A 237573-nucleotide genomic window follows, 5' to 3' on the forward strand; every position below is an offset into this window, starting at 1 on the left:
GGAGGATACAGGAGCATCTGAAGTAAGCCCACACAAACATGGGAAGAACATACAGACTCCACACAGACAGCATCACAGGAATTGAACCCAGGGCCCCAGAGCTAAGAGACAGCAAAGCTGCCCGCTGCACCACTGTGCTGGCCTGCCCAGCCACTCTATTATGACTGTATTCCTAATATTCTGCCTAGTAAAGCAATTCAGTGAGCAAAGGCCAGTTACTAGCAGGACTAAAGACGTTTAAGTGCCTCATGCTTTTACTGTCTAAATGGGCTCTATTAGAACTGGGACTTGCATTGGGGAATATAAAATCCCAGCCTCGAATCTGCCTGTCTTGAGCGGGTCTGTGGGTACACTGGCGGGATTTGACTCTGGTGGGATTTGGCTGCGTGTCCAGTCAGCTGCAGTTTTTGCAAATTGTCATTATCATGACAAGTTGCACAGCTTGAGCTGCAGGAAAAAAAAATCACAAAAATCGCACACTGTTACAAACAACTGTTTAATAATGACTGTTATTATAAATGGAAGGTTGTGCAACAATGAAAAGGGTGACAGAATGGCAGTACAGTGGCTGGGGGCTTGCTGTGCATGGCCTTACAACGGAGATCAGAGGTACCTCTATTACAACCAGGCTACCATGTTCCAAAGGCAGCGCTATTGAAAATGGCTCACTGAACACAGAGATGTATGTAAATCTCCCAAAATAAATTGGCACTAGGCATTTTAAGCATTCAAGAGACTCACGATAGGCCACTCCACAGTGTGGGGTGCGATTTCTTTCCCTTTGAGCTATTTACAATCCAATACTTGTTAATGACGACATCTGTAAGCAGCAGTAGGGGTGTTTGCACAGGAAGCACCCCCACAGGAAATGGTACTGTGCATCTTTCAGTTAAACTTCACCCATGTTCCGTGCGGGTCACCGCCAGCTTATCTTGGGAGGGAAGCAGGTGTTGTCTTCATTTTGCCATCGAGCTCGCTTCTACTCGGCTTTCTTGGCTTTCCTCTTGCGCGTGCCCTCGTTGAGCTCCTCCCTGCTTTTGGCGGCAGGGGCGGGGGGCACTGCAGCAGGGTGGTGAGAGGCGTCGTGACCGTCACGGTGCTCTGCGCCTCCCGCTGGTGAGCCAAACAGCACGGGGCAGGTCAGGGACTCCAGCAGGGCAAAAGGAGAACCGTGGGAGTGAGTGGCAGTCATGAACACCTGTAACACAAGAGGAGAGGCGGTGGTGAACTCCTGTAACACAAGAGGAGAGGCGGTGGTGAACTCCTGTAACACAAGAGGAGAGGCAGTGGTGTACTCCTGTAACACAAGAGGAGAGGCGGTGGTGAACTCCTGTAACACAAGAGGAGAGGCGGTGGTGAACTCCTGTAACACAAGAGGAGAGGCAGTGGTGTACTCCTGTAACACAAGAGGAGAGGCGGTGGTGAACTCCTGTAACACAAGAGGAGAGGCGGTGGTGAACTCCTGTAACACAAGAGGAGAGGCGGTGGTGAACTCCTGTAACACAAGAGGAGAGGCGGTGGTGAACTCCTGCAACACAAGAGGAGAGGCGGTGGTGTACATACAATGTTCAAATATACAGAAATGCATTCTTTAGTAGTGGTTTTGCTTTGTTTTTATCTAATCTGTTCCACAGATTCGAACACTGATAGTGCCTAAATTGACTCAAAAATGACTAGAGTCTAAATAGTTTAGACTTTAATGTTCTTTATTTCTTTAAGTTTTTCATCTTGCTTTAAGCAAAATTCATTTAAAAATCAGTACCTATGTGCGTAGGTGAACGTGGTAAAAGACGTTGTGGCTGAAGCTTTCAAGCACAGTGCTGTTCACCACTTCTGCTTCGTGCAGAGAATGCTTTGTAGCAACAGAGGAGCCGAATTCGAACATCAGCACGAGGTTAATGGATGATTTTTACCCCGTGACAATGCACCTACCTGCCAGCTGCCTGAACACTGATGAATTCTCTGAGACGCAACTTTATCGTTTGGACCCCTGGAGGCCTTGAGGCCGTCTTTGTGTTTCTAATGGGCAGAGATGGGTGTCCCTCAGCCCCAAGAGGAAGAGGAAGATAAGCAGGTACCTTGGAGGTGGCCATGAAGAGCGTGAAGAGGCAGATGAGGGTGCTCTTGGAGACGGGGAGCCAGTGGGCCTCCTGCATGGTGAAGAGAATCGCTCCATACAAGCTGGCTTTGGTGGGGCTGAGGAGCACAAGACAGAGGAGAGTCAGCCATGGCAGCACTGACACTGACTTCCACAGCCGACCGATCACACTGTGTTTAAATCCCTCTGGAAATAAGGGAAATAAAGCCTTGTGCACAGTAGCGCTTTTCTGGACTCTCCACTCCACTGAAAGTGCTTTACAGGTAACAGGGACTCCCTCCTCTACCACCATCAGCAGCCCCATCTGGATGGTGCGGAGTCCGCCAGCATGCTCTCCGCACACCAGCTCTCTGGTAACTGGTAAAGGCCAGGTGGAAATGTGGCCAGGACACAGGGTTAGCACTCCTACTCTTCTCAAGAAATGCCCTGAGATGACCTCGGTTTTACATTTCATCCGAAGGACGATGCCTATTTTACAGGGTGAGCGTCCCCTAGAATCACAAAGGTCTTCAACCCTCTACCTTCCTCGGTTTGCAACTGTACTGTGATAATCTTTCAATACAGCTCAGTAACATGGAGTCCCAGTGCTGCTCCAACACAACTGCGTGCTTGTTTTGCAACATAAGATTGCAAGATGTAGCATTGTTGGATCCTTTGTTTATTTTAAATCACACTGGGTTACGTTGAAGTGGTTCGTTCTTTCAGTGTGACTAATATACATTATTTACTGAATCACTGGGAGAAACCCCAACTGCTAAGCAGGTTTAGCGAAAGCCCATCAACCAGCAAAGAGAGTGATGATGGCGACTAACTTACAATGACATGTGCATGATCTCATTGGTCTCAGGTCTCCACACGCCACGGATCAGCTGCTCAAAGTTGGCCATGAGAGCCACTCCAGAGCCTGTTGTAAGGTACAAGCAGAAAAGAGAAAACTTCTGATGCGTGCTTGCTTGGCTAGAGTCTATCTGCAACTAAAAAAGATGCAAGAAATTGTGTAATGATGATTCAGAAATATATATTAAAACATATGCCATTTCTTCTATATGGACGATACATCCCAGACAAATTGTTACAGAAATGTACACAATACAGAAACCTCCTGACAGCAATCAAAGTTGCTGAACCTCTTCGTACTCGAACGTAGGAGTTTCGGAGGAGTATTTCAAGCTATACGTTGAAACCAATTAAGTGCACATACATCTGGGACTGAAAGTCCAAACCATCTTTACACCAAGAGCTGAAGGTGTCTGGAACAAAGCAACCCAGTACTCTGGTAGTACTCAAATCTCAGGGACCCTTCAAGAAACCACCGTATGAGCTTCTTGCAAGAGTAAGATTGCAAAAAAAAAACTAAAAAAAGGCAGGACAGGCTGAATGGCCTCCACTTTTTTATAGCCTTTCTTGTGTCACACTTCAACCAAATCTCGAGGATTAAAAAAGACACAAAGAGAGATTTAATTCAGAAGGTCCTGAATTCACCATCATGGCAAAGGTGCTGTTCAAGGTGAAGGTCGCAAAGCAGGGCTGAGAACACAAGACCACTCTTGCCCCCGACAGGATTCCAGTCCTTGGAAGGACCAAGGAGAAATGGACACTTTGTAATAGCCGATCAAACAAGACAGGGTGTCAATGTCCTGAGAAGAACACGCAAACTCCACACACATGGTGCCCCAGCTGGGATTAAAACCCAGGACCCAAGAGCTGTGAGGCAACAGCACCAACAACCACTTCGCAAGGCCTCCCAAAACATGACATTAATAATAAAATTGAAGTGCTGCAGCATAGCATCTTCAATAAATGTAGTCAGAGCATCCCCGTCAAGCACAAAGTACTTGTGTGGGAGATCTGACTGAAGCTGATTTGCCGAGCTAGGCCAGCACAGCCTTCCTGAGACGTGCCACAGGCTGTATTGAAAGACCCAAGACCCCGGATCATTCATCCGATTAAAACTGCCTCCGTCAAGGCACAGTACCATGGGAAAGACGCCCACCTTTGACGTAGCCGGTGATGACCATGATGAAATAGCCGTGGTGGTAGGCGTGGTGGGCATGGTGGACCCCGGCGGCGATCTTCCTCACGCGGACCACCTCCTTCAGCGCCACCAGGATCATCTTGACTGGGAGGAAAGCCACACATTTGTAGAACAGGTTGAGGGGGCAAAAGAAAATGAGGTACCTTGCGGAAGAGGGAAAAGCAGAGGTTACTGGCACAGCTTGGCGTCTCTCCCACGCCGCGGCCCGCTGCAGTGCCCTGGTGCGTGTCAGAAGGGTTGCAGTCTTCCCTGTTGTGAGTATGTGACTAGACTGCTCTCAAGGGTTATGATGCTCATCTTGTTCTTTCTGTCCTGGGGGCGGCACAGTGGGGCAGCGGTCCACATTACCGCCTCATGGGCCCCGGGTTCAATCTCAGACCTGTCTGTGTGGAGTTTGTATGCTCTCCCCATGTTAGAGTAGGTTTTGTTCCAGGTGCTGTGGTTTATCAATTCCACCCAATACTCACGGCAATATTAAAATTGGTTTCATTTACCTGAGTGCCTATCAGTTCCAGCTCAGATCATGTTAATATGATCTATCTGACTGTGTTTCAAAATCAATCCAGCAATATTTTTTCATTCATGGAAAAATGTAGATGTTGCTTGCTAGTGACTAATATGCCTTCATTTGCATACAGATTATACTTTGAACTTTGCACTAATCTGTGTCTACTACATGTATCTGAAAAAATCATATTAATTGAAATCAAACTCAGAATTAAGCCTAGAGTTTAACGCAGTAATACTGTGCCACATCCTGTTGGAATTGTTATACAGAAAATCCAAAAAGCTCAAATGCAAACTAAAACACAGAACTAACAATGCCCCTCAGATTGAATAGACGTGCCTACAGCGTCTAGGACAGAAGTCAATCTAAGTCTTACAGTGAGTGTAAAGGAAAACCGTTACACGTCTGTCACTTCATAATTCTCTCAAGGGCTGTGGAAAGGAAGCAGTTTTGTTTGGAACTGTAATTCCTTGTATGGTTTGATTCCTGAATCTATTGCCTTATATATCTTCTATATCCATTCTTCTGCATGAACAGTCTGTGGCAGGAGTTCTTGCCAATCTGCCTAAGATTTATTTAGTTTTTTTTGGAAGAGTGTAAAACCGACCAAAGTTTTAGTTATAATGAATGTAACTGGAGCTAAATTTCCTCAAATCTCGCCTGGCTCTCATAGTGAGCTCATGTTTATATTCATTAGCCGGAATGGAATGTACGTAAAAAAGCATGAATCCACCTCAATCTCTATTAGACAGATTTTGTAAATATAGACATAACATTCTCATTGTATCCCATTTGTTAAAAACCATTTGTTGAAAAATAACCATGTTTAATCCATCTATCTATTTTCTAACCTGTTATTCAGCATCACATGGGAGATGACGCTTGCCAAGGCACGCAATGGGCACAAGGCAGGGTACACCCTGCACGGGATGCCAGTCTATTACAGGGCACACACAGACACACACTCACTCATACCTGGCCCAGTTTTCCCAGAAAACAATTAACCTCCCAGGATGTCTTTGGACTGAGAGAGGAAACCAGAGCACCCAGAGGAAACCCATGCAAACACAAGGAGAATATGCAAACTTCACATAGATAGGACCCCAGGTCTGGAACTGAACCCAGAACCCCAGCACAGCACTGTCTCACCCTGATCATGTTTAAAACTAACAGGAAATCTCACTTTTAAAAAGTGACTGTTAGAAGGCAGTTTGCTGTTTCCTTATGTGGAAAATCAGAGAGGCTGAGAAGTAGCTTAGTAGTAAATCTCTTTCTGCTCGTCCCCCTGTGAACTTACCAGACGGCTGTGGCCAGCAGAATGTGGCTGTTGTTGTTGAAGTAATCGATGGGAGAGTCTCCTAGCATGATGTCTGCGAGGATGTAGCTCCCAAAGCAGTACAGCATAGCACAGAGCCAGGAGGCCACTGGGCTTCGGCGGGACACCTCCACAGAGCCTGGGAGTGAAGAAACAGGGGCTGCACTGAAGCTGCACTGCCTGAGTCGTATTGTCTTCTCAGGCTGGACAAAATGGCAGACAGGACTTAATCGCCTAGCACATGGATCTTTAGCATGATCAACTTGCCTCCATACCTCTCAGATGCATTGATTACAGCATCCTGAAAGTGATCTTCCCTAAAAAATTTCAAACTTCTATTGTCAGCTTCTGAAAATACGAAACTTGGCCTCTTCCTCCTTGCTGGCAGGGAATACTGCCGGTTACGGTTTCTGGCTAGCTCGGCCAGTAGGGCATGAGACTCGTGATCTCAGGGCTGTGGGTTTGTGCCCAGTGTTGGGCAGTGCAGCTCACAACTTTAGCCCACTGAAGCTCAGCCGATGTGAGCCTGGTCAGTACCTGGACGGGGGACCTCCTGGGAAAAACTAAGGTTGCTGCTGGAAGTGGTTTTAGTGGGGCCAGCAGGGGGTCGCTCACCCTGTGGTCTGTGTGGGTCCTAACGCCCCAGTATAGTGACGGGGACACTGTATTGTAAACAGGCACCGTCCTTCGGATGAGACGTAAAGCCGAGGTCCTGACTCTCTGTGGTCATTAAAAATCCCAGGGTGTTTCTAGAAAAAAATAAGGGTGTTATCCCGGCTTTCTGGCCACATTTCCCCCTGGCCTTTACCCATCATAGCAAATTATGGACCTGGAGGAGAGTGCAAAAATACAGTAGCTGCCCAGAACATTTGTATGAGCAAGGATAGGATGTCATGAGGCAGTCTGTTAATATGCAAACAGCTGATTGCGATGGTGATATGCAAGGCAAACATAAAGGACAAAGGGGGTGATCCTGCCCCTGGATTGTGTAGTCACACTTCATGGCACAGCCTTAGGTAAAGCTAACAAAGGGAGGAGGTTTGTTAATCTTTGCAGCCTCCACCCTGTCCTGTGAGAATTCTAGGTGGCCACAGATACCAGAAATAAAAACTTCATAGAATAAATGAGTTGCACCAAGAGCAGAAAACAGGAGCTGTTGAACTGTCTTCCTGCTCGCTGGACTATATATTATGATAATAAGTCCTTACATTTCTACAGCACTTCTCTGGACACTCCACTCAAAGCGCTATACAGGTAATGGGGACTTTTCTCTACCTCCACCATGTGCAGCCCCACCTGGATGATGCGACAGCAGCCAAAGAGCACCAGTCCGCTCCCCACACACCAGCTCTCCGTGGGGAGGAGAGCAGAGTGATGAAGCTAGTTCAGAAATGGGGATTATTAGGAGGCCACGATTGGTAAAGGCCAGGGGAAAATTTGGGACACTGAGATAACACCCCTACTCTTTTTGAGACACACCTCAGGACTTTTAATAACCACAGAGCCAGGACCTTGCTTACACATCTCATCTGAAGGAAAGTGTCTTTCTTTTTTTACAGTATGTCCCCTTCTCTGTACTGGGCCATTAGGAACCACACAGACCACAGAGTGAGCGCCCCCTGGTACCACTCACACCTCTTCCAGCAGCAGCCTTAGCTTTCCCAGGAGGTCTCCCATCCAGGTACTGGCCAGCCTCACACCTGCTGAGCTCCAGTGTGTTGCCGGTTGTGAGTCACAGAGTGATTGCCTTTATCTCCTTCTTGGAAGAATGATTATCTGCAGCAATCTTCTGAATTTTAGCTAATTGCACAAACAGTTAAGCAGTGGAAAGAAAAACAATCTGAAGTAAACTTTATTTGATCTTAGTTTGGCACTGAAATGTAACTGAAACACTTGTTAAAGGTTAGATTGTCAATGGCCTCACATGTACCAAAGGTTTTATTGCAATAAATGATCATTGCTTCTACGTGGGCCCCTCCGATCTTTGTCTTGCGTTGCAGACAGAAAATAAGGAACTGTGAGTCACCATATTACTTGTTTTGGGTCTGAGGCTCTCCGAGTCTCTTAAGCTGCAGAGATCCACACAAACAGGTGCTGTCATGTCGGCAGCAGAAGTAATGATTACCTTGCAGTTTATCTGAAAGCGATACCCTGAAATGTGGTCTAAAAATAAGCCGCACGCTGGCTGCCTGGCCTCATGGCCAATCAGGATAGCCTATAACCTTTGACCCTTCACACCCAACTAATCTCATTCATTGGATTTCCAGCAGTGAGTGAGCTGTGGCATGCGGGCCACTAGCATGTACAGTAAAATGTTCCTGGGATTATTCTAAGGGTTTTGCGTCCAAAACACAGGGGTATGTCTCACTGAGTAGCAGATTTTGTTTTTTTTCTCCTCTGATGCTTACCGACTGAAAACACGAGCTCTTCTGGGCTAGTGAAGGGGCTGAAGAGTTAAAGGTATATTTATCTATGAAGCAAGGGACCTTGGTTCTCTTTGCTTTTGCTACAATAATATAAAATCACATCAGCTATGAAGCCACTGTGAAGCACAAAGGGGTTCTTATGTCAATATACTGACTTAACCTCTGAAATATCATTATCCAATTTTCCCCTTTAATGAACAGTACAAGATTAAACCAATGGTTGTGGTCCTTCAGAGCTCATTACCAACATTGACAAGATCTGCAGGGTCACTTCCATTATAATCAGCAGCCACTGAAAACACAGCATAGCCAATGGGGTGTTCTTTCACCAAAAGCAGCCTATTTCAGAGTTATTTGTAGTGCAACCCAGAGGAAGTTCAGTCACAAAAGAAAACTGAACAACCTAATACAAACCAATCTTAATGTGTTGTGTGTGTTGCTCACTTAACCAGGACAGAATTAAGTGTGCACTTGCATGTGTGTGGATACCACTTCTCACAGTTCCTGCAATCTATACACGGACTGACAGCCCTGTAAAAGATTAACTGTTTTTCCTGTAGTGATATTTTATGTAATACAGGCTAAACCATTCAGTTCTAAGATTTCTTATGAGGTAAAACTGAGAACGCAACTGTTGTGCGGATTTCAGAAACGGAAGAAAATAATTATTCTTTAATTAGAATAACTCTTAGGAAAAGTGCTGTTTATTGTGTAGCAATATTAGAAACAGGAGATATCTGGTGTGTCAACTCCCCTGAGTTTCATTTAACTTGTTACTTTTCTTGGCATCTCTTCCCTGAGCTCTAGATGTCTGATTCAATTACGCTTCTGACTTTGCAAAATACTTGCAGAGTGAAGATATGTTAATGAAGATTGCCTTTATTAACTAGCCACTGACTGATCATCGTCAGGAACACTTCAATAGCGTAATGGAAGCGACTAGACAAAACCATTTCACATCTATTGCAGAACACCTTCTGAAAATAACCTCAAGGTTTCTGTTTGTCCCAGTTATCTATAGAAACGTACAGGACGTCTAAAGGTTATTTTCGTCTATAGGTTATTTGCGAGCTATTCTCCGGCTGCAGATAGGCGCTCATGAGAATTAAACTGCACGAATGCCCTCTCGCTCAGAGGACACTGAAGCGCGCCTCGGCAGGATTTCACAGGGTTATTAGAATGACCTGGCTTTCCACGCTGACCTCTTTGGCCAAGGAAAGCGCGCTGGATTTGTCGGTTATGTTCATTTCTGAGCCAGCACGGGGTTTCACAAGCTCGCCAGACGCTAAGGAACGCGACACGGGGAGTAAAAAACTTTTACATCTTACTAGAGACTGAACAAGAAGAAGCGTCTCTGGCGGTCTGAACTTTGGGCCGCGCGAGCTTCCTGGGTGCCTCTATTTAAGGAAATTCTATTTATTGCACGTTCTGTCACTAGAGCCTAGGAATGCGCTGTGCCTCTATCCGATTTCAATAGGACTGCTTCGAAAAAGTACTTTAATTCACGTAAAATTACGATCTAGAATGCTAATTCCCTCACCGACAAAAGGGCATGCAGGGTTGTCTTTTTTTGTGTTTTCAGGCACAAGTTATTTGGTCATTGATTTTGGCTGGCTTGGCAGTTATTTCTTATTGTAAAAAAATGATTTAATTGTAATTTTCAGCAATCCCTTTACCATGCATGCAATTAACTAACAAACGAACTCAAACGATTTTTTATTTTTACTGGATTATTTTTTGTTTTTTCAACAAAAAGGCTAAGTTTAATCATTTGAATCTATCAATTAAGGTAGATATTAGTTATAAAATGCTTTATTCCGTTGCCCTGCCTTCACTGCAAAGCAGTGCGCCTGTAATACATATACGCATATCTTACGATATGTAAATACAGTATATGTATTTGAATATCTATCATTAAATGCAAGTTCACTTTAGAAAGAATCCTCCGCATACATTCCAAAAATAATAACACCCCAAGTGACGACCCGGAAGAAAGTTATTGAAGTTAGTAAAGATGTTATCTGTCACATACACACGCACACGAGCAGCAGAAGACATTATTAAAAGATGTTACTGACCTGGTTCGTATTTGAGGTAGAGTATGGATACTATATAATAAGCAAGATCAAATACTGGAAACATGGACATTTTTGCAAAATACTGGGCAAATTCGCCCACGTTTAGAGCGCCTAGCACTTCCATATTTTAACAAATATGAAGAGATGTGTAACAGTCGCGTTGTCTATTTTTTAAATTTTGTAAATCAGATGGCGGTTCCCCCCCCAGTCTGTGACCCGCTGCGTAGCCCCCGGTTTCCACGAGTAAAAAGTCTTTCACCCGAGCTCGGCTATTAATACAGCTTCAGTCTGCCCGTCTGTAGAAATTGCTTCAAGGGTCTCGGCAGCCCCAGTCGCATGACGTCACTCTCCGGGTACGAGCAGTCCCACCTCCGCGACCAAGCGCGCTGAATATTATTTGCAGCGTGGGTGACCGGTTCAGCTCTGGTCCCCGCTGCAAGGCGAGCTCAGTGCGCGGGTTTTCACCGCTGGTCCTGCGTTTGGATACCGAGCCATGTGGAGCCTTCTGCTGTCCACTGAGAAGGAGAAACCGCGGTGCTGAGGGTGGCTTCTCATTCTCTCGCCAAGTGTGCGCTACAGCCTCGGCGCACGACAGATCTGGGAGACAATGCTGTTCTTGCACGGGGATTATGTATTAAGGTGCTCTGCTTGAATTCGAGGCGTTGTGTAACCCACACCCGGATAGACAACCATTATTTAACATGGCTCGTTTTCAACACTCTTTCAACATATTTAACCTCTCGATTAGCCTTGATTAAGCTTCATAGCTGTCTACATGAAACATTTTTGATCCTGTGTAGTGGTATACACAAGAAGACCAAAGCTGAAAATAAAAGACACCTTAAGGGAGTTCTCCACCGTCCTCACTGGTGTCCGTGACAAGGCTCAGCTGATTCTGCCACCGCGCTTGGCACGCAGCGATGAAGTTCACCCTGCCTGATGGAATCGACAAGAATCGACTCGTGTCGAGCTGTAGAAAAGCGATTAAAATAAACACTTGTGGACGCAGAAAAATACAATCCTGAAAACTCAAGGGTGGCATCTTGTAGGTTGAAAAAGACGTTAATTTGGTTTTTAAGCACTGACCGTTTAATTGATCGTTAATTCAACGCACGCACAAGTTCAAGTGACAATGGTTCTAGTTAGTTCGTTACGCGCCGTTTACGATGCAAATCAATTGGAGAACGACTCTTTTGTTTTTGAATCATTTGTTAAGCAAATTCCATGCTCACATATCCTACAACCTACCAGAATCATTAGTCGGTATCAATCATGGCTGACTTCATGACGACTTCTATAGATTTTTACAGTGTCTTCTTCAAATAAAGGTAGTGGGTGTCGCCATCTTTAATGAATATTTTCCTTAAATTTGAAATCTAAAAAGGCCCCGAAGTCCCCTCCCTGGAAAGCGAAAAGGGTCCCAGAGAGAAATGATTTCCAATGCATTTTAGACTATTGTGCAATCGATCCATTATTAGACTATTAGACACAGGTTTATTGTTTACATGTTAATTCGTTACAGTTTCAGAGCGACTTTAAAATTCTGTTCTATTTTCAAATTATCTGGGGATCACGGGGCCAGGAGCCCTTGCAGGTATATAGGAATGCAAAGGAACAAGTAAAGGTTTATTACCCGCTGAAAAGAGAAGAAAAGAAACAGGTTTCGGCCGTGGGGCCTTCTTCGGGTGTATAGAAACTGACTTCTCGGCAAGTAACCGGTAGGATTAAGTTGGGGGGAAAGACGGTAAAAGGTTCCCAAAACAGGAAGCCTACAGCCATGATCGCGACAGCTGACGAGTAAATCTCCACCAGCCTGTCTCCCGTCTCGTCAGCCCACGGATTACAATCCAGGTGGAGGTGCAGTACCGGGCGGAGGCGTGTCTTAGATAGGAGTCTAATGGATCGATCTGCGAAAGTGTTGCTCGTACAAAAGAGCAGGCACGAATCTGCCGTGAATATACCAGTGCATCCCCAGGGAGGGAAAGGAACTGCTTCCAAGAACAAATTCCACGCGACAGAAAGAGGAAGACGAGAATCACTAGCACGCTGTTTTGAAAACGTAAAAAGGGCCCGTTAAGTCCTTTTGGTGCAAGTGCTCCATTCTGTCTTTTTGTTTTTATTTTAGTCAGCTGACACCTTTATCCAACGCGACATACCATGTAGTGCGAGATTAGAAACAGGATTGATCACAATCTAGAATGGGGAAAAAATAAATTAAATAGGATAGCTTTGCTGTAACAATAATACACGGGCCAGAAACTAAACTTTAAAACACGGATATATTTTAAATTCAATCCAAATGCATAATAAGATACATCACTGTAAGATATGGATCGAATAAATGCTTTGTTCAACTTTAATGTCTTCCGAATCACTTCAGTCGATTACTACGAGCCATTCAAAGTTGCAGACTACAGTCTCCGAAATGCACCGCGCTCTCCTGTTTTCAAGCACTTCCTGCTTTCCTGCTTTGAACCAGGAAGTTGTGTTTCTCAAGCAAACCTGAAAGGTCTCGATGCTCCCGCCTCCCCCCCCCCCAATAATTGGACGATATATGGAAAAGTCGGCGTTTATTGGTTCACAGGAAATCAATCACAGCAGCCGGGGTTGGGTGTAGATGTTTTCTTGGTGAGCTGGACGAAAATGATCGGCGATATATTGCTGTTCGGGTAAATACTTGCCACTTTTTTTTGTGTTTATATTGATTTTCGATGTTTTCTTTAAGGTATGTAGTTTCACAGAAGGCTATTAGAGGAAAACATTTCTATCGCTTAGTTATACGTCAGTATTTTATTTTTAACAGCGTGGTTCCTATTTGCCTCGCAGGTATTTAAATAACTTTTTAAAACGCTATTTTGTGACATGTTTCAGTTTGCAAAGAGTGAAGTGTTCAACAGAAGCTCTGTTGTACAGAGTGACGTGTACTCTACAGGCTCCGGTATGTACTGTCGCTGTAGTCAACATGGCTTTTGAAGGGATTGTTGGAGGCTTAAGCCTATGATATATTACGTTTGCTGTTGCAGTGACATGCAGCAGTTTTGGATCACTCGTAATCAGTGTCTCATTCGACACATTTTGATATCCGCAGCTGGTCACCCGCCTTCGTTACCACATTGAAATGGAAACATTGAAAGACTAGAAAAGTGTCACAGCCTCCCGACACATACAGGTTACACCCCTTTTGTGTTTGGGTGTTTGACGTAATAAGAATTCCTCACACCTATATAGCGCCTTTCTGGGCACTCCATTCAAAGCGCTCTACAAGTAATGGGGACTCCCCTTCAACTCTACCAGTGTGTAGCCCCCACCTGGATGACGCACCAGTGCGCTCACCACACATCAGCTCTCAGTGGGGGAGGATAGCAGAGTAATGAAGCCACTTCTTAGATGGTGATTATTAGGAGGAGGCCATGATTGGTAAAGGCCAGGGGGGGAAATTAATTGTTAGCTTTTATTCTTGTCTGCAGTCAGACTTTTTCCGCAGTTTATCTCTAGTTCTGTTGCATGCTATGGTTTAAAGGAGGGTGGGTTAAGAGGAATTTCTTTAGAAAGGTCTTCCTCTATGATCAGAAAAAGTGCTACTGTTGTGGGCATATTCCTAACAATGGGTTTGTCATAACAACTGGTGCTGTTTTTTTTCTTGTAGGACATTGCTCATGAATGCAGGAGCAGTCCTAAATTTTAAACTGTAAGTAACGTTTGTGCAATATTTTTGTTATTAGTGGAAGAATTACTGTTGAGCCATTTTTACCATCTGGTAACTGGTTTTAACAGTGTCCTCATTTTAATGGGTAATTCCACTTTAGTGAAGTCCAGAATTTTGAAGTATCTATAGCATTTAGTGCAGCAGTAAAACAAACCATGTTAAAATGATTTCAAGATGACTTGGCCTTATAAGGAGAAGATCCTGAAAAAAAATCTTATGGCTTTCCCCTGTATTAACAAATAATGCAGTGGCCAAAATATAGGAGTATTGTAGAAATACCAGTTTACTAGTGATATTTAATCCAGTTCTACAGTATTAGCAGTTAGGTGGACAATCTCTGTGGTCTCTTCACCTGATTTGAACTTTTTTTCCCATTTCTTATAAAATGAAGGAGATAAAGTCCTAGAAAATATTGTGTCTGAGTCTGCAATGTCATTAAACAAACCAGTGTTTGAAATTCTATTTTCTCTTGTGCCACAGAAAGAAGAGAGAGTCTCAAGCATTCGGAGATGAGTCCCATGGCCCTACAACAGGTAACAAGAAATCAACAGTCTGCTTTTCTGTTGCCTCTGGATATGTGTATCAGTAGTAGGTGTAGCGCCAACATGATACAATTTCCCCACTGGAAGTTAAATTTGAGAGATTAATGCTGGTTAGTCCTATCTGGTCAGTATAGAAATGTAGTGTTCAATATAGAATTTTAGGATGGGGTGGAATCTGACTGAATGGGGGGCGCTTACGGCACAGTTCATTTCTGAGATGCACAGCTCTTGCAGCTAGTCTACCTTGTCTTGCATGCAGTGCATGTAGCTGAAGAATGAAATGGGCCATTTAGTTTGGTTTCTGTGAGGTTTTAATAGCTTTTAGAGAGTTACATTACAGCCAAGCAGTTGGAAAAGAGAGTGTCAATCAGAGCATCAGTGCAAAGTGAGGAAGAACATTCCAATGGCTATCAGCATGCTACGTATTACACTGTTTAACCTGAAATAAGACCTCATATTTTTTTCTTTCGTTTTTAAAGGAGACAACATCCGGGAGTTTCTTTTGAGTCTCCGCTATTTCCGGATCTTTATTGCCTTATGGAACATTTTTATGATGTTTTGCATGATCTTGTAAGTACTGTTTTTCCCGTGATTGGCAGTTTTTGCTGTGTAACTGTGTACTGTTGCCTTTAAACACTTTAACTACTCATATTGCAATGTACAGAGAATGTGTTTTAAGAACAGGAATGTGATGTTTGTTTTCAGTTCTTTCACCAGGATTTCAGACAGTTATTGACAATAACAATTACAGTAATTAAAATACAAGATGTTGAGGGAGAATTCCTCCTCTTACATTTTTGAGTTGAGCTGTGGTGTTTTTCCTTTCTGAAAATCTTTGAATGATTTTAATTATCATGCATATATTTAGTAGCACACAAAGGTAAATGAGAACATATTATCTTGTTTTACTCCAGCAGTATAAAATATTGTTGCCATGTTCTATATTCCTCCTTTTCTGATCAGGTTCTTGTGGAGTAACCTCTGCTACTGCTCAGAATAATTTGGTCCTGTTTTATTTTTTTTTCACAGGTTATTTGGATCGTAAGGATGAGCTGTAACAAGAAGATGCACAAAACCATACCTACATGAATTACCTCCCACACAAGACTTTTTATACATGAACATTTCTGGGTATAAGACTACTTGTCATAAGAGTTAAAGGGCTTTCTAAATGCTACACACATCACTTTATATATGTAATTGGAATTCTTACACTGTTTACTCTTCTGGTACCCCATTTTTATAATTTGAAGTGTCTTTTCCTCCCCAATGTTGAATGCCAAATGCTCACCTTCTCCAGTGATGCAGATTAAAAAAAGTGAGCACGTCCCAGTCTTTCCAGCTGGAACATTCTTTTTGCCCTGAGACGTAAGTACTTGAGAAAGGTGGAGTTCTGTAGTGTTAGATGGCTGTGCTCGGCTCACACAGTCTCTACACAGCTACACCTGAAGCCTGCTTGCTGTGGTTTCATGGGGTGTGAACATGGGGCACTTTTTTATTTCTTCCTTAATATCTCGGCTCCCAGCTTTGTGTGCCCATTCAAGATCCCCATGTGTGTAGTTTGTTCAAAGCACATGTTCCCTGTAGCCAGGCTCACGCCTTGCAGACAGCAATGATTATTTAGTTATCGAACAGACCAGGGTACTTAGTTATCTTAAAGCATTGCGAACATCAAGGGACCAGATATCTGAAACAAATCTTAGGGTATTGTTTACACTTCTGTATCTGTAGCCTATAATGTAAACTTTTTTGAGTTAATTGGTTGTATAATCATGATGCAAATCTCCCTTCATCCCCAATGATCTCTATTAAACCTCTATTGTCTCATGTTTATGTAAATATAAATCTGTACATTGTGACTTATATTTGTGACTCATTATTGTTTTAAAGTATGCTGACTTTTGTTGAAAGATTAGAAGGGAAAACTGGACTACAGTATAGATGTGAAATACTCAAATTAATCAAAATATCCTCTCAAATCTTGTCATTTGTTAGGGTACCGAATGTGACCTATGGTTCTCTAAGCATATGCACCTTATTTTGGTTTTATGTTTTTATACTATAACTGGGCAAATTTGTATATTGATGTCATTAACTTCATACCCTTATCTGATAAAATAGCATTTATTTGGATTTTAAAAACCCTAATCTGAATTTTCAAAAGCATTTGTCAAATATTTCCTTCTGCCTTTTTCTAAAATGACGTGCAGTTCAGTGTGGTGAAAAGTGGCCTGTTGATGGAGCCAAGTACCAGTACTCCATGACCCTTATGAGGACCTTGTCGTTGGTTATCAGTGGGTATTCCTATAATTTAAGTATTTAAACTGTTATGTACTGTGTAACATAAATAGAAGTGCTTTAACCCGCAGTCATTTGTTATAGAGCAGCCAGCAGGGGGCGTTCTTCCCAAACGATATAAGGCAATCCCGTATGTTTAGGTTGGACTGTGTTTCAGAACAAACAGAAGTACAACACAGATACGTACAGCAGTAAGAGCTGCATGTCGTGAATGTGCACGAGAAAATAAGCCAATTTTTTAACTGACTACTCGGGTTGGACGAAAACTAGAAAACACTAAGACCTCCCTAGTCTGACGCATTATCCTTCTGTTTTTAAGAATGCTATATGAGAAATTCCTAGATTTGTTTTTGTTTTCAGAAACAATAGGAAAACGTACATTAGATTTCTGCATTTACTTTTCGTTTTATCCAGAACAGCTCGTGTTTTGTTTGGTCATTTTGTAGGTAGCTTTTCTTGTTGTTTTTTTCCACCCCAGTTCCACGTATTATGTCCCTGATTTAATTACAGCTTCCACTTCTTCAACAGTCGAAGCCGTTTCTGTTTTTAAATGGTCAAACCCAGTTTATCGCTGTATCCTGGTATAGAAATTCAGTTTTATGGAGGACGCAGACTCTCCCTCTTCCCACCCCAGCCAGTGCCTAGATGACTAGAAAGTACGAGTAATTGCATTAAATCGAGAAATTTCGGCTGTGGCGTGAAAACTGCGCGGCGGGGCTGTGACTTTTTTTCTTCGCAGCTCATGTGAGAATCGGGACCTGGGCTTGCACGTATCCAGGGCAGACGTTAGCTTAAAACGAGAGGCCGGTCTGTATCTCGGCTCCATGGTTTCGGAGCCTTTTGTGCTAAACCAGGTGTGCGCGGATTCCAGAGCAATATATTTCTGTGTGTGTGTGCTCCTGTGTGTCACACGTCTCAATCTCATTGTTCCGCGATGCACGCTGCAATTTCCAAAAAAGCCGGCCCACCTCCCTTTATGAGCACCCAGTGGTCCCAGCGTGTACCGCCGGCCCAGCCTGTCAGACGTCTGAGCATGTGTCTCACTAGCAGGTGGCTACGTGACGACGTCGAGGCTGTTACGTCGAGTGCTTTCGTGCGTCCGGTGTAGTTCCCATCATGCGCCGGGCGAGCGTTTTGCTCCAGTTTATTTCAGGGAGCCTTGGAGTTTGGAGAGCGCCGGAGTGATAGTGAAGCACAGGCGAGATCGGAGCTCCTTCTCCCGGGATATATACATACATACACACGCACACATATACACACGCACACGAAAAGCGAGCGAGAGAAAAAGCGCCACAGAAAACATGCCGCGCCACTTCCTAGCACATCTCCCGAAAGGCCTGTGAGTGTGTGCAAGTCACCTACCCGTCTCTTCGGAGGAATCTTCCCCCTTGCCCAGTCCGCCGATCCGCACCAGCCCAGGCAATGACAGCGGCCTCGGCAACCCCGCAGCAGATGAGAGACCGGCTGCTACAGGCCATCGATAGCCAGAGCAATGTGAGTAACGGCGCTGTCTCCCTCTCCCTCTCCCCCTCTCCCTCTCTCCCCCGTATCTCCGTGCGTTGCGAGTGCTCCGGCTGCGCTCGCCCGGGTGTCCCCGGTACGATCTACAGGTTATCACCGCGCACCAAACACGAAAGGGGACCCCCCCTGCCGCCACCACCACCACCACCACCATCGGGACTCCCGGCTCTAGCCAGGAGCCGACCACCGTCCAATGTGGTCGAGAGGTTGTGCAAGACGTTGGAAATGCAGTGTGGGGGGAAATGTGTAGCCAAGCGCAGGAGTGACTTGTCCCCGCCTGGACAAGTTCGATGCTGACTAGCTGGTTTGCTAAGCTGATAGTTTTTTCTCTCCCCCCCCAACCCCTGCACTTAGGTTTCGCTTTGCAAGCTCCTCACGGGGCGAACGACACATAATTCAGCCCTATTTCAGGCTGTGATGGACAGCAGTTCGCTGTTGGTTGTTAAATTGAGGGTAGTCTCCCCCCCGCATACTGATCCTGTGGAAGTGTGTGTACACATCAGGATGCGTTGTCCTGTTCAGAGTAGCTCTCTTGTGTGTGTGTGTGTGATGTGTACATGTCAGTGTTTCTGCCCTCGAAATCATTCGTATTTTCCCAAAATTTGGGGTATAACCTAATGTACGTGTCATATATGCACGGGGAGAGAGCCTGAAAGAATGTCTAAACTGCTTTAAACTACAGTGCTCTTCTTTTGACAGGGCCATACTTAATCTGGGGGCTAAAGAAAAACACTCTTAAAGTTGCACACTTTATTCTACAGAGTGTTTTCTAAAATGCCTCCCCACGTTTAACAACCCGATTCTTATTAAAAGTTCGGAGGTTCGGGTCCTCGGCGCTTGCTCTAGTCAAAATATCTCGGCGGCTTGAGCCACCTTCATCCCGGCTCGGGCTTGTACTCGAGCCCGAGGCTTCGGTTTTAAGCTGACGGGCCTACGAGAAGGGGGAACCGCTGAAGTAGATGTGTTTACGGCCTAAATGTAAAACTTTTCCGCCCGTCTCGTTTTCTTTTCGCAAGTTAGATACCGTGGAAAATAAGTAGAAATACACTTTGGATTTTTTTAAAAACGTATCTCTTTTCAGATAAGAAATTAGCTGTATCAAAACGCGATACATTTGTGCTATCTTAATGTAATATAATACTGTATTCAAGAAACTAATTAGGAGTTTAAGAACGTGTGATACTCCTGCTAATTTAGTTGTTTTTTAAAATAATGTTAAGTAAAATAAACTGATAAAAGATTCAACCATTTGTGTTGATAATGTAGGTGATATTTTCCTTTCTTGTGTTAACGCTTAGAAAAAGAAATTCGAATATAAAAAGACTGCTTAGAAGTCGAATTATAATGTAAAATAACGCTTTTTATGTTTGTTCGACATCTGCTTTCAGTGTTTACAGTGCTGTACTGCCTCCTGCAAGATTTACCCTCGACGTCATTAAAACTGACAATCACTCTATATCGAAATGAATTGCTGATGTCTGAGCAAATGTCTTTTAAAGACACGTGCTAAAGTGTTTTAGACCGACTTAAGTTCTTCAGTTGTACTGCGGCAGGGGTTTATACTAAGAAGTAACTGCTTAGACTTGACACAGGAAGTGTTTTCACGTACTTGGCTGAGGTTATTGGATGGCGAAGTATCGGTATGAACTTCAGATGTCCATTTGTAGGCACAACGCTTTAATTTGACGAATATTAAGAGTTTGGGGCTGGGGCACATGGAGTTTAGATCATGTGTAAGAAAGTTTCTAACACTTTGAATTACTTTGTTTTTTACGTGTATGCTTTTTCTATTTAAGTGATTTTGTTTCGGTTGCTTCCTAGTTGCTGAGGGTCACAGGAAAGAGGGTGCCCTTGGGTGTATTAATGTTGTCCATGCTTTCAAGTCATTTCTAAGGCCTACTTAAAATGGGCTAGGGAAAACGGATTTAACCGGAGTCCATTGGAAAAAGCCTTTTAGTCCTTGCTTTCCTCATACTGGAGTGCTTCAGGAGTAGCTCCTGTGATATAAAGTAAATTACCCAGACATCCCAAACAGCATATCAATGTAAAGATGTGGTCAGATCCACATTAAAGTACATCTTCGTTCAAGAAAAATGTTTTGCGGATTGCAAAGCATGCACAGGTGGACAGAAAATAATGAAAGCACCAATAAAATTCCCCCGAATAGAGTGTGTAGCCACCACCTTCGAGGTGTGTTAACCATGGCATAAAGTCTACTAGTGTCTGGAATTCTGCAGGAGGGATGCATCACCATTCATCCACAAGACTCGTGCAAGGTTGGGGGAGGTAGAAAACACTGTCTCAGGCATTATTCTGGAATATCCTGCAAGTGCCTGTTTGGGTTCAGATCTGGTGACTGAGAAGGCCATGACACACGGAGAACCTCAGTGTCATTCTCATCAAACCACGGGGTGACTTGGGGGGGGGGTCATCGTCCTGGAAGACACCCCCCCTCCCCCCAACCTATGGGAAAGACATGCTGCAACATTGGGAGGAGATGATCACTCGATACCTTTAAGTAGTGGGTAACGTTAATCTTGTACGTAAAAGCACCCCATAACATTAGGGAAGTGCTCTTTGCTGTGGGAAGGCCATTTACAACGATTGGCTGATTGCACTCCGGGTTGAAATTTGTTGAGTCACCCTTTTTACCCTGCACTTTGAATTCATGCGTGGATATCATGATGTTGGAGAGTGGGGGCTTCCACTCTCTGTGGTGCTTTGCTGATGTTGTCTTTCCCCTTTTGCTTGTTGCTGACATCATTGTTGGTGAAACACTGAGCTGTCTTCGTCCTCTCCTGACCAAGCTCCTGTCAAACACGGTGTGCCCTGACAAGCACACTTCTTTCAGAGTCACAAAGGTCTGCTACTGGAGCTATGCTAGCTGTAAATGTCTGTCCAGCATTTTTGTACTTGACCCTAAGCATGCTATGATGTTATTTGCTTGATTAAAATGTGAGCCACACCAGCGTGGAAGACCCTTGCTTTCAATATACTCAGTGTTCCTCATTTAGACAGGTGTTACCATTGTTTTTTTGTCCACTACCTGTACATGATGGTCAGTTTCCACTAGGCAGGGACAAGGACCCACTGGTGAAAAGCAGGCTGCCATCGGGTATTAGGACTGGCAGATGAGTTGGCATTTTTTTTCCCATCGGATAAGTGATTTGAGAACCACCCGTCATTAACACTGACGACCATTTTTATACAGCAATATGAGCGAGTTGCCTTGCTCAAATATATATAAATATATGTCCCATTTGGGATTTGAGCACGGATCCAGAGTTCCTAAGCTTTACTCTGCATAAACTGTACCTATTCCAGTGTGTGAACACAAACTGTAATGCTACCACTTTGTGCTTAATGGCAGGACACTGGGGTAATACCCCTGCTCTTTCTGAAACCCCCTCAGATTTTAAAGGACCACAGAGAGTCATGACATCGTTTTATGTCTTATGTCTCATCCAAAAGATGACCCCTTTTTTATAGTGTCCCCATTGCATTGCAAGTAGTGTAGCATTAGGACCCACAGACTTCAGGATGAGCGCTCCCTACTGGTCTCACTCACACCTCTTCCAGTGCCAATCTTAGCTTTCTCCGGAGGTCTCCCAATCAGGTACTGGCCAGGCTCGCACCTGCTGAGCTTCAGTGGGCTGCCAGTTGTGAGCTGCAGGGTGATATATCTGTTGGCTGAATGCTGAGTTGGCCTTTCAATTCTTTTTCCCCTGCCTGTCCGATCGGACTTAGCTAGTCACTGGAGCTGGCTCTGAAGTGCCACGGATCACGTTGTTTTTCTAAAGAGGTCTGTTTCATTCTGGAAGGGTGTTCCAGTAGACCGATTCCTGTAATGTACGAAGGAGTCGATTATCAGAGGTTTCTTGTCAAGCTGACCAAGCAACATATGAGTCACCAAAAGTGAATAGAAACAGTGTCTAAAAACCACTGTGGTTTATATGCTGTTCAGTAAAAGACCATCTTTAATGGTTTACCAGCATGGTGAACACCTGACATGTAATGTGCTGTATGTAGGCAGACATATACAGTAGTTCATTGATTCTGTGAAAACCTGGAGACAATTACAAGATATAGAAATGTTAATAACGGGTAGAAGTACCTTTCTTTAAAAGCAGAGTTTATTTTTGAGTATAGTACATTTTTTGGGTGATTTTCACAGATTCTTGCTAACTAGAATCGCTAACAGCAGGTAAATGGGGTCAGCCATCATGAGAGCTACAGGGTCTGGATGGCTGACTTTGTGGGTTACTTGACAGCACATGGTAGAATTAGACTGCCGCCTCGAGGAGCAGGGCAGCCGCACGCTGAAGTACTAAACTCTTCTCACTTTGACTCGCCTGATGAGACATAATACCACTCTGTCAACCAATGAGTCGCGAATTCACCACACCAAAAAAATCCCCTTTCATGAGCCTGTGGAAAATGTTCATTCTTCAGTGTTCAAAAAGTAAAGGTTGGTTCAGGAACCTTAATCACTTAATATTTATTATTATTGATGTTGATTATTGATGATTTGTAGATTATCTTTTCAACATGGCAGAATATGTATGTTTCAGCATGGCTGGTGTAGATGGTTTTGTTGCATTGTGACTAGCATACCTACATGGTCTTGTGCAGGAAATGGAATTGCACTGCTTGTTGTACAACACAAGCTACCCAACCTCAAGTGATCTGTAGTTTTCCCTTCAGTTTGGCTCAAGCCAAAATTGTTCAGTTCTAGCATGGCCAGTTTCTTTTTTTGTGTACTCCCCTCCAGCTTCAGCTGTTGTTCATCGTCTTGGTGTGTGCAACCCTGGGCGCAGCCACACAGGGATGAACCCAGAGTGGGCGCCTCTTCTGCTGGAAGCACTGTCAAGCTGTACGCCTTTCTTCAGGGAGTGAGCTCCTAACATCGAGCTCCAGCTCGACAGAGGTTCAACAGAACTCTACAACGCTACGTGTAATTGTAGCGGGTGTTTAGCAAGTAACTAGGGTCACTCCCGTGCTAAAACACTGATACCCTGGCAAATGTGAGTGACTCTGTCACTTGTGTGCTTCTCATTCTGTGGGAAACCAAGCGAGGTGTGCTAAGGGCACCGCTGGGATATGTGCCTGCAACGTCCAGGCTGTAAGGACCACAGTCTGCACGCAGGACATTTGCCTTTACGGCTTGAGCCTCTCTGTTTCGGTACTTTGACCGTGAGATCAGTCCTAAATCAAATCATTGTTGCTCAGTTCTTCTTTTAGCATAAGTCAATACAGATTCAACGAAGAACATTCTTTTCACTTCAGGGGACTCCCTTCTACTTTCTTTTCCTTGGAAAGTCCAGGGAATCCCGTGTTTGAGTAACGTTGGGTCTAAAATGTAGCCAGGTTGGATACAAGACACAGAATCCACGTCGGCAATAGAATTTATTAGCACTGTGCCAGAAAAGGGGCATATAGTGGAGAAGAGTATTATCTGCTGAAATGCCCTACCCCACCACGTGATCCGTTTAAAAACATTTTGGGTTTATTTTAATTCATTACTTATTAGAATTTGCTCATAGATTTGTTCGTAGTTTATGAAAGAAAATGTATTAAAGTACCAAAGTATTTACTCACTGTTCAGACAAAATCTTTTGTATTTTCCCATGCCTTATTACAAACCTGACTGATGTGGGGGTCTGTGAGGTTAAGTTTCTGCTAAAAGGAAGAAAGCAATTTTCTGACTGAGTCTACTGCTTTTCAGTGTGGACTAAACCTCTTTTAGTTAACTTGATTGTTTATGCACTTTATTTTCTGAATCTTTTGTTTTTTAAGGCCATAATTTATCAAATAGAGCCACAACAGATCTAATAAGGCCATAATTTATCAAATAGAGCCACAACAGATCTAATAAGTTGCTTTCTCAGAGTGCTTCCTCCTCTATATATTCAAGTTTAGGTTAATTCTGATCTTATCCACCGTGAGCCTGGCTTCCCAGTACAGTAGCTTAGAGGATGAGAGGATTTCACAGAGAGGAGACAGTAGAATTACCTGCTGTGGGCCTTGCTCAGAAAGCCATTCTGGGAAGACCTAGCTCTCCTGTACAGTGCATAGCGCCTCCTACAGAATATGAAGGAAGCCCAGTTTTTTAAATTGCATGTAGAGGTCACCTACAGGTCATAAGTACAATAAAGGTACACAGTAAGTAACAAACCACTTGCACAGTAGATTTTAACAAGTAAAACTTCAGTAAGCTATTTGTAGAGGTACACTGGTTACTACACAAACAGCATCAAATAAATATTGACTTTGTTTTATTGTGATAGCAGCTTGAATTTGGGAAATTACAGGTGCTGTGTTAAATTCCCCCCTGTGTAAGTAGAAGAGCTGGACTGAGCTGAACTGTTTCTCATTTTTTGGCTTAGGTGCAGTGGAAATTTTGAAGATCCCATATGCTGCATGGTTAAATTTTAACTTGAGCGCAGGTCATTTTGGCTCTTCTCTGTGGCTGGCAGCTCTGCAGTTGGCTCCCAAGATTCAGAATAAGAGAAATAGTGAATCCTGAGTATCCTTGAAAGTCCACAGAAAAGGAAATTAATGAGTGAATTTGGTTGGAGCCAACCCTCCATTCTAGAGATTTCCATAATGAAAAGTGTACTGAAAATGAAAGTAAAGAGCAGTTCAAAGCATGTACAGGGCTTCGGGTTTGATTACAGAAGGTGCAGTTAGTCTGTGAATATCTGACATTCACCCTCTGTCTGCTCTTTTGTTTATCCAGAAAGAGATGAGCAGTAACAGAAAATCACCAGGCTTGAGATTTAATATGTCAGCTGATGTGAACACAAGTGTTTTTTTTTTGTTGTTGTTGTTGTTTTTTGGGTCACAGTGGTTTGAGCCTCTTGGCCAGGTTATTATTATAAATAAGATTTTGTTCTCCGCTAACTCATGATGTTAAATTAAGCTTCATTGTGGTGCCTGTGGTGTACTGGGGCGGCCCTGTAGCGCAGTGGTCAACATTATGGCCTCACAGTGCTGGGGCCCTGGGTTCAATTCTAGACCTGGGGTGCTGTCTGCGTGGAGTTTGTATGTTCTCTTTTTCGCATGGGTTTCCTCCCACAGTCTAAAGCCAAACTGTACAGGTAGGCAAATTGGCTTTTAGGAAACAAATAGCCCTGTTTTGTGTGTGTATGTCCATGTCTGCCCTGTAATGAGTTGGCTTCTCATCCAGGGTGTGCCCTGCCTTGTGCCAATCCCTGGCTGGCATAGGCTCCAGCTCCCCCGCAGCCCTGAACCGGATGAAGCTGTTAAAACATGGATAGATGTGGTATTTGGTACGGTAATCCTCCTAACTATTGGACAAAAGAGGGGTCCAAATTAATATGACAAATTGTACGTCAAGGAGTAATTTCTTCATTATGAAAGAAAAACGAGCTCAGTTTTGCTAAGGTGTTGGGAATGGATACCCCAAAAGTTTTTCTTTTTTTTGTTCTAGTGGAGCTGGCTGGCAAGCGTGTGTATGCGCAGTACTTGACAGCAGAGTGAAAATTCATTTCAAGGACACCTGGTGCTCCCCCCTCTGAGGGTCTATTCAAATATGTCCAGGGTATAAACTGCTTTGTGTTGTTCGGGAGGTTTCAGGCTGGCTGGGGGAGGATGAGGTTTTCTGTTGCTCCTGTTGCCATACCCCCCCCCACACACTTGATAAAATTGTGTAGAAATAAAATGCGTTTGTGTGTCACCTGGAGCCAACTCAATCTGAACATCTGTGGAAGCAGATGTAACGCACCGAAATGCATGCCAATGAAAGTCCAAGGGCACCTGTTCAGAGCCTCATTGAATTCCTTGATCCAAGAGCCTCATCAAGTGATTTGTTAATACAGCCTTACACATGCTTTCCAAAAGAAGGGTTACAGAACTTGTCCCATTCTGTTTTCTTGGTTGTGTTGTCTTCAGTGTATGCACATATCAAAGTGTCATTTGCGTTTCCAAAATTAGCCACCCGTTCAGGGGGGTGTGACCAACACTTAGGATGAGTTCACTGTCAAGGAAGACCATTTTTTAAAGTGGACAGTCTTTTTTTTTATTGAATGTGTTCATTTCAGCTATGACAGAAAAGTGCTTTCAGACAGCTGATAGTGCTTCTGTGTATAAGTTTTGCTGTACAGTGCCTACATAAAATACATTTGTGTTCTTATTCACAATATTAGGATGGCAGGCTGTGAGAATTTCTTCATCTATTTTCGTTTTTTTTTATAGCATCCTTCATCTGGAGTGCCTATCCCTTTTCTTTGTTCACTTGACTTACAGCATAGTCTGTTAGATAAAGTATGATTTAATTTACTACAGTGGGGGAAAAAAAAGACGTAAATGGCGACAGGCGTTTTTGATTTAATGTTGATTTTTTGAATGCAGGTGGTTTCCAGACATGTTGGCCACAACTATGCAACAGGATCATTTGTCTTTCTGATCAGGCTGTTCTGGCAGGAGACCGTTGGGAAGGGTCTTTCCACTGGGCAGCCACTGGGTTTAAGAGTTAGTACCTGCCACACCTAACAGACTTCCACAGTGTAAAGAAGAGCTTGAGTGGGTAACTGATTGCTTTCACTACATTGAACGTCTCACTGATGCACAGCATACAGTACGTCGTTTTGTAAAATCATGATAAAACCAATTTGGGCAAAACCTTAGGTTATATAAATTTAGGAAGGTTTTAATGTGCTGAATGATGGATTTATTTCAGTTGTTCTCTACTGAAAGTACCTGTGTATATGATGGATCAAAAGACTTTGTCTTGGTCTTATTGGGGATCGTTCTTTGACTCTTGGCTTTGGCGTGTTTTTGGCTTTTACGATCACCATGAATTGCAGTTTATGGGAAGGCTTGGCAGCTTGTTCCATTCTGTTGCGAACCTGCCTACCGTTTGCAGGCCTGAATCTATCTGGATTAAATTTTCAGAGATAGTGTGAAATGAGCAGAGTTAAATACAGCTTTGCAGTTGTGAAATTTTTGTATTGCTTCTGAGTTATAATTTTCTGGCCAGGAATTACCCTGCAAGTGAGCCATCTGCAGCACGAGTGTACTTCTTGTACCTTAACCCGAGTCCTTTCCAAATACTCTCTAAAGCTTAAAAAGTCCAATACACTTTTAAAACAATTTGGAGGTTTCGTAGATTTCATCTTCTATGTTTTGCAGTTATCTTCAAGTTCAAAGCTTATTTGCCATTTGTAACAAGTACTTTGGAATTCTTATTCATGCTTGTTCTGTGTACAGTTAGGTGAGGACAATAAATAAACTGGTAAGTGAGTAGCGCAAAAAGACGGTATCATCCGGTATACATCAAATAGGCAGAAGACAATATACAATAGTAAACAACAGTGTGCAGTATATGATGTAATAGATCATCATTCAGCACATTAAAATTAATGTTGAGTTATTTCAGTTGTTCTCCATTTAAAGTACTTATAGATATGGTGGATCAAAAGGCTTACCAGTCATTGGTAATGCACGGTAGTCAGTCAGCGTTTTTAGCTATTTGTTGTTTGATTGACCTGCAACAAATGGGGATAAAAACGTTTCTGAACCTGATGGTCTGCTTTTTGATGCTGTGATAATGCAGACCGTAGAGGTGAGAACACTTGTAGCTTACACCTGTTGGAGTTTTATTAGCATCAGCAGTTCCGGATTACTGACTTGTTAAAATCAAACCTTCTTATATTGTTTGCAGTTCTTCTGTAGGTCGTTTTGCTTTGAGTCAATTTCTCTTGGTGAAAAATAGTTCAATTGTGCTGCACTAGAACTGGTGTAGTATTTAGGAGTGAACAGAAGCATTCCAGTGGCAGCAATCCTTCTGCAAACATGTTTTCTTATGTAACTTTGTACCATTTTTTTTTAGCGACAGTACAGCACGGCCTCTATTCACACAGTTTGGTGCAGAAAACTGTCACAAATAGCCACATTCACATGTAATAAACCAGAGGTTCAAGCCCTGGATTAGTTCTTGGATATTGCTTAGTCAAGGCTAATATGATCCTTACTGAGTGACTGAAGCCCATCTGGGTTCTTCAGGTCCTGGGTTGGAGACCACTGTGAGTTGGTTGCTGTAATGGGAAAAGCAGCAATTTGTGCTGTCTGTCATGTATCATCAGGGATCTGGAAACAGGTGTGAGGTGTAGTGGAGAATGGTTTGGCTATTTTTAGGCACCTGTAGCTTTCTCTAGCATTGCAACTCTTTGTATGCTTGAAGGACTGTAGAAGACACTAGAACGACTATCCCAGTGAGCCTTATCTCCCAACACAGCTGTTGATAATTTGTATCACATATATTAAAGACAGGAGTGTGCAGTGGATCTATTTACATATTGAATCTAAATGTTCTCTCTTGTTAGATGTTTTTTTATTTTATTTTTTTTTCCTTTTGAAGATTTTCTTTGAGAGTTTCCAGAAGCATGTATATGTGTGAATACAAAATATGATTCAATTTGGAAAAATATTTCAGTAGATTTGAAAATCTGATTATTAAACTAATTATATCTTTGATCTGTTGCCTTTTATACATTCTAAAAAAACTTACTAGCTGTCTTGGTTTCTTTACAAATCGCGCTGTCTATTGTTTCAGGCTATGTATTTTCACTGCCTCAAAGAAACCCGAGTCATTTTGTGACTGCGTGTTTTTCAGAAACAATTGCTATTTTCATCTTGGTGTGCCTGGATCTAGAGACTGAAACTGGCTGAACCGTTTCTGCGCAGTGAGGTTTCGAGGCGGTAGAACTTTGCTGTCGCACACCTGTGGTCCTGAAAGCCCATGCAAACTTGGTTTCAGTTTTATATTTTAAAAGCAGTGCCACATAGTGTTTTTTTATAGCTTCTGTGTCGCGTCTTATATAGAGTGTTTTACATGATTCAAATTAATGTCTTGTGTGGTAAGATGCTATTATAGGCATGCACATAAATCCTGAGTCCAAGTAGCTAAAGAGTTAAGGACAGGAAGCATGCTCTTAAAAATGTATTTGGGTGCCAGTGGTTCAAACACTGCTCCATACAAAGCCACTAATTTCACCTTAATGGCACATGTTTATCCCTACTTTATGCAGATCGTGAGAAGGCAGAAGTCAGATTTTAAAGACCGAATAAGATTTATTGCTTTTTTTTTTGCAGAAAAGATGTTTCATAGGTAATGGTTTATTTGCATGACGATCGCTCCTGGAATTCTTTGGATTGGCCTTTTCTTCTAGAGCTTTATGGGCCAACTAGTTCAGAGACTTCTAATTGATCTTTTTGTTCCTCTACTCTGAACAGCAACACCAGTTGATTCCGATTTTTGCTAATGGGCATCTAACCATTCCTGAAGAAAGGTTAACACCTGTACTTGCTGGTAATGTGCAAGGTGTTTACAAGATCGTTGGTGTGGAGGCTCCTGGGAAACCTGATCCTCACATTAGTGGTGAATACTCAAATCAGCTTGATGTAATTAGTGGATCTGTGTTGTAACTGCTGCTCGTCCTAGTTTATATCAGTGATTTAGATTCTGGTATAGTTGCAGAATGTGGCAAAAACGTAAGTTATACATATAAGGTGGGGAAAAATTAGTTTTAATGTCTATGAATACAGCATAGCTGCTTATATTGGCATATCAATTACACTTTCCAGACAATGTGAGGAAGTAATAAAAAGGGCAAACAGAACATTGTCTGACTTTAAATCGTAAAGAAAAAACAGAAAATCTGAGGAAAACAGTTGTGACACAATGAAACCTGAAGGCAACAGCAAAAGTTCAGACGGGGATAAACATTAGATATCTTGCTTTTTTTTAATGTTTTGCTTTCTTGATAAGTAGGAGTCGGTAGTGTTCCAGGTTTCTTTTTTTGAGAGTTTGGCATTGAGATTTTTGGGAGTTGGCACTCTTTCTGAATGTTGGAACATTGCAATCATATCAGCAGGAACAAATGGAGCACATCATTCCTAAATAACCACTTTTAATTGCTAGTGCTGCAGAGTCTTTGTAATCAAACCACCAATTCTTAATTGTACAGAGTCCCTTTTAGAGATGACTATGAAAGTACTATGAAAGTGACTCGCACTGCTATAGGATTAACATTAACTGATACTGGAATACTGCAAGTACAAAATCACAATGCTGTAATCCTTTTCTGTATTTAGGTCTAATGCCCCCCTTGTACAAATCTGTCTTTAGAACAAGAAAGGCAAAAGTGAAAATGTTGTCAGGTGAACTTTTATGTAGCTTGGGCTACCTGATGTGCCACATGCTGTGGCTGAGTGATGGACTTGGCTTCGGTGACGAGGTTGATGGAATTAATCTAATCCATTCCTGATAAATGCAGATTTCACATCTTAAGAATTAAGCCCCTACCTTTTGAATCTTAATTTTTTTTGCAAAAAGGTCACTCTTGTCATTACAGATGGTCTCTTAATGCTAAATGTCCACTTTTGCAGAATGATCCATCTTTTCAAAGATGTTGCTCAGGTTGTGGTGCTGGTGTGCTTGTTCTTTGCCATAAATCGATCGTTGGCTGACTGTATTGTTACCATCAGAAGTCAATTTTACTGTAGATATTGGCGTTGGAGGAATTAGTGGGATATAGCTCCTGCCGCATTTGCATGTTCACTATGTGGTGTGGAACTTTTACAAATCAAACGTCAGTTTCTTATCATTCACTAAAGAACTGAATAACTGTCAGATAAATTGACTATGGAGTACAGTATAGTGATTTAGCACTGTAAAAGAATGGCCCTATGGTAATTGTCCAAACACATACAACATAAAAATACATTCACCCTTAACAGTTATTGATCAAAAACAGCATTATGATCGCCCAACAGTTATGTGCTCAAAAGTATAGTGGGTTCTTGAGCTCACACAGCTGGAGTGTGTGCATGGAGGGACTTCTCACCTGTGGTGTTTTGGGTTGTTTTCTTCCTCAACCTCTTCCATCTCATCTTGAGTGAGGTTTTGGGGTGGACGGAGGTACATGTGTGGGATATTTTCATGGAGGCCACAGTGTAACTATTAGAGTGTATACTCCTGTACAGTACCAGGTGGTGTTTGTATCTGTTACTGTATTGCACAACTGTTGAGGCAGCAGGTAAAAATCCATTCAATTCATGAATAACTGAAGGTATATAACCATGTTATTGGATTCCTTACATCAAATGTTCTATACACACAGAAGTAATGCATTAATTTGCAATAACATTAATTATAATGACTTGCACCATCACAGCCATTCAATTGCAAATGGAGTGAACTTAAATCTGAATTTTTGGGGAACTTACTATACCCTTTTCTAAACATTTAGGATGAATGTGGACAGCTCTCTCAGAAACTGCATGGGGGTCACAACTGGGAGTCGCTGTTGTCCAAATGTGGGGCCTGTGTTTTAACACGCTGGAAGGACTGAGACTTGGGAGATGGCGAATCCCGAATTTGCCCGCTGGATCTCAATCTGCACTCAGGCTGAGGGTCATTATATAAATAACCACTTGTGATATCTGAGTAATTTGACTCCTGTATGATACTATTTACTTGTTTAATAAACTGGTTATCCCCGCACAGATTGAACTTGTTGGGACATGTAAACCACTTCAGTAGACACAAAAAACTCTGGTGAAAGTAAATTTTAACATGCCTAAAATACTTCAAACCAGGTGCCTATAAATTCTCTGCCATGGGGTGCAATCTAGATCTAATCCTTCACCTTGTACCTAGCAGGTCGGAGTAATGCATGAAACTCAGTGTTGTTTTTAATTTGGCCTTTGAATGTACTATACAGGTTTTCCCTTCTTTCCCAACATAGTTTTCTCAGTATACAAGATTCATTTATTTGCCCTAGATCTTAGAGTTCTCATTAATGTGAGGTTTTGTTTAACTCCCCACAGATCCGCAACATGGTGGCCGTATTGGAAGTGATCTCCAGTCTGGAGAAATATCCCATCACCAAAGAAGCACTCGAGGTGAGATTCCACATGCACCTTGCATGACGAACCTCAGACTGCGCCTTAACTTGTTGAGACCCCTTAGACTCTCAATAAAACTGCCTTCTCGGACCATTCAGCCTCTTACAAAGTTGAACAGTTTGTGAATGTCTTTAAAACGCGACTATAATAGATTTAGTGTTACTAAAAGTTTCACCACCAAAAAAATGCATTATTCACCATTCTAGTGTGAGACATTTAAGTTCTATTTCTCTTTGAAAGTATTCTGTATTGGAATGTGCTAAGGATTGTACATCTTGTATTTTGCATGGAAATGTGATGTTGCTTTGTAACTAATGAACATCAATTGTCAGGGGAAGAGTTCTCAATCCTGGGTAACCCCTCTCTCTTCTGGTTTGAAAGCGCAGGCTATTTTAATTTGGGCGTTTTTTTTAAATTATTTTTCTACTCTTTAAAATGCTGAGAGGTTTGCAATTGGTGAGAATGCTCAGCTAATTTGCAAGCTTCAGGACTGCTTTTATTGAGGTGTACTACCAAGAAACTGGACCAATTGGAATAAAAACATAAGGAAAAACACTGACGCGCTTTAGGAGCCGTCAGTATCATTATCACCTGTGTCTGCTCATTATCAATTGATCACCTTGTAAATGCTGAAATAAGCAAGGAAATTCTGAACTGGCAAATTCAGACTGCATGAAGTTGTATGTACCAATATTGTTAGAAATAAAGCACGTTGAGTGTTGTTAAAAACCAAAACAATCAAACAGGTAGCTTAGAGCTACTGTACCTCACAGCACTGGTGATTGAGGGACAGAAGTACTCCAGGACCAGGACTGAGAACCACCGTTTTGGAACATAGATAGAATATGCCTGATTTTTAAGGCAGAAAATGTATAATATACCTTTTTTTAATGCAGGAAACTCGGCTAGGGAAGTTAATCAACGACGTGAGGAAGAAGACGAAGGATGAAGATCTCGCCAAGCGTGCCAAGAAGCTCCTGAGGAACTGGCAGAAGCTAATTGAGCCCGGCCAAAATGAAACTTTGCCGAGAGGGGGGCCGGGCACACCTGGCTCGGCCAATGGCGGCTCTCACCCCTGCCGGCCGGAGATCGCCCCTCCTGCGGTGAGCCCTGTGGGCAAACCAGTGCAAGAACTGAAAAGCAGGAATGACATTCACAACTCTTACTCTCCCAAGCTGGAGAAATCCAGCAATCGCAAGCGCAAGGGAGAGCAAAGAGACGGTCATTTGTCAGCAAAAATTTCAAAGGCTGCAAATGACCGGCTACAGAACTCCACCCCGCCCCCTACGAATGGGATCGGGGGCAGTCCGGAGCCTTTCCCTAGCCCTCTGGATCCCAGCGGGCACCCAGGTCCCGACAGGAGCAGAACGGAACATCTGGAGAACGACAAACACAACAAGATTCCGGTGAACGCCGTCAGACCTCACACCAGTTCTCCTGGACTTGCCAAACCTCCCAGCACTTCCTCCTTACTCAAAACTGCTGTGATGCAACAGCATGCAAAAATGGATGAAGTATCGGGAGGAGGAGGAGGAGGAAGTGGGCAGCCCCAGCCCAGAAGCCCCCGCTGCGCCTCTTTCAGCCCAAGAAGTATTAAGGAGGAGACAATGGCCAAGCGGCCAACCACATATGCACCAAAAGGGACTCTGTCGAGCCCGTCTCAGAGTTCCAGGTTTCTGGATGTTGCTGCTCGGGTGCAGTCTCCCTTGCCTTTGCCCCAGCCTTTAACTCCCCCTGTCCAAGTATCCCATACCGATGGGCCCCAGCCCCCGGGACCCGAGAGCTCCAGGCACTGGCACGGTCCGGCCGACGCCGACCTGCGGCTCCAGCACAGCACGGGGACGCTCGAACTGCCGCCGCACAGCTCTCCGCACGGTTCCAGAACCGCCTTGCACCACTCGGAATGCACGGTGCCGCACGGGCTGGGCCTCCCCTCGGAGGCCGCGAAGCTGGACAGCGACGGGGCGGCCTCGAGCTCCGAGAGCAAACGGAAGAAGAAGTACAGGCCCAGAGACTACACGGTCAACCTGGACGGGCAGCCGGCCATGGAGGAGAGCACAAAGCCGGTGAGGTTAAAAGAGCGCAAGCTCACGTTTGACCCCGTGACTGGGCAGATCAAACCTTTGACACACAAAGAATCTTACCAGGGGGAAGAGCCAGTGGGGCTGCCCCTACCCGAGGCGCACAGGACGGATGTGCTCAAGCAGAAGCCTGGCGCGCCCCTGCCCAGTCCCTTCCAGCAGACCAACTGGAAGGAGCTATCCAGGAACGAAATCATCCAGTCCTACCTGAGCAGGCAGAGCAGTTTGCTCACGTCCTCGGGGGCTCAGACCCCTGGGGCCCATTTCTTTATGACGGAGTATTTGAAACAGGAGGAACACGATATCAAAGAGTCCCGGAAGACGCACGTTCTAGTACCGGACAGCTCCGAAACGGACCTGCCGGGGGTGAGCCGGGACGTGACCACGGAGGATCTCCACAGGATACACCAGGAGCGCTGGCCGGGGGTGAACGGCTGCTTCGACACGAAGGACAACTGGTACGATTGGACGCAGTGCATATCCTTGGACCCTCACGGGGATGAGAGCAAACTACACATCTTGCCCTACGTCTGCCTAGACTGAGCGTGTGGTTTTAATGCTTCAGGAATGGAGGAGTGCACGCCCGCTGTAGAAAGTGGGGAAGGCAGAACTGCTGTACTCCCTCCCCCTTCTTGCCTGCCACTTAAAAGAAACGAGATGAGGCTGCCTTCAAGGGGAAGCGAGGGGCTGGCCTGCGCAGTTCTTCCGCTCGGAGACAGAGCCGCGCCCTGTTTGCAGTATGCTGCTACCAACTATAACAAATTGCAAATTGGGGTTCAAATTGGGGGCGATCCAGTTCGGCTCCGGCGAGGCTCTGGGGGAGCAGGGGAGAGCGAAAGAAAGCAAAGTCTGCCACAAACCAGGGATGACCATTCCAGCAGCTCAGCAGTCTGGAGCTCATTGTGTTGGCAGGTAAAAGAGGCTTTATGTGGCATCAAAAGAAATGAATAAAGTTTCCTTATCACATATGCATCTATTTATTTGACCTTTTTTGTTTTTTTGTTTGTTTTTTTTTTTTCATTTGGCAGTGAAGGAATCTCTTAAAAACAAAATGTGCAAAAAAAAAAAACACTGTAGAGCTGTTCTGTTTGCACCATGCATCCTTTGTTTGATATGTTCTGCAATACCAATGGGGAAGAAATTGGGCATGCCCATGTTTTTGCACATTTCTTTTTTTCCCCCCTCATAAGAGAAGGCTGGCCAAACCGGTAGCTTCCAACATTCCATACCCCTTCCTCTCCCTCAGTACTTCATTCCTGTCCCCTTTCATACTGGATTCTTCTTTCGTACAGAAAAGTGACAGTCTACAAAAAAACAAATGAATCTATTTTTAAATTGTATTAAAAAAGGAAAACAAAACTGAAGGGTGTATTTTTTCCCCCAGTTTCTATGAGCCATGCGTTTTTGCTTTGCATTTCCTTTCCCCCCCTGTTTGATAGATGTGAAGCTGTTCCTTTGTCCCTCTCCTACTCCCTCTTCCAAAAGAAGAAAAAATGGCGAAACAGAGGGTGTTTCTAGATGGCAACTTTGTACTGTGAGGACAAAATAAGAAAATAAAAAGATCAGTTCGTATGCTGGAACTATACTTGTTCCTTTATACATTCCTTTAGATATCGTTTGCCTTATGGAAAAAAATCATAACACATTTTTTTGCAAAAAACAGAGCCTTAGTGAATGTACAGAACTTAGACTTCTGTTTCAGGTGGATGCAGAAGTGAGCAACTTTGCTATTTGGTCCTTTTCAGTGGACACGTTGTCATATAAATGTGGAAATAAAACACAAAAAAATGCACAAATGAGTATTTTAATAAATGTATGGATTGAAGTGTATTTGTATAAAAATGTTGCTGAAAAAACATTCCCCTCCTTATTTCACCTTACGACGGCGGCGTGTGTGTGTGGCGATCTCCTACATGGTTCCTCAGCCCTTCTTGGCACTCTCTAGAGCAACAGATGGTGGTCCCCATGCTTAAAAAATTTCAGGAGGGCTGCTAACTGTGAAAGCATGGTCACGTCATGTGAAATTCTGTTGCTTCTGCTTGTGCTGGAGGAAATGGAGATTCCCGTGCTACAATGGATGAGGATGGAGGGCCTGGAGGTCCAGGAAGGCAAAAAGTAAGCAAGTCTTGGACAGTCCATTCACGAAGGTGATGGGTAATTTCTATAGTAACCAATTTCATGGGGGTGAGGCACCTCCAGTACATGCAATCGATTTTAGTTTACGAAGCGTCACTTGACAGATTTTGTCTTGCCGACTCTTGTTACATGTCAGTGCTGATGAGGTGATGTTGGTGACTTTGGAACTGCCTGGGATTGGGGTGAACCAGTGAAAGAGTTGGTGTGAGAAGGACCTTGGCTGTAATGGAGTATTTCTTACAGTATATTTGGTTACTTAGGTTGTTTCACTTCAAATGTGCCCTGAAACCTAGTCCTTCTAAATGTGCTTTTCATCCCTTGAGGCCCAAGCAGAGATTAAATGCTTTAGGGAAGTTCAGTGTGGTGAAACCATGATTTGTTTTCCCAGTGGATGTTTTCATGAGATCCTTCTGAATTTAATCCTTTCCATTGGATTCAGTACCCCGGTGACCTAGACTTTTAATAGTTTACATAGAAGTTACTACATGGAAATGAATTACTGTAAATGGGTAAAATACAGCTATAAGCTGTGCATATTATCATTAGCACAATCCCATCTCTAGTACCAAAACGCCTCTTGAAATCACTGAACGTGATCACAAAACTGGCCAACTAGAAAATTACAGGTGTATATAATACACATCTTGAGAAGTGCTACAATGTTATATGATTTGAAAACTATATACAAATTGTGGGGAAACTTATCTGATTGTAATACCCATCTTGCAATACTAACTTCAACACAGCTACTTGAACTGTTAGGGTAAATGTGGATCTGTTTTCCTGAAAACCGGGGTGATGGGAAAGATCTACAGTAGCATTTCAGTTGTGTGACGTCTGGTAGGACATACACTGTACCAGTTAACCAGTGCGTTGCTGTAATACACTGCCTTCTTCAGATAAAATAATTTTGAATTAGAGGAGCTAAAAATGTTATTTTACAAGAAGGGAGAAATGCAACTTTCGAAGACCTGTCTACCACTGTCCCATTTAACAAGCAGGGGAATTTGTGCTGCTGTCAAGTGACCATGCAATCACACAGCCCCCTGAAGTTGACTGCACTACGAGTGCATCAGCCTGTCACTGGAACAACCTTGGCTTTTCCATTCCAGTGTAAGGGTTTGTTCTGTTGAATCATTAGTTTAACACATTTCAGGAATCAGACCAATTAAGTAATTAAGTGTTAATAAGGCTGTTGCAATACTCCTTGGAGTATTGCATCGGAGTACAGAGGACTGGAGGAGCAGGGCTTGCCTGCATCCCTATGTGAGATATATTTGTTGAATTAAATAACTTGAAGGAAACACCTGGTCCACAGTACATTCCATATTGGAAGAGTGACCATAAATGTAGTAGATTAACAGCTACATGGATTCTTTAATGAGCTGTAAATCAGCAGTATTCAACCCGGTCCCATGCAGAGTGTGGAGGGGTTTAATTGCTGTTGACTTCAGAATGGTGTTCTTGGACAAATTATTTGCTTATTTCAGTTGTAACATGTTTTCCAGGTCTCTGGTTATTGCCTGTTGAAACAGTCCTAAATCCAGCTGGAGTGTGGCTCTCCCAGATCCCTGCTGGAGACTCTGGCTAGAAGCCAGGATTAGAGGCTGGGCAAAACCTGTTGACTTTTCACACTGCCGATTAAACTTGCTGAGGGACTTCCTGATTGCTTGCCAAACATGGGACCTGGGATCACAGCTGGGAAAACCCAACGGGCATCCAGGCAGGAAGGGAGGCAGTAGTGTCTGATTTGATCAGCAGGGTGGAAGTAACAGAGCCAGGGAAGGGTCTAGGCCATGGGCAGAGAAGCTCCGCTCTCATCACTGTGTTTGATTCATGGGGGTGAAAAGCACACCAGCTGAGGGCTTGGTTCCTGAGGCACAAACGCTGAAGTGAGTAAGTCAGGAGCAACCGAGGCAAGGCTGGTAGGATAAGGATGCACAGCGATGCTTATGATGCTCAGAGATCCATCTCTGCTATAGACCTGTGGGGCACTCCTCTTGTTACTGTTCACGAGTTTGTGCTTCTAGATCTGCTTACACAAGCATGTTCGAGCTGGTCTAAGCCGCTAGTGCAGATGCTGCCATCTAGGGGCTCTTTTGAGGATGTGCCGGCACCACAAAACAGCTTTGCTGACTGGAAACATTGCAAAAATAAATATAACTATGAATTATTTCATAGAAGCTAGCTTTTCTATTCTCTATTTGTAGTGTAAGTACTAGAAACCGTTTTCCGAGCAAGCTTTCAGAGATAACGAATATCATCTAAATTAATTTTACTGTGAATATCGGAGACCAAAGCGAGTTCAATGTTTTTTGGACTCGGGACCCCCAGAGCTGCGAGGCAGCAATTCTGACTGACCCCGGTGCCCACATGCGGCCCCAGTTCAACTTCTCTGTGCAGTAGATTTAAAGCCAGTATGCACAGGACCGTGAACGTGATCGTTAAAGGATATTTGCTCCAAAGCAGGAACAGGTGGAGGTTTCTCTGCTCCTCGCCAACCGGTCCTTACCAGTGCAGTAAGCTCTCAATTAAAAAGAAAGTGTTCGGAGACGCTAGCCGGTATGCTCATGTACAATACACAACAGGCAGTTTGTGGAAAGGATTGCCAGGGAGTTACTGTGGGTGAACCGCCACGGTCTGACCTCACATTATTACTGGAAACATTTGAGCACCAGTGGACTTACGGAAAAACCAATTACTGAGCAATGCAGCACAATAGGAGCTGGAAACCAGGCTCAGCGGGAAAATAAAAGACCAGCTGGATAACGAAACATCTATGGAATAATGTGACACCATTTTCAACACTACAGAACCAATGATTTGAAAACGTATAGGGGCTCAAGATGCAAGATTTATCTGAAGATTTGATATAAAACTAAGAGCTTGTCATCTTGCACACAGCGATACAGTATCTGATCAATTCTTCCACATCATCTTGTGTGTTAGGGATTCAGGAAGCGATACATTTCTCAAACAAAGCCCTGCAGCATGAAAGATCATCTTACCGACTGTCGAGCACAGTCCTAATTCCCTCAGGGTGTGGACGTAGGAACTGGAAACTTCTGTATTGTGCATAAGAACTTAAATGTCGCAGTGAGTCGTAGTGCTAACGTCACAATGCATACACCTAACTCAGGTGTTTCGTCGACACAATTTTTACAAGTTCTAATCGTGTATTTGCTAAAGGTCTTAGGAAAAAATTGAAAAAAAAACGTATTATCTATGAAATTTTATTGAGCACAGTTTTGTGATACCGCGGCATTAAGTAAACATTAATTTGCCGGCACTGAATTCCGTTTGGGTTTACAAAGAACTGAAGGTGCGCCCCTCATTAATCAGTAAATCAAAAGCTCATATCTGATCCTTTTCTAACTAAATTCTGGAGCTGAATGGGGCCGTGCGCGTCCACTTTGTGGTTATAATGTGGTAAGCAGTCAGAAGTCGACTTCGTAGAAACAAAGGGCCTTTCATTTTCCACTGCAGGTGAAAAATACCAGCTGGGCGATGAACATTCTTTAAGGGCACGTTTCTGATCCTGCTCGGAAACCGTGCTTATGAGCATTTATAGACTGAATACGTCCACTATGAAACAACCTTCTTTTGAAACAACTATCGAGTGCATCCTCAATCTCAGTTTAATACACGTCCCCGTAGTTTCCCGCGGGGCACGGCTCACTGGGTGGACTTTGTCAGCACCTAGGAGGAAAGACGGCACACATTTCCTGAGGCACCACCGGGGCTTTAAATGCAGGAAGTGACGTCTGATGCAAGCCGTCTATCTGCCGGCTGTATTACGTAGCCCCGTTCCACGTCTCTCTGCGCCCGGTGAGGTGACTCTGAGCTGGAAGATGGCTGCGGTGGTCCGTCCGCAAGTGAAGGAGGGAGTGCGGATCGCGCTGCTTTGTGTGTGCTGGTATGCTGTCAGCTCCGGGGGAAACGTCATCAACAAAATCATTTTAAATGGATTCCCCTACCCGGTTACCGTCTCCCTGTTCCACATTTTATCTATCGTCTTCTTCCTCCCTCCTCTGCTGCGTGCATGGGGGGTACCTCAAACCGAGCTGCCTGGCAGATACTACCGGTGGTTCATCTTGCCCCTAGCCTTCGGGAAGTACTTCGCCTCGGTGTCGGCGCACTTCAGCATCTGGAAGGTACCAGTCTCCTACGCGCATACAGGTAACCCTCTCTTCGAGACGGCATGCATGTAGATCTGGCTATCTGCAGTATACTGGCGTGCTATATATTACTGTTGTGCTGAGGGGGAGTTTCTGCAGGAGCCAGCGGGAGCAACAGGGATATTCTTAGTCCTACTACCATGGGAATCGCGTAACGTCATATTAAGGGGAAATTGTTCTGGCCAGGCTATATTTGGTCTGTCCTCTTTAAGTCCCTTCGAGGGACCGTCCTGCGACCAGTTCCCTCTTTTATTTAGTCAGCGTGCAATGAGGTTAAGTGCCACAAGACCGTCCTAGACGACGAGTTGTCACAGCGAAATGTAGAAGGCCAGCGGGTAACCTGAATGACTGCTGCGCGGTCCAGTCCGTGTGATTTCTGCTCGCTTTCCCGACGGGGATCGGGAACTGGGCTGTTCCCAGGGTCGCGCTCCTCCGCCGGCTTCTTCTTCCTGGGGTCTCTGCTCGTACCTGAGCTCAGACGCCGATCCCCAGAGACGGTCGCTGTCTGTCTGGGACCTACCTGCGCCGCGCACTTCCCCGACGGCATCACACGTCACCTGGAAGTCAAGCTGGTTGGCTCGGAGCCGTATCCGTGAAAGGAAAAACAGATCTACATAGGCGGAAAAGAGCTCTCTACTTGGACTGAAACGCTTTAAAACCCTTTTTTTATTGTTCGTAGAACAAATCGGTATAGAAATAATAAGAAAAGGACCCTGCGTGTCTGGAGGCGGAGGTTTCTAACTGGCTGTTTTGCCGAAAGCCTGCACAGTGCAGCCTCCTAGCAGGTCATTCCTGAAAGATCTCCTGTCCCCTGCTTGTAGGCCAGTGTCTGTTTTACAGTTCGCGGACTCGCTTAATCAAAGGGCCGTGTCTGCTCGTTTGAATAGGGAAAGAAAACAGGATCTTCATTGTTTGCGACGGGCAGTAAGGTTATGGGGGGAGGAGGGGGGGATAAATTAAAGGAGTGTGCTCTACAGAGGCTGGCTAGACAGGCCTGCTCCCCAGAGCAACATCCTGGAGGTGCTGTTTGAACTTCTGCTTAAATCATCTGTTCCTTATATCACATGGCCCATGGGGGAGGGTTAAACTGATTGATCCGGTTAAGTTTTAATGGAGTTATTTTTCCCTCTTTTTGAGGTCTTGTGCTGTTGGTTTTAAAAGACCCTCAGAGCTGGCTGGGTTACTGTCTTTAAGGGCCAAACTCTTGCCTTCTGTCAAGAGTCTGCTTTTTCCCCCTTTTTAGGTTCAGATCTTGACATTACTACTCCATTCTGTCAAAGTGTTCATATTGTTAATGAATTACCTCACCTCTTTGTTTTTCAGTTTTTTGTCAGTATCTCACATGTTGCTTTTGCGTGGTTTTGGGGTGCAGGGTTGTTCGTGGATAAAGCATTTTCATTGCCGACGACACTGCTGTATGCTGTACTGTTCGTGCATTGATAAATAAACCTTGATTGGTTGATTGTTCCTGGGACGGACAGGAAATGCCAGTGATGAAACAGGCCAGGTTAGAAATGACAATGAGGGGATCAATGCACTGTTCAGGAAATGGCTTCTTCCTGTTGACTAGATTACTGTACAACACTTTTAAAGCAGGGTTGGGCTTTTCTACTCCATAACTAGAGTTCTTGAGGGAGCTGCAGATCATTCATAAAATAGTTCAGTGAAGAAAACCTGGAAGACTTTCTCAGTTCTAGAGGAGTGATGTTGACAGCCCCTGGTTTCGAGTGATGGTCATGTCTTCTTCTCAGTTATGACACCCAAAACGCATCAATTTTTAAAATCTTTTATTTCTCAACCGATCTTGCCTCACCCTGTGTCCGTTACTGACAACCTTATCTTCTTCCCTGTTGCGTTAGTGTGTAAAACTCGCTTCACTGTTCTAAAATGAGTCTGGGAAAGACAGGAACAAAATTTTCATTTGTGTTGGATTTTTTTACCATGGTTTGCACGCATTGAGCCTTTGTGGAAAGAAATGTTTTGCTTTTGTAAACTAGCTTCCCCAGCTATAATCTAGGAACTAGTTATAGGCAAAGATTTTAACTTTCCCCTCGGTATTGAAAGTCTTCTTTCAAAGAAGCTTGTCATTTAGAGGCGTGCACACATTTGTTGTGGTACCTGTTCTCTTTTACCCTGGGGCTCTGCATTTCCCTTTTGTACTTGTCATTTCATTTGGTGAGCTGCTGTATCCAGTTCTTGCAGAAAATAGTCCACACTCCTCCGATGTGGTATTGTGGTGTTGCTGCTTCGAAGCCGCCCTCAGTCTTTGATATCTCGGTGGCTGTTTTAATGGTAGCAGCTTCTAAGGCTCTTCTGTGTTTTAGCCTGGCCCCAGCTTGATTGTTACAGCATGTATAATGGTCTGTAACTGACCTGCACCGCTGTAGTCGAAGATGGAAAGGGAAACCTTTTCGTGTGGTATGGTAGTTTAGCTGATTCCTGTAACCGAACTGTGAAAAGTACATTGTGGAAATTTTGCACGTTACAGAGATGTATTTTTAACATTTTCTACAATGCAGTATGCTGTACATAGTTAGACATTTATAGCAGAGTCGAAAGATAACCATATAATGTTTAGGGTCAGTTGTTTTTAAAGATCAGCAACACCTGCAGGGTATTGATGAAGTCCTTGAAGCCTGGTATTATACGTTTAAAAAATGAACATGCTGTTCGTCCCTGGTGCAAATATGAGTGGGCCTCCCAGTCCTTCCAGCGGGGGCAGTGGGAAGTTGTAACTGGGGTTCTGGACTCTTAATTGAAAGGTTGTGGGTTCGGATCCCTGCTGTACAAACAACTTGAGCAAGTGTGCTCATCGACCCAGGTGCGTAAGTGGTTACCAGTGTGGCTCGGGTCCATTGTGATGGGCTGGCATCTGCTCCATAGGGGTAGTCAGGTGCCCTGAATGTGCTTACTGTGCTCCTGAAGCCAGGATCAGCTACAGACTGGTGAGCCTCAAGGCTCGACTTGACCTTGTTTGCTCCCTTTCCCTCTCTTCCTTCCCCTTTAGCACTAATTACTTCTGCAGCAGCTCTCTTGCACTTTTGTTTTGAGCTCTTCCAGCTGAATGGGTAAGCCTCTGGCTCACGAAACCTGCACCACAAGCCTCAGCTCAGCTTGTACGGAAGAAGTGTTGGGTTTCATTTGTCCGTCTTGCTCCTTGAGCCCGGGAAGAAAGAGAACTGTGGCCTCCTTCCCAGTGAGCCAGACGTCTGTTTTCTCCCTCTGTCCCTGCAGTCAAGGCCACCATGCCGATCTGGGTTGTTCTCTTGTCCCGTCTCATCATGAAGGAGAAACAGACGACGAAGGTGAGCAAGCCGTGTGCGTGTGCGTGCATGCGTGTGCGTGTGCGTGCATGCTTGAGCAAGCCATGTGCGTGTGAGTGCTTGAGACTCTGATGAGACCCCTCATACCTCGCCTCACGTTATTGGAAAAAATATTCTCCCTCAACCTGGAAGTTTAATAGACATTTAATTTAGCTATATTGGTGTTGGTATACTTGGTCACTCTGTTTTTCGGGAGGTGAAGCCCAGGGGATGGGTACCCCAGTATAGTCGTATGTTTTGAGTTTGATGACCGTGCAGACCTTTAATTTCTTTAATTGTGCAGCTCAGATTCTTGTGGGCTGAAGGGTTTTTAGATTTTTTATTCCAGATCATCTCTAAATCTGTTCATGTAACACATTGCCTGCTTAATTGCTGATAAGAAAAGTGTTCAGTGGCCTTTAAGATGTGTGGTTTGATGGTTACTCAATAAAACCTGTTGAACTGGCACTCTGTAGAACCAGCCAAGGACATTCATGCATTGTATGGGTATATATTTGAGAGAATTAGAGTTTTACTGATTTTGGAAACAAATGGAATACTTTCTTCTCCTTTTTTTTTGCTCGAAAAGTGAAACAGTGAGGTTTTCAAACCTGAAGAGAAGTGTTTGTTCTTTCCAGGCAATGAAGATGATTAAATCAATTGGATGCATGAAAAAAGATCAAAGGGCCTGCAGTATCTCCAGGAATCCAGTCTGACTTGCGTCTTTCTTTGATTGAGGAAATTACGGCAACTTCCTTTGTGATAAACGTGCACCTTTCATAATATTTCAATTCCATTCCTCTGTTGCCAGGTTGGACTGTGTTTCTACAAAGCTGCCCATCAGCTGCAGTGACTCATAGAGAACAAAAGAAGTAGAAACCTAATGTGGTGGTTAATGTGTTTTTAAGTTCTGTGCTCCCCGAGGTCATCTAAAAAGGGCCGTCGACGTGGTCTCATTGGAAGAGTCCTCGTTTGAGTCTCCGTTGTGGTCTTTCCTCAGGTGTACCTGTCTTTGGTGCCCATAATAGGAGGTGTGCTGCTGGCCACGGTGACCGAGCTGTCCTTCGACCTGTCAGGGCTGATCAGTGCCTTGGCCGCCACTCTGTGCTTTTCTCTCCAGAACATCTTCTCCAAGAAGGTATGTCCGTGCGGTGAGCTGGGGGAAGAGCTGTGATGTTGGAAAGCGGGTGGCCGGGACAGAAAGAGGGTGGAGGCAGACGAACGAGCCTCGCACCTGTTCGCTGCCACACTAACAGAATTCCCCGCTTTCCTCTTGGAGGGATCTTTCTAGACACTGGAAAAACACAAGACGGCACCAGAGTGGACGATTTATTAAATTATTATTATTATTATTATTATAGTGACCAGGACATAAGCCTCTTTAAAATTGCAATGATGGGAAGAACGTCTGGTCAGCTGCCTCTTGAGGGGGTTATAGGAGAAATCGGGTAGAGACTTTCCTTCTGTTCAAATTACTGCTTTACTACAGAGCTCGGGTTGTATATTACCAGTATCTGTTGCTAAGGTAACTGACCGTTGTGCAACCAGTGCACCATTGTGTGCAGCTGTTGATTAGCATTTAGAGTGATTTTATTTTAATTTTCGCTCAGAGGTGAAAGGGAAGGCGAAAGTATTATGTTGCGTGTTGACAAAAGGGCTTGTTGGATCATATGATTATGAGGCCATTTCCTGGCTAAGCCTGCCCTCTAGTGTCAAAACTCACCATAAGCACTGATTAAAACCGATGAAGGCAGTACTTTGTGTTACTATGGTTTCTCGCACAAACACTTATTTACACAATTCATTTGGTTGCTAATCGCGGATTGATCTCATTTAGTCGTGTCTTAAAAGAACCTAAAAACGGGCTTCAGCCACACAGCCGAGCTGCTTGTTCCAGTCCCCCACATTCCTTTGTGTAACAGCACACCTCCTCGGTTCGAAACCCACTGCCAGACGTTTTCCCCCTGTGTCTCCCGTCCTGCCCCCGATGGTCCCGATGGTCCCCGTGATGCAGTGCTGCTCTGTCCTCGGTGAGCTGGCCCTGCACACTGCAGGGGGAGGCCGGCTTGCCATCTTGTACTGCAGCTCGACCAGCTGGTCCAGCTGAGCCACGCCTGGACTTGGCTTGTGTAACTGAGGCCTTATTCCCCAAGCTCCTGAACTGCCAGGGGGGGCGTACTCACTGCGACTCCAGCGGCCAAGGTGCGAAGAGTGCTTTGTGATCGCATTGCGACCGGGTGGAGAAGGCTATGATATGGAAATGCACTATGCCACCTGAGTGCCCTGAGTTGCCTTTTGCCTGACTTGCAGGAAGCCACCAATCTGGTTGGCTTCTCTGGAGACTTTCTGCCAAATCTTTCTGTTCCTTCCCAACACTATTTTATAAGATGCCCCCATCTGTGCAGGTGGTATTGCTCCTGGCATCAGGAGTACCTGGGTACCCGTGCAGAGTAGAGAGTAGAGGGTCCATTGCCACATGTAAATGTACATTGAAATTCTTAATCGCGCTGATCTCTCGGGACAAACAGTACAACAGACTGCTTCCCCAAAGCACTTTGCACGTCGGCCTGGTGCAAAGGTGTGATTAGTCGTGGGGACTGGGGCTGAGGCTGATGGGGATTCGAGGGCTTAAATGGACTGGGATGTAGCCGCTTGTATAGTTGCATTGCCTGCAGCGACGCTCACTGCCCCCACCCCCAGGTGCTGCGAGACACCCGGATCCACCACCTGAGACTCCTCAACGTCTTGGGCTTCAACGCTGTCTTCTTCATGCTGCCCACCTGGGTCCTGGTGGACCTGGCCGCCTTCCTGGTGGACACCGACCCGGTGAGTCCACACGGGACCGTCCCGCTCGCGGGGAGAGAGCGCGCCGGGAGAAGCTCTTCGTTGGGGGAATCCAGTCCTTTACTCCTCCCGCTCAGTCGAAGCCTGAAGAGCCGCTCTGTTCCCGGGCACGTTGGCACACAGTGCCTGCTGAACCTCCGGCCATTTGGGGGTTAAAATATCTGCCAAAAAAGTGCTGTGGGACACCTGAGCTCCTTCCCACATCGCTCTCAAGCCTTCATCCTGCACCCTTGATGCCTCAGGCTGTATCACCGTCTGAAATGAGCTCCTGTTTTGGTTTTGTCCCTGATCTGAAACCAACCGAGTAGTGAGTTGTTAGTGTCTTTGACAAGTTAAATGTTTCCGTTTTTGATTTTGTAACTTTTTTTTTCCCAGAAGAAAGAATTACTGGCTGAACACGTGAGGAGTATTTTCACAGTATCTTTGGTCTGAACGTACACTTGCATGTAGAACTCTCGAATATTGTTTTTTAAATAGTGCTCTCTAAGCAAGATGGTTTTTTTGTTTGCTGAAAGCCTGTTCGTTGCTTGTTTGAAAGTTTTGCTGGTGTAGCAAGTCGCCACGTTGTGGACATTGAAGATTACATTTAGAAAAATCGCAGTGTCGCTCCAATTCTACTTCAAGTTCAGTGTTTTTATTTTTCCAAAAGATAAAATCGGAAGATGTATGAACCGTTACATAAACACATCTGTCCACTAGAGGTCGCCCTTGACTAATCCAAACGCTCTTGGTGAGCAGGCTTTCTGCAACTCAAAAATAGCTGTTGACACATTTTCGTAGAAAAAGGAGCATCGTGATTAAAACGCAGAGCAAATATCTTTTAGAGACCGTTATGATGATGTGTGGATCATTTAAAAACATAACAAAAGCATTTATAACAAATGCAAGCAACACACATCAGTAAAAAGTAAAAGTGTGTGGCTGGTTACCTGTACATTCCACCTTCTTTCAAAAAAATGCCTGAAAAAGCACTAAAATTTTATTGCATCGGGGAAAGTTTTGCCTCTCAAGGCTTTGAATGGGACAGCTTTCAGAATCACTTCTTTTTTCCCCCCACATTTCTGGTTTAAAAACGCCACTCGGTTAAAAGAGACAGTGGCAGTGTGTTGTGGACAGGGCTCTGCCCGGTGCCTCCGGAGTCTGGATCTGACCCCTCTGTCCCCTCGCTCCCTCTCTCCTCCGCTGGCTCTCAGACAGGGGTTTCAGACTCGTCCTGGACCTTGCTGCTGCTGGTGATCAGCGGGTTCTGCAACTTCGCCCAGAACGTCATCGCCTTCAGCGTGCTCAACCTGGTCAGCCCGCTCAGCTACGCCGTGGCCAACGCCACCAAGAGGATCATGGTGATCAGCGTCTCCCTGCTGATGCTGAGGAACCCCGTCAGCTCCACCAACATGCTGGGCATGATGACCGCCATCCTGGGAGTCTTCCTCTACAATAAGGTGACACCCGCCTGGTCCAGCACGACCCCAAGCCAGTGCATTGCAGTTAATGTAGATCTTTTTGGTTTCCAGTCTTTAATGGTGATCATGCAAGGTGGGGCTGTGTCACATCGCAGGTCTGCAGGATTCCCATCAGGGATTGAGCCCCTCTAGGGTGAGGGTTACCATTGAGGCTGGAGCTCAGGCAGGGGGCTCTGGCTTAGGATGAGGCTGCTGTAGGGCTGGGGTTAGCTTGAGGTCTGGTTTCTGTTTTTCCTTGGGGAGAAAAAGACCACACGGACCTTCACTCTTACCTTAGTGAGAGCTCAGGTTTCTGCATAGGACTGACGTTTTTAATATGCCTCTCCAGTTTTAAGCTGGAGCTCGGTTCTGTGTTGGCTCTGCGTTTGCCGTTTGAGCTAAGGATAGGGATTACTAAAGTAAGGAATATGGCTGGAGTTGGGGAGTAGAGTTAGGGTTGGATGGTGTGGCTGGGGTTGTTAACCGTGGTTAATTCTCGTGTCTTTATTTCCCAATAGGCTAAATACGATGCAAATCAAGAGGCCAAGAAGAAACTGCTCCCCGTCTCCAAGCAGGATCTGGTTTCCTTCAATCACGGGAGCGTGACCCTGGAGAAAATGCAGCCCAACGGGACCGGCCCCTTCCCCCAGACCTCGGACTTCCAGTACGGCAGGAGTAACGTGTTGACGGATCACTTCCAGTACAGCCGACAGACCTACACAATGGGGTACGGATCCAATCAGTATGACATTTAGGCTGGGCCACGTCGGCCCTTGTACTCGAGCCCCGTCGTCTTCAGCGCGGTTGGAAACCTTCCGAGACGGGAAAGGGAAAGGAACGCCAGTATTGGGAGGGGCAGTGTGCACGTGGCCAAGCTGTCCAGCGACCGGTCAATTTGTTTTTCTTCAAGCGGTCTTCAAGCAAGGCGTCATTGCCTCCCCTCTTTTCCTGTCCCGAGACGGTTCTTCACCCGTTTCATTTCACTGACTGCAAACTAACACATCTTGTACTGGTGCTTTGCGCCCCAGTGTCATTTCTGAACTGGGAGGACACCAACCAGTGACTGTTTTACTGTACAAAGAAGGTCCATCTTTTTGACATGCCAGTGTCCTTGCAGAAGCATCACGTCGCTTGTCGGTGGGGAGCGAGGTTGATGTTTGCAATGCTTCTACTTGTACCCTCTTCCTCCCTCTTATTTTTGCAAAGAAGTGATGCTTTGATTCAAGAACAAAACCTGTCTCTGGTTATACAGTGGCTGTGCCGAACAGTATCATGCAAAACGTATCGTGTTTACAGAAGATAGCTGCAGGTGTCTTGATAGAAAAGTAAAATACAAATGGTCGTTGTGGCAGATCTTTTTTTTTTTTGTCTTTCTCACATATTTCTCCTGTTTTTTTAACACAGCTGCCTTGTAAGCAGACAGGCAGGATGTTTACAGTGCATTTAGCCTTTGTTTCGTAGACGGTCTTTTTCGTGAAGACGCTTGGTGGAATTCCTCGAGTTACAGGAGAATAAACCACGTGGATTTGTAAGCCGTAAATCTGAAGGAGGTTTTCCGGTTATCGTATCCCTTCCCCCTGCTCCCCATCTTAATAACGAAGGACCTGTTACGTGGGCCCCAGTGGCACACAGTCTGTGCGTGAGTGTCCCCTGTGACGTAGGTCGCTGTCCTGCTCCGAGCGGAAATGAAAAGCACGCTTAGGAGAGGAGGATGGATGGAGGCTTTAATTTGCGTTGACAAAATAAATATTTGCTGACTTGTCAAAACACTTGACCACAAAGCCAGCTCAGTATGGGTATGATGGAGAGTTTCTTGTTTCCAAATAGCATTGTGTATGAATTGCAATCGGCCAGTTCATGAAATGCGTTTCTGATATCGCCTGTGCTGCTTTTTTTTAACCCGATAATAGAGGCTCACCATGTTTTATTTCAAGGCAAAATGTCAAATAGAGACCAGAAAGCAGCCAACTGAAATATTTGCTTTGGTCCAGACCTAGGGTGAGGCCAAATTCTAAAAACAACAATAGATATTGAGAATATTTATGCAGATCTTTATACAGCATGCCTCTTACAAATCCTTTTTTTTCTGCACGATTGTTTTACGAGTGCAAACGGCTTGTGCAGAGTTTTCGTCCTGCGCCACCTTCGCCAGTGGCTTTCTGTCTTCGTCCTGAGGTCCCCTGTGTTCTCTGCATCGCTTTGCAGCTCATCTCTTGATTGCTGAGGTCAGTCGATCATGCTGTCTGATATCTCTTGTTTTAAGTGGGCTTTGGGATTGCCCCAGTTGTGCCAGTTGGTGCTGGAGAAGTCGTCTCTCTCGGGCCTATACAACGTATGCAACTGGACTCGGGCAGTACTCGAACCTGCTTGGTGTACTGTTGGAGCTCTATTGCCGCTTGTGTTGGGACGTAATGAATTTGTCATCCTTCAGAGTTTTTGCTCACAGAGGTATGGAGCAAGCTGAGGAGAGAGAGACTTCTTGTCTTGGGGTAAAACAGAAATGCTTCTTGAGAGCAAGATACTTCAGAAACTACGAGCTGGGAGTAGAAATGAGTAAAGCAGTCTAATCAAGCCAACTGTTCTACTAAAGGGGTCAGGTAGCCTTGGTGATTCGGGGCTCAGTTACCATGACGGCAAGAAGACCTGGGGTGCTCAGGCCGAGGGGTGGGACCCCCCAGATCAGGTTACCCTTCAACACGGCTAAGCTAGAGCACCGTGCTGAAGAGGCTGTGTGAGTTTGAGCTGGTCCTCACCTTCCTTGTGGCAGAGGAAGGAGTCAGGCTCTGGTATTGTTCTGGTAGAATAGTGGAGTGGCTGTCCTTCCTTTTATATTCTCAATGCTGAAAAAAGCACAGAATAATTGATTTGACAGTGTAAGTATAGTCTATATGTTAAAGACTTTTAATGTATAGTGGATGTTGTCAGACCAATAATACAGCTACCTGCCCTCTCTCGCCTGTTTCACAGTTTAAGGCACCCTTGGGTGATGATAACTTTAGCTTGCGATCTGGGTGTAAGTTACAGTGTAAAAAGCCATTCGTAGAGATTGGCTCCAGAACAGGCAGCAGTGTGGGACAGTGGTCGGGTTTCTGGTGTTGAAACGGGAAGGCTGCAAGCTCAAATCCCAGGAGAGGCACAGCTGTTGTATCCTTGAGCAAGGTACTTCACTCAGATTGTTCCAGTAACATATCCAGCTGTATTGGATCGGTGCGAATTTATGTCAGTTTGAAAATTTAAAAGCATCAGTCGGATGAATAATAGGAAATGGAGCTGCTCTGCTTATCCCTCAGGTTGAGATGGAACTTGATCTTGCTAGTTCTAAGCTGTATTTTAGGTTAATTATTATGCAAAGTGTCTAAATTGTTTAATTCATGTAAAGAGCGTAGTATTGATATATTATGGACAATCGAGTCTATAATAATGAAGTCCTTATGATTACAAGGAAAATAGGTTTTGTAGGTCTTTTTTTAAATCAACTGCTGAACACCTTTGTAGTGTTGGATTGGTCAATTAAATTCAGAATTAGGTCAATTAAGTCATAAAGAACATAAAGGAGGGGTGAAAATCCACCTCCATCCAGGGCTGTAGTTGTTCCTTACATGGCTTAGTGGAGTAATACATGAAAATGTTTCTGGTCTGAATTGAAAACACCTGCAAAAGCATGGTATAAATTCTAAATAAGGTACGTACAGTAATTCGGTTGCATTGTTTGAACATATGCATTTTTATTTTGGGAACAATCAGTCACTGACAATCAGGTCACCTTGATATGGTCTAGAATGTGTGAATACAGTACGTGTCCAGACTGAATGCCACTTCAAGAAGTGAGTGCAGGATAGGAGACATGTTAGGGAGATGCTGGTTCATGATAAATCACAGTGCTTTTCCTGTGTTGATGACCAGCATCTTAAAAAAATAAAGGGGGAGGGGGGGTTGTTTTCCTTATAGAAATTAGAACATAGTGGTATTTGGTTTTTAATAGCTAAACTAAAATGTCTACAAAGAAGTTAGGTATTGATTTAGTTTTAGGTGCTGTACTACCTGGCTTATTTTATAAGCACATTGAAAACCTACTATGAACAGCAGTACACAAATTTGTTTCCAAAGTTCTATTTTTAAAATAGTGTTGGCTGTATTTTCTTCAGTGAATCTGAAAGTGTTTTTGTCAATGTAGTCCAGCTACGATTAGTCAAGCAGTTTCAGGAAACATTGAGCATTGATTAGTACCCATGTAGGCTACAGAATACTACAGTATATTTTTGTTTCACTGCTTTCTCATTTCCCCTACCAACTACCAGTAAGATTAGTGGGGTTTTATTTGTTTTATAACAAGATGAATAATTAATGCATACAAAGTTGCAATGAATATTTAAAGATGAAAGGGTTATATAAATATATTTTGAAAGCCCAGCCAGAAAGAAATCTTTTTTTGCTATGGCAGAAGATACTGCTAGCACAACACGAGCTCCCCAGGAAGAGCTGGACTGCAGTGGCACTGTCCCGTAACGAGCAGACAGCTGTTCAGCTTCTGCCATGTTGTGCTCTGGGGGGGGGGGAATGGAGGTGGTTATACCACAGCTCTTTTTTTTAACTTGTGAGTTCACTGTTTCTCTGATGAGAGAAAAATCCTTTTTAATTTTGTATAGCAAATCATACATTCAGAGGAACTACTGAAACTGATTTATTCACCCATCTAATGATTCCACAGGGATAACCCCCACTGTATTCATGTTCTGAATCGTCTGGATTTCTCTCCAGCCTCTTGACTTTTCTAACTTTCATTTACTCCAAAGACGTCCCCATCGATTCTCCTATAGTCTACTGCACCTCAGTCTTTCATTCCAGATGTAATCCAATACCAGGTACCATAATGTGTCAATTTGATTGGGTTACAGTATTTTTTCTTCAAGCTTAGTATTAAGAATATCAGCTTCTCTAATGCTTAATGTCATAGTAACATTAAAAATAACAGTGATGGTGAAAACTGTTCTAAACTGTGTAGGCTTGGCATGGATCTAATTGTTGAAGTTTGCGCAGCTCAACCATTCTGGTGCACTATTATGGTAAAACTGTAACTGTTTTTGTTCTTGATACCTCAAGTCTGCCATCAACAACAATGTTTTGAAAGAAGAGATTTTATAGGATGCCACATCCAATTTTTTAGCATTCTTGTAACCAACCGATTTCATATCGGCAAGTTTCACAGCTGGCATTAGATTCAAAGAACCCCAGGGTTCACAGCATGTAGCCTTGTAACTGTGTTTCTAACATGAGCTGTGAACCGTTCAGTTCAGCAGCAATGGAAGGAAATAGAACATATCACAGTAGCTCCTCCACTCCTTACACTCTGCAGAAAACTGTACCAATAATTATTTAGAGATTGATTACGATTAATTTGAAAAACTGTTTTCTTACGAGATTCACTTGGCCTGCACTATAAAAACACAGTTTTAGTTTAAATAGGTATCTACTTGCAAATGGAAGTTGCTTTTAGAGACAGTTTTCAAAACTTCGGAAATCGATTTAAGACTTGCTCATTTGTTAATCATGGATTCAAAAACATATCCTTAGGATTTTGTTTTCTTTAAGGTCTTTTTGCTGTAAGTGAATTATCAGAATGTATATGGCGGGGTTGGTACTCATGGGGAACGTTTCTTTGCTATTATTAGTCTGTTCGGTTTTTAATGTTTTTATGTGAACATGATCGAAGAGCAAAATGGCATTTTTACTGAACCGAGGTTTATAGATTTTATTTATGGTGTCTAGATACAAGGAGATGAAAAATGATTTAAAATTGGTGCATCTATGCACTGATGGTGTATTTAATTTTTTATTTTTAAAAAGTAAGATGTAAAAATAATAAATAATAACAGAATTATGGAATTGATTCTGTTATTTTGGTGTGTTTCTTTGTAGAGATGCAAAAAGAGTTCACAGTTTTGTGCAGATTTTTTTTTCTTAATCTTTCTTAGTGGAACTTCAAACTCCTCTTGGAGTTTCCCGCTTGTTAGTAGACAGGCCTTGTTAAAGGTATACACTGCATGAAATGTTACATGCACAGCTTAGAAGAAGAAACATCTCCTTAGTCTTGAACAAGGGACTAAAGCAGGACCCAACTACAGTATCTAAATGCAGATTTCAAATATTGACAGAGTCAATCCAATGTACTTCAAAGATCAACAGTAAAACCCGAACCAGAACAGCTGGTGTTTACTAGTGGAAGCTGGTGAAAGTTCACATGGGATGGCACTGGAGATGTTACTTTTCACAAAGGGTTGTAGGAGTCTGCAACAAGCTACTCATCCACATGGTTGAGGATGATACCCCGGCTTCCTTTAAGAATTGACTGGTCAGATTGATCATCTAGATAAAAACTCAACCTTACAACCCCACTCCCCACAAATTCCATTATTTCTTGAAGAGCAATGGATTTCTCCCTAGCTGAGAAGGCACCTTGGGTACAGTATGTGTATCTAAAGACACAGATTTATTTCAGACTGCTTGCAGGGCAGTGGGCCGGCAGTAAATTTCTCAGCCAAAGGTAGTCAATGTCCCCAGGGACCCAGCATGGACAACTGTCCTAGCTCAAAACCACGGTCGCCATGATAAGAGGGAGTATCTGAATGACCGGTGTCCAGAGGTACAGTGCTCACACGACATGCAAGAGCTAACAGATGGGAGTGGTGGGGTGGCTGGGTGGGCACCTAGCGCTGCGTGGTGTGGGGGTACGATGGCCGTGGAACTGGGCATTCTCGGGCACCTCCACCGGGCCAGCTCACGGGAACACCTGGACAACAGCCTGATCCGTCCCTGGAATTCTGGAAGTCAAGAAGCCAGCCAACAGGCTGCCCCTGAGCTAGTCTGGGTCCTGCCCGCACCCCGGTGTGCTCACGGCGGCCGCAGGGAAACGGGACAGACGAGAACGACCGCGCCCGTCACCTCCGGCGGAGCCTCGCTCTGAAGGTATTTCACCAACTTCGTTTATTCCTTCCTCACGGGGTTTAATGTTAATAGAGAAGCGTTTCAAAGTCCCGTCGCTGTAATTCCCAGTCTGTGACTACTGGGGAAGATGAGAGACCGTGGACCAGGGGTGTCGAACCCAGTTTCTGCAGGGCCTCATGTCTTCTGCGTTGTGTTCCAGTGCAGGCTGTCAATTAACAGCAAACCTTTTCTCGCTTGGACACAAGGAAGTTCCTTAAAGCCTTTTACAGTTTATAAGTGGAAACATTCACTTTGTCAAACGTACAGTTATTTATAAGATACTAAAACACTTTGGACACAGGCTAGAAATAAATATGATATAAATACAATATACAGTTCATTAAGTTATTACACCACCATGCAACTGAGTCAGGGTGTACAAAAACAGAAGACACCACAACCTTTAGGAAATTGAGTCTTATTCCTTATTCCTTATAGGTCTTATTTAGTTTTATACTTGTTAATGTATTATCTTCATTAAATCTGCACTTTTAATGAAGTGAAATCTGGACTTCTCAACTGTAAATGACCTTAGACACAAAGGATGTGAGAGTAAGGTTAATTGTTTAATTGACAATTCAGGTTGAACGAAAACCAGAGGAAATTAGGTCCCCCAGATATTCAATCTTCTACCCCTAGAATGACTAGGATGAGTGTAAAATTAATCCAATAAAGATCATTTGGTTTAAATTAGGAAATTAAATAATATATCTTCAGTACTGTCTGTGATAAACCATGTGCTTAGCGGTACAACACACATCTTGGCCAGAATACTTAGGTATGTACAGTAGTTCCTTTACACTGATTTTGCATAAAATGTCTCTAAATAAGCGTAAAATTGCACTTGTATTCTGATGATGTAGGTTTACGTCTTCAAAGTTTGGTTTAGCATGATTCTTAGCTGCTAACAAAGTACTTTGATATGCCTATTTGTGAATGCCGTTTAGAGCAGCAGGGGTGTCCAGTCCTGGTTTGGTTGCAGGTTTTCTATGTTTCTTTAAAACAGCAGCACCTGGAGAGACGGGAGAAGCTATTATCTTAGTCCAGTTGTTCTAAAACCAGCCAATTAAGCCTGGCAACAGATGAGCTGGCATGAAAACCTACCAACACATCAGCCTGTAGCATCAGGACGGGACAACACCGGCTCATAGGTTGGGCTCGGATAAACCCAACACTTTGACTCGGTTAACAACATTTGAAAGCATATATCCTAGACACCACTTTACTTTCTGATAGGCTATTTGTATCCACCTTCTGTAGAAAATGTCTTAAATGACCCGATTTGGAGTTTTAGATCGGTGCAGTGACAAACTAAACTTCTGTCCACATTAGTTTCTTTCTTACAACTGCATTTAGAATAAACATTTTCAATAACTGACAAAGCTAAAAACCCAATTAAGAGCAGTCCTTTGTACCACTCTTGCACAAGGGATAAAAAATCGTTTTCTTCACAAAGTCGCCATTAAAGTAAACCAGCAATCTGCCTTTCGTAGGTTACCGCGCATTTTTACTTTCCCGTTTTTTCTTATTGGCGGATTTTTAAAATGAAATTCCACGTTGAAGATTTGATCTTGTTTAACCTTTCTTTGCTGGTGCCAGAACATCACGTAAAAGCAACTTGGACGTTCTGGTGCCGAGATTCAAGTTGACAGGAGGGTCGTTATAGTTTCACAGTGCATTCCCGTGTAGGTTAAAGAAATGTGTTTTGGCACAGTAACACTGCAACTAAACAAGAAAAAAATACATCAGGTTTCCTGTCCAGTGAAACACATATATTGATACAGCAGGTCCACGTTTCTTTGTGCAACGTTTAGTAGCAACAGAATGGAGAGCGATAACATTACACTTAAACACAAACTGAGCACTAATGTCTTTGAACACCTGAAGGCGGTGCGTAATTTCATTAAATGTACCGTTTGGATTTCCTATAGTGTTTTTTTATCCACTTCAACCCTCGGAAGGTAATAAATGGCCTTTAAGCTGCTTTTGTAAATAAAGATGCTTAATTACATTTGTTTCCTATCTCAATTTATATCCGTTCTCCAGTACGGTCGTCTGTTGACCGGCCACAGACGCCGACAAAGGGCTCTGTTTTGCGGGCTCTGCGTGGCTCTCCTCCACCTTAACGGGGTCCTGAGTCTCCAGCGGGGACGCGGCCCCCGGTTCTCGTTTCGGCTCCTCGGCGGCAGCGGGGCCGGAGGAAGAGGCGGCGTGGTTACCCGGCACCGGAGGGCGCTGCGCCGTCGACTCGGTGGCGCCGTGTTTGTCCACGGCCAACAGGTAGCGCACTGCTTGCTGCTGCCCCGGCACGACCGAGTTGGTGCGGCCGCGGCAGAGTCTTTTGAAAAGAGCCAGAATCCCGTGAAACACTGTCCGCCTCAGCAAGATGTAGACCCAGGGGTCGAGAATGGGGTTGACCGAGGCGATGCGGATGGCCTTCAAGTCGGGATTGGTGTTCTGGTCCTTTATCGCCTCCGGCCGTGCTATCTGGTTGATAAAGATCCGCACCTGACGAGGGGGAAGGAAGGGTTAAGATCCGCACAGGCCTCGAGATGGAAACCAACTACAAACAGCACCAAAAATACTAGTGCTGCTTGTTGCGTATTTTTATGTGTTCAAACGGAGCAGACTAGGATCTGCTACATGCAGTGTAGGCTATGCTTTAACAGTAGCGACACCAACAGGATTCGCCTCCACGCAAAAACTGCGTGGGCTTCCCATACCAGACGTGCCCTTTTCAAAGTGTTGGAAGTCGTTTCCGGCTGTTACAGCACTGCCATTTTTAAAAAACGATTCAGTTATGTATGCTGATTCATCATTATACCACAGATGAGAGTTGGAGCAGGACACAGAGTCTAAAGGGAACACGCATGCAAGAACGTTGTGCAAAGAAATTATGCGTTTAAATAGGAAGCTGAAATCCTGCCTCTATTTAGTGGTATTAGTCTGTAAACATTGGGATCTTTTATATAATTCACAGTGTGTCAATGAGAACTGGAAATATGTAGGCAACGCGGCCTTGCTGCTAATATTCCATTGAATTTAAATAGACATTTTTAAATAGGGTGGTAATTCTTAATCGGAATGTGTTCATTAACGTTAACTTTTGAGGGGTTAATTAGGGATAACGTTTATTACAAAAGCTGGGCCATAGAACACTCTTTACCTCGTCATTTGTTTAAATAAAACATTGAGCATAAGAGAGAAACTCGATATTAGCGGAACATTGATTATTGAGGTATTTTTTGCTGTCCCGCGGTAGAACTGAAAAAAACGAAAAAGAAAACTAATTCCAAACTGATCAAACTTTCTTTTTCTTTGCCGTTTTCTTTCGTGCATTTGGATCTGTGTTCTCTACTCCACCAAATGTCGTTCATATATAATTTTGAAAGATGACGCACTGGAATACTGTGTTTTTAACACACTGAACGCAAGAAATGTAAAACAAAAAACTGCAATACTTTTTAGCAGGTTCTCGGGTACTGAAGTCCCGATAGATATTCTTTTGTCTATATTTGTAGTGTGTTTGCGAATAGCACACTATTGCCCAAAGAGCTTTGCGTTCCTACAGTCTTCATGACAAGGTATTTTGTCACTAGATGAAAATGCTATCATGTTCTAATCCTCCTAGGAGCCGCGCAAGCTACCATTTCTGGTAAGTTATTTGTCATTTAAAGTAGTTCCATGTAATTGCAGCTTCAGCCTCATAAGTGCTTCGTGAAAGCACTATAATTTAATTTTAATGAAACGCGTCTACACTCCATTATTTACAAGGAATCTTATTTACGGCACCCTTCTTCCATATTTTACGCTTGCTTGTAGTACTTCTCCCCTTGTTCAGTGTCGACAGGTTAAATCACACATGACGAAACTTCAGTAATTTCTTGGAAAGTTCAGATAAAGGTGCGTGGAAAGTAAACGAGGGTTCACACGGGAGCCGAATTCTGTGTTCAAATCAATATTGCATGTGCATCTGGTTAAACCAACATTTAAAAAGCATTTTAAACGAGGAAGGTTCGGGCAGTTCGTTTCTTTTCGTTGTGCTGAAATGAAGACCTAATTATGCTGGTAAATATTTGCCCAAATAAACGGTTTTACTTACCACCAGGGGCGTGGAGCACACTAACACGACTATCGATGTGGCTATGAGAAGAAGCATCATCTGAATTTCGGCTCCGGAGGTGCGTGCAGTCCATCTGGTCCTCAGACTGTCTGTAGCGACGAGTCTACCCCGCGTCCGCCGCCTCATGACCAGCAGAGCCCCGCACACCGCGACGTTGCAGGCGACGGTCACAAGGATGAGCAGGGAGCTCACGCCGGCGTACAGGAAGGAGTAGAACGCGTGGGGCGAGGACGTAGTCCTCCAGTCGATAAAACACCACGTCTCGGGGTACTGCAAGACGCTTCTGCTGAGCCCCATCATGGGCAAAGAGCAGAAGACGATGTTCCCCAGGTAAATGGCGAACAGGGACCAGCGCGCTGCCTGCTGGTCAATAGACCACCTTTGGTAAGAGTAAGGGTGGTTGATAGCGAGGTAGCGCTCCACGGACATGGCGCAGATAATGCCCAGACCGGACACTCCAAAGAAGAGCAGAAGAAAGGAGTGGAACTGACACAGAGCCTGTCCACCCGGCCACTTCTCCTCGAGATAGGTCACTATAGTAATTGGGCTGGCGAGACACGTACCTAGCAGGTCAGTCACGGCCAGGCCGCACACCAGCGAGTAGAAGGCGGACTCCTTGCGCTCCTGCTTGGATTTCGAAAGCACAGCTATGGCGATGATATTCCCCACGACTCCCATCGCGAACATGAAAGCGGGGATGGCCATTCCCTGTTCGATCGTCGTAGTTGAATTGGAAGCGGCGGTATGGTTAGCCTCTTCGACCATGGCGACTTCCTAAAGAAACCAGCTTTCCGTTTTCTTTGGAAAAAAAAGTTTGCCTTAAAGTTCATTATATGGCTGTGAACACCCGAGTGACGGGAAAGGTAATTTCAAAGCCATATCCAGTTGCGATGGGTGCTCGTTTGTTTGTCCAAAACGGATAGCGCAGTTTCCGTCTCTCCGCTTGAGTCCGGGTTGTTTTTCGATCTGTTCGACTGGTTTGACTTGAGTCTTTGAGTTATTTATGCTTTAAATAATTCCCGTATCCTCCACGGCGCAGCTCCAGTGTACTATGTACAGTAGACTCACACTGTGAACATCTGTATGGAGTGACGCGCTCCGACAAATGGTGAAAGCTGGCAAGAGCTGCGCTCTGCGCTGTAGCCCCTATAGTTGCGACCCCACCTACAATACAGCCACAGTGGTCTTCTACAACAATGTTGAATGAGATCACCAAATTATCACTCTAGTAACAGACCAAGATTATTTTGCAGGAAATAAAAACTTAACACGGCGTAATGTCCAGACGTACAGTAGGCAATTCACCCAAGCATGTCTAAAAGCGGTCAGTCTGTCTCCCCACCAGTCCTAGAAAATATCTTCTACCGTTTCTTTGTTGTTGACGTATTTTTTTATGCTGGGCTTGTACTAGTATGCATTGACAGACTCCTACAATTACTCTAATATCTATTTACCGAGAAGCTAATGCAAAACAGAATCAATACGAGAGAGAAAAGAACTGTAATGTAAAAATCAATTTGTTCAGTGTGTTTTCCGGCTGCGGTGTCGAGTTTTTCTTTCCTCACATAACGGAGAACAAACGCCTAAGGCTTCATACATGTAAACAGTAAGTTTTTATTTTCAGTCTGGTTTCAACAGACAACAGTTGCTCACAAGTATTCAAGTGTATGCCAAGCAAAAGCCTCAACATTATTAATGAACAGCAACAACACAACAATTAGCATTAAGCTTATAGGTTATCTTCTATTATTGTTACGAACCCATATTCCGCACAACTAATTTTCTATTATCTGTTGCAGTTGTTAGCGATAACTTTTCAGCGCTTTAAGATTTACGACGGTTGCATCAATATATAATCATTAGAGAAAAACGATCTCAGCGTAATATACATATTATAACCAGATTACATCCTGTACAGCCTTTTAAAAAAGAGCGATTTCCTTTGCAGTCCGTAACGGTCTAATGTCGAGTATACATGCACTTAATAGCAGCAGAAACACAAACAACATACTGTTGCTAATCAATGACTTCGTATCTTTTCCAATGTAAGCGTAATATCCCACAATGAAAATTAACATTGATTTAAATCTTCGGTCCCTGAACAGGGGAAATGCGTGTGTCCCCCACTCTACAGCTATTTTTACTTTTTGCAATTAAGAACAAACTCGCACAAGACACCTGTGAGCTTGATCAGCCAGCCGCCGGTGTGCGCTACAGCGGGAGACCATGGGATTTGCTGTGGTTTTTTATGATCCATTTGGGGAAAGTGGTGCTTGAAAAACAAATAGTAATAAAACTCGCCTAAGAGATGCACTGGACACAGCGATTCGGAACATGACGATTCTATTTCTATAGTCTATATTTTATTCAATGCTTTTCGTTCTGCAACTGCACAGGCCAGCGGGTCTATTGTAGTGTCTGCGCTGCTTGACATCACTCGTATTCTACTGTAAATTGAATCTCAAATATTACCGTTTTACTGCATTGAACAATAATATATATTAAGAAATGCATAAAGCCAATACAATTAAAAATTGTAAAATTGCAAAAATCAACAGCTTTTTGTGGTAAAATCGACAAAAGATAACGTATGGTTTTCTAGCGTTTTCCTTTTGTGCCAACATCAAAGCTGTTTTGTCCGCCTGTTCAACTCGTGCTTTTGGACTACTGCACAAGCCCCTTGTTGAAGGTAAATAGTAGGAATTCAAACTATTCTTTATCCCTTTATTAGGCTGTCTACACAAGTAATAAAAGCCGCACTCGAATAACTGTACTTTTAGGTTTTAATAATAAAAAACTGTAGTTTTTTGCTAATTGTATCGGTTCAAAACGATTTGTGAGCATTATTTTCTGATGCTATTGATTTAAAGTTAACTACTTTCCTTGCAAATTGTGTTGTCTGGAGTCTAGATTAGAAGATGATAAACTGTTTTAACTTCCAGCTTTGTGCGCTTGTGGACGCAATATATTCAGCTACCAGATATCTAGTCTTTATACGGTATTAATGTAATCTCCTATATCTGTTTTTTTTTTTGCACGGTTTGTACCTTTATAAAGTAAACCACTTTAAAAAATACCGATAAGGATACAAATAAAATATTTTTCATCGGGAATTATCTAGTTCTTAATTATTTAGCCGTGTATTTTTGTGTTCTTAATCGGACACAAATAGGTTTTGAATGACCCGTTCCCACCAAACACGGTCTCGGTAGACGGAATGTCTGTAGAGATAATTATAGATTAGCTGACATGAAGAGATGGATTGATTAATTGATCGATTAAGTGTCTTGGTGTATTGCGCATGCATCGGCACCTCAGAGCTTTCTCGTCGTCAGCGTATTAAATCATTTATATGTGTGTGTGTGCCCTATCTTGTGTAAAGATAATTTAAGGTTTCATTCACGTGGTGGCAGTAAAACAATAGATTAATCCCTACCAAACGCATTAAATGCGCAGAGAAACCGATAAAAACTCGCACAAACAGGCTCCTTTCTAACGATATCGTATTAAGCAAAAGCACAAACGCCAGTACCCTGGAAAGTTTTGTGGAGCGCATTACGGAGGAGGGGGATACCGATTTCCAGGGGATACTGAATTGGATACGACATGACATACCTAACTTCCCCCCGCTTTCACTGGTGGGAGAAATGTCGCCTTGTCTTATTCTTGCAGAATTTCGCGGATCGTCCCGAGCGCTCGAACTGCACACGTTACCCGGAGGGGGTTTTCAAGGATGGTACAATCACCGCTGTTCCCGATCTTCTCTCTGAGCCCCCGGGTACCTGCTGGGTTTTGTTCTGGCAGAGCCCTTTCTTTGAATTCTGACTGGACTGATTCAAGGCTTTTGTCTTCTCAGAAGTTAGAAATATGTGTTTCGTAAGCAACTTAATTTGAAAAATCACCTGTTCCAATATGTTTAGGAACTGAGTTCGCCTTCATTCTTTTATTTAGTCAAATGAGGGTTCGGTTATGTGTATTTGAGAGCTAAACTGTAATGAAAAACGACAGGTCATGAAATGCAAAACAATGTTATTAAGTGCATAAATACCTCTGTGACCTGATTAGAGCTTAAGGACAAAGTGGAACCTGGAGGAAAGAGCCTTTAAGGCTAAGAACAGGAGGTGCCTCTTTACACAAAGGGTTGTGGGAGTATGGAGCACTGTAAACAGCCTTTTCAAGAAACAGCTGGATGAGATCACATCAATTAGCTTGTAGCAACCAAACAAGATGACTGGGCAGCTTTACTTTCTCTGATTTGTAAGCTTTCTTCTGTTCTTATTAAGTTGAACTCCAGTATTCCATTTTTTTATGTTGGGGCATTGAGATAAAATAGCAGAGCTGAGAGTAATTCAGTAGTTCCACCCCTGCCGAACCCCACCTTTCCTCACTGAAGATCTTCACGCTCGCCTGCATCTGTGGTGAGACTGTCGAGCTCATTTTCTAACCACTTCATCCAATGGGAGAGCTGGAGCCTATCCCAGCAAGCAACATGCACAAGACAGGACGCCAGTCCATCACAGGGTACATACAGAGTCAGACACGCACACACTCACATCAGGGCCAGTTTTCACAAAAGCCATTAAACCTACCAGTGTGTCTTTGGACTGTGTGAGGAAACTGGAGCATACGTAACCCATGCGAACATAGGTAGAACGTGCAAACTCCACATAGACAGCACCCCACTGCCACAATTGATCCCAGGGCCACAACACAGTGAGGCAGCTATGCTAAACACTGCACCTCCTGCACATTGTATATCCCTTCATATTCTGTTTCCTCCTGGCATTATTGCCCAACCCTGTCACCTTTCCCACCATGAATTGTTTCTAACGGCCATCTGGGGGCCTGAAAAGCTCACATGCCAGGGCAAGCGCTGCTTTTTAATCTATCACCAGCACACTTCTGATGCTCACTTCCTCCACTGTGAGGAACCAGCGTTGTGGTTAAACAGCGACACCAGCCTCGAACCCCCCACCCAGCTATGATGGGAAACACGCTAGGCTGCTAATATAGGGTGGAGCCACCAGTGGTTCTCTTTCGAATCCCTATCTGCAAAGCATGCACTTCCTGTGACCTTTTGATGTTGGGGATATTGCTGTGCTTATTATTAGAAGAGAGCTTGGCAATGCTGCCTAATGACAGTTGGATACCTTTAAAGGTGGTGGTTAGATGGACAGCAGTGCACAATTTGTAAATCTGAAGTTTGGCACGACACTAAAATGTTTCCTGGTGTAGTGTCTGGAGCACTGCTCTGCCTTCGTGGGATTCAGTGTGGCTCAGAGCTCACACAGCAGAACTGCCTACACAGCAGTGAACCCCTCTGTCTTCTGGCTGCACTCTCAACTAAGTAGAAGCCGATCACCTCAGTATCAGTCTCAGAGCACTGTTCCCTTTTCTGATTCTGGGCATGGAAACAAAGTTCCTTTTACAAAGCAATTTGAGTCACGGCAAGTTTTACAAGCTGGAGATTAGAACTCTAAACTGGGAGAGATAAAAGAAACCAGAGACAATAACTGTGCAGTAAGAAATTGAAAAGTGAAGGCTATTCTCCAACGTGATACAAACTCTATGAAGATTAAGGATGTCAAACCGAAATGCAGAGATCTTAGTTTAGTCTCTGTGGTGGTGACACCAGCTTTCATTACCATGTAATGGGTTTTTTGGCAGCCATGGAGAAGCACACAAGTAGTTTATTGTAGATGAAAGATCACTGATTTCAGATTTTAGCTTTATCTTATCAGAACGAGTGCTTTCATGATCAGGTCTGTGCTCTGGAAAAGAAAAGGTAGAGTATTTTAATCACGAGAGAGGGTGGGGGCGCGGAGAATTGGACAGTCATGAAAGGATTTGGGATTTCTAACTGCTGCTTGTAAAACATTGGGATTTGACTCTAGGGGTCTTTAGGCTAAGAACACACACAGGCATTTTGACTCATGCCACATCTTCTTAGCAGTCTTTGGGTTTGAGACATGACCTGTGACCTGTGTGTATGGCCTATTTGTTTGAGGAGAAAAATGTTTTAAAACATATTGAGTGCCAACAGACAGCTACATTACCAGGAACTGGCAAGTCATAAATGATGTTGTGCTCCCAGTTCAGTCGTGGGGACAGAATTATTTCCTCATTGAGAGATAGATTGTAGAAGACTTTTGGCTATGTTCAGTAAATACTGTGTGTGCTCAGAAGCTTTTGTTGCAGCAAACTGAGCATGAAGCTCAAGGCTTGGTTTTGGGTTCGAAGAATGATGGCCAGCATGACCATTGGAAAAGAATTTAATCAGCTGAGTTGCCTGAGATGGGTTAATTTTTTTGTGCTTTAGGACGTAGGATGTAATCAACGACTCCACATGTGGGGATCAATGGCTTGAAGCACAGCTCAGGTGAGTTCTTGGCAGTCTTCTGTGGTTTTCCTAGGAGAGAGAGCAGAGCTGAGAGGGATGTTAGGCATGAACAGAGTTTGACATCCCCCTTGCAAGATTGACTACGCAGGCTGACTTAAACAAGGGCATGCAGCTGGCGTGGCAGACAGGCAAGACTGACTTGCAAGGAAAAGCTGGCAGTCCGAATTAGTCTGGTTAGAGTCCACACCAACCAGAGCGGCCCTCAGTGCCAGAGTTTCCCGAGAGGAACCTGCCATCAGTGAATTGGCTACAGCAATTACAAGCTTGATGTCCATTTGGGCAGTGGGAATTTATGTCAGGGTTACTGGGGAGAAACAAGAGGAGCAGTAGTGGAGTTTCTTTCTCTTCAGTATAAGGGGAGCTTTGAAAAAGATTGAAGCTCCCCTGTTGACTTTGCTAGAATTGCATCTTGCAATGCAGTTGGCTGGATCACGCCTACACTATGACACAGTATGTTAAGGCCAGTGGTGCCACAGTGGTGAATCAGATAGTATTGCTGCTTTGCAGCGCTGGGGCTCTGGGTTCAGTTCTGGAAGATGCAGAGTTTGTTCTCCCTGTGTTCACATAGGTTTCCTCTGGATTCTCCAGTTTCCTCCCATAGTCTAAACACGTGCTGGTAGGTTAATTGGCTTCTGGAAACTGGTCTTGCTGTGAGTGTGTGTGTCTGTGTCTGTGTGTGGCCTGGTGATAATTAATCATTATCCCATACATCTAAGACAAGGTCTGGAGCTTAACTGGGGGTCTCTTAGGACTGTGTCCCATCCAGGGTGAACCCTGCCTTGTGCCAGTTGCCTGCTGGGATAGGCTACAGCTCCCCCATGACTCTGTATTGGGTAAACGTTTAAATGAGCCTTAATGCTATGGGAAGATAGTGTGCTTTCTGCAGATCAACCAGAAGAGTTGGCAGATGTCGGTGATGATTGAATTACTGCTGCAATACAATACCTTGTGCATCAGCCAGGCTTAGAAGAGACTAATGCATTCTGTATATTCCTCTCTTGTTGGCTGCCTCAGGCTGCATTTATAACATCAGCACAGTTATTGTTTTCACGTCAAACACTGTTCCTGATGACGGTAGATCGAGTGTGTAAAAGCCTGAAGTCTGGCCCATGCTCAACTCGAGCTTTAACTTGCCAAGTAAAGGGCTTTTGCTAAAGCACTTTGGTGGGAAGAGCCCATTTGTCCAGGTACTGGATTTTGGAAGCTACCTTTCTTCCAGAGTGGTTTGTTATTACATTAGGGCTTTGCAAAGGCTGCTGAATTTGGCCTGTTGTATTTCAGTACCAGATCAGCTTACTGCTCTGTCATTTCCAGACCACCCTGCCCGATTCTGTTTAAAACTTCTGCTTCTTTTTGCTTATTTTTCTCTTCCTTTCTTACGTAAATATTTTTATTAATTTGTCTTCAACTGGTTTCTGTATAAAAGACACAGGATTAAAGCTGTTTTCGGGCTTGTCAGTCCCAATTTCCTCTCTGGCAGAAGAAGAAGAGCTGTACTGAACGTTTGCCATGTTTCTTCCGTCTCCAGCCTCTGTCCCTGGAGTACATGTGCGTTGGGCTGTTGTAATCTCATAGGCTTTAATTGCATTGCTCTGTTTTGTTTGTTGGCAGAACAAATGTCTCTGTCACAGAAAACACTCATTATGATATCGTTAAGAATTTTTGTTGCCAAAAAGCAAATCAGCCCATGTACTTTGAGTCATGGTTATTTATGATCTGACATCTGTTCAATTAATCATTATCCCTTGTTTCTAAGACAAGGTCTGGAGTTTAATTGTAACAAACACTGCTGTAAGTATGCACTCAGGTAAATACAGTATATATGCAATTGGCCAAAAAAACATGTTTTAACATGAGAAATAGAGACACATTTTATTTATTTTTTTAAAAGAAAGGACTGCTACTGTGCCACATTACAGATAACATTTTTTATTTGACAGGCTGTAGAGATGTGAGGACAAAAAACAACAAATGTTTAAATATTTTTTTACCCTGTATCGCCTCCAACACCAGCTGATTGTTCATTCGTGTGAATGTTTGCCAGCAGCTGATGGGGCCTGCAGCTGTTCTGTAGGAAAAGTCCTGTTCTACAGGAAGAACACAATGATTTTTACTTCAGTGCTTTTGGTTCAAATTGCACAACCTTTCCTGTGTCAAAACTTTCTGGGGAACTGTGGGTCCAGATGGTGACCATCAGAAATTAAGGAAGAGGAAAAATGGGGAAAAAAAAGTTCTTCACGTCTGACGTTGCTTAGACTAGGGGCCCGTGATGCTTAAAGAGGTGGAGAGGAATCGCAGACGGGAGAGAAATGTGTCAGGCTGGAGGAGGCCCCTACTACTGACTCATCAGTTGCAGCCTGACAGAGAGGTGTCACAGTGACGTCGGCGGCACTGCGAGGCTGTGGGAGTCGGAGAGGCAGCCCGGCCTTCGAGGAGAGTCGCTGTCACAGGAGCAGTCCTGACGTCACCTCTGGGAACCCTTCCAGTCCGAGGGACAGGCGGGGGAAACCCTGCACTCGGGGGCACGGGCTGCTGTGCTCCGACCTGACTGTCCGAAAGACCCTTTCAGAATTGTCATGGGAGGGGGGGGAAGGCTTTTCCCAAAACTCTGTTGTGCTTTTCTACTCATTTTCTAAAAGTAACTGGAAGAGCTGAAGAGGGCGAAACAAACAGGAAATAGTGTAGTTGTGAAAACAAGAGAAAATATACTGTATTTGACCTAATGCGTTCGCTGGACAAATTCACCCATCAAGTTTTTCTACCCCTGTTTTGATATTTGGTCTAAATTATTACAACAGGAGCAGGACACATGGAGCAGGCTGGTTTCCTTCTGGCTCAGTATCTGCTGGCTTTATTGAAACGCTGTGGGGACCAGGGGAGAGTGATGATGACTCTCAATATGCTTGTGATCTGTAAGGCCTGGGTGTCTTCTTGAGCCAGGCTGGTCCACAGCGGTTAGAAACGAACGCAGCTGACCGTGAGGAGGGTTTGGGGTGTGGAGGAGGTGTTGTAGGAAGGGTAGCGTCGCATTCATCTGTGTAAATGTAGAGTTGGGGTATTCTAAAATATGAACGTCAATTGAATGTCCTGTTATTCAGTACATTTTGTAGCAAAATAGAACAAAGTAAATATTTACTTTGCATTTCCTTTTAAGTTTCTTATTTGTTTCTCGGGCGACTTCAGTGGGCTTTTGCTGAAGGAATTGCAAGAATACAGAGATCCTTCAGATTAATTTTTTAAATATTCAAAACATGATGGAGCACTAAATGCTTTCTCTGAGATATTTTTCAGCCTACGAAGGATGCTCACCTGGCCAAGCTCTCAAGGCATTTGATAGAGCTCTGCTGGGTATTTCAGAGGCTGACTGGACTCCTTGTGGATGCTCAGCTGTTTCGTAATGCTTGACTTCCCGCGAATTTGGAGAGTGCTTCACAATACAGATTAACGGTAAGGAAAACGTCTAGCCACCCCCCAAAACCTTGTAGAAAGGCAGATGGGAAAGTTAACTCGACAACATTTTTCTGCAGTTTAGGCTTCTGCAGAAGCAAGTGGCTGATTGAGGGCTTTGGCTGTAGTGATGAGGTTTCTTATATGCACTTTATTAAAATCTACTGTTCACTGTCACAGGCTTCTGAATTTCTGCTATAGATCTACGTACAGCAGTCATATAATTTAGCTCTAGTCTCACATTTTAAATGTTTGAAATGTTTCCTGTTGTTGCATTTTTCTGTGCTTTTGGAAACATTCATCAAAAACGCTTTGCGGAAGCGATGTACCGTTAGCCCTCCGTCCACAGGCGGCATAGCTGCCTTGCCCAGTTGAGGCTCCGGGTTCAATTCGGGACCTGGGGTGCTGTCTGTGTGGAGTCTGTATGTTCTCTCCGGGTTTGCGTGGGTTTCCTTCGGGTGCTCCGCTTTCCGGAAGCGGCTGACAAGGCTAATGCGCTGATCAGGCACAAATCCAGGTCTACTCCATTTCTTCTGTTTTTTCTTGGATTGGATGACGCAGTTAGGAGATCGATGGGGGTTCGGCCATAGTGCGCTTCCCCTCTCACGTGACCTCCAGAAAGCGGTGCGACACGAAAATGTAATAAATTTAGTCTGATTTCTTACGAACATAAGTAAAAAATGAAACACTATAAATTCTAAGCATATTCAAATTAAATAACTCTTATGACAGTTTCGCGTTTTATGACCTTTACGGGGTAAAAAAAAATACTCTAATGCCTGCATCATTAACATTTTAGTTAAAGCAAGCGGGGTTTTTGTTGTAGTTCATGGGATAAGGTTCCTGTCGCAGGTTGTTCACTTATCACAAAGGAAAGTGACAAGATCGTTGGAGGTCTACATCACAAAGATTTTTTTAAATAATTTCAAAAATATAACAATATAATTAATCGCATAATGTGGCCAATAAGACGCACTTGTATTAAATACCGACTCACGATTCAATGACTTTTTTCTGTCGACTGTATTCTCTCTCTATCCTATTTCTGTAGTTCAGGACTAGCGTGATGCAAGCTACATTAAGCGACGCTGGCTTGGCAGCACCGAAACAATATAGCAATTTTACAGGAGTATGAATGGAAGAAAGGTGCTGTAAAATTAATAAAAACTTCTAATAATCTTAGATTTGTCAAACTTGGAGATAAGTGGATTTAAAATTAAAAAAGGACCCTCTCAAATTTTGGCAGAATGTTCAAGGAATTACAGTTAACCATGAAGAAATAACAAAGCAGGTGTTTCAGCTGCTGGTCAAGTCGCTTAATGTTGCTATTCTCCTCATACGCTACTCTGGTAGCTGAAGGTCTTTTATTGTGATTGAAATTCGGCTACTTACTGTACATTCACTTCCAGATCATTCGTGTTGCTTGGTGTAGCTAGCTTCACGCTACTGGTATGATTGTAAGCGCGCTGTGTCTAGAATGCATCCTTGAGCTTCTTGATGTCAATTTGCCCAGAAACATCGATATTGTTTTAGGTGTGGTTTAAATGCAAGAAATGGATTTGAAAAGTCCACAATTAAACGCTTATTTTGATGTGCCACGTAGCTGCTTTTGCTCCCGAGCTGCCAAAAACACGAACCAAAACATTTAGAGAATCGGATTAAAAATACGGTATATAAACCTCTCAAAAGTATACCGCAACGCAAACTGTGCCCTTAGTCACACCAACTTGTCTTGAAAGTGTAAACGGAAAAGAACCAGAACATTCAGAATTGCTTCAGACTCTTAATAGAGAATTCCGGAGAGATTTTTAGACAGATCCACAGGAATACCTTTACTTGACTAATAACTCGTTACACGTTAGTAACCTGTGTATTATAAACAAATTAGCACTCTGACGCATTATACAAAAGCTGGTATTTATAGTGCCCTTCTTAAACGAGTCGGTAGCAGTGGGTATAATTTATTGTTTTTAATCATAATGGCATCCCCTTATCGTGTGTAATGATATAAAACCGCTCCTTAATGTTTGCGCTCATGTTTTCACGTCAAAAAGAAAAATGAAGGTTTTTTAAAATTCCATGACCCATATTGTTAGGTATGTACTTTAGATGGATTTTATTCTCGGGGGTGTTTAACAAAAGCTTGAAAAGTTAACACCAAGTCCAGATTACCCTGCCATGTTCCCTGGTGTCGACTGGGAGGGAACTGGACGAGGCTAGTGGAGCATTTAGCTATCAGCACCCCAGTGAGCTGGAGGACTAGATGGCCCCTGTTGGAATCTTTCTTAGGTTTTTTGTTTAATGTAACTGATCTATATCGGGGCTCAGATGAACATGTTTTTTAACATCAGTTTTAATTTGGTGATTTAATGTCAAGGGGATTAAGCTAGTACAGTACTTGAGAAGTCCTAATCTATTTTAAGTGGATCACTTCGTTACACAAATTTACCCCTTGAGGCCTTGGGTAGGACTGAAGTCAGATGGCTCAGAGGCTGTGTAGAAATCACACTTTTGCTGCTCTAGATCAGGGATCTCCAATTTGAGGTCCAGCAGGTTTTTGTAGGTCGTAATTTAAACATCAGTTTCTGACGATAATGAACAATTCCATTGTGATCAGTTAAACAGGTTGGCCATTTTCTGTTTAAAGATCATTTGGGAATAAGACCCAAGCCCTCAAGGAGTTCTTTTAATTGAACAGATTACTTGCCTGATATGTCGGGATCTTAGTTTTTGCCCAACTTTTAAAACACGTATCCCGTAAAGCCAACAGGAGTGGGACTCTCCAGGACCAGCTCTGGGAGCTTGGCTCTGTGAAATAATCTACGCCTACCAGCTCTCAGAATGGACCATATGTGGTAGACATGTGGCATGGGTTCAAGGATTTTGCCATTGTGTAGACGATAATTACCACATTCTTTCAAGTGCGTAGCTTCTGAGGGCCTGAAATGTATTTCCGCGCACTTATGGTGGATCTGACTCCACACATTGACTGTTTATGCTTCACATACCTGCTTGCTCGTTGTTTTAAATAGAGTTTCTCTGTAAATTGGACCTCCAGTAGTGAAGCCAGACCTAGAGAGCTGGTGGCTTTCTCTCCCCTTGTGATTGTTAAATCCAACAGCCTCTGACCTTTAATCCTTTTTAAGAGGAACATATTTATGTGGTAATGCCAGGGTGTACCATTAGAGTCTTGGAAAAGCCTTGTCATTAAGCTGAGAGCTCACTGCCATTTAAGCCCAACCTCTCTGATGCTCTCGGTTGTGAGTAACTAGTCTTGGCACCAAGCTACTGTACTTCACATTTGACTGTTTATGTTTCTGAGGTTTCTCGACTGGGTTTGATGGGGCTTGGTATATTGTATTCCATTTTAAGATCTGATTTGCACAAATAATACTAATATCATGTTTTTAAATAAACTGCCTTTGTGCTCACAGGTAGACCTTAAGGTGAAACTCTATTTTAGGAGCTCATCATGCATGTTTCATTCCTGGAAGTTCCCCCTAGTTAAAAAAACAACAGGGAATCCCATAGGAAAAAATCTCCTTCAATGGATTGCCATTGGAAATGTAATATGAAACCTATTGCAAAAGTTCCAAAACCCATTAGCAGGAATTCCCAAATCCTGGACCTGTAGGGCCATATTGTCTGCAGGTTTTCCAGGGATTTTCGAAGTACTTTCTTGAAGTCTTGCTGTGCATGGGACCTATGCTCAATTCCTGACCTGGGTGTGTGCGCTGATGGACTGGAATCCCATCCAGGGTGTACCCTGCCCCGTGCCCTGTGCTTGCTGGGATAGGATCCAGTGACCCTATATTGGATAAAATGGCTGAATGGATTTGCACATTAATCAACTTAAAACTGTGCTCCTTTTCTTGCAAAAAAATAATTATATTTCAAATGCATTGAACCCAGAATCATGAAAAGGCCATTATATTTCTCCCATCAGTGTTGTCTGCTTTCTTTCAAAGCTTTTCTGCATGGCCTGCTGGAGTTTGCAGTGTATAAAATACTCTGGAGTGTGGTTTACACTAAAAGCAGTGTATATATTAGGGACAAAGGCTGGGAATAAGGATAAAAAAAGTTTCCATTTGAGGCTAAAAATGCTCATCCCTGTATAACAGACATTTGTAGAATTCTGATGGATATCAGTTTCTGTTTCTCCTTTAGTAGTCATTTCAGACTAACCAAAATAAGCTAATCTCATGATGCCATGCCAGTACTTAAACATAGCTTAACAAAATTAATTGCTGTGATTGCAAAAAGATTAATGTGAGTTATATTTAGGGGGCTGTAGAATTAGGGTCTTGAGCTTTGCAGCTACTTAAAATATCCCAAACTGCTATGTGATTAAAAAGCTATTAGATATACTGAGATCTTTTTAAAAAACATTAAGAAAAACAAAAAAGCTGGGTGACATGGTGGCACAGTGGTTTGTATTGCTGGCTTGCAGTGTTGGGACCCTGTGTTCAGTTATGAACCTGGGGTGCTGTCTGTGTGGAGTTTGTATGTTCTCCCTCTGTTTGGGTGGGTTTCCTCCAGGTGCTCTGGTTTCCTCCCACAGTCCAAAAACATAGTGGGAGGTTAATTGGCTTCTTGTAAATCTGGCTCTGGTGTGAGTGTGTGTGTCTGTGACTGTCTGCCCTGTGATGGACTGGTGTCCTGCCCAGGCTGTACCCTGCCTTGAGCCCGTTGCTGTCTGGGATAGACTCCAGCTCCCCCGTTACCCTGAATGGGAAGAAGAGGTTAGCAGATGGATGGATAATAAAAGTCAAACATCCACCAGGATTTAAAATTATGCAGACTGTTTTATTTTATCAATTATAATGTTCTTTGCATTTTTGTTGTTATGTCCCTTTCTACGTTAATGTATTGATTCCTGGTGTTCAGCACATCGGTTCTATAATTCCACTCATATTCAAACTGAGACTGTGATTCTAAAACTGGAACCCTCTTTTGTTTTCATCTTTTCCCAGGCAAATCAGTCTTTTCCATCTTGTTACACAGTTGTCCTCAGTTGGCAGAATTGCTTTTGTTTCCTTAACTTCTCCTCCTTGTGTTGAGTCAGAAGTAAGACATGGGGGAATGGAGGCTCTCCCTCCCCCATATCTTCATTTTTTTCCTGCCTCTGTGTTATGCATCCCTCTGGGTTTCGGATATTCTAAGCTCTTCTCCAGATTCTTTGGACTGTCTTCTTCAATGTCTAGGTGGTACTTTTCTTCATTTTATCTAAAGACTAGTAGTGCGCTTTAAAGACCTCCTCCATTTTATGTTGTTGCCAACTGGCTATCATTGATTTGTCTACAAATGCATCTGCTGCATACTTACATGCGGAGCTCCAGAGGAAAGCAAATTTGATTATTACACAGGACACTCTGCATCTCAGGTTGGTTGGTCTGTTTCTCAGAAATGGTGGTTTTAGTCAGCTGGTTTATGTTGTTTAATTCTGGGAAACTCCTTGCCATTCATGCTGACGCAGGGACTCTCTACCACCTGCTTTACTCTAAGGTTTCTTGCCTTCAGCCTTCTCAGGCTGATTAAAAAGCATTATTTATGATGTGCCGCATTAGAGCTGTGTGTGAAACCACCTGCTTTTATCTCCTTTCCTAAAGCAGCTTTCTTTTTTACATCCCTTTAATCAAGATATCGCAGTGGTTTCTGTGTTAGAATGAGGAAATACTGTGTAGGCAGTCCTCAGTGTCTATAGCTGAGTTCTATAATTAAACTGGCACAGATCACCTCAGTTACATACAGTAACTCAAAGGACACGGTTTTTGAGGAGTTTCCTTCAGGTGAGGGTTGATATGACTGACTGCTTCAGTAAAAAAAAAGGAGGAAACCACTGATCTTGATTGCACATCACACAGAAGGTAAAAATCTAAAAATACAGGAAGAAACTGTAAGGATTTCTAAGTAGGGAATCGGTTACGTTTGGAGCAATATATGCTGCAGAAATGGGACTGAAATGATAAGATGAGTCCATGTCTCTACTGCTCTTATTACTTTAGAGGGGAACTGTGGTGGATTCGCATTTTTAAATATGATGTTTGCAGTGTCTCAGAAAAGGTCAAGAAGAGATTTAATTTTTTGTGCAACTTTAATTATGAGCTTGCAGCATCTGAATCGCTTCAGAAATACACTTTATCCTGCTACATTTATAAATTGGATTTGTTTTTCTAACCCCAGGGAGAGGATTCATGCAAGAGGTCCCCTTTTGCAGAGCACATTCTTGTATCTTAATTTCCTGTTATTTTTGTGTCTTACAACAATCAAACACAGTTCAGGAGGCTTTTTTAAAGCAAAATATGAAATCTGAGCCACCTTAGGGTTAAACAGAAACAAATATTTGTTTTAGCGGTTTCAAATGTTCAGTTAAGCATAGAAACAGTCATTGGAATTACAATAAGTGTTCAGGAAGCTTCAAGCTGTTTAGCCGTTATAAACAGGATGCTGTTATTTTTGTTCATTTTGAGAACAAGGATGGTAAGTGATGACAAGGGGGCCTTTGTTGTTATTTGTGTGTTAGTTTGTTGAACCCAGATCTGTGTCCAGGTATTCATGACTCTTTGTGAAAAGAAATGCCTTCTGTGTCATCTGGAACACGATAAAACCACACGATAATAAAAATGGTTATAAGAGAATTCTTTTGTGTTACACGTTTACCAAGCTTGGATTTTATCCTGCTTTGATTTGCTTGCAAGCCAATATGTCATGGTGTTGATATCTCGGCTGAGGAGGGAATCTGAGCTGGATGGATTTTTCCCCAATAGTGTTTTCTAATCCTCTGGCTTGGCAAGTGTTAACACATGGTGGTATGCTGGCATGTGGGCTCAGAGAATTTTCTGAGTAATTCCCAAATCGGAGACCTTGGGTCTAGCTTCCAAGATTGTCTCTTAGCGAAGAGGGCAACTGAGGGATTATAGTTAGAAACAGGTTCCTCTGAAGCCAATTTCCAGGTTCCTCCGAAGGGATTTCCTGTTCTCCAGCAACTAATTCCACGATTTTGCATTGTTCCTGGAAATTCCCCAGCCACAGTCAATGAGTTGCATGGCCTGGATTCAAACTGGTGAACTCCAAGCTGTAGGATGGTTCCCACAATGTTGACCACAGAGTTTTTCCAGATGAGGCACGACATAAGCACTTGCAATGGGGGTCACTTTCACGACCTGCTCACTTTGTAGAATAGCACAGACCGAAAAACCTCCTACACCAAGAGCTGCTGCCCAGAAATGATAACATCTAGATTGTTGACATAATTACCTGCAATCAAAAACCAGGAGTCGTCCAATTCCCTTTTCTTGCTTATAAACTTATAAACATATTGACGTAAAGATTGGGAACATTTCAGAAACAATCAGCCTCAAGAAGAAAACTTGTTCTTTTCTTTGAAAAAGGGGTGAGCCAGGAAGCAAAGACCTCATATTTTATTAATTGTTTGTAATGCAACTAAGGATCTGATGCTTCCAATCGCTCAATTCCCAAAAAGCAAATTACAGTAAGAAATTAACAGCAAATGTCCAAAGAGCTAACCCTGTCTGTGCCAGAAAATAATTCAGATCTGAGTGTTCAGAGTACCTTCCACTGGGGGGCTGTGATGGTGTTTGGCTGATTCCCAGCAAGCCTGCAGTCTCATCCTTGATTGTAATTAACAGGTTTGGGCCTTCAGAGGGCTCAGGGAGCAGGAGGTGTAGTTTGAAACAACCTCTCAAAGAAGTCTGGGTGAGAAGAGGTCTTCACTTTCATTTTTCATCTGTGGTGTCTGCGGTCACCCACACATTGTCTTAGAAACAGAACTAGCTTCAGTAATCTCAGGTCTCTATAGTATTGTAATACAGTGCATTTTAGCATAGTTCAAAAATTGGCCTTGGCACCCACAGCACCAAGGGGCTCTTCTCCCCTTGGTGCTGTGTGTGCCAACAGACAGTTGCTGGATTTATGCAACACAACTGAAGTTGTATTCAGGTGTTTTGGGTTTATCTTCCCTTTGCTGTCCCAAGAACAGACAGCAAAGGGACAGAGTGCTTTCTTCTGAAAACGCTGCCTCAACACATTTGGTTAAAAATTCACTTTCTTAGATCTGCAATTACTTTGAGTGCAGAATCTGTAGTAACTTTTAGGCATTCAGTAATAGCCAATAGGGAGTACTACGTATGCAAGGGAATGTGATGCGTGAGTATATGTGTAGGACTGGGAGTGTGTAAGACTTTTAATTAAAAAGTGTGTTCTTTTAATTACTTTAGCTAAGAAACGCCACTTGGCGTACGTATTGTGGGACACCTGTAGATTGCTTAGAGTTTTAAACTTTCTTATGAGGAGGGATTTACTATTTAAATTCCATACAAAGGTTGCACTCAGAGAATTGGTCATCTGCAGTGCTAATTGTGTGCAGGGAAATAACTGGTTATACTTTGAATGAAATTAACAGCAGCATTCTACCCATAATGTGATGGCAAACACAATGAAATCAATACATTTATATATATGGCTCCTGATATGTGCATGCCCATGAGAATGGCTGGTTTTAGGTAAGATTGGTATTAGCTTGCAGCACTGGGGTCCTGTGTTCAATTCTAGACCTGGGGTGCTGTCTGTGTGGAGTTTGTATGTTCTCCCCTGATATGCATGGGTTTCCTCCAGGTGCTTTGGATTCCTCCAACAGTTGAAAAATAGACTGGTAGGTTAATGAAGTTTTGGGGGAATAGGCCCTAGTGTGATTGTGTGTGTCTGTGTGTGTTTGACTGTCCTGTGATGGACTGGCGTTCCTCCCAGGGTGTACCCTGCCTTGCACCTGTTGCTTGCCAGGACTAGCTCCAGCTCCCTTGTGACCCTGAATTGGAAGCAGTTAAAAACTAGATGGTATTAGCAAAATAATGCAAAATCATTTTCAATAGCTGATGCAGTAATAAGTGAAAACGTGAATATAAAGATTATCAATATTGTATCACAAATCAGTTCACAGTAATTGGATATGTTATAAATTCAAAGTTATTCACACCCCAGCTTTATTCATACCTTTATTTCAACAGAAATATTTAACTTACGATATGTTCTGCAGGAATCTGTCTCGGGATTATTAAACTATTATACCAATTTAGCAGAGGTTTAACAGCGGGTTAATGCTTCAAATCAGTTCAGTTTAGAGACAGATCTCCAGTGCCAGATGACTACCCTAATTACAGTCCATGATGTTAAAACCACATCTGTGGGATGCAGTGATTGAATTAACAGGGGTATTTAATAAGCATGCAGAGCTAAATGACCTACTATAGTTATTTATAGACTACAGTCTATAGATCATTTCTTCTCTCTCTCTCTGATTCAATTCATTAGCTAGTAAATCATCTTTAAAAAACATATACATTATTTTGTGAAAGTAAAAGTTTTTGATTCTAAAGATTCTACACAGGACATACCTTTCCTTCTGTAATGAAACAGCTGAAGTTAATGTATTATTGGTTTAAGTCCCTGACATTTGGAAACACACTCATTGTCCCTAAAGACTACAATGAAGCAACACTTCACTGTGGCAAATACTTGTGATCCTCGCAGTCTGCTTGTTTGTGAAAAGTCTCACAAACTTCCCAGATTCAATCACCTATCCTCAGAATATCCACAACTTCTAACCAAGAACATTTTAGGAATATTACATACCCTTCACTCAAGATGTGGGACATACACACTGACTGGAAAATTGCTAATTTAGCACCCATCCATAAAAAAGTGAAAACAACTGGACCTAGTTATTTAGAAACCAATAATTCTTACCTCAGTTATACTGTATATACGATGATAGAATTAAACTAGATGATTATGGCAACGGATTTTAGGGAGCAGGTAAGATGAATTTTAAATATTATAAGGGTGGCACTAGGGCCCTGCATTCAATGCCTAGGGTGCTGTCTGCATGGAGTTTGTATGTTCTTCCCTTGTTTGTGTGGGTTTTCTTGAGGTGCTCTGGTTTTCTCTCCCAGTATAAAGGTTATACTGGTAGGTTAACTGGCCCCTGGGAAAGCTGGCCCTCGTATGAGTGTGTGCGTGTCTGCTCTGTGATGGACTGGCGTCCCTTCCAGAGTGTATCCTGCCTTGCACCCATTGCTTGCTGGGATAGCCTTTGGATCCTCCACAATCCTGTACCGGATGAAGTAGTTAGATAAAGGATGAATGGAAGTCTTCCATAGCTAATTTGTTAGAATTGTTTGGAAAAATGTATATTATGTATTGATTATTGATCAGCTGTTGATGAACATCCCCGTAACTGACTGTCTCAATGTGATTGTAGTATATATTCATAATATATAATGTATATATTCAAAGTAATGCTTGAGTTTGGATTGAGCCCTGCTCAGTCGGTTGAAAACAGAGTACCGATAAAGGGTGAATGCTCCAATAAGGATGATGTAATTAGTGTATCTGTGTTCTGACCACTGCTCTACCTAATTTATATCCCTAATTTGATTCTGGGATTGTTGCAAAGTGTGGCAAAACATGAGCTATACATACTGTATACGAATGGGAAACGTTGAGCTTGAATGTTTATGAATATGACTTAGATACTTCCAGACAATGTGAGGAAGTAATGAAAAAGGCAAACACAACATTAGGATTTAGTTACACTGCAATAGTACGATCTCATTAAGATTTTGTAACCAACATTTTATGGTCATACAGAATATACCCATGCACATACAGAATCACCCCAAAAACCTTCCTAATTGGGAGAACTCCAACTTCTTTGCTGACAGCAGGCACAGTGATATATTAGGCTCTGACTGAGGGCTATTTTCATGACATTTCCGCTAGGTCATTTTATAGCACCAAAAGGAATTGTTTGGAGTGTCTTCAAGAGGCTCTTGAAAATAGCATTCTGAGATCTTTTTCGTGATGTTTTATATGAAACTACAGTGTTTGGTTACCCTTTTTGTAAAAAAAAAAACATGCTTAGTACTCTGGAAACAGTTTTATGAGTAAGGCTTACAGTAGTTTAAAGTAGAACATATTAACCTTTGGTACTTCAAAAAACCACCAACATAAAATATTGTACACAGAGCAAACCAGGATATCTGTCGCATCACACAAGACACACGGTGCCTTTCCAATAAACACCACAAGCTTTTTTCCCCAAATCCTTTCACACCGTACAAAAGAATCTTAACTCCAAGAGGCATGTTTCTCTGATTCAGTGCCAGCGAGCTCTCAGATAGCTCAAACCCCAGATTTATATTGTTTTAATTTTGAGATTTTTCATAATGAACCTGTGAAACTTCTTTTCTGATGATGCCACAGGCCTTGGGCACCAAAGGTAGTTTGTAGCCCTGACCCTGAATTTGGCTTGCATTTTAATTCAAAGTCTGAGAAACCACTGATAGAGAGACACGTCTGCAGGAGATGTCTGTCCAAATCGCTTTCATGTGAACCTCGAAACACTAGAACAATTTATACAGACAAAAGGCTTTCCTCCCACCTATAATACAATGATTGTTCTTTAATTTGATTATACTTATGGTATCATAATTGCAGATTGAGAACGGTATATAAATATTGTATAGCTTGCAGTCTTTCGAATGGGATAGAGATTCATGGGAGTTAACTCTGTAATTAAAACACTGGTTGAAGAGGTGTTTTGCTCTCACCACTGGTATTTCTTGACCATTTGTCCACAAGCATCAAAGATTACGAATGACTTAAGTGTGCAGAGATGCATTGATAGAGAGTTGTCTGATCAGCGGGGGGCCTTTGTGGAACAGCTATCATGGACCATACGGCTGTAGACTTGCACTTGCATGTTTGTGAGAACACTGTTGTAGGGCTTTTTTGTGATAACCATGGCTGATGTCAACCACTGAACTGCAGACCCTAGTGTTTGCCCAAAATTGCCACCTTAGAATATTTTCAGTAGCATTTTAATTTCACGTTTCCCGATTCTGTAAGAATTCCCCATTGAGAGCCTGTAAATTATTTTCCATCCAATTGATCCTCTTTAAACCTCTGTGTTTACGCAGAACTTTGCTGATGCTTGCAACAAGTTTAGGGTGATTTCCTGGTCATATGAAAAATCTAAAAATAACCCCCCCCAGTTTGACTTTTCAGTCCTTTCAGACCCCTCTCCCCACAAAGCCCCACCCCCTTTCAAAGATGCATTCCTGGCAGGAGTCCCATTGTCTTTTCCAGGAACTTCAGTAACTGGACTCCAATCATTGGTCCACCCCTATCTGGCAGGTGTACAATCATAACAGTGGCTTAATAAGCAGAGCCTTGAAGTCTGATGGGAAAATATCTAACAGACCGTTTCGTCAAAAGCATGATTTCTTCAGCTCAGCTCAATCTGATGTTATTCCTTACAGTCACTATTTCCTGCCGCGGCTTCTTGCTGTGTGGTTTGAATTATTTCATCCTCTCTGCAGCAGAGTTTCTTTCGCCCTGACAATTACAATAAAGGCATTCTTTTCATTCCGAGAACTGTGTAAAGCTCCGACGGGCTACTGGGTCTGATTCCTCACGGAGCCGCTGCCAGCAGAGGTTCAAGGGACGGTTCTGAGTTGCCGATCCAACCAAGCATGGATGCCTTCGGCAGATGGGGCACCCAGGAAAAACCTGTGCAAACCTGGTGAGAACATGCAAACTCCACGCAGAAAGATGCTGTTCCCTGAGTTGGAAATAAAGGACAAACCCTGTAGCTGTAAGACAACAGCTCTAATTATTATCCACCCGTTTTCTAACTGTGTTAACTGTGTTCTAACCGATACAGGGTTACAGGGGAGCCAGGTCCTATCCTGGCAAGCAACAGGCACCAAGCAGGGTTCACCCTGGACAGGATGCCAGTCCATCACGGGCACAGACTGACACACACATTCACACCAGGGTCAGTTTTCTCAGAAGCTAATTAACCTACCAGTATCTATTTGGACTGTGGGATGACACCAGAGCACCTGAAGGAATGGAAGCATTATGCCACCGTTCTGACACATAGGACTTGCTGGTACAGTCCCCCAGTCCCCTAGACATGGTGAGCTCTTCAACGTTTCTCTCCACAGGCTTGAGTCTTGAGGTAGGAGCTTGGACGCTGACATGTCTTTGGGGTTTTCAGATGGGGCATTTTCTATCATCAATGTTTTGTTGATGAACCCAGGACATTTACCCAGTAAAGTTTTACCACGGCCACTGTATTGACACTCTCTGATTATATCTTTCTAGAGTGCAAAGTGCCTTGTCTGCTGTCCTAAGGAAAAGCATCTTCATGACAGAGCTGAAGAAGAGTAAGAGGCCTGGAGATCGTGAGAATGTGAAGAGGAATGCCATAAAAGGACATTATTTATGAGCCGGACATCACACTGGCACAAGACAACTAACAACAGTCGCATGGACAGTTTGACTTCAGGGTTTGTATTAACAACATGCAGCTGTCTGTCAGAGAGATAATGGAAATTATAAAATAATTTTGTTGTAGGAATTAAACGGAGCTCAGATATCAACATGAATAAATATAAACAGTGAGGTACAGTTATGAATATGATGCTACATAGTCGAGTTTCTTGAAAGAATAACAGAAAACTCACGAAAGGTTGCACAGCTGGAATATTTTCCCTGGAACGTTTGACTACCAGATATGGGCAATTTAATGTCACAGGGTCAGCTCTGTACTATCTAAAATACAGAATTGTATTTGTGCTTTGGAGGCATCTGGTACATGCTTTCAACTAAGTAGCAAATATTCAGCAGACAATGGGATCTAGAGATCTGTGTAACGCTAAACCCCCCAGCATGCATCAGTTTTTTATGTTAGAACGTTAACACTAACACTAGCCCAGTAAGTACCTAAGCAGATACAATGAAGGACACTGTAACTCAGCATCCTAGATTTGCCATTTTAAAGCATGCTTTATCACCCATCCCGTGATCTGGTGAAAGGAGAGAGGAAGTGAGGGAAATCTCTTATCAGCCAAGGCTCTGTCAGATCAGCTGTGCGGCAATCCAGCAGCTAGACAACATTGCAGCCAATGGGAGTTTTTCATTTCCCAGATGCCCGTGTTGTTAATGTGTCACCAGCTGAGCATCCACAGTGAACTTTGCTTCCCCATGATGCCCTTTGGCCACTGCGCGCGCGAGTCTGCAAGCCCAGGACAACCAGTGAGCAGAGAGAAAGGGACTCCCAGCAGGTAAGAAGCATCACTAACTTGCCGAGCGTCTTCACTCTTTCCAGGACAACCTGGCAGAAAGAGGCAGAATTTGTGTTGCACTCAGCAAGAATAGAACTGGTATCTGTGATGGATGCAAATGCTGTATGTTTGCAGACTGATAAGCCCTCTGGGATAGTGATGACATCCTTTGCGTTCAATGCTTAGGAAATGCTTTCTCTACTCTGACTTCAGTGGCAAACATGTTAATTTGATTTGCTGGAAAACATGGAGAAAGACAATAAATCTGTCTGCGAGATTTTTACTAAACAGATTGATAATCAGACTATTGGGTGCCATGCATCCTTAGCAAATTCCAAAAAGTGGGATATTCATTTGTGTTTTCAAAAAAATGGTGTGCATGCTAAGAATCTGTGAACAAACGTACAGCCACTGTGAAATAAAGCAATAATCTGCCTGGAAATAACAGTCATATCATTTTCCCATGTTTTGTGTAATATGAGCTGTGTGAACATCTGTAGCCTTTTCTACTTAGCTCAATGCAGTAAACTGTTAGTTTAAACTGCATAAACAATTCTCTAAGCTGTTGTTCCCCACTTCAAGCTGTGTATGATTCTTTGTTTAATACGTTTGCTACAATACTGGGGGAAGGTGAGAAAGCTCTTTCTCAGAATTCGACAGAGTTGCATGGCAGGCGGCGAGTTTTTGCTGGCAGTGCAAATTTATCAAGGCTCTGAAACCACTCCTTCTTCTCCTAGCTGTGCTGTGCAGAAATACCCTCTCAGCCCGTGAGAGGTTTCAATACAGGAATTTGCAATTGTTCTTCCATATCTTGCATGTCCCAGAGTCAGGGTAAATGCTGGTAAATGAGGCCTGTACCCGCCAAAGCCATCACATCCAAATCCTGCTCTTCATCTGTTATGCTTTGCCAAGGAAACAACTCTGAATCAGGACTGTCTCTTGGAAAAGCATAGGATTACTGTTAATTCTCCTTTCACCTCTTTTAAGCCAGACAAGTCACAGACCTGACCACCTTTTCACCCGACAGTGCACCTGTCTCTCAAGAGCTTACAGGAAGTCCATTCTGTCTGGTGTCTACAGGAGGGATGATGATGCCAAACTGACTGGATAATCCCCGGAGTCTCTGGACTTGGCCCTCCTCTTTAATCCTACACTGCCATGGCGACAGAACAAGAGCAGACCCCACCACTCAGTGCGCCGGTTCAGAACCACAACCCCATTAGGATTCGCCGGACCAGCAAAAAAGGTGAGACCTCATGAGGATCTGAACGAGAGCAGGTATTATTGACACCCTGTCTTCAGTGGCATGAACTGCAGCTTAAAGAGATACAGAACCCATTTAGTTTTGTTTCTTTAAATTGAAACTAATTACTCAACGCTTGTCAAAGATTAGAATGGTAATGCATTATAAAGGATGTGCCTGTTTGCTTGTACGTTCATATGTACTCAAGTACAGGTAAAGGAGTAAAACTCCCATTACCTAGCAGTTTTCTCCACTTCAGATTTTGCAAGATGCTCTTCCTCAAGTTCAGTTTAGATGCAGATGAACTGCATACATGCAATATATTAACTCCATGTGCGTGTCTGTGCCAAAATATTTAAAATAAGGTGACAGGAATTAAATGTCCTGAATATAGGTGAAGGTTAAAATAAAAACCAGCTGCTCAATAAACAAAAGATAAAGTTGCAGTCATGTTACCCGGTACCAAATATGTAGCCCACAGGTAAAAGATGAAAGGCTTTTATTACTCAGTCTACAGACAGATCTGCAGGCTACAGATATGTGTGTAGAGATCACTTATTCTTGCAGAAGGTTATCTCTACACTGTTCCTGTATCAACACCCTCTTTATGCTCATCAAGGTAAGTTGGTTGGTGGAAACTTCATATTAATACACGGTGTTGGGATGCGCAGCATGTTGACTGCAGTGAAAGAATTGCATGTGGTGGTTTCACTGAAATCAGTTAGTTGGCTAAATTGTAGATCTATTTTCTCCTTTCTCCTGTCTCCTTGTGTCTCCTTTCTGTCCTCCTTTCACGTGCAATGACCCATAAAAGCCAGTCTTGAAATGACCTGCAATAAGATGTTATGAACCACTAAAAATATGCAATAAAATCGTCAACATTCCTAGTAAACATTTCTTCGGTTAACTTCAATTCACAATGGAAAGCACTCCACTCTCCAGGTATGCATGTAGTCTGACAAAAATACGTTTTTGGTCAAACAAACTGCTGTGAAAATCCCCCTGTTACAGCTCAGGAAAGAGCAGTAAAATCTAAACTTTCCTCTTATTTCTGCTGTCTTTTTTGGAATCCTGCAGTATCACTCTTCCAAGTTTAGGTCACAGTGCACATGAACCTTGTTTCTTAGCACTCAGAAGCAGAGGAGTCTGGTATGAAAAATGGGCTAAGCAGAGCTGAGATGCAGTATTTATACTTTCACATAGGTTTTTTTTATTTGCCGTTGAAGACACTGCCTGTAATCCTTACTAGTAGTAATACAACTGTCCGCTGTGACTGTACACCAGTGAAATTTCCATTAGATCTCAAAGTGGATGGGAGGTTCTGAACAGGTCACAGCTAGTTTCTCCTGCTGGCGTAGCGGATGGATGTGGCACTGTACCCTTGCTCCAGGTGTGATTGGGTAAACCTCAACCCCTTGATTCAGAAGTCTCAAAACATCTGACCTTTCTTCACATCCTTCCTTAGCTGTGATTTGAAGTTTTGAAAACCTGATCTCTAGACAAGTGATCTTTACTCTTGTTAAAGGGAGACACAGAATCTTTTGGCTTCTACCTGAATGGTTGATGGCCTAATTAAATTATTATCAATTAGTTATTGACTTTATTTAACTGTTTCAGAGTCCACAGATCTCCCACCCTGGTCCTGCAGAGCCCCAGTCCAGCAGGATTTGCAGTTCACCATTAAATCACCAATTTCTGAAGATATGAAACAATTCCATCGTAATCCATTAAATTAATTGATTGATAAATTAAGAAATTTAGTGCTCATTTAGGATGATCATTAAATCTAAATAGTCCTCGGCCATCAAAGACCAGAGTTTTCTTAATCAAACAGATTTATGCTCAATTCATCAATGGCTTACCTGATTTGCCAGGTTTGCGAATCTTTAAAAGCAAGTGTCCTACCTGACTAACAAGACTGGGGGTCCCCAGGAGGCCCCTGCTTTAGCCATCGAGGAGTTTGGGTTCCTTCTGAAATCCTGCGGGACTGGGGTTCTACAGAGCAGGGAGTGAGGGGCACTGGATTAGGAAACTCCTGTAAGTACCTGTTGACTGGATGGGGAGTTTTGTCTTCTGTCATCGTCTATTCTTTCTTTGTCACTTATCGTTTTCTTTATGTGTCCTCCGGTTTTATTTTCTTTGGAAAAAAAAAAGAAAAACAAAGCAGAAGAATATTCACCCCTACCATTTTACCTCCCAGCCACCACTGATAAAACCCCTCTAGGTTTCCAGCCAAAGTATCCCACAATATTTAAAGCTAATGAAAGTTTGCCATGGTAAATTTTGCATTTTAGTGTGAATTTCTATTCAATTTACTGATTTACCTTACTTTCAAAGTGCTGTCCAAGTGTTTTTCAATAATCTTGGTGTGCTTTACTACCCTAGGCTATGCTAATTGCAAGATTTAGCACAATAAAAATGTAAAAGCTTATCTCCCAGATTGCATAGACTGTTTTAAAACTGAAGCAGTGAACTTTACATGGGAAAGAAGGAATGTGATATGTTATTGCAGTGTGCAACAGAGGAAATAGCAGGCAGATTCAGAGGAGGCTATTGCTTCATTTACTGTGCAGTACTTTGAGCCAGATCTTTCTGCTGAAGTGTGTAATGGTGATAGGACTTTCTGTCAAAGGGTTTCTCACCGTTGTCTGCCCTGAATGCCCTGGTTTTCAGTTCAATTGCAAACAAAGCTTGTTCTGGCATCACACGGCAAGCTCTTGAGCTCCCTTTTCACCTCAAGATCAGCGTGACCCTGCAGAACTGTGAGAGGGCACTTCACAGAATAAAAACCCTCCAGCAAGGACATCAGGTTAAACATTAAGCTCCTAGAGCAGAGTTCTTTTTTTATTATAAGAACAACATACGTTAACTCTGTGTCCAGCTCAGCATTTTTGTATTCTACAATTGAAATGTCGGGGGGGGTTCCGGCCTAATGGTTAAAGATATGAAGTAAGAAAACAGGATAAAGGAACTTCCTCTGCCTTGTTGAACCAATTCTATGATAGAAAACCTATTTTCTTGTAGCCCGTTTGGTTAATGGGCAGCCTAATGGTCACAGGACGAGGAGGCTCGAACCCCAGTCAGACCGAGTGACCCTAGGGGCAGTTGCTAGAAGGAGACGGGGTGGAGGAGGGATACTTGAAACCACTGGAAAGGGGAGTGTTTGTGTTCAAAATGTAGAGCTGATTTCCCTAAAAATGGCGGTTCAGTCGGGCTGTGTGTGGTTGACTTCTTATCCCCCCTGAACTTCAGTTAATGGCGTCTGTTTCATGCTGCATGTGTCTCCGTGTTAAACACATTTATGCTAACACAAGAGGTTGTTTGAAGAGTTGCGGTGTGGAGTGGATTTTACACACTTCTTTACGAACGACACTGAAGTGTGCTGGGACTTCTTACAAGTCTCCACTGAAGTGGTGAAGTCAGCCTGCTGGGGCTTCTAGTGAGGTTGCAAGAACCATGCATTAATATCAATTGTTTGCATGTGTGTGGAGAGAGTTTTGGTGGTTAGGTATGGTGAATGCATCGGATTTCAGTCTTTATTTTATTCAGCTTCTGCTGCTTCTTTTCTGAAGACCAAACAGTTTTCAAATCTTATTCATTGTGTCCTGGAGTTTTGAGAGTTTGGTACGCAGAGGGATTCGGCTAACTAGGTTATAAAGAAAACACAGGCCTCTCTATGTTTACTGCTGAAACCAAAAAATGTGGATGTGATTAACCCTCTGAACTGATTTCTTGTGATGTGAAACAACTAAAAAAAACGCAGTGCTTTGCTATAAAATCAATTAAACAATAAGCTGTAGGACTGCAGTTCTTGTAAGAGAATGCTACTCTATATTTGACCCTGTCTATTACTTTGGAGATCACAGATTTGAATGCAGGCTATGCTATTTGTGAGTTGTGGTCAGACATTCCCAGTGAACACAGAACGGTGCCAGGACTGGGCTATGCACTCTTCGCTAAGGGATCCCGAGTTCCCTGTGCTGCAGTCGGCTCTGCCTCCACCAAGGGACAAATACGCATCACGTGGTTTTGTGGATGTCCTCCAGCTGGCCTCAAGGCCCCCATCGTTGCCTTCCAGAATTTGCAACGGCCGTTTACCCATTATTTTGTACAAACTGTTTTTTTTATGGTTCGCAACCGTGTAGAATAGGTAACACATGAGAGGCCATTTTATTGTTTCGCATTTATCTCATCGTGGATTGTTTTCTGTTTCCCTGAAGAAGTTTCCATGACAAATGTAAGGAAGGAAATATTTAGCAAGCTGTGGAAAGGATTTTATTGAAATAATCGACTGCTGAGGTGGGATGAGCAGCAACTCTTGAGGTGCAGAGTGAAGTGGCGGGTGTGAGGCAGCTGAGACAGGAAAACCTGCAGACAGGCAACTGCGCAGGCAGCACACACACACACACAGGCAACTGCGCAGGCAGCACACACACACACAGGCAACTGCGCAGGCAGCACACACACACACAGGCAACTGCGCAGGCAGCTGGCGCACACACAGGCAGGTAACTGCGCTGAGCATGCAGATGACCCCAGGTAAGGACAAAGGGAAGCAAGCAGCTCACAGCCAAGGGAAACTACACAGTGTTGTGTGCACACAGAGGGGAAGTGCACAGGCCTCTGAGGCCAGAACCGACATGGTGCTGTAGCAGGCAGAGATGGTCGTGAAGCAGACTTCAAAGCAGTTGCTTGGAAGTTGCTCAGTCCGTGGCTGAGCTATAGGGAGTCAAAGCTGATGAAAATGAAACTAAGCACAGTCTAAAGCACGAGAGTCAGATCCAGGAACGTGGTGAAGAGCAAATCAAAGCAAAGGGCAGATCCTGGAGCTGTAGAAAAGGCAGCAAAGGGACCAACACCAGGGGGGACCTGAGAGATGAGGTACAAAGTAAAGGTCAGGATAAGGAAACTAGAGAAAAACGGCAGCAAGACCTGAGGGGCTCAGAGGCAAAACTCTGTCAGACCCTCGAGCTCAATCAGATCCCAGCATTTATCTTCTGAACCACCTGGAATGGGTGTGGTCGTAAATCGTCCCCAGGTGATCCAAGTCTCCAGACAATTGGTATCCATGACAACCGGCGCTGGGAGATGGGTTGGATGGTGAAGTAACCAGCTGCTGCGTCAATGCTAGCTCACTCCGCTGCTCGTCAGCAGGGCTGGACGAACGTGCCCCCACCACCAAAAAAGGCCACTATAAACTTTTGTAATTCTTTTGTTCGTCATCCATTGTAATTAATCCCACCCTGTAGATTAAATAATTCCTTATCTGACAAGGGAGAGTTGAAATCTGGTGAGATACATGTAGCTTCTTGACCTTTGTGTATGATTGATGCTTCACACATGTCATTACATTTCAAGTAGCCTCCTGTGGGATATATCAGGTCACTCAGAGTGCATGCAAGCATTTTCCATAGAATAACAGCAGACATTACTCATATAGAGGGCAGTTGAATCTAATGCATCACCAGAGTGAGATATACAATCAGCAACTGCTGAGGCCAAGTCACTTATAGTAGGGATTTACTTTAGCTGTCAACCGAAGGGCCAAAAGGAAGCTCGATCATGCACTGGATTTAAGGGCATAGCTGGAGTTTGAACCCACTAACTAAAAGATATTACTGGCCTGGTGTCCAGAGAGGAGCAGCCTGATACATCTCTGGGCTTGAAGGAATATCCTGTCTTGGTAGACTAAACTAACAGATTCTCTTGAGTCCTGAATGGAGAAAACCTGCAGGAGACCGGACCTGACACAGAGGCACAGATAAAGTCAACCTGGTGGACATCTTCAGAGCCTATAGTCCCAGATCAGAGAACACAAGGGTAAACTATGGAGAAAGTGCATTTAACATGGAAAACAGGAGACACTTCTTTACACAAATTGCAGTTGAAGCCTGAGACTTGTTACCCAGCATGCCATGTGGTCAGATCTGTTACCTCCACACAATTAGCAACTAGCGACCAAACAAGCCGAAACCAGGAGTCTGATAAACAACAATCTACGTGCTTTTGCCAGTATTCCTTGTCTGGTTTTCTTGCTTTGGAGTTTCACAAAATGCTATGGCAGGATTCTAGCATTGCGGGCTGAAGTCTCTGTGCAAGGTTAACATGGAATAGTGCTTGTTCCTCACCAACAGTGTGGCAGATTTTACTTGAAACGGGTGCAAATAGCAAAACTGCAGAGTGTTTTGCAGTGATGGAATAGTGCAAGATGCTGGGTACGTCTGAGTTTCTGCCACATGTTATTGAAATGCCTGTCATCCACGTTCTCTCTAACCCGAACCCTTTCCTCCCCGCAGTCAAAGACAAGACACCAGCCTTCCTGATGGCCCGGTTCCAGGGCGATGGAGTCCGGTACAAGGCCAAGCTCATTGGGGTGGATGATGTCCCCGAGCCCCAGGGTGACAAAATGTGTTTGGACTCCATGATGAAGCTCAAGGTAAACTGGAAAACAACCAGCCCTGTTTCAGAACTGTGCCCAATCGCTGGTGCTTAAATTAAGTCTCTGTATGACCACGAACAAGTCAGAATATTGAATCAAGGGCAATTTTGTATTGTAAAGAATGCTTTTTGGGGGGAAATATTTTATCATCCTCTAGCAGTTGTGGTTAAAATTGAGTGACAATCAGAGAGTGAGGGAATGCACCAAGTATATCAGCCTAAAACACAGTGAACACCATGAAAGTAAAGGGAAAAGCTCATTGGTAGGCTGTTGTAGTGCGGGCTGACAGCATTGTGGCGTCTTGCTCACCTCAGGGTCGGGAGGTGGCCGCGCGTCAGCAAGGTCAGCACAAGCAGAGGATCTGGCTGAAGGTGTCGACCACGGGGGTGAAAATCATGGACGAGAAATCAGGGGTAGGTAGGACTCGGCCTGATGCATTGTGGGTCGCTGGGAACAATCCTTTCAAGGCGACATGAACTCTGCTTGACGGGGGCTTGGCATTGAGTTTGGGCACATGTGCAGGCAAATGTTTGTGTGGTTTCTCCAATACGATAAATAAAAATGGAAAATGTGATTGAGGACAGCTCAACTTGAAGTGATCAGGAATATACAACTGAAGGCCACAGCAACCAAAGCTCAGATGGGGATAAACGCATTAGAAAGCCTGGCTTTGTTGGGAAAGTTTCCGGACTTTGGCACTCTTTAGAGCGTAGGAAGATTGCAATCTTATCTGCAGGAATGAACACAGCAAGTCATATTTTAAATAACCAGTTTTAATTGCTGTTGCTGGAAACTCTTTTTGTAATCAAACCATTAATTCTTAATTTTACAGAGCACTTTTTAGAGGTGACTATGAAAGCACTTGGCAGTGACTCACTCCACTACAGAATAGAGTGCAGTAGAATTACAGTAGGAAAGCTGCACAGACAGGGACAGTCAAATTAACAAGTCATAAAGATTTGTTTCAAAGCATTTTAAGAATTTCCAGTAAGGTCAGTGCATTTACAGGACAGATCAAATGAAACAGGGTGCCTTACCACAGCATGTTAGATGAAATGACCAAGTAGATATCACACAATTCCACAACATTAACCAATTCTGGAATAGTGCAAGGAAAAAAATCACAATGCTGCAATCCTTTTCTCTATTTATGCATAACGGAGGCAGCAAACTGCACTCTTATTTTTATCAATATTCATTATTCTTGGAAGTTTTGGAATTAAAAAGATGCCAGTGTTTTACGTTTAGAAAATTCTATCAGAACAGACATGTGTCCAAACATTGAGATCTCATCAGTGCACTCGAAGTCAGGTATTGCAATTTAGAATAGTTTATTTATTTTAAGGATTCAGTAAAACACTTTGCGCTTGCTCTAAGAAAGTCATGGATCTAGCCAACTTGTCATGCTTTTTATAGTGCAATCCATTCCTCCATTTCTCTGAAACTATTTCAGCAAACACCCAATATTTAACTTTAGTGTCTGGCAGTCATTGAATAAATGTTTGATTTGATGGGATAAATGCTTTGAATATACTGCATTACAGAGTGAATAGATTCAAGGTTTCAATGTAGTCACCTCTTTTGTATTTTCTGGCAAGTGACCATTGTTCACAAGATTATATTTGCAGAGAACTGTTATCAAATTCAAAATAAAGTGTGGGTGTCCTGGAATATTTAGGAGATGTCATAGGTCTGTCTCACAGAACTCCGAGTTCAGCGTGTTTTCTGAAATCCTTCACAGCTGGTCATGGCTAGCAGTCCAGCTTCATGAAGCTTTTGTGTTATTGTACTGTAATTAAAGATAATATTAGTAATGTTAGACAGGGAGAAATTCTGCCACTCAGATAATACAGTCTCTCTGGATAGTATCTTATTCAATTTTAGGAATAAAAACGTCAGTAGGTTTTTTAGCATTTAAAAGGACAAACCTGAACACAAAAAGGTTTACAAACAGGAGCCCATTCCTATTAACTTGTTCATTTGGTAGCTGTAGTAACTAATCAATACAGAATCTGGTCTAGCCAGTTCTCAGGGTGTAGGCATTGTCTATTAAGAGAGCAGTGGAATCCTTTTTGAATCGATGGACTTTTCACACTACAGAATAAGGGATTCTCAATTGCTCTCTTGAATGATTTATGCGACATGGTACAACTTCGTTTTTTACGGTTTTATTATTAAAGGAAACAATAACATGGGTTCAGAATGGCCTTAAACGTTTCATGACTGCTTCTTCTTGACTGTCTCTCCTACACAATGACTGGCTCTAGGAACTGAACCTTTTTAGTCTTCAACAGAGACGACTATAGGGGGGCTTGATGCAAGTTTCCAAAATCCTCAAAGACACTGACAGTCTTCCCAGCATGTATTTTCAGAAAGAGCAGTGAAAGACGAACCAGAGGGCACAAGTGGAAACTGCATTGAAGTGCATTTAAATCTGAGAACTGGGGCCACTTCTTTACCCTAAGGGTTGTGGGAGTCTGGAACAAGCTACCCAGCCCTCTTATTGAAGCTGATACTCTGGTTTCTTTCGAGAAACAGATGAATGAGATCCTGGGATTAGTTAAGTCACCACACCACCCAGGCTGTACAGCCCCAAATAACTTCTCGTTTGTAACCTCTAGTCTAATGTCTCACGTTCTTGTGTTCTGTGCAGCAAGTGGAGCTGGAGCACCCAATGGAGCAGATCAGCTTAGTGAAGAAGGACGAGTTTGACCCCCGAGCCTTTGCGTACATCTTTGGACACGAGGGCACCTACAAACTCTTCTTCATCAAGATGGCCAATGCAGTAAGGGCACACTGTTTGTGGCAGTAGCATGGCGAGACGACAGGAGCAGGCACACCCTTACTCTAGGGTGACACACTATTCCTGGAGGGCTTAATGCCTTCTGGTTTTTGAACCAGAGCACTCAATTAAACAATTAACCTAATTGTTTTCTTGACTAGAGATATAAAGGATTTTTCTTAAGATCCTTTACAGATGATTACTGAAATAATGCATTTTGGTAGAATTACACTGACCTTAAACTTTCAAGCCTGGTTAAAGTATTTACAATTATGCTGTTAACTAAAAAAATAGACCAGCTGTTCAACTCTGTGTTTGGGAGATATAAAGACCAGAAGACAGTAGGACTTCCAGGAACTGAGTTTGACTCCCATGACTTGAAATGCTCACTTAACGGTTGCTACATCCTAAATTTGCTCTAATCGTCCTCTGGATCAGAGTGCCAGCAAGCCATTATGAATTCTGAGGCTTTCTGGTGAGAACAGGATAGCCTGATTCTTGTGAAATGTTATAGCACAGAAAGGCAATCCAGAACAGGATTTCCTTAATTGATCACAGACCCGCCTCTTAATGATCCCATAAAGAACTAAGGATAAGGAGCAACCGAGTCTCATAATGGAGGAGTCAAGGCTGCCCATTCCTGATCACTTCAAGTTGTATAAGACAGATGTGTCGAACAGCTAAGCAGTAGGGTCAGACCGTCCATCAATTTGTTTCATTTGAAAACCTCTTGGGCCTTGACTAGGTCTGTTCTGGAGGAGAGAAATGATGAACTGCAGGATTGCTCAACATGTTCCCTGGGATTCACTCCAGTCCTTTTACAGAATTCTGTGCTGGACAAACAAGAGAAGACATAAGCAGATAATCACTAACCCACCTGATCCCATTTCTTTTTTTTATTATTTATGTTAAAACCAGCCACGTGAAACCAGTTCTTAATTCCACGAATCCAATTATGACTCATGGCCTCCTAAATCACCTCCCAGCATAGGCTTTTATGCTCTATTACACAATCCTGATGCCTGAGAGCATTATAGTTATTGATCAAAGAAATGATCTTAATGATAACCTGAGATGATCTTGACGCAGGCTGTGGAGAGAAATGCATTCAGACGGTTTTAGAATCATTTTCATTTTTATGGCTAAAATGATTTTGTATTTCATTTCACAACTTTTCTCTAGGGGAGAACACTAGTCTGATCTCACTTGCAGAATCTGGGTCTAATAAGGAATAATTAGGTGTTGTGGGGGATAATACATATTTTGTCTTGTCAATTATGGAGTTTTACCTTCTTTGAATTATGTATTTGAAACTCCTTTAATGTTTTTGCATTTTGTTCATTTGTCAATGACTTCACAATGGAATAATGAATTAAATTATCAGCGCCTAAATTGACATTATCTGTCACTAGCATGAACTTGTGGTTGTTCCTCAACATTTAAATGTTTTTGTCCCCACAGGCTGATCCTGTAATTGAGGACTTCAAAGACGTACGTCAGATTGTGCCTCTCACCATGTTGAATAGGGTGAGAGACAGAAGGCTGTCTTAGTATTTTTTATCTCAACCTTGCATAAATACAAGGTCTCTTGCATTTGCATTTTGGCCCAGCTGGCATTTCTAAACTGGAGATTTTGGATCAATAATGAAAATCACTTTCAATGCAGGTCAAAATAGCATTTGTATGGTTAAATGGTACAGACCAACTATACAATGACATTATGGCCATTTTCCAGAATGGTGAAGTTATTAGTAGTTTTGAACCTCTGTGCGAAAAAGCTAAAAAAAACAAAGAAAAAATGCAGAACACTCTAGTATTCCATAAAGAACTTCTCAGATGCAAAATATTTGTGCCTTAGGCAAGCAAAGTGATCTTTTAAAATGTCATCTAAAAAAGGAAAGTGGTCAGGCTGCCCAAAATTAAAAATTGTATTTAATTCAATGGGATGAATCTGGTTTGTGAATTTCATCGTTTCAAAAAGCACAGGAATCTCATGAGCATTTATGCTTTAAATGTGAAAGATGAGGATTCAAATCTCTTAAATAGCAATACTTCCAGTACACGAGCCCTCTAAGATCAAGTGAGTAAAAGGTCTCCACACTATCTTTGCTACTAGTTCCCCCAGTGAGATCACGCAGCTCCAGTGTCTGTGTGAATCTCCAGGGGAACATGACAGACACGGAACTGAATTCCTTTGTGCTTCCACAGGTAAATGGCGAGACCACGCCAATGCAGGTGAGAACCGAAAATATACGAGTACCCCTTCTTTCTTCTGCTGGATTTGTAAACCTAGACTGCCTCCTGCCAATGTTCCCTCTAAGCTGTGTGCGTGTGCGGGTGCACACGGGTTATGAAATCAGCGCACATAGGAATTTGAACTGCGCACAACAAAATTAAATTCCCCAAAAATACGATGATAATAAAACAAACACAGTCATCAATTGACTGGCTGCGAGAGGCCCAGCTTGGCTGTGTGCATTATTATCCCTACTCGATCATCGATGTGTACGCTCTCGTAGTCTCGAACCTCCCTGCTCCTGCTCGCTCCACACTCAGTCTCTATGACTGGGCTCGTTGAGTCACTGTCCCGGTCTTTTGGATCTCTATGCTTCTATGAGCATGACCATATTACCAAAAATTACCTTCAGGGTTCACAATTTTACATACACTCAATTTAGTGTTCACAGGTTTTTGTCACTGGGGACAAACAATTGTACAATTTGAAATGTTTACACTCATAGGCCGTTAAAAATTAGAGGGAACATTGCCTCCTGCCCATAGCTACTATGTAAATTTCAATCAGATTCTTGTGTCAGAAGATGAGAAGCTCCAGAGCCCATGATAAACCAAATGTTTCTGGTGCACTGGCTTGTCTTTTGCAGAACAGCAGTCTTCTGCTAGCGGATGAAGTGGCTAAGGCTCCGAAGGTGAGTGAATAAATTCTGTGGGATCTGTGGACAGTCACTCTTGCCAGGAATGTGCTTTAGGCTTCAGTGCTGCCAATCCAAACCATTGTCTCCGTCTTGGTCATTCACTTGCTTATGGGATTTCGTTCTATAATGTGTTACTTTTTGGTGAGGAAGAAGAAAAAGAACAAAATATGAAAAGAGAAGGAAAGCTCAGCTCAGATGCCTTAGATGTTAAATTAACCCTTTATTGGAAAGCTGAGAAATGTGCTTCGCGGGCAACTTCTGGGCTTGCTGTTGAATACAATTACAGGAAAGAACTCCAAATCTCATTTCTTAGAAATAAGATTATTCTGCAGTTCCTGGAGGTTCACGGTGAATATACAGTACTAGAAGGTATCACAAGATACTAGAAGGTATCACAAGGCAATATACCAGAAAAATATAAGGGGCCTTTTCAAGAACAGTTAGATCCCTCACTTGTAACTATTAGGACTTACTACTAAAACTCTAGGGTCTTGCCTTTGTGTTCTCTCGAAATTGTTAGACATTTAGACTGTGTGTGGGGGCATACAAGGAGTACTGACAGTGGATCTCGTCACAGAACATGCGTTTGTAGTACAAAATCAGTGATTTTTAAAAGGACTTTGTGACAGAAATTGAACTATTCTTCCGTTCTCTTTTGTTAGGGGCTGGAGGAGCTAGATCTTTTCGGTCTCACACCCAGCTCCCCCCCACAGCACCACGAGGAGAAGACGGTATGCAAACGGTGATCTGACGCACAAAATCTGACAAGATTTGTGGAGGGGACCGATTTAGGGAACTGATGCAAATACCCATGCTCTTATTCACACAGCCTGATTCTCGGAAATTCAAACGAAATACCTGTCAGCAAAGCACAAAAGGGGAATGTTGTCTTTCAATGTTGATTAGTTTTTTTCTGCCGTCTTGAAATTTGCCCATTTGTTATTCCAGCACTGCCTTATCCCCCATGTCAGCACTACAGGGAGGAAGTATATTGAGAAATTTTCTTTCCACTCTGTGGCAAACCCTGGGTCAGCTTGTCTCAGCTGCTGGAGGCAATAAATTACAGTAGATAGCAATCAGAATTGATGGTGGAGCTACTAAATTTACGGGTCATCCACTGTGTGCACCGAATGACTGAATCCAATTTACCGAGGCTCTTGTGTAACATATTACCCTCTTGAACAATTAACTAAAAATGATAAGCACTCCTGTTATCAATTTCTGTAGGAACTCTCTATCTGCTTAATAGGTAATCAGGCATTGTAATGTCTTTTTTAATCTGCCTTGTAGAGTAAAATTGATTGCTTCCGAAAGCCATAGCAGAACTTATCGACCTGCAATAGAATCTAGGTCGTATTGCACGTTAAGGCTGAGCTATTGTGTGTCGGTCGGCTGGAGGGAACTGAATGAACTGATGTAGTTTTAGAAAGCCCGTAAATCACATCGGACACCCTGACCATTGCTTTGTGTTGTCTGAGCTCTCCCGGTTCTCTGCCCCCCGCCTAGAGCTCGTCCACAGACGAATTGTTGGCTGTGTTTCCCGTGAGCCCCACAGCGCAGAGCCCGGACAGCCCCCCGAATCCCTGCAGCTCAGGTGGGTGTCAGGAGACCGAGCCCTGTCTGTCACCCTGGGGCTCCCCGGGACGCCGGTAGGAAGCGTGGCGGCGTGACGTTTTATTTTAAAAAACAGCATCAATTGAACGCATGCTATGTACTCCAGAGTATCTGATTTAAAAAGCGGCCGATGCTTTTGTATAAAGCCCCCTTCGTGACAAACACGCCTGGTTCACCACAAACCCACTTTATATCGAAATCCCCCCCTCCAAACAATTGGAGTATCTCCCCTCTGTCGGGGAACACATGTTTTGATTGGATGAACAGTAAAAGAATAAAATTATCCATCTGGTTACATTTCTGCATTACACTTACGATTCGCCAAAATATATAGAAAAAATAACACAAATAGCGTGTTCATTTAAAAATTGATTACATATAACATTTCAATTACTGTCCTATTCATCCGTTTCCAATTTATGCTCAAGGTTTATAACCTCAATGAGCACCCATTACAGATAATAAGCTGACACGCACTAAGCTCATCTTCCACATTGACAGAATGATTTAAACTTCCTTGACGAGTGTTGACGTCATCATTTGGGAATCAAGCTGGGAATCAATTCTTCATTTTGGATTTCGCAACTTTGTGTGAAGGAAAATAGAGAAGGGGCGAATCGAGCATTTTATATCTTTCAATGTAGGGGAAAATTTTTTCTGATTTTTGTTTTGTTTTGTTTCAATGACAGTTGCAGGGACTCTGCAGCAAAATCTCTGGGCTACACCGCCGGCCGGAGCAAACCCCTTCACCCAACTGCCTGCGACCACCTGGGCCAGCCCTGTACCACCTGCAGGAGCAAACCCCTTCACCCAACAGCCTGCGACCACCTGGGCCAGCCCTGCACCACCTGCAGGAGCAAACCCCTTCACCCAACCACCTGCAACCACCTGGGCCGGCCCTGCACCACCTGCAGGAGCAAACCCCTTCACCCAACAGCCTGCGACCACCTGGGCCGGCCAAAGGCCTTACGGTGCCCAGCCTCCATCTCCGCCGGGCCTCTGGGACGGCTCGGGGACCTGGGGTCCTCAGCAGCCCGTGGCAGCGTGGGGCCAGGCCGGAACCAGCCCTCAGGGAGCCCCGTGGCCCCAGCCGCTGGGCATCATCACACCTCCCACGGCAGGATGGGGGCATGGGGCCCCGCTCTCACATCCCGCTGGCACCTTGCCGACACCGGGGGAAGGGCTCCCCCTCCTCAGACCGCCAGTGGAATCTTCCAAACCGTTACCCCGGCAACCGGGACCGGCCAATGTAAGTGTCCGGTTTTGCATATTCCCCGCGAGAACGTCACTCAAGCCACGCCCCCAGCGCAGTGCCATAAATAGCGTAGCAGCATCAACAGATTATCTTTATAATACCTGTATTATTTTGGTTCAGTTCTATAGGTAAAGTAAGGTTATTCATATTGCTTCCTAATGCACAGCGTGTACTGTTTGCCAGATTTTCCAATGTCTTCTTCACACCACCGAGTTTCTGTAATGTGTACATAATTGACACCTACACACTGGCCTGTGCTTTGAAAGCTGTAACTATCCTTAGGCATCAATTCCATCCGTAATCTCACACATACGCCCTGCACCGATTTATAAATTGTTGTCCCGTCTGATTTTTAACACAAGACGTTCCAAGCAAGATCAACATTTTATCATTTTTACAAGCTATCGCCTGTGCTACCAATGAAGCTTGCCAGTCTGTTGTACGGAAAGGCTTTACATCCATTAACCTTCAGGCTTTTTAACGAATGTCACGTGTTACGCTAAACTAGCAGCGAGCCCAAGAAAAGCCATGCAGTGTTCTTTCTGGGTGCAGAGGAAGAAAGGAAACGCTAGGGGGCAGACTATGCAGCTTCTTCAGGCACGGCTCTGCAGGCGTCAAGCGGCTGTGGGCGGACTGAGGAAACTTACTCAAAGAGCAAAACTGGGCCGCAAACCTACTAGATTGTTTGCGCAAAAAATGAAAAATATTACAAGCAGCTTATGAGCAAGTTAATGATGAAAGTGAAAATTGGGCGACCGTAAACGTTGCTTCTTTATCTCGGGATTATACATTCCGAAAAATCTAATATGCAGAGTGTTGCAATCTGCAGACCATTCACACCCCCAAGAAGTGTTGAAATTCAGCTTTCTTTAAATTTCTAACCACAGCCTTCCATAAAGAAATTCAAGACCTGGGTAAGAGGACATACCAAAATACATTTTTGATTGAGCATAAGTATTATTAAATTTGTCATGTTTTGTGTCATACAGCAGACTGATAAGGAGTCCTCAACGACACTATTTACAGGGCTGTCAGTTCCTGGAGATCCGGTCTGCTGTTCCTTTTTCCCAGCCTGAGTTGTCAATTAGATAATCTTAGTTTTTAGATGTAAACAACATTATTTAAGGTCTTTTACCGTTACTTATAACCCCCCCCCAGTAACATGCATCGCTCACACTTACATACAGCTCATGCTGGAGTTTAAACCAGAGGACACTGGGCCCTGCAGGAACAGTCTGAGATAGAGCCACTTCCATGAAGAGATATGGGAGTAGCAACTATCGCATCTGCACGTTTGCTGTTTTTAGGTTGAAAGTTGCCATAATCGAGTATGTTTTGAGCACTCCTCTAACCTCCTTGGTAGTGGCCCTTGAAGGATGGAGATGGACTCCCCTGCTTTGATGAATATTAATTGAACACTATTTACTGTCCTATCTGCAGACACAATCTTTTATTATTCTAGTAGACACACAGTGCAGTAATCCTCTGTTTTCCCACATTAATTCCTGAATGACTGAAGTCATAGATGAGCCCCCTGTCAACTTTAGAAGACAGGGAGTCTCGACCCCCTTTAAACTCATCATAGGACAGTTCTTCTGTCAAAAGCAGCGATCAGCTCTTTCAGTCTGCACTTCACAAAGTGGTATTATTTGTTCTGCTTGGTTAGTCTTTCAAGTGCTAGTGCTGTTTTTCACACCTGAAAGAACGCGTCTTGTCACACATGGGGTCTTAAAGTACTTCTGTGTACTTCAGGTGTCCTGCCCTTTTGAAACGGACCCGTATGCAGCCCTGCGCTCATTGGGAACGGGGAGTAGCACAGACACCTGGCAAGTATCTGTTTATTCATTAATTCAGAATGATTCATCCTATGCACATTTCTGACACCGCAGTCACACCTCAGTAGACCGTGTCCTTGGCCTGTGTCAAGCTTAGGATTTAAAAAATGGCTTCTCTAGGTAACATTGTATTTTTGTCATGCAACACTGCATTGTTGTTTGTTAAGGATAGTGGGGGGAGGACACAGAGGTACCGGAGGGGTAGCCAGTCTTATCCAGCCTGAATGGACAATGTATTCCCACACTAAGCTCCAGGATCAGGACACACATACAGTACCCATGGGGAATGTTGCTTTTGTTGACACAGCAGAACTGGACCAGGAGTTACAGCCTGTGTGGTGCTGCCCCTGTCCAGCCACACGGGGGAGCTGTTGCAATGATACTAGAGGCTCCCCTGCCGGTTTCTTGAAATGCAACAATTTTGAGAAGTCACAGAAGGCTCCCAGTCCCAAATTCTGAGGAGAGAACCTAGACAAGTGAATGACACTCAAAATATTGTTTTATTATAATGCAGATGCCTTTTGAATGCAAGAAGATTGATTTAAAGCTCGAATTGCAAACGTCTTAGGCCAGTTTTGCATTTTTAAATACAAACTGCTGTCAAAACATCCCAGGCTATGCAGTTTTCTTGGCCGAAATCTATACAGGTATGTTATAAAGCTAATGATTCTTTTATTATTCTGTTGAAGAAACAGCTCAAGCTCATTTGTTCCTTGGAATTTATAACACTGAACAGACGGGGTCATGCAGTTATTAACTTCTGGATTCTGTGCATAGTCTTTGACACACGAGGTTCCGTTTTGGCAACCCATATGGAAACCTAAATGCTTTGTAATGTTTGTTTACTGTAATTTTGTCTGAAATTGATTTTTTTAGTTTTAATTTTGCAGTTAAAAAGTAAGCAAGATTTAGCTAAAGAACCATTAACCTTCAAAAAAGCAGACCACTTTCTTGAACGCATTTTGTTTCCTACAGTACAAATAACAGGATAAAACCGGTGTTAAAATAGTTACAGGTCTTTGTTTTGATAAGATTGAATAAGCATGGGAATGGAAATTGGATTCACAATGGAAATTGGATCTGGAAGTTCAGTAAATGTCTCCTCATGAGCTCCGCTGAACACTTTGCATTTCTTTGAGCACAAAATGCAGAAATAGCCATACTTACATGGTGTATTATTTGCTAAACAGAAAGCTTTATATAAAGCTAATGGAGGTCTTGATAAAATCAAAACTTTGAGCCCATGTTTACAACTCCTTAAATCTAAAAGCTCTAAGAATTTCTCTTCTTTCATGCAAAAATTAGCAAAAGTAGTAAATAAACAGGACATAATAATCCCCATCCATGAACTGGCTTCATCACTCTGCTCTCCTCTCCACAGAGCTGGTGTGGGCTGAGTGTACTGGTGCACTCTGGCTGCTGTCAGATCATCCAGGTCCAGCTGCACATGGGTGGTGGTGGTGGAGGGCAGTCCCCATTACTGTGAATCAATTTCAGTGGAGAGTCCAGAAAAGGACTACAGAAGTGTAAAGATTTATTAGGATTATTTACTTGATCTAGCAACCAAGGGAGAAACTTGTGAAATGATTAAGGCCTTGTTCTGTCAAGGCTCCATCATAATGGTTGTGCCATCGGGGACTGGTTTTGTAATCTGCGAATGGCCAGTGAGCTGAATCAAGTCCCGGCCTGAATCAGATGTTGATTTTTATTTTGATCTTTTACAGATGGCGTTCTCCGCCCTCGTTGACAGCCACCCAACCTGACCTTGTTTGCCGTGCAGCCAGAGGAATAAACACCCTTTTAAAGATGCCGTCTCTCTCTTTCTGTGCCCCTTTTCACTGTTTTTTCGAACCTGTGCTTCCGTTTGCCCGTGCCCTCCAGCAGAGGCAGACCGACAGCACCTCTGAAATCCAATGCTTTTGAAAGAAAGACGGGACCAGAGCGGGTAGCTCTTTCATTTCCAGATCATGCTTTAAACATGGGATTAGCGATCGGGTTTCCATAAAAAGTAAGAAAACTAAGAAGCTTGGGATGTCACATTTTAACTCACAGACCTCAAGAAAAATCCCTCCCCAAGACATTTCCCAGAACAATCACTCACGCTCCATTTCTTCTAATAGCACTAACGACAATTTCTCTGTTACTAGGCTTTCTTTGATATGAAAAGCTGTGTAGGAGTCTTTCAAGCAGCCTTTGAAGGAATGTGGTGTTTTTTTTAGCTGAAGAAAATGAAAACGTGCGGTTTTGCGCTTCGGGATTTTTCTACAGCTCTTTGCAGAGGTGCATGCAGAGCCGGTTCAGTCTGCAGAAGACTGTGTCGATGTGAGTGGTTATCCATGAACATCAAGCTCCAGCAACCTTTGCTTTTAGAAACACCTTTGTGCCTTAGCCCATTGTTTTGTTAAATATAGGAAACGGCTCACTAGTACGATGACAGATATGACTTATTGACATGCGATTTTTCAAGAAACAACAATGTCAAGAAATGCCTATAAACAGAATAAAAATCCAGTGTGATGCATTTTTCTCCCTTTGTAGAAAAAGGTATCGATACAGTATATGCATTTACCCTGTTCCATGTGTAATTGTTCAGTATTAACACGTGCTGTAATCAGTGGTTTCAGTTTTAAAGCTGTATACAGTATGTCGGTTCATCTTTTTCTCTGGTAAATCTTAAAGATTTTGTGTGAGCATTGCTAGGGTGCAGGTGTGGTGAACAGTATTCAGGCTGAAATAAAAGGGAACAATGCAAACTAATATCTGTTCATTCGTTATAGCTAGAATTCTATCAAAAGAGAATATGCTGTTGAGTTGGATTAAGGGCCTGTGAGGCAGTAAAACGTAGCTTTACAGAAAAAAAAAACATTAGGGAGAAACGCCACAGTAAAAACAAGACAAGCCTGGTCTTAATTAGTTAATTGGCATTCAATGGGATTGAGATTCCACATGAAGAAAGGAGCACACTGGATAGGCTCTGAATGGAACTGGCCACTCCCCTACACCAATTAACCAATTAGACCAGGTGTGTCTTTTGTACTGTCACTTTTCTCCTTAATATGGGTCTTTACTGTAAAGCTTCCTTATAGTGCCATATTTCTAAAGGTTTTTAAAAAGAGATAATGAAAGCAGATAGCATACTTGTATATAATTCAGGACTAAATGTAAATCTTTAATTTAAAAATTAAAAGGTTGTTTTTTTAAACAAGGTGTGATGAAGTTAAAGTTTCATGAATGTGGCACGAGATGTTAAATGTGCTTTAAGACGTTACAAAACAAAGCACAAAACTAAGATTTTTTTTATAGCCCAGGTGGTGTGGTCAGAGAATTATGCTTTCTGTTCTAAAAGCAAGACCGAAACCTGAGATAAAATGTATATCAGTGTTTGCACATAAGGCAAACCTGGGTTATCAGAATGACCACAAGTGCAACTCGTACTTTTACTCAATACTTCCACACTTACCTACGTGCCGAGTGACCTGCTCGATCTGCAAGTGCAGCAGCCTTTCCACTGCTAATGACTTTCACATCATGCATTTTCCCCCAACTGTAAAAAGTTTAACCTTATGTTTCATGTCCATTTTTATTTACAGTCTGCGATGCAATGAATCAAAGAAAGTGCTTCACCACTTTTGCCATTTCAGTAGTTTGCTCGTCCCTTGATTAAGACATCCACCCATTTACAGACCATTTATTCCAACTCAGTGTTGCGGAGCCCATCTCAGTAGGCAACAGACACAAACCAAGGTACACCCTGGATGGGACACCATTCCATAGTAGGACACACAGCATGTGCACACTCACGTCAGAGCCAGTTTTCTCAAAAGTCAGTTAACCTAACGGTATGTCTTCGGACTGTGGAAGGAACCCACCTGAACACAGGGAGAATATGCAAACTCCACGATTAAGACATGAGAGATGTTATTTAAAAAGAGGTTGATTTATAGGCAATGCTCACCTGGAAGAACAAAAGATAATCCGACTGTTCGGATGAGGCTGCTGGAACTCCCCTACCCCAGGAAGCTGCAGCGAAGGCGGGGTGCAGGGAAGGGTGTGAGATAACGTGCAAGTAGGCGAACTGGATCACAGGTAGAGGGAGGTGGGTGAGGTTAGGCTTTGACCTACTCCTGAACTTTCAAGGCTAAGGCAGTTCAAGAGGAGGGCTGCGTGTGCATCATCTGTTCTGTTCTGGAACTTTCTGCCTGCTGTGTTGTACTGTACATGTTCTGCTTGAATTGCTCTTTTCTGAATGTGCTTTTCTCTCTCTTCATTTGACTCCCAAAACATGTGCAAACATGTGCATGTGTTGCTCATGCCCACTGCTGAACCATCACGAACTCTGGTCTGTGCACACTGGTCTAATACCCCTTGTCATGCCATCAGTCAGGCAAAACCTTTATCCTTGCTTCTCTGAGTTTTGCTGCAATGCACAGATTATGGTTGATTAGTCACTGCAGCCCCACAAAGACCATGGCTCCTGATAGCTTTGATAAGACACCTGTGAGAAAAACAACAATATAGAATTAAAAGACATTGGTGGTGGTGGTTTAAGTGGTGCTTCTATGGGTGGGCTGCAGCACAACTCCAGTCCTGGAGTACCTGACATTTTCTGGTTTTCTCTCCATGGTCCATGAGGTCCAGAGTCATAGACTTCTACTCATCCATCCACCTATCAGCAAGCTGCCTATTCCCGGGAAGGGTAGCAGCAACACACTAACCAACCTAGTCCACAACTAGGAACAAGAAAGGAGAGAGGACGGCTCAGCCGAAACCACATGAGTACAAAGAGAACACGCAAACTCCACATGGAAGATGGTCCTTCCCAGGACTGGACACAGGACCAAAGAATTGTGAGGTACTAGTGCTAACTGCCACACCACCTATCTACATGATAAAAAAAAGTGTAATTCCTAGGTTCACAGGTGATTGCTTTTCATATACTGTAGTTAGGGAAGACATTCACCTAGGTCCAGGCTCCATTGGAAATACCGATACAAGTGTTTATCAAACGAAAGCAAGCTACATACATTTATATTGGGAAAAGGTTGTTTATTTTTAATAACGTGGTCCAAGTACAGTATATCGTTTGTTTCAAACTTGAAAGAAGGAAATGTGCCATGTACTATTCCGTTTATGAACCTCCATGTTCTTACCTTTTTTATGTGAAATGGCCACCTGCGTCATTATTTCAAAGTTATATAATTTCGCCTTTCGAAACTCTACCGTCCTGCGAGAAAAAGTACCCTCTGGATTTTTAAGCGTCAGACTCAAAACGTAACAAGGTAGCGCAGAAAACAAACATGTTCGAGACCTGCGCTGGGAACATCAGATAGCAGGGCAGACATTATTTCCTGAAACGGTGTTCACTTTATGCTCAGTGCATATGTGGCGATTGGGGTCACCTCATCAGAAAGAGGAACTTCTACTGCATAGTGCGGCAGGCGCGGAGACAATGACATCGGGAAACTGCAGTTGATTGGGGGGAATTTAGAGCTTGGATCAGTTCTTCGGATATTTAAGTCTTCTATTACACAGATGGTAAGAATGATTTTTTCCATCCGACGCTGTTACTGAAAGTTTGCCGAAAGTTTATTTTTTAGGTCCGAGTGTGAGTGAGGGGCATGGAGGCGAAAGCTTGACAGCTACCAGTTATCAGGGGTTACTGGTATCTGCAGGTTTTCACAATTCAGGGCAGAAAACATGTCTTGAACTGTCTAAGCTTTGCGTCACTACTCAGGATATCCACATTGAATCGAAAACGTGTGAAGGGGAAACGCATGAACATATTTTGGGCGCTTGAAGCGTACTAATTTATGTTTTAGCTTGAAACGAATTTCTTTTATTGGCTTCGGACTGAAGTACAGCACTCTTAAAACTGTGATAAGATTAAGATACCACACCACAGCACTTTGCAGTAGCCCGATAGGCTTTAAGACTTAAACTGTTTGCAGGCTGTGGGCTACACTTTTAGACTATAAGGAAGGTTAAAAACGACAGGATGACTTTTGGACCAACACACAGTGTTACTGTTAAGAGTTATTTTCGTACAGAAGTGTTCTCGTTCATTTTAGAGACGAGTTGTGAAGTTTTGAAAGGACCTGAAAAGTCATACTAACAACAAGGGCAGGATTGTGAAATTAGATTTCCATTCATTTCTCTGCTTCTATTGCTCTGAAGTATTCTGGTATTTTTTTTCCTCCAGGAGTTTTTTCTTGAAGATCACGTTATTAGCCATATACAGTTTCTTGCATTAGGAATTTGTCTTTTCGCAGACCTCAACTCACTCTCCATGAGACAGACAGGGAGAGAGGCCTGGGGTCAGAGCGCCCCTGAAGCAGTTAGGGTTAAGGGTTTAGGTTGCTCAGGGGCCCAACGGAGAAGGATCCCAGAGATTTGAACCGGCAACCTTCCAGCCACAGGCGCAGATCCTAAGCCACAGAGCCACCGCCCCGCTTGAAGCACTTCATGATAACCGATGTGAGTGCAACGGGGTGATAATCAATCAGGCATCTGACTCTGGGTTTCTTAGGGCCAGTGACGATGGTGGTCTTTGGTTAACTTTGCTCTGTGAATTTGATGTTATCTGAGCTTTAGTAGTGCTGTTTTCCCCAAAATGATTCTGTGACCTTAAGTTTCACAGTGGTCAGCATTATTGCCTTACAGCTCAGGGGCCCTGGGTTGCTGTCTGTGTGGAGTCTGTATGTTCCTCCAGCTACTACTGTTTTCTACTGCAGTCCAAAGACTTACTGGTAGGTTAAGTGGCTTCTGGGAAGACTGTGTGTGTGTTTCCTGTCCCCATTGCTTGCTGGGATAGGCTCCAGCTTCCCCCTAACCCTGAACTGGATGAAACAGTTAGAAAAGGGATGGATGAATCAATAGCCCACAAGTCATATACACTGTGTGTATACTGTATATATGGAAAAATACTGGTCAACACACGATACACCCTAGTGCTGGAACATATGGTAACCTTGTAAGAGTTTCAGTTCAGTCTGGAGCAGGGCTTTTAATTTTGCCTTTATCTCACGGAAATGGCTTTGTTTCCCATTAAGAAGGTCGTGTGAAAGTTGGAAGTTTTTTTCTCAAAGAGGTTTTTTCTTTCCAGCCCCTGATCTCTGTAATTAAGGCATGGTTGAATCCCAGAGCCTCTGATGTCACACAGCATTGAAAGCTTATTATTTTTGAATTCCCACTAAGTCTGTTTCCCCTCTTTGGCTTTTGTCACGAGCTTTGTTAGGTCTTGGCATGTGGGCTGTGGGGTTTTGTCATGGAATGTGATTTACAGTAGAATCTATAGGAAAGTGCTGGCTTTGCTTATACTGGAACTGTGAAGAAGGTGTACAGTACTTACTCACAACGGAAGCAATTAAGGAAGTCATTCAACCTTTCAGCAGTATTGCCTGTGAATTACCAACCACCTCATGCATAACTGTTGCCATAAATGGGGAACTATGAAGGGCCATTGAAAGTGTATTATCTGTTATATAACATCTGGTGAAATACCAGGCCAAAGTACAATATGCTGGTAACAACGCAAATGGCAAACTGCTCCACAGGTGGGCACGTCAGAGAAGCATATCTACAGTCTCCTGCCTGAGCAAGGGGGGTCATATTAGAAAGCTAAACTGTTGATCTCAAATAGGAAAGATATCGCATAGAAATAAGTGATGAATCAATTTTTTTTAGAAAGGACTTCGACTAGAAATATAGCTAAGTGTTTGAACTATTATGTTCAGTTAAGAACACAAAGCAGCTGATTTCACAAACCCCTATAGATCTTGAGGCCCAGCTGATCAGAAAATGTTGTTTTGATTTCTAATTACAGTATACTATACTTATCAGGTAAATCATTGATTCCAGCTGTAGAATTCAAGCTGTTCATATCTTTGCTCCAAAGATGATCAAAGTGAGGTGTTGTATTTACCATCTTACAGTGCCTATCAAATTTGCAATTGTGACGATCAGGAAGGAAACAGACTTTGATATTGTTAGAAAATGTACCAAGGCCACAGATGACACCAAAATAGAAGAATCTGCAAATGCTCATGAGCTGCAGGAGAAATTAAAACAGACCAAGTAAACATTTTAAATGGGGCAGACATCTGCCAGATGCAGAGTGTCACATGCAGGTAGCAGATTCAAAGCCTCATAATCATAGAGGAGAAATGCTGAATTTGAAGTAAATATCTATGGAATTGTTGACGCATTGCCTCCATTTTCTTGACGATGTGGGGAAGCACTATAGAAGGTCAGTGTTAAAAGAACAGTTTGAATCAGGGAGTTTGTGATATAATTGTACAACACACTAATAATAATAATCTCATTCAAAATACTGTGTGCAACGTAGGTGACAATCTTACAAAAATGATATTGCTGCTGTAGAATCGATCCAGTGAATTGTGACTAGATTGTGACCAGGGTTAAAAGAATGTCCTGCTCTGACAGGTGAAAGGAATAAGAGCACACCCGATCTGACTATTAAAAAGTATTCCGTCTCAAAGGACAAAGTCAAGACGTAGAACTTCTTCGGGATCAACAGCAAAACAAGTGGAATTTGCAGAGAAGTGCATTTAAAACTCCGAGACTTTTTATGCCACAAACAGCTGACACCCTAGTTTCTTCTCAGAAAAGCCTGGATGAAATATAGATGCATAAAACACATATACAGTACTAGCAGCTACACAAGATAAGTGTGCTGAATGGTCTCTTTTCATACAGTATGTGCTTTAGAAATGTTTTCATTTTGTGAAAGGATTTACAAAATGAGGACAAACGTAGTGGTAGCAATGAATCTAAACCTAAGTACTTGTAATTTTAGATCTATACTTTCCAGGATTTCTTTCTGTTTAGGAAACTGTCATAGTAGACTTTTCTAGCACTAGACCAATAAAACTGTAACACGACTTCCTAGACAGACACTTTGAATATGCTTATACGTACAACAAGAAACACGTCTTTAGCAAAAGACTTGTGTAATTGGTTTACCTTTTTGTTGATGTTTATGAACAGGCTAAAAACATGCTCTTTACAGAATCCCCTTTAAAAAAAAAACAAGCTGTTTAACAGGCCTAGGCTTCTGCAGCTGTTTCCTTGGCTAAGCTAAATTTACTACAGGTTGCAATTATGACCTGGTGTTCCAATTACCCAGAAGTGGATTAGCCAGTAAAGGTGCTTGCCTGTGCACAGGCAGGTCTGAGTCTGGGTCAGGCGTCTTCCCTGAAATACTCTGCCCCTACCCTGGGTTTCATCACCTCTTGCATTGGCCTATGTCTAGTCATGCAAAAGACGTGGGTTTTGACTAAGCAACCATTTTGCAGTGACTTGCAACACTGCTTTAACTTGCACAGCCTTCGTTTCCTGTGCTTCTGAGAACAAAGGCTCCCGCAACCTGTGCATGTGTCTGATAGGGTGTTGGAGACTCTCTTCTCTTGTTGCCCTGACTACCATTGTTAAAAGTGCAAAAGGTGCACGACGGGGTGTGTGGTTGTGCACCGTTTCCTGCCCTAGTGTGGCTTTTCTGCATTGTTCAGGTTGGACTGCTAACCCAGTTTTGCCTAGAAGCCCGTCTTCAGAACTATAGAATACAGTTTGTGGCAGGATGGCTGCGGGTCACATTTATTCACAGGAATAATTCTTAGTTTGACAGTACGGCTCTAAAAGGTCTGGGTTTATGGGGTAAACCTTACGTTGCTCAAAATCTTCCAGCTATAAGGACTTTGCCTTGAGCCCAGCCACTCATCCAGCACACATACAGAGTTAGAGGAGCCTTCATCTCTTGAGATTCAGCTCTCAGCTGGCGTGTATAGCAATTGCTGAAATTTCTGAGCTGAAAGTTTCTGCTGGAGTCATGATGGCAGGGGCTAGGGTAGTGTCGATGGGCGAAGCAGAGCTCGAGCATACAGCTGTCAGAATATGGATTGCTGGTGTATACAGTACCAGCTTCCTTAAAGGACTGGCGCCAGAGAGTACACTGCTGCCCACAGTGGTTTTTCACTACTTCCAAGGCAACACAGATAGCTGGACGTGACAAGCAGCAAAACGATATTTGGCTCTTGTGAACGTTGGATTCTCACTTCATGACACTTGTCCTTGTCTTCAGAAGAGGGGAGTGCAGGCTACGTCCGCCGTCTTCTGTAGACGGCGCGATCACTGCACTGCACTCGGTTTCAGGGGCCAGAGCACATGAGTTAATGGACCTAGCGTTTGTGCTTGAAGTCCGTTTTAACAGTTCAAATAACGGAGAGGGGGGGGAAAGGTCACAGTGTATAAACCTACTATTTAACTAAGGTTAACGGTATTTGGATTTTTGCATGGCTTTAATGCAAAAACAAAGTTTTCTCCTGCCATCACTTTAAAGAGCCAGTGCGTGACTGAGCTGACCTGAAGAGGGTGCTCCGAAGCTGGATGCTGAGGCAGTACGGTCTGTGTGGGTGGTTTTAGTGCGACGCTGAAGGCAAGATGCAGCGCGGTGAGCAGGTAGGGGGAGTGGAAGGAGGCCGGCGGGGGAGGGGAGGAGGCTGCCTGCTTCCGTCACCTTCCTGGGGCTGTCTCAAGGTGCGTGGCTCCTTACAGGGTGTCTCTTTGTCCGTCTCAGGAGGAAAAGGAGGACTTCAAAGCCCTGAGGGCTAAGTTTCACGCCAAGGCCGAGATGTCGGACACAGGGGGAGGCCCCAGGCCCCAGCAGCCACCGGTGGTGGGAAGACTAGGACCCTCGGTCTTCCCTTCGCCCTTGAACGAAGCGCTGAAGCTCCGCATAGCACCAGCTCCCCGCCTTCCCAGGACCTCCTTGGGCGCGCAGGACCCTGCGCCCACCCCGCCGGCTGGCGTCTTCCCTCGGCCCCCCCCCGGGAGGGGCCCTTTCGCCCCCGAGCCCAAGCCCCCGGCCGAGCCCCCGGCGCCCGAGGGCTGCCCGGTGCGGTTGCGGGCCGAGGAGCTGCGGCAGAACTTCATGGTCAAGCAGCAGGCGACGCAGGAGGAGCCCAGGGAGCCCCCCCGCGCCCCCGTCGCCCTCACCCCGCCCCTGCGCAGCCAGAGGAGCGCCTCGGAGATCGCGGCCCCCCTGAGGCGGCCGCTGCCCTCCGAAAAGACCCTGGGCCCCCGACCGGTCAAACCCAAGCGCCCCCCCACGGTCAACCTGGAGGCATTCAGGAAGACGGGCCTCTCGTGTCCATCGCCTGCGAGAGCGCCGTACGGGAGGAGCAACGGTATTTGTTTGTGCTTCTTTACGTCTTTAATCCACTGTTCATCCACACCAACTACAGACTGTTTCAGATTGTCAGCCCGCAGCCGGCGGATAGGTGCTGTTGCTTTGAAGCTGTTGTTGGAAAGGAGTATTGAAATAAAGGGCCTTTATTTCAGTATTTTGAGATTCATTTTAGGACCTATTTAACCCAGCTGTATAGACAGCTATAGAATTGCCAGTATTCTTTCAGACTGTGCCAGACGGGGAATTTCTACATCTTTTTGTGCATTTTTTCTTTGTACGTGCGCATTTGAAATGAATTTAGTTGCAAAAAACCTTGGCAGCTTTCTCGGGTTTCAGTCAAAGGAAGAGTGGTTTCTGAAAAGGGGATCAATACGTTTATGCAAGATAATGGCCGTTTTTCCGTAGACCATGACTAATTTAAGTAAATCAAGTAGAATTGATTGGGTTTTCCCAAGTTTTATTGCAAATCGAAACCGATAATGCAAAATGCATTTGTTAATGGATACATCTTTTCTATTTTTGAAGATAATGAGGAACACAATTGATTTTGAACAGTAGTTAATCAGCAATAAAAGACGAGGACTACCATCAGCACTGTCCTCAGTAATGCTTGCCAGAACAGTTCTGTAACATACCAAGTTCTCCAATTCCTGGCCATCTTAAACCTTGCTTTCGACTTTCACCACAATAACTATGGTTATGAAAATTAATTTTTGGGTTAAGATTAATTAATCTTGCAGTTTTTAGAAAAAGCTATGGTCGCAGCACCCCTAATCCCACCCAAAACCAGATCGTACTTATTTGAGCCGAAATAAACTTCCGACATGCACCTTCAAAAAAAGAACATCAGACTCATGGTCTTAGAAGACATGACAACGACGGCCGATTATTTTTAGTCAAGTTAGTTGCTATCCAGTATCCAGGCCCTCTAGTAAAGCTGAGCTTTGGGGAGGGGGGTCTGTCAGAGATACTGCCGATGCTGAAGGATGTGCATAATTCAACTTATTTCATTTTGACGTCTGGTTCAGGTGGTAACCCTCCCCTGCCGGGCTTGGCCTCTTCCACAACTCCACCACGAATCCCACTGAAGCTCAGTGCCTCGGTCCATCAGCAGTCCATCCCGTGAGTACACTGATGAAGAGGGCACCGACAGCCCTCAGTGATGTGTGGCCAGGGTAAATGGTGTCTAGTTCATCTGTGCTTCACAAATGTCCCTCTGTTTTTTGGATACCTTCTCTTGTCACTTCCTTCTCCTCTAGTTCCACTATAAAGAGAAATGGCACAGCTCTTTTCTTTGTCTGTTGCTATTTTTCTTAAACACAGGACTATTGCTGTGGAACAGAGGCTGGTGCTTTGTGGGCTTCATTCTGTACACTGGCCTGCTCTCCATAACCGACAAATGGTGACAGCTGATCAATATGCATTTTCACTGTATCAGTTTTATACACTGCACCTAGTTTTGAAAGCACTGCTTTTCTATAAAAAAAAGGGATGATCTTTTCACAAAAGTTGATCATGAAAATCTCTTCAAAACTACTCTGTTCATGTTTGGTGTGTAAGAAAATCTAATCATGAGAAAGGTTACAAATGAGAGCAGGTCATTCAGCTCATCCGATTTCTTTGGTGCTGGAAGATTATGGCTCGAGGACGCTCTGGCGCTGAGTCTTTAAAGATCATGGGAGATTTTTCACTAGCACAGCAGGGTGGTTTTTTCCAAATCCCCAACAACTGCGATATAAAGGAAATCCCGATTTCCTTGGGTCCTAGATTCACATTTGGTCAAGACATTGTCCCCACAGTTCTAGCAAGTTTCTTTATAGTCCCCTCTGATCTAGAGCTTAATTTCCTTTAACCTGTTTGTATAAGAAGTTATTTTAAGGCCAGTAATTAACTGTATAATCTCTTTTGTAAATGGGCAAAAGATCTATATACAGTTTACTAAATGAGATCTTACCAATGTATTATGTAATTCAACCATTCAGATTTTACAACATACCTCAACATCATGTTGCCGTTTTCCCCCCCTGGTTAACTACATTGTTTTAGATGTAGTACTGAAGACATTGGTCTTTGGTATTTATTGGCTTCCCCCCCCCTCAAAGATCACAAGTGTATCACATCAGACCCTTTTTTTCCCCATTGCACTCAGTGGGATTTTACTTTTTTTTTGAGGGTCTCAAAAGCTTTAAGAGACACCGATGTTGTGAACCACACTGGTGGATAATATCAGGAAGCAGAGCCCACAAGGCTGAGGTTAGTCTAGTCTGACCTCATGTGACAGTGCTCCCAGATATGCAATGTAGGTGCAGTTTTGATAAGCAAGCGGAAAACAAAAAGTGAAACAAGTGGGTTGCAGCAACAAACCATTTTCACATTTAATAAAATAGACTGTTTATTTTCTAGTTTGTAAGCTTAAGCTGTAGTGCGAGTTGCGTATTCATGGCTCAGTGGGGGCAAATCATATCATTTAAGACTATAGATAACCATTACCTGATCAACTTAATCTCTTTCAAGAATGTCTTCAAAACTCAAAAGTAGTGTTTGGGATATTGATTCAGTGTTCTTGGGATATCCAGTCAGAATCCTCATGAATTCATGGCCATTATTCTGAAGGGTTATGTAGGGTGGCTTCATGTAATAGGATGTCAAGACAAGATGAAATTGAGGTAATGCAGTAGTCAGCATTGCTGCCGCTCAATACTGGGGCCCTGGGTTCAATTCCTGGGGTGCTGTCTGCATAGAGTTGGTATGTTCTCCCCATGTTTGGATGGGTTTCTTACAGATGCTAGTTTCCTCCCACAGTCCAAAGACATGCTGGTAGGCTAATTGGCTTCTGGGAAAATTGCCCCTGGGATGTGCGCATGTTTCTACAAGTGCCCTGCAATGGACTGGCAACCTGTCCAGGGGGTACCCTGCCTTGTGCCCATTGCTTGCTGGGATAGGCCCTGGCTTCCCCCGCAACCCAGTACTGGTTAGAAAAAGAATGGATGGAAGGTGAATTGGCCTTCCTCCAGCTTTGCCTTGAAAACAGATCATAGACTTTGGCTTCAGCTACTGCCTTGGCCAATGCGTCAGAGCAACTGAGACGCCACACAGACCCGTCATCTCCAGCTTCTTTCAAAATCTGAGATACTCGGATGACCATGACATTCGCAGACTGTGGGCTTGGTGTCTTGGGCAAAAGAGTTCAAGAGATTTTTAAAAATGTAAGAGTGCTTCCGACATGGGGCGACCTTTGCCGAAATTGTGATCTTTAAAAATCAAATAGTAACTCTCCTTGAAGAGTAAAAGGGGGAAAATTGAACCTAAAATTCATCTGTGATTCAACAATGGAATTTGTGTTCCCTGGATGCATGTTGATATATATATATAGATGCCGGGAGATTGCATTGAGCCTGCATGGGTCGTTTGGTCTTTTGATTTTTTTTTTTGTTAACTTGCGATACTCAGCAGAACCATTGCAGCTTGATTCCGACACTTGCAGTGCAGTGCATCATTGTCTTGTGCATCGATCCCGTTGCAGGATGTTGGTAATCTGATAAGATCTTCATTAGCTCACAGTGCCGACACAGAAACGCTTTTTCATGAACTAAAACATAGGCAACATCTCACATCACAGAGATGGTTGCCAACAGAAAGCAATTGTTGTTCCTTTGTTTTGGCATGCTGCCGTGTGGTTTGACTCAGTTATGTCAGCCACTGTGTACTAGTGTGCTTTTTCTATTGGACTTCCTGTTGAAATCCCAGCTATCCCTGGGTACCTTCGACTGCTGTCATAGCAGATGCTGTCAAATAAGGAAAAAAGGGAAACATACTTATTGGGGAAAAAAAACACACTTAATTACTTGGCTTAGACAGCACTTATTTAGAAAAAGTCATTTTACCAAAAAGGATCCCCTCCCCCTCATCTGTAGGTGCTACTAGATCTGCCCATTAAAGGCAGACTTGCAGAGTACATCTTTAACTTCCCTCAGGCTACTAACCGATATTACTTTAAAAAGTGACCAAATCAAGCTGGTAGTTTCTGAAACATCCTTGATTGCTTCTTTACTGAAAATGAAAAAGAACCGATGTTGCAACTTGCAGTGTGCGACTATTCATATTCCCCCCCCCCCGCCCCAATTAATTTCCTCTCCTCCCCCCCGTTACTTGTACAAGCAGTAGGGAAATGCCGTTTAAACTTTGCCTTCATTAATCTGTGAATGAGCATGGACATTTTTACTAAAGAAAGTTATTGAAAGTATTTACACCAGAGGGAGGTCTGTAGTCTTACTGACTGATACGGCTTAGCTTCTCTGCTCTTACAGTCTCCCAGCTGAAGGAGACCGTTTAAAACGGAAAGACCTGTTGGCATTCTTAAAGTTCATCTGGCAAGTGGACAATTTACCTTCTCAAGTTCTCAAGGGGGGGGGGGGGAGGGGGTCTAAAGATTTGGCTTTTCACTCAGTTATTTAGACTGAACCTATAGAACCGGCTTAGCTTAACATTTTGGGTCAGAAGCACTGCAAAAGGACAGTGAAAGCCGTTTCTAAGCACTGTTGATTAAGGCGCTGTCTGACGTCAGCCCCCCTCCGACTCTCTTCACAGGCTGCAGGAAGAGGAACAGGACACGTACGATGACGTGGACATCCTCCCGCCCCCACCTCCGCCTCCCCCCAAATTCAGAGAGGGTAAGAGGTCAAATAGCTGTGATAAGTAGGGGGCCGGGAGCCCAGATATTAGGTTAAGATAATCAACCTGTCCTGGAGGTTTTTGCGTTTGATCAAGTGGCGGTTCAGTAAAATCCCGTTTATGTGAAGTGAGTTTATTCCGTGGAAAAAAAAACCCGATATTTTTCCTTAAAACAGGTGTTGGTTGCTCCACCCGTGAAAATTGTAGTGACGTGCACATTAAATTGGAAAATAAAACGTATTGCTTTGTATCCTATCCATACATGGCCAATAGATTCAATAAGTTGTACACATTGCTGTGGCCAGCTGGAGATTCACAGAATATGAATGCGCTCAAAAGGAGCATTTACTTAAAGCACAGAACCATATTCAGAAAGTCGATTCAAATCAGATCATTTCCACGAGGAAACGGTATTTTAATTTGTACGAAGTGGTGGATCCGATGAGTTTGTTTGCCGCTTCACTTGGGACATCACGTTTTCACTTTCTTGCAGATTGTAAGTGAAACTCGTTTTTGCAGAAGGCAGTAATGAGGATGTAAAATTTAAGAGATAGTTTTTTTTTTTTTTAGACCGGGGAAATGTTATCATGCGATTGTAGGGAAAACAGACAGTGCTACAATGCACCAGTACAGAGGTGCGAGTTCATAACCCAAGTAATTAATTGCCGATCACAATTACTCATTAAAACCTAATTTCCGGTAAAATGGAACCCGACTTCCGGTAAAACTCTGAATTACGTTAGGAAACGGATACTCCTTTTAAGGTAAAATAAAAACCGCTTAAAATACAGAGTGCCTGGCATTGTTCTAAGTTTAACATCTGTAAATGTGTCAGAAAAAAATAGCTTGCTACTTAATTTTACCAATGAAATTAATTGGCTAAAGCCGATGTCTCGATCGTTCTTCGAAATGCAACGCAAAACCTTCCGCGATAACTAATGATAACGGCAGGGACTGGTTTTGTGCGTTTGTTCCTTTGCTTATTGCGAGATGGATGGAAAAAGGGAGTCCGTAGTTTGTGCGTGTTTTTAATCGATCGGTTTCTCCGTCTTGGCAGCGTGTCCTGCGGATGAATGTAGAAATTCTGACCGCCACCAGGTGAATGAAAACAAGAATGAGCTTTACACAAGACAGGGAAGACCCAAAAAGAAAACACAAAAGCTATATGCATGAAGGAGAAAATATGCGTTTCTTCGAAACCATTTAAATATGCGCCCCCAAGAAAGGAAAAATTTAATGGCGCCTGCGCACTTCGGAGTAGCATACAGATCTCCAGGGGATACTAAATTGAATAAGATGCCTGTCGGATCACGTATCGGTTAATGCAGACAGTATAAATACCCCACCCCACCACACCCCCCATGTGTCTGTTAGCCGTTTCTCAAATTATATGAAACTAAACACGTTCTACTCTCATTTCAGATTCCTTGAACGACCACAGCTCCATTCAAGGTGACGAGGTAAGAGTCTCTTGGGGAAAAAAACATTTTAAAAGAAAGCGGTGCACTTATCTACCCCAATCCTTGGCGCATTTCAAAAGATGGAGTAGCAGCTTGCATGCCTGAATGTATTTTGCTTAATGCATCTGAACATCTTATTCCTCGTAATGAAAGCCGACTTCTGTGAATTCTTTGCTGGGAAATTCTGACGGTTACAGAGCAGTAAAAGCAAAGCTTTCACACAGACTGTGTTCTGTTCCTGCCCACGCCATCTGCAAGTGATGGCATCTGGGAAAACCAGAGTTCTTAAGGACTGCAAACGGTAATATCGTCGCTTCAAACATGATTAATGTGCACCAATTCACAGTGTTTTGCCTCTGCTTAAACAAGAGAATCTAATTTACACTGTTCCCCAATAAATCAATTTATTCCCCATTGTTAACCAGGAAAGGACATTAATGCTCATATAATGGTTTAAGCCTCTCTCAATGCAGTATATATTTTAATTGTTGGAAAAACAAAAATGGGACTCTGCGCTTATGGTTACATTTACACCTAAAATGTCTTTGAAAGTCTTGCCAAAAATAGCATCCTTTGCTTCTTTGGCAAGTACTTCTACTGTACAAGTGCCAATTTAGAGGTGTGAAGATTCTATCTGCAATAGAAGCTCTCTCAGGAAAACCAGACTTTGAGGTTCTCAAGATCATGCTTTTCACATTGGTAAAAGTGTACTTGCAAATATCCCAACTTAGTAAAACAAGAAAAAATAAGAACAAGAACAGATCTTAAAGACTTGTAATAAATTGTATAATAAAATGAAGATCAGGGAAGATTACGGAGAACCAAGAAACACTTTACATGCATGTTCTTAAGAAGGCCACAAAAGATCATTAGAACAAGAAGTTAACTCATAATGAAGCAGATTGTTTTAAATACTGACAAAAAAAAAAGAAAAAAAAAAGACTGACAGTACCCACCCACATCAACCCAAGACTGACACAGCAAACATGTCACTTATGTTTTTCACATGTTGTCCATCTTCCGGACCCCTTTTGGGATCCCAGCTATTATTTGTCTCTCCCCACTCTGGTACAACTTACATAACTCACTAGATCTTTCTATATTTAAATTCACTCTGTAACACTATATTCACCACTATAACTAAAAGTTGCTTCAGAATTACCAGGCACTGGAGTATTCAACCAGGTTACCTCCACATCACCCAATTCCTGGTCTTCAATGATCAACCAACTCTAACTTTCATGGCTAATCCTGTTTGGCCAGTGATTCATCTGTAAACAGGAACTTGCACCCCTGATGCAGTGTGCACTTACCTTGCCACACAGCACCCAGCTCCCAACACCTCCAGACAGTCCTATTTTAGCAGTGCACTTCATTCCCATTGAGCCTTGCCAACAGCCTCATAACCCACCTATCCCAACCCTGTGACACCCTCAGAACAGTCTAAGCTGTGTTTTCTCAAATATCCCTACCTGACAGAGTCCTATGGTCCTGTAAACCCTTTCATTAGAGGGGAATTCTCCCCCAGTGAAGCAATCACCTTCTGCTTGGCTGAAGCCTAGTCCCAAACTAAATACTTTTTTCCCCTCCTCTATCTGGTCTTATAAATCTCTTAATTGGCCAAGAAGAGTGACCAATTATACACAGCTCCTTTCGCTGATGTGGAATTTAACTTCATCTGAGTATTAATTACTTATTCAGATCAGCTGTGTCTCATTCCCCAGGTTTTTCCAATTAACAGATGGACATACTAAGCCTGTGTTTTGAGCCAAGATGCAAGCTACCTCACATACACAGTCCATTTTTCTTAGTCTTTTTTTTCAGCAACTGCAATAATTGAGGAAATTGAACTCTGTATTTCTCTTAGTTCTTGTTGTATCTTTCAGCGCAGACCAGTAACTAATTTTGGAACTGATCGTGAGAGTGCAGTTTCCTGTAATGCTAAGCCTTGTTTTTTGCCCTTACAGGACAGTGATGGCAGCGAAGTTTATGAGCAGGTTGACAAGTAAGTTGTCTTGTTTTCATTTTCACTTGGAAAACCAAACACCAAACCCATTATATGCTTAAAAAGACTTGCTTTACTGATTTGAATAGCAAAAGTGGGTTTTAAAAACAAATCTCTAATTTTACAAGTAAATTGCATCCTAAAATTATTTCTTTTCCATCAAAGAACTTTATACAGTACATACATTTTTCTGATATTAAATTTCTTCATGGACTTGATGCATTCAGCTGGGAATGAACTGTTTTTTCGAGAAAAAACGTTATGGAATGGTTTCTGTCATGTGAATGAGAGGAAATGACACAGAGAAAGCACAGCTGGAATCCAGAAATATCTCAACAATTGTGTTTAAGGTCTTTGTGCAGTAGTAATTAGTCCCCCCCTCCCGTACTATACTCCATTTGCATTTCTTATGACCTCAGGAGAGATAACAGAAACCTTCATTTGTCAGAAATGAAGGATATGAAAATAAAAAAAAATGAGATTATATAGCCAGTAGAAATCCCCAGAATAAATGATAAATTCTCTCTTTGATTCTGAGACTATTAACATGCAGATTTGAGGCCCTGCAATAAGACTGCTCTATGATCACTTTAATTTATCCATTTTCCTATAGTAAGTGTTAGCTCTGAAACTATCGTGGCAATTTACACTCCTCCATGTTTGTTTTTGTAAAGTACAAACACTTAATATCGTCTTTTCTTGGTTGTGTTTCCTTTTCCTTTTTTGTCAAGCGATTTATTTTGCATCAACAAAAACACCTCCCCATCATCACTGGCCCTCTCAAAGGTCTAAAATGACATTTGATTATTAGTTACTATAGACGAGTACAGTATTAAACTATATGGTGCACTGAGGGTTGGATCAGTGGAGGGCACCGTATAAATAATGCCCTGATAAATGCTTCCATTTCCAAGGTTTTTGTATTAAATGAGAAGTGATTTCAAATTTTCAAAATAAGCAGTCATTTTGCATATAAGTTCACCTTTTCCTAACTGTACTTGCTGTGGTTAGCTGTCATTGCCATATATTATAAACTGATATGGTATATGTTATATAGGTAGAGATAATGCATGAATCTCTGATTAAATAATAGGCTTTTGAGAACTCAAAGCCTTTAGAGGATGCACTCTTTTTTGCTACAATAGCTATGGATAATATGCATTGTCTGGTAGATAAAAAGAGAAATGTAATGAACTTACAAATGGCTTCTACTGCAGAAAGTCTAATTTTGTGTCAAAGGATAAACACACATGGACATATGGAATTGGACTCTTCAGTATCTGAGTTACAGTGATGTCATCCTGCAGGAATTCTCCTGTCTCCCTAAGAGATGGTGATATGGGGGTCAAATCCCAACAGGTGCAAGTGACGAGCTGAAACACCACGCAGAAACAAATTAATTTTTAACATTTTTTCCCTTGATCAACAAAGTGTTTTTACTGTGGTTCTGACCTGGGGGGGGGAGGGTCGATGGACCAGTGTGGTATGACTGAAGACTGTCCTCCGAAAGAAATGAAAAACCTTCCACATAATGGAATGGAATTAGACTAGGTTGAGAGGAAGGTTAGATCTTAATCTCGAACGCTTCCGCTTGCCTACATATATAACTCTCGCGCCCGGGACTTCCTGTTGTGCATCTCTCTAGTACCCCGCTTGTCACCCCACCTCACCCTGCTGCAGCTCCCGAGCTTGATCCTCTCAAGACAGAGGGGTTTTATGCTTCGGATAGGTTGACTTTCCCTGACCTCAGCAAGCCTCGCCAAACGCTTTGTACAGTACTTGTTCGTCTTCTCTCGCATTTATTAGGATCTAACCCAAACTACTGAATGTCAATGATCAAGTCGACCATTTCAGCAATTTTCAGGGATATTCATGTTCCACCCTTGCATGGCATTGCTTCAAGCGTGACTTTGGAAATTTCTCCTTTATTGAGCTCATAAACAGAGAAAACAGTCAGAAGAGAGACTGTCGATAGAGCCTTCACTGAGTCTAAACTTATCATTTTCATTGGCACTCTCTAGAGTAGAGGGAGGTCTGAGTGGGGATTGGATAGATCTACGAGTGTAAAGTTGAACATGCAGGGCTTCTCTCTAGGTTAAATCTCTCTCTGAAATACCAGACTCCCGTCCAGGGTAATTCGCAGGCTGTCGGCCTGCTCTGAAGGCATAAGCACAGAGAGGGGGGGATCACGTTCTGTGCAGTGGAGTTAGAAGGACTTGGAGACCCCACTGGTGCGAGTTGGTAACCCCCTGTCTTCGCACAGCCACGAGAGCACTCCCAGACACCACAACGACAAGAAGCGTCAGAAGGAGCTGAAGCGGCAGCAGGAGCTGGACAGGAAGGAGATGAAAGAGAAGCAGAAAAAGGAGAGTGAGATCAGAAAGAAATTCAAGGTAGGCCGAGAGCTCATCTGCAGCCCTTATTCATCCAGTTTCTGACCGCTTCTTCCAAAAGAGGGTTGCGGGGGACCCGGAGCCTGTCCTGGCAAGCAGCGGGCATGAGGCAGGGCACACCCTGGACAGGACACCAGTCCATCGCAGGGCAGACAAATACAAACACAGATGCACGCACACACTCACTGTGAGACAGCAATGGTAACAAGCGTGCACTGTGTCACCCAAGCCCTCCGTATGAGTGGGGGAAAAGATCAATCGAGGGCAGCAAGGACACAGGTGTCAAAGCAACCTAAATTTATAGACATTTTGTCAGTTTTTTTATACCTTTTCTGCTTAAGAAATATAGACCCTGCAGGGAACCAGTATCACCTTTTTCTTTCCTTTTGTTTTATAAGAAGCAATATAATTTTTTTACATCTACTTCTTAGCCTTAATTGTCATTTTCTCAAACTCTACGAAGTGTCTCGCACAAGAAGCCTAGAATGGTGCACTTGAGGAAAGATAAAAAAATCTTGTTTTTCTACAGTGATGGCAGCTGTGTCCTGGGGGTGATAAAAAGGGAACAGAACTTTTGGTTTTCATTGTTGTAGAAAAGGGAAGAAAGACCTACTGCAACAACCCAGTGTTTCTTGAGTTCAAAGATAGAATAACATAAAACAAAAAGGGATGAAGATTCAAAACATTGTCTGTGTCCCTGCCTACTCTGTCTGCAGCTACCTGTGGTGTGTGTCACCCTGTAAAGGTCCCTAAAGACACAACTAATAACTGAGTATTAAAAAACAAACACCCTGCCTTCCCAAAGCTGCTTTATTCTGTCCAGTGTCTGACCCCGCCTGTCTCCGCTGCAGCTGACGGGGCCGATCGAGGTTCTCCACGCGGCGAAGGCGCGGCACGACTGGCGCGGCACCAAGAACGACCTCTGTGTGCGACAGGGCGACAGCCTCGAGATCATCCGCGTCAAGAACAACCCGGAGGGCAAGTGGCTGGCCCGCACCCCGAAGGGCGCCTGTGAGTGACCGCGGCAGACGAGGAATCTTACTGACCACCTGCCGAGCCCGTTTACTAGTTCATTCATTAATTCGGGGACCTCAAGCAGTCATTTCGTGAAAGGAGTCAGGGTATTGGTTTGCAAAACATGGCTGATTAGGTTGTTCCATACTCCCACTACCCTTTGGGTACAGAAGAAAGCTTCCTCTTGTCAGTTTTAAATGCTCTTCTGAGTTGATCTACAGAAAGAGCTTGCTGCACTGCTTGTTCTTTATGTTTCCCACGTACCCCATCCATAACTCCAAATTTTCATCATGAAAGGTTTTTAATATAAAGTCAGATTTACCCAGGTTGAGTCCTGTTACCGTAGGGAGTTTGTGCACGTGTTTCAGGTCCCGTATTGTCTTTTCAAGACAACGAGGGGTCATTTCCTTCAGCCTGTCTGTGTAGGACATTCCCTTAAGCCCAGGAATGTGTCTGATTGCTCTTCTCTGGGCTATAAGACAATAGTTCCTCACTTGATTCGTAAGAAACAATGATATCTTATTGTATGTAGTGTTTTTCATGATTGCAAAGCATTGCCCAATACAAAAGCCAAACCAAAAAGATAGGTATCCACAAATTAAAACAGTGAATTAAACACAGAAGCTACAGTATCAAAGTGAGCTTTAAGACATTGAAAAGCATGGTCTGACATGAGCTGGGAGATCCTTTCACAGTCTCCTTTGCGGAGCCTCATCTTGGGGGGGACAGGAGGCGATGAAACAGTACAGTACATGGTCACTCACACTGCCAGGCACCCCCCAGTTCCCCCACATTAACGAGGTGCTGTTGCTGTTCTTGGAGGAAAATGTTGTTCCCCCTTAACTAGAGAGCAGAATATGAAAACCATGTAACCTTTTGGGGGCTCTGCAACTGGCCCCCAGGAAGATGGAGAAAAAAATGAAACGTGTGCAAGCTTACACCAGTGGCGTATGCGTTTTAAATGCCCCTCCTGGATCATTTTATTTTTCTCGCCGGCGAAGACGGTTACATCAGCAACACATGTGTAGACGTGGACTATGAGGAGGTGAAGCGGAAAATCCGGAGCCAAACGCTGGAGTCTTCCCCCGGCCCCACGGCCATCGACGAGGACTTCTACGATGACGTTGGCTCCTCTGACCAGATGAACAGGTGACCTTTGAACTTGACCTGTACCTCTCACGAGTGAGCTGGCAATGCAGCTCATATGGCGTTTGCTAATTCTCCTTTTTCTGTATAATCTGCAATCTTAGCAAGTTTACTAACTGTACCGGAATCTACTGCATCCCATCCATTTTTTAACTACTTTATCCAATAAGGGGTCACATGGGACTGGAATCTATCCCAGCAAGCAACAGGTGCGAGGCAGGGTACATCCTGGACGGGACGCCAGTCCATCGCAGGGCACACACAGAAACAAACACACACCAGGGCCAGTTATCCCGTGCAAACATGGGGGAGAGCATACAGACTCCACACAGACTGGACCCAGGTCCCCAGCGCTGTGGGGCAGCAGTGCTGACCAGTACACCGAATTACAGTCAGTTGAAGATTTGTCAGCTGTGACATTAATGCTGTTCTCATTTTTCTCCCTACAGCAGCAGGAACACAGACAATGGTAGGTGACCTTTTCAAATTGATTTCAAGACTCACCACAAAACAACACCCTTGTATTTGAAGTTATTTGGTCCAAACGTGACCAGGAAGATTAAGTCACAAGACAAGTGTAGCTCACTTGCAAGTGACTTAAAATTGTCAGAATTAAAAGCAACTAGAGCATCAAAACGCTCAGATCACTGATTACCTACCATCTGCTTCACACCTCAAACACTCTTGCTTTAGAAGTGTCTCTCATTACCTCCCTGTACGATTAAATACTTAAACTGGGAGGGACTGGGGTTATCTGTGAATCATTTCCAAATACATTCCCTATGTCGGGAAGGTATTGAGTAGGAAGCACCTTTCAGTGCACTTGAAGATCTGGAAATACTACCCTGTCTGACACGGCGTGTTCCTCTGCAGAAGACGTGTACGACGACGTCCAGGCCATTCCAGAGGACTTTCCCCCACCACCTCCAGAAGTCAGGTGAGCTTCATCCTTCACTTTCCCCTTCAGCAGGAGCACAAGCCTTCTCCATGTCTTTCTAAACCTTTCGGGCTGAGCTCTCCCCTTCCTGATGGAAGTTTAGGAACTGAGTTCGTCTCAAGCATCCCTCCTGCGCCCCATCTCCACCTGTGCACCCCCCTTTCTTCAGTCCCCTCTGCCTGGGGTTCAGGGCTTCCTTGTGATCAAGACAAGCAATGTGGAAGAGGTGTTAGTGGGGCCAGCAGGGGGGCGCTCACCCTGTGGTCTGTGTGGGTCCTGATGGCCCAGTATAGTGACGGGGACACTATACTTTAAACAGGCGCCGTCCTTCGGCTGAGACGTAAAACCGAGGTCCTGACTCTCTGTGGTTTTTAAAAATCCCAGGGTGTTTCTCGAAAAGAGTAGGGGTGTTACCCCGGCGTCCTGGCCAAATTTCCCATTGGCCCTTACCAATCATGGCCTCCTAATAATCTCCATCTATGAATTGGCTCTCCTCCCCACTGAGAGCTGGTGTGTGGTGAGCGTTCTGGCGCACTATGGCTGCCGTCGCATCATCCAGGTGGGGCTGCACACTGGTGGTGGTGGAGGGGAGTCCCCATTACCTGTAAAGCGCTTTGAGTGGAGTGTCCAGAAAAGCGCTATATAAGTGTAAGCAATTATTATTATTATTATTATTATTAATGTCCAGTGGCCAGGAAGCAGCCTGTTCAGCCGAATATATTCTACCAAAATAATCCAAGCATTCACAAGCATCTAATGTTATCATCCCTTCTGAAATCTTGTTAGTTTCCATGATGGATATTTTAAGGTTTTCTTTCAAAGTCTTAAACAATAAATGAATTAGAATATTTAGAATACTGGGGGGGGTAGAGGGTTGAGGGATGTAAATACAGACTTGCTAGTGAAAAGATAACACGTGTGATATTACAAGGTAGACCTGGTATTTCACAGTTGTATTTAGTTAAGAAAACTTAAATCACAGTTTCTTTTTTTGGAGGAAATGTAATTTGTATTATATGATGCTATGTCCATTTGACTGGCCTTTATAAAATCACATTATCAAATTTTAGTGCAGTTTGGCTGCCTTTTTTAGGCATAGGGCATGTTGGGAGTGAAGAAATAAGCTCCTTCCTTCTCTGATTTACAGAAACACTGCTTGCTGAATCAGATCTGCTGATAAACAAATCACACCTAAAACAGGAAGCTGCAGAACAAATAAACCCACCTAGGTTAGCATTTGCATAAGCCTTGCAGTTAATGAGTACCCTCGGAAAGCAGCAGGAAAAGGGCTTTGCTGAAAGGATAAGATTGATCTGGTCACCTAAGAAACTGCTGCTTACAAGTATGGATAGAAGTCTACTATCTGCCTGAATTGAGAACACCACTTGGCTTGGAACAGGGTAGGTGTAAATTTGCCCACTTCATCCTGCAATCAGACCCAGACCCAGAAGCCCAGACACAACCTTTTGGTCAGGCTGAGGAGGAGCCTTTCAGAACCTGATCAAAAAGAATGACTAGTAATTTGAGAACGAGTAATGGGTTTGGAGCGAAGGTCATTCCGAGCCTGTCCTCACCTGCGCTACGGGAAGGGATCGCTGAAACCAGCTCATCACTCTCAGGTTCCTGTTTTTGACTGTTTTGAGTGCCCCACTGAGGAACAATATACCGAAACTCTGTGATCAAGCAAAGGTAATCATGGCAACGAGCAAACCAACAGATAACAACCCCTACCCCTTGTAGTTTCAGCCTGGATCCTAAAAAGAGCAAGAAGCAGGAGAAAGAAGAAAAGGAATTTAGAAAGAAATTTAAGGTAACATTTTGTTTGCGTGCATTATATTTATAAATCCAGTCCTGCGTTTAGCCATACTGTATATCCAGCTGTGGTTCCCAGTCCTGGTGACTCACCCACTCTTGGTTTTTGTTCCAGTTGAGACCTCAGTTACACAATACAACCCTTCAGTGACTTAATAAGAATAAGATTAATATGAAATGTTTGTTCCCACCTCATAAGCATGTTGGAGCTTTTAATCAATGTATATTGTAAGTGAAATAAAATCCCAGACTTGTGGCTAGAAACACAGTGCAAATAGTAAATTGAAGCAACTTCTTAGATCAAGTCAGACATTGATTATCTAATTAAGGTGGACTGGAATAAAAACCTGCAGATGTGTGCTGCTGGATTTCGATTGGGAACCACTTTTACACAGCCTGAAGGAGGGCCATTCACATACTGTAGATCCGAAGCAAAACTGGTTTTAACAAAGATGAAAATCCATAGCTTGACGTAGCAGTTACAGCATGTACAGTTTGTTCTTGTAAAACGTACTAACAATTAGGAGAACCTGTCTTCTCTTTAGCTAAGGATGCCTACATTTTTTTTCATTCGTTTGTTAATGATTTTGTGTCAGTCGGGTAATTCTTTGCCAGTTTCATGCCTGCAGGTTCTGTAGGGCTGTGCATTTAAAACTGTGAAGCTCTTTTTCAAGTGGAATAGGGAGTGTAATCCTACCTGGAGTTAGGAGGCACCACCCTGTGAGCCCCATGACAGTACTTCACATACAGCAGCCTATGTGACTGCTGAGATCAGGCTTCAGAGTGGCTCAGCTACAGGCACCGCAGACTGGAATTTAAAGCCTTTCTCCTGTGTCCAGTTTGAAGGGCCCATTGAGGTGATCTGTCAGATGATGGTCAACCCCAACGCCAGTCTCAAGAAGGGTGGGGGCAAGGACCTGACTCTGGTGTGTGGAGAGATCCTGGATGTCATCCAGCTCGTAAATGACAAGAAGGCTCTGTGTCGCAACAGTCAGGGGAAATGTACGTATGCACACTGCAGATTGTTAAAGGAAATCAAATCTTTACTGAAATAAAAGGTATCCCAAACAAATGTGTGCGCTTCGCACCTAAATTTGATTATAGTTTTTTTTCTACGAAACCTTGGTGTTGTGGCTCCAGGTCTGGTGTTGGTCCATGCTTGTGGTTGTGAAAGTTCTGAACAAATTGCTTTTTTCTGTTCTTCCTCAGATGGTTATGTGCCCAGGATAGCTCTCCTTCAAGCGTATGTATAAACCACTTATGTCATTTTATTATTTTATTATTAGTCAAGCGTTGTTTGTTGTGTAGTGTGATTAGGCATCATTAGATGCGTGAAGACCAAATAAAAAATGTGGTTAGTCCCTGATGAAGACATTATTAGACATTTCAATATGTACTCTAAATATATCAGCAAGCCTTTTGAGTACACTTTCATTGTTGATAAAGGTCTCCTAAATAATCTGATTTCTTTAATCTATTTAATATATAATTTACTAAGAGGTGATTAAGTCCTGCGCTAGTACATATCCTTGAGTGAGCAATGATGAGTCATCTTTACACACAGGCTTCCTGTTGGCCTCATGCTGGGCAACATATAATGAATTCATACTTCCTGGTCAGCACTGGGAATCTGGGATATTGGGACACAAGTTCTTAAGCATATAACTGATCAGAGTGTGTGCTCTTTTAATACAGTGACTGATAACTCACATAAGAATTATATTGATATACTGTATATATTTTTAAGACTATTCTATTTTTTTTATTTTTTAGAAAAATGTATTTGTTTCTTTTTGCTTGCAGGGAAGGAGACATTTATGATGACATTGAGAATTCTTCAGGTTTGTCCAGTTGTACATTGCAGTACTTTTTTCATATAGTCTTAGTCATGTAAATGAGTTGTCTAACCCTTTACAAAAAAGGTCCAAAAACTATTTTTACTGTATAACAAGATATGTGTAATAGGACATTAAACTGAGAATAGAATGTTAGAAAAATTAGGTGTCTACTATTTGAATTTAAATCACAGATGACAAGAATTCCTACCATAAGAAGTCTTAAGATTGTTAAATTAAATCTCTTTGAAAGCTCAGAGCTGGATGTTTTGGACTCTATGTTCACAAAGTCCTTATTGATCCAGTTATTGGGTCATCAAGGTGATCTTGTAACCAACAAGTGGAGTAAACCCACCTGACAACAAGCATCTATAGTAAGTGAACTCGGTGGCACCAGGATCAGAGACGCCTGCTCTAAGGAATTGGAAGAAATCTGGTGAGATTTTCCATCAAATTTTAAATGTTTCTGTTCCTCCCCACCCCCACTTAACAGATATCTATGACAACGAATGACCCTGCTTCCACAAGACCCAGAATCCGAAACGTGGACGACTTGATTATGGACGGAACCGGGCCTGTCCAAACAGAACCCGGAACGGGTGCATTTACAGTTCCACCTCTCGGGAACCACTGTGGTTTGGAAGACCCTCCTTTCTGAGAAAGTACTACCTGAGAAAATTAATTTTAACTTTCGGGAGGGTGACCTTTTGCTCATTTGCCCTGTATCAGACTGGCTATTTGAGAAATTATTCTTCAGGGTTGTATTTGCAAACAGCAAAAACCCTGAAGCTGGACTCCGGGTTCCAGCCAGTCACAAGTGGGTCAGAGAGGAAACCGTGAAGATTTGCTGGTTTTGTGAGCATGATTGTAAATAAAATCTCTAACTTTATTTTATTTTAAAATCACACTAGTTGGGGATCTCTTGACATTCTGTAGGGAGTGTTATAAATTACATGTATTTAGAAATCACTAGCAAATCTTGATTAGATCCAAGTTCTTTCTCATTTACATGAATTTTGTAAACAGATTTACCAGTGATTGTAGATATATTGTTTTTTAGTAGCTTGCTTATAGTAGGAAAGTAAATTACTCTACTACTACTATATTAGAAGGGAAATTTGAAGCTGACAGGTGTCCGACAACTTTGTGTGGCTACTGTGTAGCTGTTTACTGAAAGGAAGGTAAATGAGCATGTAGAAATAGGGGGAGATTTCAGCTTAATCATGACATCTAAAAAAACATTTTGGGTATTTTTTTATTTTTCATTTTCTGCCTTATAAAATTTAACCCTTCATCCATGTGAATTAAACTTATTATTCCACTGGTTTTGATTAAAATTGCCATGTCATTTTACACAGTTTCAGATGTGTTTATTTCTGTTTATGTTTTGGTACCTGAATCCATTTGTATGAAGGACTATTTAACTGAGGTTCATGTAGAGTGACAGCAGATTTTCTTGCACAAATAAAAGGATCCCCAGGAGCTACTCTTAATTCTGCACAAGCTGTACTGAATTTTATATAGTATTTTAAGATGTGTAAGACTAGAGGTTATTATTTGGGGCAATGATGGTTGGAGTTAACTGGTTCAATCTTTTAATATGTCCTGAAACCACATGACAGCTATAGGTTCTTATTTAAGGGATTCCTTTCAAGTCACAGTTAAGAAAAATGTGTACATTTTCAGCAGGGAGTTGTAACCAGAAGTGCGAGGACACTTGGGGTCCTCCAAGCCTGTCCTAGAAGTTAAGGAAGAAACATTTTGGCTGCAGTCTAATGTCAAAGCATTTAGTTAATTGAGTTTAAATAGGAAATGGGGTATGACTTCACATTCTTCAGAACAGAAATACCAGGGCAGCATGATGGGCTAACAGAGGTCGTGACTTGTATCCGAATTGCTAACCTTTACTAACACATTGCTGCATAAATTATTTACAGATGCTTCACTGGTTTATATTGAGTTACAGGTCTTGAACTGGGACACGTTTCCCTCTCTTCATAGAGCAACTAGTCTGGGCCTAAGGCATTTCAGTCTCCGGCGGCCAAAGATAGTCTGGAGAGATGTGATTGTCCACATCCCGAGTCCGTTTTTAATGTACGAGTAAATGGTTTCCGCCTGAGATTTTGCATCTGATACAATTTAAATAACAAGGCGTGGAAATGTTATTTTTTTTATCGCCATGCTTTGCTTTCTGTGAATTTTAAACATCCCTCACACCGGCAACACTCTTTAAGATAAAATAACCAAAATATTGGCGGCTTGCTAGCAAATTAAACTTTTTTTTTCCCCTCCGAGGTAGCTGCAGTTCTTCAATTTGGCCACAAGAGGACTGCAGCGCAACTCATTCACTTTTAACATTAAATTTTAGAAGGATCAGAACATAAATCTGTAGATTTACGTCTACGTACAGATTGTGCTACAGTACCTAACAAACATTAAAATAAAAAGAATTAAAAAGCTAAAATACGACCCGTCCCTGGGTGGGCTCGAACCACCAACCTTTCGGTTAACAGCCGAACGCGCTAACCGATTGCGCCACAGAGACTGGCACGACTGAGCCTCTGAAAGCAGCAGTAAAAGAGAGACAGAAATCCGCGTTACTTCCGTTTTTTTTGTATATCTGTGTGTAAATGATTAGCACGATCTGTTTAATCAGCTACAACGGGAAAGTGAATTTCGCTGATCCGGCACTACTGTGCAACTGCTTCTGCCTTCATCTCGACACTGCGGGGGGTTTTTAAAACCACACGAGCAGAGGATTAATTCTGTAAGAATACGCGCAGAGGGACTTTTGAGAGATAATGCGCAAGAACATTTAGGAGGATGTGGGACAGTTTTTCGCATTAAAACATTGTATTTGCAACCACAAACATCACATACAATCCTTAAACAAGGCGTACCGTATTAAAGCTCTACCAACGGGCCGAAATAGCTCAGTTGGGAGAGCGTTAGACTGAAGATCTAAAGGTCCCTGGTTCGATCCCGGGTTTCGGCAAATCTTTTTATTTCCCAGCAAAATAAACCGGAAACGATTACCGTTTATCGCAACTTTTGCAGTTTAACCAGAATATTCGATATATCTTCTATATCTGTTTTTAAACGTGTAAATCATAAATCTTCCGCCAAATGAGGAAATTGCTTTGAATTTCCTCCTGCTTTAATTTCACCGTAATTGCTCAAAGTATAGAAAAGTCAGGTTATAAACAGAACCGGACAAGTATGCAAACCACATTGCGTATATTTTAAGCTGCTGTAAAGCACAATGACAAATACAGAATTTTCATCTCAACATTTTTAGGTGGAAACGTGGTCCCCTTACAATAACCCTGTTTGCGACCCACACTGCAGTGATCACGGAGCACTGTGGCAACTCGCACGAAGACGAAAATGGAGAGAGAAAAGTTTGCAGTGCCGAACATTTACAAAAGTGCCTTAACATACTTTCCGAGTTTATAAACAATGTTCTTGATTGACACGGTATGGAAATGGCACCCAAGCGACTCGCTGAGGCAATGATGCCGCATCTTTTTAACAAATCGTGGTGCGAATTAAGCTCCTAAATCGGAGAGCCTATGCCCATACTTACTATTTATGACCAAAGATTGTTAGCATAATCGCGGCAAAGAGAAATCAATGGGATTACTCAGTTATACTTATTTCACTTTTATTCATTTATTTGGAGCACTGTTGCTAAGAGTACTCCGTTACCTGACCAGAGCCCATAATTTCTATACTGCCTGTTCTGTTTTAGCAGTCTCAGGCAGTACCTGATGGCCATGCTTTAACACTTTTTTTTTGCCCATTCATCTAATTATTCATTTTATTTAGTGTTTTTTCAGCATGGAATAAACCTATTACTTATTCATTTGCAGCCTACACATGCTGACGCAGCTCCCAACCTGAACATGGCGTTTATTAGACTTATGTACATGAAGCCCAATGCACATGTACATATTGCAAAAGAAACTCCTCTGTCTAACCACCTCATCCAAAACTAGGATTGCAGGCAAGGCAGGGTACACCCTGGACAGGATGCCAGTCCATTCCACTGCACACACACACACTCACACCAGGCCAATTAACCTACCCGTACCAGGACTGCGGGAGGAAACTGGACAACCTGGAGGGCATTGAACCCAGGGCTCCAGCTCTGAGAGGAAGCAATACTGACCACTGCCCTGCACTGCGGGGGGAAAAAAAACACTACCCACTAAACTTGTAAATAATTGTTGCTCAAAAAGGGACAAAAGGAGAATGACTCATGGAGTTACAAAAAAAACAATAGTTCCAGCTTTTCTATTGTTTTATACTGATTTGAAGAGAAACTCACTTGGAACACCCTTCGCGTGAAAAAAACTCCACAGACAAAACCGCAGGACCAAATTATTTAATATAGAGATGTGTGAGCAGACAACAGTCGATTCTTTTGCAATATGAAATGCTACAGCTGAAATCAGATTTACCTGTCCTGAATGCAACATTCAAATCAAAAATCATTTACAAGAGTGCGTTTTAACTGGAGGTACACATAAAAAAAGTACAATTCCTTTATTAAAAAGTAGTAAAAATATGCATAGTATGACCTGCACAAAGCACAGATAATCGGCTAATCCAGAATCCCAGGGCCTACGGACAATGTCTGACTGCAGTAATCCATGACTGCTATGAGTGTTTCATCCATGAAAGCTAAATCCCCAGGTACTTACAATCCTACCTCCACTGCTCAAAATCTATTCCAGCAGACAAAGTCCCCAAGTCACTTAAATGGTGATTTAATAACAGCAACAGCATAAAGATCTTTGTAATACCTTTAAAACCAACATTGAATGGTCAGTTGAGAGGAGAAAATGATAATCAGTACATCTTACGTTTGCGTGGCGGCTCTGTTCGGCCTCCCATTAACGGAAGCACAGCAGTTGAAACTGGAAACGCGAGGACCCTGGTTTTGCTGGGAGAAGCAAACTAAAATAGTTTCCTGCGACAAAGGCGGATTCATACCAGCGGCACCCTGATCACTGCAATGTGCCACCCAGCAATACCAATGGCTTAATCAGCAGCTTGACCTGCTACCATTCCCCACACCTCCCTATTTTACTTTCCCTATAGACAACCACAAACGCTCTCACTGCACTTACCAACCCCACTAATTTGTGCAGTTCAAGTTGCAGACTACACAACCTGAGAGGGCTTATGTGTTCTCAAGCTGTGATGCTGATCCACAACACTGTAGCCCCAAACGTTGAAAGAATGAAGTTAAAAAAACAAATTTACGCAAAAGGATTGCCCAAGCTGAATGCTTCTTGCTACATTCAGTTGGACGTATCGAGTGTCACTGTTTAAAACCATGTAAAAAAAATTACATATTAAAACTATAATCAAATAACTTCTAAAGACTGTGCATAAACAATTTTATATTTCATAAAAAGCTGTTCTTATGTACAAAGGATTACATTAACAGCAGTTCCTGATTGTCACTTACACATTCAGTTTTTTGCCACACATTTGGCTACATTTAAGGTTTGGAAGCAATTTACAATAAAGTACAAGTTTCAAGGCAGGCATGACTGGGGAAAAAGTAAAAGTAACATCAACAATGCAACATTACCTGGGAACAGAAATCAGACTACATAATTAAGACATGATAATCTAACAGGAAAACCCCACTGCAGGAAGCTGGAAGAATGCAGACTTTTGGCACCATAGTTTGGTGCCAGTGCATTGGCCTCTATATCACTAGAAGGCTATATGAATTAATTCTGACAGGCACAGGCAAAACACCAACACTAGCTTGCTGCTGAATGTTAGTAAGACAGGCAAACCCTACTCAACTCAGGGAAGTGTTGCCGACTATGAACTGTCTGACAAACAGTCAAACAGTCTTTGCTGACAAAGATTTAAGCAAAAGCTTTGCTGATTACAAAATATGGATGAGTGGTACATGGTGGTAAACTACTTGAATAGGCTACTAGTATCAAACCATAATTCCATCCATCCAACTGATTTCATACCATAAAGTGCCAGAATTACCTGAAGGCTTTAAAATGGACACCAACAGAGATGACCAATTCATACATGGCGCGCAGGTTTGTAGGCTTAAATCTAGAATGGTACACTGTACATATCGGCCATGGTTTATCAATGATATTCAGGGGAATTACAGGTTGGATAAAGATGAATGCAGATCTGCCTAGCCGACCAAAATTTGAAGGCTGCATTTTGATATCAAACTGTACAAGCAAAGCATTCTGATGGGTGGTCCAATTGGGCAATTAATCCTCATGAAAACTGACAGTATCATTGTAGTGGCTTGCCTTCCTATGGGGGAAGAAAAAACTATGATTCATTTACCTTCTTCTCCTGAGGGCATTCAACTTCAGATGTTTTCTGAGGAAATCAAAGTATTACCATACAGGAAACATTTTAAGCGTTTAAAACAAATGCCGTAATCATGTTTCAACACCGTTTAAAATAATGCCAACTTCTTATCTTGCAATTTTCTTTAAAATGAAAATCAACTGAATACAGACTTTTAAAAAAAATCTCCAAACACTATTGTGCAAATGCAAACTGCGCACTACTAAGGGAATACAAAATAAATACTGATTGATACCGATTTTTAAATTCAAGTTGATTAGCTCCATATTATCTTTAAGGCCAGTGAAATCAGATTTAAACTAACTTTTCCAAAGAAGACTCAGTTGGCCACTATAAAACGGGTGAAAAGACACATCCAAATACCCCTCTGAAATAATTCCACATTTCAGCACTTACATGATTAATGTCATTATTTCATATCGTTTGATAATCTAAGAACATCAGTCAGCACTAGGTGCCAAGCACAAATCAACAAAGGTTAACGGATCTCAGCTTAGCATTAAAAGTAGGGCTATCTACATTATGGAATGCTGTTGCATTGTGTTCCTTGAGTATTGGAAAACTACAGCCAAATAATGTTCCTCTCACTGTCCTCTTTATACAAAAAACATTTAAAAAAAAACAACACTTAAGCAAACTCCAGTACTGTCCAAAGGGTTCAAAGACTCCTTCCATAAGTTCATTCAGGACTGGTCAAGCACCCAAGGCAGTCACCACCTGGATCACCTGGAGGGGAATGTGGACCACCTCCCAATTAAACAAATGCTCAGAATTGTCAGGCTCTGTTCGTGGGCAAAGAAAACGGCACCAACTCAGTCATCCTCCTTTCATGGTCTTCTAAGGTGCTCTTGACAGCATCCCATGTTCTCTTCAAATACTCCATTTGCACAGTAAAAAATGTTCTGTGACCTGTGATTTTATTGGATTCTACATTTAAGTGCTAGGATTAAAACATTCATAGGTTTAAATTTTAGTTTTTGACCTTTGACTTGACACCTAGCAACCTGGAGCTGTAGCTTTGACGGCCACTGTTCAATAAAACTTGCAGGTGAAGTCTGGGGTAGCAATATCCTCAAGGCTTTCTGCTGGAATGGCCCAATGGCTCCGTCACCAGGGCCGGAGGTGTTGTAGAACGCCGAGTCATTCAGACAGCAGGTGTCAAAGAGGTTTAGGTTCCTGGGCATTTAGGGATAGTGCTTTCATCATCATCTCCTTTTCGATTTGCATGTCGAACTCTTCTCTTTCTCTGAAAGCAACAAAGGCTTTCGGTCAATCACAAGAGCAGGAACACAAATTCAATACAAAACCTCCTCCAAACCATACCCCTATCATCCCATCACAGTGCTCCTACATCATGCTGCATAGAGTATCTTTTCATCATCCTTTGATGAGGTTAAAGGTCTAAGGTGTTGTACAAGAGCATCAGAGCTCATGGAACAAGGCACCTTTAGATGTTGTAGCACAGCAATTTGGAGCTACTACTCCTAAAGTTTAGAATATTGTTTGGATCTACCAGCGGCCTGAAGGAGCTTGCAGTCTGTCTTAAATGTAAAGCTAAACATCTCAGTAAACAACACCCTGTTAGAAGAAATGAATACTAGCAAAAGTAAAACATGAAAAAGTTAACATTCAAAGCAACATTAGTGACTTACACGGTCTCTGTTAGCGACTCTGCTCATCTAATGTTTATTGCTCTAAATCTACCTCCTCTCTGCTCCATAGGTGCTGTTTTTGGTAATGCTTGTTACTAATGACAGGATTTGGGTCTTGACACTTTCCACATCAGATTTTTGAATAAATTTACAGTAACATCATACAGGTGTTACCACAATAGCATAGAGCACAGGGTATAATGCATGTGCAACTTAGATCTGTTTTCCTAACTATCTTGTTTCACATTATTAATAATGTGGGATTCCTGCAAATGCGAAGGAAAGGCACAGCTTTTGAAACCCACAGACTATTCATTACCTTATACTCAAGTCGGGCCCCTTCAAGAATTTAACCTCTGCTTTGTCCAGGGAGATCTTGTCTACAGCAGCAATGGCGTAGATGATGGCCTGAAAATAAGACAGCAGCGTTACAACATGACCACTTGGACTCAGGGCACTGGACCAGCGTTCTCCTCTGCTCAGCAGGCGCAGACTTCCTGCCACGGGTGCTGCTCCGATTGCTGCTGTGACACTTTCACTTCTTAGTCACTTACTGAGCAGCACCACACTGTGGCAAAACACTGCTAGCAGCAATGCATACGTCATTACTGTAAACTCCCAACAACGATATGAACCCTTGCACACCATCACAGAAACACTGCAGTCAATGTCGTAAAGATAGGCGTACCCAGTTGAAGGCTTTGATTTCATGATTTTGGTTAGCAATGAAGAGAACAGTAAAATTATACAGCTGACTCCATATACATTCATACTGAATATAATGTGACTGACAGTTGTTTTGAGCTAAGAAAAATGGACATTCATTATTTGTGCATAAACAAATTAAACGAGAAAAAAACTCTGGCTTTCGGGACTGGATACTTGAACTATCCGAGGTTCAGATGTAAAAGATCAAGGGTAATTTTGACATCCTGCTGACTCGCCAAGTGTCCCGGAGACCATGGAGTGGAATAGTCGAGCTCCATGAAGAGCATATGCCTTTATGTTAATAATCTACCTAACGAAATTAAAGAGCCCAGCAATGGCCTCCTCACCTCGGGCAGCAGCACGTCCAGGATGAAGCGGATGGTGTCCACCTCAGTCAGGAAGGGCGCGGTCTCAGGTGCATTCTCGTAGATGGACTTCAGGTAGCTGTACACCAGGTCCACCTGGGCCTCGTCCTCCAGGTAGGTGTCCACCCAGGACATGAAGCGGCTGAACTTGAGGAACTCCTTCATCCACTTGGAGTTCTCTCTGCCACTGATGATCGCCTGAGGGAGAGGCCAGGAAATGAGCAGGACTCTTCTCCTCAGGGCCTGCTGACCAGGCAAGAACTTCAACAGCAAGAGCTTCGGGGCTTAAATGCTACATGGGCTTGGAATACAAATAGCTAGTTCTCTCAGGATAATTATTCCAAAGCAAAACTATATCCCAATTATTCACAGCTTTTAAGTGGGATCAGGGTGAAGCAATGAATAGTTTTCATATACAATAAAGGTGGTTTCTAAGCAGAGAGACTAATACTGAATACTAAAATTGAAGCCAAGTACAGAAATGTTTATACTGAAGGAGACGGGTACAAAAAGACAACAAATTCAAAAAATTATTCTTCAAAGACTTTTCCCTGAAAAGAAACAGTCCAGACTTATACTTGGGAACAAACTGTTTACATATGCCTACCCATCACAACCAGAATGTGCTTTAATCTGCTCCCCACAAAAAAGGTTTCCTTATTTTGCACACACTAGCACCATTAGTTTAGTTTAGAAAGACTGAGTGTTGTGGAATTAAGGTGCTAATTAGAAAACACTGCATAATTACCCTTGGTACTGGATAAGGCTAAAGATCTGTTTATCTATTTTATGTAAATATTTTGTCTTTAATTGCGCTGCATTTACATAATTTCAAAAGATAATGCCACAAATTCAGTTTCTTTAATGAAAGTTATTTTTCTTCACCAGTATTTAAACCATTCCTTAAATAATTATGAAAAGCATAAATCTCCTGTATTAAACTTGCAGTTTATAACTGAGCAGGCCAGCACTATTCATCTCTATCTGTTGCTCTAACACAGCGCAGCTGCCAAAGCTTTGTTGAAACACAGGAGACGGAAATGTGTTCTCGGATGTCCAAGAATTCCCCTGCTTTGTCTGACCTGCAGGTGCTTCTCCAATCCCTGATTCTTGACAATAAACTGGACCAGTTTCTCGTTCGCTCGGTTCCGGAGAGCCTTGGAGCGGTCAGGCAGCAGCTTCTTGGACTGCCTGCAGCGGGATGGTGTGCTGTCCAGATGTACATCCGATCCTTCCTTCTGCTCCTCCATTATCAGCGTGCTGGGAAAGGACACATTGGAGGAGTCCTGCAGGTACATCTTCCTGACTGGGCAGCCTAGGGCAAATACATCACAATGAACATCACAAAGCCAGTTGCTGAATTACAGCTCTCTGTTTAAAGCTAAGCAGGCATAGTTCTCTAGGCTAGCAAGCCAAATCGGTTTTGTGCTTTTTTTTAAAAAAAAGAGGTCATTAATTCTATTTGATGCAATTGCTTGTTGGCTGCCAATATACTTTTACAGAGCAAATCAACAAACACTATTCCTCCATTGAATGAGCCATGAGACAAAAAAATAACATCAGTTCCACATACCTATTAGTTCAGCTCTTCCTGCAAGTCCCGATGTGCCCATTATTGTTTAAAGCAATGACTATCTGGAAGGGCTTCTCAAACAGCATACAAGTATACCATGTCTTTTAATCAACTCATGTAGAATACTGCTGTAGAACTGGTAAACAAGCCATTGTCCCTCAATCAGTATTGAAGATTGTTTTTAGAGGTTATAAAGGCTGATAGTCAACTATTGTAAAAAAACTAAACTAAAAATATATAACAACAAAAGAAAAAATATGCATGAAAAAAAATCCAGATGATGTTTCTTTTAATACATGCTGCTTAAAGTGTAGTTTTCTTTTGCTATGCCACAATTCAGACACGTTCAGCATTCCTGCCAGCAAACAAGCGTAACACTTACTTATGTCATCTGCAAAGTATTCAATAAAAGAGCCAGAGAAGGAACCGCAGGCTGTATAGGGGAGAAGGAAAAAAGAGTTAAGGAGAATTCCATTATGACCCGTGCATGGAAGAGCATTCCTGCCTTACTGTGCAAGGCATGACGAAACCAAACCAAAGTGCTAAAAGATGACATTCTTAAACTATGCTGTAATAACTCTGTCTCAATGTTTTTATTTGAATTTAATGGCTTCCTAAGACGTTTCCACAACAATCAACTGATGAATGTTTTTAACATTACAGCCCTTCGTTTTTCATGTACCTTTCTCCTTTCGAAATGTTTCTCTATCGTAAGGGATATCAGCACAGCTCTAGAGAAACTGACTATTCTGTACTCGACTCCCAACGTCCCAAATGATGCATTGCCAAGTTGTGCCCACCTTTGCGAATCCGGTAGTCCCGAATCAGCTCCAAGCACCAGTTGATGGCTGTATTATACTTCTCCCGAGCTTTAACCTAAAAATCAGACAAGGGTTTGATTCTAGCATAGGAAATAACAGATTGACCATGCCACAAACAGATGTTATGAAATGCTCAATTTCAAGTCAAGAATCGGACTCCCAGGTCTTCATCCTTAGGTTCAGGGGATTAGCTATTGCAAAGCGTACTGGCGGCCCTTGGCTTCGATGACTGAAATAATGATAAAAAAAGACTTTGGCACTGAAAGACATCCGTTTCTTACCACAAACTGATCTGTCTCTTCACAGTCAAAAGGTTTCAAGGTTCTTAAGGACACACAAAATCTGTGAAAGACCAAATGGGCATTAGAGTTGACAAATAAAATCCTTAACTCTATTATAGCCATTTAACCCATTCTGCTTCTGTTTTAGAATAGATAATCCTTGTTTTTAGATAATATTAGCATCAATTATTGAAGTATGGCCTTTGTATCAGAATATTTAATAGTTTGCCTCTTTAGGATCATGGCTGATTGTGTTGTAGTTACCACAAGTCGCAGCTCTAAACTGCAGTTAGAGCTGTAAAACTGTAGCATGATGACTGTCGGCAACCCATGTTATAAACCATTTGTGTTTTACTCTGAACAAAATCACTTCACATTAAGAAATAACTTTCACCCACTTACCCCTTTTGAACTCTTTTCTTGTCAAACAACAAGTCATCAATGAAGATGATGCTTGCCTTTTTATTCCTATGGTTCACACGTTTTACCTATTGAGCAGAACAAGGTTAGGAGGGATAGATCAATATAAAGGGAACAAATATATGCCCCCATCTACAAAAGGAAATACTTCATGTTGCATGTTTTACAATGTGAATTTACTCAAAATGATTATTTGGCTGGCACTTCTATTTAAAGCAACATGCATTTGCACCCATTTAGATTTCACTGAAACTGAGTGAAGTATTGTTCTCAATGGTTCAGTGCTCTTAACAGGTTCTTGAATAGATTCTGCAATATCGGGCTCTTAAAATGAACGGTGGGGAAAAAAAGCTACCTTTAAGTGGCCTTACATTTACTCACACAGTCAAGTGTTTGCTCAAAGTGTTATAGGTTTATTTCCGAGTACAATTGTCTACCCAAGAGATAGCCAGTAAATCTTCGCTAACGAAACAAAAATAATTTCGTTAAAAACCCACTACCTCATCCAAACTGACTGCAAGCTTAAAAGCAGGAAAACTGAACACCAGAAAAACATTAAAATAAGTGCTTCTGTTGCTACTATATATACCAAACTGAAGCCGCGCAAGAAGATGTTGTTACCCTTCCTTTTTTCAGGTTTGCCTGCAATTCAAGGTTATTTCTGGCCTTTCTGAAGTACGATTATTGAAAGAAAACAAGACAGGCATGGAATTATGGAGTACTCACCATTGCTGGCCAGAAAGGGTAGTTTCTGAATTTACACCAGACACATATTCCCTCTGTGATGGATGAAGGCTCTGTGAACACAATGCAGAAAAAACGACGGCTAGCAGGGCAAATTATAACGTAGACCCCCTGTATCTATTCAGATTAATTTTACAGTTTAATATTGCTTTTATACATTAAATTGTACAATATCATAGTATGGGTTAAGCTGGGAAATCTAAAGAAACTGTTAAGAACAGCACACAGTGCAAAATCCCAGATGCCTGCCCATCTGAAAATACATAACGAATATCTTTTGTACATATTCATTATGTGTTTTTCACATCCATTATGTGTCCCAGGAACAGTTCAGATGGATGTCCAACGTTAAGGAGGGTTGGTCAAGGATGGAAGCTCTTCATTTTAAACCTAGCACTTACTGTTCTCCCTTGTCAAAGAGAAACTGGGAAGCTCTTCATCTTCTTCTTCATCTTCCTCCTGCAGCAGAGAACTCTGCATATCGGGTTCATTGTGCAAACTCAGCTCAATGGACAAGTCAGATTCTTCCCCTGAAAACAACAAAGATTCATGTCCACAAAGACTGAGATTCAAACACAAAAGGTGTGCTTTTTTGAGTTTCAGAGAACAAAGCATATTGTTTTTTAAAGATCGCTATTGTCGCTGCTGATCAATTAGATTTTTTTTTAAACAACAGATTAATTCATAGACCATCTAGGTCCACTGCTCTGTTGGATAACAGGATACAGAAATCCGAAAAAGTCCTGCCTTGTGCCTGTTGCTCTCCGGCGATGCCGAACTGGAGGAAGCAGGTAGTAAACGAATGGACAGTGCCTTACTGGAACAGTCTCAGTTAATCGTTTCAATCAGTGGCCCAACAGCAGTGCCCCAACCTGGGATTTGAACCCACAACCTTCCAGCTGCGAGTGCAGAGCTGCAGGCTAGATTGAAACAGATACTAAAGGCTTAATCGAATTAGGGAGGCACAGGATTTATACCTGGCTCATCGGTTTCCGGTCCCTCCGGCTCAAACGGAGGCAGGGGGAGCTCCGACTGCTCGGATGTCTGCGTGCCGCCCAGCTCCAGACAACTCTGGTTCCGCCGTCTCCGCTTTGAGGAAGGGGCCGTGTCCGCGCGGCCACAGTCGCTTGCGTCCTGCCGGCCGGCCGGCTCCTCCGCCGCCCCCTTCCTGGGCCGGCCCCCACACCTGGCTTTGCCGCAGTGCACCAGCTCCGGCCGAGGGTCCTGGTGGAGGTGGTCAGGGAGATGAAGATGCTCATGATTTCAGAAATGACACGGAGCTCAAAGCACAACAGCCAAGCCTTTACAGCTCCTCTGCCGTTGTAGTTGTGAAGCACAGAGTCGCAGGTCAATCAGCAGGCAAATTGCCACTTTTTTAAAAAAAAACAATTAATTGTATTAACCGATCGTCATTTGTAGCATTCATGATCAGCACATATTTATAGTCTGTTTTGAATTAAACAGTGGTTTTTAAATGTTGGCACGCGTTCTACTGTTCACTTAGGCGGAAACTACTTCTGAAGAACTGTTCAAATACTGCTCAACAAATATCAACTCAAACACTGATTTGAAAGCTTATATAGAACCTTTACCACCTCGTGCTCCTACAGTGAAAAAGTAGAATGATTGATAGCAAACGATCCACTACGCCATCATGACCTGCAGAAACAGTTCAAAGCCTGAAGTATAGTGGATTAAAAATGCAATTTCAACAAAGGCAGAAATACTGTACTTCAGGAGATATGTGTGGAAAGATTGCTTAGAATCACAAGATGACTATCTAGTGAATACAGAATTCGAGCTTCCTGTGCTGCTCAGATAAAGAAGGGAGACTGCATTTACTCATTTATGTTCCCGTTTCCCTTTACTGAACACTTGTGACAAGGTTTTCTCACATGTTTGTTCCTTTTATCCATTTTAATAGTGCCCCTTTAAGGTAAACTTCTAATATGGAGTCTTTTTTGTTAATTCTGCACATATTATTTAGTAAGATACATATAACACCAACAAATAATGTTTTTATAGTTAGAATCTTTATAGTATGGGATGAAGTGTTTGCCATAGCCCATTATCAATTGTAAGCCTGATTGAGGAGCGATTTGGAGGCTGGAGCCAGACTGAATCCTGTAGGAATATACCTTAAGAGAGTGGAAAAGGAAACATATCGATCAAACATTCTTAACCAAGTGGTACTGGATCCCCAAAACGCCAGCTCCCAGCGCAATATTACCTGTCGACTCTTAAGGCTCTCAAAGAGCTTCTGTGCTGTCCTGGGTGCCTTTCTCTTTGGCGTGCTCTCCTCGGTCCGTGTCTGGCTCCTCGGGGACAGCTCCTCCAACTCACTCACAGGCGTGGAGCTCACAGGAAAGTCTCGCAAACGAGGCCTCCCTCTCCTCTGTTTCACTCCGCCCGTACTGTGATAAGTGTCAAGGTCAGAGTCTGGGGGAGAGGGGAGGACGTGTGGGGTACCCCCGTTCTGCAAGGCAGCGTGGTCCCCCTTCGGGATACGGGGGCTCGGGGTTTCTGGGAATGTTGTTTTTTGACAAGGTCCTTTCTTGGGGCTGGGGGTAGAAAACGAAGGCTTTACATTATTTCTAGGAGCCCCTTTCCCCACCTGAGAATGCTGCACAGTGTTCAGTTTGGTTGGCGTGGAGCACATTGTCTTGTTGTCCCGCTTGCTCAGTGGAGAGACCGCAGCTGGGCACTTCAGATCCAAGCTGCTCATTAGCCTGCGTGGCCGCAGATGGCGGTTCTCCCTTGTCAACAGTGGAGACGACCCTCCTGAAGCTTTCCTCTTGCTCCCGCTCTTTCCTGCCTGTGGAAGGTGGCGTTTCTGTGCCTCTGCCTGTGCCCTGAGGCCAGACTGCCGAGTCTTTGGCCCTCTCACGAGACCGTCCTCGTGTGCCTTCTCTCCTGTCCCAGACTTGGGCAGAACTGCAGCTCTTCTGTTTTGTGTCCCCTGTTGACCCTGAGGAACGCGTTTCGGCTGTTCCTTTCTCATCTCAAGGTTAGCTGTCCTTGGCTTGTGTCTCATCTTTGGTTCTACTGTTCCGCCAAGGGTAAAGGTACACTGGTGTGATTTTTCGGTTATGAAAGGCTTGATCTGGCAGGCCCCCTCAGGTGCTTTCCCGGGGTTCGAGGGCAAAGTGCAATGAGAGTCACTGCTGGATAACACATTTAAAGCCAAGCGTAGTGCTTTCCGGTAAAGCAACTCCTGAATAGGATCCCTTTCTTTGATCCCAGTCTCCTGAACTGCAGGCAAAAACAACATTCGGTGATACTGTCAGGGAAGACTAATCACGCAGCATAAACCTCTTCTGTTGTAATTCATAACCATTACAAGGACAGAGGTGGGGTTTACTGATGAGAATTCCCATTTTATACTCTGCACTTATCTTCCACAATGGAAGCTAAACAAAAACAACACTTGATTTCATATTTCTTCTCGTCAAAGCTGAACTACACACAAGGAAATCATCCAATAATACAAATATGATTAAACAGTATCGGTATGCTTGACCCTCATGATTTGGGGTAGGTAGGGATTAAAGCCAGATAAGAAAAATAACTGTTTGCTCTTTAATACTCACCAGCTTGGGTACATTCATGGGGAAATCCCACAAACTCCTCATCGCTGTCATCTTTGTCCAAAAAGATCCGTATAATACGCTGCTTTTCAGCATCCAGATCTGAAACGAAACATTTCAGGGATTTGTCGGATATAAGTTAGGTTTAACAGTAATTGAAAATGTTCACGGATGACTCCATCTTTCCTTCATACTGTAATATCTGCACTTTTTACCACATTACATAGTACATCATGATTCAAATGTTGGCTCGCTCGTTCAAAGAACTGTATTGGGAAAACTACACCGTGCAGGAATGAAATCTGGCACATGCACAAGTACATGTTTCTATGGACAATTTGTTTGCAGTCTTTATTATGTTCTTGATTTCAAGGTGCCAGGGGGTGCTCACATATCTTGGGCCAAAAGAAGGTATATGAGGGTCAAACAGCTCATTTCAGTGTGACTGAGCGCTCAAAGGTATACGGTGTATCAGTAGGTTATGTGCTATTGCTTTACATGTCCAGTGTTCTGTAGAAGGAACTCGGAAAGCCAGGTGTGAGATTCAACTGCTTAAGTTGACCACATACACCAATACTTTACCACTTTCAGGGAAAGGGTTCAGCTTTGTGTTAAGACTATGGTTTTCTTTCACGTGCACAGAAAATATATTTCACTAACTGATTGTCTGCTTGTCTTCCCTGCATGCAAATGAATACAGGTGTCCAGAACCTATCAAGCCTTGCTAACTATTGTTCAAATTGTCTTTCAAGTCCCACTGAGTTCTCACCAAAATAACCGTCAATGTTAATGATAATGTCAATGTGCTGACGGAGGTCAGCAGGAAACTCACCAAGCTGCAGGGAGATGGTCTCAATGCTGCCTTGTGTCAGGGGTGCCGTCTCCTTCTGCTTCACACAGATCCTGGTCAAAATAAACAGCTGCATCATGCAGGTCTGAACTAGCAAAGAGGGTCCCTTCACCTGATCTGCTGTGTAATGGGACTGATGGCAGATTATAGCTGCCATGTGTTGCTCAAGTGGTCAACCTCCTGTGTTACAGCCCTTTCGTCTTTGGGGTTCCTTGACAAAGTTATGCAAACACAAGAAATTACTGCAGCACTTAAGATCTCTACGTCACTGCCAGACCAGAATTAACAAACTGTTACAAACGATGTAAACAGTTACATAAGTATTGTCAGAGAAATTGTGAAGGGTTGACAGAAATGTAATTGTACAGTACATAAAAAGAATATGTCATTGATCTCACGTGTGTATGAACACAAAAACAATACTATTTCTAAGGATATTTGACGATTCTGCTAGTAAGTAATTTACAAGACTGAAGTTATTTAAAGATTTAACTGTTGCATTAGACTGTCTACATGAAACCTCAAGCCTCAAAACAGCAAGAAAGAGAAAAGATAATACCCCAGCACTGCACTATACAGTGACATTTAGAACATCAAGCTAAACTGGAAAAAAAGTCTCACTTTGAAGAATACACAATAGATTGTTTTTTATTGACCTCTGCCTGCAGCATTGGGAGATCTTGTTGGCCAGAGATCACTGCAGCTAAACAATAAGTTTGGAGTCTCTACAATGTCTCCCTGGCATCAACAAATGCTGTCCTATCTTCACTAACTACACAGAGCTTTAGGCTGCCCAGACAGGACAGTAGGGTCCTGTTAATGTGGTTGCATCCTTCACCCATAGATGTTTTTCAGGGCTCAAACTTGAGCACAAACCCAGAGTGGGATACCTGTCATGTGTGGGGAGGAGGGGGGTGTTCTGTTTGCTACATAAAAATTAAAATAAACTCATTCAGAAAAGAAATATGCTTACACCAATCCCTTTGTATGCAAAAACAAATCCGCTACCATCAATGGCTTAAATGCCAAAACGAAAGATGTTTTCAATAACATGAAGGAAATGAAAGATAAAGCATTTAACGCTTTTACGCGTTACAACTGTAATGCAATTGCTTTTGTGACAGATGTAGGACAGAAAGAGAACAAAGGTTACCTTTTTTTCACACCCAATATTTCCACTTCTAGCCCATCAGCCCTTCTGGAGTGCCGAGCAGATTTTCTCAAAATCTAACACAAAAAAGAAACACCAATAAATATTTCTTTACTAGACATCAATTACTGAGAACTGACATATTTAAACTAGTCTTAGAAATCTAGTCACACGTTGTTTCCAGTGCTATAAGACTGACTCCCACGGAGGGGTTCGAGTCACAGAACCTGGGGGGACCGAGATTGCAAAAGAACAACAAGCTATGATCGGAGTCAGAGGTAATTTAAAAGTTTACATATACAGCTGTGACAAGAGGACAATATATTAGCAATTTGTGTGGGGTTCTGCATCATGGCATTAAACTGCAAGCCTTAGGGTTACGGGTAGCAGCAGAAATCAGAAATGCACCGTTAACCCAATGATGCATATTTAATTTTCCACAGTTACCTTTCCTTGACCTTAAATTGCTTTTGCCTCAGCATCAATGGCACAAGTAATGAAGCAGTTCTCTGTGAGCTAACCTTGGCTGGCCACAGGCGTCCTTCCCACTTACAGAGGAGGTACATGGGTTCATCCATCTTTGATCTTCATGAGGACAGCCTGAAGAGCAGGCACCCAAAAGCAGGTTTTCAATCGCTTACTGCACATGCACCAAAACACAGAAGACAAACGTTAGTGTCGGGGACAGCTCGCCGCTTGGAACTCCCTCAGCACACTTTGCATCCTCCTTTTACAAGAACTTGCCCTGCAAACAAGAGCAGCAAAGGAAAGAGTCGACGCACCAACACTGCTGTCAAAGAAACCTGCATCCTGTTGAACCGTATTCACAATTCATAGTCAGATCTATCCCGGGGTGTGTTTTAAAAAAAATACAAACCTCAGATCCTTGTCCACATTGACTGAAGTTACTGTGGAATCATTTTTTTTACTTACTACTTTACCTTTTCAGTTTGCACTTGGTAACACTATTAATGTTGTAAAAATACACTCCCAGGGTCAGGAACACCTTGACACCCGAGAAAGATGTGTTTCTATCTTTCACTTTTTACGCCTCTCACCTCTGAAAAGTCAAGAGTAAAACTCGCTGGAGAGCAAAGGAACATGCTGAGGCACACCATAGACAAAATTCTTGTTTCAGACAGCACCCCGGACTTGTTTAAATTTGTATGTAAGTAAATGGTGCTGTGCGTTAAGTGACTCAGTTTGCATATTGTTCAATCAGGTGCACACAAGAGACTAATTTGCTGTTCAAATTATTTAAGCACTACATTTAAATTATATGGACCACTACAGAGAGTGTTACTTTCAATGAATATGGTCATTAGTTTTGAACTGACTTTTGATTCAAAATTCTTAAAAATAAGCAGAATCAACTCCTTGATTGACCATTGCTGGCCAGTGGCATTTAAAGGCATCTTAAACTCTTCCTTAAAAAGCTACTTACACTGAAGTTCACCTTTAGTTATTAAAGAAAATCACACCGGCACAGTTCTAAGGAACAGCATCAGATTTTTCTTTCTGTAAAAAAGGGGGTTAATGGAAATGTTAAGTGTATGTGCATATGTAGTAACTAGTCTAAATCACTCAAAATAACAGAGTATTAATTTTCCTAAAATGGAAAGTTTCATAAAAAATAACTAATAAAATGCTCTACTGTTGCTCAGTACTACATCTGCGAGGAGATAGATCAAAACACTTTAAACAAAAGCCTATTTACACCGACTTCAACAGTGACAGTTACCAATCATCACTAGTATCATTTCATCAGGTAATCGGGCCATTCTAAATAAATCTTCCCCAAATGTATTTGTAAACGCTACAATTAAGTGCTTACGTCAGCATTCATGACGTCCCTACTTAACAGAAAACGCAGAGACCACAACTAACGTACTACTCCGTAAAACCGATGTGAAGAGATGCACTGAGAATTCAGGTTATTAATATCAATATTCAGGGAAGAACATGAAGTCATCTGCGGAAATGATACGAGATGTGCTTTAAAAATGGTGTTTAGCCAGAAAGTATCGGATCGGGAGTCAACAATGAAACAACAAAACATCACAGTCGATGATAACGCCTCGCAACTCACCGAGGACGACCTGTTTAACATGAACATACTTCCCCACAAGATCATTCACAAAACACAGGACGATTTGTGAAACACAGGTGCCATTATATATATATATCTCAATGGCAAGACCAATTTACACACCCTACATCCATCGACACTCGAGGGTGGAAAGTCAGTCTTGTTTTGTGCAATTCACAGCAGCACGACAGGTGACTATACACTCCCCCCCATCTCCAACGCCAAACCGGCACACATGTTGAGTTATTCATAACAAACGTCGGAATGATCTCGGGTTTAAAACCGCATATTTCCGTATTTCTGAGTGCTGAGCCTGCGCCCGCTCTCTCCACGCCAGACAGCAGTGCGGCCACCCACCTCTCCTGCCGAGGCTGTTCGCCAGCTGTGGGCTCTCCCCCACGGAGTCAGAGGAGCACACGTCGTGCGGGGTTGGGCACCACCCATGGCGCACCTAACGCGCAACAACGCCTGGCGCCCCGACCCTGTCGGCTCTGCGGCGCCTTGCCGAGCCGCAGCCGTGCAAGCGAAGGTCTCCCCCGCCGATGCCCACACGCCCCTGTTCCCCGTTTCACAACTCAGAAACTACCGAGAGCAAAGAGGCACGCAGCTCCTCCGAGCCGAGCCCCCGACACGCGTTGTCTGCATTTAAGAGCTCGTTCGCAGGCAGCAGTCTTTTTTTTTTCCATGTGACTTTCCGCCGCACTAAGTACTTTTCCCCCCCGGTGAACTCCAGAACCGTGCTTGGTGGCCTTTATATTACAAGACTACGAAACAATCAAAAACAGGACTCAAATAATTCTCCGCCCTAAAGCGCCAGGATTACGACAGGTCAGAAGCGACCTGCTGATAAAATGTTTAAGCCGCCTGTCTGTACACATCGTTAGAGCAAATATCGCCTACGCGCCTTACCAGTACAACTCCCTGTTCGGTGCTGTTTATCTTCGTATTTACGTTCAAGTTCCATAATAACTCCACGGCATCTTCCAAACACCCTTTTCCGGTCGCGTGGTCTATTTTTAAGCGCTCGTCGCCTCGTCCTCCCTTTGCATCATGGGAAATGTAGTTTACGTGAAGCCTCCCTTTACGCCTCCTCGTAAGGCCAGACGGCAGCAGACTTCAACAGGTGTCTGTCGTGTAGACCTCAGTACGCCTGGCCTCATAGCTTTCAGAGCAAATTCAATGAAACTATAGGGGACCTTCTCGTTCACTGTCTCTCCGGTGAAACTATTGTTACCCCACCCTCGCATACCCACATTTTATGTCAATTTGTCGTAATGTATATGTCAATTTAACAGCATAACACTTTCATTACAAAAAGGTATAAATGCACGATTAAGAAAAAGCTATTGACGACGTAATGAAAATCACGATATGAAGAAAACACGGACAGTTTTCCCTTCAACTGCGATTGGCTAGAAGCCATGTCGTATTTTAATATGTCCAGTCCCTGTATTTGTGTATTTAATATTATTATAATTATTATAATAATAATTATTATTAATATGTACATAAGAACAGTGGCAAACAAAAGACTGCAATTCAGCCAAGCAAGCAAGCCAGTTTGGCACTTAGTATATAATTGATCCACGCATTGAATGAAGCCAAGTATCCCCTTCAATAGCTTGTTATCAGATATTAAGGGTTTATATATGCATACTGTAATATAAGGACATACGTAGAAGAAGTCAAACCTTTGTTTCACCCCTTGGTATGAACCAGGTTATGCGGTCAGCGTACAGACAATGGGTGGCACACAGCGCAGTGGTTCTCATTGCTGCCCTGCGTCACTGGGGCTCGGAGATCCACTCTGCTCCTGAGGTATCCGTGTGGAGTGTGTATGTTCTCCCCATGTTCACCTGGGTAATCTCTGGGTGCTCACGTTTCCTCCCACAGCCCAAAGTCCTCCTGGTAGGCTACTTAGCTTCAGGGAAAATGGGCCTTGTGTGTGTGTGTGAGAGTGTGTGTGTGTCTACGCCCCACATTCAGGGTGTATCCTGCTTAGCATCTGTTGCTTGCTGGGATAGCCTCTGGCTCCCTTATATATAGACAACTTCCCCCCCCCCCCATAGGGGGCGCCATTGGCACAATTGGCTCTGAGAGACGATCCACATTAAAATAACGTTGCAGTATCTGGCAAGGGTTTGTTATAACTACTTAACGACACAAATCTACATGACAACTGAATTTAAATGAGCTTTTATTTCCCTTTTAGCAAGAGCTGTACAGCTTACATCAGCAGACTGTCCTATTTCTCTCTCCACTGCAATCCTCCCTCCCAGGCAAACAGGAACCTCAGCAAGTGCTCCCAACGCCAGCCAGTAAAATGAGGTTAACTCTGTTCAGGTTTCACTTCCCTGCTCACAAATCACAAACCGTACAGCTCAGCACCGAGGTATCTGAAGTGACTGACCAGTGTTACGGCCAGAGTTCGGTCAGCTTTCTCCAGGACCAATTGCATCCCCTGATAAAGCACCAAAATGATTTAAAATAGTTACTACATATAACAATGTCATCTGTATAATCCACTACACAATGTTGAGTAGTATTAATAACAAGAAAGTTAAAAGAAGATTGATGAACACCATGAGCTACAGGTACCACACACAATGCAAACAACTAAGATGGAAGAGTGCATCACTGAAGAGACAGAAAAATCCACAATCGACCACAGGTATTTCCACTCAAACCAGTCTATCTCCTGCCCCACAGCCAATGAAAGACAACCAAGATGGCTGTCTGTAGTCCTTTGCATAATATAGAGGACGGAGCAGTGATTTTTAAAAGTGTCTTAATTGATTATGTTTTCTGTGCTTTCTGAGAAAACGTAGATACGTTTGGCTGCGGAGGTTCATCTTTGAATAAAAGAGGAAGATTTTCAATACATGCAGATATACATAGGCCCATATTGTTCCATAGATGCTGTGATCCACCGTATGCTGTACGGACAGCAATTCCATCAAGAGACATACATATGCATTTCTTTGTCTACTGTATTCATTTTTCCAAACATGGAACACACAACTAGGCACCACAGCTGAGTTACAGACTATGAAAACAAAGACCAAAGTCACTGCTCATCTACATTTGCATGATTAATCCCAAAAAGTCGACTTAATCTACAAGGAGGCGATTTGTAGTAGCAAGCTGTTCTTTTATTTGAGGATCACCCTTACTCACTTCTTCCACTGTGAATTAACCGCAACCTGAAAATGTGGAAAAAAAACTCAATCAAACTTTCATGTCATTTGTGATGCTGATAAAAGGGCAGCCTGTGAATGCTGCAGAGTCACTGGATGTTGCAGTAACTGACTGCTGCTTGGCAGGGCTCAATGATCTGGTGTTGCAAACAACAGCCTGCTACTCCAAACGTCTACATCAGCGGTTCCCAGCTCTGGTCCTGGTGACCCACACACCTGCTGGATTTCATTCCTCCCCACCTACATTGGATCATTGAAGCCTTACCTGATCTAGGAAGTTGCTTCAATTGAATCAGCATTTTGTTTCTAGTCACAAGTTTGGGACTTTATTTCTCTTATAAATTACAACGGTTAAAGCTCCATCAAGTTTAAGAGCTGGGAACTAACATTGCAAATTAATTTTATTCTTATTACGTCTTATATCTCAATCTTATTCAGATTAAGTCAATGAAGGGTTTGACAGTGTAACTGAGGGCTTTGCTGGAACAAAAACCAGCAGGTGTGTGGGTCAGCAGGACAGGGACTGGGAACCACAGGTATTCGTCAACAACAAAAAAAACACAGAAAGGTAGACTTGAACGATAACACAGATAGAGGAACTGATCTCAGCTAACATATTTAACTTACTGTCGAAGCTAGAAGCCCACAAGGAAGGTTGATACCTTGTACATATCCAGGACCACTAGGACCGTGGGCACCTTTACAGTACAGCTTCTTACACAGCAACATCAACAAGTGCCCTGACTGTCCCATGGTCTGATTTACACTAGAAAACAGGGATCAGTTGTGTGAATGAGCTCCACATACTGTACACGTGGTCTGTGGCCTGCAAGATGGTTCCTACAGTAGGTCAACCACAGCACCCCAAATAATAAGTATTGTAGCTGATAATACCAACACAATATTTTTATTGATACATGTATGAGTTCTAACCAGCTGCATACTATCTGCTCTCTGTTTGCCAGCTGGACACTCTTTAATGGATTAGTTTCCAGGGCTTCCAAAGGTCATAGGTCACAGTAGTTTAGATGACGTTAGCATGTGATTCATAATGGCAGCGTATGACTTTTGGACCCAGGGCAACATTATGGTCTTCCAAATAGAATTTGTGGTATTTTTTTATGAAAATGACAGAATATATTATTTAGTATGGATAAGAAAAGTTTGACCATTTCAAACACCTTTGAAAAACAGAAAGAGACCAAGATGTACCAAAAATTTGTATCGAGAGTTACACGTGCAATCATACAAAATGTAGAAAACCTGAAGAATCCTCCTGATAAAAGTTCAGTGTGAACCTCCTTTTTTTGCTACGTGGTGTAGTGGATAGCAACTTCAGTTATAAAAAAGGTTCCAACAAACTACAAAAGAAAACAGTCAATGAGAAAGAGGGAAGTCAAATTGTTGTCCACAATTATCTTCCTTCTACATTTCTTTTCAGTGTTTCAAAATCATGTTAGTTTCGGCTCAAACTGGACTTTATGTTGAAAGAAAGGTTCAAAAATCGTTTCTTTGTCCATGTGACCACAAAATGGAAATGGCACGTCACCAACGGGCCAGTATGTAGTGAGCCCTGCTTGCTCTCGCCCAGTTGGGGTTGACCTCGGAGGTGACCAGAAGGCCTCCTCATGGCACAGGTCTCAGGCAGGACATCATTAGCGCTGCGTCCTCTTGTTGGTTGACTCCATCCTGAAACCGTTGCTGAGGTTTTTTGGGGTAGCAGGGACTATGGTAGGTGATGCATCGTGCTCATTGGTAGGTTCCACAGAACAGCTCTTTCTGGGGGGTCTTGGCTTGACGACAGCCGTTTTCGGGACGGCTGAGGCTTGTTTGTGGATGTCGGGCTTGCTGGAGTGATGTTTGGAGGCTTTGTCCGGACTTCCCAGAGGCCTTTGTGGGCCAGGCTGGGGGGATTTAGGACGAGGCTCCGGGGAGCCAGTGCTGGGGGAGTCCTCCGCCGAGGCCTGCCTGTCCTTCACGGCGCTGTGCCCTGGAGCACCCTGGGAAGGCTCTGTCTGCATGCTGCCTTTTCTAGGCGCCTTGTCCACCTGTCCTCTGGGGCTGCCTGCCCGTCTGTTCCCCCGGGAGCCCTCGTGCTGGCTGTGGTTCCCGATGCGACTCGTTGCCACGATGGCCTTCATTGCGGCCTGTGAAGACATGAAGAGAAACGCAAGCCATTGGAATAACGCACCTGATGAGCCATTTACTCTTCACTACCTGGCCAAACATCCCCCCTGGCCTTTACCAATCCTGGCCTCCTAATAATCCCCATCTCTGCTCTGCTCTCCTCCCCACTGAGAGCTGGTGTGTGGAGAGACTACTGGTGCACTCTGGCTGCCGTCGCATCATCCAGGTGGGGCTACACATTGGTGGTATAGGGGAGTCCCCATTGTCTGTAAAGCAGCTTGAGTGGAGTGTCCAGAAAAGCTCTATATAAGTGTAAGGAATTATTATTAATTATTATTATTACTACCTGAAGGCAGATCACATGCAAATTAGGAAGAGTTAGGAAGTTTTTTTAACAGATCTGTAAATGACATAAGAAAAACAACATCGTGCATTTCCAAAATTAATCAGAAAGGTGAATTAAAGACAAATTAAGAAAAATACCACCATTCTTTCAAGCCTGAATTCATTTAAATGTGTGATTTGTAAGTTTAGGATAAATATATGGTTTTGGAACTACAAATGACGCTGAATAACCATATATAACCTAGACCACACACTGGGGAAAAGTCTGAAAGCACTCTATTATCAGTTCTGATATCTATGATGTATCTGTGGTTGAGAAACAGTTTTTGACCACGGTGCGGTTATGCCAGTAAACCTAACCCAAGCAGAAAAAAAAAGTGAAGTCAAAGTCCGACCTTCAGTTTGCGACGTGCATTAAATTCCTGCAACTTCCTCTGCGTCGAGTCCATGTGGGAGAAGCGAGCTGCTTTACCCAGCACCCAGGGGTGTTGCAGTGCCTGCTGAACAGTCAGACGCTTGTGTGGATCCAGCACGATCAGCTTACTGACCTATGGGGCCAGCAGACACACAGCTCAGGAAACACTGACCTGTCTAATTCTACCCTCAAAGGAAATGAATAAACCTAAAATGAGTAGGTGTTTTCTTATATTTAAAAAATAAACTGTGAAAGAGTGATAGAAAACTGCAAAAGGCATGAGTGCTTGGGTTTTAGTTTTTTCAAAAGCTGAAACTAGTTTTAAGTAAATCGGACAAACAATTGTTTTAAATGAACAAACGTATATTTCGTACACCTTAAACTGCACAGCAAAGACCCATGGAACTGAATTTACGGTGTGATACAGCAGAGGTTTTTAATTTGAATCTCATAAAAGGGAGTCATTCTGCTTTACGTCAACAGGACCATTTTTAAATCACAGCTGTTAGGCTCATTTCTTAAACAAAATTCCTGCTGGGCTCCAGAAACCCAACCAGGCTGATTCCACACATGAAGATTTTGCTAGATTTTTGTTGTTGCTATTCAAACAGTAAGTTTTTTTCCGTGAATTTAAACTCAGTAAGAGCAAGATTTTCTGCTTTTAAAGTCCAATTCACAGTAGCCCCTCCACAGACGTTTGAATAATTTGAAGTTTCATGAGCTGTGATCTCTTGTATGAACATTTCAAAGAAGCACGATGAAAAGGGTGTGATGGACTGGCATCTGGTCCCTCCCTGTGTTCTGTACTTTCAGCATAGGCTGCCCTTCTTGGGGAATAAGTGGCTTTCTGACAACAGAATGAGCGGATTAAACACGAGGATTAAACAGATGTGTAGAGGTAAATTGGAGGTTAGGTTAAATTTGCCTTTTGCACTCATCAGCAATAAGGTGAACTATCAAAGGCCTGAGATTACATAGTAGTGATTGCAACTTGTAAAACCTAAAACATCACTAGGCCCCACCTACTAGGCTCAGGCAGTCTCAATTCCCCAGAAAAAAACGAAACAAGAATGACTCACCAGGTCCTTGGCGTTGAGGGAGACTTCATCCCACCAGGGGGAGACAAACTCATAGTCGCAGTTCAGAATACGGCTGTACATGTACTGATCCCCCCTGGGGTCGAAGAATGGTTCAAACCCACAGAGCCTGAGAAGACCAAAAGCAGCCACATGTCAGGAACGTAGTTCACACTAAACCTGGACAATGCTTCATTTATTGTCAAACAAAATACTTCGTTAAAGAAAGAGTTTGTAAGATGCAGAATTTATTGTCAAACAAAATACTTCGCTAAAGAAAGAGTTCGTAAGATGCAGAATGTAAATCCCTCCCATTAGCACAAACTGCTGACTTTACAGTGAATTAAATTTCATATGGTAATGTTTGGCTTTTAATAGCATGACTATAAAATTATGCAACACTTACAATATGTACAAAATGACCCCCACTGACCACATATCCACTTCTGGCCCATAAGCATTGCCTCTCAATATCTCAGGAGCTGAAACAGAAACACTGGTCAAGTATTCTTCCAACTGGAAGGACATGTATAATGAGTTCAATGTGGAAAACATTCGACACACAAAACATTCTGCACATCAAATATGAGTAAATCAACCTAGTATACTTCCTGCAATGGTGTGGTCTGGTTTCAACCACTCACCAACATTTAAAAAGAAAGCTTGTTGGCTTACATGTCAGCTGCTCACCTGCTCTGAACAAGTGCTCTGTATTATGGGAGCTGAGTAACTTGTTCCAATAGTATTCAGAACCTGTATGTTCATGTGTTCTACTGGAGGGACTAAATGTTAGATAACCTGATGTACCCTCCACCAAGATTTTCAAGTCATCATTTGAGCTACAGCTAAATAGAACAAGCTTCTTCATCATACCTCAATCTTTATACCTGAGGATAATCACACCTTTGTAACTACACGTGTCCTCATCATAAAATGTGAGGCTGTGTGCATGCTTGTTGTCACGCATAGATGAAACCAAAGCACCTGAACTGCTGGTGCTGAAAATGGACACACGCACACACACAGCTGAGCTGCAGAGAAAGTTAGGAGTCGAAGAGGGAGGCCAGAGGAGGTCAGAAGGAGAGAGAGCCAGGGTGGAGAGTGTCACTCACCACAATAGCCAGGGGTGCCACACACTGTCTTCATGGTGACCTGCTCGTCCACAATCTTGGACAGGCCAAAGTCCGCTGCATACACAAAAGCACATAATGAGTGGTAAGAAACACTCAAGTCCTCAAGTCATCATCTGAGCTCCAGCTAAATAGAACAAGCTTCTTTATCAAACCTCAATCTTCACACCTGAGGATAATCAGACTTTTTTCAACCTTTGTAACTATACGTGTCATCATCATAAAATGTGAGGCTGTGCGCATGCTTGCTGTCACGCACAGCTAGCTTTACACTTGAATTGAAAGCAACATTTTAATGTATTTTTTTTATCTAAAGGCAATTAGAGATAGTATTCAAGGGGAAGACAATTTTAGCATACCATCATACCCACTCCTTCAAAGCTGGCTTATGTTTCTCTTGACAACTGACAACTTCTAAAGAATGCATGAGACTACAAGGAACACAAGCAACTGGCTAGAATACAGCGAGAGAAAAAGGCAACAGACATAGGTAGCGATACATTAAATCACCAGATGAAATCAATCAACACATTGCTCACTGTTCAAGTACCTATCTTCAGGGGAGCGTCCAGTGACAAGTCAGCATACAGCAGGTTCTCTGGCTTCAGGTCCCGGTGTACCACTCCATTCGCATGCAAATACTGCAATGCAAATCACAGAGAGCCAGTTAGTAACACGCAGCCCAGAGCTAGGCGCTATCATGCAAATAAGCAAGCGTTCAGAACCTCAGTGTGGCGCGCATCTGTGGTTGCCTAAAGATAATAACGAATCCCTGGATATAACCACATGACGTGTGGGTGTCTACCTGCTAGCTGGTCATGGAACCATTGTACGTCAGCAGTTTTAAAGAGAGTGAGTGGCTAGAGGCTTGTTATGTGGATGTAATCTACAAGCCTGCTTGGGACAAACCGTGAAATACGAAGGCTGCCAGGATTTCCCTCTTATCACGCCAGAACCAGATGAGTGGACTTCAAACATATGCAGAAGTTTGCGTGGAAAATACCACACATGCATACAATTCATTCTTGCCCTTCTAGCGTAAGGACAGGGGATTTACTACACAACCCCGATTGTACTCCTGCAGTTATTGGAGTCTTCAGTCTGGCTGTTCATAGCTAGCACGGTCCTCAAAGCTCTTGGCAAAGTCTCGTTAGTGTGACAAGTGAAGCTCTCCCTGCCTCTGATGGGATTCGATCCAAGCACACAAAGCGCCACTCCAGAGACAGCAGACAACTTTGCCATGCCCAGTGACTGGGCCCTCTGTCGGTGCAGTTTTACACTGTCTAGATTCCAGAGGGGGGAGATATCACTTCTGGAACTGGCTCAGTGCCTGTGCCCTGCTGCATTTACATACTGTAGGCCGGTATACAAAAGCTCAGCAGTACAGTACAGTGGATTCTCCCTACAGCAGGATCAAGTTTAATCTCTTAGCAGAACTCACTGATGTGTGCGTATGTACGGGTTTCAGCACAGTTACAACACCCTCCAGTTACTTTTGCATCATCATAAACGACGTTTTTTGTTAATGGTTTCACCACGTCACAAAAAATAATATGAACACAAAAATATATATATCCCGCATATATATTATATGAGACTCGCAGGATGCGGAGAACCATGTGCATTTTAATTTTCTAGCATGTATTTAATTAGCTTCAAAATATTTAGAAACTGAAGTCCAAGAATTAAGTATGTAACGAAAGGGCAGTTAAGGGTACTGCATGTTCTGATGTGCACAGCGTGGGCCACTGACATGTAGCAGATGCAATCTGTTAAAGTATGAATAGAATCCTGTATCCCACTGCTACACTAATTGGTTGACAGTACATTACCCCTCCATTTGCAAAACAGTGATAGCACCAACACTAATAAAAAGATGCCAATTTACTGCGCATGTCAGTCAGGACATTGTCATGTAGGACTCATTGTCACATGACTTAAAACCTTTCCCAAGAATGGGTGCAACAGATGGTTCTCTCTGAAGCTCAGGGATCATTTTATTTCTACAGATTGGTGACAATCAAATCCAAATCCTTTCCCATTATATAGCTTTGCTTTTCTGAGTATTTCAACATTTGACAGTGTTTGAAAAGCTCCTTCTCCGACTGTTTATCATGTAGCCTTTGCTTTCTAGCACTGAGCCACTGAAGACAATGCAGCCTGAGGCTCTCAATATTGATCGACATAAGCTTTTATTTACATAGATGTTGCTTAATTTAGCTATTCTTAACATTGGCTGCAGTGTGTTTAAGTAGCCCCAGCTCTCTAACAGAGGCCATTCAGGTTTTCGAGTCCATCCGGGGTTTTTTTTCTCTTTAATCCCATAATCATAAGAAGGTAACATAAGAAAGTTTAGAAACAAGAGGAAGCCATTTGGCCTGTCTCGCTTATCTTTGGGAGTAAGGAGCTAATGGATCTGAGGATCTCATCCGGCCTTGGAAGAATACAGAGAATCACCTTCAAAAGCATGGCCAGATAGCTTGCTCAAAACTCCCACCTCTCTTTGGGTAAAGAAGTGCCCTTTGTTCTTGGTTTTAAATGCACTTCCCTGTAGCTTCACCTTGTGACCTCTTGTCTGAATTTCACTCTTCATTCTTAGGAAATCCGCTGGCTTAACTTTGTCGGGGTGATGGAGGATTTTGAACACTTCGAGTCGGATTTCCTCGTAGTCGTCCATGTCCCACTCGAACAGTTCAGTTCCTTCCTACCATCAGTGTACACCATTCCCTTGAGCCCTAGAATATATCTGGCTGCTCTTCTCTGGACGGCATCCAAAACAGAAATTCCTTTTATATAACATGGTGACCAGAACAGTACACAACGTTCTAAATGAGGCCTTACTTTTTTCTTATATTGATATTGACTGATTTGATTATTTGATATACTGTTTAAGTTCTACACTTTTAATATACTGTATACTGTATATCTAAATCTATACAACCTAACATTCTGTTTGCCTTTTTATTGCTTCCCTACATTGTCTAAAAGATTTAAGTGATGTTTCAACAAATTATTAAGTCTTAAATCATAAGTGGCCTCTTCAGTTTCATAGTTTGTCTTTGCTCCTTACAGTACATGCAAAATCCTGGACCTGTCCATGTTAAATGTTACCTGCTAGATGTTTGCCTAGTCTTGAATTTGAGCTATATCTTTTTTTAAATTTATTTCATTAGCTGTTTCTACTGATGTTGCTAGTCCTCTTCATTTGGCATCATCTGAAAAATTTAACTACTTTAGTAACTGTACCAGAACCAAGACCATTGATATAAATTAAGTAGAACAGTGGTCCTAATACAGATTCTCCACTAAACTCCATTAATTTATTTATCCCAATTTGAGTATACACTCCTTATTTGCACTCTGCTTTGTGAATGACCCAATTTGCAACACACTAACGTTTTGCTGAATCTCTACCAGCTACACATGATGTACTGGGAACCACCCCCCTACAGAAAGAGAATTTACAAACCACATGTTCACAACTCACCAGGGGTGCCCCATCCTGGAGTAAGCAGTAGTGCTAACTCTCACGCAACTACTTAAACCCACAATAGTCTAGCACACTAAGACAGAGCTCCTGAATAGACTGTTATTCATTGTTCTACTTATTAGCAAGGGGCTTCACACCTGTCTTCAGCTGAAGACAACAGACATAAAAATAAATTTAAACATGTTCCTCTTGAGCAACTCAGATAAGCACAGAAGCTACTGTCAGCAGCAATTGTCAGCTGCTATGTTCCATTCCAGCACATTAGCAACACACACTGTCTAGAGAGAGGCTGTTAAGATTAGCCCCATTAACTTCCACTGAAACTACTGCAGGCTAAGTGGCAGGCTGAATGCCATTAGCGCTAATGGAAAAAACATTACGAGGATAATATTGATAAGCTGAAATAAACCTCACTGAACACATCACATGGTATTCATTTTGCCTTTGCAGAATGACCCCCATCTCTGATAGCCATTCTCAGATACACTAGGTCTGAACTTCAAACAACTCTATTTACTCACATGAGACAAAGGCCCTGTTTTTCACTGTCTTGTCAGTAGACCACCTCCAGAACATAAGGGACCCCACTGTATGGAGCAGAAAACCTCTCTGGTGGCAATCAGAGACAAACAGAACGATCCGAACTTCCCACTTCTCCTATTCAGTGAAGATGTTGTGGCTCAAACTGATCATCTTCTGTTGTCCATCTCTCTTTGCTGTGCCCTATGGGTCTATGTTCATGCAAACACAGTACGAATGGGCTGATCTTTCAAAATAATGATCTTCCAACCATCACAGCTTCCCAGCTTACTGAAACAATGTGGCAGGTCAGAGATAAATGGGACCCATGGTCAGAGATGCATGTCATCCCATTGCATTTTTAAGAGTAGGCCTTAAGAGATAATAAGAAGCACAAGGCTGCTACATATCCATTCATCCATTTTTAACCACTTTCACTGCGTGGTTACAAGAAGGACACAGGTACACCCTGGACATGACAGGAAGCCAGTCCATCACAGGGCAGACAGACACAAATACATACAACCAGTCACACCAGGGGAGGAATCCGGAGCACCCGGAGGAGACCCACACAAACCTGGAGAGAACATACAAACTCCACACAGACAGCGCCCAGGGCCCCAGCGCTGCAAAAGAGCACTGCAAACCATCACGCCGCCCACTTTTATTTATTTAAAGCGGAGATCAGAGAGATCAGGAACAGCAGATGAAATCGGCACACACCGCATACACTGAAGGCCAGATACTCTGAAAAATCGAAGCCCGGTCTCTCGCAAGCACGGGTGCTTGCATGTACATAATCGGAAGCGGTGTGCATCAGACACGCCAGACGAACAGGCATCTCAGGCACGCACAGCCCCACGGGCACATACAGCCACACTCTTGACAAAAACAACACTCTGGCATGGCGACATGCACACGGGGGAGGTTACATAATAGCACCGCCCACGTCCCTGCTGCCTCTCCTGCTCGGCCAGGGTATTAAAAGCAAAAAAAAAAAGAGATGGATTCTGAACGGATTAATCCACATGCTCAGGAGCTGGGAGAGCTGCCCAGTACTACCTTTTTCTCGTGTGATGACAGCACTGACCCATATTTAGCCAGGAAGCACAGCTTTGGTACAAAGCCCTGGTCTTGCGGTCCTACCCACTTTCAGATAAACCAATGTGTCTGTTTGGCTGCGAAGCGCCGGGAGATTTTCATCTCTCATATCAGTCAATTCCACCCCCTGACATTTCAAGGGGCACTGGTGCCATTTTCTTTCCAGTCATTGTGCACTTGCTGAATGCAATTCATAGTGTAATACTGTTCTGAATAAAAATCAATAAACAAATGAAGCCTCAGTGTTTCTTTGGAAGCAACTGGACTTGACGAAGAGAATCTCTTCAAGGTGTTTTCATGATTGCCTTTCTGCGTGTCTGCTTCGGCATCCAATGAACAGTTCATCTGATACATACAGTATGATGGTAATTTCTGATGCCCCTTTCCCTTTACACTGAATGCAAAAATTAAAGTCTGCAGAATCAGACTGGTGTCCTGCAGCATGAAGTGCAGTCTGGAAGACTGGGTACAGTGAAGGCATTGACAAAGACAACCCAGTGACTTCTACAGCATCAACACTGAATCAAAACCAGATTACACAGGGGCAACCCACATAGGAGCACTTTTAAAACTTTCTTTTTAACAAAAAGGATTGCAGAAGTCTGGAACAAACTACCCAGCCATGTGGTCAAAGCCTGTGAACTAGCCTATACCCGGTTTCCAAGAAACTACTGGATAAGATCCTTGAATCAACTAGCTACTGTGGCAGACTGGCATAAGAAAATGATGCTGTTACTGGAGGCCACTTCCAATAGAGGCTGCAGTAAGTCCTCTAATAACATATAAATAGCCACACTATGGATGATTGACTTATTTAAAGTGGGTCCCAACAAGTACAGAAATAAAGAGGACCCACACATCAACGCTAAAGCTACTTTCAAAAGAAGCAGCCAGGGGAAATAAAAACTCCAAACAGGAAGGCGAACTGGACCCTCCGAAAGAGCACTGAGAGCGCGGACTTACCGCCACGGCCTCCAGGATCTGCTTGATGACGTGAGCAGCGTCTCGCTCGCTGTAATAGCCCCTCTCCACGATCCTGCGCGAGAACGGCCCGCCAGTGAGGATCGCAGCACGGGAAAACCATTCCGTACAACTGAGCCTCTCAAAATTCCACCCTTCTCTTCCTTCTCACCCGTATGGTACAGGTTACATGTTTATAGCAGAGACGTTGAAAAGAGACCAGGTCAGACAGGCCTTCCCACTTAGAACAATGACCTCCTTAGGAACTGTTTTACAAACTAAAGAACAAGTAAAGGTTTGTTCCATGCTGAGAAGAGAAAAAAAGAAACAAAGTTTCGGCTGTGCAGCCGTCTTCTCACACCTGAAGAAGGCTCCACAGCTGAAATGTGTTTCTTTTCTTCTCTTTTCAGCAGGGAACAAACCTTTACCCGTTCCTTTGCAGCCTACGCATGCTGACGCACCTCCCTACTTGAACTACTTTGTTTTACAAACTATCCTATCAGACTGTGAGAATTCTTGATCGGGGGACAGACCTGTCAAACAGCTCTCCTCCGGTCACCAGCTCCAGCACAAGGGCGATCTCCGATTCTGTCTCAAAGATGTCCTTCAGCCTGATCTGGGAGACACAGAGGGGGCCAGTCATACTGTGGCCAGTTCAGTTAACCACACAAGAGCCACATTACTGCCGGGTCTGTAACTATACTGGGCTCACAAGATGCAATATTCATGATGACATTTACAAACCCTCAAGAGAAAGTACACTATGCCATTTCCCGTGAGTGTGGAGGGAAAGGTTTGACAGACATCTCTATTTATAATTGTAATCACCAGACTGCCAATACTACAATGCATACTACAGTATATAAAAAGCAGTGAAGCATGTATTGTATTAAGTGTATAATTCAATGATAAAGAGGTCCTTTTTCCAGAAACAATCTGCTTCCAGTACCAGGGTGTGACACTAGAATCATCAAGTAGACTGAGTGTCAAGGACATGAAACATGATCTCATCTCGTAATTATTCATTCTTAAATTCAATTTCAAGCAATATCTCACAGGTTAAGACAAATTTGAAAGGAAGAACATTGTGAAATTGTTTTGCAGAGGCTTATGGCCTCTGCTTCCTCACTGATAAAAACACTGCTGGAAGAGCCAAGAAGATAAAAGACAAGTGGGAAGTACAGTAACTGAAGCAGGAACTGAAGGCCACAAGGAAACACAACAAGAAATGAGAAGCATTAGCTGACAGTTATCATTCTGGAGATTTCAGTAATGTTTTTTTGCTGGGAAAAAATGTAAAGAAAGGTCTTACATTTTTTGCTTTACGAAAAAACAAAGATAAAGGATGACTTCAGGACACTGCCCAGATTACTTACTATATTTGGGTGAGAAAGACGTAACAGGACGCCAATTTCAGTCCTCACAATTTTCTTGTCAATCTGAAATATAATAATTATAGTGTAAAATTTAATTTTCCAAAACTCTCACAGAACACTTGTCTAATGTTTTACATTCTACTCTTACAATTGCGATTATTTTCCAAATCTGAAAGCTAATTTGGATTTTTGTCAATTAAATCTCCATTTCAAGATTGTGATTCTGGTGGGAAATGATGTTTTATCACTTCAAATGTGATCAATATTAAATGGTACTTATAATACTTATGGTATAGCTCAGTCCCACATATGTGGAATATTTCTGTGAAAGAATCTCTCTGCAGAGCATGTTGTTTACATAGTAGTGACACTGATCTAACGTTTACAGAATATCCATCCATTTTCTAGCTGCTTCCTCCAGTTCAGTGTTGTGGGGAGCCGGAGCCTATCCCAGCAAGCCATGGGCACGAGGCAGGGTACACCCTGGATGGGATGCCAGTCCATCGTAGGGCATACAAAGACACACACACACACACACACCACGGCCAGTGTTCCCAGAAGCCACTTAAAATCAACCTACCTGTATGTCTTTGGACTGTGGGAAACCAGAACACCCGGATCAAACACGCAGAGAACATACAAACTCCACACAAATGGCTCCCCAGGTCCGGAATTGAACCCAGGGCCCCAGAGCTGCAAGGTAGCAATGCTGGCCACTGCACCACCTTGCCACCTGTTTACAGGCTAATTACTCTCCAAAAAATGAGTAATGCTTTACTCAAATGAGGGAAAAAATGCCATCACATCTCCTTCATAACCACTGCACAAGATTCTATCTTTGGGCGTTACTCCACAGGGCACTAACCCAAACTCCAAAAGTGCTCTCCCTTCTGTTACATGACGTTACTGATCGTGTCTGCCCTGGGGAATAGAAATCGCAGGCCAGAGACGGTGTGGAAAGATGGTTTGAATGGCAGCTACTCACCGTTTTCTTTAGTATCTTTGCTGCGTAGGGCTTCTGAGTCTGTTTCTCTTCACACCTGAAAACTACAGATGTGGCCCCCCTAGGAAAATCACAGAATGAAGGCCTAACACAGTGAGTGAACCATCCCTGCAGACAATCACATTAGCCTGACACAAGGTCACATATCCCTTCAACACAGAGGTCAGACGGCCTCCAAGGACCAAACCAAACACTCTATCTGAGCTGAGCCACCGTGGCTATGTTGTGAATACATAGATTTTACTCTGTGTGTTTGAAAATAAGGGGTGAGGATTTGAGGGAATTATTTAACATGCATCAGGTGACCTTGGAGCTTTTCCACTAAGTTATTTGGGGAAAAAAGGGGGGTATTAATTTACTCAAAACATTTAAACTCAAACCAAGTGTTGGTTGAGCTACTTGATCCCAGACAAGGCCTTTTATACTTGGAAACAGGCACAATGGAGGTGATTAGGTAATAATGTGTTAATTAGTTAAGGACAGAAATGGTAAATTCCTGTATGGGAGTAATTAAGTCTTTTTGGGATAAAGAGCTTCAGGGGTTAGTTGGGTTTTGAAAAGTTTTCTAAGTGGGAAGCATTTCTTATCACAAAGACTCTTGCACCATAATTCTTATTGGTAGATGATACCACAGGGTGGAACAAACACCATATTCATTGGCTAAAGAAGAGAAAATCTAATAGGAAGCCACTGCAGATGTATAATACTGGATTTCTGATTATTAGGCTCCTTGACCAAATGCTGATTTCCCGCCCTCTTTAAGTGTCTGTAAATCTCTGCACCCTGCTGATATTACAGTATGTTGCCTTTAATATGTGGCTTGGTCTTGCTGAGTCCTGTCTTTTAATCTCCTTTGCAGATAATATTGCAGCCAGATGTATATTTCAATTTTTTTCAGCCTGGTGAGGGGGAGGAGCGCTTTGGAGGAAGGAAACAGGAGTTATGACATAACTGCGATTTAAAAGCATGTCACTATGTATGTATATTATCTAATATCGTTTTCCTTTCTGAAACAAGGAAAGGAGAATTTGTTGCAAGTTTGAAAATGAACGGCAGATAAACACACACAATTGCCAGTTTAACTGCACATACTTATTTGTGTTCTACTAAAATTTCATATCATTTCAAGCTCATCCATCACAAACCGAGCTCGGAACTGGCAAACTGGATTGTTTTCTTGGAATATGAATCTCCATGCAGTTGGTTTCTTCCCCTGGTGCAACAGCATGCTGAATCAAAATACACCTGTTTTCACATTGATCCATGACTCCATCTGTCCAGTCTTTTTTAAATGTCACCACTTGTGTCCCTGTGATCTCTTTCTGTAACTATTGCACAGGAATGGCATTTGTATTGAAACATTTTGAATTGAACAGCAGGTCCAATTATGCAATCAATAATCGGCCTATTTTGACACTTCTGTTATACTCGTTTACCTTCCCTACCACAAGAACTGAAAACTACAGGAGCAATGGGGTGCTCCAACAAATATTCACACTTTTTCAAAAGAAACTATTTCACTGAAAGCTTGGCTCTTTCAGAGTACAGTTTGAAACTGGAAAAAAAAATCAAAATTAAGAACAATAAATACAGGAGCAAGTTGTGATGATGTTTAATTGTACACAGCCCAAGAGAAGCTATTGATTTTGAATCAACATCCCAAATAGCCTGACAAACGCAGCAGGGCTCATGACCTCTGTAGCATCCAAAATACAGCCTCTGCTTCCAAAAGGACAAAAACAACCCACTGCAGGCTATCGAGCAGGCTTAACAGGGGACTTCACTATTCAATATACCACACACCAGTCCTTCCCTGTTTCTAACGAGACACTCTCACTCGAACAGTTTCCCCCTCTTCCTGTGTCTTTTCCCCTCCATGCTCCCCATCTGAGAGGCAGCATTAAGTCACTTTTCACTTTTTGCGGTTCTCTGCAACATTCTTCATGTACCCCAGGGAAGGCAAAGTGGAGGGCCCAGGCTTTGCAGGATGATTTGAGGAAATAAAATCAAAGTGTGTTCCAACCACGGAAAACTGCCCTCTGCTCTCTATGACATAGTGCTAGGAAATGATGAAAACGTGGATATGTTCCGCTGAAATTCCAGTACTTTAGGTAGATGATAACTTTGGCTTTTCTTGGACTTCAATCTCCCAATTCTCCTTTTTCTTATTGTTCACTTCACAGATGTTCTTTTACAGTCCAGTCAATGCTTTGATTACTTTATTTCTTAATCGGGCTAAGTGTTGAGGTTCTCCTAATTATGGATTTGTTTGAACTAAGACTTGCAACTGAACGAAAGAGCCAAGTTTCCTTTAATAGACGGGCTTGTATTTGCCTATTTCTGTTTCGTCTTCACTTTCCACTTTTTTCTGTGAAGTTCTAATAACTAAAGACAAAGAAACCAGCCGTAAGAACATTTTTAAGCCCAGCCACTATTCATTTCTTCCCCTGATTGCATGGCGGTATGAAAATATGGGTTATGGCAACAGCACATCTTACACTTTCAGAAAACACATTTATGAGGCATGGAAGAAAAAGAGTAACGACTTATCACAATGAACAATCGATCTCTCGGGAAGCTGGAAAAAAGAAAAAGAGTTGTGTCCCTTTATAGATTTGTACATTTTTTTTCCTGGACTGCTGTGTTCCACTGCTGTCTCAGGTGTTTCTGAAAAGCCTGCCTGCCTGTGTGAGGAAATAGCCATGCTGAAGAACGAATTCCCTTCAATCATGCCACCTCAAAGCTAAAAAGCATGATCCGGTGCCCAGAATTGGATACACTCAGTATGATACAAGATGAAAGTACAACCTAAAAAGAGAGAATAGAATCTGCTGCTCTCTCACTGCCTCTCGGAAAACTCCCCGAAGATCAGGACCATTCTTGGACATCTTTCCATTTTTTATCAGTCATCCAGTGGCTCACTAATTAGTCCATTCCTCTGATTTACACTGTAGACACTCATCTCCCAAGCAACCAGCATACTTCTTCCAAAACATCAGCCCCTAACCACCTTCCCTCTCCCAGGAGACATACAGCTCCAGGCACAGAGCAGAGAGGAAAGGTGGAGAAGGGGGGGAGTGGAGGGGTAGTTTTTATTGTTTCCTGCAATCAAAAGAGAACTATCCACCTGCGTGAAACCATTATTTCCATGTTCTTGAATACTAAGGGACACCTTTTTTGCATGACCACTGTCTTTAACATCCCTTCACGTACAGCTTGTTTTGACAGAATTGCAGTTTAACTTTCTTCAGCTTCTTATGCAAAGGGATAACCATGTTTTCTATGGCCCTTATATAAAATGCATATTGCTTAATCTGTTCTTTTGCCTTATAGTACCATATATACCTGAATAGGAGCCACACTTTTTTCCCAAAAAATTTCAGGGTGGTACAATTGGGCTGAGACGTATATCCGAATACAAGTAAAAAAATAGAAAGTTGATCTGGTTGTTGACGTATTTACCACATTTGCACATACTGTAACAGACCATCATTTTGTCTGATTCTGGTGTGTTGTTGTGATCAAGTGATTAAAAAAAACTTCCTAAACACAGTTTGTGTTGTCTAAAATGAAGAAGAGATCACGGCACACTTTGTGTTCAAGGAGGAGGTGATCCTGTGTGCTGAACAGCATGGGAATCATCAGACAGGAAGGCAGTCTGGGGTGTACGAGCTGTGCACTAGTGCATAATACGATGGAGAGAGATGAAGGAAGAGCTCTTGCTTGAAAAAGGAAGCAAGGCGAGTTTTTAGGGGAAGAAAGCATGGTTTGAAAGCATATTTGCATTTTGTCTTTTAAACTCTCCATTTTCCTTTATTTATAACCAAGAGAACTTCTTTCATTACCACAAATTATTCAGAAAGGTAACTTGTGCTTTATAGAGTTATTTTTTCAATCTCCACAGTTCCAATTTCTGGGACAGCTTATATTAGGGTAAATATGGTGTTGGGTATGAAAACTCTTCATCATCGTACAGGATAACAACACATTACTGCTATTGGGTTTCATGCCAGTGTGGACCTGGAGAATTCTACATCTTTAAGGAAGGGTGATGAAGTTCCTTTAGTACTAGGGAGCCACAAAAATGTACACAAGATGTTAGGTTTCTGGGACTGTTCCTGTATACAGGGATTCATATTCAAATTTTTAAAAGAAGATTTATGAAACTAATCTGTGCCCATACTTTTGATCTTTGATGACAGCCTCACTGTGCCTCAGGATTTCCTAAATTCACTTAATTACCAACTTCAAAGAACTTCTGTCAATATAAATATATTTATATTTCCCACTGCATGACAAAATTCCATCTGCTCAGATGACAAATATTTCATCAGCACTAGGCCAATGTAAAACCCTAGAAAGCTCCATGTCCCAGGTGGCTCTTTGGATCGGAAGCCACAGACTGGTGACTCACAGAGGCTATACTGAAAAAAAAAATGGAAAAGATGCAATTTCTGGTTTCCTGGCAAGAATGGAGCCAGATGGAAAACAGCAGATGAAGGGTCTTATCTTTCTCTCCCAGCTCATGTGGTCTCTCCAGTGGGAGGCTGAAACCTTTCATATCTGAGGTTCAATCTGCCACCCGGACTGAAGAGCAGTGGTGGCATTTTTCTAGGGCTTGCTGAGACCAAAGCTTGGGCCTGCCAGAGGGCGCGAGAGCACACTCAGTTCATCGCACACAGAGCCCATTTCCACCATCCAGTTCAACTTTCCTAGCACTCATCTTTCCTCATCGCCACAATCCTGCAAAAAACAGCCTGATGGATGACCAATGTCCATATTCACCTCACACCTTTCAAGCCATAGGCATAAAGTACAGTATATTTTGAAAGTCGACGGCACTGCTTTGACAAAGGAAATCAAGAGGTCTGGGGAAATAAAAAGGAAGCTTCCTTTACTCAAATTTGTATATTAGGTAAACGTATGCATCCTCTCCTTTTTCATAAGTAAAAACCCAGAGGTGGGACAGGCCGGGGTTAAGTTCAGCAAGCGCTGCTGTAACACAGCTCCAGACACCTGGTTATGACTTTGGCTTCAAACTCGCTGGACGCTGCATGTTCTCTCTATGGTTTGACAGGATTCTCTAGATCAGGCGTTCCCAGTCCTAGTCCTGGGGGCTCCCTAACTACTGTTTTTTGTTCTGGATGAGCACTCATAGTCCTTAATAGCCCTAACAATTCATTTACTCTGCACTCTTTGTTTTCAGTTCCTTAACACGCAGAAGGTGGCCTTTAAAGTATGGTGCTCACATCTGAAGAAGGCTTCACAGCCTAAACGTTGCGTTTTCTGTCTTCTCCTTTCAGCATGGAATAAACCTATTTCTTGTCATTCTTTAAGTATGGTGGTTTCTTAAGTATCATAAAATCTCGAACCTGACCTTTGAGTAGAAAAATAAAGCAGTAAAGGTTCCAAACAAACAACATGTGAGGATTCAGTTCAGTCAGGGGTTCAGCTGCACTGAAAACCAGGATGTGGGGGGGACTCCAGGGCCAGGATTGGTCTGTTGTGGAATCTACAGTGTTTTGTCCCCTTCTGGATGGCTCTGTAACAGACTGACTGTCACCCAAGATGATATCAGGCATGTCCATCTAGTTCTAAGTCATGTCCTGTGCTTCTTCAGGAAAACATTTTGTCTTGTCATAGTCCTTAACATTACATAGAAAAAGCTTCCTTATAACCCATGGCTGGCTGGATGAATAAAACAGAGGCAAATATGGTCATGTATAAGAACATAAGAACAAGAGAAGGCCATTCGGGCTTGCATACCTGATTGATAGTAAGAACTGTAGTTAGTTCATCCAAAGATCTCATTCTTGAAATAAATCAGGGTATCAACTGCAACAAATAGCTGGGTATCTTTCACATTTGGTAGGATAAATACTGTATGGAATTTGTCCTAAAGTATCTAGTACACAACAACAGGACACAGAAACCTCACAGAAACCTCATCAGAGAGTCAGTGGAGCATGAACATCGGCGAGTGTATCGCTGAGCTCCTCCCCCAGCGAGGGGTTGTGGGAATTCATTCATCTCGAAACCCCGGGTGAATAAACACATTGAAGTACCGGCAGTGTTCCACAAATCCATAACTCCACTGCGGACTATTGGATGTCCTTGAGTAAAGAGGCACAGGGAGATTGTAGTTTTCTCTTTAGCATCAAAGACCCAGTCTGCATCACCTGCAACCTAATAAAAGGGAGGGATAGAAGCAGCTTGGAGGCCTGATTTTTGTTCTTTTCCATTATTTTGATTTGCCATTCTAGCTACCTCTTCATGCAAAAAGACATTCCCATTAGTGTGTGCCCCTGAGGGCACTCGGCTGCTGGGTCTGCAGACGGTAGTGTGAGGTGTCAATGCAGGCTCTTCTAAATGACTTGTCTGGTAGTGGTATTAGGTACATCCAGCACCACCACAGAGGTCTCCAGTATAGGATATTACCCATGTCAAAACTGACAACAGACCATTGTGACAGAAAATGCATTTTAAAATGAATCTTCAAGCCGTTCTTCTTAGAAGCTTCAGTATGTGTCTCTTCAGTATGTGTCCCTTCAGTATGTGTCCCTTCAGTATGCATAATGATCTCGAGCAGGGGAGCTCAACTCCAAACCTGAAGAGCCACTGTCCAGCAGGTTTTAGAGGGCTCGTTAAATCCCCAGCTTTATCAAAACAAGGAAAGGCTTCAACTTGTCCAATTAAGCAAATAATGAGTTCAATTAGGTAACCACGGACTCAGGAGGAAGGACAAGAATAAATCTTTCAGTACTCCAGGACTAAAGTTGTGCCCCCATGCTCTTGGGCTTCTGAACCCACTACAGATCCACTCCAACCTGATAACAGATAACCTTGTTATCTGTTGCAGGCATCCAGCTCCTTCAGTTATTAAGAGCTCTGCACCCAGGAGATGTGATAAATCGATTCAGTTAAGGTTTAAATGGACCAATTCGTCCCTTCTTCACAGCCTTCAGCTCTTGACATCTAATGAGATGGGAAACCTGCAGGATTTCAGACACCAGACTCCTGCATTACACAAATGCCTCAATAGGAGCTCATGTTTTAATTACTCTCTGAATCCATTTCAGTTGGATTTATTGCCAAAATGTTTGAGAACACTTGCATCAAAAAGTACTGCAGTGACATTTCAGCCTAAGATCATAAATCTACAGTACAACTGCAATTTAATCAGAAATCATGACAGGCTGTTACATCATGGATAGACTGAGTAACATTTATTGCAATGCATGACATTGCTTCAAGGTAACCAATGGAAAACCTTTGATACTGCAAGTATATCATTTAGGAAACTGAAAGAAATACCACAGCACCATGGAAAATATGGTATTGAAAATCCTGATACCTGATGTTTTTCCCAGCTCTTAATGATCTAATAATGAGTTTAACTGGGCCAATTAAACTTTTCAAAGGTCTTCATCTGTTGAACATTTAAAGACACCTATAAAAACCCTGATGGAGTTTGTCTCTGATAGGCTGGAGCTGTGCACCTACTGTATGGACTAACCTCATTGAACAATAATACAGCAGGCTTACTTACTTAAGTTCACAAATTAAAATACCAAGGAGAACTTGAAAATCTGTTTGAAAAAATCGAAATCCTAATTGTTTAAAATCGTGGAATTATTCGTGGAAAGGAGAAAAACCTGACGTCCCTGCACAGACTCAAATGCGATTCCTTCGGATTTTTGTCGTCTCTAAACTGTCACGGCCGGTCCACGAAGCTAAGAAACTTGGTGACATTTTTTATGGATTTCATTAATTGGTATAATTGATAATTGATTAATTGATGCTGTTTGTTAAGACTGAGAAAAGGCGAGTTTTAACAGTACCTGATTGCTGGTTGCGGAGCCTGTAAAGTAAATGACTCGTCTAGTAATTTCTTACTGCGTGTTTGTACACAACACAGCAGCAACAGCTCCTTCAAGAGCTTCGGTTTTAATTGGCGCAGTTGGAGCCGTCCCTTTGCTTTAGTGTTCTGCTACAGAATAAAAAGTATAAATCTTTTTTTCTAGGAGGCCAACAAAATTAAAGAACCACGATGAATTGCAAGAATTTTAATTCACAATCTACAGTATGTAGTCTAGGAGTAGTTAGTTAACTACTGTATATAGACCACCTATATTCTGCGCTAATGCAACAACAGAATTTGTATAAATCCTTCTCAGACACACTTTGTAAATAAAAACGGATTATCACGCTTAATGACTATATATATATATGTATTGACTTTAATCACCTGGAAAACTAACTTTACGAGTTAAAATCCGAATTTTGACGCCTGGCAACTAGCTGGTCCAAACAGGCCTTTTTGTTGTTTTTATTATTTTCTCGAATGTGTGATAATTAATAACCACTAATGCATTGATCGTGATTGCATGAAATGAAATAATCCGTTGACGGCTGAGTACTGTACCTTCCTAATTCCGGGCCCATGCTGTAGTAATTCCCGATGGCAACATCGCGACGGGACCCGTCAACCCAGTACTCCACCGGATTGGCACCGGACCCGGATGCGGGCATGTCGTCTGCCAAAATTAACGCACCTGCACGCTCAGCCCGAACCCGGCTACTTCGAGAGCACCGGGGCAAAAACACGCACAAGAAAGTCGCCTTGGGAGCACTAAAAATTATCTTCTCTCAATCCAAGCCAGGTTCGACAGTCGAATCGCAACTCGATCGTCAACGCGTATTAATGAAAGTCTTGGAGGAGGGTTTTTTCCTTGTGAACGAATTCGGTTAGCCGCCGCAAGGTTACGAGTTTATTTCTTCCAGGTATTCGGCATTCTGTCCATAAGCCCCTGACAAGCAAGATGCATTTTAAATATTGAAACGATACACGCTTTTTATTTTATTTTTAAGCAGAGTCGGGCAATCCGTATAAATATTCTAGTTGATGCAATTGCTCAACTAGTTATTAAAAAAAGGTCTGTCTCTTTTTAAAGACAGCCGACTTGTTTAATCAGTAGTGGGCCACGTCTTCTCATCAGAAGTAAACAATTCATTCCGCTGTGAGTTTTCGATTCTCGAGCCACGGTCTTCTGATTTTCTATTTATTTTTCATGTATTCAAAACCACGCAGAAGTAACATTTTGTACAACAGAAGGTGTGCTGTCAGCCAGGCGTCATTTTTGCCTTTTTATTTTAGTTGGAACATCCAAGTGAGCTGTCGTACATAGGATGCCCATCTGCAAATTGCCAGGCTCCTAACCCACGATCACTCCAAGCGAGTCACCACGCCAACAACAACAGCCTCAGAACATTGAGTGTAATCTTCCGATCCACTATCATATATCCCAACTCGGCGTATCACCACCCATGCACCGTGCACACTCTCCCACCTGTCCGCCAATACGCACGGACATTCACCGAAAGACTGCGGAGAAAAATGTGCAATTCCACCTGCCCTCGGCCTTGACCGGTTGCTCCAATCAGGAGCTTCGGCAAAAAAGACCAGACTGGCTTCCAATTGGAACCGGAGATGTCAATCTGTCGGGGGAGCGGGGCTTGATGGTTCACGCCGTGCCGCCCCCCAGTCGGTACATACACGGTCCGGTTGTACAAGAAAATGGTCACTCTTAAATAGGTGATGTTTTCTGAACATCAACAGCAGCGCCTTGATAATCGATGGACTAGTTAGTTATGTTATATTTAGCGGTCCCTCCAAGCCTTTATGGTTGCCGTAAAACAGCCCAACATTAATACTCTGCTACAACAGATCAAAGAATTTAATCTTAAAAAATTCCATAATCTCACAATTCCCGGGACTGCATAAACACAGCCGAGACAGGACCGCGAACAGCTCCTTTTTACTACGGCTGAAATGTCTAATCCGTGACATTTAGTACCAAGGTGGGGGGAAAAACTGAATCTTCTACGATAAAAAAAAATGGAAAAACAGTTCAATTTCCTATCAGCATATTCGTATTCAATGATTTATTCTACATACTTGATGAGATCTGCGGTGTTAATTGTCTCAGTAAACACGCAGAGGCACAGATAAACGAGTAACTAGTACCGGAATATAGCGCACTCAGCGTGTTCTGCAGGACGTCTGTCAATCCGGAGCAGAAGCAGGATTTTGTCGTCGCCATTGAGTGATTTAGCAAGTGTGGACAGAAGCTATTCTTTTATAAGAGCACTGCTAGTCACTAATATTCGGTATTCTGTCCACAAGCCTGTGATGCAGGTGTTCAAACATACATTTTGTCAGCAGATCACCGTGTAAAGATCTGTGTAAAGTCTGATTTATTGATTTGTGATATTAAATAATGGATTTCCTGAGAGGCATTGCAATGTTTTTGACAGCTGTTAATTTTGCCCATCTTTAAATAAGATGTTCTAGTTAGATATTCTAACTAAGATGTGTGCAGAAATTACTACCAGGCACTTCTGCTGTGATATTCTGGGGACTCTTAAGCACAGCATCTGCCTTTTCTCCAGACCCACTAGACTCCCAGAAACTGATTTCAATGTGGAGGATTATGAAAAAGGAGATGCTGAATGCAAGGCTACAGTAATTTGTTGCTGTGGAACTGTGGCACAAGCCATGTACTTAATCTCCTGAGTGCACAATTCTCCACAGATGGCAGCAGGGACGTTCAGCACAAATACAGTAGGTGACACCAGACCAGAAGCACAAACCAAACTCCACCCCAAAGTCACATTTCCAATCTCAAGTGACCATTGAATTTCCATAATTTTCAGTAACATTAAACTTGTAGACAATATAAAGGTACAATATACTGTACACACTCAGCATGTGTTTAATGAATGTTTATTATCTTTATGCCATTTTTGAACAAAAAGAAATTAAAATTCTCCTCAATCTCAGCATTTATTTCTGTTTTTCCCAAATTATGATTATTATTGTAGAAATTCCCTGCCTTGGTCCAAAAGCTGGGACGTGAAAATGAACTGTGTTTCAGATCCATGCAGGAGCAGTAATCACATTGGAGAATGACAAAGACGCAGACAAGAGACACTTATGCTTCGACACAGTTTATTGCACCTAAATACTACCTTCTTTCCACCTTTATTCAAAATCCATTCTATGCAGATGTTCCTGCCTTGATCATCATAAACAAAAAGCCTTGTGCTGTTGAGAGCTGATTAAGGTGGACGGAGGAGGCTGAGAGAGGCTCATCTGGATTAAGGTGCACTGCCCCTGTATTAAATCAATACCAACTGGGGAACAGCAGGTGAATTAAGTGTGCTTCTATTCCATGCCACCTGTAATCACAGAGAAAATGTAATCAGGGAGACTCAGAAAAAAACCCCCAACATAATCATTGGTTTCCTTGTCCTCCAAAAGATTTTCCCAGCCTTCCTCTTGTAAGAGATTACTAGTTTATACAATACGTGTACAGCCTGGTTTTTCTAGAGACTGAGGAATCTTTCATTATACCCTGCCTTTTGAATTACTTCACCGAATTCACTAGATGCTCAATTGTCTCAAAGCCTTCAGCTTGTGAAAATACAAGTCTGCTGCAGTGCACTGTGGTGTGGCCCACAGGGAGCTTCTCTGCTACAGTATGTATTGCCTGAGCCTTTACTTGAGTCGAGTGAATGTCAGTTATGGCCCATCAGGTTTCTGATGTTGATAAAATTCTGTAAGTACCAATGTCCTCTAGCATTAATACAGATGTTCCCCAATATGGTCTTGCCTTCTAGCTTTTATTCTGACACTTAATTGAACCAATAATTGTCCTAATTAGTCATTTTAATTGCTTCCATCTCTTAGAAGAGCTTTTGATTTCTAGTCATCTGCAAAGTTATTGAAATGCCTGAAAGCCCTAAGTTTTTAGAAACTGTGAAGAAAAGATCTAATTAAGGGTGTAATTGGTTCAATCAAGAAACAGCCCAGCCAGAAGGGAACATAACAAGACTGGTGTCCAAAAGGATGAATGTTTTCTTGTTTCTGTTACCTTTCAGGAATTAAAATAAATAATTTGATTAACAATGTTAAAAACCACGCTGTGACCAGTAACCTTTGCAGACAAAGACCGCAAAAGTGTAAAAGCAATTTGAAGGTTTAAACTCCTCATTGAAAGAGCTTTTCCAGGCTCGAGTGTTTTTAAAAAGACATTTCAGTATTTATTTCTATGTTATTTTTTCTGATATATGCCTTATCAATCATGGGATGTGTTTGTTCTGTTTTTTATATTGCATGTTTCCTGTGGTTTATTGTCTTTGCCTATACACAATTTCAGAAACAATCATGTCCTTTGCCATAAAACTAATGGGCAGGAAGTCCACGGAGGAATTTAATTAATGTCACACATACTCATGTAGTCCATTTGTAACATTACCTCTCATTAGGCACAGGGAATCCTTTTAACAGGTTATTCTCCCTGAGTCTTTAATAAGAGAGACAACAGTGGGTCACACATAGATTATAAAATAATACGGGACATGTAATAACACAAGAATAAGATTCCTTCAACTAATGTAAAGTGCATCTATTATTATGACCTTTGCCAGCTTATAAGTGCATAAAACTTCATGTGCGTACAATCAATATTAGAACTTTTGACTCTTGCCTTTCACAAGAAAGATGAAACTATGATCATCTTCATGAGCTGAATTTTTTTCATTGATGTCCTCAGTCCAAGATCATTAATTTGTTGTACTGTTGATGCCTAAAATGTCAAAATGCTGAGTTTGTTTAAAGTTGCTCATCTCAGTTTCCCAGGAGAGGAGGGAGAGCAGTCTTCCTTTAATGCCATGTGAGTTCTTTAATTGCTGATTTGAACAAACTATTTGCTTAGTTAAACCAAGGAGCTGACACATAAAAAACCCGAAGCAAGAGAGCTAAACTGAGTCAGTGCTGATTCAGTAATGCCAGCTGCAGGGTACAGTGATGAAAAAGGCAGCACGCAGGAGTCCCAGTGGGATTTCCACTGACACTAAAACATGCACACAGTATTGTCAAATGAGCTTTGTTTCTTTGAAGCTACATTCTCCCTGCCTGAGTCTCCTGTTAAACCATAACCCACCAAATCTGATGCCTATGTCCAATCATAATTACAGCTGATGGCCACAGAGTACATGATTCAACTGCTGTCTGACACTAGGCTACTCATTTCTGAGAACACAATGCTTTCTGTCTCTGAACTGAGCAAACCTAACAGATGAGCCCAGCTCAGTTCTTCTCCATGCTCCTGAGCCAATGAGGACCCAGTTTGCTTGGGAGAGCCTCTTATTTTGTGGACTGATTCATGGTGTAGGCCTCCAAATACCCAAAACCTTGTCTAGAATAACTAACAACTAATGTCACAGTGTGGGATTAATTCTGACCAAAGGCAGAAGCTTTCTGTAAAACAAACGATTCAAAGTGCAATAAGTGGTTCAAAGAGAAAAGGCAGTTTAGATGGTTACCTATTACATCTGTCAGCTCACAATGCTTTATAGATGGCTATCAGGTTAGGAGCAGGGTGGTGTGTTTCTCCCTTGCAGCTCTAGGGTCTTGGATTTGATTCAGGGTTCTGATCAAAAAGGTGCAGTCTGTGTGGAGTTTGCATGTTCTTCTTCGTGTTTACCTGGGTTTTCTTCGGGTACTCTGACATTCTCTCATCTCACAAAGGGGGAACAAGAGTCTGGCCCCTTCCTCATTAATCTATGGGCTTGGAGTAGAGCTCTTGCTCGAAGAAGGCTCCACTGCCGAAACGTTGTGTTTTTTTTTTGCTTGTTTCAGCATGCAATAAACCTTTACTTGTTCCTCTGCAGCCTAGGCATGCTGACGCAGCTCCCTACTGGAACTACTTCACTTAAGATACGGTCCTGTTGAAGAGGACGGAGCACGGTCAGGTTTCATACAATACATACAGTGTTATACTGTCAAGCTTTTTATAGAAGTTGGCAAGTTATGACACATTTGGCAACATCGTAGGCTGTTGTACTGAAACCAATTGCAGATACTTATAAAGGGTAGCTGAAAAAACATTAATACAGAACATCAGAACAGTGTGGGCAGGCTACTTCACAAATCTAGTTCACTTGGTGGACTCAAGGGTCTCGTGTGACGATTTCATAAAAGGAGACGGGGAATCACGTTGACAACATGGCTTGTTAGTTTGTTTCCAGAGTCCGCTCAGCTTCCGTTTGTGCTCTCTGAAAGCAGCGGTTAATTTCTGAACAGAGACTCGGGTGGCAGATCGCTGTGTCAAGGCAATCAAAAAATGAATATTACAGAATTGACTTGCTGAGAGCAGAAGTAGTCAGGGGAATTTCAAATGGATCATTTCACTTACAAGTAATTGTAATAGCATGAATCATTCATCTACATTGTCATTAGGAGAGAAGTCCTTGGTGCACTAGATTGAAAACGCTGATTTTTTTCATTGACATCAATTTTTAGGGACTTGCTTGACAGCAATTCATACCAAATAATGTATGCCGTGATAATAGCGTTATTGAAACAAATTCTGTCGTTATGAGGTTTATGAATAAAATCATCTGATTTAACAACTACCAATATTCTGAAAATCAATTTTACTCTGCAAAAAGAAGTCATGCCAATTACCGTCCTTAATTATCACCCATCGAGATCTGACTGAAAATCAAAACGCTGATTTATTTGGAAAATCAGATCGGACTATGAGGAGAAGTACAGGGTCGATTTTTGAAGCACTCAGTTTGGAAGAGGGGACGAAAACCTCCGCATTGCTTCCATTTAAGAGTATGTGGGCCAAAACGTCTCACGAAACAATCTGAACACCCCTTTACAGCAGTGATTACGGATTGAAGGGGCAGCAGCTCGTCTGAACCTACTTGTTAATTTAGCTGTGTTTTGAAGCTGTTCCCCTGAAAGACCACCGGATGGAGCAATTCGCTCAGAAAGCTCGTCGTAATTATTGAATTTACGTTAAAATAAGTACACAAACACTTTGACCTAAATGTTTTTCTGAGCCTCTTCAAATCGAAGCTGCTGTTCCTGTTTTGGGAGGGATTACAGTCTGCCACCCCCCCGCTGGCTGGCTATATAAAGTCGCTTGCCCGTCTAAATACTTAATCTCGCTGAATTCCTTCGGGTACAATAACATCTGCCCCCCAGTTTTTAAATGTGTGGATTGAGGGTTTTTTTTCAGCTCTTAGGTATTGCAAATTAACAAAGCATACATCTGGAAAGGGGCGAGAGCAAAAGTCAAAGTCAAACCACAAAAGTCAAAGCATCATGGTTCTGTACTGCCGTTCTCTGAATAAAATCTTTCGCATATTTTAACGATTATATTACTTAATTCTTATTTAATATAGATACGGGAATGTAGTATTGACCTGTAGTCTGTGCTGATGTTAAAGGGGGGGTTCTCCCCGGAGAGCTAAGACTGATTTAAGTGGCAGCAATCTGAACCCCTTTATTCATCACTCAACCTCAATTTAGTTTCTGCACCAAATTGTTTGTGTAGACGGTGTCAGGGTTGCTGTTCCTACTCCGGAGGAATAAATAAAAAAGATGCCGGGCTGAGCTCATTTATCTCCATTAACATCGTCATCTTTTTATTTAACGAGGTTAAACTCCTGCTGAGATGAAACATCTGCTTCACTGAGTATTCCTGAGGGTATCGAGCCTGTAATTCCAGGCAGGGGAATGCTAACCACGGTATGCGATGATAATAAGATTTCTTTATTTTTGTGGATGGGGTGTCTCGGTAGAAATTGCCTTAATGTGGATTCAAAACACCCAATGGATACAGAATATTTACTTCTACAAAGCTAAAGTGCTAGTAGTAATGCAGAGCAGGATATATTTTTCTTTTTTTAATTAAAAAACGTATTTGCGCCTTTCAATTCGGAAATAAACGACAGGAAACGGGCGTTATTTCCAAGGATCAACTATGGTAAAAGCCTCTGTAATCCGGTCACAGATTAACAGTTTATTCTGATTAGTTTACGGCTGGACAGCATTCATGTGGCTTAATGACACCATCTTTCATTTGATTCTTACACCTCACTGAGTCTGTAAACACTATGTTTACTTTTTCCCGTCTAGCGTGAAAAAAGAACGTCTCATTCACAAATACGGCAATGGTGCTATGCAATTGAAAACACTGCCTACTAGCGGTGAACACTTGTGACGCCAAGCTGCCATCTTGGATTCTGTCTGCACAGGTGATCGTGTACGGCAAACACCAGACTGATCGTGCTGAAATTCTCCTTCTTTAACACGAACACTTTGAGGGCTCAAACTGGTCCACACGGACCAATGCAAAACTTTGCTAGAACTGTCCAGTAACCTCCTAACTCGGAAAAGATTCACGCAGACCTGTACCTGTTGTGAAAGTTGTTTTTGTGTGTTACACGTCATGTCCGCCATTCTGAATTTTGATTCATTTTAGGAAGATTTTCAAAACCCTTCTTCTTGTGGACAGTAATTAGTGTGCATGGTTTGCTCCGAGATTGATTTTAAGGAAAAGTAAACTGGCCACATGTGGTGACCGTGTTAGACTGTGCTTAAACTCAAAGACAATTCTTCAGGAACCCTTTGTCTGATAAACTGAATTTGTGTATTTATGTACTTTCTTATATCAGTTCTATTTAAGAAACCTGATGGCTGCCAACGTATTGTTCACGTTTTATGTACAGTAAACCACTGTGAGAGTTTGCAAAGAATTTGACATCTAATGCAAATATTCCCCACCACAAAATAAAGATGAGTGTCTTCGAGGTTTAGCCACAATCGTTGGACTCATTTAACTGCTATTTCGGATTTGTTCGATGGGAATTTGAGTTTGCAAAGCAAGTTGGTCCAATTAACAAAGACAGTCACCATCTACCACTCAAGTGCTTGTTAAAGGGTGATAGGCAAACGTGATTATATGATTTTGGATGCTCTGAGCCCCGATATGCTGTTTGTGTCCAAAGCAAGCAGTTGTTTTAGTTGATAATTGCCTGTAAGTAACTCTATCGTAGGAATTTAAGGTATTTCCACATGCAGAAGTGCAGGTAGTGCTGTTATAGATAAACTTCAAGTCTCACACACGGGTCTGTTAGAGCTCATGGATGCCTGCTACTGATAACTCCCATATGGCTTGGAAGTCTTGAGGTTCTCCTAGTCTCTCCTTGAAATCAGTGCCGGGAGTATTCAAAACAAGGTCTTAAAAATACACTGCTCCGCCAACGACTCCACTACAACAAGAACTCCAGTTCATTTCAGGATAAATCCAGTTTATTTGAGTTTTTGTTCCTTTGATATTGACCCCTTTTATATTATAGTGGTCAGGCCATACATGGGACACACAGAGCCTGGAGCGAGGGTGGCATTTAAAGGAGACTAGTAGCAACAAAGATGGCGTAGGCCTTCTTCGTGGAAATACGTGCTGGTGGAATTAACGTTGCTGGCTCCGATCTACCCGGGAGCCTCCTAACAAATAGAGGCACTCTTGCAGGCTCAAGAGTGTCTGTAGCAAATGTTTTTTTAACATAACCCTTCAAACTCCTGTTGAGAGTTTCCTGTATGTTGTCCCGTCACTGAAGCGCGCGATTCCGTACTTAAAGATGGTGGTGTCGGCTGTATTAGTCTGACATCGCCAGAGTCCATGCAAAAGATCTGCTCATCAGTAAGCATTGTGAGGACTCCCAGTTACTATTGCTAGGCTATTGATTCCTCCGAAGCGTGTCCTGACAGGCCACAAGTTTGATTGCGCCATATTGATCACGAGTGAATTGGAATGTATTGAGCTATTTGGGTGAGATTTCCAGGCGAGAAGATTGTTTAAAGATTTGCTTGAATTGTCTGTCGAAAATGTCCAGCACATAGGGTAATTGTCAGGGCAGTTACATTCATTGCAAGTTCAAAGCATTCAATGCCCCTTATCTATATTTATGTATACTTTTCAAAAGGCTACAAGTAAATACCGTACTCTCACTGTATTATTAATGGATCAATAAAAATGATTGATATAAGACCCAGTCAACAAGACAACAAGCTGAATCACACAGAAAAAAAAATATTTTAACAGGAGACTACACCGAATTTTGTTTCCTTATTTTTCAACTTTACGCGACAGACACATCCTTGTGTTTATCACCGCTGAGATAATGAGTGAGTTCACTGTCTCTTCCGATGCCCTGTCACAGCTCAAGGCGGCTTGTAGCCCCCCTGCTTTGCTTTAATCTGTTTGTAATTAAGCTAATGAGTTCAGAACTAACAGCATCAAGTTACAAGAATTTAAACTACAAACTGGGGGAGACGAGTCCACCACCATCCCCAAAGACAACCGTAGGCGAAAGGTTAAAACGTGTATTAGACACTGCTTTTCACCACGAGAAAGTATTAGGCGATTTTATATTCCAGCTGTATGGTTTGTTCTTTTTTCCTTCACGACAGCAGCGGTTGCCTACGGGCTCTTGAGTCAATGTGCCAGAAGAAATAAGGGAAAAAAAAGCTTGTATTCTGGGAGGGAAACACGGGACGGAGGATAAAGGTGGAAAGTAGTGGAAAAATTGAGCGTGTTCCAAACCGTCCGCGTCACTGCTCTCTCTTTGCCTCCTTACTGTGCTACGCACTCAGAATAAAAATATTTTTTGGTCAATATGCCGTTCTTGATTCATTTTAAGGCCGCTGTCACATTCTGTCCACCGTTCTCAATGACGAAGTATAAAGAAAAGGCGATAATCCCTACAACCGTATTTGTAATTGCTATGCAGTACAGGTTACCCTTCTGCCCTGTGCAGTTTTACGATCAAAGGAAACCAGGTAAAACTGTGAAAGCTTGTATAGGATCTGCAAAAACGCAAGCCTAGAATACATACATCATTGTTGAAGTCATCGATATGTAACGCAGTTATAAATAGAACTGCGATTCTCGGCACATAGGAAAGGATGTGAAGCGAAAGACCAACTAGACAGGTGCAGTATGTGCGATACATTTTAGAACAGAGCACATACAGTATTTTCCGCGTGTAATTTTGGGAAGGGGATCCGTTCATCGGAATAGAACTTGATGTTTAGATTTGGGGTGTATAGAAGCGATAGAGAGTTCGGATTGTAAAGTTCTCACTGTTTCTCCTCTATATCTGTATGCCTAATAATGCAGATTCTGGGGCTTTTCCAGAAATATCCGACTTAGCCATAGAATAATGTATCCCTTTATTGCATAAAGCTGACTGCTCTCATTTTCCCATCTTAAAATGCGAGACTTCAGATTGACTAAAATACCCCTAATATTAGTCAAAAAAGTTTTTTTTCCTCAATATTTTTATTTTGACGTATTTATTTAAGTTGACATCTGTCACCCCATATATAATCAGGCAATTATTCAAATTGCCAGAAGCGACTCTGTTTTATCAATGGCTTTCATTATTTTACAGTATATGGGTAATTAGACATACACAATTATTGCCCATTGAATAATAATAATAATAATAATAATAATAATAATAATAATAATACACACAACCAAATGACAGCTGAAGATGCATATTCAATATTAAATTAATTTAATTTTAATAACACGATTTTTTCATACAATTGAGAAAGAATTCAGAATCGATCTGCAGCGGTATTACAGAGAAGCTGGCCTGGGCATCCGAGCAGGATTTTCTTCAGAAACATTTTCATTAACATGTCAGACAGCAGGGGGCAGCAGACACACAGAGAAACAACACCGAGGAGAGGGGCTGTTGCCAATTTGAAGATTTTTTGGATAGGAATCGCACTTTGTCCCTAGGTCCCTAATGCAAAAACCCTTTAAGAATGGAGTTTTTGAAAATTTATAAGAATCGATAGTGACCGTTTACCACATTTAGATCATTGCTTTTAACGAAGCAGCACAGAATGACACGACAATAACTCAGTTTGAAAGTAAATTAAGAATATGCCAGTGCTTCAAGTCTTCTACACACCCTCTGTTAACTAACGGGTAATGCACAAATTACAGTCATCGTGCCAAGGGCGCTGTTCAGAGGTTTAAAGAGTCTGATCTTCTAGTCTAACATAAATAAATAGTAAGGCAACTCAAAATGTAAAAGTACAGAATTGATTAGGTTTAAATGCCTCTGCGGTTAAAAACACGAACTGTTTCGAAGTCTTCCCGAAACAAGGGTCCAGGTGGAACAACGGTTTCAGGGCGAGTTTTCTTTGCGTTTCTGAAGAGGTGAAGGTCAATTTCTAATTCCTCCTGTCGGTTGTGAAAGGCTCTCATCAGGGAGTGGTTAGTTTTTTTTTTGACCGGCCCTTTCAATCTGCGGGAGACGGACAAGTCTCTGCTTCCCGGCTACCACGACTCCAGCGAACTGCGGCACCGCCGGCTGCGGCCGCCAAAGAGCTCGGGAAGGGAAAGCGCGCCTGGCTCGGAGCGGTTATTGATCGGGGCCGCAGGGCTACGGCTTTCATTAGCCAAGAAAGAGGGGGCTGGAGCACAGATTAAAGGCCAAGGCCTGATAAAAGCAAATGCTAAAATATCTATTTCCAAAGCTGACTTTCACCGAAAAACGTTCACGTTAAGACAGCAATGAAAGTTACAATATATATATATTCTTACGGTGGGTAGCTGCGTCAGCATGCGTAGGCTGCAAAGGAACAAGTAATAGGTTTATTCCATGCTGAAAAAAAGAGAAAAAAGAAGAAAGAGACACAACGTTTCGGCCGTGGAGCCTTCTTCAGGTGTCAACACCTGACCACACTTGAAGAAGGCTCCACGGCCGAAACGTTGTGTTCTCTTTCTTCCTTTTTTCAGCATGGAATAAACCTATTACTTGTTCCTATATATTCCTACACCTAGGCACATCAGCAACAACAATGCACTTTGCTTACCATACCACAAAAGCGTGCTCTGTGAAGAAAAGATGGATTGCGGGACGTATAACGAGGCTGAGTGCGATAAGCACGTTACAGAAGTGACGTCAACCCCCCCCCCGAAACAGGACGGTGAACCCGGAGTTGTCGGGCAGGGAGAGCGTGGGGTTTATACGGGAGTAGTTCGGGTGGGTTTATAAAGGGGCGCTCCTGGTTCTGGGGGGCCTGTCTGAGCCTTGCTGAGACCGTCTAGGTCAGGCTGTCCACGTCTCTTTAGTGTCGGTTTGGCTTGGCTCCGTTCCCTCTTGTCGGCGCGTTTTATTTGGGTCAGCAGTAACCGAAAAATACGCAGTTGGCACCTTTCAACACAGGTGCCAGCTGGTAAAACCCCGGGAGTAACCTGGTTGCCCTGAATGTCTTCAATCACACAGTGCTGAGAATTCAATTAGACTCAAGGAGGCGAAAGGCACCCACACACTCGGGCTAGGAAAACAATTACCCATCATTTAACCCAAAGCAGGACTCCCAATTTATGTTTCATTTGCAGATACTACACGACTAATTATCACTTCTGTTACCATTATTTTCTGTTCGGGGGGGGGGGGGGGGAGGGGGGAGGGAGAAAACTTTGTTATTTCCTCATTTTAAAAATTAAAGATCTGTTTATAAATAGCCTAATCTATGAATCCCCCCATTGTGTTATTCCAAAACATTTTAAGGAAATATAAATGAATTAAATAAAAGAAGACAATTAAAAAAACATTAAAATAATATGCTGTTTCAATCTGGGACGCGAGTAATCTCTATAAATATTTTCTAAAATATTATTGTATATTAAAATTTCTTCATATTATTATGTATCACGATCTCTGTAATATTAAAATAATTTACAGTGAATTCAATGCACCGTACTGATATTTTTTAGGTTTCCGTGTTAACATTTTAGAAGTCCTCATGACATTCTGCTTCACATTTAAACTACACATTCAGTTTGTTAAGGATGCAGAATAACCAGCCAGAAACCCTGAAGGTACAGGCTGAACAAAGCAAAACAAATTCCACTCAAGATCGCATGCGAAGGATTCTGCTTCCTGTCTTATTTCAAGCTCAGAATATCTGGCGTGAGCCGGACTCATACTAGAAATTCCGAGCTCTGCCACAGTGTCTCGGCTTCATAGAATTGCCTGGTACACACCCACACACCATGGCAGGGAGTTAAAATCCTATGCATTGCAAATTCAAATAAAATAAAGCACCAAAGAATGAAACAAACAATTGTATCAAGAGCTTTTTCAGATATTGCTACGTTACATTTGCCCCAAGTTATTATTTCAACATAAAACAGATTCCCTAAAAATAATTAATAAAAACCCTACAAAGAAATTACATTTGACAAAAGAGCCGACATAATTGTAACGCTCAACATTGCAATCTGGAAAGGAACGTTTTTCAAATTAAAAAATAATTAGAAAAAAACTAGGATGAAACCTCATAGTAGGCCTGTATTTTATACAACAGGACACATTCTGACTTCAGCTACCACCAGGACAGAAGGTATCCTATATATAAAAAAGTGTGTTTTGGTAACAAAAAAAACCAAGGTGCTTGCATAACGCGGAAGTGTGGTGGATGAGGGATTACATGTCCCCGTAACAATAAAATAACAACTTTACAAAAGTTTAAATTACATCGTAGCTATTGCAAAACATCCGAGGTTCGCGGTGACCAGGCCTTCAAAGGCATGCGGTTCGCGACTGTTTAACGCGCACTAATGGGGCTGCTGTGAATTAACCCTGCAGGATTGCGGGCCGCGGAAGTTTCTATTTCTTACACAGAAAAAAAAAGAAAGAAAACAACTCGTTTTTCCCCCCCTTCCATCGCTCCCTACTTCCACGGTCAAATCCATTTCAGCCGCGTTTTATCAACAGTATTTGTACCTGTGAAGTTGGTCAGTTTCAGGACGCGCCTCGGCGGTGCGACCTGTCTTAAGCTGTCGCCAGTCTCCGGGAGCTCCTGCGAAGTCTAACGGGCTCCGTGAGGTCGCAGCAGATCAACCCAAGAAATACTTTATGTAGTAAAGTAATCCTCCAGACCCAGGGCGTACTGACAAGGCCGTCTGCTCTTTGCACCCGAGCACGTAGTGAATTCGGAAGCAAAACCAAAGTCGAAAAGAGAAGTACGCGGACAGTACTTCTCTTTCCGACGGACAACAATGTCCTCGCCGTGCGGACAAAAGCGTTAAATACGGGAAGGGAGTTCACTCGCGTTTTGTGGGAGACGTTCACAAATTCTGCACCGGATAAAAAAAAAACCCTTAATAAACCGTGCAAGGAAACCGCATCCGAATTACCGCGGGCAGGGTACTCGCTACCGCCCGAACCGCTGGCTCGCAAATGTAATACAGTAGAAATGGTATATTAGTTCTACTTCGTCGTTTTTGTAGGTGGCTGCGGTGCGCCATTTTCAGCAAACATCAGACTCCAGCACAAAAATACGTCCAAGGGAGCAAAACTCATAAGATTTTCTGCTTATTACAGTTTCCGAAGACATTTGAAAAGAGCTCCGAATACGACTTTGAGTAACACGACCGCGCCTCGCTCGAATTTCGCGCAAATACGGCAACGCATCCGCAGTGTTGAGAATTTCCTAATTCTGATCGTTACTAATTTTAGTAATTAAAATTATTTTGTTTTTGACACCCATGGTTGACATTTTAAAATTTATAATGAATTATTTTTTGTTAGCTGTAAAAATGGCTTTATTTATAAGTCTAATCATCTTTTAGTTCTAAAATCTTTAAAAAAGGGAAATTCACATAACAGTTCCTTTTTTTATTCTGATATTTTTCAAAGATGAATATTTTATTGTTTTGGAAAAAAAATCCTACTCTTATCAAATTAAATAGGCCTACTTATACTTTTCATTTTTAGAACAAAAAAAGGCCAGAAAAACACGATGTATTTTTTTTAAATATGCCCACTTCAAAGTCCATTATAGCTAATCAAACTTGTGTCGCGCTCTCCAGAATTAAGGACCTTCATGTGTTATACGGATGACATGTGAAACTGGATTCTGATTACTTGGTAATTAAAGAGCCCGAAAAAGTAGCGCCTCGACCCCGGTGTCGAGGCTAAGCCCCAAACTGGATTTGCACAAGTTGGGCTCCCTTCTGTTCCCACTTCATTAAACTGGTGCAGAAAATTCTCTCTTCTCCACATCAACTGCTGCGTGATCCTTCAGGGCTACAAAGTAAATGCAAGCGACTGCTGAACGGAATCGATAAGGCGTGAGAGTTGTCTATGAAAAGTTACAACTCGCCAAGAAGCCCAACTTGTTCGGGTTTAGAGAGTACAGAAGCAGTGCTACAACTCTCCAATAGAGGGCACCCCAGCTGTTGTATAGTATTGGTCTGAGTAATGATTCCCTCGCTTGGGACTCGCAACGTCTTCATATTTCTTGGCTTGAGAATATTTTCAGTACATATAGATTGATAATCAACACAGTGGACTTCATTATTTATATCAAAAAAGCACAACAAATCCCCAGAATGCTTTATAAAAGCGCCGCTATGACATTTTTCTGATCCCACTCCAGATATCAACTTAAAGGTTGCAAAATCACTTCAAACCGAAGGGTCTGAACCACATATAATAGTCCAAAAGATTTATTCCTGCTCGAGATTGTCATGTTCTCATTATGAACACTTTGTAAATTGTATAGACTATTGTGTTTTACAATCTGTGTGGAGACTTTATGGAGGTAAGCCAACACACAAAACATTACTGTGGCTTAAATGAGGTTATTAATGGAAACTTGGAATACTTTTAAAAGCAGATTTTTATCACTATCCGTATTTTTCTATTATGGGATAGAAGTAAACCCCCTATTATTTTTTTACCAAGTTGCTGAGCTGTTTTCAGACAGGGAAACAGCATGTGGTCAAATGTGGTAACTTTGCCAACTGCTATTATAAAGTCAAATCAGACAAAAACCAACACTGACAAATACCGTATTAAAAGTAATACACTATATTGCAAAACTGACTTTTTGTTACAAGCTGATTTCTTTTCGCACTTGGATTATGGGCTAACCATATAACCATTATTTGATACAAGGCGGGGGAAAAGCATTCCGTCGTTATTATCTCTTTCCTACATTCTGCTTCCTTCCTTTACCAATAAGTTATACTTAACAGGATTTCACAGGATCATAAAAACTGTGCTGGAAAATATTGATACCTCTAATTGACTTCAATGTATTATTAAAGCGCACTCCAATCCTACTCTTTTAGGCTGGCCAGAACTATCTTATGCAATTATCTATTGAGCTGGGTTTTCAGTGCACTGAATGTTTTTTCAGACAGCTAAAAGTGCTTCGCAAAGCACTGACTAATTTTGGCTGATTCAAAGAAGCTGGATTTTTGTCATAAACTCAAAAAAAAAGAGTGAGGTCAATCAGGCATAGCTATCCAGCAATAATCTAAATAATTTCCGCACATTAGGAATACACTGTGTCCGACTACAGTATGTAGTTTAAGAAACACAGGCTAGTGTATCACAAAAGACCATTCACAGACAAAAGGAGATCATTTGGTCCTCTCATTTAAGTCTCAGAAGCTAATTGATCCCAGGAGCTCATCCAGCTGTCTCTCGAATTAGGTTCAGCCGCCTGGCTGGGTGGCTTGCTTCACACTCCCACCTCTCTTTGTGTAGAAAGGAGCCTCCTGATCTCAGTTTTAAATGCGCTTTCCCTCGATTTTCACTTGTGACCTTTGGTTCTTGTTTCAGTGCAGATTCTGAAGATGTGCACTAGTCTGACTTTGTCAGCGTCTTTGAGGATTCCAAATAGTTAAATCAGCTGCCCTTGTAGTCTGAACACTTTGAGGAGACCTGTATCATTTGAATATAAAATACTGTAGTTACATCGGCTGTTAAGTAATTGATTTTTCCATATACAGTATCACACCACATCTGCCCTGTAAACCTTTAGGTAAACTAACAAATCATATACAGTGCTGTAAAAAGATAAGAACACAGCTTCTTGATATTTTTCCTGCAGGACCAGCCTCTTTTATCTGGAGTTTTATGGACTTTAATAAAAGCAGTGTACATGGTAGGAAATGTATAAGGACAAAATGTAGCAATGCTATCATATTCCTCATAAATAAGGGTTTGACACACATTGAATAAAGCCATAAAAAAACAGTCTACAAAATATGAAATGGACAAAATGTAAATGAAAATGTGTCAGGATGCAACCCCCCTTAAAAAATTAATAATAAAACTTAACACGATCTAGTTCATTCCACCATCTGTCTGTGTCTCCCAGCCTGCAGACATTATTTATTAAGAATTTCACATCTATTGACTTTCAATTTACATGATACAGAGTGTTTTTATGAGTTAATGGTAAATTTATGAGACCCTGATTTATGCAAATTCACAAATACAGCGTTAATGCAAGAGCCATTTTAATCCCCTTTTAAAAGCGATGAAATTCGCTTAAAGTTTTGGATTATCATTTATTATTTTTTTTAACAAACTCAGATTGACTGTTTTATTTGTGGTCATTAGGATTAGTGAATTTATTGTCTTGAATTTCAAGGTTGTATAAAACTTGACAGCATTTGTTTTGTACAACACAACTTTGTGAAGCACCATGGTGATCATTTAAATAAAGAGTGATCAGAAAATAATTAGATCACTCTTCACATTGTGTAAATGTGTGTTTGTGGAGGACTGTCTGAGCAGATGGACCTGTCTGGTCATCACAAAGAGGGAGATTAGAAATAAGAGGGGCTAAGTCATTGCAAGTAAACATTCTTTTAGAAAATGACGTTAAGTTTTAGTCATCATACAGTATTTCAGAAAATCCATTGATGCACTGGAATTTTTCTGGAGAAGAGCAGCCATATACATTTAAGGGCTCGTGTCCAGCACTGACAGGCTGAAGGAATTGATCTCCTATTTCTTCTGGAAAAGGGAAGATTACAAGGGGACATGACACAAATATACACATCTTACTACTTTTATAGTAGTTTATAGTTCACAAAGATACTGCTTGCTCTCTAAAAGTCATATTGAATTCATGTTCTTTTAAAGATTATAATTTAAATCATTACAAAGGTTTTCAAGTCTTTGTGCTTTCCAAAGTGACTAGAACAGATTATTCCACTGTTCAAGAAGAATCTATGCTGACTGAATAATAATGAAATCCAAATAGTTATTCATATCTGTAGAACTGGGATATCAGTCAAAGCCAGGTCCCTGTAAGGACATGTAGTACAGTGTGTTTACCCATCACCTCTGTGGATACAAGACTTGACAAGAAAATGTCCTCCTAAAGACAGTAATTTGCCCTGTGATGCAACAGATTTTATTTAACGCTTTGTGGTATGGATTTGTGGTTTTGTGTGATGATAAGTAAGAAGTGCTCATATATGTATTCATAGATGTAGGACACTATTGACACTTGGCCACCTCTATTTTGCAGTGGAATATCATTGGTCACAAAAATTCCGTTCCTCGCCTTTGAAGCCCAGGTTCGGAGCTCATAGACCTTTTCTGCTGCCGTGGCTTTTCCGTCCTGACAGACCACAGAGGTTGAAATAAAAAAAGTGCAACCCCCTTTCCAATCCAGAAGCACCTCAAACTCCTGTTCCTGTGTCTGCTTTCCCCCGTGTTGCCTTTCCTGTCAGAGGACCAGAGGATCGTGAGTAAAAGTAGAATGAAAATCAACAGGACAGCCTGCACTTGAAGATGGGGAAGCAAGCGGTGTGTGTGTGTGTGTGTGTGAGAGAGAAAGAGCAAAACAGAGAGAGGGAAGGTGCCAGGAAGTGATCCTTCCCCGTCAGGTGGGGAAGGTTAAGTGATACACGTGCCTGGCGGTGACCCATATTTAAATTGTTGATTTTACAGTGACTGCATGGGAAACAACTTGGAAATGGCTGCAAAACCTGTGAGCACATCTGAGTGAGTCAACCGGGGATTCAGAACTGAAAAGACCAGGCCTGAAAAGGAGAAGGAGCTGGCTGGGTGTTCTTTCCTCGTTATAGTAGTAATTTTCCACTGACACTTTAAAGGAAGTAACATTACTCATGACATCCAGCCCTTACGAGACGTAAAAGACACTGGCAGTAGCTATGGCTGGGCACAGTCTCTCAGCTGATTGTCAGATATGAAACTGCCCCATCAGAGGAAAAAAGCTAAAAAACAGCTTAAAGTACTGGCCTATTTCATAGTTATATTCGGCAAAAACAGTCAGGTGGGTTTCCTGACCTAAAAAGCTGAAACTACATGTTTAGCTGAAATGTTTTGGGTCTGTGAGAGGTCTCCTGCTTTGATTGATGCTTTCACCACAGATCCAGGAAGGGCAGAAGCGAAGAAGACTAAGGACGATGGAGAAACTGGCAATGCGTCTAGGTCAGTGACTCCCAGTCTGGGTCCTGGTGACGCACACACACCTGCTGGTTTTTGATCTCGCCAAGCCCTCAGGTACACAATCAAACTTAATGATCATACTTAATAAGAGGATGAATGTGAACTGTTTCTTCCCAGCTCTTAAACATGTTGAAGCCTTAACCATTGTATTTTGTGAGTGAAATCAAATCCCAAATTATGACTAGAAATGCAATGTAAATTCAAGCAACTTCTTCGATCGAGTAAGGCTATTATCTGAAGAAAGTGGGCTGAGATGAAAACCAGCAGGTGTGTGGGTTATCAGGACTGGGAACCACTGTTCTAGGTCACGCCCATGGGAACCACTGTTCCAGGTCAAGCCCACACTGGGCAGTGGAAAACGGTGTCATAAAGCGACCTGAGAGCAGGTGGGTCAGTGTCAGAAAACCTGGGCTGCACTTGAATTCTAAGCAGCAGTCACTGGCAAAAGCTTGCAGACGTTTTTCAGTTGCCCCTGAGCAAGTATGTGTTTCCTGAAGCCCTCCAGAGGAATCCCCCTCAGAAATGATACATTAATACATGTGCTGATGTTTGCTCACATCTAACAATTCATCACCTCTGCTGCCTACCTTGGGCCTTCTTCCTCGAAGGCTTCATCGTTGTCATGATGAGAGACATTTAACACACGGAGCAGTACAGAGCCCTCACAAACAGCACAATGGGCCAGGAAATGTAACCTTTGTAATTGGACCCAATATACCAAAGGAGTTGGGCACCTGAATCCCTATAGGAAACACAAAGGATTTTAGCAGCTCGTTAGTTTAGTTTAGTTCTCTACCAAATCCATTTCATATATTTTATACAGTTGATGAAGAATTGACCTAGACTCTATTATTATTAACAGCAAATAATACAATAATTAAAAATAATAATAATATAGCTTCGACACTCCACTCCCCTCCACCACGATCAATGTGTAGCCAGAGTGCGCCAGTACACTCCCCACACACCAGCTATCAGTGGGGAGGAGAGCAGAGTGATGAAGAGAATTCATGGATGGGGATTATTTTATTCACAGGAAGATTCATATGAATATTTATTATTCATAATTCATGCTATTCGTACAGTATCACTATATTTTGGCCTCTGAGGTATTTTAGTTCCTAACCCTCGAAAACACAATTTACCTAGTTTAACAAAGATAACACATTTGTCTTTATAAATTCATTCCTGCACACACTTCCATCTTTAAAAGCTGAAAGCTGATTCAATTTCCTCCTACTCTGTAACATATAGTTGTGCACTCAGTTTGCTGTTCCCATCCCAGATAAAATTTGATCACCTATCAAGCACACTCTTCCTCACCTCTGCAGCGGTGATCTCTGCTGTGTCATTAGGTCCTGAGAAAATTCAGTGCTATTAGGAGTCGCCATTTTCAAGTCCTGTAACGCCATGCAGACATTTGTTCTCAACACCTGTATTTGTTTTAAAGTTCACTTCATGAACTGTCTGTCAGAGCTAAGTTTTACATCTTAAAACAGCTACGTTAACATCATCAATATTCATAGCCCAGCTTTTGTAGTATAATCTACATTGAAATAAGCAGGCTTGACAAAGTCTTAATACATCCGTGACCAGAGAGCAGAGCGGGTGGGACTGTTAGATGAGCCTTGTGCACCATGCAGGGCCTGACGCAGACGGTTCTGCACCAGTCTGATATTCATTAAAACTGGAAGAACTTTGCAAAAACTGGAATAATTGCAGTAATATTGGAAGGACTCAGTGTCACCCCTATTAAAATAGTTATTATTTTTTTTAAGCAAAGCAGCTTAAAGTTCTTGTTATGGAAAGCACTGTGTTAATGTTAATTGGATTTGTAATGTGGACAGAACACGGCCAGCTAAGCTGGGATCTATGAATGCATTTAACTTGTGCAGTTAACTGAAGTCTCAACAGTCGACAGCCTACAAAATTAATCTGTGCCTCCAACCCCTCTGTCCACCCCCACCCCCCCCCAAAAAAACCTCCTCTTTATTTTAATGAGCCACATTTCCAGTGTGGAGAAACCGGGGAGGTTGCTCATCCTAAAAATGACTACTGCCTGTGCACACGCAAAGGAAGAGGCAAAACTAGCCCAGCAAGGCGTGAGCTGTGTAACGATGCATGGAGGAAACAGCACAAAGATAAGGTGAAACTTGTTAAAGCCCAAGTAAATACAGTTCATAAGCATACCATTCGCAAATACGGCACGCAGATTGGCAGGTCCTACCACGGTGAGCCTTTATAACCACGCAGTAAAAGCGTCGGGTCTTCCCAAGTTGCAGCAACCAATTTACTGACTTGAGGCGACCCCCTCCTCTCCTTGTCAGCTTGTGTGTGGAAGCAAGTGTAGCGAAGGCTAATTAAAACCCACAAGTGTTTCATGTTTTATTTCGGTGCATTTAGGCTCGTTGGCTGGTGAATAATGAACAACGCAAAGGCAAGGAAATCAATTTTCCAGTTATGGGAGCAGAATAAATAGAGCCAGTGTGTTAAACTAAATTAAACAAACTCACACCTGAGACCCAGGGATAATAGGCACTCAGGTCCATTAGAAATGCATTACGCATACCTGCCACCAAAGGAGACGCTGTTTTCACGGCTACCGCTCTACGCGAGCATGAAGTTTCTGTCTTCTTCAACTTCAGTCTCAACTCCGTCCACGGATTCTCCACTGCGCTGATTACGAAGCGGAGGCCCCTTACTACCGCAGTTCACGTTGAACTAGCATGAATGAAAACTGACAATGAATTCAGTGTGGATTGCACCGTGCATTTCAATTCATCAGATTGATCAATCAATGTATTAATTAAATGGACAGATCAATGAATGAATCGGTCAATCAATATTGCTTTATTTGCTACAGCAGTTATGACAGTCTGCTCAGGGCTCCTCACAGAATTGCAGTCATTGACAGTATCGTACAGCAACAGTAGACCATCCTGAAAACACAGATTGCCAATAGGAGGAGGAAAGTGGTCCTCTGGGGGTCCCAGGCCAAAAGGGTGCCCCCCTCCAGGCAATGAGATTAAGTTTCGTTCATTATAAGAAATTGTGGGCAATATCTGTAATGTGTTCAATGAATTTGACCCACTTGTGTGAACGATTTCAGCTTTTCCTTTCAGTGCAAAATCTGACCACATGAGAAAGATTGAGGTTTAGATTAGGCTTCAGGCTCATGAAATCAGATAAAACGCATTTTCTATCCCTGTGGTATTCAGTACAATTCTCTATTAATTGGAAGGAATTAACGAGTTACCCAAACTCACTCCTGGAAGTTTTGTAAGCTATATGAAATTCTTTCAGATAATTTCCCAAACTTTTGACGTCACCTTGGCACTTTCATTAACGAGACAGTACAGACTGAGTAAAAAAAGGAAAGGAAAGAATAACACCCACCCTCCCCCAGCTTTCCTGAGCGGCAGGGGAGTGGGAAATTAAATTCTTGTGGAGAACACTGCAGTCACGCCATGAAATGAATTCCGGCTGAAATGCATGCCCCGACCTTTCCAGATACATCTTTGTCAGAAGAAAAGAGAAAGATGATGGAGTACTTAAGAAACTGTGCGAGTAGGAGGTTTCTTATAATTCTCGAGAAAGTTACCTTCAGTGTCCATCAGATCTCGAGATCTGAAACCTAAAATCCAGCAAATCCAAGAGGAAATGTGAACTGAACTACTGAGCTCTCTGCCTGGCCTCTCTTTGAAGGATGAAGGTGGTTGAAAGAAACTCAGGAGGGAGCAATTGTTGAATATTCACTGACACGAACCCCTTTCACTCAATTCCTTCGTCAAGCCTGTCATTAAATTGGGGGTGTTGAGTTTTTCTTGTTGGCGTTGGCAAATTCTGCAGTTTTGCTCTGAAAGAAAACGTGTACATCATCTGCCATTCCTAGTTACTTTAATCTATGACGTACGGTATGCCTGTGGCACAGTGGTGAGCATTGCTGCCTTGCTGGGGCCTTGGGTTCAATTCCTGGGGTGCTAACTGGGTCCTCCCTTTGTTCACATGGGTTTCATACTGGACACACTGGTAGGTTCACTGGTTTCTGGAAAAATTGGCCCTGATGCGAATGTGTGTGTGTCTGCGTTTGTGTGTGGCCTGTGAAGGACCTGCCTTGTGCCTGTTACTTGCCAGGATGGATGTCGGCTCCTCCATCACCCTCTATTGGATGAAGCAGGCTGAAAATGGATGGATGGATGGGTGCGTGTGTTTCTCTTTTCTCCTTGGGAGGAGAGTGGTCTGCTGCGCTTGCCAACTATTCCAGCAAAAACTATGACACCTCTCAATGAGCTTGATGAAAGAGAGTAAGAATTTAGCATTGGACCATACCTCATGACAATAAAAATCTATACACAGCACAGTCCAACCTATATTACTTTCCCCTGTTTTGCTTTAAAAAAAGTATTTAAGAACATAAGAAACATTACAAATGACAATTGGCCCATTTAGCCCGTTGCGTAGTTAGTAGCTAATTGATCCAATTATTTCAACCAGGTGTTTCCTGAATGAAACCAGGTTTATCAGCTTCCACAGCGTAGCTTGTTTCAGACAGCAACAACACTTTGTGTAAAGACATTTCTCTTGTTCTCAGTTTTAACGTAGGACCTCTGGTTTCGGCATCACTTGTAATTCTGAAAAAGCCCAATGGTTCGACTCTGTCTAGGCCGTCGAGAAATTGAAACACGTGGATCAGATGCCCTCATATTCTCCTCTGTTCAAACCAAAGGTTCACAACTGGGTAGCATCAGTAAATGATCACAGACATAGGAAAATAAATCAGAATAAAACAACAGCGAAATTGCAAAAGCACATACCATTACAATATATAATCCAGAAGGAGCTACTTAGGAGTTTTCTTCACAGAAAATGAAAACTCTCATGATCAGACCAGACCTCGGCAGATTAAAACTAATAGTTCAGACCCCTGTAGTTTCTCATGGTCATCAACTGTAAGGACGGAACCTGGGACTGCAGTAATCCCAACTCGCTAGCAAGGTCTTGAAAGTAAACAAAGACACAAAATCACTACACAGATAACCGCAATGATTCCTGTGTTCAACATCAGTACAAGAGCACCTAGAAAACAGCTATGCATCTGTATATGGATGACCTTTATAGAAATGTTAGCTTTGAAATAAATGCCAAGGCTTATCTGTTACACAATCTAAAGGCATGAATGGAGTACAAAGAAAAAAAAACCGCCTGGTTGCCTAATCAGTGTACTTCGCTCAGCTCTGAGACTCTCTAGCATAATACAGTAATATTAAAGAAAAAAATCAATTTGGTCGTTTAAATTGTTTACAAATCTCCCCTCGACAGGCTGCCTGACTAAAGACTTCCATCCTGCTGCTTGGGGAGAGAGAAGCAGAGTAGCACCGATGTGGATTTGCATTTATATAGTTTCAGCATAAATCACACAACGCATTTTTATCTTCATTAGGAGCTAATAAAGACAGGCTATCAATGCAGATCTTGAATATTAATATTGCCTTGGCAGCAATTGTATTCGGGGATTAAACGGTTCGCAGCACTAGACCTTTGGATAGAGGGGTGTACGCAAACACACTTCAGTCGATTCTTCTCTCATCCTCCCCATATGGCTATTAGGAAGAGCTACAAGATTATTGCCCATTTCCCACTGATACACTGAGGTATGATGGGAATTTGCAAGGCTATCATCTCCCACGTGTGGTTCAGCAGCAATCGCCCCCCAGCCCAAGTCGGGAATGTGAAATAAATAAATAGAGAGAGGCTTAAAAGGCATCTCTGTGTCATGAAACTGCTGATGTATACTTTTGCAGCATGACTGTATATTCACACTGTGTACAGGACTGGTGCTGCAGCTGAACCTTGGAACACAGACAAAGAATCTAGTCATTGTTTAAAAGGTGGATGGGTTCTGAATCAGGACAAGAATGTTGTGCGGCCAGATTTCAACCCAAATCTCCTCGTGAGTGACGAGCAGGCCGACGGGGATTCTGTGAAAAAAGCCTTAACTCTATCCACTGCTGAAACTCGATTTGAACGAACATTTTGTCTGCTCGTTTGTCTATGTTTCATTCAACAGGAGCTCTTAGGGTTCCTTTGTCCCCTCTGGGTGATGAACAAGAGCTAAGATTCCCCAGACCAGAGAGTGTTTCTCTGGCTTGCCTTCTTGTTAGCCAAGCGATGGTCTTGCCCTCAGAAACTCCCGACCATGAAGTCCCAAAGCAGGGACGTTTAATGAAAACGATCCTTTAAAAAGAACTTGCATGCAGTCTCTCAAAGAAAAGATAAGTCTTTTAAAGAAATTAAGCCCTTGCTACCAAGGTGCTGACCGGAGGCCACAAACTTTATAGTTGCAGTAGACTGCTTTTATTGCATGATGGATTTTACAAGGAAAGCGCTTGAAGACAGGCATTTTCCCATCAAGGCATTATAGATGACACAGCCAGACTTCTGCTTTCTGTATATTACAGACATAATTTGAGCGCTTGATGTTATGGATTGAGCTATTGCTGTACTCTCGTTTGCAACCCACAGTGATTCCAATAAAGCATCCTAAGTGGAGGCTGAGAGCAGGACTGCGACGTGACTCCAGCGCCAGGTCTCTCCTGCCCCAGGGATGAGGAGGAACGTCATTAACGGATCAGCCAGACGATGAGCGGGATGGCTGCCGTTCAAGAGACCGTGCCTCATTGGAGCGGCTGATAGCAGTCAAAGAGGCATGACAAGATCAGGGTCGCCACCTTGGCGGGATAATTATCCACAATTTGACACATCGATGAAGAATAAGAAGACCGCTGTGCAGGGGCCCCTTAAGGAATAGCATGGAAATTTAACCAGGTAGTCAAGCACACACAGGCCTAAGAGAAAAAAGTTGGAAGTGGGATAGTCAAATATTTTTGGCTTTTATACAGTTAAAGAAAGAAAAATATGCCTGTTGGTAAGGTGTTTATATTTTCCTTTAACACAAAAAGTCTTGCCTTTTTCTTGGGAACACACATAAGCAATTTTGTTTATTTTTTTTATTTAAAGCACTGAAAGGCACGCTATCAAGTGCATTTTCTCTGTCAATGCCGTAAGATTTAGTATTGCAGGTCTTGCTTTCAGTTCTCATTTAATCATAAATAGAGCTTTTTCACGCTTAGCACGATACATTTTTGTTACCTTCAATAGAAGATATGTATCGTTTTATTCCAAATAGAAGCAAGTTTTTTTTTTCGCACCGTCTTAAAAACCAAATTGCTTTCTGCCATCCCCCCGTGTCTAACTTTTGAATGCCCTTCCGGAATATCTTTTCTTAGAAATGAAGCTTTAATCCTCCATTTCCATCAGCCTCCAATTTTGATTACTTTGTTTAGCTCGGTAGCCATGGTTACCTGAGGCAGAGTCGATACTGTATCAACAATTTGCCAACTAATCCAATTGATTTTGTTCCTCCGTCCGTAACTTCAAGCGCTCAATCATAAACACTGTCAGGATAAAAAAAAAAAAGAATGAGAAGAGACCGGTTAGTTTCCAAACGATTATTTCCCTGATAGCAAAATCTTTAAAAAAGTCTGCTTGGTTAGAAGGGCTTCGATAGCAACAGTTTCTGTGATATTCAAGCTTTTTTTTTTTTGCTTTTGCTTTAATTGTTATAGGCTCTGCAAGTTTAATATTCAGGTCTCAGCTGGTCACTTATCTGATTAAAAGTGTCTCCGCTAGCAGTCTGCCTCCAAACTGCACATCCTTGATTACAGCTGTTGCTCACCTGTCTCAATGGACAGATGCCAAGCTCTTCATTAGAGGACCCTCCACAGTGGACCCGCAGATTCAACTATTAGCAATGGAGGCAGAATACGAGCAGTACTCGTGGCATTCACGAGCACAAATGAAACAACAGAACAAGAAAAGACGTATTTAACAGTCTCTCTCCAGGCTGTTCCAAGGAATTCCACTGCCATCCTGATTTTTGCTCCCGAGGAACATTGAAATTTAAGAACCAAAATGACAGCATGATGCTTGGTTGATTCAGTCAGTCGCCCAGCATGCACGAGGGACACTCTGCCAAACCAAGTCATAAATAAGGCCTACAGCAACCTGCTGCATGGAAGCCTGACTCTCGGAGGCAGTTGTAGCTGGATTCCTCCTACGGTGGGCTCAAAAGTTCCCCCAATTGTTTTTTGGTTAGGACAGTTGGGAAACCTCAATGTTACCACCCCATGAGTGCAGCGACCTACCCCGATCCAAAAATGTATCCTTAGAAAGGAGAAGGGTCTTGTCCCAGAATTAGGCTTTGTCAACCCATTTTGCAATTTTCTGTACAAAGATTTTTATTCATTCCTATGTTTAGTTCAGTTCTCAGGATTTCATAATTCCTCTATCAAATCCCCTTGGGTGCTTATTCATGGAATACCAGCATCTCTTACGAGGCATTTACTTTATATCCTAATATATTAGCAATTGCATTGATTACTCTGACTGCATACATAATAGGCAATGGTTTTGCAGAGCGGCTTATTTCTAATTTAACCGATTACTCATGTAAGGAAGGAGAAAAACGTTGCTGGGTTAAGCACGTTAAGTAAATGAAAGATGACTTCATTTTCATCCATTTGTATTGGCAGCTTCAGCGCCGAATGGATGAGATGGTGGCGCAGCTTCTAAATGAAAAAAAAGGCAGATAATGAATCTGTTACAAATGTGCTCTCGCAGTGAGATATTAGAGACATTCTGTTTTTTTCCAAATGATTGCGCTGCAAGGAAGCTGGTCCACACAATGACTGGGGAAAACAATCTGTCGCAGTTTGATTTGTCAAATTCCGATTTCTCAGAATTGAAATCCTCCAAAACATACTGGCAGTGGGACAAATATTTAATCATGGCCCTTTTTGTAGATGAATAATAGCATTTTTTACATACCCCAGATATCTTTTTCAATAGCATTTTATATTAATGCCTCATTTATAAATGTTTTATAAATATGTATTAGATGGGTGATAAAGATGTTATGAAGTATTAATAAAGCACTGCAGGTTGATTATTAAAATATAATAATAATAAACCAACCTTTTTATGGAGAGTTTGTACTTTGAGAAGGTATTGGAAAGCATTATGACTATTTTAATGATCTGCATTGCTAAATCAATCTGTTATAACTTCTTTAATATCCAATAATTAAATATGTATATTATCATTAATAAGGAATCCCTTAATCCCTTAATGTTATCTCTTTTATCTGCTAATAGTAAAATGGTAGAACTGCATTAAAACTTACTTATAGAGATGAAACTTTTATCTGAAATAAAATGCAGCTTATGATGATAATCATAGAGACTGGACGGTATGGCTATTTTTTTAAATTACAAAGCCTGCCAAAGGTAACAAATCAACTTAACCAGATTCAGGAATCTGTTGTGTTCTAAGTTCCTGAAAAGAGCCAAAACGTATCACCTTAAACTCAAGACGCAGCCCAGCAGTGGAGCCACCTGAGAAACTGCAAATTCTGGACTGAACGGAGACTTGTGTTACAGTGAGTGCTGGAAAAAAATATGCAGGTAAAAATCAATTGAGCTTTTTGGATCTATAAGCATGAAACAAAATGAGGCAAATGGGTGAAAAACTACAGGGATTGGTGGGAAAAAAAATTTTTTTTTTGGCTTCTGATGGCTGGAGTTTTTCAGGAGTTAAACCTTGAACACACAGTCGCAAAAGGATGAAAAGGGTGACTGTCACCGGAACAGCTACAGCAAATTACTCAGGAAAACAGGCTCTGCAATATCTGTCTGCTATTTTTTATCCGTTTCCAGTGTGTTATATAATTTACTTTGGGTTTCTCTGTCCTTTGCTGTGTACTCTGGAATGTGAATTACTCTCCGTTCCGTCTACCGTCCGCATAAACTAGGTTTCTGTCAAAGAAAAATAACACGACCGCCAGGAAGACTCCTCAAATCTGATTGTCAGGCGCTGTGCCTTGCTCAAGCTAGCTTCTCAACGTGACAAACAAATCCACGCAGCAGCCATAGCAAAATTCCTCAAGACGCAGGCAACAATACAGACCGTGTTGCATTAAAGCAGCTAGCCGTGACGTTCAGATCAGTAAAACCGGGACAAAACGCCACGCAAACACACTCGCATCCGTCAGCTGGATGTCGTGTGTGATGCAGGGCCTGATGCAGAAGGCCGTGCAGGAGGGTGACATTTCCACGGCCCTCCTGGATACAGCAGCACTGGGAGAAAGCTGGGAAATGCGGTGGATTGTAAACGGAAGACAAGCAGGCCGGACAGCGCGGTGCCCGGGATCTAACCATGCCGTCACTGGAGAGACGCTTTTTTCCCCTGTTCGAGCCCAGCGAGACGGAGAGCCGGCTCCCTCCGGCCCGCTTCTCCCGCGGGAGGAAACCGGTGTCTGGGGCAGGGCCACGGCGAGTGCCAGCGACTCTCAGGGCCCACAATGGCAGGATGTCTTCAAGGAGGCGCGGATCCCTGCCTTCCTCTGTCCCGGTGCCCTCAGTGTTCATGCCTCCCCGTCTTCCTGGATCACCCTGCTGTTGTGCTCTCGCTTTCACATGTGAAAGGGACTGTTCCCACAGGGTAAGGGGAGTCCTTCACAGACCTCCCAAGGATACCTTCATGGGAAGTTCACTGCCAGTTAAAATACAAGAAAGCACTCGGATTGTGCAGAGCTCAGTTTCCCCTTCTTCCTGATGCCTGGATTATTGCATTTAATTTATTTCCCTTCTCTCTACACACTGTATATGTTGCAGATATTGAGAAGGAAGCCACCTGATCTAAAAGACATCTGCCTGTTTTCTAGGAAAGATACACATTTTGGCCATGGGTGAGAAGGGGGTCATACTGTATATCCTGGGAAGCACTGGGCCCAAGGCAGGATACACCCTGGATGGGAAAGACACACACAACCACACAAGGGCCAATTTTTCCCACAAGCCGATTAACACACCAGTATATCTGTGGACTTTGGGAAGAAACCACGTGAATACAGGGAAAACATGCAAACTCCATGCAGACAGGACCCATGGAATTAAATCCAGTGCTCCTTTTTCATATTTCTGCAATTAGACAAATTATTTTAGTTTTCTCACTATAAAATGTTGGTTGTGTCTGACTTGAAACATAAAATGTTTCACAAAATGTGTAACGGCTCTCTCCCTCTTTAACCCTCCCATGACCAGCAGGATACATTCTATGAAACTGTATCTCAGACAGCGGTAGGTCTTCTTTACACAAAACAGATGTGATCACCATCTGTTGGCAGAGCCTGGCAAATACGGCTCTCTGATTTATCCTGTAGTGTCACCAGTGCAGTCTTCAACAAGAGTTAAAAAGAAGAATTTATCTTATGAATGTGTGTTGTCTTCTAGCCTGAGTTCCAGACATAGTTGTACACGCCTCTAAGAAAAGGAAAAAAAAGGGCAGTTCATGAAATGGTTAAAAAAACAAAAAACTTTTTTTTTTGTTAGTGGGATTTTGGATGGTTTGCAATCTTGGCAGGAAGATACTCTCTGTGCTCCTGTAGAATGTCTTGGGATAAGACTCCGCTCCAGAAACTCAAATCGTATTCCACTGTAATGCGTTCTGTCAACCGAAACAGGGCACTCTCGCAGATATATCGACCAGGCCCCTGTTTTTCCCTCAAGACATCATCTTTTTTATTACATTTTGTCCCAAATGGGAGTCTGACTTGGGGCTGAGACTCCCACACTGTCTCTCTTGCTATCCAATATGGGTGTGTGGACGTATGGAATAATTGCGCTCCAGGCCTCTGGGAGAATTTTGTGGAGACAGGTTAGGAGAATTGAAATCATTTTTCTTCATTTTGCCCCTGACGTGATGAGGTTTTTTTTTTTGACAAATAAAGAAAAAGACAAAGAGGGGAAAAAAAAGAAAGAATTTGTATCTGTGGGGCAGCTTTTTCTAAAGTGTGATTTAGAACACTTTTTTTATCCCACTCAGAAGCGACTCTTTGCGAAGAGTTACAGTAGTATGAAGGGGCATTAAGGACAAAGGCTAGCAAGATACAGAGAAAGCAAGGAAGCAAAGCCAAAACCGATCTTTTCGATGTGCGGCCTTCTTTTTTCTGCGGGCTTCAAGCCACTCAGTCCTCACAACAGCATGCCCTAAGACAGCAATTTTTCAGACAGCTGCCTCTTCCACTGAAAGAGCAGAAACTCCAAGACTACATAGCCCTCATACATTTTTCATGGTCATCTCCTGCATACATGCCATCTTTATAAATCATTTAGCCCAGAATGTCTTATCAGAGGCCTTAACTCACTGTCCTTGACTGTAGTGTTGACAGCTGGTTCAAACATCGCATTAAAGAGCCATCGGATTCCAGGTACCTTCAGACTTCCAAAGGGATGAAGTTCAGAAAGACAATTGATATTAACTAGTTGCTGCTAAAAAAAGACACATTTGAAGCATGCTACTGTGCGATACAGGTTACAAGACAAGACTTAAAAGGCACTCCCCTGTCTCTTTTCACCCTAACATCCCTGTATCAGTGGAGTATGAGACATACCTACACATTTAAGACTGAAGATGGGCTCGGTATGCTAATCCTGTTTTATCTTGGAATCACAATCCTCTCGTGGTAGCGACCAGCACAGCTGGATACTGTGAATGTGGTTCAAGGACTTTCATGAAATTTAAAATTTGATGCATTGAAATCGGAGTAAAACGACAGGCTCAGGGGATGCGATTGGTGACAGGAGGCATAGATGGATTTTAAGAGCCCGTGTCAACCACAGTTCAACAGCCACAGAGTTGACAGGGGTTCAGATGGGATTGGAGAGGGTGCAAAAACCAACACCCCTCTTCCACAACTCTACATGTCCAAATCTCAGAGACCTGTAGATCAGAGATGGGAAGATGGGACTGATGAACTGCAGTTCGACTGTCATGGAATGCCACCTGTACCTGTAAATGTGTAATTTCATGGAGAATATGTACTAAAGAAGTACAAGACAAAGGAGGCTCTGGAACCTTTTCATTTACAAATCAGTGTGTGTTGCTTGCATTCAGGCTTCACCTTGGCATCAACAAATCCAACTTTATGAGGAAGGACAACACCAAGTAAGAAAAAGCGTGGAGACCTGTGTGTGTGAAGAAGTCAAGCATGAGAGACGATGGCTGAGCCAGCTAGGCTGAGGGTGAGGAAGTCAGGACCTGCAAGCAGAGGGAGGAGTGACCAAGCGGCAGCCGTTCAGGTGGAGATGGGGTGGAGGAGGGATGCAGAAAGACAAGAATGAGAGAGGTGAAGGAGACCTTGTTTGCCATGATTCCTACCAAATTTTCACTTCAATTTCCATTTCTTGGAAGGAAAAAGGAAACTTCATAGCTGGGATCCATGTCCTTTCCAAAACATGTTTTGCAAAGTGAACTTACTGTAGCTAGATAGTCATACTGTGTGCAGGTGAGCCATTAAACATTTTCACACTGCGTCTCACAGTGTCTATAACTGAGCTTTTACTGGTCTGTGGAGTGACACAGCTGTCGATTATGGTCAGTTATGCACTACCACTTGTTGAATCCTAACACTGATGACCTAGTCCACATTCAGTCTAGCAGGATCTGCAGAATAAGACTCCAGTTAAGCCACAATGAATGCGGGGCTCAGAATGAATGAAAACCGCAGTCTTCAACGTTTTGCATAAATTTGCTATGTGTTTAGCACAAATGCAAGAGCTACAGAGGTCTATCAATTGGTCTACAGACATAATGATGACACTTATACATGCTCTTCAGTAAAAAAAAAAAAAACTATTTAAATCAAACTACACCTGTCTAGTAAATGAGAATATCTAATCTAACTGTAGTTTCCAATTACAACACCTGTAGTTTGCAATTACAATAAAGAACTGTTGCATGAAATATTCAAATTTGTGATTATGAGGCAGAAAAAAATCCACCTCATGAAATGTTGTTAGGAACAGCTATCATTCATTTCCTGCTTAATTTTTTTAAAAGAATTTGGGAAACCTTAATTAAAAATGCAATAAAGCAGCTAGCTCACATGAATGAGTTACTGTTCGCATTTGTCTTTCCTACCTTCAAAGTCACTGTGTGCACACAGCTGAAATAAATAGGAGGATGACGAGACTTGCAAGACAGTACATGGCAGAAGTATTTTGTAAGCCGCTAATGGTATCGGGGTGAATCAAAGCATGCTGCACTGAAAGGACTGAAAAGGTGTGCAAACTTTTGTCCATAATCTCATCTGTTGTACCCACAGCTGCTCTGCTTGTTACGTACACAACAATGCGCTTCACAGTACCATGTGTTTCTGCAGAAAGAGGTGCCTGCCTGCCTGCCAAAGCACTGCCTCAGGCCTCCCCAAACCATGTATTTTGCATTATGTATGGTCTACATTGCATCAATAATTCAGATAGGACATTCAGATTTTGCTGGGGCCTGTGGGACTCCAACCCTCTTCCTTTAGTTTCCTAAACATCCAGGGCAGGACTCTGTGATCACGACCCAGTGGGGTTCGGGGAGAGAGAGGGGAAAGGATGGGTCGGGGTGAAGCAGGGGGTCGGTGGGCGCTGGGGCAGGGGTTGAGGGATTAAGGAAAATGGGAAGAGGCAGAGGAGTGAGGTTTCCAAGTACAGACCCTACTTGTCCTCATCTTACTGACCTCCCTCCTAGGGGACTGCAGGTGCGGAGCCTTATGCAGCTGAGAAGAAGAGAGAAGACGATAATTGTGGAGCTGGATCCTTTACTCTTGACATTTAGCAGGTCCTGGGGTGCCAACGCAGTTTTGACATCCAGCTTCTGCACTGCTAATGGACTGCAATGAGTTTAACCACATGGGGACACATTGGGGTGGAGGGGGGGTGCTCATCAAGGTCAACTGGCACCTGACATGATATTGGTTTGAGGCAAAATCCAGGGCTAAGCACGAAAGGCACAGCAATTAAATTCAATGGGGTGGACAGGGAAAACAACATGTAGATCTGATGTTTGTGACATATATTATTTAATGGAATTGGAATCAGACACCAGCACTGAGCCGTGGAAGAAGGGATTAGCAATGCATTGAAGGGGCTACTCCACGTGCGCTCCGACCACTGGTTTGGAATGAGGTTTGATTAGCAATGAGCGCAGACTCGCAGAAGCACCCTTCTTTGCCCTTGGGCTCTCTCTGGAGATGAGCTGTGAGTGTCAGGGCTTGTTAGGGCACAGGAGGGGAAGGGAGGAGGGGAGGATGGCTCTCACTGGGTACTGTGGCTCTCCAGGGCGAAGACAGGACAGCTGCCTGCTCAGAGCAGTCTCAACACATTACATTCAAACAGCCCCTCACCAACTCTGTGGTCTCATTGACAGGCAAGGAGCTAATACACAGCAGGTCAAGCACACACTTAGCGTTTCTCCTTACGATTGGGAACCTTGATCACATCGCATGTTTCACCATTCATTTCTCTTCTTTTTTCCTCTGCTTTGATCAGACCTTGGTTCTCTGCTTAAAGTTCGGGATTTGGGGTTTGGGACCCAGCTGACTGTACTGCCTCTGCTTGAAGGCTCCTACTCTTAGCTGAATGAGTCTCAAGAATTCCATTGGGCCGTGTTTGGGGACTCTTCTCCTTTCTCCATGGTAAAGAAAGAAAGATCAACCAAAGGAGACATTTTGGTAATCTTTTACATATCGAAATTTGAGCCCACAGCTCCCTGACACAGATTCTGAATGCATGATGGCCGGTTTTCAACTGAGAGCACAGTGACTCTATGAAAAAGAAACTGGAGGACCTGTAAGTTGCATGTTGGTTGTTAGGGTGAAGTTTCAACTTATTTTCAGTTTCAGTCTTTGCTCGTTGACTAAGGAGGAGTCAGCAATAGAAAAGGAAAGAAGTGATTTATTGAATATGTCGCAATTTAGAGAATCCAATGTATTCCGACTCCCAGCCTTATCCACGCTGTCCTTTAAATCTGAAGACAAAAGGACAATTAATTAGGAAGAATTCAACAGCATGCATCTGCAGGAGGGTTTAAATATCTTGTAGAATCCGTAGAGCAGTCCCTACAGGACCTGCATTGTGAAAAACTGTTTTCTGAAGAGCAATAAAACAGAACAGAAGATGCATTTGTTCTCCTACAGTGATTCATGGTTAAAAGAAAGAAACAAGTGCAGTCATTTCTTCCCAGCACAGAGCTTTTGAAAGAAGTTTCCCTCCCAAAAAAATAAATAAATGAAAGAACAGAAATCAGACTGATAAGTTGTGCTCCGAGCAGATATCTGACTCTGGAAAGCAACTGCCATGATTTAAAAGAGAAGAGGGCAAAGAAAGATGCCAGGCCCGCGTCACACAGAACGGCCCTGCTGTTGCTTCCAAGATGTTTTCCGAATGGCGGCCCTCATGTTCTCCTCCGCTCCGCAGCCGGCGAGCCGGAGTGCGTAGCGGGCGCGTTGATGAAGTCGAGCGCTGCAGCCAAGAGCCGGAGCAGAGCGGGCAGCTCAATGCAGAGTCTGAGAAACGGCTCGGCGTCACGACCCCATCCCACCCCCGCCTTCTCCGAGGGTAATGCAGCAGAAAAAATAGTCGATTGAAGGCTCACCGGGTGTGAAGACATGAAAAAGAGGAAGACACTCAATGCATTCCAATAATGACACAGTCGGCTGGCTCCTCTCTGTGGAATCAATGGGCGCCTGGAGATACTTCATTGCCTTACACTGTATCGACTCCCCCATAGACATGTTACAGAGTGCTCGTCTGGTGCTCTGCACTGCTCACAATTCCCCCTGCTTTGTGCAACAGACAGGCATCATCTTGCTACTTTTGGTCATTTTCTTTTTCTTTTCCCCACAAGCCGAATCATTCATTAGAATGTCAAAATGCATATGAGATCACCTAAGCAGCTGCCACAAAAACTGCTAAAAAGGACTGACAGAGCTCAGTTTGGAAACGGGAGACCATTACACCCAACTCATTTGCTCCTTCTCATCAGTTTTAAAGTCCCTGTATGCAGAGGACAGTGACCATGAGCTGCAATAGGGCATTCATGTTTCCAACCTCAGAAGAGGGTGATTTTTCAAGTTACAGTACAGTATCCTCCAAAAGCATTGGGACTACCAGCCAAAACCGTTATTTTGCTATACACTTTCCAGTTCCAAATTGCCACTGATCTTTCCAATAACACAAGCATCATGGGCACAAGTGGTGGTCACACTCCTATTCTGTAGCGTTCCATATACAATATATGAGTGTCATTCTCTGATGAAAATCATTTCATTTGTACATGTGCTAAATGCCACTCATTTACAATGCATGATTTTCATGATACTGTTGTCTGAATAGGTCAACTAAATTCAAAAGCACCCTGTATCTATGTATGATAGACCAAAAAGACCAAGATTCCCAAATCAAAAATACCCTGCAGATTACAGACCGGAAACCCCATTGTTCAGGCACGCTTATATGTATAGTAAATAGCTGGCCTGCTTTAAGCAGAAATAATAATGTTATTCATATTTTCCACACCATAATTTCAACTGCAAAACTCCATGCTGAGCACCTTTGATTACATATCGGGTCATATCAAGTTGATTGCATCAGGGGTCTCTTTGCTTTCTTTTTGGGGCTTGGATTGCAATTTCTTATTCTTCTGCTGAGAGATAAACCTTTTGATGCTCTTTCCCAACTCCTGAACTGCGTGTTTAAACATTCTGGGGGTTTAACGAGGAGACCTAGCTAATGGAATCACACCTAGATCACAGCTGCTCGATATGCAACTCTTTTATTCAATTTCATGGCATTTGCTTCAATCAGTTTGCTAATTATGCAGCTGAACCAACTACCAATCCATTCAATATTTAAAGGAGCTGGTTGCTATTACTTTGACAATGGGATGGATGAGAATAATAACTTTGGTCAGCATATTAGAAATGCTATATATATCCTGTGGGTTACTGAGATACTTCAGTTAGGAATATGCTTTAGTGCTGAATGATGCACATCAAGTGCTTGGGATGATTTCAAACCTAGAGAAGTATGCATTTCACTGTCCATTGTCACGTTTAAATGCTCATGATGACCATGAAAAAAATCAAATAAATGACGATCAACAACAATTTAAAGATTCGTGCTATTTTTCTGACTACAGCTGAACTCTGTTTTGCAGATCATCAGCGCAATTTCTCATGTTAAATTCTCCACGAGCCCGTTTCCTGAATTCCATCTATATTGTCGGCCATTTCTCCTAAAACAAAACAAACTACAATCAAGGAACAGGGATTTAAGTATTTTAAGGAACAATGGGATTAATTCAAATGCGAGACAAAAAAAAAAATGAGCCAAGAAAAAAACATATCTGCGTATACCGTACCAAAACAAAAGCAAAAATTAAATAAGGGAGCTCCAGTTTGAGATGGAAAGTTTTGGGGGAGAGGTGATGACAGGGAATGGCCTGGGGGGGAATGTGCTTTTTTGATTGGCAACAGGATGTACCCCAGAGCAAGAGGTACAGGCACCCATCAGTCAAACTGAGCTGAAGTGCAAGAAGGGGAGGAACAATCTGTTTTGAACACACATTCCAGAGCGCCTTTAACAGGCCTGCTTTCCGAGAGCCAGGAATCTCACATTCACGGTGTATTTGTTTGTTAATGCCAAACCTGTGGACAAATTGGCACATGTCAAGACAGAGTTAGCATGCTGCTCTGGCACAACCTACCACCCTACATTTGTGAAGTGCCAATTAGAAAAAAGGAAATGCATCTTCAGAAGCAAATTCAGTTTCATGTTGTGAAAAAAAAACATCACTTTGAATAAATAGCTCAGCCCCTTGGGTAACTATGTTGAAACATCTAAAACTTGTTTTTCATTTGCAAAATCACACAGTACCCTCTGTTTTGCTGATTCTTTATTTTGATATTAAAACACATTCTAAAAATAAGCAACGATATCTTCTATTGGACAAGATTTAAAAAAAAAAGCCCTAAACATGCTGTTATTTTTCAGCACTCGGCACAAATAACTTCAAATATCAAACAGACGTTTCTAACAGATTTCCTCATTTTTTTGGATAGTTAGTTTTGCTGCATTTGCTGGTTTAAAATTCCTATAGAAAAGAAAAAAAAAGCCTAAATCTATCCCCAGGTGTCTCAGTGTTTTGTTCTCCTTGACATGCGACAACCTTCTCGGGTGGCAGTAATGTATCTGTATTGGGAAAACGTGATGTTTTGACAGGCATATACAGAATAAAACAGCCAATATTAAAAAAACTCAGGATCAGCTATTGTGCATGTCATGTAAATCAATGTCAGTTCTCAAACATGTTGTATGTCCTAAAGCATACCACCATAACAATGCACAAATACAAAATCAAAACCATTACTGACTACATATTTGTTTTCCGTTTAAACACGAAGTGTCTTACTGTTTGGGAGAGTGGGTATTTGGCAGTATGGATGATTTTTTAAATTCAATTGCAATCAAATCAGTCCGATTTGGATTTACTGAGCTGCCCTTATTCATGAGCTCTGCCTCAATGTGCTTGACAGAAAGTTAAATTCAGGTAGATTAGCCACAGACAAATAGATACTTAAAAATCACCTTCACCCTTTTTGAATAAAGGTAGAAAAATGTCGAATATAGCGACAGACCGGTTTTCACTTATTTCACAATATAAGGGGATAAGGCCTTTCGTTTTAACAGTCAGTCGTGGGGTTGGCATTAAACAAAACAATGGAGCCCCGGAGAAACAGACACCTCATGCGTTTCCCCAGCTACCACTGTTCCGTCTTGGGTGTTCAAGATGTCCATTAAACCCAACCCCGCACCCCATCTGCTGTAATACAAACACTCCAGCAGACGAGAGAGAAGAGCCCCAGATCGGAGAGAACGTCTGGAGGTGCCCCGGATTAAAAGGCCGTAACCCAATTCCAAGATGGAGAGAGAAAGAAAGACAAGTCTGCTCGGCAGTAAATGCTGCAGTAAAAAGTTACACTCGCAGCCTCACCTGTCGTGCATTCTGAGGCTTCTCTACATCTCAGCTTTCACAGAAACTAATGAAGTTTGCAGACTCGTTCAATTGAATTCTGTGGGCCCACTCTGAAGCAACAGCCTGCCTTCATTATCTGCTTTACCTTCAGCCATATTACTTCTCTGTTAGATCTATTAATGCTTTTAAAACTGATTTTGTCTTAAAGCGGCTTGAGATCTTTGTGAAACTGTGTTAATTTCAAGTGGTACTAGATGATAGATTATTTGTGGTGAAGTGACTTCTAAACCTAGATTTTTTTTTTGTTTCTCTGGAATGTTTTATCCAAGCCTGAATAAATAAACATCATATCGCATCTGGTCGGAACACAACTTATTCATATTCGTTATACAGAAACATCGTAATACCTCATTTAGAATATGGAGCACTATTTTGGTTGCCAAGATACAAAAAAAAAGATATTTCTACTCTGGAATTGGCTCAAAGAAAAGCAACTAGATACATTCCTGTGCTAAAAATATCCTACTCTAAGAGGCTAAAAGAATTGTCCTCTTTTAGTCTTCTACAGAAAAGACTACAAAGGGATCTGCTACAAGTATTCAACATCTTCAAAGGTATTAGCAAAAACAAGCCAATGGATTTCTTCAGTATCAACACAAAGAGGAAACAAGAGCAAACTACAATCACGTGCAATTAGAACTGAGAACAGGCAGCAGAGTGGCTCGGTAGATAGCATTGTTGCCTCTCAGCTCTGGGGCCCAGGGGTCAATTCCTGGAGGACTATTTGTGTGGAGTTTGTATGTTCTCCTCGGATTCACCTGGGTTTTCTCAGGGTGCTCTGATTTCCTCCCACAGTCCAAAAACACCCGGGTAGGATTACTGACTTTTGGGAAAACTGGCTCTGGTGGGAGTGTCCCTGTTTGTATCTGCCCTGCGATGGACTGGCGTCCTGTCCAAAGTGAACCCCAACTTGTGCCCTTTGCTTGCTGGGATAGGCTCTGGCTCCCCTGTGACTCTGAATTGGAAGAAGCTGTCAGAAAATGAATGGATATATAGACACAAGAGCATGGAGCACTTTTTATAAAAGGTTTGGGAGATATAAACCTAGCTTCCTAGCTGTAGAAAGTGAACATTTGAGTGGATGATATACACTTTATATCAATCTTATATATCTCCTTTCACATCTGAGTACATGGAATCATCCAATCCACACATTTACAGCACTATTTAAAAAGTAAGAAATGACCCATTGATTAAGTATATTCCATGAGTATACCAGACAGCTGAATCCTTGCAGGTGGAGTGGAGACAAGAAAAGAGAAAACATATGCAAAGAACGTGCAAACTCCACACAGATGGCACCCTGGGGTTATCAAACCCAAGACTCGAGAGCTGAAAGGAAGCAGCACAAACCATCATCAGGCTGCTCAGCATTAAGTTCAATTAAAGAAATGTCCATGTCAACTGCATAAAGCAGGAAACAGAAGGAAGAGGTCTAGATATGATTCATCACATGCTGTTCTGACCAAAAGATGCACCCTCTTGAACACAAACTGCCTCCTTCCCTGGTGATGCTGCAGGTCTGTGTTCTATTTGCGGTGCACAGATGTCCCTCCCTACTCTCTTCCACCTGCTTCCAGCACCCCTCGGCACACCTCCTCTCCTGCCCTGCTGAACAGTGTCTGGGTCCTTCCGGAGCTACATTCAGCCTCAGCCAAAAGAGGCTGTGTGGGCCCCCCAGTGAAGCCCCGAAGGAAATCCCATCTCTCGCCACCCCAAGTCTTCAGGAATAGTTTACGGCGTGTGGGGCGATCAAAGACTGGGCAGGAGTCAGAGGTCTGATAAAAATAAATATTTCTTTCTTTGCAGGCCCATCTGGAAAGGAGCTGCTCTGAGAGTTCGGTTTGGAGGGGGCTGGGGGGGGGGTGCAGCTAACTGTGAGGCAGTGTGGACTTGTGGTTAGAGCAGAGGGACTAGGAGAATAGAGAACCGTTAAAGAAATGAGTTCAGCCACAGCCTGGTCTGGTGAGCAAGTAAACCAGGTCTTACCGAAGCTATTACACCCACCATACACTACTACCGCAGACAAATATTTTCCTGTCTTTTTTTTACAAGAAAAAAAAGCAGAAAATAAAGACGAAAAAGGAGATTTATTTTAACGGACGTTCTGCTTTTTGCCTAACTCCCACCCCACCCCATTCCTTAAACCCAAGACAATTACCTGCCAAAGCCACCATGCTGCATGCCAATCTGTTTGATTCGTTTTAAAAACGACGGGGATTTGGTTAATTGCATTTAATGTCAATTACACTCTTCCTTCCTCATCGTTGATAACCAAAATTGAGATCTTATTTCCAAAGCAGACAATATCTGATTGCATGCATTCTACACAATTTCCAGCTTAGACTATTCACCCATGTCTAGAAATTCCAGCTGCTAAGTAGGATTCTAAAAGCTCAAGGCAAGGCAACAAGATTGGAAAATTTATTGCGGTTCCACCTTCAAATAACTGTTCTGCCTGGGCAATGCTATTTTGCTTTTCTTCCATACGTCCATGTTCAGAATAGCACTGGAGATCCCTTTTAGAGAGTGATGTATTGTTAGCTAACACCTCCCAACAGAAGAAACAAAAAAATGAATTATAAAGGTGGAGATGGTATGAATGACTAAATGTTTAAATGTTCATTCCCAAGTGCACATGCATGTGCAGTGAAATAAAATCCTTCAATGATGGTAAGCACGTCAGTCTACAAGTAGGAGGCGCTATGGAGCAGAGCTGACTATAAAATCATGTTAGCTTTTTGATGGATGAAAGCATGCTATTAACCCTGCCCCTACCACAAAAAAGTAAAAACAACAAACGAGCCGGCATAAATATTAATCGTATCTTAAATATTAATTTAAAAGTGACATTTGCATCCTTCTTTGATCACATTTGTTTGACACTCCTTTCTTGTTTCTAAGATTCTTGCTTCTTGTCACTAAAGCCGATGAAAGATTTATGGCGGGCCTCTGGAGTTTCTACAGCCCAGGCCTGTTCAGGCAGAGTCATGCAGCAGCATGTGTAACATCCAGTGCAAATGACAGGGTGGAAAAAGAAGAGACTGGAGAATTTGAACCTTAGCACTGATCTCTGGCTGTGGCTCCCAGAATTCCACGGGTCTAGCTGCTTGGCGAAATGGCCTTCCAGAGCTCAGGTCCTCAGCCCACACTCCTTCCTGGGTCCCTGGTCTCGCTACTATCCCATACTGCCTTCCTCAGGTCTAGCCATCATCTCTCACTCACTCTAACCCACTGCCTCTCCCAGTCTCTGCTATAGCCAGAAGGCCACAGTTCCTCCACTCCGACCAGTACAACACCCTCACCAAACACCTTGGGTCCAGTGGAACTGTTCCCCCAAACCCACACACGCATCCCCATCATGAACACAACCTCTAAAACACAATGTACCGTTTCCTCACAATCTGCCAGCTGGAGTTCCTAAACTGCGATGCTAACTCGCCTACCACTCGGCTCAAATCACGGGAACTGGGTTTCTCACCTCCAGGCCGGAAGGTATTGCGAGCTGTTTTCAGCACCTTACAGCTGTTTAGAAGGTATAAACCAGTCCGGCTAAACCTTAAAAGGATGGGGTTATCCTGTTCCTCCAGGTGCTTCTTACCCCTGTGTGTCCCCCCTCACAGAACCTCAGCCCTCACCTTTGCTCTACCTTCACTCCCTGAGTGAGGCCACGCTCCAGCAGCAGCCTCCCTCCCAGTCGCTCAGACCAATCAATTAGGTGACATCGTTTTCCAGCCCCTCAGCTCTAACCGCTGGGCTGCTCAGCTCCCTTTTCTCCGATTCACACCGGCTCCCTCTATCAGCTCCTGGGAGAATTCCTATATTGGCAGTCTTTAGGGCTCAGCGTTTAGCTACACTATATTTAGAAATACTCCCAGCTCCCCCCAACCCTCTTCAAGATATGCAAGGCGCATGATTTTTTTAAGATGAAAGAGCCATCATATGACAGGAAACAAAGAACTGATACGCATCTTAAATCAGTTAACTCAGCAAGCGATATCATTGTAGATATGTTTCTGCTTCACTGAATAGTATATAGGACTGTACGTTTTTGCATTGTATTTCCGTGCTGGAAATAACTCTGTTCTACAAACACGATTGCACTTTGTGAATGTGTTACGTGCAAGCCGTTAATGAAGATCTCCTGCATGAGACCATGAGTATTGCTTTCTGGTTGGATCTTGTGTTTTAGAAAAATCCAAAAAAGAAAAAATGAAAAAAGATTTTCATGAAAACTAGTGTTTGTGCCTCAGTAACCTATGTTTAAAAGTAAAACAAAAAAGGCTTTCCAGTCCAAACTAATGAAAGTGTGTCCTAGCCAATAATAAAAAAATCTATTACAGAAAAAAAGGCTTTTTAAATCCCATTCATAAATACCATCTGATTAGCTTAAAATTTAATTTTATAGGAAGACAAGCTTTTAGAGAGGCTTTTCTGTGATCTGTTGCAAAAAAAAAAGAATAAAAGATCCCCCCGCTCTCTTTCTACATCGAGAAAGAGAGATTGAAATGAATAGGTTGCCAAATAAATTGTCAAGACAATACTTATGCATTCACACTGCTGTGTTTCCAGGACAGGCCAGCTTCAGTTTTTGGGAGTCAGGCTGCATTTTTTTTCCTGAGGTCTGTAAAGAAGTGACAGCACCTTCAAACTATTAATCTTTGACATGTGCTGCTGCAGCAGGGCATGTCAGGGCTGCTAATAGGCTACAGACATGAATGGCAAAGCCAGGTGTACGCGGCTGCCTGGGTCCTTCATCTTTCCACTTTCAATTCCCCCACTCCCATTGCCTGGCTTCTCCTGGCCTTGTCATAAAGAATAAATACCGACCGACTCTGCTTTATCAAATTCGCCTCCCAGCGGATGTAATTAGGCAGGTGATTGACACTCGTGTTTTTTATCATGTTGACTTCAATAATGTCAGAATATTAAAAGGATGAAATAGAAAAAAAGGGGTTATTTGAAATTTGTCCCCCCCCCCCAAACACCTCCTCCCCTCTTGACTCATCTCCAGTTCAGAAACCCCACTGATGTTCTCTGAACGTGACATAAATTGGCTGTTTTGTGTTAAACGCAGGGTTAAACGACCTCGTCTCTCAAATCTGCAAAGCAGGTTTCAAGAAAAATCAAACTGATTTCTTTTCAAGGCTTTTTTTGTGTGGCTTTAAGGAAATACCAGCTTATATGCGAGAGATTTAGAAAGCAGGCAGTTTTTCAAGAAATAAAATCCATTGATGGACAGCGGGCGCTGTGGACGTCTGTCCCAGTCTCACTCCGTTTTCACATTTATCTAGCTCTGTGTTTTTAGGAGAAGCTTCCTTTATTTTAACACGAGAAACCAGTAATTAGCCGTAACTGGTGACCAAGAATCTGAAGGAACAGCCATTCCCAACGTTAAGTCAGCGTTTCCAGCTGGTGAGCTTTTGGGGAATATTGGTGACCTGCTTCTGCTGTTGGGAGCTTTTTCAGGTTTTAATTTTCAGGATTCAAGATTTGGCTGTTGTCAGTGTATCACCCACCAGAGCACCATGACCATTGTGAGAGTGGAGCTCCCACACACAATCTCCTCTTCAGTTTGGATCCTTTGTGGCAAAAGGGCTGAGCCCTCCAGTGCTACCAACTTATATACACACTGGTACAAATAACACACACTGTTGGCACACTTAACGAGGACAGCTGGGGTAACAGGAAGGAGCTATAGCCATGCACATTGCTACTGTTCACATTATTTTCTGAACCTGCAGCTAAGGGGAAGCATCTTTTATAGAAGCTGGGGTTGCTGATGAGGTGTGGGAACACCCCTTAAACCGGACAGCATGAACACACAAACTCAGGCCTGTCAGTCACGTGGGACGTGATATAAGAGGAGAGCACACACACTCTTTAAAAATCCAATGCCATCAATAACCAGAAATCGGTTTGTGTTTAAACATGGGGTGCAGCAGAGCTATTCAATTCCTCTGAAAGCAGAACAGTGTCAATTATGAGCAGCGCCTGCTGTTCACCAGAGAAAGGCTTTTATGAGGAAAGCAATCGATGCCAGGACCAGATGAATGGCTAATGTACACAAGTTTTGTTTAACTGATGTGGGCCGCATGCATTTCACTCATCAGCAGGCTTGAGTGTGCGTGTGTGCTGGAACTTGAGTAAACAGCAGAACTGACAGGTCAATAATCAACATTATCAATGCTCAGCGTCACCCCAGCAAAGTCCTTGGGGTTTGAACTTTGTTTAGTCCAACAGTTCTTCGGATCAATAAAGCAGCAAAGGATATCAAAGCCCCACGCCTCCTTCCCAAACTCCTTCCCAAGACACTTGATCTCTGGTTCAGTTCAGAAGGAGAGGAGCAACAAATCATCTGAATTTAGCTGATACAGACTGATTTACTGTGAAGTGTGTGTGAAGCAAGCTCAAGATGCAGAATCTCACCCAGAAAGTTCACCCAGAACTTTAGAAAAGTAGTTCTGCCCAGCCGTTCACCAGCTGCATTTCCAAAGCTGATTTTCTTCTGGGCAGTCTCTTATCCGTGCATTTTCCAACCACTTTACCCAATACAGAGTCATGGGGCAAACAGAACCTCAGTAAGGAACGGGTGTGAGGCAGGAAACACCCTGGATGGGCCGCCAGTCCATCACTGGGCACACACAGACACAAACTTGCGCTCACCTCACTCACACCAGAGCCAGTGTTTGCCAGGAGCCAATTAACCTATTGCACCAGTGTGTCTTAGGACTATAAGAGATCAGATCACACTTTACTGGCCCTTTACAATTTCTTGTATTAGGAATTCGTCTTTTCGCAGACCCCAACTTGCTCTCCATGAGACACACAGAGCGGGAGAGGAGCTTGGGGTCAGAGCGCAGGGTCAGTCACTTATATGGAGCCCCTGGAGCAGTTGGGGTTAAGGGCCTTGCTCAGGGGCCCAACAGAGTAGGATTCCTCCGCCGGCCGCGGGATACGAACCGGCAACCTTCCAGCCACAGGCGCAGATCCTGAGCCACAAGAGCCACCGCACTGAGGGAAGTGGAGCACCAGAAAGAAGCCCACATGAACACAGGGAGATCATACAAACTCCATGCAGAGAGAACCCCAGGTCTAGTGTTGACCCAGGGCCCCAGCAGTGCAAGGCAGCAATGCTGACCACTGCACTACCCTGCTGCTCTTTCAGTAGCTCACTCACATCCCAATTCACGGGAAAAAGAGAAGTCTATTCGGTGTGACTCAGCTGACTGTGGGAACAGAAACCTGGCAGCACGGACAAGGCTGACAGGACACCCCTCTCACTCTGTGCTGCAAGGATGAAGATGAGCTGGAGGGAGGGGGGAAGTGTGTGTTTGGGGGGGCTTATCGGGCGAGATAGTTATACACAAGAAAGTGTAGAATTTGACCTCCTTCAGAACATCTGTTTTATCTTAAAAAAACTCCCAGAAACAGTGAGACAAGATTCTTCAATAGATAAATTAGAAAGAATGCAAGCAAGTGAACAGTGTTCTCTGATTTGCGACGCGCCCTGTTTTTATTCAATTAAAATGTAATAAAACTTCATCATCATCATCTTTTGTGACAGAGGCTGTTTCTGCCATTTTTCTTTTTCTGTTCGTTAGTGTTCACGCACAGAGAACCCATTTAAAAAAATGAAAAGAATTATGTAAATGTGTACAATTAAAATGAGCATCGAGGTTTTTTTTGCTTTAATTCGGCCTCTTGTAGGCTAAACTGGGTTAAAGACGTGAAAAAGACAGCCCTCAGACTGTGCATGTATTTCACTACTATAATGAACAAAAAAACGATTTTTTTCACTGTAAGAAAATAGGAGAAAAGAAAAATCTAAATTAAAGAACAAAAATGCATCCCCTAACTCCCCCGTCAGTGTTTAATCACAACTTCAAAGTGTAATTGGCTTTTTCATCCATCCCTGTAGAAAGTAATGTTAATGAGGAGAGACAGGTCTTAAGATTAATTGGGTTTCTTTAAAGTCTTGGCTTGCCCTCGATAGGAAGATAGCCTGCACATGTGTGAGTCATTACCCAGAGCTGGGCTGAGCCTGACTCCAGGGCTGGGAACACTTTACTAGGCCTGACTGCCAGAAGACGAGCTCCAGCAGGACACTCTCCTCAGACTGCTGTCCCAGAGCCATTCAAAACGATTAGCCCCTAGACAAACAGGGAAAGGCCAGAGAGAACACCCCTGCGGCCGCTACACACAATCCTTTGTGAATGCGCTCAAACGGCAAAGCCACAGTTTCCCAGATTGTCTCCTTCCAGAAGTAAGCTCTGCTGTTTGCGGGCAGGCCGCAAGGGGTGTTGACAATAAAAAGGAAATTGAGCGTTGAGCTGCCATTGTGCCTTTCACTCTAGAGAACACAGTCAGCCTGTGTTCAGACATTTTAAATGGTTCAGTCTTTTTTAGCATCAAAAACATGACCGTGGCACAAATAATGTTTCCTTATACACAGAATAGCCATTAGGATCTACCTAGATGGTTAGGTTTTACAGCAGTCAATTAAAACTGCAAAGTTTAATGAACTGCCGACTCTTCGTTGACAAAGGAGCAAAGATTTCTTCTTGTGTCACTTCCTCCCAGATGTGGCTGGAAGGTTGCCGGTTCATATCCAACGGCCGGCAGAGGAATCCTCCTCCGTTGGGCCCCTGAGCAAGGCCCTTAACCCCAACTGCTCCAGGGGCGCCGTATAAATGGCTGACCCTTGCGCTCTGACCCCCAGCTTCTCTCCCTGTCTGTGTGTCTGTGTCTCATGGAGAGCAAGCTGGGGTATGCGAAAAGACAAATTCCCAATAAAAGAAATTGTATAGGGCCAATGATGTGATCTTATCTGACCTCAGTATTAGTCCGCAGCTCCAGACCTGTTAACTCAGGTCAGGTCCTACGACGAAGCTAGCTCAGCGACTGGAGAGGATTTCAAGACCCAGGCCCACATCAGCCCAGTGCCAAAGCGTCTGACACCTATTTAGCTCCTGCCATTGGGTTTGTCTTTCACCAAGGTTAGTTATCAGCCTATAGTGCCGTCTGTTCACGCTCTGTTAATCCTCTTTATCACCCACTGCTGCCAGCCGCTGTGGGTTTATCTTTCTCCCAACCTTTCATCAGCTAACGTGACGGGCAATAGATGACAAGAGGACAAGGCTTTTTTGGAGGGGGGGGGGGGGAGCATTCACTCACAGGGTGCACTCTGGTGTGTTTTTTTGGGGCTTGAAGGTGTCCTCATCATGATTAGAATGGCAATCAGCACAACGATAAACAGACCCCAACTCTCCCGGGTTGCCAGAGACAGGTGATGGGAGATTAGTGTTACGTTTCCCATCACCTCCTTCACGTTGATCAGCTCGGCTGGATCCCAGTGGTCATTTAGGCGAGAGCGCGAGCACGCACGCTCCGCGCCACCAGCCCGGGCTGCTCGTCACAGTTCAGGGGAAGAAATGCGTTAAGAATCACAGCACACTCTTCCTTTCCCAACATTTGAACCCACGCCTAACACAAACAGTTCAGAGCAAGCAGCTCCAATTAGTTTGATCTCATTATATTCTAAAATTGCACGAATGTACCAGACAATGAACCAAATGAACAAAATAGCGAGCATGCGAGGCACTTCAACTGCCGATTAATTCACAGAGGAAGCAGTAACATTAGTAGACTGAAGACAAGTCATTTTCTTTCCTTTTTGCAAAACTACAAATTGCTTTTACAATGCCACTGTGAAGCACAGGGGACTGCTGATGTTGCCCTGGGCCAGTTGTCTTCATTTTTTACACTCCTGCTTATCCAAAACTTCAAACACTCAATCACAGAATATTTAACATTACAGGAGACAAATGTCAGAACCTTTGATACCAAAGCCAGTTTCTTTAATGCTCATTATAAATGACGGTGCTTGTTACCTCTAGCAATAGAGACAGAATTAGCTTGATGGAGAAGCATTGTAAATGTGCATGTGTGCAACAGTGTGATATTTCAGAATGAAAGTTCTTGGCAGTTTTTTTTTTTAATAGCATTTATTTTTTTTCCAGCACCACAATCCCTCATAAAAGATCGCAGTCTCCACAATATTTTAGTTGCCAAATGCTCAGGAACAATCACAAGATTCCAAAGCAACTGTAATTACTGTAATAGGATTTTAAGCAGGAAAAACAGAATAAGGTTTGCTAATGGTCCATTCCTGCCAGCTGCTGGAGAAAATGCACCTTGTGAATTTCCTTAGGAACCTCAGACCAATTTAAATGTTATTAAGTTGGTAAAGGAATTTGGACTTGTGGGTTCAACTAGTGGCAGTAAACACGTCATCACTGTGATGAAAATCCTTTTTATAGCATCTGAATTTTCCAGATCTTTCAGTTTTCTTATTAGAGTTTTTTTCTGTGGGGTTAGCTTGCTATTTTCACTCACATTGCCATGTGAATGGACGATTCCAGGCCAAATTACATTTGAAAAGGATTTGTTTTTGTCAAAGATATGTTTTGTATACATGCTACTCCCTCTGTACAGGGGGAAAAAGTCACTTGGTCACCTCCCCTGTACCTGCTCTGTGCAATGGGATGGCAAAGAAATGCAGGTGACATTAATACCAAGCATTTTCATGAGAATTCTCTTGTCTTCTCTGTTTGATTGTATAGGACAGACATGCCTGGAACAATCTTCACACTTGTAGAAATTTAGTTTGGACTGCAGCTGGAATGGAGTACTGACACTTTTGTGGACAGAAACACCATCCATTGATGGCAGAACATTGCAAATCTGGTGTCAGCAGCACCAGTCTTGGGAAATACTGTTCGAGGTGAATATTCTTTGTAATACATGGAGCATCCAAAAACAGATGCCTCTGCATTCAAACTGTTTTGGGGTTAGAGAGATCACTGCAGCTTTACTCAGTGCCCTGAACTTTTATAGTTGGCCACTGAGTGTCGAAAAAAAGAAAAAGAAATAATTAAATTTTGTGACACCACTTCTGTTGTATCAAACAAACAGGTCAAAGCTTAGGAGTGAACTGTCAACAGAATTTTAGGAACACTTCAAATGAAACTTATTTCGTGACAGCTACAAAGGGTGAATCTGTCATCCACGGGCAGGTTGTTGCTGGTCTAGGGTTTGTTGTAATTAAAATCATGGACCCGTCCTGTGGCGATCATGACTGAGCTGCTCTTGTTTTGCTGGGAGTTCATTTGAAGGCTTTCCTCTGAAAGCACGAGCCCAGCAGTGTGCGGAAGACATTGTACAGCCAGAGTTTTCATGTTAATAAGCCTAACCTTTCTTGCTCAAGTAGATTAACCAGCTTCAGCCCCACTGAGTCACTGCAGGGTTTGGTCGAATATAAACTGAGGTACACACACGCACAACGCTGAAGGCAGCTCCATAAGTACAAGTCTATAAACTACTTTCTTGCACTGAACAAGGCTTTTAAAAATGTCCATTTCACTGCCCCCATAAAATCACTTCCCCAGCGCAGATTATTCTGACTGGCTCTGTGCCCTTGAAGCAGTAAATGGATGGTTATTATTTTACACACAGAGGTACAGTGCCTACAACAATTATTCAACCAGAGATACAACCATTTATTTCCTCCCTTTTCCCCATAATGAATGGGAATGTTACAAAGGAAAAAAAAACTACTGTTTAGTAGGCTATATATTCAGGAAACCAGTAAAAAAAATCAATTTTTCTCCTATATTTTTAAGCCTTGATTTTGTGCTCCAATAATTAATCAGGCTGGTATCCTTATCCATAGGAACATAGCTTTTTCTTACATATAAATCCATAACTGACCTCTTCGCATTCCCCAGTATATTTGTACATTCATGCAACTGTCTGTAATAGGACATTGCTGAAAGTAAGGTGCTAACACTTTGTTTTTAACCATGTTGTCCACCTCTATTCTGGGCTGAATAAAAAAAAAACAAGTTGAAGCTGTCCCTATAAAATAAAAAAAATCAATATTTCCATGACCCTCTTTACCATAACAATTAACACAAGCAACTGAGCAAGTGGCTTGTTTATGATCATACAGTCCATTAGCCACAACCTCACATGAAACAGCTGTGATAGTTCCCTCTTTCTCTTATTTACAAGACACTACCGAGACAGCTGACAGAAATTTTACGTGTCAATTACTTTGTTCCGTAATATCCAGTTCAGTGTTCTGGGATTCCTCGATGTGGGTTAATTCTGCTTCTGGTGGTACTAAAATGAAATAAATTAAATAAAAACGGTCAATGGCATGCTGTTTTCTGCAGCATTCTGGATTTTAGATGAGCACGTGTTTTTAACTGGATCTGAACCCTCACTTTCAACAAAACCAATAGGACATCAGGTTTGTGTTGCTGCAAAGAGCACTCGAAGACTGATCAATACACACTAGAGCATCGTGAAGCCAAACGGAGAGCTAAGCTTCAGCTGGATTATAAATAAGTTCTCTTTTTCGTTCTGTTTTATTGATAGTCCACACTTTCTGACTGACACAACAGAGCAGTGCTTCAAATGAAAATGGGAGATGGGTTACTTTAGGTTTTAGCATTATTTCAGGCTGATGTTGTTGGTTGGGCCAGGCTAATCAAATGAGCCCTATGCACCATCAGAAGAGTTGCCATGTATTATTACTTTGTGTGAGGAAAACTGTCAAAATCTATCATTTTGATACAATCAGCACAATCTGTGATTTGAAGAGGATTTATTAGAATCCCATTAAAGATTCTGGGAAATGCTGTTTTGGCAAAATATATCTTTTGTTAACAAACTCATTTCACACGGATCTGGATATCAATTGGATATCAGGATACCAGTTTTTAGGGCAACTTAACATGAGGAGTCTCTTGGTCAAACACCTTTACTGAAAACATTGAATATTATATTACACAAAAGTTGATCTTGTTTTAATAAAAAAAACCTCCTTTTCTCTCTCTCCTTAACCCGAGGATTAATACCAAGTCTTACCACATTCTTCAGGTTGCCTTTCTCAGGACTTGAAATATTTGCAGTTTTATTGTTGTCTGAATAAGTATTTCTATAATTATGAATTTGCCCTAGAACCGTTTTGTGTAAAAATGATCATATGCAAAATAAAAACAATACTTTAATATACCCACTAAATACCTATAGGTAACTTTTTCTACTGATAAGTATAAATCAATAAAGCAAAGCGAATTAAGTACTGCATGGATAATCGTTGCAGACTGTTTTATAAATGACATAATGTGTTTCTCTAGGACTGCAGGGTTTAATCAAAGCACAGAGTCAACATGTCTTTGAAGTTTCTTGTTAAGCTGTTAGCAAAACAGCATTGTCTTAGAACTTTCTAAAGTATATATTTCTTTTCAGGAGTTTATAATCTCATCTAAATCAGATGCAAATATTTGTTTTTTTCGTCCCCAGTTCCTCGGTCTGTATCTATTTAAATGTAAATGAGCTTTTTTTCCCAGTCGATAAGACCTGCTTTCTTTTTTAATTTTTATTGTGACTGTTGACTTCTACTGTACTTTGTGCATATCTGCATTTTGCATTTAACAGTTAGCTATTATGAAAACTAATACACATCTAAGCCCTTCATTAATGCAGATGACTACTGTTCCTTATTGTGTGCAAGTATCAGATTCACTGCACATATTTTCCTTCCAAGAGAGCTCTTAAAAGTGGCACCAACCTCCTACCAAGATTACAGGTCAACAGGGGTTTGCCTTCAGGTGACCAGACCTTCTGCCACATAAGCTACATTACCAACATTAAGACTCTTCAATCATTTTGTAATGTAAAAATGCCCACTTCAATGTTCCAGTTACTGCTAAGGACATCCAGCTATTTTAATTGCAACCTCTTACTCCTATGTTACATATCAGACAGAATGTGGCACCTGTGGAATTACAAAGGCTGGAATTAAGGACCGGCATCCTTGTTCTAATTCTTCTTGATCTCTTTGCTCAGGTACACGGTTACTGTACATGATTCCTGTATATGATACTTTATAGGTGTTGCGTCTCTCCGAATGCTAACTAACCGAATATCCCTGTGCAGTTCCCTGCAGGCAGCTCAGGAAGTCCTTTGTCCCCACAAATTATGTGTCTTGTGAGGGAAGGGGTGATACAGGGATATCAAACAAGGAGAAAATTAAAAATAAGTAGCCGAAGTTGCATGCCTTGTGGTCACTGTGTAGACATTATTACTATTTAAAAATGATGGTCGCGCTGATCTATTGGACTTCTGAATGCAATTAGCACTACCTAGAAGAACAGAGGATTAACAATGACTGTCCCACGTACATGTAAGTTTTTTATCTATCACTTTATGGTCGAAAACAACAGGACTTGTACCAAGACATTATGGCAGCAACAGGACTCAAATCACAGCGGATTAATATACCTGCACGGTCGGGAAGGCTCCGAGTTTAGTAGCAGGGGTAGCCGACTGGTGCTCCTTTTCAAAGCTGCTTGGAGTCTTTAACTGTAATGAAAAGAATTAAACAAATGAAATTATTGTCATCGCTTCTCGGCGGTGCACTGTCAGTTCGGGGAAACTATAAAATACCATATTCTACAATCTTCGGCGTGCTCTTGTGCACCGAATTGAAGGCAGCTCATGTGGAAAATTGAGATGCAGTGCTGTGCATTAACGGATTGATAAATAACTGGAGTTGATCCCCGTCCTTATAAAGTATCCATTAATTTCAGAATTTAAATCCCCTCCCCCCAGAGTTATTTCTATAAAATGTCATTTATTTTAACCTACAGTAGCTCATGAAATTGATTTTTTTTCTCCCGCAGATTAATGACTTATTATGCCAGTGCTATTAATGAAGGGAGAAATTACTTTTCTACATTGCTTGTATTAATTTCTTTGGAGGGACAGTCACACAAATATGCTATTGAAAATGAGCATCCCCAATAAATAACCTAACTTAGCTTCTGCTTTTGAAATAAAATGAACCTGCGTGTTAAAAACCGCCGAAGCCCTAAAGGGAATGTGAAGACGTGAACGCGGCTTTATCTTGTGGCGTTACTTCTGCCAGATTTTGAAGGCATCCGTGAGCAAGTAGCTGGGTGCCCTTTCCTCCACCAGATCTGTCAAGTGGTGCTTGTTTGCGGTTTATTTTTCAGAAGGGGGGGGGAATGCAAGCGTACTTTTGGAAACATTCACGCCGCAGATCAAGTTTCTGTGCCTAGAGCTGCCTCATTCATTTAAAAAGGGAGGACATCTGCTTGCACTTATCTGGGTTCTTCAGCTCACAGATAAAGAAAAGTTCAAAGATTTCGAGCAAAGCAGCTGAAAGATAAAAGAGGACGAAGGACCAGAAGGTAAGCGACCAGAATCTTTGTCCAGCTCGCCTCAAAGGCGCTGGGACGCCGACGGCCATTACAAGCGCTCACCTCGAGGTGTGTAGGCGCCCTTTACCTTTCAGTACTCGATATTCCGTTCTCAGGTCATTTTCATTTTCCGCTAACCTCCCCCCCTTCTCTCCTCTGCTGTGCATCGGCACAGATGGTCCTCATTAATAAAGAAAGCCAGCCCTTCACCCTCTTGTGTTCGAGTGAGAGAGAGAAAAAGCTCTCGTGAATGCCAATCAGCTGCCCGAACGCAGAATCAATTAGCAGCAGATTGTCTCGCTCCCGCTAATTATGCTAAAATATGTGTTTAAATGAAGGAAATTAACATTGCAAACAGAATGTATTGTAACTGTTTTCCACTGGGCGACGTGTTCTGCAGATAAAGAAAGGGGGGTTTGGTTTGTTTCTAACACAGGGGTTGCTCATAAGGGCTTGTAAAGGCTAAGTGAAAGGGGAGGAGACTTCAGGAAAAAACAAGCTTTTTATTAGCCTTTCAGTTCACCGGTGCACAGCATCTCTGTTGAAGTGGGCACTTTTTTTGTGGGAATGTATAGGAAGATTACGCACTGTTCCGTTTGCGAGTCTCTCACTCAATGGAGCGGTAGGCACATTTCAGCGGTTCGCCTTTCTCTGCGCTCCGCAGTCACAGCGATTCTGCTATTTCTCTTCTCTCCTTGCCTGATGCATGTGTTAGAAGAGTCGGGGCCAAACAATTTCAGATTCTTCACCGAAGAAAATGTTTCAGTGCCTGGAAGTAAGAGCCTGGGGAGTCATAGTAAAATGTCTATCGCCGACTGTGTAAACTAAGTGCACTGGAATATCGAGAGCTTGATACATGACCGAATGGGAGGCAGTTTATTGAACCTCCACCATCCACGCATACCTGTCATGTTTATTGATCCTGGCTGGAGTAATGAGTCACAAAGCAATGACACGACCCATAAAAGCTGAACCCACCATTATTCCATGACATGATCTATCTTGATCTTTTGTTTGAATTTCCCCCCAAGAGAACAATCAAGAAAAACTACAGGAAGAAGTGTATCTGTTTTAACACTTGTCATTAATAGTTTGGGTGACAAATTAGCTGGTTAGAGTTAATTGGATTTTGCATTGGTAATTTTTGGAATTCAAAGAGGGTTATTTGTTGACTCCACATACTTGTACCTATGCCTGTAACAGGTGCTGTCTCAGTCGACAGTAGTGTTAATAGCATTAGTGACTTTTTGATTATGCTAGGCTAATGTTTTTCGATTTAAGAAAGCCCAATATTACATCTTAAAGCTTAAAGTCTTGTAACTATGACTGCTCCTGCCCCTCTCCCTATTTTCTTAATGGGTAATTTAATTGTTTATTGATTTAGCAACTTGCAATTTTTTAAATGCAATGTCAATTCTGGTAATATATGCACTGCTCACAACTGCTCCTAATTCTTCTCAGATGTATTGTATATATTTAAAAAGAAATTCCCTTTTGGTTTTCAGGCCTTTGTTAGAAATTGGGCTGTAGAAAGTTAAAAATTAAGAGGCAATATAGTACTTTGTATTAAAAAAAGATATTTGTAATTGTTATTGTAGGAAGGGGGAGACTGGGTTGCGCTAAGGCCTTTAATAAGAGAATGTCGAGGCATTGGTGAGGTAATGACCAATTCAAGTGAAAAATAAATTCTAAAAAAAAACTACTAGGCAGTATTACAATAATACAAAGCAAGGACAAATTGGTTAACTCTCTCCGGTTACAGATTTATTTATTTGTACTTTCATTTATTGATATTTGTATCATAAAAAAATACAGAATTCCAAAGCTGATAACCATTGGTAACCACAAGCCACGTATGTTATGAAGTAAAAACGGAAAGGCGCATACCTAGGATATAGTCCAGGTTGAGATACAGTGAAATCTGACCCTCTTCCCCCCCAGAAAAAAAAGATTCCAGCAAGCAAACAGGTTTTATTTTACAAAAAAATAAAAAATATATAATTATGTTAAACAGAACAAAAAAAAGATGACGAAAGTTAAGGCATGCCTGACAGAAAACAATCTGTGCTCCACATAGATCGCTATACAAAACATACGGCACACATCCTAGAAACTATACAGGGTCTGTACTTGTCCAGATTTCCATACATTTCACTGGGATTCACAAATCTCGGCCAAGAAAAGACAGATTAACAAGGAGAAGGGCTTGTAATGTACCATTATGTCTAATAGAGAATGGGGAGCAGGAAAGAACTAGAATTAAATTAAAATGACTTTTCCACTTACACGTACATATTCTGTACACAATCCGCAAATATTCTATTCTATAGGATTCCTACAAGGGAAAACACATTTCTATTCAAGTTAACAAAACATCCCCCCCCACCCCCACCCCCACACCCCGCTTGCTCTTGTGATAAAAGTTTTATTTTTTTCCCCGTAAACCAACAGTCAAAAAGGCAGATTTTTCAGATGATCCTATTAAGCACAGCAGGCTTAAATCTGCTGTTTCTTCAAACGCACTTTGCCCAGAACCCTTATGTGCCAATCCATTTTGCTTGCTACCAGATCGTTTTGTATTCAGGTCCTGTGCAGTCCAGGAGGGTAAAAAACCCAGGGCCCCCGTTTTCACAGGGCAGACATCTTTAAATTTACTGCCCTCGGATTCACACTCCACTTGTAATTTGCTGATGTTTGCCTGCTCCATTGTTTTTTTTTTTTCCCCCCAGCTAGAATTCAGAACAGGGCTGCCAGCTGTCCGTTAAAAAATGCCCAATTTTACTCCCATCCATAAACCCATTTTTGATTTTGATTATTTCGGATGGAGAAAAGGCACTGGTGTTTTAAGAAGCCGTTTCTTTCGTATGGTAGGTTTGTGTCTAAAGGGCAGAGAAAACCCAAGGCAATGAAAAACAGGGTGAAGAAACTCCCTAGCTTCTCACTGCAGGAAATGGAACCCCAAGATGTCAAGCCAAGAGGATTAGCCAAGGGAATAGTGTGTTTTTTAGTAAGAACTAGGAGATTTTCTTTCAGTAAGTCAGTAAAAAGAAAATTGCAAGGCTGGCACCCCTGATTCAGAGCTTTATAACGTTAGAATTGTGAGACCAGAGCTTCTAGTGCTCCGTCCTGAAAATCCTCAGCTCGCTGCAGGCACCCATAGAAAATTAGAAGTTAGAAAATCACGGGTAGGCATTTCCGAAGTATACATTCATTAAGGAAACGGATTCATCTGAATAGGTATTTCCATAAATGCCTTTCAAAAAAGAGTAAAAAATATATCGTAAAGGCTTTGCTTTCTTTGTACAGTTGCAGTCAGTTCAGAATACAAATCATAAGGTCTTTTTAAAAACGACCAGTCCGTCTGTCAAAGGTGGTTATAAGCGCTGTGTAAAATCAAAGTTACATGCTGTGATGGACAAGATATTTCATGCCTTTGAGAAATAATCATAATGTTTCACAATTGAGGTGACGAGAAGCCTTCATTGATCCACAATAATTATATGTAAGGGCTTGCAATACATTTTTTAACAAAGAATCAACAAATAACAAAAATGCTTTTAAAAGGACGTTTCTGCATAGCTGGAATTTCAGCAATCTTTTGCATACAACAGAAAAAAATAAGTTCCTTTCTATATATTAAATGTCCTAAAATATTGCCTGCTATCAAAATGACATTTTTCTGAACACCTTTCTAGAAACTGAAGTCTTTTGAGTGAAGTATATACTGGTTAAGTCTGTGAAGAGGGTATTCCATCTTTGCTGACAATGACAACATTTTTTAGTAGTATAATATGATAAATCTTTATCTAAAAGGCCTAAGAAACAGTGACAAAAATGGCCTACTGTTGTATGAATTGGAGATGAAAGATATCAAACACCACTATATTAAATTGATTAATTTATAAAACCAGTTTAAATTGGGTATATTTAACCAAAACCAGCACCAAGAAACTCCAGGGAGAAGTGAACACAGCAGGAGGAACACAAGTTTGAAATATTTGTCATGAAATTTTTTCCCCCAATCTGCATTTGCCCAGAATTATGTAGTTAAATAAATTTCCCAGTTATGCCATACATATAAATTCATGAAGCATGGCTCTTTCTTGTTCAAAACCTTATTTTAAGGCCCAGCAATGAAGTAAGATTTAAGCACCTTATTCTAACTAATTAAGACTTTGATGGCTTCTTACTATATATGGAGAAGCTGATATAAAACAAATGGCTCGATAATGGTTCTCTCACTCTATGGGAAAAAAAGCTTTATTGAGCAACTATAAAATGCATCTAACAAGCCTCTTATTGAATTAGCTTCTTGGTCTCGTATCAAGGATTCATTCCTCGTTTGTACCTTTTGATTTTACACTTTACATTTTAATTATGCCATAACGAGCGCTAAATGCATAACAAAAGTTATATTTTTGTTTCTGAAAGTAATTTAGTTACTTGAGAGATCACTAGGTAGCAGTCTATGACTTCTATTTTCTTAATCCATTAATTTCTTAATTTAGGTACATCTCCATTAATTAGAAGTTTCAATGCCACTTTCTAAGAAAAAGAAAAGTGATTTACTGATATTACAGAGAATTAATCTCATGGGCTTCTCTCCGATAATGAACCTTGCCTTTGTAAGTGCTCCTCTGCAATAAAAGGTATTGAATAAAGTACGCATTTTTAAAGAATTCATTAGTAGACATATTCTTTGCCAGTTATTGAAAGTCCACCCTTGGAAAAAGCAGGAAGCTGTTTGTCTGAAAATAAGAGTCACAGAATATTAGCCAAGTGACTCCACTGAGTATAAAACACCTGTGTGAAATGGCAGGTATCCCAATTTTCTTGGATACTTCTGTTTGTGATGAAATACAGCACAACTATGAGGCATGCTGCTCTTTTAATCGTTGGGGTGCTTCATGTTGGAAGACATTTTAAGAAGAAAACTTTCCTGCACTTCTTTCTGGGAGTGTAACTGCTGAGATACAAACAAAACGTCAGAAAAATAGGAGCAGTGACTGAGCAAGAAAGTAGCCTGAAAAGGGAATTTTTCTCTTTAAAAACGTTTTTTTTTTAAATGTCACAATATGGTGAGCGGTAATCCTCAGGCAATGTCAGGGAACTTTTGGGGTGTCGCATTGGTAGCGTTGATTTGAGGGGACAGGAACACCAGGGAGAGAGGAAACGCAACTACAGAAACACAATTTTGAAATATCATTGTCCTGAAATTGTTTCCTTTCACCCCAGTCTCTCCATTCGCTCAAAATTATGGTGTTTCAAAACCAAAAAAAAAAAAGAGCTCAACACTTTGCTTTGGCTTAAACGTCTGAGTGGTTTCGGTATCCCATCGTTCAGAACAAGCAATGACAGCAATCAGACGTTATCTTGTTAACTGCAATTTCATGAAAACTGCTCCACACAGGAAACATATTTCACACAGGGACCCAGTAGGACTCAAGTGATGTTTTTGATTTCCAAAGGCCGAAGAGAGACTGTGGCTTCTGAGAGGGGCTCTCTGGTGGGACGGGGTTCTGTGCCCCAGTGAGGGGGGGAGGATTGTGTTTTGGAATTTTTGTTTCAAAACAAGAAATTAAAGGGTTTGACTCATAAAAGCAGCTAAACGAAAATGTCTTAAAAATGCTTATCTGCTTATTTTCAGAATGTAGTAATGGCTTACAAAAAGCCTGGCAGACCCACCTACTGTACGTTTTTTGTTGAAAAATTTCTTGTCTCATTCGATTTCTTCCTGTGTTAATTCACAGCAGAGTCTTTTCGGTTTGTTCTGCTGCACTGACATTAGCCAGTTTGTGGCTCATTTTAGTGCCTGACTCAGTTCTTGCGGACTCTTCTGAATCACTTTGTCAAATAACATTTAACAATCAAAGATAAAGTGAGGACATAACACTCTCCATCAGACATTAATGTTCCCCATTAACCGCTACCTTGGAACCCTCTGGGCGCGGATGAAGTCATTGCTAATCAAACAAAACCGGAGTCTGTTTTGTTTGACTTCTATTTCTCTCACTGCAACAGAACCATGAAATGGCAATAAATAATTAATTCCGATCAATTACTGCCAATGTTTCTTCCACGGAGGTGCTGAACATTTTAGATGTACATTTCTTTCCTGTAACTTCAAACTTTGGTTGAAGGGGTCACTCTGTTCAATTAACAAGATCAAAGATGCAACATAAATATGAGCTACAGCCAGTCTGACAGGTGGTATCAGCCCCTGTAGAGCAGGACAGATTATCCATGATTTCATTCTGATTATTTTCTGTGGATACATCTCCTTAAAATTAAAAAGCATAAAAAACCCAAGGATGAAAATAAATGCTCCTGGGACTGGATCTGCCAGACATTATTTTATTGCTTTCTTTCAAAAATGTCTCAGCTGGATATACAAGGGGGTGTTGTCTGCACATTTGTCACTGTGACCAACACAAACTTGTCCTGGACACAAAAAAACCCAAACCAAAAGCAGAATGATTTGACTCCTTCTCAATTTCTGCCTGCCAGATTGATTCAATATAAGAAGCAGGTGAAAGTAAATGACAGTGACCCATCTCTTCCTTTCAGAGGACTTAGTCCTGTCAGTGGGGGCCATCACTGGTGCTACCCTCTCCATGACAACAGAGCAATGGCTGTCAATC

The 237573-nt window shown here is 42.5% G+C and overlaps 9 protein-coding genes and 2 non-coding genes across 23 annotated transcripts; 6 read left to right on the forward strand and 5 right to left on the reverse strand.

Moving 5' to 3' along the window:
* Positions 1–477: 477 nt before the first annotated feature.
* Positions 478–10998, reverse strand: tmem38a (transmembrane protein 38A). The gene is made up of 6 exons (XM_088622168.1): positions 10461–10998; positions 5939–6095; positions 4092–4276; positions 2915–3002; positions 2079–2196; positions 478–1198 (listed from the first exon to the last, which is right to left on the reverse strand). Exons 1-6 carry the CDS (start codon positions 10582–10584, stop codon positions 980–982), a joined length of 891 nt encoding a protein of 296 aa, XP_088478294.1. The 5' UTR covers positions 10585–10998; the 3' UTR covers positions 478–979.
* A 2004-nt stretch (positions 10999–13002) lies between these two features.
* smim7 (small integral membrane protein 7) lies at positions 13003–16571 on the forward strand. The gene is made up of 5 exons (XM_088622169.1): positions 13003–13129; positions 14107–14148; positions 14647–14699; positions 15188–15278; positions 15738–16571. Exons 1-5 carry the CDS (start codon positions 13104–13106, stop codon positions 15751–15753), a joined length of 228 nt encoding a protein of 75 aa, XP_088478295.1. The 5' UTR covers positions 13003–13103; the 3' UTR covers positions 15754–16571.
* Positions 16572–18051: 1480 nt separating this feature from the next.
* Positions 18052–35506, forward strand: crsp7 (cofactor required for Sp1 transcriptional activation, subunit 7). Its single transcript, XM_088622158.1, has 3 exons — positions 18052–18500; positions 32382–32456; positions 33356–35506. The coding sequence occupies exons 1-3, from the start codon at positions 18429–18431 to the stop codon at positions 35081–35083; spliced, it is 1875 nt and encodes a 624-aa protein (XP_088478284.1). The 5' UTR covers positions 18052–18428; the 3' UTR covers positions 35084–35506.
* A 4712-nt stretch (positions 35507–40218) lies between these two features.
* slc35e1 (solute carrier family 35 member E1) lies at positions 40219–54326 on the forward strand. The gene is made up of 6 exons (XM_088622166.1): positions 40219–40855; positions 44089–44159; positions 45157–45294; positions 46857–46982; positions 48194–48439; positions 48958–54326. Exons 1-6 carry the CDS (start codon positions 40444–40446, stop codon positions 49192–49194), a joined length of 1230 nt encoding a protein of 409 aa, XP_088478292.1. The 5' UTR covers positions 40219–40443; the 3' UTR covers positions 49195–54326.
* LOC148638993 (prostaglandin E2 receptor EP4 subtype-like) lies at positions 54251–60896 on the reverse strand. The gene is made up of 2 exons (XM_088622165.1): positions 59523–60896; positions 54251–57928 (listed from the first exon to the last, which is right to left on the reverse strand). Exons 1-2 carry the CDS (start codon positions 60306–60308, stop codon positions 57440–57442), a joined length of 1275 nt encoding a protein of 424 aa, XP_088478291.1. The 5' UTR covers positions 60309–60896; the 3' UTR covers positions 54251–57439.
* A 6872-nt stretch (positions 60897–67768) lies between these two features.
* On the forward strand, positions 67769–104398 carry LOC148638994 (uncharacterized). Of its 5 annotated transcripts, none has more exons than XM_088622163.1 (16): positions 67769–69390; positions 81842–81991; positions 82579–82763; positions 83404–83540; positions 84568–84786; positions 91080–91219; positions 91537–91635; positions 93876–94007; positions 95466–95531; positions 96213–96239; positions 96887–96931; positions 97600–97668; positions 98444–98531; positions 99241–99800; positions 101559–101632; positions 103366–104398. In XM_088622163.1, coding segments are annotated over exons 5-16 (1389 nt in total). In that variant the 5' UTR covers positions 67769–69390; positions 81842–81991; positions 82579–82763; positions 83404–83540; positions 84568–84698; the 3' UTR covers positions 103367–104398. The 5 variants fall into 5 exon arrangements, with proteins under 5 accessions (XP_088478289.1, XP_088478285.1, XP_088478287.1 ...); XM_088622159.1 differs by having other exon boundaries at positions 84621–84786; XM_088622161.1 differs by having other exon boundaries at positions 83431–83540; positions 84621–84786.
* A 2563-nt stretch (positions 104399–106961) lies between these two features.
* Positions 106962–131470, forward strand: LOC148638995 (FYN-binding protein 1). 4 transcript variants are annotated; one of them, XM_088621880.1, is made up of 17 exons: positions 106962–107176; positions 111996–112114; positions 112233–112842; positions 113873–113966; positions 117432–117514; positions 118938–118975; positions 120943–120980; positions 123244–123373; positions 124225–124384; positions 125389–125536; positions 125986–126002; positions 126407–126470; positions 128211–128280; positions 129122–129284; positions 129492–129525; positions 130086–130123; positions 130611–131470. In XM_088621880.1, the coding sequence occupies exons 2-17, from the start codon at positions 112097–112099 to the stop codon at positions 130628–130630; spliced, it is 1725 nt and encodes a 574-aa protein (XP_088478006.1). In that variant the 5' UTR covers positions 106962–107176; positions 111996–112096; the 3' UTR covers positions 130631–131470. The 4 variants fall into 4 exon arrangements, with proteins under 4 accessions (XP_088478006.1, XP_088478005.1, XP_088478004.1 ...); XM_088621879.1 differs by having other exon boundaries at positions 106964–107176; positions 111972–112114; positions 125983–126002; XM_088621878.1 differs by having other exon boundaries at positions 106964–107176; positions 125983–126002.
* A 1118-nt stretch (positions 131471–132588) lies between these two features.
* Positions 132589–132662, reverse strand: trnan-guu (transfer RNA asparagine (anticodon GUU)). The gene has a single exon. It is a non-coding gene; the product is annotated as a tRNA-Asn (tRNA).
* Positions 132663–133039: 377 nt separating this feature from the next.
* Positions 133040–133112, forward strand: trnaf-gaa (transfer RNA phenylalanine (anticodon GAA)). The gene has a single exon. It is a non-coding gene; the product is annotated as a tRNA-Phe (tRNA).
* A 1376-nt stretch (positions 133113–134488) lies between these two features.
* Positions 134489–151766, reverse strand: LOC148638998 (uncharacterized). Of its 6 annotated transcripts, none has more exons than XM_088621801.1 (18): positions 151642–151744; positions 150088–150161; positions 149197–149283; positions 148647–148720; positions 147476–147546; positions 146647–146745; positions 145287–146308; positions 144034–144280; positions 143458–143586; positions 143039–143109; positions 142295–142380; positions 141893–141953; positions 141591–141666; positions 141173–141223; positions 140300–140532; positions 139200–139415; positions 138464–138552; positions 134489–137738 (listed from the first exon to the last, which is right to left on the reverse strand). In XM_088621801.1, the coding sequence occupies exons 3-18, from the start codon at positions 149215–149217 to the stop codon at positions 137651–137653; spliced, it is 2634 nt and encodes an 877-aa protein (XP_088477927.1). In that variant the 5' UTR covers positions 149218–149283; positions 150088–150161; positions 151642–151744; the 3' UTR covers positions 134489–137650. The 6 variants fall into 6 exon arrangements, with proteins under 6 accessions (XP_088477927.1, XP_088477924.1, XP_088477926.1 ...); XM_088621798.1 differs by having other exon boundaries at positions 149165–149283; XM_088621800.1 differs by having other exon boundaries at positions 149165–149283; positions 150100–150161; positions 151642–151741.
* A 1146-nt stretch (positions 151767–152912) lies between these two features.
* LOC148638999 (calcium/calmodulin-dependent protein kinase type IV) lies at positions 152913–176920 on the reverse strand. Its single transcript, XM_088621803.1, has 11 exons — positions 175897–176920; positions 167454–167532; positions 166469–166531; positions 165626–165708; positions 165096–165168; positions 159573–159663; positions 159005–159079; positions 158299–158374; positions 157896–158022; positions 156797–156949; positions 152913–156076 (listed from the first exon to the last, which is right to left on the reverse strand). The coding sequence occupies exons 1-11, from the start codon at positions 176001–176003 to the stop codon at positions 155585–155587; spliced, it is 1419 nt and encodes a 472-aa protein (XP_088477929.1). The 5' UTR covers positions 176004–176920; the 3' UTR covers positions 152913–155584.
* Between the last annotated feature and the right edge of the window lie 60653 nt (positions 176921–237573).

This window comes from Lepisosteus platostomus, chromosome 27 (assembly GCF_059453375.1).
Source record: "Lepisosteus platostomus isolate fLepPlt1 chromosome 27, fLepPlt1.hap1, whole genome shotgun sequence".
Lineage (NCBI taxonomy): Eukaryota > Metazoa > Chordata > Actinopteri > Semionotiformes > Lepisosteidae > Lepisosteus > Lepisosteus platostomus.

What these genes read in the sequence shown, in the direction of transcription:
- LOC148638998 (XM_088621797.1), bottom strand. Translation starts at nt 149,221, where the DNA reads ATGGATGAACCCATGTACCTCCTCTGTAAGTGGGAAGGACGCCTGTGG. An exon ending in ATATTGGGTGTGAAAAAAAG is followed by an intron (nt 147,547 to 148,646) that starts GTAACCTTTGTT and finishes TATTTTGACCAG; the next exon opens with GATCTGTGTGAAGCAGAAGG. An exon ending in CCATGAATGTACCCAAGCTG is followed by an intron (nt 146,309 to 146,646) that starts GTGAGTATTAAA and finishes TTTTGCCTGCAG; the next exon opens with TTCAGGAGACTGGGATCAAA.
- LOC148638999 (XM_088621803.1), bottom strand. Translation starts at nt 176,003, where the DNA reads ATGCCCGCATCCGGGTCCGGTGCCAATCCGGTGGAGTACTGGGTTGAC. An exon ending in GGAGGAGAGCTGTTTGACAG is followed by an intron (nt 165,169 to 165,625) that starts GTCTGTCCCCCG and finishes GTTCTCGCGCAG; the next exon opens with GATCGTGGAGAGGGGCTATT. An exon ending in ATGCACGTCGCAAACTGAAG is followed by an intron (nt 156,077 to 156,796) that starts GTCGGACTTTGA and finishes ATGTCTTCACAG; the next exon opens with GCCGCAATGAAGGCCATCGT.
- LOC148638994 (XM_088622163.1), top strand. Translation starts at nt 84,699, where the DNA reads ATGGCGACAGAACAAGAGCAGACCCCACCACTCAGTGCGCCGGTTCAG. An exon ending in TCATCAAGATGGCCAATGCA is followed by an intron (nt 94,008 to 95,465) that starts GTAAGGGCACAC and finishes TTGTCCCCACAG; the next exon opens with GCTGATCCTGTAATTGAGGA. An exon ending in AAGTGGCTAAGGCTCCGAAG is followed by an intron (nt 96,932 to 97,599) that starts GTGAGTGAATAA and finishes CTCTTTTGTTAG; the next exon opens with GGGCTGGAGGAGCTAGATCT.
- tmem38a (XM_088622168.1), bottom strand. Translation starts at nt 10,584, where the DNA reads ATGGAAGTGCTAGGCGCTCTAAACGTGGGCGAATTTGCCCAGTATTTT. An exon ending in CTGCTGGCCACAGCCGTCTG is followed by an intron (nt 4,277 to 5,938) that starts GTAAGTTCACAG and finishes CTCTTCCGCAAG; the next exon opens with GTACCTCATTTTCTTTTGCC. An exon ending in TCTTCATGGCCACCTCCAAG is followed by an intron (nt 1,199 to 2,078) that starts GTACCTGCTTAT and finishes CTTGTGTTACAG; the next exon opens with GTGTTCATGACTGCCACTCA.
- LOC148638993 (XM_088622165.1), bottom strand. Translation starts at nt 60,308, where the DNA reads ATGGTCGAAGAGGCTAACCATACCGCCGCTTCCAATTCAACTACGACG. An exon ending in TGTGCTCCACGCCCCTGGTG is followed by an intron (nt 57,929 to 59,522) that starts GTAAGTAAAACC and finishes CCCCCTCGTCAG; the next exon opens with GTGCGGATCTTTATCAACCA.
- crsp7 (XM_088622158.1), top strand. Translation starts at nt 18,429, where the DNA reads ATGACAGCGGCCTCGGCAACCCCGCAGCAGATGAGAGACCGGCTGCTA. An exon ending in CCATCGATAGCCAGAGCAAT is followed by an intron (nt 18,501 to 32,381) that starts GTGAGTAACGGC and finishes AACTCCCCACAG; the next exon opens with ATCCGCAACATGGTGGCCGT. An exon ending in TCACCAAAGAAGCACTCGAG is followed by an intron (nt 32,457 to 33,355) that starts GTGAGATTCCAC and finishes TTTTTAATGCAG; the next exon opens with GAAACTCGGCTAGGGAAGTT.
- slc35e1 (XM_088622166.1), top strand. Translation starts at nt 40,444, where the DNA reads ATGCAAGCCGTCTATCTGCCGGCTGTATTACGTAGCCCCGTTCCACGT. An exon ending in AGTCTCCTACGCGCATACAG is followed by an intron (nt 40,856 to 44,088) that starts GTAACCCTCTCT and finishes CTGTCCCTGCAG; the next exon opens with TCAAGGCCACCATGCCGATC. An exon ending in GAGTCTTCCTCTACAATAAG is followed by an intron (nt 48,440 to 48,957) that starts GTGACACCCGCC and finishes ATTTCCCAATAG; the next exon opens with GCTAAATACGATGCAAATCA.
- smim7 (XM_088622169.1), top strand. Translation starts at nt 13,104, where the DNA reads ATGATCGGCGATATATTGCTGTTCGG. An exon ending in GGCGATATATTGCTGTTCGG is followed by an intron (nt 13,130 to 14,106) that starts GTAAATACTTGC and finishes TTTTTCTTGTAG; the next exon opens with GACATTGCTCATGAATGCAG. An exon ending in GTCCCATGGCCCTACAACAG is followed by an intron (nt 14,700 to 15,187) that starts GTAACAAGAAAT and finishes TCGTTTTTAAAG; the next exon opens with GAGACAACATCCGGGAGTTT.
- LOC148638995 (XM_088621879.1), top strand. An exon ending in GCCGTACGGGAGGAGCAACG is followed by an intron (nt 112,843 to 113,872) that starts GTATTTGTTTGT and finishes CGTCTGGTTCAG; the next exon opens with GTGGTAACCCTCCCCTGCCG. An exon ending in TCCCCCCAAATTCAGAGAGG is followed by an intron (nt 117,515 to 118,937) that starts GTAAGAGGTCAA and finishes CTCTCATTTCAG; the next exon opens with ATTCCTTGAACGACCACAGC.